The 271,983-nt window shown below is 47.8% G+C and overlaps 9 protein-coding genes, 1 non-coding gene and 1 pseudogene across 23 annotated transcripts; 7 read left to right on the top strand and 4 right to left on the bottom strand.

The window, feature by feature from the left end:
• Window positions 1-25,982: 25,982 nt before the first annotated feature.
• Window positions 25,983-67,088, top strand: BAHD1 (bromo adjacent homology domain containing 1). 2 transcript variants are annotated; one of them, XM_072864907.1, is made up of 8 exons: window positions 26,218-26,345; window positions 37,763-37,885; window positions 51,067-52,719; window positions 56,178-56,539; window positions 58,540-58,699; window positions 59,690-59,766; window positions 62,193-62,284; window positions 63,692-67,088. In XM_072864907.1, exons 3-8 carry the CDS (start codon window positions 51,084-51,086, stop codon window positions 63,879-63,881), a joined length of 2,517 nt encoding a protein of 838 aa, XP_072721008.1. In that variant the 5' UTR covers window positions 26,218-26,345; window positions 37,763-37,885; window positions 51,067-51,083; the 3' UTR covers window positions 63,882-67,088. The 2 variants fall into 2 exon arrangements, with proteins under 2 accessions (XP_072721010.1, XP_072721008.1); XM_072864909.1 differs by lacking the exon at window positions 37,763-37,885 and having other exon boundaries at window positions 25,983-26,345.
• Window positions 67,089-83,250: 16,162 nt separating this feature from the next.
• On the top strand, window positions 83,251-85,560 carry CHST14 (carbohydrate sulfotransferase 14). Its single transcript, XM_072865375.1, has one exon. The coding sequence runs from the start codon at window positions 83,341-83,343 to the stop codon at window positions 84,433-84,435; it is 1,095 nt and encodes a 364-aa protein (XP_072721476.1). The 5' UTR covers window positions 83,251-83,340; the 3' UTR covers window positions 84,436-85,560.
• Window positions 85,561-123,361: 37,801 nt separating this feature from the next.
• LOC140653693 (prolactin-releasing peptide receptor-like) lies at window positions 123,362-124,453 on the bottom strand. The gene has a single exon (XM_072866051.1). The coding sequence runs from the start codon at window positions 124,451-124,453 to the stop codon at window positions 123,362-123,364; it is 1,092 nt and encodes a 363-aa protein (XP_072722152.1).
• An 11,578-nt stretch (window positions 124,454-136,031) lies between these two features.
• CCDC32 (coiled-coil domain containing 32) lies at window positions 136,032-141,610 on the bottom strand. 5 transcript variants are annotated; one of them, XM_072864745.1, is made up of 4 exons: window positions 141,508-141,610; window positions 140,848-141,097; window positions 138,437-138,593; window positions 136,032-136,568 (listed from the first exon to the last, which is right to left on the bottom strand). In XM_072864745.1, exons 2-4 carry the CDS (start codon window positions 141,086-141,088, stop codon window positions 136,430-136,432), a joined length of 537 nt encoding a protein of 178 aa, XP_072720846.1. In that variant the 5' UTR covers window positions 141,089-141,097; window positions 141,508-141,610; the 3' UTR covers window positions 136,032-136,429. The 5 variants fall into 5 exon arrangements, with proteins under 5 accessions (XP_072720846.1, XP_072720850.1, XP_072720847.1 ...); XM_072864749.1 differs by having other exon boundaries at window positions 141,540-141,562; XM_072864746.1 differs by having other exon boundaries at window positions 140,848-141,102; window positions 141,480-141,535.
• Window positions 141,611-141,630: 20 nt separating this feature from the next.
• On the top strand, window positions 141,631-147,582 carry LOC140653080 (protein-L-isoaspartate(D-aspartate) O-methyltransferase-like). Of its 4 annotated transcripts, none has more exons than XM_072864740.1 (9): window positions 141,631-141,769; window positions 142,485-142,624; window positions 143,525-143,629; window positions 143,960-143,991; window positions 144,497-144,601; window positions 145,272-145,392; window positions 146,025-146,110; window positions 146,331-146,500; window positions 146,856-147,581. In XM_072864740.1, the coding sequence occupies exons 2-9, from the start codon at window positions 142,510-142,512 to the stop codon at window positions 146,866-146,868; spliced, it is 747 nt and encodes a 248-aa protein (XP_072720841.1). In that variant the 5' UTR covers window positions 141,631-141,769; window positions 142,485-142,509; the 3' UTR covers window positions 146,869-147,581. The 4 variants fall into 4 exon arrangements, with proteins under 4 accessions (XP_072720841.1, XP_072720842.1, XP_072720844.1 ...); XM_072864741.1 differs by having other exon boundaries at window positions 141,636-141,769; window positions 142,489-142,624; window positions 146,856-147,582; XM_072864743.1 differs by lacking the exon at window positions 141,631-141,769 and adding an exon at window positions 141,776-142,324 and having other exon boundaries at window positions 146,856-147,582.
• A 95-nt stretch (window positions 147,583-147,677) lies between these two features.
• RPUSD2 (RNA pseudouridine synthase domain containing 2) lies at window positions 147,678-152,272 on the top strand. 2 transcript variants are annotated; one of them, XR_012043015.1, is made up of 4 exons: window positions 147,699-148,196; window positions 148,696-148,992; window positions 149,718-151,088; window positions 151,724-152,272. XR_012043015.1 is itself a non-coding variant. In XM_072864735.1 (3 exons), exons 1-3 carry the CDS (start codon window positions 147,807-147,809, stop codon window positions 150,528-150,530), a joined length of 1,500 nt encoding a protein of 499 aa, XP_072720836.1. In that variant the 5' UTR covers window positions 147,678-147,806; the 3' UTR covers window positions 150,531-152,031. The 2 variants fall into 2 exon arrangements, 1 of the variants encoding a protein (XP_072720836.1); XM_072864735.1 differs by having other exon boundaries at window positions 147,678-148,196; window positions 149,718-152,031.
• Window positions 152,273-154,562: 2,290 nt separating this feature from the next.
• Window positions 154,563-154,644, bottom strand: TRNAS-GCU (transfer RNA serine (anticodon GCU)). The gene has a single exon. It is a non-coding gene; the product is annotated as a tRNA-Ser (tRNA).
• Window positions 154,645-154,989: 345 nt separating this feature from the next.
• KNL1 (kinetochore scaffold 1) lies at window positions 154,990-184,394 on the top strand. Its single transcript, XM_072864734.1, has 26 exons — window positions 154,990-155,148; window positions 157,964-158,033; window positions 158,467-158,506; window positions 158,749-158,808; window positions 160,398-160,459; window positions 161,020-161,075; window positions 161,545-161,584; window positions 162,691-162,728; window positions 163,076-163,128; window positions 164,616-169,874; window positions 170,658-170,802; window positions 171,839-171,906; window positions 172,033-172,131; window positions 174,753-174,868; window positions 175,675-175,765; window positions 177,265-177,381; window positions 178,028-178,115; window positions 178,855-178,923; window positions 179,344-179,383; window positions 179,507-179,608; window positions 180,088-180,188; window positions 180,476-180,544; window positions 180,686-180,795; window positions 181,371-181,489; window positions 182,827-182,949; window positions 183,061-184,394. The coding sequence occupies exons 2-26, from the start codon at window positions 157,999-158,001 to the stop codon at window positions 183,164-183,166; spliced, it is 7,206 nt and encodes a 2,401-aa protein (XP_072720835.1). The 5' UTR covers window positions 154,990-155,148; window positions 157,964-157,998; the 3' UTR covers window positions 183,167-184,394.
• Window positions 184,395-189,530: 5,136 nt separating this feature from the next.
• On the top strand, window positions 189,531-201,567 carry RAD51 (RAD51 recombinase). Of its 4 annotated transcripts, none has more exons than XM_072864736.1 (10): window positions 189,531-189,674; window positions 190,816-190,928; window positions 191,408-191,545; window positions 192,708-192,825; window positions 193,372-193,463; window positions 194,356-194,450; window positions 199,042-199,155; window positions 199,986-200,115; window positions 200,365-200,486; window positions 200,793-201,567. In XM_072864736.1, the coding sequence occupies exons 2-10, from the start codon at window positions 190,842-190,844 to the stop codon at window positions 200,914-200,916; spliced, it is 1,020 nt and encodes a 339-aa protein (XP_072720837.1). In that variant the 5' UTR covers window positions 189,531-189,674; window positions 190,816-190,841; the 3' UTR covers window positions 200,917-201,567. The 4 variants fall into 4 exon arrangements, with proteins under 4 accessions (XP_072720837.1, XP_072720838.1, XP_072720839.1 ...); XM_072864737.1 differs by having other exon boundaries at window positions 189,661-189,878; XM_072864738.1 differs by lacking the exon at window positions 189,531-189,674 and adding an exon at window positions 189,766-189,951.
• A 17,513-nt stretch (window positions 201,568-219,080) lies between these two features.
• On the top strand, window positions 219,081-221,024 carry LOC140653016 (cytochrome P450 1B1 pseudogene; annotated as a pseudogene).
• A 7,979-nt stretch (window positions 221,025-229,003) lies between these two features.
• On the bottom strand, window positions 229,004-270,136 carry RMDN3 (regulator of microtubule dynamics 3). 2 transcript variants are annotated; one of them, XM_072864615.1, is made up of 12 exons: window positions 269,918-270,136; window positions 267,457-267,652; window positions 266,647-266,793; window positions 262,176-262,443; window positions 260,509-260,611; window positions 259,852-259,912; window positions 240,123-240,198; window positions 239,244-239,321; window positions 236,880-236,978; window positions 234,923-234,976; window positions 232,431-232,523; window positions 229,004-230,554 (listed from the first exon to the last, which is right to left on the bottom strand). In XM_072864615.1, the coding sequence occupies exons 1-12, from the start codon at window positions 270,078-270,080 to the stop codon at window positions 230,501-230,503; spliced, it is 1,392 nt and encodes a 463-aa protein (XP_072720716.1). In that variant the 5' UTR covers window positions 270,081-270,136; the 3' UTR covers window positions 229,004-230,500. The 2 variants fall into 2 exon arrangements, with proteins under 2 accessions (XP_072720716.1, XP_072720717.1); XM_072864616.1 differs by having other exon boundaries at window positions 232,443-232,523.
• Between the last annotated feature and the right edge of the window lie 1,847 nt (window positions 270,137-271,983).

Below are 271,983 nucleotides of genomic sequence, written 5' to 3'. Positions count from 1 at the left end.
CCCTTGGCACACGGAGGTCTGGGCAGCCCCAGAGGCGTGGGGCCGGCCGGGGATTCATCATTTCAAAGGGATCCAGGAGAAACGGGGTCATGCCGAACCCCTGAAGAGCACGAGCTCTCCCCAAGCCGTCCTGCTCGCTCCAGCCCCGAGCTGCCGCGGTGAGCAGCCTGGGTGCGACCTGTGCCCCCCCCCAAGCCCAGCCCTTGAGACGGTGCTGCTGCAGGACGCCCTGCCCTTCGCCGCGGCCGTCTCCCGGGCAGGAGGATCCCGCTGTCCCCGGTCACACGTGGCGCGTCAGCCCTCTCTGGTAGGGACGGTGACGGTCGGACAGATGTGCCCTGCAGCGCGAGGACCAGAGCGGCACTCGCATCGCTCAGCGTTGTCACCCAGAGGGGCTGAGGTGCCTTGGTGCGAGCCCGGATCTCTCTGGGCTGTAGGACGAGCACCGAGACACCCCGCTCAGCACGTACCCCATTGGAGCATCGCATTTGTCCAAGCGAATCTCCCACAGAGCAGGGCAGAGAGGGAATACGGAGTTTCTGGAGGGTGTTTCGGTGGACCGACGGGCTCTGCACAAGCACAGCCCCCTCCTGCACGGGGATGTCTGGTGTCAGAGCTGGGACAGCCTGGCTGGGAGATTTTCCAGCCCTCCGCAGAGCCGGCTGCAGCTGCCTCCCTTAACAGAGGCAGGAGCGAGGGTGTCTTCCTGCAGCTGTCGAAGGGATGAAAATAGCTCGCGTGTCCCGGGTGTCTGCAGGGCGAAGAGGACTGTACTGGATCGATGCTCTCCCCGTGCGCCAACCATCCCCTGTACAGCCCGTGTCCTCTCCGTGCCTTGCCGCAGCGCCAGGAGCTTCTCCAGAGTGAGAACAAGCCCACCGTTGGTCTGAAGAAGCTTGAGACCCCCAGGAAAGGAAAGCAGCAGCCGGCTGGTGAGTCCAACCTAGAGAAGAAGGGCAAACGTTGTTTTTAAAGCCCAGTGGGGTCCCTGGCGTGATTCAGCACCTGGGTGCTCATCCCGGCGCGAGGAGAGGTGGCTGTGCCAAGGGGCTGGCCCGCCCCTGTCCCTGCCACCAGGACCCACTCGGAAAACCCGTGGGGACGATTTCTTTTGCTGCATCCCTTCCTCAGGCACAGCTGAAGCTCGCAGCATTGGCCAGGGAGGTTTAAAACCAAAAACCCACCTGGGGCAAACCTAAGAGGGCAGTTGCCCCCCCTCTATGCTGTGCAGGGCTCCGAGCTTAGGCTACCGAGCCTCAGGAGGCTGTTTTTAGCATGGGCTGTCTGTCCAGCCGAGCCGGTGGTATTTCTGTCCTTAACGGCTGCACGGGTGATGAGGCAGCTCTCGCCAGCACTGAGGAACAGCCTTTGTGCAGCTCCCCCGGGCCCCGCTTCGCCAAGGTGCCGGCATCGTGCTGCCAGCTGAACGCGCTCGCCTGGGGCTGGTTTTCCCAAGAGCCGGCGTTTCCAACGCGGCTTCGCAGAGAGCTGCCCGGGCTGCCCGGTGGGACCAGTCAGGGCTTGCGAAACTGCAGCTGAGCTTGCAAACCTGCAAGAAATACGGCCCGTGGGGTCGGATCCTGCCCTGCTGGCTCTGTGCAGCCGGGGCGCAGGGCAGCTTGCTGGGCTCCAGCAACCTCTGGCTTGCAAAACAGCTTTGGGGTGGCTGCTCGCGGCTTTGGGGTGGCTGTTTACAACAGGCAGAAAGTGGAGCAGCCCCGAGGCTGCTCTGCTTTATGCAACCACCATCTGCCTGTGCAAGACTTGGGGACGTGCAGAGGTTGCCACTTCGGCTTTGGACAGTCCTAACTGTACCCAGGGAGGTCTGTCGGGATGGGGAGGTGATGGGAGATATGTGCAAGGGGATGATAGGGTTCTGCAGCTTTGCAAATGGGGGGGTGTCAAACCCAACCCCCACATGGCTCCGACCAGCTGCCAACCTGTCAAACAGCCCCCAAGAGCCTCAGAGGGGGGAAAGCCAGAGCTCACCCGCATGCAGCCGTCCCCGGGCAACGCTGCCTGGATGGGAGAGGAGAGAAATGGCCTTTTGCTTCATCAAACAGCCCTGACTCTCGCAAGCGCAACCTGCTAAAACACCCAGGACTGGCGCTGAGAGGGGGGTTAAGGAGAGGGCACAGCCCCACGGCCGCGGTTATCAAGCCCCAGCCCTCCAGGCAGAGCCGAAATCCCCTGGGCTGGGGCAGCGCGGCAGCACCTGAGCGTTGCAGAGGAGCCGAAAGTAGGATTAAGTAAGCACGGCAGCGATGCTTTTCCTGTTTGATCTTGCAGGTCCTGCCCCTCCTGCTGCGGTTCCTTTCCAGACCCATGAGATCAAGAGAGAAAAACCCAGCTCGTGAAGCAGCACGATGCTGAGCCAGGTCCTGCTGCTGGGGATCCAGCCCACCTGGGGACCGTCACCAGCATCACCACCCCTCCGTATGCCCAAAGAGGTGGGTCAGGCTTGGGCTGCCTCCGCCCCGAGCCCCGTTTCGATCCTCCCGGCATCAGTGTAATATCAGGGCAATCCCGGCAATATTCACGCGGGTGTAATTCGGACCAAGCCCGCAGATCCAAGCGGGGCCGCTCGCAGAGCGAGGCTGAGCTCAGTCCCTGAGCCAACAGCGCTGTCTGGCTCTGCACGTGTAAAACAGAAATGAGTGTATCTACTTATTTATGTTATGTATTAACGCTGAGCAGAGACAGGTCTCATCCAGATGCTTTCCAAGCCTGTGCACAGGGAAATCCCACTGTGAGACCACTGAGAGATCACCTGTGTTTCGGGGAGTCCCGGAGCCCATTAATAGCAGGATTTTGCAAAGCATCACCCCAGGAAGTGTCCCTAATCCCTGTCCTCGCACACATCCACTGCTGGGAACAGGACGCCAGGACAGACAGACCTTTGCCCTGGCCTTCTGCAGCCGTTCCTATTGCCTCAGCCTCCCCCACATCAGGACGTTTGGGGTCTGCCTTTAAGCTTTTCTAAGGGGAGAGGTTTGAGAGGCAAACCCTGCCCTGAGCGTGAATCTGGAGCCTGTTTCTTGAGATAAAAGGGTGTTAAGGGCACTTTCTTCCCTGGATCTTTACGGGGACCGTCTCCCGCTCCCTGTGCTGGCGCAGTCACAGCCTGCTCACGCTCGGGGCAGCCCCCAGCTCTCCTGTCCCTGCTGAGATGCGATGCTGATCCCTCCGCAGGGATTGCCGTGCCCGTGGGAGCAGACAGATCCACCCGGGACTTGGTACCGTTTTCTCACCCGAGGAGGTGGCTGCTGTTGCAGCACGCAGAGGCACCCACCCTCCTTTACACTGACTCAGCACAATTTGGAAAACCAGCTATCACCGGCAGCAGAGAAGTCTCCCTGCAGCTTTCCACCCGGCTGCTTTTGTTATTAGAAACCCCCTTTCATCTCCATACGTCTATTTGCTTCACTGCAGCATCGCCCGGGAGCCGTAGGCAGGATCAAGCCCTTTTTGCGTCCTTTGCACGCACGTCAAAATCCCAGCACCCATGATCGCCCCGAACCTGCTGCCGGCAGCACATCGGGTCCCCTCCTCCTCTGCCCTGGTCCCAGCCGCAGGTTCAGGCTGGAGGTGAATGTCATCGGAGGCCGGCACGGGCGTTTGAGCGATCCCCAGGTGTAGGAATCCTTCGTCTCCTGCTTTGCTTTATTTGAGTTTGCTCCCCGAGACAGGGGTGCAAGGGAGGGAGGGTTTGCTACGCTGCAGATCTCATTGCCGGCAAGCTGTAAGGAGGCAGAGACAAGGCGATGATTAAAAGCCGAGGCACTACAGCAGAGCTTGTTTCAGAGTTGCAAAAAAAGCTGTTTTCTGTGAAGTGCAAAAAATGCCACGAATCCCACCTCCAGGCCGTTATTCGCAAGGGCAGGGGTGGCATCGAGCCCCCAGAATGGGGGCTGCTTGGAGGGGCAAGGGGCAGGACAAGCCCTGGCACCCAGGCCCGCAGCATCCGTCAGGGAGAGAGGACTCATGGACCAGCAAGCTCTTGGGATCTGAGGGAATAATTAACTCCACAGCAGCCGCGGGTTTGCCAAGCTAATCTATTTAACCCTGCAGGGAAATGCCTTACCTGTCGGAAGGGACTGAGCCGTGCTAAAAGGTTAAGTGACTTGCCCAGGGTTATCACGGTTGTCTGTAGCAGAGCAAAAAAACCTGTGGGCTCCTGAGTCACGGTCATTTTTTACCCGTTCTCGTGGTTAAAAAAAGCAGCTTGGTGCTGCTGGGTCTGGATTTGGTGTCCAGCCCTCGATTCTTCTTATGCCTTTCTCTGTGAAATTAAAAAGCTCTTTAATGCTTAATATATTCTCCTCTGCAGGTACTTACATATTGCAATCAAATCCCCTCCCAGCTCTCCAGTGGATAACCCAAACAGGTTGATCTCCATAAGCGTCTCACGACAGAGCTTTTTCTCCAGCATCAAATAATTTCTGTGCTTTCTCGCTGCAGCTCCCCCTTTCCCTGACATCCCTCCCAAGCCTCAGGCTCCCAAAGCGCACGCTGCAAGGTCGGTCCTGGACCGCTACAGGCAGACCAAGACCGAACTCAGCCTCGTTTTTCTTCTCCCCACCTGATGACCGAGGTGGGATAAAGAGGCAGAAAACCTGCAGAGCTGCCAAAAAAAAGGCTGAGTGGGGACTGCATGCAGGCAAGTCACTGCTGTCATTAGACCAGTATCTTTAATTGCTGCATCTCTCATTCTGCCTGTGCCCAAAGAGCTAATCCCAGGTGATTACAATGGACAATGTCATTTAAATCAATTACCTCTCCATTCAGAGCCACCCAGCCTCTCCTTCCTCCACTGTACATCCACGAGCCCCATAATTTATTCATCCTAGGCTGCACTTAAACATCTGCTCCGGTGCCATTTGAGTTTGGCAGAGCATTAGCTTTAAAATTTTATGAAACACAGTGCAGGTGGCAAAATCAGAAATTAATGATTATAATCACGCAAAGAAGGGCTGGTGAGCAGGACTCGGCCACGCTCCTCCGGGGCTCCCTTCAGCTCAAGAGGAGAGACGTGAGGAAAGCTCCTGGGGATTTAATGCCTGTCAGGTGTGCAAATCACATATTTTTTCCCCATTTTCCCATTTCTGAACGACGGGGGGGGATCTTTACATCCTCGCCGTGCCTGGGAGCGCTGCACTTGTGCGGGTGGATAAAGAAGCAAGGAGAGCATCTTGTGCTCGCTGGTCCTCGGGGTTTTGTTGCTTTGTCATTGCTGCAGCAGACGTCTTCTGGCAAGGGGATTATTTTCGGCGGGCGAGCTGCCGGTGAAGAAGACACCTTTTTCTTTTTCCCCACCAAAATGGGACTAGTAGGCTTTCAATTAAATACTCCATCCCAGCTGTGCTAACGGGAGGGAGGAAACCACGCTGGAGCCGTGTCACAGTTGCATCTCTAGCCCTGAACGTAGCGATGTGGCTGCTGGAGCGATGCTGGGCCCAAACCTCCCCGTGGGCAGGGAAAGCCCCATCTTCTCCAGCACCATGGCACCCTTTTCCCCTGCTTCCACCCCATCAAAAAACAACGATAAATCTGGAAGACTATATAAGCATCTTCTCATCTGGCCCTCCTCAGCTGATCGGTGCCTCCCTGCCCGCGGGGGGTTAGCTCGAGGCAGCGAAACCCGCTCCCCCTCGTCTCTGACCACATCAGAGCTGTATGGGGGGAGACACCAGCTCGGCGCTTTGAAGCTGCCTTCTCAGGCAGGAAACCTTACGGGGTTTCCAGGAGAAAGCAGTGCTATTGCTGCAGAGAAGAGTCTGCTTGAAGGGAAAGGTCTTGAGCATCCCTCTTGGGCTGCGGTGGATAGAGGCGGCGTTTTCTTCCTATTCCTTCCCCTACCCCAGTTCTCCTCTCCTTAGTTTGAGCAAGCCTAATCTCATCGGCTTGTTTCCAGGCTATTAATGAGAATACGAAACAAGCACCAAACCTGTGTCCAAACCCTGCGGGACCTTTTTCATTTTTCTTCCCAGGTGCCTGCAAACTGTTGGGTTATTTCCTGGGGCAAGGAGGGATGCTCACGGGATGCAGCGGGGTCTGCCCGGGTTTCCCCCCCCAGGCCAGACCTGCAGCCTGGCCAGCTGGGGGGATGCTGCGTGCTGGGACCCATGCACTGCAGGGTGCCGTGGATTTGGGATGGTTTTGCTTGGCCAAAAGGTAAGGAGGTTTGACGTGGTCCACGGCTAACGATTTTCTCTTAAAATAACAGAAAATCAGAGATCTATCTGCGTCCCCCAATTCCTGCTTTCACCACAGGGCTACAACCCTCTTTAAAACACATCTATCACATGCAGCGGTTCCCTGTGTTTATAGCTAATGAACAGAGCTTTGGAAAGAAAATACTTGCTTTAGCAATTCCTCTTTCATCTATTAACCCCACTTTCCACTGCCAGCACATAGCTGGGTGGGAGGGAGAGAGGGGGTCTCGCCAGGGGAAGAGGAGGGTAAAGTGGATTTAGAGGTCTGTACGCCGTGCCTCTGGGTCTGGTGCCGTTGATGCTCAAGGGCTTAAGGATCCAGTGATTTCTGACCCGTCTGTCATCCCGACCCGCAGCGGAGGAGAGGAGAAGGGCAGATCGACGTCTACTCCTCTTCCCAAATGTAAAGAGGAAGACCAAGGGGATTATAAAGCGCTTGGCTTTTTCTTTGATGCCTGGAAAGCTTCTGGAGTATGCGGTTTTTTAAATCTATTTAGGCACCTGGAAGATAACAAGGTGATAAAAGCAGCCAGCGTGGGTTCTTCAAGAAGAGATCACATCAAACCTCTCTAATTTCCCTCTTTGATGGGGAAACTGGCCGAGCGGATGAGGAAGAAGCCACAAACAAGACACACTGTGACTTTAGGAGGGCTTTAGACCTGGTCTCATGTGATATGTTGGGAAGGAAATAAGGCCGTTTGGGCTGGACACAGTCCCCACCGCGCAGCACAGCTCACTGAAAATTTCTCTCTCTCCGGGGCTGGGGGTTCCCCTGCAGACGCGGGGGATATTTTGCAGGTGCTCCCGGGGATGTGTCCTGGGAAAAGGCGACGGCTGTTTTGTCGCGATGCCCAGTGGGACGCAGCAAACCCTCCAGCCTTTGGAACAAATCCGAACCGGGCCAAAGCAGCCGTCGCCGCAGACCGGCGAGCGCTGACCGGGGAGCGATCAGCAGCCGTACGCACGTGTAACGCCGCTGCTCTACAGCTCGGAAGCGGCTCATTACGCGGTGCATAACGTGGCTGTGTGATGGGAAGGGCTGATCTGGGATGGCCGCTGTCTCCCTTCGTCTCTTTCTTCCCTGGAGTGCGAGGATGCAGCGCTGGTGCCAGGCGGGTGTCCGTGCGTCCTACAGAGATCAACGCAGAGCTCCAGCCCTCGGCAGGTCTGTGCAGGATCTTCCCTCCGCGATAGTGTCCCGTTTTGGTCCTCTGCCTTCAATCTCCTGGTATAGAGGACGTTGTTTTAAAGAGAGGGACCAGTCGGTTTCCCAAATCCAGTCCCTGTGTAGCAGAAAAGCCTTCCCCAGGCACCAGCAAACCTCATTGCTGGGCTGATGAGGCACCAATTCAGGCGGTCCAAGGCTGTGCAGACTTTTATTTGCTGGAGAATGGCACGATGAGGTTTGATACAGAAATGATCTGCATGTTCGGACGCAAATTTAGGGTGAGGGATAGGACTAAACACACACCGATGTGATTTTCAGGTTATGGCTTGAAGCATCAAGGAGAGGAGGGAGGAAGGAGCTGCCTTTGCTTCCCCCTCTACGTGCATTCGAGCACTCGACTAATATTCAACGCCGTTAGCAAAACGTGCCGGCTGGGCAGGCTGACCTTGCAGCAGCCAGGCTAGACAGTTTTTTAAAGGTTTTTTGTCTTTTTCTTTCTGGTGCTCATTGAAAAGTTGTCGTCTTGTATTTCTGCCCCCGCCCGCTTGCCGCAGTGGGCTGGCTGGGGCCGAGAGCATCCCTGCGCCCAAGTCCTGACATTTCCAAGGGTTTGGGGCCTCAGTTTTACTGGGGTTTTCTAGAAGGCAAACAGGAGGGGGGAAAGGGAAAGGGGCTGATCTCTGCTGCATTTCAGGGTGCTCCCACAGAGCCCCAGAGCTCTGCAGCAAAACAGAAACCCAGAGATTTTCAGGGACAGCTCACGATGCCCTGGCGGGCTGCTACACCGGCTGTGCCCCGCAGAAACCCTGCGAGCACCAACTATTTGGCAAAAATGAGCATTTCTTTAAGTGTCTGCCATCGTACGTCATTCAGCTGCCGTTACTCTCCTGGCCTGAAAAGGTCTCCTGGTCTCCTGGTTCAGCCGCCCTGGGAGCAGCAGGAAATCCAGGGGAGCGAGGAGGCAGCGGGGTCACGGTGAGCCCTTCCAGCCTGCGCTGAACCACCCCGCGATAACCTACACGTACCAGAAAGACCTGGAGAGATGGGCCGACTTCTCTCACTGCCCAAGCTAGATAACCTAGGGTATAACATATTTCCAAACTCAGCAGAAAGTTTATAGCACAGACATGGAAGTGATTTTCTTTGCTTGTAGCTTCATTACTTTTAATCAGTTTTACCTCCCCAGGTTTGAAGAAGTCCGATGTCAGGACCAGCTTCGTTGCCCATTTTAGCTTTGAAAATTCATCTGGCTCCGAATTCCCCCATGAAAAACTGGATTTTGCACCGTAAGTGACACCTTTTAGCAGCTTTTCCTCCAATGAACTCAGATGCTTTGATGGGATGGGGGCTGGCCGAGACCCGCACCAGCATCCTGAGCAGGTACTGCCCCAGTTCCCCCGGTTTTCGGGGATAAGGCAGGTCTGGCAGCAATTGCTGACCACAGTAATGAAATGGAGGAGGATTTATCAGTGTTGCTGCTCTCAGGTGGAGTTTGTGCATCCTGCCTGGGGAGAGGGTACCCCACCAGCCCCTCGCACTCAGATGCACCCTCAGCATCCCCAGGGGTTATTTTCAAGGGGATTTTTGTACTTCAAAGGTCTCCGCTAGATCCTGTTTAAGCACAGGCGCGGGCTCAGGTCTGCGAGGAGACCCAGGGGTTGAGTCCCTGGGCAAGAAGCCGGTATTGGGGCGTCAGCTGTGGGTGAGGAGCCAGGGACCGTGGGATGGCACCTGCAATGGGAGGAGTGGGGCGGGCTGCAAACGGGGCAAACCCAGCAGAATTGCAGGTGTCCGAGGACCCCAACGTACAAATCTCGGCGCCTTCAGATACCTCCAGCTGAGCCCAGGCTTGCTCGGGTCTTCATTTACAATTCAGAAAACAGGTCCCCTGCGAGTCTGGCGCTGTCACTTTGATTGAGTGATTTGTAACTTCCCCGGCTAATTGTCAAAGCGCGGTGTTCAATCCAGGGCAGCCTCCCCTGTGGAAGCGTCTTCTCCTACCTGCGCCGGCAGGAGAGCGGCACTGCTGAACGGGGGACATTGCACCATTCCCATAGCAACAGCCTGGGAGGCTGCAAAAGGAGAATTATGACTTTGTTTCCCGTTCTGGCACGAGGAGAAGCCGGGCTTTACGGGATTAGGTAGATCCCAGCTCAAACATCCAGGGTAACACTGGAGGGAATAATGAATAGTAATAGCAGAATAAATGGCTTTTGATATAAGGCTCTGTCCAAACAGTGCTAACAACCCACCTTGTTTAAACTTGGTTGATACTGACATGGTTTCCGCGCTAAGTATGAACCCTTTGGGGTTTTTTGAGTTTGTCAGACTCTGTGTCCAGACAAACCAGCATTTGGCACAGCCTTCTGAAAGCAATTCTTGACTGCTCCGGTCAAGACAATTGCACTAACCTGCATGATCCAACCCAAAACCTTCTGCTCATCACGAGCGCTCTGATGCAAGGACTGTTTTCCCCCAAACAGAAGATTCGTGATTAGGTTGCAAGGTGGGTCTTCTCCAACGCAATCACCCCACCGACGTGCAGTGCAGAGTCTCCACCAGCGCCTCGGGCTGCCCGTGCCAGCCCTTCCTGATGGCCCGACCCCACCAGCCCACGTGCCGTGACCGGGTGGTCCCTGCTGACCAGGCCGCGAAAACCACAGCGCCGAACTGGTGATGGAGGAGACGGCAAAAAGCAACTCAGGACTGAGAAACACAAGCGACCCTCCCATTCCTCTGGTTTGAGTGCTGGGCTGGGACAGAAGCAGGGCTATGCCACCAAGCACGCTTCATAGGTACTTCAGAGGAATAAATAGGTCATTAAATTTGAGGCCAAGAGCGACCATTATCATCCAGTATCTCCCTAATGAGAGACTTCTTCCCACAGACTCTGGCACCAAGTCCATGTCTGATGGCTGCACTCACACCTTATCTTGGTATCAAGGCTTCTCACCCTGGGGAATGAACCCCCTCTTTAGATTAATTTTGCTGGCAAGTAATCACCCTGACTGCTGAGAGCTTGCGTTCACTGTCCGAGACACAGTCAGCTCCACTTGCCAGCCTAGAGCTCAACAAAAATTTGCCTTAATGAATTAAAGTTCCCTTTACTCTGGGTACATTCGTATCTCAGAAAAGCAGAAATCTTCACACCGTGGGAATACTTTCGACTGGTGGAGTACAAGTCCTCACATGAGTATCTAACGAGGATATCGGGGTTAATAACTACTTTTGCAAGGGCTATAGCAGCCAGGACGCTGGTTTAAGCCTCCTGCCGAGCCCAGGGCCGTGCCCATCCGCAGCCGTGGGGCATGCCTGCAGAAGGACCCCCATCCTCCTCTGCACCAGCACCCCAGCATCCCGCACCCCATCCCGCAGGGAGATGCTGCTGTCGGACATCTGGAAAGGACCTCAATATCGACGGCTGTAGCAGCTCTGCCCGTTTCCCGGCTTTTTGAGAAACTGCCCTTCCTCCCCTGCCGCGGTGTCTCCACGCTGGGATGTCTCCGTGCTCACACCGCCACGCAAGCGTTAGCTCGCCGATCCCTTCCCTGCCAGCCCTGCCAGCCCGTGTCCCTCGCGTTGCTGGCAGGTAAGACCTCCGCGACACCAGTGCCGATGCTTCCCTGGAAAACGTCATGCACTTGTAACGAGCTGAGAAAATCAGCTCAGCTCATCCCTCTCTGCCTCTTCCCTGGCTGAATCGCAAAGCAAACCAGCCCTGTTTTCCCCCGACTTCCCATTCTACCCCCAGAAAAGCCCTTTTTGCGCAGCTGTGCCATGTTAGCATCTCCTGCAGCCTTCACGACGGCTCCTCCAGCCTTTATTGCAGCCGCATTTCCTCGGGTTATTTGCAGGGAGCTGAGTGCTGCCTGTGGTTTCTTCAAAGCCCAACACATTTCCCGAGGAAAAGGAGGCCGGTGAATGAGCAGGCTCCCCGGCTCTGCTGTTTACAACTCGCTGACCCTGCCAAGTTATTTAGTGACGTTTGCTGCCTGGCGCCATCACGGGGGACAAACCCGGGCTGAAAAAAGCAAAGAAAAGGCAAAAGTGACCAGAGAGCAGAGCCACGGCATGAAACTCCTCATGGTCGTCAGCCTGGGGCTGGTGGGGAGACGGGACCGGGTTTTCGGGCTCTCCTAAGGAGAGAAACCTTGGCCCTGCCTCCCATTACAGACGCCTCATTCCCAGGCAGTAAAGCTGCAATGGTTTTTCTTTTCCCGCAGGAGCTGATGGATCAAAACTGATCCTGATGCTGACGAGAGTTTCACAGCCTTGGAGGAAACGGTGGATTGTCCCTTCCTCTTTTTTTTTTTCTGCTTTCTCTCTCTCCTTGTGATAAAGCAGCAATAAGGAAAGATGTGGGAAGGGAAGTTAGAGAAGGCCGGTGCCTTTCCAAAGGGCACCTGCTGCACGCTGGGTGCTCATCCCTGCTGGAATGCATCGGCACGGGGTGTGTGGCCGCATGCTGAAAATTACAGTCCCTGGCTTTAAACCAAGAGAAAGGATCCAAAATAATCCTTTTGCATCTGAAATAAACGCTGGAATATCGCCCTTCTGGGATCTTTGGTGAGCCTTGCGTTTCCTTTTTCCCTTTCTGCAGACACAGGCTTGCTCCAATCATCCCTCAAGGACAGCACGCGACCAGGACTGGTGGGACACCCCGACGCCTTCGCAAGCCCCCAGAGGTTTGGGATTTCGCGGACGTCTCTGTCCCTGCAGTTTGTCCCAGCCGGGTGTGCGTGTATCCGCCCATCTCCTCCGGTCTGGGGGTGAGGAGACAGCCCCATCCCAGGGTAGCTGCCGCAGACACGCGGGCAGGGAGCTGGGTACCGGTGCCTCCAACCGAACCCCCATCCCCAGCCACTGTGGGCTCAGGAGAGTTTTATTCTTGCCTAGTGCTATGCCAAGATCGGGTCTTCTTGTGAGTTAAGAGCACGGGGCAGGACATCTCCATGGCTGCCCATAAAAACACCCAGCCCCGCTGCTTTCCCCGTTCCCCATTTTCCCCTCCTCTTCCGTGTTCGCCTCTCCCCGCTCCCTTTCCCTCTCCCACCTCTTCCCCCGCTCAAATCCTCCTCTCTTGCCACTTTTCTCCCCTGCCCCTCAAATAAAGCTCCTTCCCCTCACTTTACCTTTTCCCCTCTTTTCTCTTGCTATTTCAGGCCATGCTCATCCCCTGCCCTCCCGTCTCTCCTCCCCTCAGGGCGGCTGCCGCTGCCCTCCCGGAGCACATCATTTGCCCCAGCTAATCGCACATCCTCCGGATCCGCCACCAACACCAACCGCAACGACTCTCTGCAGCACCACGGCAGCCCCAAATCCCCGAGCGCTGCCAGATTTTCTTCCCGCAGGAGCCACCATCCCCGGACAAACCTTCCTCTGCTCCTGACTCTCCCTTTCCGAGTATTTGTTGATTTAAGCCAGTCCCTCAGGGATTCAATTTCTGTGCAGAATGCAAGGATTTAGCCACACGGCCGATGTTAATGCTAATAGGATTTGTACAGCTAAACTCCAAGCCTCCCCGTAAAACTTGCTGCCCCGTTGTTATCTGAACTCTTCTGCTGCTCGCAAGGTACCTGACCTACGGCCACCGAAGCGGCGTGTAGGATGGGGGTGCAGATATTCCCCAGCATCTGTGTGAGCTTCAAAATGCGGGTGCTGAACCCCAATTCATCCCTGCAACCCATGGGATTAACCCGAGGTTAACAGATGATGTGCATACGTGTATTGTCCCCTGCCACGGAGAAGCTGTTATTGTTTTAATGAGGCTTTCGGAGCTTTTTCCAACATCTCCATCCAAAGCCCATGGAGATGTTGCTCCTTCCTTGTGCTGCTCCGACCTCATGCTGCTGAAAATAAGGAAAGTAAAAAGCAACCCTCAGTGCTGAAAACATCCCCAAGCAGGACGCTGGGTGGGCCTCATGGTGCCGGGCATCTTTGGGAGCTCGGGGACAAGATGAGAATAAAGCATCCAGGAATTACATTTTTTTCACATTAAAGAAAAATTAAGACGTTTGGATGAGGTGCTTAGGGCCATGGTGTAGTGGTGGGCTTGGTAGTGTTAGGTTTACAGTTGGACTCGATGATCTTAAAGGTCTTTTCCAGCCTCTACGATTCTGTGATTCTGTGAAAAATAGCTAAATGAACAACTAGTTACAACGCTGAACGAAACCTTCCGGATTTGGAGACTCGATGGGTGCTGTGGGGTTTTCAACAAGTCTGCGGTGGGTGTCCACCTTCACTCCAAACCCGAGCAGATGGGGTGGATGCTTTCAGATGCTTCCTGGCTACGATCCGGCATTGCCCTGACGAGCTGTGTCGGGAAAACCGGCGGGACTGGGGGACGGCACCCGGGAAACCCACCCAAGATCCCTGCCGGAGATGAGCACCCAAAGCTGCTGGGTGCTGCTGGGCACAGAAACAGAAAGCCCTACCGATGCGGCTGTCCGCCCTCCAAGCCAAGCCTGTGGTTGTCTACTGGAGGGCTCCGCTTTTAAGTCTTGCCTAATTTTCCCTAAACCCGGCCCGAAGATGTACCCGGGAGTTTTCCACTCTCAAAAAAAAACCCCCAAAAAAACCCCAAAAAAGGGGGGGGGGGATTTTTTAGAATAGAAACTTTTTTCGTCCGGTCTGCTGGGGTGAGAGAAGCCCCGCGATCCCCCTTCCCGGGAGGGAGCGCAGCCGCCGCCGCCCCGCAGCCGCTCCCCCCGGCCCCGCGCCCGGCCCCGCTCCCGGCCCGCGGCTCGCCCCCGGCTGGGGGTCCGCCCCTTCCCCTCTTTGTCCCCGCTCTCCCCGCCCCGGGCCCCGACACCTCCCCTGGGCCCTCCCCGGCAGCTGCAGCGGGGCCGGCCCCGCTCCCCGGGCCTCCCCGCCCCGCTCCCCGGGCCTCCCGGGCCTCCCCGCCCCGCTCCCCGGGCCTCCCCGCTCCGCTCCCCCGGGCCTCCCCGCCCCGCTCCCCGGGCCTCCCGGGCCTCCCCGCCCCGCTCCCCCGGCCCCGCAGAGCGGCCGGAGGGGCCCGGCCCGCCCCGGCCCGGGGCCGCCGCGAAGCCGCCGTGCAGCGGGGAGGGGCGGGGGGGGGTGAGCCCCTGCGGTGGAGGGGAGCGGGAGGGAGCCGGGGGAGCCTTTGCTGAGCGAATGTATTTCCCCGGCTAGGTGAGAATTCGGTTTCTTTACAATCGATCTGTGTCTACACGCAACCGGAACGATGGCTGCGTAGCGTTAGCGAAACGATACAAACCCACGCGTCTCGCGTGCCACGCTTGCCACGCAGCTCAGAGACCCAAGGCGAAGCTGGACCCGTCCATGGACACTGAGAACTCTCCTGCATTTCAGATTTCGTTCTAGTAGGATGAAGGTAGACCAGGATCCAGCGCTGTCCTGGAGCTGCGTCGGCTTCGTGGTGAGCAGCTTACGCGTAGGGGCAGACAGCAGTAATACGGTTTAGCAGGGCAACAGTACCCACGACTCCGAATACTTCTAGTGAATACATCTACCACGTTTTCAAAGGCAAGTATCACTTCAGAGTTGCATCTCACTCCATATTTAAACTGCACATACTTCATTCACGTCTTACTTTCATTTTATAGTGTCGTTTTTTCTTAAGAAGCCTTAGAGGTGGCCTGCAAAAGCTCTATTTAGCATTTCCCGAACTTGTTACACATAAAAACATTTCAGAAGTATTCTAACCTCATTGTTTCACGTTTTCTCTCTGTATAAAAGAAAAGGGAGGAAAGCAACTTTCCTAGCTCGTCCTGGACCTTCCTAAGGACGTCTTGTGAGTATATTCCTCCAAGACGATGTGCAAGAAAGACTCCTTCTTGCAGAACTGCGTGAGGAAGGAGGTTGTACATATGGTAATTTAAACACCTGAAAGAGTTTCAAAACAAACGCGTACAGAAATCACTCGCACTTCCCGTTTTGGTGAGTTACGGTGTGTGCAAAGGAAGATGTAGTTTCTTATGGAAATACAAACATCTGGCAACCCCCCTTTCAAATTAGAATAAAAATAAAATTTCTGATAGACTATAGGCTGATATTCTTTATAGACCAGGGAGCGGCAGGCAGAGCCCCAAGAGCCCGAGTGCTCACTGCAGGCTTTGCCTGGCCACAGCTAGATTTGCCCAATCTTGGCCTTTGTCAGTAGCATTTTATATATTAGATTATCGCATATCCCATTCCTCCGTAGCGTGAAAGCAGATAAGCGGGGCCTAGGAAAATTGAGGGCAGAAGTTCCTCAATAAAGCAGAAACGTGCCCAGAAATGTGCTAGATCTATTCAGGCACGCCGAGATGCAGGTGGGTGCGTTCCGGGATTTCTCCCACCAAAACCAGGGAGCTGGGTACCTCGGTCACAGGAAACCGGCACAAATTCTCAAAGAAGAGCTTCACAAGCCTGACCAGTGAGCGATGCCATACCTTGGGAGTTGGTACAGTTTTCCAACCAGAAAAAAAATAATATTGATCCTGCCTTCTGACGCCCTGCGGTGCCCATTCCTGCGAGAGGTTTCCCGTCCCGCTGCGTAGCACCACTCACCCAGATAACGAGGTTTGCGGGGTTTGCCCCTACTGCCCGTGGGGACGGGCAGTAGCGGATGCTTTGCTCATGCACGCAGCCCCGAAGGCAATTAAAAACTGTGGTACACCAGGATCTGGCTTGGGGTGATGGTTTTCCAGCGGTGACGACACGGTTTCAGCCCCTTCCAGTACTTCAGATGTAGTCTCGCTCTCGGCAGCACCTGCTATTGCTTCAGAGGCTGCCAAAGGGCTGCTGTTTCACACCCTATTTTATTGCTGAGCAAAGAGCTGCTGTCATCTTTTGCGCCGGGATCCTGGCGTGGGAGTGGTAGGGACCAAGGTCCAGAGGGAACGGGGTCTGCGGGGCCTCTCCGGCGCACGCCGCTCCCTTAGCCTGCCCCGACACCTCGCAGGGCATGGCCCGGTACCAAAGGGTCAGGGAAAAGGTTGGCCAAGTAACGGGAGCCTGGTGTTTTGGGGGTATTTGGGGTTCAGATACTCATGGTAGTAACCTCCGAGCTCTGACGCTAACTCTGGACCCCTAAAATGGGGTTTGTTTTCACTGGTTTTGTTCCATCAAGGACCATGAAGGTCCTCGCGCCCTGCATCAGGTGCGACCTCCAAGGGTCACTAGAGGTGATGGAGGGGGGTATTCTTCTCATGCCAACGTACCCCCAGGTGCTTTTCAATGTGCCTTTAACGCTAAAGCTTCAGCGCTGAGGTACCTTAAGAGCGTCATTAGAGATGAAGTGCTTAAGGCAGCTCCGTGGTGGAGGCAGGGGGGTTGTGCTCCTAAAACCCTGCTATGGTGGAGTCCTGTGTTAACGAGGTCTCAGTGACCACAGGCCAAATTTGCTTGGTTTCCAAGCAAATTGCGATACACCCGCTCAAATGAAACCAGTGCATCAATGTGAGCGAAGATCTGGGTTAGCTGTATTTTAAATCTTTGCACTTGTCTAAAGCATGGTGCGGAGCACAGGGCGGCAGAGGAGAATCTGTCCGGTAAGAAAGCAGTGGGTTCACTATAAAACATTTTCAGGGCTGAGCTGCTTCGTAAAGGCTGAGCCACCTTTAGTCGGAAAGCCTGAAGAATTAATCCATGAGTAAGAGCGATCTAGAGATAACTGCGTTCCCTGCGTGCTCAACGGTCTAAAATGCGGCAGAATAAGGAAGCTGGGGAAATAGCATCCCCAGCTTCAGTCAACGCACCCATATTTCTAATGTCACAACATGCAAAACCCCTGCATGGGTTTTCTTTGAGCTTGAATAAACACCCCCAGTTTCAGGTTTTTAACGTAGCTGCCTTTTTTATTACGTGAGCGCGCACTAAAGGAGCCGTACCGCATCAGCTTGGACTTTGGGGGGAAATCAACTTCTGTGCCGGCACCAGCCAAGGAATATCCCGTGCCAGAGAGTTTTTATGTCAGATGCCCATCAAGCAATGAATGCAAACGGATGCAAAGTGATGGAAAACTAGAAGCCACTTCTACCTACCAGGGAATCTCCTACCTCCCCTCCCTACTGCACTTAAAATGTGCAAAAGCTGGCAGGGTCTCCTCACCTTTCTGCAGAGATTTAATAGAGTGAAGTCTCATGTGAATTGGATTTCATTATTTTCACAACACACGCTACAGACGCCACTACAAAGTATTATCATAAATAATTCAAACGAAGCTACAAATGATAAAGTAAATGAGCAAAGTCCATTCTGAGAAACATTATCTTCCTTTTCGCCTGTGTTTTGCTCACTTAGGCACTAATTCACAACTCCAGTCATTTGCAGCCGGATTCACCACAAACCAATGAGGTTCTGCACAACAACATCTTTCAATGAACCTGAAAATTAGGATAGTGGAAGCGCTTTTTCTGCAGAGGCCACAAAATTTCCAGCCAGCTCATAATATTTGAGATGACTTTTGTGGGTATGAGCCTTGCTGGTGATGACACTCGTGTCAGGTTGGAGAACGTAGCCCAGATTGATACTGGTGCATGTCAGAGCAGAAAGACCGAGGAGGGATGATTTGCCTTAGCAGCTCAAACCACTCGGTTATTAAATCAAGTATCCCGGCTGGGGCCTGAAGGCAAAGTGCTCCTCGGTGCCCCGGTGCTCGTGCAGAAGTGTCCGTGGGGAGAACAGGAATGCTCCTAACCACCGCGCAATCACGCTGTTTTCCCTTGACTCCGGAACCCACGATTTCGCCTTTGCTGGGGACACCAGAGCGCTGGGATGTTGGTGCTGGGGCTGGTGCAGAGGAGCGGCAGGGGGGTTCATTCCCTGTTCAGCCTCTTGTCCTGCTCTTCGCTTGCGCCGAGGCTCTCTCACCTACTCTAAGGTCGTGCCTGGCCAAGGCAGCGGCATTAGCACAGTGCGTGGGTATTTAGCTGCTTGTGCAACACCTCGAGTAAGCAGAACAATATGATCTTCTCCGTTTTAAACCTAGGGAGCCAGAGCCATGGCAGCCAGGGTGCAGAGGAGCCAGCTGCAGTGAGTTAAAAAGCTGCCACCTCTTATCCTCCCTGCGTTTCCCCCAAGACATCACCTCCTCGGCAGCCCAGCCAGCAAAACAGGTTGGCTTCATGCAACCGCCCGGGAGCGTTGAGGAGCAGACACTCATCCCCTCTGCCGCGGGCAGCGACGCTGAGGAATGTCACTGTCACGTCCATGTGCTGGCACAAGCTCCCGTCCACCCGAGGGACACAAAGAGAAGAGGGCTGAAGTTTTTACTGGTGATGCAGCTGTTTCCTATGGAAATACAGGTTGGCCGAGCTGGTGCCTTCGGGATTTCTTAGTAGGTTTCCTGTATTAGCTCTGTGCAAGGCAAAAAGTCACTGTTTTGAGTTGTAAACACAGCGATGGTTTGGTTCCCGCTGACTTATCCAAGCTGAGCACAGCTAACGCGCTGCCCTGAGCCCAGCAACCAGCCGTGGGGCGAAGGAACGGCTCTGGTCGCTGCAGCCCTGCCGAGCGCAGCCGTCGCACACAGCTGCGCTAGCGCTCGCAGCCCACTAAAACCCCATCCTTTAGCATTGCCGTTCGCAGATGGTCATATAATTACTGTTTGCTTTCCCATCATGTCTTTTTGGGACATGTGTTTTGCGTTCGGATTTCTTCAGCCTCCCTGTTTTTGTGAATCACACTTCATAAAATAATGGCTACCTAGGGAACGTAAGGCATAACATTTCATTCTTCCCGTGCATATGAATTTTTCACTAGCACTGCCACGATCCAGCTCATAAAGCAGAGTCCTCGGTTTTAATCCTTATTTTGCAATATACTTAAGCACACACCAACATTCACCTCCATCCATGATAACACTTAGGTATGTTTTTAACTCTTACTCCTGTGATTTTCTGCTCTAGTTTAATCCAGGTCTCATTTCCTGGTCCCCACCAAGCTCAGCTCAAGCAGAATTCATTGTCCCTCCGTTTTTTCTCTCCATCAATATGTTTGGCTAACGGTGCTTATATATTCCTGACTAAAGCACTTTAAAGTCTTAAGACGAGAGGTGAAATAAGAAGTACAACATAGCAATCCCCTTTCTTTTGCAGTGCCCGTGGGCTGAACTTCCCTGGCACTGTTGCTTGGTAGACAATAGCATCTGATACAAGCAGCATCAACTTCTCTATAACTAAAATAAAATATAAATTAAACCTTCATAGCAGCGAAAAAGCTAAAAACCTGCAGATGATTCCCCGAGACACAAATACAGTACTTCTTATTTGCCATTTTTCCAGGTAGGTAATGAGATCATGTATGATACCTCTGTGCTGGCAGACCCCTCTCATCTAGCCCAAATCCCGCCTGACTTCTTTCGATGGAAAAGGGGAAATATTTCACCCAACTACGAATGAGTAAAAGCTGATGTTTAAACAGAAATCTCAAAGGAAGCTGCCTATGTAACCACAGCTGGTATGCTGCGTACCTAAATACTGACAGCCAGTTTGCTTTTTTGGTCTAATATAATTCCAAGTCAGCCAACAGAGCTCCACCAGGAATTAATGTGGCCTTTTGTATTTACTGGGTTAGCCCCAGAGGGGGGAAGAAAAGGAGGGGGACCACTAAAAACCATCTCTTTTGCCACTGGAGCCAGTGCAGCACAGGCACTTTTTATGTTGAGACATCGGGCGGGATGGGATCACTCAGCTGATTGGGATTTGGGGATGCTTTCTTGGTGCCGGCCCATTTGAGGAGATGCCTGGGAAAGGAGGGAACCACAGGGGATGCAGCTGACGTGCTGAACTAAAGAAAACTTTTTGTCCCAGCCCTGTCACTGCAGTCAGATAGGAGCCACATAAAGACACAACCGCAGGGATCCTGAGCCGACGGGCTGGGTTTAAGCCCCATCTGCGGCCACGGAGGCTGTTTGGAAAGGTGGGGGCTGGCGATCCTCCCCCTCGCAGATGCACCGTGCTCTTCCCTGCAGCCGAGTCCTTCCCCGAGGCCTGACTGGGGAACCAGCCGGTGCAGGATCCTCCAGACTGCTGCAAATTGTTGCTTTTAGTGTATGAGCTTACTCGGCTTAAGCCTGTTGCTTAAGCTCCCATGCCTGTTTGCAAGCCGCCGGGGTAATGGGAGCTTTCCATCAGCAGCGGGGCAGTTTGCAGGTGCTGTTGTGGGTGTGCACGAAGCTCTCAGTGCTGCACTTCCAGGGGTGCGCTGGCTCCCCGCTTGTACTAGAAAGGGGTGCCAACAGCCTCCTGCGAGCATGGAGACTGGAGCTTGAGGCTTCCTTTCTCTGTCCTTGCAGCATTGCTGGGGATTGTTTCCTCTTCTTAGATTTTTCTGTGACTTTTTAGAACTTGCCACAGTTGTTCCTAAAGGTTGAAAGAGCTCTTGAGTGTTGCTCTGGGGGTGCACAGTGCAAGCACCCCTTCTCCCAGCCTGGGTTGCTGATCTGCAGTGTGCAGGGTGATGCTGGGGCTCTTCCCCAGTCTCTCCGCTGTTATGCTCCCGTGGGACAAGTCAGGCTTTTACTGCTGAAACTAAGAGTCAAGAAATGCAAAGATCCTTTTCCCCCAGTGTCCCTGTGTTTAGTGGTGAAATCCTTTTTTCCCTTCACAGAATCACAGAATCACAGAATCGTAGAGGTTGGAAAAGACCTTTAAGATCATGGAGTCCAACCGTAAACCTAACACTGCCAAGCCCACCACTACACCATGGCCCTAAGCACCTCATCCAAACCTCTTTTAAATACCTCCAGGGATGGCAACTCCACCACCTCCCTGAGCAGCCTGGTCCAATGCTGGACAACCCTTCCAGTGAAGTAAAATTTCCTAATATCCAGTCTAAACCTCCCCTGGTGCAACTTGAGGCCATTTCCTCTTGTCCTATCACTTGTTACCTGGGAGAAGAGACCGACCCCACCTCTCTACACCCTCCTTTCAGGGCGTTGCAGAGAGCGATGAGGTCTCCCCTCAGCCTCCTTTTCTCCAGGCTGAACAACCCCAGGTCCCTCAGCCGCTCCCCATCAGCCTTGTGCTCCAGACCCTTCCCCAGCTCCGTTGCCCTTCTCTGGACACGCTCCAGCCCCTCAGTGTCTCTCTTGGAGTGAGGGGCCCAACACTGAACACAGCATTTGAGCTGCGGCCTCACCAGTGCCCAGTACAGGGGCACGATCACTGCCCTACTCCTGCTGGCCACGCTATTTTTGATACTCACCAGCTTCCTTTACCTTTTAGCGCTGGCTCAGTTGTGCATGTCTCTCCCACCCCAATACCTGTTGAGACGAGGGGTGCAATGAGAGAAAACCTGGCCCTTAATCTCTGCTGCTACCTGGCCCGTGCTGGAGCTGCCCCAGCTTCCCCGACAGCTGTGGGGCTTTACAACCTCTTTTGCCAACAGGGACAACCTCCGCAAGTCGCTGCCGTAGCCCAAATAATGAGATGGGGAGTGCGGCGACAGCGGATCCCTGTTCTGCTGCTATTCAGGCAGTAGGTAGCAGAACAGCCCTGGATGTTGTCCCTTTCCCAAAGAACAGGCCAGAAGCTGGGGTAGGAAGATCTCGTGTTGGGGCTTTGGTGGTTTATTCCTCCTAGTTAATGAGGGAAGAAAAAAACCAAACCCCATGTCTCGTCTGTGCCTCTATGCTGACAGGTTGAAGAACAGCAGACACGCAGCCATACTGTTCCGTAACCAGCAATTAGCTTTATATTTTTTTCCCCCTCATCCCTTTGAGGAAGGGACAAGGAAAAGCCCCACTTCAGAATAAATTAGTTTCTCAAAAGGGAGGGAGCTCTGCAGATGGCTTTGTCATGCTTTCCACTCTTGTACAGCCCTAGAGCACACAGTTCTCCATCCTCAACCCATCCATGCTCCAGATGTTCTCCTATTCCGAGCACCTGGAAGAAGGGAGGGGTCTCACCACCACCTTCACCAAAAAGCAGCTGTTAAATGCCTGCTATTTATCGTTACACTTCAGCATTAATTTTCTCCAAGTATTTGCCTCCTGAATGCTGTGAAGCTGCAGGTTTACTGCTGGTTGGCTGGAGCTGCAGTATGGCTTCAGCTAAGTCTAACATGGACCAGGCGTGGCGGTAGGAACGGGTTGGGAGCTATTAAAGAACTACTAATTAAAATGTGGGGTTCATTCATGTGCCCCATTTCTTCATGAAGTGCAAGAGTTCGATGTGTGTGCGAGGGAGGTATTTTATACCTGTACTGTTATCCCACAAAACGAATTGCTGAGCAGGGAGGGTTTTAGAAACTGCTTCAGCAGCCAGCAAGCTGTTGGCCAGGATCAAGGTCTCCATGGTCAAGGTCTCCTCTTTTGGGGAGAGAAAACCTGCTGCAGCCATTTGATCCCTGGTATGGGCAGGCCTTTTCTGGGAGTGGTTGTCTGAACCCTCAGGCGAATGCTTTATCACCAAACAGCCCGTTTCAATCGGGCTTCATTTTTTTCTTGCAGCATCATCGTGGGTAGCTCCATGCAGGAGAAGATTTTTGGCAGCCTGCTTGCAGCAGTGCTCTGCAGGGCTCTGGTCCTCTTCCCGTGCAAAACCAGCCCTGAGCATCCCTGCTCAATTATTGTATCTACACAGTGAACATCACAGCAGCAACATAAAGTTCCTGAAACTTTATAATTTCCAGTCTCTTCATTTTCCTGCTCTAAATAGTGGTCCTGTTTAGCTAAGCGAGTCCAAGGCGGTAGATTTCTGAAGTCACTCAAACACATCTAATGACCGGCATGAGTGCGCTCTGTATTACACTAAAATTTAACGCGCTCTGGTGCTCAGCAGTGCTTTAGTTGCCCTCCTGTTGGCTGGGGCTCACAGCAGAGGGGAGGACTCTACTAAAAATGTCATTTTTAGGGAGCAATTTGGCAGCAATGTGAGCTGCCTTTGCTCTTCAGGTGGGGAGCAGTGGGGTGCAGCTCTGGTCTGAGGGGAGAGCCAAGCCTTTGCTCTTCTGGAGCGGCTCTTGGTGCTGCTTGGCTGCGTTAAATGGAGTCTGTGAAAGTCTCATCCGAAGGGGGCATTTCTACATTGCAGCCCCTAAGGGAAGCAGTGAAATGGGGTAATATCAGAGGGTTTTTAAGGAGAATTGCTAACCCCTAAGGCAAGTGATAGAGAGCAAGTGAGTGCGCAGCACTGAGCAGGCTGTCCTGTGCTTTTTGCCACAAACCCACTTATATTTTTTTTAAAAAAAAGGGATAGTCCTGCATGGGGCTGCATTTTTTACCCCACCAAGTGCAGGCTTCGGTGAGTGACTAACAGAGGGTGTGACTGCATTGTAAAACGTGGTCACAGCCCCCCGGGACAGTCTCTTTAGTGAAATCCGGGAGGCATCCCTATTTTTCCACCTCTTATGTTCTGCTGGGTACATAACGTGATTGCTAACTTCTCATTTGATAATGATCTGGTGGTGGTCTCATAAACACGTCCTTGCATGAGTGGTTTCCCATTTGAATGCTGCCTAAACAGCCGGGAAAGCTTATTGTTCAGTCCTATATGAGCGCACAGGATTATATTCCGAGTATGCTAAAACAGGGGATCCGCTACGACGGGAAGGTGCAGATGCTACTGCATGTTGTCCTTGTGGGCTTCCAGGGTTGTAGCTGTTAAGGTTATTTATTTTAGCTCTGTTCTTTTCTGCTGCATCACCAATGATTGGTATTTGGTTCAGGCAGGCTTCTGGTTTATTTGTATGTCACGCTCAGATGCAGAGCTTGCTGCTGGGGACTCCCGTGCCGAGCTCTGACCCCTAGATGGGCCTCCTCTTCACCTAGGGCACTCCAGAAACACGATGGTGAGCACAATTTATCCCCCCGGCTCACATTCACTGATCTACCATCAGGTACGGATCGACTGGGCAAGAAAAAAGTGCTGATGCCTTTTCTTGCGTGTGCTACCCTGCTTGAAGTCGGTGCTGCCAAGCCTGTGCTGTCCACAGTGTTACTTGGTGTGGGAGCTGCTGCTGCTCGGAGCTCGCAAATCCCGATTGCAGAGAACGGTTGGATTTATCGCTCATCTTGTACACAGAGGAAGGAAGAGAAACTTCGGCTTCAAACGTCGGATACAAAGGAAACCACGCATTTTCGGAGTCAGTGTCTCCAAATAGCTGAATTTTCCCTTGATCTTCCTCTGCGTAGCATCTGGATCCTGCAAAGATCGTACCAGTGGCTGATCTTGCTCTTGCTTGCGAGGTCCTTGTGGACCAAGGACCACAGGAACAAGGCAGAGAAAGTATTTTAGCCTCCCGGGTTTCCTGCAGTTTAGTTGTATTTCAAGCAGATCCTCAGGGCTTGGAGGGGTTTAACTCATCGTGTGTGTATTTTTCTCTCCTGGTGCACCTTGGGTTGCTTGTCCCATGTGCTAGTTGCTTGCTTCTCAGAAGTTTCCTAGGTTTAAAAGAAATAGTACCAACAAAAAACCCTATTCTGCAACTGATGGAGAGACTTCAGTGGAGGGAGACTGTGGTCCTGCCAAAGATACCACCACATCACTGATTAAAGAACTGCCAAGGCTTGTTGTATCCCCTTTGTAACCCCATTTTTCAGGAGCATATGGAGAGTTACAGACGCTCTCCTGGTCGGGAAGAAGAAATCGCTGCCGCGTCTCAGGCCTATTGGTGGAGTCCGTGTAGACCATGTCCCGGTGAGGACACAGCGTGTCCCGGTTGGGACCGACTACGCGAGGAAGCTCTGGGGCACCTGGTATTTCCCCGTTGGCCTTTTCCCCCCTCAAAGGAGTGGGGCATTTCACCGATGCCGGCTTACGGGGCTGCTCAGGGGGAAAGCAACCAGCCAGGGAGGGTCCTTGACCTTCCACGGACACCGGTGCCCATCCCCGGCTCTCCTGGGAGGAGGCGGGTGGGAGCGACGGGCACCCAAACCCCCGCGCCCTCGCCCCGCCTCGCTCCTCTCCTTCGTGGCAGCTTCCCGGGAGGCTGCCCCCGCCCGTGCCCCCCTGCTCACGCACGGGCTGCCGAACCCCGCCGCGACTTCAAACTTTTCCAGAGTTTGGATGCCAGGACGCGGTTTAAGGAGGGGGGGAACCGACGGGGAGCCTGGGGGGATCCCCCGCGGGGACGGGGCGCTGGGGCCCGGCTGCGCTCGCCCTGCGGGCCGCGCAGGCCGCCGGTGGCCGGGCGGGGAGGCGCTGGTAACGGCTCCGGGGTGTGAAGGCGTCTCGGGCAGCGCGGGCTCCGCTGGGGGAAACCGCCGGGGGCCGCCGCTCCCCGCGGCCGGGGCGGCGCGGCGCTGACAGGAGCGCGCGGGGCCGCGCCTCACGCTCCCCGTCCCGTGAGGAAACCGCCGGGGCCCGGGGCTTCCCCGGCGCCCCCAGCTCGGCTGTGCCCCCCGGGGGCGGCGGGGGCGGCACCCCCGGCAACCGCGGCGCTCGCCCCGGTGCCGCCGGGCCGCGGGGAGGGGCGGGGGCCCGGGCGCGGCCGGGGCTGTGAGGGGCTCCCGGGGGCCGGGCCGGGGGCCGGGGGCGGGGGGAGCGGGGCGGTGGGAGGGGGCGAGGGGCGGGGGCGGGCGCGGCGATTGGCCGGTGGCGGCGGGCAGGAGCGCGCGCGATTGGCCGGCGCGGCGGAGCGAGCGGCGGAGCGGCGGTCGGCGATTGGCTGCGGACGAGGAAGCAGGAAGGAGGACGGAGGGGCTCGCGGCTTGCGGGGAGTTCGCGGCGGCGAGCGGCGGCGGCAGCGCCTCCTCCTCCTCCCCGCGGCCCCGGCACCCGCCCCCGCCCGCCCGCTCCCGGCCTCTGCGCGCCGCCCGCCCGGGCCGCGCCGGATCGCGACGCCCTGCGGCGAGGGCGGGCGGCGGCGGCGGCGGCAGCGGGGGCGCCTCATCCCCATCCCGCAGCCGGGCGGCTGCCGAAGAGGCGGCGGAGGAGGCGGCGCTGACGCAGCAGCGTGGAGCCCGGGACTCGGGCGCCCCGGGAGGGCTCCCGTCGCTGGATCTCTCCCCAGCCGGGGCCTGCGGCAGCCCCGCGGCGCGGGAGCGCGCCCCGGTGAGTCCCCACGCGGCCGTGCCGACCGCCCGGAGGAGCCCGCGGCGCCGCCTCGTCCCCTCCGCCCCCGGTAACTCCGGCGGGCCGGGAGCAGGTGCCGCCGCCGCCCCGGGGCGGGGGGGGAGGGGGGAGGAGGAGGAGGAGGAGGGGCGCCGGGCCACCGGGAACTTTCCTCGCCGACGGGGGTGGGCGGCGCCGGCGGCGGGAGCCCTGAGAGGACATCGCGGGCGGCCGCGGCTCGGCGCCCCGCGGGGAAGCGGCCTCGGCGGCAGGTGGGCCGGGCCGGGCCGCCCTCAGGTGCGGGCGGCGGTTGGGCGCGCGCGGCGGCCGTTAACTCGCCAAGTCCCGAGACTAACCACCCCCCCCCTCCCCCCCGCCTCGCCACCCCCTCGGCCCGGCGGGTCCTCCCTCGGGGCGAGCCCGTCCGGCCCCGGCGGCTCGGCAGGACAAAGGCGGCGGGGCCGGCCGCCGTCTGACAGGCGGGGCGGGGGGGGGGGGGCCAGGCCTCCGGGCCGGGGAAGTTGCGGGGGCCGGACCCGGTGCGGGCTCGGTGGGGGGCTTATCGCCCCCTTCGGGGGGGGTTGCGGAGCGGGAAGGTGAGGGTTCGTCTCGACGTCGCCGGTTTTGAGGCGATTCCCGGGGAAAGCCGCCGAGAGCGTGGGTCGGCAGAGCCGCTCTCCGCCGGCTCCCTCCGTGCCGGCCCCTCCTGGGGCAGGGGCGGGTGTTTCGGGGCGGCAGCCGAGAGCAAAACCGGCTCTGCCCATCGAGAAGTTTGCAGAGGGCGGACGTGGCGGTGGGTTGGTGTTCTGGGGGGGCCCCGCGCCTGAGCGTGGAAATAAACCCCTCGCCTGGCCGGCCGCTAATTGACCGAGCAAGTTGGGCGACTTTCTCGTCCTTGGCCCTGAGGTACCGGCGCTGAGCGGCGTGTCGGCGGGAGCGCAGGTGCCGTCCAGCCTCTGTGGGGGACGGCGGAGGAGTTTTAATTTTCATCGTGTTTTAACCCCCCCCGGCCTCCCCTCGGCCGCACTTGCCGCGCGTTTCCCGTGGCCCTGGCCATCTCTCTTTTCCTGTCGGTAGCTCCGGTGGCTGAGAGCTTGTTTCCTCTTCTCCTTTTGTGTAGCGGTAGCTCCTAATGGAGGCAGCTTCGCTGGCTCCCTCTTTTCCAGCTGCTTCTACAAGGCGCAGGAGCCAGCACATGTGACTGGGCAGATCTCGGCAGACTAGCAAGTGCTCTCCGGGCACTGCTCGACAGCCAGCCACCGATGGGGGGATGCCTGCACCCCGCCGTCTCTCTCCTTGCCCCGGCACGGGGAGTCACAGGGACCCCCTCTCTGTTAAAACAGCAGCCGCAAAAACTTGGAAAAATTCGAGCATTTGGGATCTATTCTGTTTGCCTTCTCTCTCTCCCCCCCCCCCCCTCACTTTTCCACGAGTGCTTATCTGAAAGAGGTTCTGGTTTTGTTTTGTTTTAAAGAATACAGCTGCCCCTCGTGCTCGCTCTCCATCTGAAGTCATCATTGTCAGGAGCAGGCGAACCTCAAAGCGAAAGGCTTTTCTGGGCTTTTGCTAGCCTGGTTAATTGATCTGTCCATCAGTTTGCCACAATTAGAAAGCGCTCGCTCCAGACTGGCGGGCTCTGTGTGATCTTTGGTGCTGCGGTTGCGGGACTGTGTTCTGGGCTCTCGGGTTTTTATTTTACGGTTTCCAGTCCCTATGGTTGTGAGAGGTAGGGTGACATGAACTGTATGATAGACTGATGCTTTTGAAATCTTAATGTGATTTAAATACCAGCACGCTGCTGATCGCTTTAACAGAAATATCCTGCTAACATATTCATCCCCAACCATCCTTCACGTTTGTCATGTCCTGGCTACCTGAATCGTTCTGGAGCTTCAGCTGGAACTGTCTAAATATTTGCTTGCGATAGGAAACTGTGTGTTAGTCTGACTTAACAGGACATTTTGGATTTAAACATTGATTTCTGTTTGTTTTCCTAATGAATTCAGTGCAGCATTTTAAATGGAGCAGCAGCATAGGCTTTCCAACTGCTGTTCTTGGGCAGAACAGAATTGCTACCACGGTGAAGCGTAGCATCTCTTATAGGTGTAAAATCGGCTGGAAAACGCCAAACCTGTGGGTGAAAATAATTCCCTCAACTTTCTGAGAGTGGATCCTTTCTGGATGCTCTGTTTGCTGTGGGTTGATGATGACGATTGCACAGAACAATATCATGCCACTTAGAAACGTAGCATTTGGGGGAAAACCAACCTTGGTCCCATAGCAGAAGTGGCGTTATTTCAGAAGCTGCTGAGGCTTCCACATCCAGCTATATCAATTAGTCTAATGTTGGTGCTCTGTCCTTCTCGCCAGTTATCTGCATCACCTTTCTGTCTCCAGCCTGACAGCCTTATTATTTAGTTTTTTAACCTCTCTGGGCAGAATACCTCAGCTAATTTTGTTTGCTGTGATGGTGTTAATTGCTACTGTGTGATTTGGGGGCCGTACAGACCGTGGGACGCGTGTGCTGGTACAGTCTGTGGATAACCGATTTAGATAGCGCTTGGCGATTATTTTGGGGCAACACACCCTTCAGCAGATGCTTTTCTAATACTACTGCAGTGCTGAAAATAAGCCCTTAGCAGCAAATCTATCCAAAGTAAACATTTGAAAAATAATTAGAAATCGTAGGCAAAGGCATGCTTGCTGTTTGACATTAGGTTCAGATCTCGAAAATGAATGAATGATTATATCTGGTGCTGCAAACGTAGGAAGGTGTGCTCAGATGGGCAAATATTGCATCCAGAAGAAGCTGTGCAGGGTTTCTTTTGCCCCGTCTAATACTCAGTTAACCATGGCGATACAACCCATGGAAGTCACGATGGGAGCAACCCCCGCTTCGTGCCCAACCAGCCGAACTAATTAACTCACAACTATCATAGTGTTAATAATACATGAAATGGCAGTTCAGGTAACTGGGAAATACAAAAACTGAAAAATAAACACCCCAAAGAAGTCGTAAAACTAAAAATAGCTTCAAACACAAGCTGTGCGCTTTGTGCCATAGGCTGTCACGGGGCAGGGTCGCCGAGTGTGTGACAATGAGGGAAGTTTGGCAGTCCCAGGGGCTTCCCTCCGAATCTGGAGGGCTTTCTGACTGTCTATTTTGGCCTGCTTCACCTTGCAATGTCTTTGCGTGCCTGTTTACAGGCAGGTTATAATGAGCTGCAAGTAAACTGGTTATATTTGCGGCTGCAGATTTGTGTCTATCTCCAGATATTTCCTCTAAATGTGAAGGCTGGGGATTGTTCGTAGCTTCTGGACGCAAACTGCGTTTAAGGGAAAAAAGGGGGATGCTTTGTGGACGGTGCTCAGGAGGGTTTGTGCCCCTTTGCTCCAGCATGAAGACTGTAAGGCTTTGGGGCGCAGGAGGCTTCTTCAGAAATGCTCATAGCTGTCCAGCGCAGCAGTCTCCCTTTTCAGTTGGACCAAAGGCATGTTTTTAATGACAAAAAAATATTAAAATTCATGACCAGATTGCTACTCTGAGTGAATGAGTTATCTGTAACAAGACCGTTACGATTTAACCCTCTAAGCTTTCGCACTTGCAACCCCCGTACTGGCAACCAATATTCTTTAAATGGGGGAAATGCACTTAAATGGAATACTAATGGTTTTATGGCTTAAGAGGGAAAGAAATGTGATTGTATGGGACAATGCAATAGTCCCTTATCCAGTTACTGTCCAGACATGATATTCTAGCATGAAGCTTTATTATAAAAAAGTAGAATAGAGTCGCAGTGATATTTCATGTGAGAGTAAAAAAAAAAAAAATCTTCCATTAGAAGAACAGGACCATGGAAATCTTTTATCTTGCTGTAAACCGAAATGAGGGGCTGATGTTATCATTAAAAAGTTAAACCAAAGGATGTTATTAAGAAGAATAAACATAAATTTGATTTAAAATGAGTTAATTTTGCACCTGTTCTCTGTCCCCTGTCTCTGTTCCTGTGTGCCACTGGAATTTAATTCTGATGTTACATGTTATTTCTTCTCTTGCAGTGTGGGTGCAAACCCATACAAAACAGGAGAGTATGGAGAGTTGGTGAGATGTAGTAAGTGTGGTCAACTGAGTGAAGTAAGCAACCTGAACCTCTTCTTAAAATCTCTGAACTATAAATATTACAGTAATACAATTTCCAAAGAATATTTCGAGTTAAATCGTAGTGGGAGCCTCAACTAGGGACAGCAGTGCTGCTCTCTGGTTCTGGCAAAATGTAGCTGAAAATGAGGATAACGTGTCTGGAGAAGCAGTTATTTTTCCCCTATTCAGCTATTCATTGCTATACGTTGAATTTCATGAAATCTTTCACAGAGGGTGTGTGGTTATTAACTCTATGCAAGTCAAAAATAAGGCGAGGGACGCTTCTGATTTTTGCCTGGGTTCTCTTGGGTGCGAGCCTGCTCGCTGCTTAGGCAGGCGTTAAACAGCCTCTCGGCGATGGGGAACTGAATGTATCTTTCCTCGGCCAGTAAAGAAATGTGGGAGAACGCAGCGTAACACGCCGTAAGTCCGGTGGCACTGAGCAATCGCACTTGGTGTCGGAGCTGTGCCGTTAGCAGTGGAGTATAGCAAATAAACACCTATTAAGATGGGGAAGGAATGTGTGTCAGCTCACTGAGAGCGCAGTGTGGTTAGGGCCTTACGTCTACGCTTTTCACGCATGGCACGGCCAGGAATGCTGCTTTTATCACCTTTTTTTAAATTTCTGACTTAGATTATAGGTGTGTCTTCATTAAAGATGCTCAGCTGAATTCTTGCTGAGGGCTGCTTTCAATCATTTGTTTTGTAATTCTCCTTCCTTTGCTGTTTAAATTTCCCAGCGCGTTTAGAGGCTCACAATACGGGCTTTCGAGAGGTGTTTACTGTAACACGTGCGGCCAGGCACCGTGACGAAAAAGTCTCGTGGCATCGGCAGGGTGTCAGCTCATCTCATCGGTGCGTTGGGTGCCACGTTGGGGTGACACAGCCGGCGCTGGAAAGCGGCTGGGAGTAGGGAGGCTTTGGGATGCGTGTTGTGGCTGTCTCCTTCCCCTGCCGAAAGGAGCATAATGCAACCCCGGGTGGGCTTTTTTTCCTGCTGTAATATGCTACCGATCTGGGTGCTGCCCTGTGTGTTGTGGATGTAAGCGCTTCTGGAAATGGCACGCGAAGCAGGTGGGCTCCTGCGTGGCTGAACTGGAGTGGTTTTGGCATTGAAGAGCATGGGATTTCTGTGAAATGTGTCGTGTTCAGGAATAAGATGATGTTTTGGTTCAGAGCTGCCAGGTGCTATATTCCTCGTGTCCCAGTTCTCTGTAACAAAGGTGTGACTAAACAAGAAAATTATGATTCCCCCCCCCCCCTTTGTAAGCCACATCACAGGAGTGCTTGCTGGCACCCATTGTTCTTCAAGCAGTTTTTTGAAGGGCTTTCTCATGCTCAGCTTTCAAACTATACAGCTTGCCCAGCTCAGCAGGCTTGATTATTATTTTTTTTTTAATAAAAGATCTTGGCTTTTAGTGACTGCATGTATATCAATATTTCAAATTATTTACAATGCTCTTAGAAATAAAAAGGAGGCATTTTCCTAGCATTGATTTGAATAAAACTGCTTTGATGGCAGCTTGTTTTTCAATGTCTGAATTATCATCCTTTAAATAAAATCTCGTTGTTAGAGAAGCATCAAGATCCATGGGCATCGCTGAACTGTGCTGCTTCATACGTACACCATGCATGGCCTTCTATTGTTCCTGGCTGTGGCCTGTGTAAAGCACTGAAAATAGCAAGCTTTAGCCTGCCTTCACACAGTACAGCATTATCCTCTGCCACTTGTCTTCATTCTGTCTTCGAGTGCCTGCAGAATACCTGGAATGGGCTTAAATTGGCAGTGAAGAAAAGAAATTGGGAGTTACAGGCATGCGAGGAAAAGATGGTTGAGTTGACTTTTGCAGGCTGGAAGGGAGAAGGCGCCGCTGCGGGGAGCGCGGCCGAGCAGCTGCAGCAGCACGTTGCTCGCAGAGCAGGCGGATGCTGCCCGAGCCGGGAAGCACCCTCACGCCGAATCCTCGCCGGGGAAGTTCTTCAAACTAAAGAGTGTTTTAACTAGACCCTAAAATGGAGGGGGCTCGACACTTTGCGAGAGCGATGGTGTTATATGATTGTTTGCTGTAAGTATTAGGGCAGTTGGCAGGTTGAGCGTGGTCTTGCTGGTTGAGGTTTGGGAATACCATGAAAAGGATTTGGGGGGGGTGTGGAGAGGGGCATTGAGGCATCTCCCTCTGTGGAGGGAGGATGGAGAGGCACACAGCGGGAACGCAGGCAGTGAGGAATAAGCAGCAATAATAAATTGATAAACATGGAAGATTTGGAAGGAGGAGGAAAGCACAGGCTTGTGAGGGAAGCTAGTGGGCAGCAGGAGTTTTGTGGCATGTTTTTTTTAATTTAAACCCAAAAAACAGATGCAGGAGGCGTGTTTGGTTTTGTTTCTTTGTTTGTCTAGCTCAGTCAAAATCAGTTCAAGAAAGCAAGGTTGGAGATGGTTCAGATTAAGGAGACACAGCAGATCTCCCCAAGGTGAGCAAGATAGCAAAGGAAAAGGATTTGGCAGCTATAAGTACGTGTAGACAAGAGAAGAAGAGATTTTCTTAAAATCCTGGCTAAATGCCTGGTGGCAGGACAGGTATGAAAATCCTGACGACTTGGACAGGTAAATCCCAAACTGGGAATTCCTTAGATTTCAGCAAATTGCACAAGCAGCGGAAGTGAAGCAGGCGTTTTGGGGATTTGTGCCCTAAACCATCACTTAGTAACCCCAACTCTCTTGCACATCCCGAGTTATCTAGAGGTGTACATACAATAACCAAGCATGTGCTGGGGAGAGTGCCTGGCGAGGCAGAATATGTAATGACTTCTGTCTGCCCCTCTTTTCCCTCACGAGAGCCCTGTCATCTTGTCTCTCCTGTTCTTAGATGCTGGATTTCACGAAAGATCTCTAGGAATGTAGTTATTTGGGATTTCTACTGTCCTTCTTGCGTTCTGGTTGCAAAGAGGTGAATCCTTTGAAATCCTGTTAGAGAGGACAAACAGTGTGATTGGGAAAGCACTGTTTAGCCAGCCTTCAAAAAAAAAAAAAAGCCATTTTCATTTCTTGCCATTTCCATTTCTTCCCATATAGTGGAAGAAGAGCCTGGGAATAATCCCCACTTCAGAATAAATTACCAGCTTCACTGATGATTTATTATCAGCCCCTGACACCTCGGGGGCTATAAAGGTGTGATAAAAAACCTGCCTGCCTTGGTGCTGGGGAAGAAGGGGCCGCAGCTCTCTGGGGGGGCTGTGGGTCAGTATCAGTCATTAGCAATAACTTTACAATAAGTTATTAAGCAATAAGCAGCCTAGCACCGAAGTTTTTGTTGGAAGTAGCATAATTACAGTGCGGATAGAGCATCGCTACCTGCGAAAGGCTCTTCTCTGTGCTTAGCATATGTGTGATCTGCATCAGTTGTCCTGCCTGAAACCACTAATGAGCTTAAGAACTCTTCTGTTTTCTCGGCGCTTAACAAAAATTAAATCCTTCCTTCCAAACAAAAATGTTGTCGCGTGCTTAGCCGGATGCTTTCATACAAGCACAATGGGTAATCGCTGACCTTGCCTGAGATGCCACCTCAAAGTTCATTACTGAATAATTAGGTGATCCTTAACCTTTCCACAAAGTTTGGGGGTTTTGGGAGCTTGGGGGGATGTTTTTTGTGGTGATAACATGACTTATCCCAAGACTCGGCCTTGAATTTCAGGCACTAGGCTGTTCCAAACTCCATCTGTCCACTGAAGTGAATGTCAATCCAACTTCAGCTTGCATATGTTTCCAAGGAAACCATCAGAGGCAATGGTGAGGAATGGACCATGGAGGGGCAGGGAGGCGAGCGCAACAGCAGCATTTTTACTTTTCAGTACTTAAACATGATTAAAACCTGGTTAGCTGTAATAACCCTATATAGAGCAGTGTTCAGAGTACTTGAATGTCAGATGGTTCCTGTTGGAGGAGTCTGTGCTGTGTGTAAATGAAACATAGCCAATGTAAAAATAAAAAAAAGGGGAAGGTGGCTTCAGGTGCTGCCCCCAAGGTCTCATTCCAGCTCTTAGAGCTCTACACTTTCCCATATAGATTATGGTTTTGTATAGTGCGGTCCTAATTTTCTTTCCTTTCTAGCAGGCTGGAAAACTCCTGCAGCTGTATAAAAAACCTGTCCAGCTCCTCAGGTGAGCAAAGCAAGCTGTAAATGCTTTCCCTCTGTTCTACCCAAAGGAGTCTTTATATGTATATCTAGACTCCCTAAAAAATATAAATTGAAAGTGTTCAGGTAAATTAAAGATGAGTGTCCTGGTCACGTTAAAAGAGCAACAAAGCATCTTAGTGCAGCACGTGGTGTATTTCTGCGCTGTCTTGGAGGGCAGTAGTAGTGATGTGCGTTGTGCCTGAGGAGCAGGAAAGCGGATGAATATTTGGATATTTGCTTCTGATCACTCAGACCAACTAAAGGTGCTGCGGTGCCCTGAGGGCTCGTCTCTTACCCAAGGCGTGAGAATTTCCAGACACTTACCAGCTCAAGCACACTTAGCCTTTCCGAGATATGAAAGAAAACCCATAAGGTTAGACTGAGCATGAGGCCATGTAGGTTTGTTGGTGTTCGTTACCTTTTGCAGACCCTGCCAGCGGGCCGAGTTGACCACAGCAGAGAACGGACAGGACTCGTGGCATGCTCTGTGTCCGCAGGGCTCTAAGGAGCATCGCTCAGCTCTGCTGATGCTCCCACGCTGCGTGGCAAAGTTCTAAGCCTGGTGGGAAGCTGCAGAGCAGTCTGGAGACTCAAAGGCAGAATTTGCGCTTGGTTTCCATTTAGAAGAAATGAGGTTTTTTCCCCATTTGGAGGAATTCATCTTTAATTGAGAGTTTAAATTCTGCAGAAGCCAGAATTGTAAGTCTGCCTTGCTTTCTAAAGAGAAGTGTATTTCTGCGTGTTAATACAGCCATTAAATAAAATGTTTATCTTGGTTATTGAAATGAGTAGCGAGGTTCTCACTTTGGAGCTCTAAAACGGGATATTATCTGTCATTTTAGTTTAAAGAATGCTGCTAGCACGCTTGGGCTTAAAATGTTTTACTGTGACAAATAGCTGAAGCAGAAGCTGAAATTCTGGTATCTGGGGATATCCTGCGTGGGTATATTGTATCCTTGTGCATTGTAACTGCAATATGAGGCAGAAACTCCTCAGCTCAAAGCTCTTTGCAGCTGTTGTCCAGCATCAGATCCTCTTTGGATCAAATCTCCGGAGATTTGGACTGCCAGCAGCAAAACTGGCTCTGGGGAGGTGGGCATCCGGGCACGGGTGCTGGGAGTCAGCCTTGGGGCTGAGACTACATGATAGCACGGTTCTCCGGGCTGCGGAGGGGGGGCTTTGCAGCACATACCCCCTTATCAGCTGTTTACCCTTCCACGTCTGGGCGCAGCATGGGAAAGCTGAGCTTGCTGCAGCTTTCTTGTATCTCCCAGCAGCTCCTGGAAACTTTCTACCAGTTCTTCTGCTGCTTGACCGGTAGCTGCGAGCATCTCCCGCTGCCACTTTGGCTCTGCTTCAGCTGGCAGCTCTTGCAGCTGCAGGCATCCCTCTCTGATTGCCTCTCCGGTCAGATTTATGACGGTTTAGCTTCAGATCTTGTCTACTTGTACCCCAGCCTGCTGGAGTCTGTAGCTCTGGACTGTTTGCATCTCTTACTCTAGTGTTCTTGTGCCAGTGACTTGGATGTATGAGGGCGTTTTTCTCTTCCCCATCCATCTGCCCCATGTGTTGAACATCTTAGTGTTCAATCAATGTTCTCAAATCCTGTAGCTGACAATCAAGGGGTAATACTGATTATTTTTGTTTCTCCACTTGTCAGTGCTAGGAGTTCCTCAAAAGTTTTGCTCTTTTCTTCCCCGTTATGAATATATTCTCCTTGAAGCTGGAGCTAGAAGCAGCACAGGGGGTTTCTTCGAAGTATCGGAGCACTCATTTGTGAAGAACAGCCTGCGTAGCATTTGTAGGACTCTTGTCCTCAGTACTCAACACGCTTAGACATTTTGAAGCCACAGCCTGACTTCAGGGCACCTTCCTGAAAATCCAGTGGGAGGCACCCATGACTTTTCCATAAAACTAGGCTGAACTGTTTAAAAGCTTTGTGGTTCCCAAGAGGAAGTCGTAATTATGCTCCTTTGCCAGAGATCTGCTGTTGGTTTATCCTCTGGAGTTCACACTGGCTTCATGGTGACCTGCACTGATGTGAAAATGGAAGTCTTCAAAGACTGGATGTTGGTGGGTTCCCCTTGAGATGAGGTGGTGCCTCTGCTTAGGGAGCAGATGTCTAAATGTGCCCCTCTTGTAGCCGCAGGCTTGCATGTGAAATGTCCCGGGTATGAAGTCAGAGTAACTGTAGGTGAGATTTGCGTTCAAGCTGGAAGCTGTATAATGAAACCATCGTAGTCTAAAGCAAATTGTGGCTTTTGGTGCTCGGGAGTTTATCTGCATCAGAAAATGCCTGTGCTGCATGTGAGCTGAACCGCTTCTGGTGGTTCTCTTGTAATGTGTGGCATGTAGTACGGCAGTGTGGTATAGAGTTACTGCAGCACTTGTTTGGGTTAACTAGCCTCTTTTTTGGTGCAGTCTTATGAGAAGTGCTGTCAGGCTGAAATTGCAGTGCTAGATGGATGTGGACGTTGGGGAGAGATGCAATACTGAACATGCATGCTCTTAAAAAGAAATGGTGAAAATTGCAAACAAGCTTTACTGTGCCTTTGCTAGCTGTATGGTCCCCACTTATGTATCCCTGTGGCGGGTATAGAGAAGGAACTTGGAGCTGTCATAGTCAGCCCTGCTGTGGGGCAGGGGATGAATTGTACCAAAATGTTGCCAACGTGTTCTAACCGTTTTTTTTAACCTCACCTTCTTCAGGCAATCTCATGCTTTTTTCTAGCCCAGCAGGAAGGAAAGATGTAGGAAGAGTCTTCTAAATCTCCCTAAGTGCAGTTAAAGTCCTTCCTTTCTCCTCTCATTCCCTAGGGAATGCCATATCACCATCTTCTTACATGTTATGAACTTTTTTCTCTGCCCTTTGTTTTTTTAATCGCATGACGTAAGCCCCTACGCCCTCTCCTTGCTGGTCACCTCCAAGTCCTTCGCTGCTCCCTTGCTCGTCCAGTATTACGCACAGCATGGAAAGACGTGGGCCAGCTGGAGCCTGCTCCCTTCTGGACTCCTTCCATGCTGCGCATGGCATGTCTGACATGCAGTGCTCCTGGGCATCTACCCCAGGATGATGTGGGTTTTTTTTTTTTTCACGACAGTGGGATGTCGTTGACTCATCCAGCTTGTGCTCCTCAATAAACCTCAGCTGCTTTCTGCGGAGTGCCACCCTGCTGGCTGCTGCCCGTTCTGCATTTGTGCGATTGATGATTCCTGCCTGTCCGGTGTGCAAGTTGTGTATTTGTCCCTGTTGGTGGGCTCTTTAAAATTTATTTTTTTAATGCTTCTCTGGTCCATCAAGATCATATGTGAACCCATAGCTTGTCTTCTGACTTGCTTGCTGTCTCTCCAAGTATTACTTGCAGGTGAGTCTGTGGCTTACTAATAAAATACTATGTGACTTGCTAATAAAATATTGAGTAGTCTCAGGCCTGCCCCTGGGGAACCTGCTATGTTTGTTGTTTTGTCACCGAATCGTTAGGTTTGGGGAAAGGCCATGTTTGAGTCTGCCTTACGGTGGTTTTCTTTAGGCCATATATCCCTCGCTGGCTCCTGGGAATGTCTGGGGGAGCAGCCTGAGAATAACTGAGGAGCAAAACCCAGCGCTTTGCTCCTATAGCAGAGCACCGGACATAGTAAGTGGCAGTAACCAGCCAGGTTCAAGAGATGGTTCCCAAATATTTCTCCTTGTAGACAACTGCCACTAGCAGGGTCTGCCTACGTGTCGCTGTAGGGGCATGCTTGCTGTGTAAGGTCGTGTAGCAGAGGCGGGTGTCTGTGCTGCAACCGAGGGAGCATAACCTCATAGGGTCCCCATGGGACACGGGGCACCTTCTTCAACCAAAACCCCACATAACTCACTCCAGAGCTCTTGGGATTGAGTGTGTAACTTACTCATTGTTCTTAATTGTTCCTGATTTCTGTTAAGTCTGTTTTTCCTTCCAGCTGTGCAAGATGCAATAAAATCTAAGTAGTACTTTGGTGTGATGTAGTTTAAATGGCTCACCTTATTGAAAATGCCTTATCATACCCATTGCTTTGAAAGCTAAGTGTGTTTAATCGCTCCCTTTCTGAATGGCCAAATAGTGTCACGCATGTGTAGGTAGATAAATGCAAGTTACTGAGTGGATATTAAACAAATCACTCCCCACACCGGTCTGCAAATGCTGTCCAGTCTATTTAAAGGTGTTATTTGTTGCCATGACTGATCAAACCTGGGGCACAAGCAAATGTGTGTATTTAAATATACCTCTAACGATATGGGTAAACGATGAAAGAGCTGGGCCAGCTTCTAATGGGAGTTAAATGGGCTGTCATGGAAGCGGTGTTCCAGTGATTGGGCTTCTAGTTGTCCAAAGTGCCTGAATTGCCTGTGTTTGGCTTGTGGTTTCTGTTACTTTAATACCACTTAACAGTTCTTGTATGGAGATGTACAGCAACATCCAACTGTCTTGCTTGAGAGTTTTTTCTCTCATCAGACTTCTGATGACAACATTGTGCCAGTTGCTGGTCACTAGAAATGCTCTTCTAGCTCTGCTTGGGACCTTTGGCAACATGGGCGTGGAGTCCTTCTGCTTTCCTGGGCTTAAATTATCAAAATTAAGTTTGTGCAGGGGACCGATTCCTCTGCCTCGGCCAGGAGTGGCGTGGCAGCCATGGTGTTTGATGTGGTGAAGGGTCCACGTGTGGTGCTTGGGTTTCCACAGCCCAACCCGGACCCCGAATAATTCTGGAAAGAGCCAGTGCTGGGCACTTAAAACCTTGAAGTGCTAATTGTGTAGTAATGAAAAGGTAATTGCCAAGCAATTAACTTCAAGCACTTAGTGGCTGATGGAGGTTCAGGCTGGTCTGATGAAGACATTAATAACTTCAGGTTCCAGACTAGAATCTCATCCGTTTCCTGTACGAGTGTGACTGCGCCTTGGGACTTCCCGCACACTCCACATTGACTCCCCGAGTCTATAACTCTCTTCCACCTTTCTACCTACTGCCTTACCAGAACATGTATTCCTGTGTGCTAATTCCCTTAATGGAGAATCGATTAATAAATTGCCCTTTAAAAACCAAAAGAACAACAACAAAAAACCCCTCTTGTCTGAATTCAGTCATACAGGTGAGTGTGTTAACACCACCTTAGGAATTAAGAAACTTGTTCTCTTTTGAGAAATCAGAAGGTGTTGCAGCACCATTCAGTTGTGCTAAATTTTTTTTTGATTGATCTAATACATTAAACCAGTTGAGTTGTGAAATGAAGGGGAACTTTTTCACTTACCTTGTACTCATTTGTAAATACGGTGCTCTTGCATTAAAAAGAGGGAGGAAAGGTTTTAAAGTAAGTTTAGTTAGGCTTGGCAGTTTTACCTTGGTCATAACTGTGCCGCTAGAAGATGCATGAATATACACCTATATGTGTGGTGTTGATTGATACTGTATTTTGTGAAGGAAAAAAAAACCTGTGTATTTTAAAATATTTTGTAGAAGTGTTTTCAGGTGGGCTATCTTCTTGAGGAAACCTATGTGGACACCTGATAATTTTTAGGTACTGGGATGGTAATGGGTGTCCTATAACTTTACTCTTCCCTGCTTGGAACTCCAAGTTTCTAGACCTGCAGAAGTTCTGCCAAATTTGTTGAGAATATCTTAAGCTTCAGCCACATCTGAACTTTTATTCCATAAGTTGAAATGCAGCAAAGTCAGCTTCAGATTTAAGCTCTGCTTAGCGTTCAGTGCGGCGCTGTGGTTTATAAGACATACAGGGAAGGAGAGTGTTTGGTTACAGGATGCAAGTGGGAATGCAAGAGTTTTGTAAAGTTTTTCTTTGACTTGATTTCTGGGTTAGGATTGAAGCCCTCAAATGGCAAACTGCTCAGTATGTTGTCTTCTGTCACCGGTGTCCTCAGCTGGGGAAGTGTGTGGAGGATGCTGGTATTTCAAGTGGTGGTAGGAAAGTGAGAATAAGGAAATAGAAAGTTAATTTTCTTTTGAAATGTCTGTTGTACTTTGAATATAAAAGAGGAATCAAAACCTATGGTGGAGGAAAGTTGAAATCCCAGAAAGGTGTTCTGCTTTATGGACAACTTGCTTTGTATAGACCAAGCTGAGGTTGAAGTAATGTGATACTACTTTTAAAACTGCATAGAAACAATAGGTATTTCCAAATGAAAGACAATACTGTCTTAAGTACTTATTCTAGAACTGAAAATACATTCAGATTACAGTTTTAGTCTGAAGAGGTAGTTCTGGTCAATGTATTTCAGCTGGGGATGAGTCAGAACACAGGAATCCTCAAACTATTACATGAACTTGTTATTTAACATAGCCTTTTTTTGCCTGCCTCGGTTTAAGGCTTCTGTAAATTTAAGTCGAGGTTATAAACATGCATGTCTGTTAAATTTAACAATCCAGTCTCTCTTCTGCACTCCTCTCAGAGATGGTAACTGATAGGGTCAGTACCTGGAGCTGCAGTGCCAAGGATTCGGACACTGAGGTGGGGCACTGTGGTGTCAGACAGTTTTGAGGGATGCTCTGAGGTGAGGCAAAGAAGATGAAGATTACTGAAAGGAAGAAAAATGGTTCTTGAAGTTGCATTTTGGGTCAGATTTTAGGATGGTTAATTAAATGTTACATTGACAGAATGCCTTGCCCTTCCCTGAATTTCCTGCATTGGTTTTTTTTTTTCTCCCCTAAAGCAACTTTTGAGCTTGTTGAGTAGTAACATGTTGTCTTTGGATCTCAGGGGTGCTGTGCTGACAGTTTCTAGTCGGAAGAGTTGAGAGTGAATGGAAACCTTTGTGGAGGGAGACGTACCGGAGAGAGGAGAAGGGAAGTCCAGATCTAGAGATAGGATGGCAGCGACAGCTTCGCGAAATGGAGAGGAGCTGGCAGGGATGCACCTGCCCTTGAAATTCCCAAAGGCAGCACAGTTTTGCAGATGCATGTGTAATACATGAAATCACGGCGCATCTTGAATTATTTAAGCTGAGCAGCTTGGAGGAAGTTCCTAAAGCGGTTGTGGAAGAGTGTGATTATAATATATAGAAGAGCTTTAATATTTACTATAGAAAAATCTTGCACCTTGTTCTTCAAAATAAAATCTTGGAAATAATTTGTTATTCCATTTTGTCCGTATAACCAGGAATGGTGCCAGAGCTATCTGAGCAAAGTGACATATGATTGATATTTTACCAGACTCAGCCTTCTGCCAAGAAGGAATTTAGTTTGCGTTTTGCATATATGGAAAATCAGATGAGCAGGGCTTGGGTTTTTTGGTTTCTTTTTTTTAAAACCTTGATTAACTCGATTGGCAAAGCTTGCGCTCCTTCTAAAAACATGACTGTCAAAGCTGTCCTGAAATATTTTTGACTTGGTTTTTCAAGCTACTTGTAGGCATCTTGCAGGGCGTTGTTAGAGTAGCTGTCAGGCAGGCAGCTTTATGCAGAACCTATTTAAAGTTCTAATAGGCAATTCTTTCTAAACGTGTGATATTTAATATATCTAGTATTTTATGTGTAGTACTAGTTGCTGCTGATGTTCTCTGGGATATTTCAGAAGAATTGCAAAGTCCATGTAAACTTCAGCCTCCCTGTTTCTCAGGTGGTCCAGTCTGTGCACCTCCTGTCCTTTCCAGTGCTTGCTTTGCCTAATCTTTGTAGCCTGCTTGTCTTCATTAAAAGGAAACCTTAATGACTGATTCACTGGGGAGTGATATAGCAAAGGCCAAGTGTCAAAGTGTCTCTTAAGTGTGAGTGCTTTCGTTCAAAATTGTCAGCCTTGAGACAAGTTGAGCCTGATTTTCACCCCCACCTCCACTTACTCATCTCCTGCGCTTGCAAATGTCAGGGATTTCCTTTGCCTTACCTGGGCTTTCGTTGCAGCAGAACGGTTGGCTCTGGTTATCCACGGTTCTCATTTTTTATTTATTTATTTTTCCAGATTGGTTTTGAGAGGTGAGAAGCTGATGGTGGGCTTTGCGCTGTGGGAATAATTACGGTATTTGCACTGGCAAAGAAGTGGTTTCTGTTCGGGGAGGGGGTTGGCTTTCCGTGTGTATGTTTGTTTGCTTGTGTCTTTAATGACATGGTGGCATATTATTTTTCCCCAGAGCCCCTGAACCGCTTGGTACGCAAACAGATAGAGTTTAGAGAATAACATCCAGAGCCGGTGGCTACTGGCCCCAAATTTTGAAGTGGCCATGGGCTCCTGCTGCTGCAGCTGAGAGGCTCTCTTGTAGGAAGTGCAAGTGACGACTGCAAGATTAAAACTCTCTTCAGGAATTGCCGTATGCTCTGTCACCCTTAAGACATCTATTAGCTCAATGTTTCATTCCCATCCTGGTGCATCCCTCTAACCTGTTGAAAGGCAACAGAAATGCGTCCCCTCTGAGCGAGGGAAGATGGTCATTCGTCCCTCTCTGAGCAAACTAAGGGGGCAGAACAAAATCCTGATCTCCGTTTGCTTCCAGTTTTTCCTGGGCTTGTGGTAGGTGTGGAGTCTGGGGGAGGCAAGACTGGCTTTGTTAGTGGATAAGCACAGCTTTTGCATCTCTCCTCCAGAGAGCGAGTATGAAACCATGGCTGTGCCGTTGCCTCTGGAGCTCTAAACTCACCTGAACTGATTTCGCAGGGCTGTTTGGCAAGGCTGTGAACGACAGCAAGAGCATCAAAACTTTCTGCAGATGCACGGGAGAACACTGCTTTATGTTTGGGTCACAAGCAGAAGGCTTGTGGCAACTATTGGGGGCGGAAATCTTTAGTTCTTATAGGCCATAGGAAGTGGTTTTTGCAAGTGTTGGTCACGGCTCTACGAATAGGCGTGCAGTGAAGGCTTTGCATTCAGAAACTTTGGTTTTACTTCAATGCAAATATGTAAACAGACTGTGGCTACAAAGCTTGATCTGGTTTTGGTGACTGATGTTTGAGTTGCTGAGGTCACATTACTTCCCACATTTATTTTTTACTATAGCATTTACTGAATATTCAACCTAAGTGGCAGCCTTTCACTGAAAATGTAACACAGTAATATACCTTCTTAGCATCGGTAATGGGGAAAGGAAAGCTGGTGCCTTTCTGAAAAGGAATGTGCTTTTTCCGGGTGTTGCATTAGTCCCCCAAAGAACACACCTTGTCATCGATTTTGAGGAAACATCTTCCCACTCTCCCCCAAACCTGTACATCATTCTTCCATACTGGCATTGAAAGATGTGGCTTTTCTCACCTAGATGTGAGTTGAATTAAGCAGTTTACTCCTAAGTGAAAAAACGTATTCAGCAAGTGAAGTTAGTTGAACAGTTCTTAATACAATCTGTTCTCTGAAAGTGTGTGCCTGCCTTTGCTGAAAGATGTCAAAGTCTGACCTTAAACCTTCCTGTAGCGGTGGGATGTCTGTGCAGCGCAGTGCAGCTATTGCAGCGTGATCTGGCACGTTGCTGCCGGCTGGGAGCTGTGCTGTAGCGTTAGCGATGGCAGGGGAGATTCAGCAGATGCGAAACGCCTTCCCTGCCCGTGCAGTGTCCCTCTTCGGGCTTTCCAAGTGGCTTTGGCCAGGGAATTCTGAATTCCACTTTCTGCATTTGAGGCTTTAAAAGGGCCACTTTCCCCGGGGCTGGCAAACTGTATGGTGGTGCTGGTCATAAATGCTGCCCGCAGAGAGGGAGATCAGAGCCCAGGATTCAGGGAGCGCCTTCTGCCCAGGGCTCCGTGCCTGCTCCAGATGCTGAGAAGGCTCCTGTCTATCGGGCTCTCATGCGCTGAGGTCGGGCTTCGGTGGTGCAGCAGGGACTTCTTTCTTTTTTTTCTTTTTTTCTTTTTTTCCTTTTTTATTCCTTGTGAACACTGCTTGCTGGGGCTGTGGAGAGTGTGAGAACAGCCGGAGAAATTTAATTTTGGCTTCCCTGCAAAGCACTTCAGAGCACTGCCACTAGGCAAGATCTGAAACCAGATAATCAAGGCTGGGACAGGCCCTCCCAAGAAATCAGCTGGGGAACTTCTCTGCTGGGGTGTTAACAAGTCTAGCTTGTGTTTATGCAAGTGGTCAGCCGTGCAAGTAGGGACTGCACCCCAGCGTGTTTTTGTTCTCAGCTTGCCATTGCTTTCAGACAGGTATAGCACTTTTGTTTCTAAAGCATCGGATTATAATTGCAGTTGTTTGAGCACTGTAATTTATCACAGCCACACATGTTCTGCAACACTCCCAGCTATGTGGCTGGAGCACAGGGTTTCGCAACGAAGTTATAATTACTGGTGTTGGACCAGGGAGTGGAGCAGAGCGTAGTCCCATACAACTTCCAGAGATCTTCTCTTGACTGTGCAAGAGTTGCCCCAGAGCCCTTTTTGCAAGCCTTTTTGAAGCTACGGAGGCATGGACTGCATCCTCTGGTACAGTATTCGCATGGTTTTCAGGAGGTGGTGGCAAATGGTTAGGGTTGTGTTGAAGAGAGAGAGAAACAAGCCTTTTCTGCAGTCTAATGAGCTCTGTATAAACAGTTTTCTCTGGAGCATGTGGATGATGGAGCTTTCGATGGGCCTCTGGAGGAAAATCGGGGCTGGACCCTGGGAAGACAAATTGCAGCCTGCAACAATTACAGTTTTTCTAAATGTTTGAGATTGAAACGATGCTTCCGCTCGTGGGACTCATGCAGCATTTAGGTAATTCAGCCTGGGATACCTGACGCTTCTGTGATTTATCCGGATTTCCGAGAGCTCCTGGGAGGCTTCCTTCATGCAACGTGTTCCTTATAGCACCAAGAATTATTTGACTCTAAAAGCAGCAGGGAGAAAGGAGCCAATCCTCCAGATACTTACAGTTACAGGGCTGTTGTCATAGCATAAGCTGCGCCAATTTAAATGGATATAACTTCTTCAAGTAGACAGGGGCTGAAAGTCGACAAAATGATGCTGCGCATGGAGAGGAAGATTCGTGTTGTCATAACTCTTTGTATTACTGAAGTGCCAAACGGATTAGGAGTTTTAAAAGCTCTAAATTTCTGTGCTTTTGGCATCGTCTCCTTGGAATGAGTGCATCTCCGTAGTGAAGCTTTGGAAAGGAAATGGTGCTTGAACGGGTAGTCCCAGACTAGTTTCTTCTAATTTCACTTGCAATCAAGTGATAGAGAGGGAGAGACAGATGCTGCAGCTGCGTGATTACAGAAAATGCAGCTGTTAACACACTTGCTTATTTTCCTACTAATGAGGCATCAACTCTCTTCTGATTTTGCTGTTTGGGTAGTGGTTTTATCCTAGCAGAAAATTGGACCAGTGTTGGTTGTTTGTTCGTGGGTTGTTTTTTTTGTTTGTTTGGTTTTTCTTAATTTTTCTTTATCCTGTTCTGGTTTGGGTTCAACAGCTGTCAAGATAACTTTTCAGAACTAGTCCAGTTTGAGGAAGGAGGCAGCAACTCCAACTAGCTTTAAAATGCTTTAAGCTGCTTTGAACTTGTTTCATTTCCTATAGTTATACCTAAATGTCTCCTCACTTAATCCAGTTCCTCAGCTGCAAGCAGTAAATGGGTGGTTCTGGCTTAAGTAGCTTTGCTTTCAGTTCTTCGGATTATCTTGTGATTTCTTGGAGACTTCTGGGCACGGTTGGTTTTTCTTCTTTGCTTTGCGAAGCAATACAAAGGTGGAAAGAGGATGAATAGCCCTGACACTCTCCCTTCCCAGCTGAAATAAGTACAATACTTGCTATAAGTAAACTTGGCATGACTCTGGTTTTGAGGCATGATACACTTGACTGTCAGGTGGTTTAGTTTTGAGCAGCGTTCAAAAGCTCAGCTTCTGTGTTATGCTGGGGGAAGAAAACGGATTGCTAGATCACAGGTAAGTCAGTAGTCTGAGCTGCTCTGTGCTTTTTGCTGAGAAGTGAATGAGCAGGAGCATCCCCCCCTGCAATCCATGCGATACAAGCGATTTTGTAAGCATGGAAAGACTTCTTGGAAGTCCAGCGTGCTAAAGATGGCTTTTGTTCAATAGAGTGATCTTGTAAGACTGTTTGGTGCCTGTTGCTGGATGCATGCTTGCCATGTGGATGAATTGTTGGTTTAGTAGGTTTTTTCTTCATGCCTATCACAATACCGCTCCAAAACTGGCAGTGGCATCACTATAGCAGTCTTGTAGCAAGCCCTCCTTAGCACAAGGCTTGGGGTGGCTCTTTCTGCACCTGTGTATGGCGAATCATGGAGAACAGAAAAATGCACAAAATTCTCCAGGCTGAGAGTGACTTGTGGAGAGGTGAGAGAGTTTCTCCAAATAGATGTCAAGGAACAAATCTAAAACGTTGCACTTGGCTTCTGTGGGATATGGAGCCAACCATGGTATCTTTCCCCCCCTTGTTGGTCACCTCGTTGTTCCCACCTCCATTAGAGTATTATGTCAGAAAAAGGACTTGGGAGGGTAAACTGCTCCAGCTTCTACAAACCACTGTGCAGGTCGTGGCAGTTGTTTTGTCACGGTGATATCATGGGGAAGTTCCCTATGTAGAAACTGAACCTTTTTAACCACACTTTGTAACTGATCCACTCAAAATTGGTTTATTTCTGCTGATAATACACTGATAATATTGAGCCAGTGCAGAGCAAATGGGATTCAGTCATGTGGTTGAAGACAGACAGAATTCACCTGACTTTGGACTTCAGGTGTTTAACGGGGTGTGACCTGGAAGAATGACTTTCTCTTGGTCTCCAAACAGAGTAGGTCAGGGAGAAACTTGGCTGATTTTTGTTGTTGTTGTTGGTTTGGGTTTTTTATGTAGCCAAGGAATCCATCGTGGAAATTTTTGAAAGTAATGCCGACTTCTGCATTTGCTTAAGTTACTTTGATTGTATTTCTGTGTGTTGTGCTGTGTTTGCTGTAAAGCTGGATTTCAGAGGGTTTACAATCATGTGGAACTGTTGCTGGATGGTACTGGTGTTTTCGTTGCTGGCACTTAAAGGATTTGCTTGGCTATTATGCCAGAACGTGTGGAGTTGGCTTATTTTGTCTTTCCACAAATTTCCAGATATTTAGTTACTCATCTGTAGATAAGTGCTTTGTAGTATTAGAGCAGCTGACCTCTGAGTGTGGGGGAGAGAACTTAGAGACCGGATACCAAGAAGGAGATCTATGCAGACATAACCTCCTTTATTAAAAAAAAAACAAACCCAAAAAACCCCAAAACCAAACCAGCTGCCTGTGATTGCTTGATTAGTGTTGTGCCTAAGAACTTGTGTCAAAGGACTTACACATCTGAGACTCTTAAAATGGATTGCATTGAATCTTGGTGCTCTTCCCGCTTTAATGGGTTTTTGACTAGATAGCTCGATTGTCATCTTTGCATGTTCAACTCGAGTGTTTCTCTTGACATTCCCGGTCACAGCCTGTCAGTGATGAAAGCTGGGTTAGAGTATTAGCTGTAAATGTGTTACAACACGGCAAGACATTGCTACCTGTTCCACGCTGGAAGATGAGTCTAGCATTTGGACTTTGGAGTGGGAGGTGGATTTCTCTCAGTTCTAGGAAACGTATGTAGAAAAAAGGAAAAAGAAAAAAAATCAGTTTTCATTTCAGGTATTGCTACTTAAAGCATTCCTACCCTCAGGTTCCAGAAAAGATATTTTAATCAAGCTATTGTTTGTCTTGGCATTCCTTACAGGGTCAAAGAGGGAAGACGGTCACTGTGCTGTTAATGACCCTCTACTTCACTGTTGGAAAAATCCCCTTCCTTCAATCTCTACCAGACTTTTTCTAACTTTAGAGCAGATGTGGCATGAACAAAGTCATGTCTATAGTACTCGGTTTTTGGTAGATACTCTAACTCATTTGAAAGCGAACGGGCTATAAAGCCCCAGCAAGTGAAGGATGTGTGGCGAGTGGCCAGAAGGTCAGACTGCTGCTTGGGAAAGCTTGAGGAGAAAGAGGTGGCGGATGCTGGTTTTTAAGGGAAGCCACGGTTCTTTATTTTGGGGTTTTTACCTCTCTGAGCACTTCTGTCAGAGGCTCAGTCTCTCAGTGAGGACAACAGAAAATAGGATGAGAGTTGCAAGGAAACCACTGGTCCGTATAGCCTGGGAAAAGTTATCCTCCCCAGGGCATGGTTATATAGGATGCCTGGTCTACCACTGCCAAACCCCACTCTGCCTGATTTATTTTTTAAATTACAGTCTTTTGGCAAACCCCAGAGGTTGTGTGTAGTCAGTTTGGCCTCTTGTGCAAGAAGAATTCCAATTTTGGGGGAAATTGTCTATCTGACTTGGTAAGCATCCTCCTAATTTCCAGAACCTGTTTTTCTTATCAGAAGAACATGGATATACATAAATGCTTGCTCCCCACAGAGCACTCTTGGGCACTAGCCAAGGGAGGTATCCTGTGTGTAACGGGGTGTAAGGGGTCAGTTACCCCAAAACATGTCGGGAAGAGTCTGACTTCTAGAAAAGCAATGTGCGAACCACAGTGGTTTTCAATTCCTAAGTTTCTTTCAGTTACTGCATATATAAGCAAGTCAATTAAAACACATTGGGCTTATTTCAAATAGATAATCTAATTATCAGCTTGATTAAACCATATCAAACAAACAGTTCTTGTAATTTGGTAGCTTTGTTCTAATCACTGCAAAAGCAGTAGTAGCTTTAATTAAGAGCCTCAAAAGTGGCAGACCAGTGTCGATTGTGTCAATTGAGGGGCGTGCCAGCAAATACCTGATTGCAGGGAGGATTGAACTGCTCCTAGGTTGAGGCTAATGTGAAGACAGACTCTTTGGTGCCAATAAAGGGAATCTGACTATTTAATAAACACCATTAAAGGCAAGCGATTGTCCTTTTCTGCTGTTTCCAATGCTCAGATACAGGCTTAATTAAATCTATTCCAATATCACTCAATTAGGCTGACTTTTAAAAATGTTTCTAGGTTAGTATCACCTACCTGTATCCTTTCTTAGCGTTAGACCTACATCTTCTTATGTGAATGTGTGCTCCTTCACTGCAAAATTGCTTAATTCCTCAAATGCCTGACACAAGCCTGCTGCAGGTCACTTGCTGAAGTTGAAATGCAAGAGTACAAAGACATGGTAACCCTTCTGCTAAAAATGGAACAGGAAAACTAAAAATCAGGTTTCTTTTGCTGGATAACTCGGGAAGCCAACACATGGCTGAAGGGGGTCTCCGGACGGTGCTGTTCCTCTTGTATCGCTTGTTTACTAAATACTTAGATGCCAGTTAGTAGTAAGCTCCTACTCCTGGTGTGGCCAGAAAGCCTGGGATATGCTCGTTGCATGACTGTAGGTGAGCAGCCAGCCTCTGCTACTGATGCTTTGGGTGAAGGCAATCAGCAGTTGTCTCCATTTCTTCTGGGTTTGATGCTTCCTTCCCACCTTTCCGTGGAGACCTCTTGCGATGTATTGCTGGGAGGGAGCCATCCTCCTCCAGAGGCTGGCATGCCTTGTGCATTTGCAGGAAAAGTTCCCTCTTACGGTAAGTCAGAGCGGGACTGTTTCTGTAATGTTCTCCCTGGCTGGGGAAGTCCAGATGTGCTGAAGTTGTCCGGTCTGCCAGCGGCTTCATTAGGGTGCTGGGTGTTGGCTTGCTCAGCCGTGCCTTCAGCAAGGCAGTTCCTGTCCTGGGTGTAGATTCTTATCTCTTTCTTTTTATACTTTAGTAATTTGTGTTGGTTTTGAACAGTGACTGGACATAGCATCTAGATGAAAAGTCAGGAATGACATACAGATGAGTAATTCTTTTTCCTCGCACAAACATATTTTTAGGGCCTCTCTGCCGAACGTGATGATTTGGTTATTTAATGTCTACAACGTTTATAAAATGCAACTGTGGGGAACAACAACGGCAATGAGTAGCCAGGTTCTAACCTGCATAGGGATTTGCATGTATTTAATTTATTAATGTTGGCAGATCTCTGCTTAATAGACCGAGTTTACTTTTCACATGAGTAGGTGGACTTTTTGTTTTTCTTTTGTCTAATTGTTTCAGAAAACGACAATGAAACAGCCTGCCTGTATCAACATGCAAACAGTCAAATACCTGGGATTTATTTCTGCTGTATGCCCTGGACCAGCATTCAGATCGGCTTTAGTAGATTTGATGAGAATTTGTAACGTGTTAGAAACAGCATTGGTGTAACGGGGAATGTACTTGGACTGGGAGCTGGGTGAAACAGCTTTCTGGCCGTACCGTGGCTTTCCCAGCTCCTGTGGCATTTGCCACCGCCGCCTTGCTTTTAATTACTGTCATGTTCTATGGCTTAATATTAAACCACATCTCATTGCATCCTGTCTCTTAATTGGCTTAACTGGCCGTCACCCAAAAAGACTCTACTGTGTGTAGAAACAACCTTCCCCAAATATTTCCTAATTGGCAGTTGGTGCTTTGTGAGGAGATGGGTCCCTCTCAGCGATATTAATAGATGTTTTCTTCTGTTCGTTCTCAGGATTGGACATTGATCCTATGACGCATGCCCGGAAGAAACAACTTTTCCTTCTGAAACATCCAGCTGGTTCTGCTGGCCAAGCTTCATCACCAAAAGGCAGCAGGAGGATGGACAGGACCGAGGCAGAGTGTGGTGAGCAGAGAGACGGAGATGCCACCGAGGCTCTGAACTGTCAGAGTGGGTTTGTGGGGACGAACAAAAGCAAGAACTTGCATGAAGTGCGAAAGACGTACCCGCTGCGGAGACGTCTGCTCCCCTCGGTGAACAAAAAGACCTGCAAAGTGCTCCTCACCAGGCTGGAGGATGTGGCTGGATCTCTGTCGAAACAGACCCAGAGCTGTAAAAAAAAGGACCTTCCCAGTTGGATGGAGGATTTGGGACCTGCTTTGTTCTCTGAACAAGTTCAGCCTGTGGGAGCAGGGAAGAGTGATTCATCTGGGGAAAAGTGCACAATAACTTATCCAGGGACAGAGCAAGACCTTGATACTGCTCCTTCAGAGCCCAGGAAACGCAGGCTGGCCTCGCTGAATGCAGAGGCAGTGAACAATCTGCTTTTTGAACGGGACGATGGCTTATTATCAGGCAGGCGTTTTCGGAGAGACTCCGTTAAAGCTGGTGGAGACTGTACCGTTAAGAGCTTGCATTGCAAAGCTGGCGACAACTGGCCTGCGTTGGAAAAAACAGCTGTGAAAACAGGTAAAGGAAAAAACCGACATGAGCCCAGTCAGAAATGCAATAGCTGTGACCATTCACTGGATGAGGTCTTTGATGATGGGACAAAGAGGGAGGATGGTGCCATCTCCTATCATCCCACCCCAAAGAGACTGGCCAGCCTGAATGCCGTGGCCTTTCTGAAGCTGACCCATGAGAAAGACCAACCCCTGAAGCAGAGGAGTAAATCGGATGGAGAGGGCAAGTCTGAGAACCACTGTTCAAAATCTACGCTCAAATGGGCCAAAGCTGGTAGGAAGAATTGTGTCAAGTCCAAGAAGGAAATGGCTAGCTTAAAAATGGAAGGCCAGCATGGCTGGCGAGGGCTCACTCTAGGCGCTTTTGGGAAAAGAGAGCAGCGGGACTCCTCTAGGCTCTACGGGATGACAGAACCCATCCCTTATGAGTCGCTGTCTAGCTCCTATGCTAGCACAGAGCGTTTCTACCACAGACTGCCTTTGCTTATGGGTGGACAAGCTTCCATGAAGCCGGAGTACGGAAGACCCGGAGAGAAATCCCCGACCCCCAAACAGGAATTTCATCAGCCTTCCTTTCCCGTGCAGCAGTTCCCTCCCTTGCCTGTGCCCGGAAATCACACGGATTGTGGATGTCTCTATGAATCCTCAGATCTGACTCCGTTGAATGGGTTTTACGTTTATTATGGCCAAAGTGGATACAGTGGCTACTCTCACTGCTCTGTTTACCCCAAGGACGAGCTTTCGCAATCGGCTACCTGCGAGGGGCTCTTGGTATCGCCCGGTTCCTTGCCATCAGGTGCTCATTTCCAGCCGCTCCACTGGTGTAACTCTCCGTACTGTTGTGGAGAAGGCACGGCGATTAACAGTTACAGCGTCTGTGGAGTCGTGCATGTGCCAGAGGGCAGGATTAGCAGTGTGCATGCAGGACGGAACAGCTACCCCTACAAAATGCCTTTTGCAGCAGGTAAGGCGCAAAGTGCGAGCAAATCTCGTTCAGCATTCCTAGGAGAAGAGGGCTGGTTCGGCGTGGTGGCTAATGAAAGTATCTCGTTGCCAGGAGGCAAGCTCCCTCCGCACGTGGTGCGTCTCAGCTTGGCAGCCGAACTGTGGCTCGGAAGGAATCCGCGTTTCACCTCCCCTTCCCCCATTTTTAGCCCTGAGGGTTTTTCCCACTGAAAGGTCTTATTGGTGTGGAAAGCATAGAATCGGTGAAAGGATTTGGGCACTGAGAAGGTGACTCATGACTTGTCATGCTGGAGCTAACCGCTTAGCTTTGATCGTGTAGAAGGAGTGGTTTTTAGTTCCTACATGCTCTGCAAGGCTTCTCGCCATCCTGCTGTGCTGCTCTGAGCGGAGGGTCTAAAGCACATTGGGCTGAGTTACTCCTCTGTTCCCAAAAGCTCCCTCTCGGGACTGAAGCATCCTTGCAGAGCGGTGCAAAGAAGCAGGCATTGCCTCGGTCATTAGACTCTTACTGGTGCAAGCTGTATGGGGGATGCAGTCTCTTAAGATTTTATAGATCAGATCTGGCAGGGCTGTCTAGCAATTCAGCTTGAGTCTACTGTTTGGACAGATGCTTGAATTTCACTGTGGTGATAGAAGTGCTGGGTATGCTGTTAGTTTGGTGAGTAGCGGTCCCATCTTTGCTCTTAAACAATGTCTGAAAATGAGAACAAGTGACGGTGCAAGAGGTGATGTGGTTATTTGCCTGGCTGTCTTCTGTCCCCTGTCTGTCTTTCAGAGTTTGTCCTCCAGTGTGCTTTATCTTGCAGCTTTGCCTTTGCTATTGAAAAATATCTTTTGAAATATTTAAAACTGGATTGTTGTGTGGGGGTTATCAGACACCAGTACTTTGTATAAAAGCCATCCTGCTAGGCAGCGCTGTCGTTTGCAAACGGGCACGGTCTATAGACGAGGCTGCTGCTTCAGCTGCTGGGAGCGTACACATCAGTCTTGCAGTTAACCACGTGTTCGAGTCAAAAGGAGGCATGGCTTATCCACTTAAAACAGATTTTCAGGTAGGTGGATGAAGTTTTGGTTCAGCGCTCTGTTTGAGCGAGGCTTTTTCATCTTCCATGGTAGGAAGCTGCTGAAACTCAGGAGCATTTGGTTGAAGTATAATTTCCATTTTCCCTAAATATCCCCGCTGTCACAGTGCTGCTTCCTACGGTAGCAGCTAGACAGTGTTCACTAGTGGCTTCAATGCTCTTTAAAATTGAACGCTTGCAAGACAACTAGCTCAGCAATGTGTTCTTGTCTGACAGTTTTCTGTGTGGTGCCCTGAGGTCATGTCAGTCTACTTTGTTCCTGAAATTTTGTATGCCGGTGCCTCTAACTTCGTGCAACCAGAAGGATGCAGGCGGTGCAAACAGTGTTTTTTGGAAGTTCAGCCCTCCCTGCTGGGAGGTACTTTCTCATGGTGCTGGCAGGGGCAGTAGTGGTTCCAGGGGCATGTATTTACTAGCGGTGTGTCACCCCGCTGCTAACATCTTTCTTGGTGTAGGTTTGTAAGTGGCAAGATAATTTCATTTTCTAGCACGTTTTTTTGGATGAGGTGCATTCTGGGTTAAAGCTGACTAAGTGTAAATGCTTCACTGATCCTGATTTCCTTCCTGTGAGCAACGTTGATTTGAAAGCCTACAACATCAGAATAATTTAGACTTTGTTTTGCAGATTGAAGTGTATAAGGAGGTCTCCTAGAATATTAACAGGGACTTACACTTAGGCGTTGATTGTTATATATGTGTGCGCCTCTGAAATCTCATCCATCCCTAGAGTGGGTTATTTTAGTGAATTAAAGGAGTACTTTGGCTGGAAGCAGCAGGCTCCCATCTGAGAGCACTGGTATGAGGGGATCCAGCTTGACGTGTCGCATGCCTTGTGTTATATCTGTCTTATTTGGTGTGTTTGAGATGTTCATATGGAAATATCGGTGTCTGTTTGGTACAAATCAAGGGATCGGGCTGTAATCTTGAGCAGTTGTGGTCTGCCATCCGTGGGGGAGAGGCATTGCTTTCCCCGTCCCACGGATGGTTTGCAGCGTGCAATTTGAAGGCAGGGTGGTGGGGATGAGATCGGGCAGGCTGTGAGAGATGCATTAGCCCCAGCACCGGTGGAGGGGCTGGAAGTGTGTGCAACCAAGGAAGGAGTCCTGGGGGTGCCAGCAAGGCCAGGTCTGCACTACTTTCGTGAAGTTTAGTAGATACTCTTGTGAAGCTTCAGCCTTCTGTAGTTCAAGCTTGAAAACTGTTTTTGTAAGCAAAATACTCAAGACGTGATTCACTGCTCTATGGGTCCTGTGCCTGCCAAGGCCAGGCAGGATACCTGAACTCACATCCTGATGTCTTGGCTCGCTGAGGGAGTTGCTGCGGCATTTGCTGCTCAGGGTCAGCAAAGTCTGTGACGGAGTGTAGCAGCCCTCACGCTTGCAGTTCAGCAGCGGCTTTGTTGCAGCCCTCTTGGGGAAGGTCAAGTGGGAGACAGGAGGCGATAACTTCCTGTTATGGCGAGGGGATCTCAGCAGTTACTTAGCTGGAGCTTGGTGACTTCAGATGTTTTTTCACTTTTAGATTTTTTTGCAGCTCTGCAGCAGTGCAATCCCACAGATCTGCTAGGCCATGCTCCGGTCTGGAGGCATCTCCTGGGGATTGCCTGAAGCTGCCCTTTGTCACCCCAAAAAGCACTGATTTAGGGAATGGGGGTGTGTTGTATATTGGTCTGGGAGCTTTCTTCCTGCTGACGATAGGTAATTCACATCTGACTTGCTCTTCTGCCAGACACGTTGGCCTGGGTTGAGGGCTTGTTTTGTGACTCCTGGAGTGGTGTGAGGTGTTCTGGGATGCTTTTGAGAGGCAGCGTCAGCTGACTTACTAACCTGTTGTGGCTAATGCGTCTGCTTTAGGGACACGGTTTTGCTGAAGGCAGCAGTGTGCATCATCTTACATAGCGTTGTTCCATGTTGCTTCATATTTCTGAAGTTAATTCAGAGAATCTTCTCAATTTTCCCTGATTAGTAGATTTTGGCTCTTTGAAAGAAGCTGGCTGCTTCTGCTAGTGTGGTTTAATCCTTCCCATCGTTTTGATAACCTTTTATTTCTTTTATACGTATTGACAGGCTGGAGCTGCTTTGGACACTGGCCAGCCTTATGTGTATTACTGGCTGGCATTACTTCGGGGGATTTCAGATGGGTTTGTTGTAGTGCAGTGTCATCGGCAGCAACATATTGGAGCATCGCAGGCTTAGAAATATCTTTGCTTTTAGAATCCAGTGACAGTGCAAAATGAAATTACAAGGTGAAGAGTCTTTACTGCTATGATGCAATAAGGGGAATTTCAGGGGAAAGCGGTGGTAGTTTGGGCTGGTCTTGGTTGTGTAGTCATATTTCCAATGAGATACATGCCTCTCTTCTTCCCTTCTGTTAGAAGGCTGCAAGTCTCTGGACCAGCTGAACCTCACAATCCCTGTGGCAGGACACCCCGCGTCACCTGCCCACCCGCTCTCAGGATGTCCTGTACCCAGCGTGCCACCAGCTGCAGAACCCGTTCCTCATCTGCAGACTCCCAACTCTGACCCTCAGACCATGGCCCGAGAATGTCCGCAGAGCTCAAAGCCTCCCAGCGGCTCCAAATCCGGTCTCCGAAATACTACGGGCTGTCTCCATGCCTCTGATAGCAAAGCAGCGGGAGGTCATTCCCATCCAAAGCAGCAACGCATTAGCAGGCGGAGAGCTACCAATGGCTGGATACCCGTTGGCACAGCCTGCGAGAAGGCTGTCTACGTCGTGGTAGGTGTCTGTGGATCGCTGGTTTTTGTGTCTGTACGGCTATACCCATTTGTGCAGCTTCAGGGGACTAAGATCATGAAGGCTTGAGAGCATTTTGGGTCTTGCTTCAAGGTGGAGATGGTCACTAGATGCCATCTAGAACCTCCTAGACAAGCAAATAGTGCCTCTTGGCTGGGTTTCGAGGACAAGCTGCTCTTGGCTTTGTTTTTCTCATGTGCCCTGGTATTACCTTGCACAGCATGACAGGCGGTTTGGAAAGGAAGGAAAACCTGCTACTCCTGTGCTAGCATCAGCTGAAATGCCATGATGATGAATACTTCTGGCTTTGGCATTTGCAAGGGTGGCACCTGTTGCACCTGTGAGTCCATCCTACAGCGATAGCGTCCTCCAGCTTCTTCCTCCTGGGTTAGGGCAAACCTGTTTGAGAAAATGAGGGAGGTTTTAGCCTTGTTATAAGGAGTGGTTGTCCAAAGGTAGCTCTCGTAAGGTGGTTGTTCTCACTGATGGTGTCTAGCCCAGCAGGGATCTCCCAGAGAGCACAGAGAACTGAGACGGTATCTTGGCTCCCAGATGGAATTTTTCTAGCACCCAGTATCCCCCTTCTTGTAACTTATCTGGTGGCGTGGCCAGTCGCTCCTTCGAGGATTTCTTGTCTGCACTTTCCCATTTGTCGTGTTCAGGGGCAGAGACTGGCTCCTGCAATATGGGAGATTTCCTGCCAGAAAATTTAATTAACTACAGTAAAGTTCACTTCAATTGAGAGAGAAGGCAATATCCTTCATGTTATTAAAACATAAGAGCTGTGGACTTGAAATCTGGACTCACATGCTGTCTGGGAAGGTGGGACAAGGCGTTGAACTGCTTACAGTAAATGTCAGCAGCAAGGGGAGCTGTGGTCCAAGCGGACTCGTCTGTGCTGCCGCTTGGTGTGGTGGTATAACTTCAGGCTGCTGAGAGCATTGCCTAGGACAGGTTTTGTAGCTTCAGCTCTTCGGGCTGTGTACAGGTACCAAGGGCTGTGCCAGGATGAAGCCCGTGAAAGCCAGAGACGGGCCTCTTGCCTCTGTCGCTCAGACTTTGACACCTTCAAAGGAGCAGTGCACCGTTAATCTCCTTAAGTCCTGGCATGTAATGCTCCTGATTTTGCCTGGGCGATCTGGCAGGAGGTTAAACCCATCCTGCTCAGGCATTCTGAAATGAGTTTTCAGAGCAAAAATAAAACTCCCTAGTTTATAGGCCAAAAAGTGAACATTTTGTCATGTTAGAGGGTACAAAGGAAATGTTAGCAATCTCGTTAAGGAAAGCTTTATGCCATGGCCTCCCTGCCATTCCCTGCCCTGTTTGTGAAATATTTCATGTTTTGTTTGTTTTCTTACAATGTTTGTATTGGAGAAATGCGTAGCATTCAAAATATGCCTAGTTTTCTGTGCCTTTGAATGGGAAGGAAATGCACACCTCCAGGTAGGCAGATAAAATGGTGATTTTTCTGAAGGTTGGTTCTTTTGCATGCAGAATCGAAGGAGCAGTTGTGTTTTAATTTGAAATAAGGGTGTTAATTTCAGAAATAGGTGCTTTTGTGAGACTTGCTGTCCTGCTGGTGAGCTGCTCCTTACTGCCAGTGCTATGTAGGAGAAGTAGTTGTGTTTTGCTTTATTTGAAAACGATGGCCACGTATGACCTGCGAGCACTCGGATGCTATTCCTCAGTGAACTTTCTTTACCTATGAATGCCCTTCCCGTAGAAAAAGTAATCCATTTGACCTGATCTCTGTTGTTATAAACCAGCCTGGTGGGAATAGAGATGCCACAAGTGGTCTTATGCTGTATGACTTCTCTTGGAGATCTGTTGGAGTGGAAGCACTTAGCTCTGAGTAGGCTTAGGCAAATTTTTAATTCGCAGCAGGACCAAAGGAGTCTTGGATTGGGGTAGCAAACAATAAACTAACTCTTTGCCTGTACGCTCAGGTTGCTTTATTTTTTGTGTGTGTTCTAATGATATAGAATGAACCAGAGCCAGCTGTTCGCAAGAGCTATCAGGCTGTGGAGAGAGATGGGGAGATTATCCGGGTACGAGATACTGTCCTCTTGAAATCAGGACCCCGGAAGAAATCTATGCCATACGTTGCGAAGATATCGGCACTGTGGGAAGACCCCAAAACAGGTACGGTGCCAAAAGAGTATGTCTTGCCTCTGTGCTTGACAGATGAGGGTGAGCTGGAACTGAGGAAGTGATGGATCTCAGGAGAGCTGTAAGCTTGTTAGGGTACTCCACTGCTGCCAGACCGGGTGATGAAGAGGAAGAGATTAGCTCCATGGCTTTCGTTCAGATTGTTCCAGGAACTGAAATGCTCTTTAATCACTAGCCTGGGACCGGTAATCAAAATCTTCCTGGTCGTGAAAGCACATAATATCTGCCAAGTGCCCATCTTAGCAACGATCTCCTGTATTATTTCATGGCAGCAGACATCTCAGGAGCTGCTGTTTACTCAAATGCTCTATCCAACATCTGGGCTGGGAGTTGGTGTGGAGCACGGGCTTATCTGCAGAAGCTCTTGATGGGACCTGAGTAGAGGTGGTGATTGGAGTAGTATGGTTTTGATGTTAAGGTCCTGTGTCTGACTAGCGATACCTGAGCCAAGGAAGCTGTGCCAAATGTTGTAAAGTGCAGGTCTTGCTTAAAAGTAAAAAAAAAAAAAAAAAAAAGGAAGTGATCAGCATGTGGTGAGGCCCATCTTGGTCATGTCATCCTGTGACAGCAATTCTGGCGTTAACCTGGGAGTTAATGCTGCAAGTACCGAGCTTTGGATGAACCTCTTTTCCAGCCTGTGGTCTGACAGGATACTTTTTTCAGCTGGAAGCATTTGATTTTTGTATCTTTCTTTTTTTTGTGCCTGACTGACCTCTTTCTGACGATGTAACACAAGTAGAAGGGGGTGAAGGTGTAATGGAATAGCAACGTGACCGACTTCATACAGCTTCTCGCTGTAACAAAAGGACACCTAGTTCAGCATGAAATATTTATCATGGCACAGCTGCCTACGTGAGCGCTATGGGAATGAAAGGGATGAAGCAGGAGGAGGAAGCTGGATATTAGTGGGAAAACACTACGAGAAAACCGAGGCTTGACATATTTTAATAAATCTTCTTGCAGGGGAGCTGATGATGAGCCTCCTGTGGTATTACAGACCGGAGCACACTCAGGGAGGCCGCAATCCCAGTATGCACCAGGTGAGCCATCCGAATGCGAAACCCGGGGCGAGGGTATCCTGGTATGGCTGTATTTCTGCAGGAAGAGGGGATTAGCCTGAGTATCTCCCTGCATTCCTGGGTGGCCTCAAACTCAGGGGGCTGAGCTTCTGTTTTGAGTAAAATGAAGCTGTCTCTTGGCTGTGATGCAGCTGTTGCCAGATGTGTAGAGTGGTGGTGTCCTATATATGGGCTTTCCCCAATTTATTATCATGCGTAGAAACTCTGGGCTGTAAGAGAAACTGCTACGTTCTTTATGCAGCCACCTCTGTTAAGTTTTAACGTTTCTCCCTTTAATCTGAGAAAATCCTGGGCATTAAGTGAAAAGTTGTTTTGACTGCTACCTTAGGAGTAAGGAAGAGTGAATTTGTACTGAATCAGGATCAGATGCCTTTCCAAAAAGGGCATTCTAATTCACCCAGAAATGCAGAGCTCAGTGCCAAAGCTCCTGCTGCAATTCTGCAGGACATTGGAGTACCTGTATCATGTGCTGCCTTTTCATCATAAATTCCTTAATCTGCTGCTTAAACTCCTTAAACTTGCTTGTTTTGTGCAGAAACATGGATGCATCATCCTTCCCCTGTATAGATTTATGATGAGAATTAAAGACTGACTCGAGGATGTTGTGCCAGTATAACAGAGTTCGCTTTTTAAAGGAAAAAATGTGTGAATCATTATGACTTCACACCTTGCTCTGCTTTGCATGGGCTTGTGTTGGGTGACAGAACAAGCTGTTTTTAAACTGGGAATGGAGAATGTACTGCTCTTTTCAACTCACCAAAATACTTGGTGCCTTTTTGCTTTTTTTACTTTTTTAAATAAAAGGGGAGGGAGGGGGTGAGAGCAGGACGGGGGACCAGCCGGGGAATTGTACCTGCTGGACTTGCAGGGCACAGATGAGTTTCTAAACCAAAATGTGGTACCTTATAGTTTTCTGGTCCGTAAATGAAGCGTGACTGTATCCAGTTGCATTTTAGTGTAGAGTGCCAGTAGTCTGGCCAGGAGGAATTAAGCCAGTTTTGTGCACACCTGCTTAATTACACAAGACCTCAAATGAGAGAGTGCTGTTTGGGCTGAGTAGCTGGGAAGGGCTTGCCAAAGATGACTCGGATAGTTTTGATTTAAGGAGTAGACCAAAACCCCAATGTGCAGAAGCAAGGTGTGGCATTTTCAGTTTCTCTGATGGAGCATGTCCCCAGACGGTGACCCTTTTGTGAGTCTTTCCTTCCAGCCTCCTTCCTCGGGGCTGTGAGCAGAAACAAAGCCTGCAGGTAATGCTTCCAGACTTGTGCAGAGCGTCCTTATTCCCAGAGATCATCTTTGCTGATCTAACCACACCTGAAATTCTTTCAAATGGCTCTGTCTGGGTTGCCCCATATCTAACCAATCCTGCCCGCTGCAGAGCCAAGTTTCCTAAATTACCCTGGGAAAAAAGGCTATTGCTACTTCCCTCACTAAACCAGCCTTTTTAATTGAATTGGGATGAGGAAAGGGTTGGAAAAGAACAGTTTCCTTTTAGCTTTGATAGAGAGGTGGATTAGAAAGACTGGTCATGTGTCAAAGGGTAGTAGTAAAGACAGCAAAGTGCTCTTCAACCTCCATTTCAATTCTTAGCTGTACAAATGAATTAGAAGGGTTTCCAGCAGAGGAAGGGGAAAATGAATGAAGAACATCCCTAGGAGCTCAGAGGAATGTGTGGGTGGGGAGCGCTGTGACCTCCTGCCTGCAGGAGCGTTGCTCACTGGCTTCTCTGGTTGCGGTCTGAAGGCTCCTTCCACATGGAGTCTGTGCACAAAGGCAGATTTTGGATAAGTTGGAGCAAAGGCACCTCTTGCAGAGGTTTTTCACTTTCTGAGCCTCTGCAGTACCTCCCCTGATGGACTCAGCCTTCCTCCCTCTTACCTTTCTCGTTGTCATTCCCAGGCATCACAATAGTGCTTTCAAAATGCTGCTTTTATTTTTTCTTTTTCCAGTGCAGCATTGCAAAAGCTTATCTCCTGGGACACTTCTCAGTGGTGGCCACAAGCTGTCTGTCGTCCCCAGGAGGAAAGAGGAGGCTGAGTGGTGTAGCTGGTAGTGGCCTTGCTGCTGAAGCGCTTTTGTAACAGCAGTATGTGTGGGATTTGGACGCTTGGCCTCACAAAGTGTGTTGGGCGGTGTTAAATGATGGGAGAACTCTTAATGCTTTGCTCACGTGTTGCTGGATAAAATTCTGGTGCACACTATAAACAGGTCCCAAAACACCTGGAAGGTGTCTGGATTATGTGAAATACTGGCTCTAAAGAGTATCTGGTAGGAGTAGGCTTTGATAGACTCCCCTTTAAGGTGATGGGTGAAGGTGTGGAGCTGGCCCTACCTCCCTGGGGCTCCTGGCCAGCTGGGTGACCTCTTCCTTCCTTCTCTTGCAGAATGAGATCTTTGCATCCCGGCATCAGGACGAAAACAGTGTTGCCTGCATAGAGGAGAAATGCTACGTGCTGACCTTTGCAGAGTACTGCAGGTAGGTGGTGCTCTTAACTTGCTGCTGTTCCCCAGACCTTCATCTGTCTCCAGCTCTTGTCACTCTTCCCATTTCCAACCATCACCCAGCAGAACTGTCCCAGCCCTACAGACTTTGGTCTAGCTGGAGCTGGATGAGTTATGCTCGCTCTACGTACAAGTTCGGTACTGCAGTCTGTGAGTGCTTCTTCCACTCTAGATTCATTACGTGTCTGTTTTGTGTAATATATATATATATGCTTTAAGGGGCTCAGAAATGTTTGTACTTGTATGACCTTGGTACCACAGCATGTGGACATCAGTGGAGGACAGTGCAGGAAAACCCATAACTTGGAGCTTAAATATAAGCAAGGCAGGAGATCATTCTATATATCTATCCCCTATGGTACACAGGTGCCATAGCTAGCCAAAAAGCCTGCTGATATACTTTTGTCAGTGTTGCTGCTAGACACTAATGTACGTGCTCGCAGATCTGGGTGTTTCGGCAGCAGCATCGCTCAGCGTAGTGACTAAGGCTTTTACTGTTACGCTCTTGCTGACGGAATTGAAACTTTATCGGTAAGAACTTCCGAGCATCCATATTCAAGACTGCCATCCTTTGATGGATGGATGGATGCGCAGAGCAGAATGAAAAGAGGGGTTGAATGGACACAAATCCATAATGCAAAACAGTGCTTTAAATCTCTTTGGTTTTGCTGGGTGCATCTTGTTGACTCTGCAGTCTTACCACGGGGGGATTGTTGAAGCCCTAATGCACTCTTAGTCCTCCTGCTCCTAGCCTAGGGCTCTGCTGTTTGAATTTCTAAAAACAAACTGTTTTACAAACTCTTCATAAGCTGAATTTTGCTCTTTCTTTTGAAAACTCTAAAAAAACTAACAAACAAAATAAACAAAACCCCCAAAAAAACCCCTAAGCTTTGGATCAAGCAGCTCATTTCCTTCCTAACAGCCCAGTCCTCTGGAATAGCTATTGGCAGGAATTTTTTCATGCTGTTGTGGGCAAGGTCACCTTTGAGAGATGTTCCCTGAAGGCATCCAGAATTCTTCGTTTGCCTAAACAACAGCCTGATGCATAAGCCTTTTCTGGGGCTAATTAACAAAAACGAAGCCAAAGTAGTAAAAGCAAGGTGGATTAATTGCAGTCATCTTTTGTACTGTACGGCATCCACCAGTATAGAAATTTAAACTGTTGTGCTGCTTCCTACAGTTCAGGGTGGGATCAAAAGCAATAGCTACTTCACGTCCCTCCTCTTGAGCAAAGCTTAAGTCTCGTCCGCACGCCTCCCCTTCCCCTTCCATCCCTTGTCCTTGGGCAGCCACGGTTGTGGCTTCTGGTGAGACAGACTGCCACAAACAGTGGAAGATGAAACAAGTTCGTGCTAACTCTTTTAATGTAATTGCGTTGCAGATTTTGTGCCTTGGCAAAGCGTCGAGTCGAAGGGATCCCAGGCAGGAAAACGATTATGGTTCCTCCCTCGGAAGAGTACTCCACACCTCTGCACCGCAAGGTGCCTGAGGACACTGACCCCGAGCTGGTTTTCCTCTGTCGTCATGTCTACGACTTCAGACACGGGCGCATCTTGAAGAACCCGCAGTAGCACCATTCTTCAGTCGGGCTGCGGTGAGGATGAGTGGCACCGGAGAGCTGACGGCAGGCTCACGGTCTGGGACATCTGTGCACTCTCGACGACTTACCTTGTGCTGCTTGCAGACGAGAGCGCCCAGCACTCTTCCCTCAGACTGAAAAGCGTGCGCAGGAGCAGATCCCTGTGGAGGAAGGCAGCAGTTGAAAGCACAGCACTTCATTAAAAGCATAAATGAAAATATATACATATAAAATAAATATATGTATATAGATATAGGTACTTGCATATGTAAATCTATATCTATATATGTATCTAGAGATGCATATATTGGGAGGGGTTTGCAGGGGATAAAAGCCAGTAAACTGAATCCAGAGCCATCGCTAGTGGGAATGGTGGAAAGGTGCAGGAGGGATGCTTTGGTGCATTGTATGAGTCAAGCTGTGACAGTTCTGTGGTTTTCATGCCCTGATGTGAAGTGTGAGGACTGAGACCAGTTCCTTGGCAGAGCACAGGAGAGTCTCCTTTGTCCCGCAGGACAGACTGTGAGGATTCCCAGTGGGTGAGAGCTGCTTCAAAATACAACCGTTGCTTTGGAAGCTACCTGGATGCAGAGTGGCCTTGTGTCGTGCTTGAATAGGTTTTGCTCCGTCAGGGGAAGAGGTGACCCCTATTTTCCCTCATCTTTCTCTTCCCCTCACCTCGCTGTTCTGTGATTTCACCGCCTGGACTGGGGCTTGGCAGCCAGGCTTGGAAACCCGCTCCATCGCAGAGCAGAGGGGGAGCCGGCAGGATGGTAGGCTTTACATCCCAGTGCCATGTTACGGAGAGCTGCGCGTCTGGCGCAGATGCCCTGACCTTGCCCCGAAGGATCTCGTGCCCCGTGAAGCACAGTGCCAGCAGGCGTGCGTCGCTCTGAAGCTGGGAGCACACAAAGTGGGCTCCGCTGGTGAGAACTATGTTTTCTCTTCCGAGTATTGCTCTTTCTCTGATGGCTTAGGGGGCCGTAGTGATAGAAGTGGGTTTACTATTTCTTCCCAGTTTGTTTTCCTGTAATGTTGTTTACAGTCCCTGTTTAACCCCTGCGTCTCCAGTGGGAAGAAGCTAGAGGCTGGAGGGTGAAATGGCAAACCCTTTTCTTGAGTGTCTTTGGCTTTTTTAAATTTTAACCCCTCTCCCCTTATGTGACTGTCCTGACCCTGGGTGTACTGTCAAAGCCATCAGCAGTGCTGTCTCAGCGCTGCCTTGCAGCCTCCCCCCCTCCAAACTCATCCTGGCATCCGAGCAAGCTCACCAAAGTGGCTTTGTGGCTCCTGAAAGGAACTGAGCATTGGGAAAGGTTTGCATCAACAAATGCAACCCGAGCCCCACAGATGTTGCCTCTTGCCTTACATGTATAGATCCTAGATAGACGTTAGTTTATCTTAACGCAAACTGTTCAAGTTAATTCTAAAGCAAACCAAAGGACAGTGTAACAGTCCCTTGAGTCACTCGCACCAAGCTGGGAGTCCATTTCTAGATTGCACTAACGTAAAGAAGGAGAATCAACATCGTCTCAGCCCACGTTCCTGCTGGCTGGAGTCACTCCTTGAAACTAGGGATCTGCATTTTTCTGGTCTTTTGGGGCTTCTGAACTCGTGTTAAATGGTGGAAGTGTTCATACTGCTTTAATGTTGTCCTGTCAGTGGAAGTAGCACTACCTGTACTCTCTGCGGACGCTGGCATGGTGGGAACAGAGGGCTTGTTGGCTTGCTCTGACGGCTGCACGCCTGCCTGGCCTGGAGAGAAAACCCCACAGCATCAAATCCGTTATGTGGAAATAGTTTGTTAATGCAGGAGTTCTCCAGGGATTTGCTCTACATACCAAAGAGGGGAACGTGTCTAGAAGACGATGAGTTGAGAGGAGGTGACAAGATCTGGCACCCGCCACAGCGGGCGAGCAGGGCACACGTGTCCCTGCTGTCGGTGGACAATTCCTGCTCAGTGTTGCAGAGGATGCTGGAAAAGCCCTACTTATTTTTGCCTGCGTAGCCCAGGGGAAAACAGCCAGCTCCAGGAGGTTTGATCCTAGGGGAGCAAGCAAGAATTTGCGGGTGAAGCATCTTATCTCATTTATACCTCAAGATACTGTTAGTGTCAAAGTAATTGCGCAGATTTCTCCTTAACAATTAACTTGGGCACTGGTGGTCTCTTGGAATGATGCGGTTGGGCTGCTGATAGGGTGCTGCTGCCTCAGGACGGGAGTCGGGAGCGCTTCTGGGGCTCTCGGCTGAAAGTGCCATGGGGGTGCAAGGAGGTGTTGGAGAAAGCGGTCTCTGCTACTGGGAGAGGACACGAAGTGGCTCCCCTCCTTAGCAGGGAGGGAGGATGCTGGAGAAGCGGAGCTGCTCCTGCCCATCGCAAAGAGGGGATGGTGGCCGCCCAGTGCGGGAGGGGAACGGAGCAGCTACACCCCGGGGCCGTGGCGCACGATGGCGGCGTGGAGGGTGACGGGAAGCCCTAAATGCACACGCTTGACCCGGTAGGGACTCCTTTGACACCCAGCCTGAAGCAGGCAAGCTGCCTGCGGCCGCCTTCCTCTAGCAAAAGTGCTGTCAAATGCAGGATGCTTCAAGACCCACCGGCCAGGCGCACCCTGAGCAGTGCTGCACAGTCAGGGAAGGGTTTGAAACCCAGCCTTGGAAACCACAGTAACTCGCTGAAACTCCTTCTGAGCCCTCTCCCCCTGGCTCCCACCTTTGTCCTGGCTCCTCTCCAGGTAGAAGAGAAGTTGTACTTGCCCTGGGTCTGGAATGGGCTTTGGCCCGTGACTGGAGAGGACAAATCCTGACTCTTCTCATGTTAGAATCTGCTTCAGGCCAAGAACATTGTTCGAGATTCACGTGGTTGCTTATGCTGTTGTGCAAACAGCATGTAAATGAAATGTCTTATCCATAATGAAAATATTTCATGCTTTTTTAATCTATTAGATATGGAAATATTTTTTGAAACTGAAAATGCAGTCGGTAGAATTTAAATTGAAACGTAATACATGTAAAATATATTTTAGTTGATAATTTTGTAAAATGCACTTTTTTGTGTCTCTACCCTGGTTTCCCAGATCTGTATTTCAGTGTTTACAGATGGAATGAGAACATTCCCTATACCCTCCTTCTGTGAGAAAGATATATTAGAAGTAATTCTTAAAAAATAAATTTGAAAAATCGTATTGATTTAGAAAACAAACCAGTGCTGCGCTGTCCTTCTCTTCCTCGCCTGAACTTTCCACTCGGACCCGGTGGGCTGCAGGAGTCAGAAGTGCTCGGAAGGTGCCCGTGTGGCAGCAGGCTTGGGTGCTCAGCGTCTTGGGGTGAGCGATCTGGACGCAGCCCAGAGATGAGCTACTGCTGGGTTTTCCGGTGAAAATGGAGCAAGTGGAAGGAGGATCGGCTGGGGGTTGACTTACTTTTTGCCAGTCTGCTCTTGACAGCTGCTGTCACAAGGTATATTTAAGTCTCTGCCTTTCAGGCAGGGAAGGTGTTGGTGGCAGAGCTTGTCTCTGCAAGGCTTGGTGTATCGGCCCGTGCTTTAGGAACCCTGGAGGAAAGCATTTTGAAATGTTGCTTTTGGAAGAGCATCTCACTTGGAGTGCTGTGTCTGGAAGCCGGCTGTCAGCTCCTTTGGTGGCATCGCCATCAGCTTCTGCTATCAGCGTGTCCCAGCCCCGTGGCACCGAGCGCTACCCACACACCGAGGACGGGTCCGACAGCCGCGCGGTCTACACAGACATCCCAAAAAGGCAAGGAGCAGCCCAGGCGGGACCAAGAGTGGAGAGGAATAAAATAACCTTGAAATCGTGCAGCGGGGTCAGCACCTCTGTGGGGAATGGGATGCCCGATGGAAACGTCTGCATTTAAATGCAGGTGAGAGCTGTCTGCCGGCGCTGAGCTCGGGGCGCTCACGGTGAGCGGCAGGCCTTGGGGTGCAAGGCCGAAGTTGCTGGCACGTGCGAGAGGTGTGCAAAAGGATTACAAGTGCTCTTGCACACTCATCCTCGGTGAGAACAGCTTACGTGGTCCCTGAGGGGTGGCATGGCCGTTTCCCATGTGGTCCCTCGCAGCTGCTCCTCTGGAGCTGTCTCGCAGGCTCTGCGCTACTGCTCCATGAGCAAAACGGCTTTTTCAAGGTTTCCTTTGCGGCACTGAGTGCGGGGAGTTCACCACCCGCAAGGGAATCTCTCCTTCTCTTAACGATACAACAGCTTCTGTAAAGCTCCCTGCATATCTGGGAACAGTCTGGTCCAGCCTTGGTCCCTTGGCTGTGGTTAACTTCGTGTTCTGACGGCCTTATCTGTTTTCTGCAGCGCTAACTGAACACTTAACGATTTCTAGCTGCCTCCCAGTTTCCAGGAAAGGCTCCTCTTAGGTGTTCATGATTTTCACTCCCTCCCGAGATGGCGTTTTGCCGCCTCCTGGGGCTGTGGCCCTTCTTCTGGTGTTGCCTGTGCTTGTGCTGGGGATGGTCGGCATGGGCAGGGAAGGGGCCCGTTGGGACCCCTGATGCTGGGGCATCAGGGAATTCACCCTGAAACTGCGGTGACCTCGGTAAGGGCTCGGTGCCCTTCTTATCGCCAGGCTGTGCTGAGCATCCGCGTGTGGGTGGGCGCCAAGGGGTGGGGAGGCAACGTGGTTTAGTTCTTGGCTGGGCAGCTGGCCCTTGGAATTGGCTATTTCTAGAAATAACGCTGTGTATTAATTAGAGCTGGACCCTTGCACGCCTGGGGAGGGAGAGACTGAGTTCTGGGAACAAAATGAGCAGGAAAAAAGAGTGATGTCTGTTACCGACGCTGAATTAGCTCCTAATTATGGAGAGGGGAGCGAGTGGCAAGCGTGGTTTGTGGGATGCATGCAGATGGGCTGGGCACGGTAACCGCATCCTTAATATGCGCCTCGGATCCCAGGCTGTTGTCTCGTCGACCCGAGGAGCGGTGCAGCAGCAGAACTGGGGTTTGCAGCATCTTCTCACTCCCAGGTCGCCTTGAACAGGAGACTTTGAGATTGTCCTGTCAGGGGAGCAGGGCACGGGTCCAGGGAGCTGGGACCGCTGCTCCAAGCTGCTTTAATCACCGTCGCCTTACAGCCCTGCCAGCATCCTAGCCTGTTTTTAAGTTCTTGGCTGGATTTCTTCATGGGATTAGGGTTTTTTCTAGAGGATCCCTGCCTTTTGCTTTCTGCGCCCATCACATTTAATGAGGAGCCGTGTTACAGCACAGCTCCTCGCAGGGAACCACGGGCAGGTTAGGCACAAACCTGGAGAAGTGGATAAAAACGAGAGAATTCAGGCTGAAAAAGGAAACCGTCTTGATAATGAAGTGTATTAAGCTGTGAATTATCTTTCCAAAGGGAGTAAGAAGCTTGTCCTGTGACACTTAAATTTGCAAGTTAGTGTGGGGTCAGCGGGCATGATATTTCTGACGCCGTGGCCTTGGATTTTTGCTGAAGAATCAATTTGAAATTTTCCGGTTTTATTTAATGCGGCTCGGCTGCCCGGAGGCATCCGAGTAATGTGGGTGCCGGAAATGGAGCGGAAACCTGCGCCCTGTGCGTGCCCCACGCCTCTGGCCAGCTCTGGCACTTTGCCGGGCGGGGACGGTCTCTTATAGGGGTCAATTAAAAAGAAAACCGAGAAAAAGCTTTTCTGTCCCAGCTCTTCCCGCATGGCAAGCTGTCGTCAAAAGGATAATCTGTGGCAAACTGAAAAGTTGGGATTAATGTCAAACAAAATTGGATTTACTGTGGAAATCTTCTACCCGAGGGAGCTGCGCCGAGTTGTATCCAGCTCTCCTGTATCTGACGTCCAACAAACTCCTGCTCTTGCAGTGTCTGATGCTGCCAGGGACTTTCTGCTGCCACAGCGGCAGAGTCCCGCTGGCCACAGGCTTGTCCTCGGAGGTGAGCCCGTGCGGCGGCAGAGGGGGGCTCACCCAGCTGTCAAGCAGAGAGGTGTATTGCTGCCTGAATCCCCCCCTGCTTTGGCCAGCTGAGGCTCTCGTGGTGGCCCCGCGTCTGGTTTTGATGAGCCAGTGGTGAGTACGGTAACTGGTAGAGCCAGCCTGCTGCGTCGCATCTCCCCTCATTTCCATGTGCAATGCCTGGAGGTGACAGCATCGCCAGCCTTGCGGGAACTGGGGGGGGGAAGGTGGCACTTGGGGTGCTGGGAAGGAGCAGTTGGGGCTGCAGGCACCTGCGGAGGCTTCAGATAAGGTTTGGGCACGGGGACAGCACGCTGGATGGGCGGGAGATGTTCAAAAGCGCATCCTGAGCTTTGGGAATTCAGTCCTTCGAGAGTCACGGGATGCTTCGTCCACGTTATTGCTGCGGTTTCCCGCAGCCGTGGGGATGCTGGTGTGGCTCTTCGCTCCGTGGCTTGACGCTTCGTTTTGGAGTAGCTCCTTTTGCCGGGGAAGATGCCAGCTGGGCTCCTGGCACACGCTGCTGCAGGGGCTTTCCCGGGGGCTTTGCTACCATGCACCTCGCTGCCCACGTCTCCCACCCAAGCAAACCCAAAGTGGCGTTCGGGACTTGCTCCGGTTGCCGAAGTGTCTTCCCACCCAGAGCAAAAGCCACGAGCTCCTGGTTATGTTTAACTGCTGCTTTAATGCCACTAATTATAATTGACTGTAACTGTGCCAAAATTCATCCCAGCCAAGAGACGGGAGCAATTTGGACTGTCATATTAACGTGACGGAGCACTCAGTCACTCTCCCAGCTTGGTCCCTTTAAAGCGGCTGCTGATAAATGAGCTGTGCCAGGGCAGCAGCGTGTGTGTCTGTGTGAGGTTTGCCACATCGCCGCCGGCGGGATCGGCCTCTGGCAGAGTTGGTGCCACCCAGGGAGAAGGGACGTGTATCCCTGTATGAGCCCGGTGTCCCCAGGGACCTGAAGCATGGGTGATTTTGCATTTGTACTGTGCCCTTCTCACCCTGTCGATACAGGAAAAAGGCTTGGCCCACCGACTTGGGGGTCTGGGGGGAAGATAGCAGAGCAAACGCTCTCAAATCCCTGCGTGCTGATGTTGGCTCTGCCACCGCGAGGTAAGTGCTGCTCTGAGTACTGCAGCTGGGTACCAGCAGCAAAAGCGAGACGTCAGCTCTGCTCGGTGCAGGCCCATCTGATGGGAAAGCATCCACAGCCTCTCAAAGCCACTTTTCGTATTGCTCCCGCACTGGCTGTTTTATTTAGAGCTGAATAAAAATGAAGTTAAGCTTTTAACGTTCATCTCTGGCTGCTGCTTCTGCCGGTTCCTGCATCCCTCTGCCTGCGCCGCTGGGACCGGAGGCTGAAACGTTTCCTTGCTGCAGCCTCGGGCTCCGGGAGCCACAGAAAGCCGCAGGTCACCCTGCACGGCACCGTTTTTCCTGAAATAGCAAGATGTACGTTCCCGTAGGCCGTCTCCTGCGATAAAAGCCATCAGCAGAAAGGTAATTCCCATCTGGCCCCGGGGAAGGAGCTGTGCTGGGAGCCCCCGTGGCGGGGCCCGGCTGGGCCTGTGCCGCTCCAGTCTCCTGCAAACCCCAGGAGTTCAGCTAAAACAGCCCTTTAACCGTGAGTTCTCCCTGTGGCGCCACGAGGGTGTTCAAGCACAGGGCTGAAGGTACGTTCTTCCAAACGCCAGCCTGAAACGTGGGTCGAGAGCCCCTTGCTTTAAACCCCCCTCTGCAAAGCTCTGGGGACGGCCACTGGGCAACGGCAAGTTCAAGGGCCACCACGTCGCTCGCCAACGCGCGCGGCTGCTGGGCAGCATGAAAAAATTGCGGACAGTTGTGGAGAAAAAGGGAAAGCGATGAGCCCAAAACCAGGGGAACGGAGGAGCGATAAGGCTAGCATTGCCTGCCTCGCCGGGAAACGCATACATCCACTATCCATACGTTCAATAGGGGACGGGACCTGCGAGCCCTTGCAAAGGAAACGCTGGCGCAACGTGAAGTCACAGGGCTGCCCTCGGTACCGGCCGCGGGGAGGTCATTAATAGCGGGAAATGCTGCGATGGTGATAGTTGAAACGGGACGATGTGCCGGCTCATACGAAGCCGAGCGTCTCCTGTGGAAGCGAGGGGTGCGTTTGTGTGACTTGTTGCTATAGAGATGAAATGGCTTTTCCGTCAGAGCCTCCAGTGAGAGCAGTTAATCCATTTTTAAGAGGAAAGGATATTTAATAAAGGAAACAATTTAAACTGGATTTACAAGATACGCTGAATGGAAGCACCATTTATTCTGTGGCTTCGTATTTAATTTTAATATCTCTATAAACCTCTCCAGAGTGTTCTGCAAAAACAAGCTGGAGCTGGAGTGGGCTCGACCACCCAATAATTCTTAAAAGCAAATCAATTTAACAATGCTGGGAAAAAAAGCCTGCCTCTCGATGAATATTTTTCTGCCCTCCATAGCAGCAGGAGCACTGGAATATGTGTATTAGAAAGCAGACAAACAAACTGTTCTAGTGGAGAGGTGTTTTCGAAAGGATATTGAGTAAAAGCTCGGCAAAACAGGGTTGGGAGTGCCCGGTTTCAGCAGCAGCCGGTGCCTACGTCCCCGCAAACTTCATCCTCTGTTAGTTGTGCACGGTTTCGGAGGAGGCTGATGGCAAAGCAAGAAAGCGAACGCTCCTCACCAGGCTCCCGGGGCCCCGCTTTCACGAGACGGTGCTTTGCACGCAGCGGCCGGGACAGCCACCCTCCCGGGCCGGGCCTCCCCCGGGGCGTCCGAAATCCCCGGGCGACTGCGTCCCCCAGCAAAGGGCTGCCAGCCTCTCCCCGCAGCTGCCTGGTTTGGGGCATAACGCTTTGACCAACAAAAAGCCTTCCGAGCACTAAGCAGGGAGGGATTTTTTCATGCTCTTCGTTTGTTGATTTGTGTTTACCCAATGGGGGAAGCATGTGCATCCAGCATTTAACAAGTAAGCCAGGAATGCCAGGGGGAAGTAGCTGTCATCTGGGTCCCAGCCGACTCTCGTGTAAAATTAATCTGGTCTTTTGGATGTCGGAGACATGTGTCACGAACCCCAGCGCAGGTGATGCTGTGCTTTTCTGCGTAGCCTTCACAGCAAGCTGGCAGAGCAAAGAAATTGGCTCCTGTGCAGACATCTATTACACACCGGCCAGTTTGTTAGAAGGAGTTTTCTTCGTTGCTCTGAGTTTTCTCGGCACCCATAAATAACATGGTTTATAATACAATAATTTCATCAATAATCCAGCTTTTTTTTCCATAGCCGTGCTCGCTGTTATTCCCATGCTGCTGTCAGAGCGAGGATCCAGTGATCGCGCTGGTTCTCTGCTGGGATGAGGGCAGGCACCTGCATGGAGAAGCCCGGAGGAAAGCCGGGGAGGGGAAGGCAGCTCTGGGGACGGCAGCACCCGGCAGTGTTGGGCACCTGATAAATGAAGAGAGCTTACAGAAACGCAGCAGGATTTCCTGCTAGGAAGCGGTTTGTGACTTCCCAGAGCGTTACTGCTTCCCGCGCCGGGAACGGCGTGGTTTTGAGAGCAACAAGTGCTCTGGGAAGAGCTGGTAAGAAAACTTTCCTCCTGTCCCCTCCGGAAGGTGAATTCTCCCCATTCTGGGGCTGGGGCACAAGAGCAAATTCTCTGGGGTTCCCCCTGTCCCTTGAACATACTGATTTTTATTTCTTTTTTTTAATACGTAGAGATTGAACAGCACAAATCTGGCTGCGGAGGTTCTTCTGTTAGAAGCACTAGACATCTTTTTGGCAGTCCTTGAACCCTGATTTAAAAAGCAGAGCGCGGTGTCCTTTGCAATCTCATACTGGTCAGCGAGAGCAGTGGTGAGAGCGTGAAGTCTGTGCTTTCAGATGTCCCCTTGTCTTTACTTAAGGCCTTTTTTTCCTCTCTTTCCTCATACGTACATGTATGACCCCCCCCAGGCAGGGGAACCAGCCATCCTCTGCTATCGATGGGGCAGAGGATATTAATTTCTCAAGGTGGGGGACTCTAAATTGCTCAAGAGTGAGGGTGATGTGGCAATGAAATGTCCTTCCTCTGTCCCAGGCTGGGGGATGTCTCCGTTACCAAGCACAGCCCCCTTCCGTATCGCAGCCGAAGTGCAGTGAGCAAGTAGGGTTGAATTCATACCAAATTGTATAATTACAGTCTAGAAAAAGGGAATTATATGGCATATTAGTGCCATTTATTTTACCGTATTAGCCGTTTTCATGCACACAAACGAGCATGGTTGGGTTTTGTTCTCGCCTCCCTGCGAGATGAAAGCTGGGATACCCCGTGGGAATTGATTTCCCAAAGGGATCTCCCTGTCTCGGGAACACCAGGAGTTGCTTTAACACCCAGGGACAGCAACCCCGCAGACATGCGTGGGGCTGGAAAGCGGGATCCAGGAAAGCAGCAGGGCTTGCCTGCACGCCCTCCCCATTTCTAGGGACTTCAACTACAAGAAGAGACCGTTTGCTCCCAACTGATTTTGTTTTTTCTAATACTTGAGAAAGTTTTACTTGTAATTTTACTTTCCTCCTTGCAAGGGGTTTCATTAGAAATTGTGATCTACGGGGGATGATTGTGGGCCTGGCTGGAGAATAAACCATTTTTCTGCTACCTTAAGGTCCTGGTGAAGGTGATGTTGAGCAACGTGGGGGCAATACGGGCCCGCGGCGCTGGGAGCTGGCTCTGCCCCCACTGTCCTGTGCAAGACCTCCCCGCCGGCGGGCCCTGGGAGGACCATTGCTGCTGGGAAGGTATGGGAGTCATCACGTAAGAACCTGGGGGCGAGAGGATTTCTTCATTAAAGGGTCAAAACCACAGTCCTTAATCCATCTGGTGTGAGAAATGCAACACTGGGGTCAGATTCCTCATCAGTTTTCTTCTAAAATCTGGAAAGAATGCAACATTATTTATAGATGGGGGGGGGGGAAATCCTTTCCAGTGCTTTTCTGCAGAAAGACTCGTTCTTCCATGGAACAGAGGAGGCAGATTTATTTACTTATTTTATTCCTCTTGATGTTTATTTTAAATTAATCCTGTTGGGACAGATGTCAGACTGGAATTCCTGCTCGAGTCACTTCTGTTAGTTGATGTAATTAACAACGGTGCATGTTTTATAATAATTCATTTTTCATGAGGGATGGAATTTGCTTACTCTTTTCTCTTTCCCTTTACCTAGATCCTGAGTTTCCTCCCTACTTTTCTTCTCTTCCCTGCTCATTTTCAAAACCAGCTTTATGCTGATACATTTAAGCCTTGAAAACATTGGAAACATCTTTCCAAATATGCTGTATTTTTAGAAACATTAAGATTAATCATACGTGTTCATTCATTTAAAAACAAACCCCACAAAAATCAACCTTTGCTTGCAGCATCTCATTTTGGACCTAGATTTGCCTGCTGTCTCCTCCCAGGGCAGCCGTTTGCGTTTGACCCTGTGGTGAGAGCACGGGGCTCTTCCCAGCACCCCAAGGCTGTAACTGGGATGCCGCAGCCCCTGGACAGCCCGGCGCTTCCTCCGTCCTCCAGCTCCGCTGTACAGATCGCTGCGGTGGAGACGGGGATCTGCGTTGCGAATATTCAGCTGTGGCTGCCATCTGGTGCTGGTTTTCTTCCTCACTTCAGCTGCAACCTTCCCTGTCACCCCAAATAATACCTGTAATGCACCTATCATCTGTGAAAGCTCAGGGTTTATGCTATGCCCTAGCAAGGGCACTTCTGGCCTCGCCGATGCCGATCATCATCCAAGCGCTTGGTAAAAGCGCTGATTAATCAGCAGCGTGAGGCTGCAAGGAGATAACCCGTGTCTGCAAAGCACGCAGAGACCTGCACGGTGCAGGAGGAGCGCAGCGTGCTCTTAGCCAGCCTTCACCGCACGAGTGAGGACCCCCCGACTGTCCCAGGCAATCTCCTGCGTGCTCATGGGGTGCAACAGGGGAAAGGATGCATTTATTTCCTCACCCAAACCCAACCCTTTACCCCACGTCCAAAGCCTGGGTCCAAAAAGAAACAGGCCTGAGAGGTGAACAAGGTGCTGTTTCCCATCGCCGGTGCAGCCTGAGGCCTTCGGATGAAAGGGTGCCTGGGCAGGGGATTAATTTGGGCAGATACCCAAGGAGCCAGAAGCAAACATGCCTGTGACCTTGTGAGTTAACAGCATTAAGGAATACTGCATTTAATGGAAATGACTCCTGCTGAAATAGCTAGGCTGGGGGCTCGTTTTGGTTTTTGCCTTTGTTTTTCAGGCATCTGCATGGGCTCCTGCGCGGGCAGCGTGCCACCGGCTGTGCTCGGGGATGGTTCCCACAGCCGCCCGGGGCTGCGCTCCTCCCGCTCCGGTCACGGCTCCTCTTCGAAGGCTCGGTTGGGGTGACGAAAGGTTGCGGGGGGACGGTTGAATAACACTTGTGATGCGATGCCCTGCCAAGACGACACTATTATTTTGGAGTCTGCCAGCCCGGACTCCACGCAGATGGCACCACTTCTCCAGGCAACCCCCTCGGATGCTTGACTGTCCTCTCAAGGACAGTTCCTTCTTATTTCCATCCAGAGCCTCTCTTTTTCTGTCAGCTTAGACCCGTTATCTTTCATAGTCCAGCATCCATCCACGCCAGTCTCCAACCTTCCTCTCAAGCAAATTTCCTGGGGCAAAGCATGTAGTTTGCAGGCTACTTATTGCTCCTGATGCATGGAAGGATATTGCAAATCTAAACAGGGCTGAGTCAAACGGGTAATTATCAGTCCCTTTCCGCACACCCTTTTTTTTTTTGCCTTGTCACAATGATTTCTCGTGTCAGAGACAAGGTGCTGCAGGTTTTGGAGGCCTTGGAGCAGATTCAGTCCTCGTTCTGCTGCCTGTGAAATTCAGTGGGTCACAAAAACATCAGTCGGACAAATTCAAGCAACAAACACGAAAAACTTGTTGGTGCTGCGGAGAGGTCATACTGGCAGGCCACCCAGGGCATGGTACAGTGACCTGGGCTTTGACTCCGTCCATTTTGCTGGAAAGAAGTTGCTGTTTCTTATCCTGATGTTTGATTTTGTTTTATTAAGGAATGTAAATAATTTATTTCTGCTCAGAGGCATCAGACCCAGAAAAGCATTATTAGGGGCCATGTAGCATTGCCCTTCCTTAACAGAGATTTATGCCTCTTAGTTGAGGCTTGGGAGGAACACTTGTAGTGAAGGAGTATTTCTAACCATCTATCGCACTTGCATCGGTGAGAACAGCATGTTTTCATGAGACGGTCAACTCTTCTGAAATTATTTTCCTACTGGAAACAACGTCTTGCCTAGCACACTCGCCCTGGATCGCTAATCCAGTCCTGTCAGCTCTTTAGGACGTGGCAAAGCAGGAACCCTGCAGCAATTCCCAGTTCTGTGGATCGGTCCTGGCACTGCGGCATCCCTGCTGGGCATGGGAAGTCGGTTACTGCTGCCGCTCACGCAGATCCCTGCGGCTGCCCTGAACTTTCTGCGTTATTCAAGCGTGCGAGGGGATAACGAGGCTGGTGGTGATCCCTGGAAAGGACCTGTGGGACTCGCAACTTCATTACAGCCCCGCAAGAGCCGTTTGGGAGCCTCGGGCAACTGCTTGTTGTAAAGAGTAGCAGATATGCCTAGAGTGAGTTAAGAGACTTTGAGACTCTCTTGCAACACAGGTTTCATAGCTGCGTTGGATTTAACATGTGCTCGTATCAAGAACTGATGGTAAAGCCGTGGCTGGCTGCCGACACCAGTGATGCGATGTGTGCCAGTGCAGTAGCCCGAGGTAGCCCAGGGCTGAAAGGGATTAGAGATTGGTCAGTGGGTTTGTGGAGGATAAAGGGTAGAAAAAGGGAGCCGTGGTTGTTACCGACTTTTGAAATTGAATATGCTCGGCCTGGGAATGGTTTCTGCACATTGACCTGGTCTTTTTGGGAAGACCTGGGAGCAGCTGCCCGTGGCAGCACCAGGAAGGCTCTGACTCACGGAGACGCAGTTACCGAAACGCTGGCCCCGTTGCGCTGGCGCCTGTGGTATTTCTGAACTTTCTCTGACCTGCCCAGCTGGAGCATATTTGAGTTTGCAGTGCTGGCTCCTATATGGTGTGTGTAGCCCTCGGGGGGGAATGTATAGCTGTGCAGCTTCTGCCAGCTGCCCCGGCTGCCTTCCCCGCAGGCTCCTGGCAGCCCCCGCGCCTTGTCCCGCAGACGCGCTGTCCTTGCGATCCTCAGGGACCTGGGCGCGCTCCCTTTCTCCCTCCGTGCATCGGCATCCCACCCCTGTGCCAGGAAGCCGGGCGAAGCCAAGGTGGGATGAGCTGCTACAGCTTCTGCTGACCATGTAGGTGCGTGGCAGTTTTCCTTGCACGGAGGAACTAAAACTCTTGCAATGGCTCAGTCCAAAAGCAATTTCATAGCTATGCACAATGCAGCAGGGGAAAATGGAACTAGGCTCAGCGTAAGGTCTTTGCAAGTTCAGCCAGCTGCGTATCAATTAATTTGCAGTTGCAAGATAAGCAGATCCTTCAGCACTACATTTTTCTTGAAAATAGTGATTTTTGTTATGAGGGAGATGGACCGAGCCTATCATACCAGTCTCCTCTGAATTATTTAGCATATTCATCCAGCATGTTTGACTTTGTTTAAAGAGACTTGTTTTTTCCTAGCAATAAGAAACTCTGCCTTACATAGGGAACTGATTGTGAAATGGCTTCTATGCTTACCCACTTGGTTAAGAGGCTTTATTATACTAAATTACGGGATAAACTCTGGACACGCAGCCACAACATCAGATCTCTGCTTCCTTTGCTTGTTTTACTTTTTGATCTGGAGCTGCTCCGATCTGCCCAAGGGGTCTCATTTGCCTACATTAGGAGCCACTGTCCCTCATTTGGGAAGCTGGCATCAGCTCAAGCTGTTGTTCTTTAAAGAAACCTCCTTTCTCTTGCTAAGCTTTTCAAGGGGCCTCATGCATTCGGCCTTTTTGCAGTTTCTCAGACCAAAATAAATACCTGATCTTACCGAAACGGCTAGCAGAGCCTTGGTAGGGCACGTGGCAGTGCCTGTGATGACAATCAGTGTCCAACCCCGCTCCGAGCTGGGAGGACAGGGGTGTCCCTCGGTCCTTCTCTCCACCCCCTCTAGGACTTGGCACTTTCCTTACTAGCCCACCATTTCTGCTAGCCAAGGCGGAGTTCTGCAGCCTGCTTTAAACCTGAGCGTGCCCCGCATAAAAGATGCTGGGAGACTGGCTCAGTGTAATGCATGTAATATAATGCATTTTAATGTCGCTTTTTCTGCTCGTGTGAGTTAGCAGTGAGGAAAAGGCCTAGGGGATTATTCGACACCAGCTGGCAGTTACCTGGGGGTGGAGGTCTGCTGCTGCTATGGTGCTCTTAAGGCAAAGGCAAAGGCAAATGTTGGGGTTTGAAAGCATCTTGAAAAGTGCTGTGAGCTATAAACCCTCCTTATATACCTGTAAGAAGTAATTGTGGGGAAGAGGCTGCTGCTACACCCCCAGGTAGATGGGGATCGCTCTGAGATCTGGCAAAGCATCTCCACGGGCAGGGCTGTGCAGGTTTCCCTTGTCCCATGGGGCTGCGTGTGCCCATGGGACGCAAACAATTTGCTGTGACTTGGGGGTGGTGAATGGGTCTCTCTCTTCTGCGCCATTTATAGGCACTTTAGGATTCCTGTGGATGAAAGGTGCACTTTAAGTGCAGGCCACGATTTACCCATATATAGTAATGACAGCTGGGTTTGGTTAATCTATTGGGCATGCTGCAAAGCCTGCCTGTTTTCCCAGGCACTCGCAGTGGGGGTGGACCGAGAGCGTTGCTCTGCGCAGAGTTACAAGCGCTGCTGGTGTGGGGGACAAACAGCAACGTGCACTGCATGCACTGTCCAAGTTACAGGAGGCATGGGTTTTCACAGCTGCTGTGGATGTCTTTTTGAATGTGGAAAAGCAAAAGGACAGACTCTGAAATTTTACATTGAGTACGTTGGTACACTTTATCTCAGACCATGCCGAAGGCAGTTTCTTAACACAATGCTCTACATGCTCTGGCAAGCTCCCGTGATAACATCAGTTTGCTGTGCTAGTCATTACGCGCTAGTCTGGGCTAGGCAGCCGGATGATGACTGCTGCAGAAATACTTACCTGCAGTAGAGAAACAAGCATCAAAGTTTGTCCAGAGTGCACCAGCACCACGAGTCAGCAGATCAGTTAGATGAAACAGCACCTCTGGAAGCCTCTTTCTTCCCAGGCTCGCAGTTTCTCGTTAGGATCAGCGAGACGCTCGCAGATGCTGTCATCACCCGGCCTGCTGTTTCCACGTGCATCTCCGCAGTTCCTGTAATTGGGGCAGAGCCAGCATACGTATTTATGCAGGCAAAACAAGGGGGGGGTTGCCTTTAGCTATTTGGAATAAAGTGACAAAGTGTGGGGTTTGAAAGCACCTTGAAAAGGGCTGTGAATTATAAAAATCCTCCTCGTGTATCTGTAAGAAAGAACGAAACAGTTCCATCACTTGTGGTTTGTAGTATAAACTTGTAGGCAAACCACAGTAGCTTAAAGTTGGGTTTCCTCAGTGACATTTTATTTTCTAAATGTACCTTTCCTGAAGAAATGGATCTGTGTGTGAAATACATCCCCGTAGTTTTGCACACTCTGAGCATGAGGCTTCTTTTAACTGCTTTGAAAATCAAATGAATTAACATCCAGAGTGAGCAATAGGCACGTTCAGTATGACCACAGTTAATTTTCTCCAGTGACGTGGGGTTTGGCCTTGCAAACGAACAAAAGAGCCCCCTGAACCGTGTATTTGCTTGGCTGTGTTGTTTCTTTTGAGGCTTTGCATCCTACCAGATACCTGCGCTATTCAGACCAGTCCTTAAATCAAAGCTCCCGTGCATACCCAGGAGAAAAATAAACCCACTGCCATCGTGGGCAGTCTTCTATTTCTAGCAGTCTGGAATGTATTTTCAGAACCACTCTGTTATCATATATAACTCCTCTAGACCTATAGATACTAGGGGTGACTAGATACCAAAGACAACAAGTGGTGTCAGACTAACATGCCTTCTAAGAAATAAAACTTTCCCTTGGCTGCTTTGGCACTAGTATTAGTGCCTGTACTGGAGTTTACTGTAATCAGAGTCTTTTTCTCTAAGATGAGGGCTTTCCAAGGAGGCCTGATTCTCATCTCGGTGCCATAGGATTATATACATTGATGCAGCTTCAGTTTACGCTGGTGCTGAGATCAAGATCAGATCCTTGGACCTGCCCTCTGAAATCACAGCAGAAATCTGGTAACGCTACGGAGTGTGCAGATTTACAGCTGTGCTGCTGGTGGCAGAGTAGAATATACCATCTCTTCCTAGAGCTAGTGCTATATTTACATCAAAATAAAACTGTAAAATGTAAAAAAATCTAGCTTCAGGCTCTCGCACTTCACTACAAATGCTTTTTTGCCTTGGCTGACAAAATGCTCTTGGCTTTTGATCAAAGAAAACTAAGTGGAAGCTGTTTTTTCTCTTGATGTTAAGAAAGCTTTTGACAGAGTCCCTGCAAGACTAGTTAAGATGCACGAGCCCCGCGGTACGCTCTGAAAACGCACTGAAGAAAAATATGCAGAACACTGCCAGTACGAGATGATTTCTGCTGCGGAAAGGGCTGTACATAGAAATGGCATCTCTACGGCTGCCTTAATGCTACGGGCTGTTCAGGCTGCCTACCTGGCTCTAATGACGAGCCGCGGGTTACAGCTAGTTGCCGCTTTGACTGCTCAAAGCCTCAGCATCAAGTGGTTTGCCTTAAGCAGAGATGGTGTTCGGAGAAGGTCAGCTGGAGTAATTCGAAGAAGGCGGCTTGGGGGAAATACCTACGAGGTTTTAGAAATCTTGTCCTTTGGCTTTCAGATGGTGGCACGGCCGTTCTCGGCCCAGACTCGGCATAGCTCTGTGCAGGGCTCACCAGGTACCTTGCATCTCCTTCTCTTCTTGGCTGCTAAAACTGCAGAGTAAGAAAGCATGGCATAACTACTAATTAAAGCTAGTTTGGCCTAGTATTGCAAAATACACTACAGCCGTTTAATTAAAGCCTGTATCACTGCACATAGCCACAGAGAAGGGCTGAATACGAGCTGGGAAGCACCAGGCTTTAAACTGTGCTGCGAGCAGCACCCTGTAACTCAGAACAAACCCTGGAGGCTTTTATTTTAATCACAGAATCACAGAATCGTATAGGTTGGAAAAGACCTTTAAGATCATGGAGTCCAACCATAAACCTAACACTGCCAAGCCCACCACTACACCATGGCCCTAAGCACCTCATCCAAACCTCTTTTAAACACCTCCAGGGATGGCGACTCCACCACCTCCCTGGGCAGCCTGGTCCAATGCTTGATAACCCTTCCAGTGAAGTAAAATTTCCTAATATCCAGTCTAAACCTCCCCTGGTGCAACTTGAGGCCATTTCCTCTCGTCCTATCACTTGTTACCTGGGAGAAGAGACCGACCCCACCTCTCCACACCGTCCTTTCAGGGCGTTGCAGAGAGCGATGAGGTCTCCCCTCAGCCTCCTTTTCTCCAGGCTGAACAACCCCAGGTCCCTCAGCCGCTCCCCATCAGCCTTGTGCTCCAGACCCTTCCCCAGCTCCGTTGCCCTTCTCTGGACACGCTCCAGCCCCTCAATGTCTCTCTTGGAGTGAGGGGCCCAACACTGGACACAGCATTTGAGCTGCGGCCTCACCGGTGCCGAGTACAGGGGCACGATCACTGCCCTACTCCTGCTGGCCACGCTATTCCTGACACAAGCCAGGATGCCATTGGCCTTCTTGGCCACCTGGGCACACCGCTGGCTCATACTCAGCCGGCTGTCGACCCACACCCCCAGGTCCTTTTCCACCAGGCAGCTTTCCAGCCGCTCTTCCCCAAGCCTGGAGCGTTGCATGGGGTTGCTGTGGCCCAGGTGCAGGACCTTGCACTGAGCCTTGTTGAACCTCCTACAGTTGGCCCCAGCATTTAAACTGTATTTTGGGGAGCCTGGGCTGTCACTCGGCCATACTGGGACACCTGTTAAAGGCCTGACTGGAAGGGCACTGCCGGGCGGTTAACGGCCCCGGAGCGCTGACTGCAAACGCGGCGGCCGCGGGCGGCTTCGGCCTCGCTTCCCTCACGAAGCCGCCCGGGCCCGCGGGCGAGGCGCGGGAAGCCCCCGCGCCCCCCCCTTCGCGGCCCCGGCCCCGGCCCCTTCCCCTTCCTCGCCCCTTCCCCGCCCGCCGCCGGCCCTTCCCCGCAGGGCAGCGAGCCCGGGCGGGGCCGCCGCCTGCCCCGGCCCGCCCTCCGGGGCCGTCACCGCGGGCCGCTGCCCCGCCTCGCTCCCGGCTCCGCGCCCCCCTCACGGCGGCGGCGGCCGGGCGGGGAGCCGGCAGCCAGCCCCCGCCCTCCGCTCCCGGCATGCGGCGCGGCGGCTGAGGCGGCGGCGGCCCGACCCCTCCGAGGCCATGTTCCCCCGTCCCCCCTTCCCCGGGGAGGTGCGGCGGGCGGCCGCCTCGGGCCGCAGCCGGTCCCGCCCGCGGGGCGCCGGCGGCGGCACCGTGCTGCTGCCTTCCATGCTGATGTTCGGCGTGATCCTGGCCTCCAGCGGGCTGCTCCTGATGATCGAGAAGGGCATCCTGGCCGAGGTGAAGCCGCCGCCGCTGCACCCGGCGGCGGGGGAGCTCTCCCGGCGGGGCCGAGGCGGGGGCGGTGGGGAGGCCGCCGGCGACCTGGACTACGAGGTGCTGCGGGACATCCGCAACCGCACCATCCGCGCCGTCTGCGGGCAGCGGGCCATGCCCCGCAGCGTGTGGGAGCTGCCGGCCGGGCAGCGACGGACGGTCCTCCGGCACCTCCTGGTCAGCGACAAGTACCGCTTCTTGTACTGCTACGTGCCCAAGGTGGCCTGCTCCAACTGGAAGCGCATCCTGAAGGTGCTGGACGGGGCGCTGGAGAGCGTCGACGTCAAGCTGAAGATGGACCACAAGAGCGACCTGGTGTTCCTGGGCGACATGAAGCCGGACGAGATCAGCTACCGCCTGAAGAACTACTACAAGTTCATCTTCGTGCGAAACCCCATGGAGAGGCTGCTGTCGGCCTACAGGAATAAATTCGGGGAGATCAAGGAGTACCAGCAGAGGTACGGGGTGGAGATCGTCAGGCGGTATCGGAAGAACGGGGGGAATTCGGCGGGCGACGACGTGACCTTCTCCGAGTTTCTCCGGTACCTGCTGGACGAGGAGGTGGAGAGGATGAACGAGCACTGGATGCCCATCTACAACCTGTGCCAGCCCTGCGCTGTCAGGTACGACTTCATCGGCTCCTACGAGCGGCTGAACGCGGATGCCGACTACGTCCTGGAGCGAGTCCAGTCGCCCTCCTTCATCCGCTTCCCCGAACGGCAGTCGTGGTACAAGCCTGTGACAGCAGAAACACTCCATTACTACCTGTGCAACACCCAACGCCGGCTGATAAAAGAGCTGTTAACAAAATATATCCTGGATTTTTCCCTCTTTGCCTACCCCCTTCCCAACATAACCAGCGAATTCTGCAGGCAATGAGTTGTTCGTTTTGGGATCTGGTGTAAATTCTGCCTACGCTGCAAGGATTTGCTAATGCAGCCACTGCTGCGAATAACACGTTGCTGCAGGGCCTGTGAAACACGCTCTTCTATGCATTCTTTCCTAACTTTATACCTTTCAAACACTGTTTATATAAAATTTTATATATTGCCTTTGCTACTAGAATACTTTTTGTATGGTTCTGACTTTAATGTGTACATATGCCGCTGACTTGAGCACAGTAGCTTTTGTATATCTGTTTTGCTCTAAATTCTTTTTTGTGGCACGACACAAGAGAACATCTGTAAGGAAACTGAGAAATGGATATATTTTAAGTATTTTTTCCTCCTTTTTTGTATTTTGTACTAAATAGTATGCGGCTGAGTTGCAATCATAATATCGTGGTTGATGCGCTAATAATAATATAGTAGTTGATGCACTAAAAATTAGCGCTGTTAAAACTGGTCCTGGATTAGACAGGAGGTAGTTTTTTGGGTATGAGTAGAAGAAAAGGCTTTTAGAAACTAGGTCCTATTTGTCCTTTATTTTCTCATCTGTAGATGGTGGTTAAAAGAGGCTGGTCTTTTTTTCTGTGACAGTAGTATCTTGGTCTTTTTTTATTATTATTTATTATTATTATTATTATTATTTACTATGGAAATAAAACTAGTGATAAGATAATATTCATTTTTGTGCCATTTTAAGATTTGGAAGTACCAACTGTTTACCCAGCGTAATGTTATCAGATGCAATATCAAGCCATAGCGATTTGCTCTCTTCTCTCCCTTGAATTAAAGCAATACAGACTTCTGGGAGGATCAGAAACTGGCCTGGCTCTCAGGACAGACAGCGACAAAAAACCCCACCCGCAGCGTGCCAGCTCGCAGCCTCGGTGGGCGTCTGCATGCCCACGTGCGTGCCAACCACCGTGGAAAAACACTTTCTCTGGCCGTGTTTGAAACAACGGCCATTTGAGGATTAGTCCTCCCTTCTTTTCTAGATGTGCGCACCGTTTTTGTAGCTACTTGCCTTTAATTATGGCCGTGCGATTGTAAAAGTGTGGGAGATCATGTAGAATGTTGTTCCTGGGAGGCTGTGTCCTCGTTTCTAATAAAGTTTTCCTATGAATTAGTCTGTTGCTTAGTGCTTTTCCTTCGACGTTAGTGTTTATTTGCATTCTTGGAGAGGCCTTCTGCCCCTCGTGCTAAGCCACGGTGTGCAAGTACGATGAATAGGCAGTTCCTGCCTTGATTAATCTGTGTTTTAAGTGCCGGAGCGGCGGTAACAAGTGGAGAAAGAAACGCATCCGAGCCGAACGACGAGACGATTACGTGACCCGGGCAATTGGATGAAAAACAGTAGTCAGCAGCAAAATAGGCGCCTAACTGCTGTGGAGTTGATACGAAGCAGCAGGGATGGGTTACAGATACTGCGGGGAGCTGGTGGTTTCCTGGGATTAATGTCTTAAAAAGGAGGAAGGAAAATTAAGGTCCTTTCTTTAGGATTGGTGAAATTGTCTGAAAGAAGGGCGTGGAGCCACATCCGAGCAAACTCATAAGCGGTGGGATGAAAAAAATCCTGCCTAGGGTGTTGTAGTAGTCCCTTTCTAGCTCCAACGGAATCGATGCGGGGCATTAGCAGCAAGGCTTGCCGAAGCCTTGGGCCGCAAGCTGTGAACTTTCACCCAGATTCGCTGACCGTGCACTGAACTTTTCCTTGGCGACGTGAAGGATGTGAAGGAAGGCCCCCAAATGGGCGCGAGGCAGGGAGGCCGCCGCCGTCAGCAGAAGCTGCATCCGTTGAAATAAGAGAAGGAGCGGCCCGCCTGGGACGGAGACAGGATCCAAGGGGGAGGGAGAAGACCCCAGACCCAAATATGGCTCTCGGGCCGAGCCGCCGCGTGTGGGGAGGGGAGCTTAGATGGTAAGGGCGTAACTGCCCAGGGGTTGCTTTGTTGGGGTCCCGGAGGCAGCCAGCTCGAGCCGTTCTTTACCGCTGAACCCCTCAATAACTTCGTCTGGCATGCGTCGCATCGGAGGCTCTGCTTCGGGAAACCTCGGGACGAGCCTGAGGGGAGAGAGAGCGCCCGAGGGTGAGCGTGTGTGTGAGCCGGGAGTCGAACCGGGCACCCGCCGGCTCAAGGGAGCTGCCGGTGCGAGGACTCCGTCCCTCGCAGTTCCCGTCTCGGGTGGTGAGTGCGCGACTCCCTGAACGCTGTGTGAACGCTCGGGCAGCGGCTTCGCCTTTAACAAGGGCACGACTTAAGTAACTTAATAGATTGCCCTTATCTAGAAACTCTCCCGGCGAAATCACCGTCTCCCGCTGCTGAAGTCAGTAGCCAAGCACAGCTTGAGCTGAGTGATTTTTACCTTTGCTAGTGGGATCGTGGCGGGGCACGAGAGCAATGACTGGTGCGTTTGTGGACTTCAGCTCCTGGCTGCGTCCTCGCCTCTGCAGCCACCTCTCCTGTACAAAAATGGGTTAGAAATTGGCTTTGCTCTCCTTGTGCCCAGTCTGAAACCTGCAAAATTTCTCTCTGTCCCCAGCGATTTTGGTGACAACGCAGGAATGTTTGGTGCCCGGTGCTGGAAGAGCTGGAGATCTGTCTTGTTCTCCAGCCAAAGGCACCAGATACCAGCAGGGAATCTGATTTTGTGTTGTAAAACAGATGCCAATGGCGGGGCGGTCTGAGTTTTAATTAAGCCTGACCTCCAGGTCTCTCTAACTAGGAATAAGCTGGTTAGACTTTCTGTCCTTGTCTGCTTTTGTGAAGCTGAGGGAATGTTTCCTACTTGTTTAACGATTGGGTTTTTAATTAAATGTTTATTTCTCAGTAGTTTTAAAGGTTTGTGCTGCTTGTTTATGTGCTGCAGCTTCTGTTCTTTATATTAAATTTTTTGTCACCTGTCTCCTTCATCTAATTTATTGCACACAGAAGGATTTTGCTTTTCTTTGACTGTCTCTTACTCCTTTACTGGATATCATCGATCACCCTTTTCCCTTTAAATAAAAGCAAGTGGCCTCCCACCTCCTGGTACCCTCCCGAAAGGAGGGTTTTAATGCAGGCAAACCCTGCAAAACCTCGTAGCTTGGGCAGAAGTTTGTCCCATACCTGGCAAAAATGTAGGGAGTGTGGAAAAGTCTCCCAAAAGCTGACGCGGGGGCATTTTGTCATGTACCTCTAAACCTTATTTCTCTTACTTGATCAAGGTTACGGACTATCTTTGATTTTCTTATCTCTTTGCTGCAAGTCAGCAAATATGAAAAATCAATTAGGTTTCCATTAGCGGTACTTCATTTTGTCCACGGCCAATAATACAATTTCCTGAGAAAGCTTTTGGCCAAAGAGGAAGGGGAAAAAAAAAAGTAATCTCCTTCAGCAGCTGGATCATTTCTTTCTTTTGTCAGGTGATTCTCTGGTGTGGAATAAATCAGGAGCAAATTCCACAGCTGACAGCGGCCGCTGGAGGTGAGGGACGCCGAGCAGGATCCATCCAGCCCTCCTCTGCAGGGACCTGGAGAGCGGGGCGAGGGGTAACGGCTACGAAAGCCGGGAGGAGGGGATTTCACAGCAGCTCAAGTACAAACGAGGAGGAAACCATAAAGTTATAAACTGTTTTGGTTCAATCAAACTGTTTAACGTTTCTGCTTTCTGATCCGTTCCAGTTTGGCAACTCCTTTTTCCACCTTTCCGTCTCCACGCTCACAGTCACCCAGCAGAAGAAAAAGGTGATCTTTTCTCTTTTGAATTACTGCATTTTATTAAGCCTCAGCACTGTACTGAATGCCCCAAACAACCCGAGGTTTTGGCATTGGGGTTTTGTCACTGCGTTTCCCTCGCTTGCTTTTTCTAGTTCTGTGTCGATAAATCCTGGCCCTGACCCTGCCGTTCTCGTATTTTCCGTGTGGAAGCACGCCTCGATGTGTGGAGACACTCCAGCAGTTTAATTCCACCTCGTTATATGGAGAACTTCCAATTCCCTCTAAATTACCACAATGTTATTTTATTTTAATTTGTGATTAGTCCCTTCTTAGCCTGCTTACCTAAAACCAACCAAACAAAAAAAGAAGCGTTTCATGTGCTCATGATTTTTGCCATTTATCTGCATGTGTTTATTCCTCCTTCCCTGGTAACTCTTGGACCTGCTAATCCATTTCCACCAAAGTTGGGAGGAGAATTTATTTCACTGCATCCTTTCATTGCTCACAGCTCTTGTGATTTTAACGCGGTGTTGCGGACAGGAATCGAGTGCTTTACTCTCGTTGCGTGAGTGCTGGTGATGAATGGGACCGAATGATTTCTCTTTCCCTTGAATCAGCACCTGCACAATGTCCGGAGCCGCGTGCCCTTGCCCGCTGCGATGTGGAGCGACGCTTTTTGCACAGAGGTCCCTTTAGTCCCACAGATGCTGAAACTGCCCTCTGCTAATATTTTTCTACCGGAGAAGAAATCAGCCCTTTCCACCTCATGGCCATTTGCATCACCCTGAGGTGACGGAGGCACCTGAACCGTTGATTTTATCCGAGTGCTTGGCTGCGAATTGCAGGGAAACTTCCAAGGTGTTTTACAGGTGCTTTCATCACTTGTTTAGGAAACGCAGTGATCAGAGAAGGCAGCGGATGAAGAGTCTGGCAGGGAAAAATCTCCCTCGTAAAGTCAAGTTCCCCAAGTTCATGTTGCCAAATACCTGGCTCGTGACGTGGTTGATTTGCAGGCAGAGTCGCGCTCGGTGCACGTTCAGTCCTGGGCTGCTTGCTGGCCACAGTTGTGCCTAGCTCCAGGCAGGAGTACGTTTCTATATTGTATTATGTTATTATATATATTATGAGGAATACATAGATTTAACAATGTGAGGTTTTGTGCTGGAGAGAGGACAGGGGCATGAAATCCTTTTTCTCGGGGATTTAACGATCCAGCATCGGAAGAGAACTGTCTGTCGCCGCTCGGTGTATTGCCTTCCACCCTGTCCTGCGTACCCGCCCTGCCCAGTTCCCTGGCATCTCGCTTTGCTGAAAGGAAAAAAGACCCAACAGCAAGCAAGCAACGTTTTCCAAAGCCAATTACCAGCTTCCTAAATTGTTGTAACTCACTGTTACAGGATGCAATGGCAAAGAGTTCCCTATTTATACAGGCATGCATTTATGCCGTGCTAATTTCTATGTTATCCCTCTGCTTTAGAAGTTCATTACAGTCACATGGTTTATTTACATACAAACATAAAACAGCGTATTCTTGCCCCGCACAAAGAACTAAAAATAGGCAATTACAACCTGTCGTGATTTTTTTTTTTATTCATTTCCTGGGTTATTTCTCATAGTTCATCTGTTATACCTGAGATTGGTTTACTTGCTCATGAAAAAGTCTGGTTAAGGTGATCCTCCTGTGAAAGGAGACTCGTGCATTCACTTGCTTCATGACCAATGGGCAAGACCTCAATTTCTGCAGCGCTGGGAGTACTGCGGCTCTGAGCACTTCGGTCAGGAGCGACCACTGGCATCCGGGAGAACCTCTGCATGTGGGAGGGAAGGCCCCTGCTTCCCCGTGAGTAACCGCGTGTAGGGCCTTTTCCGAGAGGCATGGGAAATCGGTCCCTGTTCTGTCTTTGTGTTCTTTAAATACTTGCAGCGAACATGTTTAATACCTTCAGCATTGTGCTTGGGCTACAATGGTGGAGAAGAAGAGAGCCATTTAATTTTTGGCATTTGGAGCTGCTGCGTTGGTATTCCCCTTTGGACGAGGGAGTGGGACAGGTCAGGACCCTTTGCTGCTTCAAAAATCTCATTTCATGTGTCATCTTCTTTACCGATTCCAGCGTTGTCATGCCTGCAAAGCCTCCTTTCAGCCTACCCAAAACCCCAGCGGATGGCTTTTTGCAGTGCAACGCTGGGAACGGGTATTGAAGCTCAGTGGTTTCACAGCACACAGAAGAAATGACTTTAACCTGGATGATTTGGGAGGGTGCATCAGCCGCCGGCAGCAGAGCCAGCTCTGGTGACGAGGAGCACTCGCTGAGCTAAAATTTGGCATCTGCAACCTGGTGTCTCTGAATTTCTAAACCGGGCTCATTGCAATCAGCCACTCACAGAAAGAAAAGGGTTTTAGACACATTCTGTGTGGTCTCTACACTGAGCTCCAGTGCATATGTCAGGTTTTTCCTCTTTCCCGTGGGCTTTTTCCTATTGCTTTTGCAGAAATAACGAACTTCCTTGCCAGGCACTGGTGCTGAAGTAGATGCATTAACGCTGCCAGTCGCCTTGCTGGCTGGTAGCCATGACCCCATACCTAACGGGAATAAAGCTTTCCGAAACACGGCAGGAGTAAGCAGTGCCATGGACGGCTGCTTTAATGCCGGCACAAGGCATAAAACCAGCTTTGCTTCTGCTCCTCTTGGTTTTCAGCTTGCTTTATGATAGAGGAGAATCACCGCAGACCGTGTCTCTTGCTTTTAGCTGGATTTCTTTTTCATGCAGAAGCATGAGCATCCTCGCAACGTTTCTTTCATCGCAGGCAAGATTTTGAAAGAGCCAAAAGAAAAATGTCTCTAATGGATCTGTTGTGTATAACGAGGCTGAGATATTTTGGTGGAGTCGGTACTCCATACGTTCCTGCTCCAGGCTTATCAATAGCGTCTTATTATTGAGGCTCTGAGCTGTACTGAAAGAGCTCCTTACAATCAGAGACGCCCACGTACTGGTTTTGAGGACTCGCACCTGTACTTTCTTGGGGAAAGGGGTTGCCTGTGGTTTTAGAGGTGCTTTTTCAGTTGCACACACAGTTTGGGAGCAGAGACGGGAGCTCAGGTCAAACTGAGCATGGTGATTTCCCCAAGATTTTGGCTCCAGATGGAGGAAACTTCATGAGATGGGTCCTTCAATGAGAATTTTTTTTTGCTTTTGGGGTGCTTCTAAGCAGACCACAGAAACAGTTCTTGGATCGAAACCTAGCCAAAACCCCATGGCCAAGGACTGAGAGGTAAACAGAGAGAGTTTGTAAAGTCTTTTGAAAGTCTTGAACTACAAAATGCACTATAAAATGCACTATAAAAATACAACGAGCTATTAAAACAAAACCATCGCTTCCCCCTTATCTGGTTTGCACAGGTAAAATGCTCAGCCCTCTGCATAACAGGGTGTGCATGAGCAGTGTGCTTTTTTTTTTCCTGCTGTGGCAATAAAGTTTATCTTGGTTCTTTGGGCAGAGTTTATTTGTGGATAAAGCCAAATCAACGCCAGCTTGCTTTCCTAAGAACTTTTTATTAAAAGACCGAAAGAAACAGGGGCGTGAACCTCTCAGCTGTAACAGTGCTAGAGCTCAGCAGTGCAGCAAGGAGTAGTCTCCTGGGATGGATGGGGTGAAGGTCCCTTGTCCTCAAGGTAGGACATGTCCCTCTGCAGACACCTTTGGGTCTGGATTCCCCTACTGCAGCTCCCAGGTAGAGGCTGAGTGGTCCTGGATCCCTCTGCCTAGGGCAGGAGTCGGGGGCTCCCAGGGCTGGATTGCACCCACGGATGCCCCACCAGACCAGATGAGGACGTGGGTTGGGCCGGTATCTGCGTTCCCTCTCCTTGCTCACAGCCTGGCTCGTTTCTTCAACATCTTTTGCAGATCAACCTCGCCGTACAACCCAAGACTGAAGTCCTGACCTCCCTGGTGTCAAACAAGGCTTTCCCCAATGAATCTGGTGGGGCAGGACTTTGGTGTGAATCCCGTCAGTGCATTTGGTTTACCCAGGGTGTACCTACCCTTTCTACTGTTTTCTTTCTGCAGGTGGATGTAAACATTTTATTGCAGGTCTGCTTTTATGTGCAAGGCTTAGATAGTGTCAGCATGCAACAGCAAGGTGAAAATCTGGGGAAAATCACGGTGGTTTTTATTTGTGTGCTTCAGGCATGGCTTTGCTCTTTAACAGAGCTGCTTCCTGGGCTCTCGGTTGGTGAAACTGCACCCAAAAAGGCTGGTCCTGTGTCCAGGGGACGTCCACCCTTGAAATGAGGTAAACGCCCCTGCCTGGATTTTTGGTTAACTCATGCAGAGCATGCCCTGCCTTGCCCTCTTGCAATGCAGGACCAAAGGGTAGCAAAGCAGCTAAAGATAAAAATGTTGAGTTTAGAAGGCGCTGGGATGGCACTCTGTTGTCGGACTGCCGTTGTCCCAAAGACCAGGCATCTTTCCTGTTTTGCTTTTGCTGAGATTGGGGTGCTGAGGGGAAAAAGAAAACAAGCTGGAGATGGATTCGAAAAATCAGCTGGAGCTGACACAAGCGCGCGGCGGGGCAGCCTGCGAAAGCCTGCGGGCTGGAGCTGGGCTTTCCTCGCAGCTCAGCGTACACACACGCGCCCCAGCGACCGTGTGAGTCATGGAAGGGTTTATTCAGCGAAGGGAAAAAAAAATACATTCATCGAGTAAAAACATCACAGAGGCTTTTAGAGCGCTTTTGTGGGTAATGATATCAGCAAAGGTTTGCCAAGACGGCGGGGCTCCGACATCGCCGTCAGACCCACAAAGGTCCCGGAAAAGGACAGCGGAGCCATTGTTGAAGGCATTATAAAAGGTTGCAGGGAAGGGTGGGATATTCAAAGCTCTCCTTTTGGAAGTCTGCGTTTCCCGGGTCTTTTTATTCTTTCCAGGATTACAATTTAAAAGATGCTCCATCTAATTGCCCAGGCAGGCAGCGAGGCGGGTAGCACGGACCTGAGCCCACCGTGCCGGAGCCTGCTACTGCTGGAGCTGGGGAAGCCACGCGCTGCTCGGAGCAGAGCTGGTTTCCATGATCACCCTCAGGTTCTTAACGAGATTTTATGAAAGAGATTGAAGTTTCTCTGGCCACCAGGAGACGATTTCCTTTTGGGGATGCCCTGCAAAGGCTGCGTTTCCAGCTGCCAGCCCCGCTTCCTTGCCCCCTCATTGCCATCGAGATCGTCCCCAGTCCCAGTTCTGTACTGATTTGTGTTGGGAAATGACAGGAAAAGGGCTTCGATGAGAAGAGGTCAGCACAAAGGGCTGCTGCTGGCTCTAGGCTGCTGCAAAAGTGAGCGGTAACAAAAAAAGTGAATGCACAAGCATGAAATGCCTCGTACTTAGTTTGCTTCTTTTTCTAATGAACCATTAGAAGCCAAATCATTTGGCAGGAGGTTGACTTTGATGAAGGTAGTTGTCTTCTGGGAGACGAAATACCCACCTTACCCTAGGAAGCAGGGCAAAGCTGGTTTGGGTGAGACCTCTGGGGCAAAAATTAGGGATGAGGCCAATGGATCCTCTAGGCTGAGATTCTGGAGGGGCTTATAAGACTTCCATGACTCCGATTTGCAAATCGTACCGATTTGCCAGGTAGGAGCTGGTGTTCCTATATCCCAGCAAGGAGCTAGGGAAGGCAGGATGGCAAACTTGCCCAGAATATTTATCATTTCGCAGCAATAACAGCGCCGTGCCCTGGTACATGGGCAGAAGCCATGAGCCCTGTCCCCTCGCGCTGGGGTTTTGCTGCACCAAGTGCTCAGCAGCAGCACTGGCATCTTGGGCATCTTGTCCCGGTGTGATGATAATAATGTGATGATCCACAAGCCCCTTCGTAGCACGTTTTGGACATTAATTTTAGGCTTGTTGAGAGCTGAGATACAACGTGATGGAAGCTGATGCTTCTTGCAAGAAGGGGACGGAGGGCAGAGGACCTCTTTGGCCTAGGAAGGGGCTGGGGGCTAGGAGGCATCAAGCACATTCCCAAGAGACCCCTGACTGGTTTTGACAACCACTGAAGCAAAGAAATACTTTTTCATGAAGGAGAGGGAAATCTCATTCAGGCCCATGCCAGCTGGGCTTGGCATTGTCTGAGTGCCCCAACGCATGGCGTGGCTTCCAGTGTCAAAAGTGTCACTGGATGAGGCTCTTTCACACGGCGTAAACCAAGCAAAGGAGGAACGGTTGGATGAAAACGGATGAAAAGCAACGTGCCCAGGCGATGCCCGCACCCCCACCCCCTGCACCCCTCAGCTATTATTGCAGCTATTTTGCATCTGAATGAGAACTTTCTCCTTTTGCAGCCCACTTCCTTCTGGGGCTTGAATTGGCAAATGGAGTTGTTAAAAATCTCCAGTCTTGAGACCTGACAAAAGATGGTTGCTATGGAAATAATGGAAGTTGCATCGTGAGCAAAATATCTTCAGGGCCAGAGCCAGGGAGAAGGAGGAGGGGGCACCTTGTCGGTCACGCAACTTCTGCGGGAGCCCATGTGCCTCCACGCAATTTTCCTCAGATACCCTTATTCTTGACAATTTGTCCTTTGGCTCAAAAGAGCCACAAATGGAGAAATCGGAAATATCAGCTGGATGGAAAGGGCTTGTACGAACCTCACCTGCTCTTTCTCCAGCGTGAGTGCCACCAAATTAAGCAGAGTTGCCCTGCTTGCAGATTTATTCCTCTGTATAGTGTTTGAATCAGATGAGTTATTCAGAAGCAGCCCTCTTCAGGTTAATGAAAAATCTGCCCAGCAATACTCCCATTTTTCAAGAAATTATGTGAAGAAATTGGAAAATGAGGACAGATTCATGGCTAAAACTCTTGCCTGCTGTTGTTCGGTGTCCACCCATTGAGTTTGGCAGTAGACCAAACCATGAGGTGTCGACCTTGCTTTCTCATTGCATCAGTGCAATGCTTAAAAATAGGCAGTGAGCTCAGTAGAGGAAACCAAATATATATCTTGTCTCTGGGAGTGACTATCCAAGAAAATCACACATGCTAAAATCAGTTCAAGTGCTAGGATTTCCAAGAGCAACCCCTGGCTGGTCGGAAAACTGGATGATAGACTGTGGATCCACGGGTGGCAGACGTGGGCTTCCCATTCACGGTAGCATTTACCTGTATATTTGTAGGGATTTGGAGTCAAGGTGAAAGAATTCTGGATTTTGGGATCGAGTATCTTAGAGGGAGCTCGGTCTTCCCCAGGCTGGCATTGGACAAGAAATGACAATCCTGGTTTCAAGTGAGGTGTAAATTTTGGATTAGATGGTGACGTGCAGCTCCTAGACCAGATCTCAGAGAACTGCATTTTAATCTGAAGAATTTCGTCATTCAGAACATGCACATTTGCATCAAGGTTTAATTAACTGCAAGCATCAGGTTATGGCAACTTGGGAAACTGGCAATGTGCCATTGCCAACATGCAAAGAGAGGGGTCGGGTGGCTCGGGGATTAGTAGTGTGCTTATGGATCGTTTTAGTGCATCAGCTCCCAAACGCGTGACCTTAGGGGGAAAAAAAGATAGTATCTGGTGCCCCTGACCCCTCGTAACCCCCCGCACAAGGAATTAGAGGGTTTGGCTTTGCCGCAGGTAATCGCAAGGCAGCCCAAAAATGTATCTGTGGGGATGTGGCTTTGAGGGACATGACTCTACCTGTGATGTTTAGTTGGAGGGGTCACATCTTTCCATGGCCTTGTGGGGGTCAAGGATGGAAAAAGGCTCTTTTATCCCCTAGGACGTGTTTCATGAAGGTGGAGGGAGAACAGAAATCAGGGCTCCAGCTATGATGGAAAATGCAGGGGGGCACAAAGCCACGTCTCGCCTTGATGCCAGAAGGAAGAGGTCAACAAAGTACCTGTGAAGATGCTAAAGAAGAGGAGAGGTGCTGGGGTCTGGGAGAGAGAAACCTCCCCTGGTAAGGTCATACGGAGGGGAGGGAATTTGCATTGCGTGCACACTTCCTACGTACCCCAAGGTAGCCACATTAAACTCTGCTTTTTTGGCCATCTGCTAGAGGAACAGCCAACTCGCAGCAAGAAAGGGAGGGTGGTTTTGTTTTAAAAACCAAATTTTAAAAAATCCCACTAGTTAAAATCATGCCTGCTGTTCCTTGCAGCTCGTTTTGAATGGCTTGCTGACCAGCAGCAATTAGCACTTGGCTATCAATGGCCAAATGAGGCAATTAGGAAAGAGCAGGAGTGTTTCAGCTTTGGCTTTCTCCCAGCGAAGTGGCAGAAGCAGAGCTGGAGCCTTTAGCGGGGGTGGGCGGATGGTCCATGCGCGTGTCCTGCAGGGAGAGCCGGCTACCGGCCACGATCGGCCACGAGCAACACCAGCCAGCTGATGGAGACGTGTCTTGCTTCCCAGTAAGTGGTGGCTGAAGAGGTTGCTCTTAATTATCTCCTCGCTCCCAGCAGGAGAGATCAGTGCAGCCCCACGCGAGATGCTTGTTGCCCCAACTCCTGCGAGTCCCTTGGTGAAGGGCTTTTATCAACGCTGGGAAGGGACGCTGGAGAACTGGCGTGGGGCAGGTCAGGCTTAGTGCATCCCAGGGGTCCGGCTCTGATCCAGCTCTTCAAATCAAATGGGGATTTTTCAAATTCTTCGAATAAATCGGTAAGCCATAGAAGTGGCTTTTAAGGAACCAAACTTCCACTTGGACTCTTGAAATGAAGCTGGACTAAAGGAGCTTCTGCAGGACAGACACCCTCTTGGCGTCCACTGTCTGGTTGCTTCACCAGCACCATGTGCAGGTTGTCCTCGCTGGGGACCTGCTCCCTCGAACAGCTTGTCCGCATGGCTTCAGGGCGGATTTTGGCCAAGAGCTCTGCTGATGGCTAAGCAGAGAGGGCCACGGCTCGCTCACAATCAGGCCAATTGGTCGGATTCACCCGTAGAAAAGACCAACTTTTTCTCATTTCAGCAGGTACGACCCCAGCGCACACATGGAAGAGATTTGAGAGCAAAGACATCGTTTTTACGACCTGAATGGAGTCCCAGTTTTGCAGGACGAAACGATCGTCGTGTCGGTGTCTCCGGGCATGGCTCCAACCCCAAGCACGGTCTGCTCTCCCTCGATGGGAATTACCCATCGCCCTACACTTCCCAGCAGGAGTTACCATCAGCTATGGCGAAGTAGCACATGTTGCTACAGCTTCCTCACAAAGGCAGACCGATAAAGCGGTTAAAGAAAAGAAAATATCCCTATATAACTGGAGGGAGGAGAGGGAGAGCAGCAGCATGTTGAAAATCTGCTTTCCTGTGCTTTTCCATCAGCATCCCATGGCTGGCTGGCCGCTCCCAGCTCTTCTCCAAGTTGTGTGCGAAAAAAGCAAATGGGTCCCTCGGGGGATTCTGGCATCGCGCCCTCGGCACCCAGGGGTGCCCGGCATTTCCTGCCCGGGGTATTTAATAGTGCCCTGGGAAGCGTTTTGTGGGGGCAATCCCACATGAAGGGTGAGAGAGGCTCTGCCGACCTCCTTAACTCCTGGATTTTCCCATCTCCTTGGTGCACGTTATAAGAATAGGCAGGAGGGTGATTTTTTCCATCCCTCCAAACTTCCTCGGCGCTGCCAGTGTATGCTTTATATTAGAGCCCCATTCAGCAAATGACTTCAGTATGCACCGATGGCGTCACAGGCTATTAAAAAGAATAATAGAAAAGCAACCGTGGGAAAAGAGCTGTAATACTTTCGAGGCTCCCCGTGAGATTGCAGCCCGGACAAGCGCCCGCAGCCGAGGTGTTTTGCTGCACCAAACAGCTCTTTCTTTTTTCCCCTTTCTCTGTGCAATGTGGGCAGGACTGCAGAGCTCCCGAGGCGCTCGGCTGCAGCTCCGCTCAGTGAAGATGCTTTGCGTGCTTCGATGCTGCGGCCCAGGGTTGCAGCACAGAGACATCCATCTCTGGTGAGAACAGCCGCGCGGTTCAGCACAGGGTAACTCCTGCTGAGAGCTTGGCTAAACCGGCCCGAGAGCTCCCTGCGGGCTCCCAGACCCTGCCTTTCTCCCGAAAATAAAGCCCATAAATCACTGCAGATCGATCCCAGCATCCAGCACGTCCACCCGTTGCTGTTGGATTTTTATGCTTCATCATCGGCCGCTGGCAAGTACTGCCTGCGCCATCGCTTTGGTGATGCACGAGCCAAAAAAGTCTCTATTTGCCCTTAAACTGCAAGTCGGGTCTGCAGAGCTTATAGATGGGCTGTCTCTGATGGGAGCTGAAAGGGCAGCTCCGCAAAGCTGGAGCAGCACCCAAAGTTTTCACAAATAGTTGGGCCAGAGCTTTAGCAGAAATTTAAGGTGGCCTGGGTTATTTCAGCTCTAAATCAGGTCTGTTCCAGCGAGGCTGCGGGAAGCCACAGCTTTATGACACCCAGCATTTATGTGTGTGTTTTGACTGCAGTCTAATCAGGAAAACAAAGAAGTTAATGTAGATACCAGAAAAAATATTTGGCAAATAAAGCCAAACAATGCTCGGAGCTATTTGCATGGGATTAAATACGTGCTTCAAACACGCGAGCAAAGCCCGCGCTTGTACAGCGTGACAGCTTTGACGGGAGACGCGCGGGGCTGCCTCGGATCACACAGCAGCGAGGTGCCCTCTCGGATGCCACGCGCGCCCCGCCGGTGCTCCCCGAGGCTCCCCCTTGCAAAAGGCTGGTTGCAACCTTCGTGCAGCAATACCGGCGTGGGCAGAGGATGCCCTTTGGTCCCGGAGGTGCCGTATAGGAGGTAAAAGCCTCCCTGCTGCAGCAGCAGTATGCGGACTGATGAACGTTAGCTTGCCGGGGATGAAGAGCTTGTTTCAGACCCCAAGGGCAAAACGATGGTTTCTGTCCTGCCTTCGCAATGCCCGTCAGGAAAATCAAGGGCTTTGCACAGAAAAGGGTGATGCCTGCCCAGGCATTGGAGGCGGCTGTAGGTAACGGCGCTGTGAGAAACTGCAGGGTGTAGAAAATGGAAATAAGACCAGGCTGCCTTTATGTTGTGCCATCCTATCGCATCTGTGCAAAAAGCTCTGGTTAAAAGCATCGTAAGATTCTTCCAAATGGCATTTTGTTACTCCAGGCAGGGGCAGATGGCTGTAGCATTTCAAGAGACGTCCCAGGGGCTGGCAGGACAAGGGGCTGGCAGGACAAGGCTCACTGGGGGCTGTGTCGATGCCGACCCTGTTTGCACACGTACTCTTTTGTACAAAGTTGTGTATTTTGTGTAATTTGCATATTTTGCACAAATTTGTGTATTTGTGCACTTTTGCAGCCGAAAGCGCGGCTCACACCAAATATCGATGGGGCATAAGCCCCGGAGCAATTGTTGCGTTGCTCCTGCAGCATTTGAACCTCTTGTGCACACCAGTCCTGCGCGCCCCGTACCAGTCAGAGGGACCGCGAGGTACTGGGCGTGCGGCGTCTCAAAGGGTGCTGTTAGCGGGGTTGGGAACCGAAACTGAGATCCCGTCTCACGTAATAGGCGGGAGTCTCCTGCCTCAGTTATATCTGACCTCCTCTCGCTGTCAGGGAATTTTCCAGGTCTGTTTTGCACTTACCTATAACGACATATGAGGTGGCTTCCTTTTCTTCTGGAAAAAAGACACCTTTGGCTTTTAAAACGTACCAAAAGCCTTCTCCTTTGCAGATCCAAAACACAGATTTATAAATCGCATCTTCTGTTTGCTTTTAGCACAGCTTGATGCGATCTCGAGCCAAGAAGCTCAATGAATTCGCTTTATACCTCTCCGAAGCACCAACGGGAGCCGCGGAAACCTTGCTGTACTACGAGAGAGACGAGAAGTAAAGCATCGGTGGGATTTATCCGCAAGCTGCGGAGCTCTTTGGTGAGGACCAGCGACCAGCGTGGGGAACTGTACCTTTCAGCGGCTCTCAGGAGCCACGCAGCATCGGCTGCGCTGGACTGCTTTGGTAACTGGTATGTGCTGGTGGGCACTGGGCAAGGACAGAAATGGGAAACAACAGGACACTTTGGGGCTTAAACGCATCCTTCTGCTCTCCTAAAAGCACTGGGGGTGTGTTTCCCCCCGCTCCATCCAACACGTAGGGGTCGGCGACTTGGAAATACGCTCACAGCAACCAGCAGAATCCCGTTTATTGCTGTAGCTCTGTTGGGGAGCATCAGGCGAGGAGGAAAATATGGAAAATAGGGATGCTAAAACCAGCAGCAATACAGGCGCCTGATGCCAACCCTGCTGAAGCTGCAGTTGTTTAATAGACTTTTAAGATGCCTGAATAATAGTGAGGAGTAAAGGATAAGTAGCTAAATAGCATGGCTGGGTACGGGCTCTGCTTTTCTGACAGCAAGGGAGCAGATTTGAGGCAATTCGGGCTCATTTGCAAAACAGCAGCTAAGCCGGGGAAAGGGCCAGGCAGGAGGAAAACAGCGAAAGCTGGAAATTTAAAACTTGAAAACATAATAAATGCACTTAAATATCCGGATCCCCACGCTCCTCGCTCACCCCCCTGCCTCCATCCCGCTCCCCGGCGCTCATCAGCAAGTCCAAGTGGGTCTTAAGCTGATCAGAGCCCCGCCAGCAGCGAGCCTGACCTTTGGGGAGAATAAAGTTGTTCCGTATGATCGCAGGGGCCGGGAGGCATTTTGGGTCCGGGAGGCTTTTAACAAAGCTCGCGCCATACCGAGCGGCAACCGTTGATGGCGAGGAGGTGGGGCTGTTCGGGGTGGCAGCGAAAACATCTGGTTTATTGAAAAGCCCTCTTCTCGCCGGGCAGGAAGGCGTATTTCTGTTGCTCTTCCCCGCTGGGTGTTCACAAAGAGCAGCGGCACTGCCAGGCGGCTGCCGTTCCCGCTCAGTGGAGCCAGGCGGGAGCTGGGACCGGGTTTGGCAGCAAATTCCGGCACTGCCGGGACGATGCTGCAAAGGCACAAAGTCTCTGTAGAGCACCGCGTCCGCCCTGGCGCTCAGCACCGCGCCGGGGGCTGCCCCAGCAGCTCTGCAGGAGGCCACCGTGATCTCGGAAACTTCAGACAACTCCTCAAAAGAATTTAAAAAAAAAAAAAGAAAGTCTTGCAATAGCTAGAACGAGCTTGCATCTTATTTTAGTGGATGTTGGAATAGTTGAAGCAGCTTTTGGAGTGGATTTGGGCACCCGCTGTCGCCTCTGGCAGCCGCCTCGGCGGAGGTGCAGCGTGGTCCCTGCGGCCCCATCCTGCTTTCGCGTCTCTGCTGTCCCCGCGCGGGGCTGGGACGCTCCTGGGACGGGGCGCGACCTTCCCCGACGGAGTCACGCCGCGGGAAGCAATCCCCGGCCTGGGCGTTGGGCCCCGAGCGGCTTTCTGACGCGCCTTGTGCCGGCGCGACTCGTGCAGCCGAGCTGGTGCAGCAGCGCTTGGAGAGCGGGGCAGCCTCCTGAACTTCGAAATGACGGTCCAACTTGCTTCCTGGTTTTCCTTTCCTTTTTTCCTTTCTTTTTTCTTCTTTTTTTCTTCTTCCCTTTTTTCTTTCTCTTTTTTCTTTTTTCTTTCTCTTTTTTCTTTCTTTTTTCTTTCTCTTTTTTCTTTTTTCTTTCTCTTCTTTCTTTTTTTCTTTCTCTTTTTTCTTTCTCTTTTTCTCTCTTTTTTCTTTTTCTCTTTTTCTTTTTTCTCTCTCTTTTTTCTTTTTTCTTTTTTCCTTTTTTCTTTCTCTTTTTTCCCCCTTTCTTTTTCTTTCCTTTCTTTCTTTTTTTTTTTTAACCAGCAAAAATCATATCACTCACTGCTGGAGGCCAAATCTCTCCTCCTGCTTCACAATACAATGTTCTTCACCCTGCAGCCATTTTGCAACCCGCTTTATGGGAATTAGGCAGCTGCCCAGCTCAGGGGTTGCTTTTTGCCCCGTTTAAGCTTACACCCCCATTTCTCAGCGCTGTTACACCCTCCGCAGGTCCCTGTCTCTCTGCAGCACTTGAGCTGCCTCTCTCCCATCCCGTCTCCATCCCATCCCATCCATCCCATCCCATCCCATCCCATCCCCTCCCCTCTGCCAGGGAGGATGGTTACCAGCGTCCCGATGCGGCTGAAGGCGGAGGGGGCCGGTGGGAGGCTGGGGCGCGGGGATGGCGAGCGGGAGCCTCGCCCGATGCTGCAGAAACCGCCGTCGGGAAGAGCAGCAGCAGGGCCAGCCCTCGAATACAGTTTGCACGGGAAGTGAGAGAGGAAACTGGGGATATTTTAAGGCCGCTGTCTGCTCGGAAACACCCCGCCGCCATTCCCCTCGGTGATGCCGTGGGTGCCTAGTGCCTCCTCAAGCCTGCTCTTTTCTGATTTTTCTCTCGGGTGTTTTTGAGGCGATGGTGAAGGTCGCATAAACAACTTGTGTGCGATGGGTCCTGCTCCCGAAAGCGCCCTGCATCCAGCCCTGGCTGCTGCAAGCTTTCCGTGGTCATTGCACGTCCTACCAGGGTCACCGCCTGTCTTACCAGGTCGTTGCGAGCGCCGCTGCATGGTTTGCCAGATCATCACATGTTTTACCAGCTCACCACACGCTTCAGCAGGGTCACAGCGTGGTTTTCTGGGGCTGCTGTATGTTCTGTCAGGGCTATTGCATGTTTTGCCAGAGATGCTGCATGTTTTATCAAAGGCATTGCGCGTTTGCCAGGGCTGCTGCGTGTTTTACCAGGGTTATTGCATGTCTTGCCAGAGTTGCCCATGCTTTTCCGGGTCGGTGCATGTTTTCCGAGGGCTGCTGCATGTTTTACTGGGGTTGCTTTGTGTTTTACCAGGTCGCCGTGTGTTTTACCAGGCTGCTGCATGTCTTGCTGGGATCCCTGCATATTTTGCTGGGGCTGCTGCATGTTTTCTCAGAGTTATTGCATGTTTTGCAAAAGCCACAGCATGTTTTACCAAGCTGCTGCATATTTTACTGGAATCGGTGCATATTTTGCTGGGGCTGCTGCATATTTCACCCAGGATTGCATGTCTTGCCAGAGCCGCTGTGCGTTTACTGCATGTTGCTGGGCTTGCTTCATGTTTTACCAGCCCACTGCGTGCTTTGCCAGGTCCGCTGCATGTTCTAACAGGACCACTGCAGATTTTTCTAGGGTCTCCGCACATTTTACCAGATCACTGCTTTTTTTTTTTTCTTTTTTTACCTTCCCACTGTAAGTTTTGCCAAGTTGCCGCATGTTTTCCCAGGTCGGTGCATTTTTCCCGGGCTGTTTCCCACGGATGCTGCGCACGCCATCCCTGCAACCTCTCTGATCTCCCAGGGCTCGGATCCGCCTGGTTGCAAATGTGTTTAAAGCAAACACGATCCCCTCCAAATTGCCGAACGTGAGGCTGTGTTATCCCATTATTTTTTCCGAGGGAGAGCGGAACACGGCGGGCTCGGCGGGGGGGCTCTGCCAGCTGCTCCCTCCGATACACACGCAGCCCCGGAGGGCTCGGCAAAATTTCCCAGCCCACAGGGATTGCTGGCAGGAAGCAATCTGGCAGACAACATGTTTAGAGGAGACTAATGTCTCAGAGCCACTGAACCATTTAATTGCCAATAAATACAGCCCACGTGTAAATAATTATGGAGACCCAGAAACTGTCTCGTCTTCGGTGAAAGGAAGGAGCTGGCAGCCTGAAACCCCCCTGTGGCAAGTGTATAAATGAAGATTTCTTGTTAATACGGAGGAAGGAGCATCAATAAACCTGCCCGGATATCTCCCGGCGTCGCCTCGGGCTCGGGGTGGCCCAGGAGGGTGATGATCCCTGCTGGGGTAAGAGGGGCCAGGCTGTGCCCTGGGCTGAGTTTGAGGGTAAATCTTAAAAATTCATCCTTTTGCCAGATCAAGCTCTGTCCCAGGCTCTTGTTGCAACCCAGCATGACTATTGCACTACCCTTTTTTTCTGTGGTTTTTTGGGATAAAGAGCTGCAAGGATCTTAATCCAAAACTTTGGACCTTTATCAGCATCACGTACACGCTGGCAGCAAATGCAGACTTTCCCTTCGGAGCCCTGATAAAACCTGCAGCAACCCTTCATCCCCCTACCAAAATACTGATGTCCTCGTCAGCTGGTTCTCTCATGCTGCTATCAGGTCTCTCTTTCAAATCCTCCTTTTTCAGGACATTTAAGAATACGTTACCAGCGGTGGGCTTGCTGCTGAGCTGACCCCACGTCCGTGCAGCTCTCGCATCAATCTTACTCATCTTTTAGTTTCCATTTGGCCTGCCTGGGGCTAGATGCAAGCAAACAAGGTGAATTTTGGCAAGTTTTGGGGCTAGGTGCTTTTTTTCCCTTGTCTGTGTGTATCGGGACAGGACCACACGTGTTGCCCCTGGTCTGTGCCAGGATCACTGCATGTGTTACCAGCCTTGTGCTCCCCGGGGGTATCTCCATCCGCTGATGTCAGCCTGGAGGGTGGTTTCATCAGACCTTCACACCCCAAAAACACACCGGGACTGTGGGCTGTGTCCAGCACCTTGCCCAGTTTGTGGCATCTCACGCACTCGAGTCCCCATGCCCAGATTTCCATCATTTTTATTAAGTGCATCCCTCCATCCCATTGCTTTGCTACACCAGAGGTTAGGAGGGATATTTGCAGATGGATTACATTTTTTTTTTTGGTCAGCAGTGGGAATTGGCAGAGCTGCCAAATTCTCATCCACATTTTAGTCTCAGGTCTGAGGTCCGCGTGGCAGCGGGGCTCCGCACCCCAAGTTTTGACCCGATCTTGTCTCTCCCCAATCTATTACAATTAACCAAACACCCCGATGCCGGAGGTTGGAGGTTTTTCCAACCTGTGCGCTGCGGTAAGGCGGGACGTTGCATCCATCGCTGAGCAAAACATTCACAAACATTAGCCATCTCGGGGGCTTCTCAGGGCTCCTGGTCCGTGGGGATGTTTGCAGGATCAGGCTCAGTACCAGCGAGCGATGTGGGGTGGGGATGGTGCCCCGTTTGCAGCAGCAAAGCTCTCACCCCTCTGAAAACATCCCACGAGTGGGACCGGAGCTTTGTACGCACAAAGTCTTTGTATTTTCTGCAACATCAGGTTTTCTTTAAAGGTTTTCCTTTAAAGCAGCTTTATGCTTCCTGAATTTAATTTCAGTTGAATATGTGATGATGCAGAGCTTTTTCTCCGTTAGCCACTTCATCCTTATCTCTTCCATTAGGCTATGACCACATTTATCACGTGGCTCCAGTTTCCTTTTGTTCTGGCGCTGGAGCTCACAGGAAAACACGGGCACGTTGCTGGCTGAAAAGCAGCTACTGAGGAGTCACCGCCCGCCCCCTAAAATTCACCCTTGGACCTATTTGTGTTCAGTGGATAAGCGTTGTATTTTACATCTGCTAAAAACAAATACCCAGAAACCACATTGGCTTATTCATGCCGCAACTCGGCGTGCAAGGAGTGGGGCTTAAAAGCAGCTTGCCGCAGGGTGGTGGGCTAGCTGGGGGGGCTGGGGCAGATGCTGGGGGGCAACACGGCTCCCTGCATCTGCCCGAGCGGAGGGGTGGAAAGCAGAGACCCGGGGCAGAGAAACCGTGGATTTTGGAGAGCTGAGCTTCACGCTGGCTCTGCCCCTTGTGCGTCTCCACCGTGGGGACGTCTCTTTGTGTTAGATGCCTGCTCCACCCTTGGTCGTCCTCGCTGCTTGGCTGGAGGTTTGCAGGGGGACGGGGACTATCCCTCCCAGAACGGGAATGGATTTTGCCACATTTTAGGTGGTTACAAGAGACAGGTACAGCTGAACGGGCTCTCCACGGTCTTCTTATGGCGAACAGAAGTAGGCACCGCCAGAGCAGAATGTCTGGACAGGTTTAGACACCCAGAGCTGGGGCTATTTCCAACCAGGTACATGAAAGCTCAGAGCCGAGCACCCATGCCAGAGGCGCCGAATTTTGCAGAGGGGTACCTCGGGCTGCGTAAGTACAAGGTCTGTAGTGTAGTTCTTGCCGTGGAACCGCACCAAGGCTCAGAACAGCGCTGGAAGACCTCCACGCCACTGCGATTTGCCTCCTGAAGCTGCCCTGGCTCTGTTCTTGGCCAAGGAGGGGTGCCAGAAAGGGCTGCCAGAAAGAGCCCCCGCTGCCACCTCCGAAGGAGCCGCGTCAGTCCAGCAGTTCGGCTTTTCCCCCGGGGTCGATGGGTTCCTATAGCAACAGAGAGCCGCTCGCCGCAGCTTTTACCTTTATGACAATAAAAGCGCGCTCACGCTCATTTTCCGAAATCAGTGCCAGTCACCCTGCACGCCGCAGCGCCGCTCGCATGGCGTCAACATGATTATACTAATCAGCAGCCAGTGCCTTGGCCGAAGCAAAGCAGAGGCTGAAGCAATTACCCCCTGCCTGGGACCCCGCAGCTGTAGGACCCCCTGGAGGGGAACGCGCCCCACTGCTGCAGGATCACCCCGAGTTCAGGGCTGCCCCAGACAGCAAAGCAGGGGCTGCAGGGCATCCCTGTCCCTGCTGCAGTAAATTCCTGGGTCTTATTTATCACCCCCGAAAGGGGGGATATTAAAATGCAGTGGAAGTGATGCTTTGGTTGTGGGATTTTGGGGGGGGATTCTCCCAGCCCTGCTCCATCCTTGGCTCGTAGAGAGCCCCAGGCGGCGGTACCGAGCTGGGAGTACTTTGGGTGATGCGGCTGTAGGTTTTTGGGGACTGGCACAAGGCACCCCATCTCTCATGGCCAGCTTGGGGAAAAATGTAGAATTAAGTATGGCAAATGCCAGATTTTTCTCTGAGAGAGGACGTGGTGGCCGTAGAGCATAATTAAGGAGCTTCTTGCCATCTGCTACGGGAGCTGAATGAAGGGTAAAGTAACTGAAGGAAAAGTAAACTGGGGTTTAAGAAATCTTCATTAATTTGCTGCAGCAAGAGCTTGCTATGCTTAAAGAAATTAAAACGTGAGCTCTCAAAATCATCTTGCAGCGAGCTAAAGAGGAGGAGATACCGGGGGAATATGTAATGAGATGGAAATGGGTACATTCATAAATCAGCTCTGGCTCTTTCAATAATTCACCGCTGCTGAAGGATCCAGCAGTTCATGGGGAGCTGCCATCCACGCGGAGATCTTCAGTTTGCCTGATCCAGCGCGATCCTGGGCATTTCCCCACGGCCCTTTCTGTGTGCGGAGGGAAAGTGGGATTCAGCCGGTCTGAGCTGAGCAATAAGAGAGGTGGTCAGGTCTGACACCGGCTGCGGACCGCGTGCCCGCTGGAAATTGCCACCTACCGAGTTACCAGCAGTGTTTTCGGTTTCGGCCCTCAGAGGGTTTATCATCAGAGGCTCATAGCTTTGAGTTAAACGAAATGATTTATTTGAGTTAAGCAAAATAATTATCCTAGCTCTTTGGAAATCAGGCTTTTAAGCGTTGGCAGAGGCAGCAGGGGTGGGGAGGAGCATGGGCTGGAGGAAGTCCATTTTGCAAGGCAGCAGCAGAAGTTCAAGGAATAAAAAATAGGCTATTCTATATATTAGTTTGTAGGTTATAAAACCAAGGGGAGTATTTGGATGCCGAGATGCTGGATAGGTGTTTTGGCAAAAGGTAGGTAGAGTTTCAAAGATGATTATCCTCAAGCCCCGCGTGAGCCCTGCCGAGGGCTGAGCCTCCGGGGCTGTGACGGTGCCCAGGGTGGTTCCCAAGCCCTAAATTCACCAGGGGAAATCACGAGGACAGGGAAGGTGGTGCGTAAATCGGCTCGTTGTCAGAAGGCTGCTCTGTGTTACCTTTTGCATGCCACGGTTTTCGTTCTCCTTAAGGCGTAAGAGACGTTGAGCGCGTTTTACACAAGCTGCATTTTTAATGTTGGTATGGCAAGTCTCTCCATGTAGCATCAGCTCTCTCCTTCTGCCATCCAACTTGCTGCTGTCAGAAAAAGCAATAGTTCCTCTTAGTCAGCTCTTTAACCCCATTTCTTTAAAAAGAAAAGACTACCTATGGTGTGGGGTCGGCCAGCGCTGGCTCTGCCGTGTCCTTCGCGAGAGGTGGGGGAAGAGGATGGGGGCTGAAGGGATGTGGAGGGGAGCAGAGGGTCTTGCGGTAGGAGCAAGAAAAACAATTGCAGTTTTAATGAGGATGGGGAAAAGGCTTTGCTTTGAGCAAACTCTTCTTCTGGGGAGAAATTTTCTTTTTATCGCTCCTGAAGTTACAGTTTGTTCGAACGCGGCTTTTAATGTTTCATGAAGCAGCAACGAGGAGGACTTCTGTATGAGATGGTGGGAAGCTGACCTCAGGCGCTGCATAAACAACGTTAATGGTCGGTAGAAAGAAATCCATTTAACTGAAATGGCTGAGCTCTCTCTGGAGAACAAGCTCCTCTTCCTCGGATAGCGGCTCCCTGGGAGAAACCCCATGCGTTCAGGAGGTGGATGCCCGAGGTCTTCGGAGGACGCCAAGAGCGCTTTGCACTGTGCGAGTGCTACAGAGCACGTCTTTGCTGTAACTGCCTTTTTGTGGAAATGCCAGGATTGTCGTTATAAGCTGTCATGGAACTCTTTGGTAATATCGTACCGGCAGGTCAGCCTTACGGGGTGCAGTTAAGGCAGTCTTCATGCATTTAGTGCAGCAGCTTCAGTGGATTGAGCTAAATGTTAAGGATTCGCCTACTCAGGAAAGCCAAACTGCTTTTGGTGGATTCCGTGTGCTGTGTGCGTGTATACTGCTTATAAAAACAACTTTTTTTTTTTTTTTTTTGCTGGGAAATGCTTCTTGCAATAGAGCTTCACTAAGCTAAGCATTGCCGGAGCTTGCAGGACCTCTTTTTTTAAGAGGAGGTATTTCTGTACCACTAGACATCTTTCGCACCTAAAAAATGCCTTTGTAGCAATTAAACCGCCTAATCTAATCTGAATAATACTAGAGGAACAGCTTCCAAAGGGGTCTGCTACTTGATAAAGATGCATGAAAGGATGGGTTTGAAAGAACGAGTGGGTAGTGAGAGAGGCTCAGACTAGGACCCTCCCAAAAAAAACCCAGCAAGAGTGAAGGTGGATCGGGGCTTGGGATCGGCCACCCGAGGAGCTGGAAGCATTCCTGCTCGCGCGGTGATGAAGACCCTTGTGATGCTGCAACCCCTTGCGATGGCACCACGGCCCGCGCAACCACAGCACGCGCCCGTCTGGGGACGCCCAAGCACAAACCACAGCAACCTCCTGCCACCAGCCCCGGCCAACAGCTCCGCCGAGGCCGCTGCAAAGCCCCCAGCGAGAGCGACTCAGCGGCCTTAGTTAATAAATAAGGAAATAAGGAGCCCATAATAACTGTTTTGCTCGGTCCTTGGAGTACAGTAGAAAACTCTTACCAATAAATGAAAATAGCGGTGCTTCATGAGTGGAGCATTGCGTTCCTGCTTCTCGGCCACTGAACCGCACGCTGTTGCTGCAGCCTGTGCTTTCAGGGTTGTTACCTTTTGCCAAAAATAGGCTTGCCAATGGTTTCCATTAGGTCCCCTGGACAAAAGAAGGCAAGAGGTGGTGTCGTTAAAGTGAAAATGTTTCCCCGCTGCTCTGCCCCCTTATCTGTTCAACTTCCATACGGTCTGGGGGGAAAAAATCCTGTCAATTCCTACCTTGAGGTTGCCTGGATAAGAAATGGGAAATTTCTTGCCTGTGTCAGATTGGCTTCAGATCCATGAATCAGGGCAAACCGGAAGGGAAAAAATATCTCTTTTTCTCCTTTCTCTGGTGGACGCTTTGAGCAAACTCCTCTTCCTCCAGTGGCTTCATGCCGCAGAGCCCTGTGCACCGCCTCTCCCAGCTCCAGCCAAGCGGCTGTGTCTCTGCAGGAAGATAAATGAGGTAATAACTGCTTGTCCAAAGTACAAATATTTAAAGTTCGTCTTTCTGATTCCTCACTAAGGCAATTGCCCTCTAACCGCTTCCCGCAGCAGCCTCTCGGCCAAAGCTCATGCTTCCAGTGCTCCCCAGTGCCACCATCTCTCCCACTGGGCTTCACCCAAGCACCGTGAGCCACCACCGCCCCCATCCACCAGCCCCTCCGGCCATCACCAAGAGCACCTGGAGCACGCAGGAAGCCACGCAGCTCTTGTCGCCCAGAAATAGGCACCTCCTAAAGCTGTTGGAATATTTTAAGCTCTTACTTTCGCACCCCAAGGCCATGTGGGATGGTCTTTCCACTACAGGGAGATGCACTGTTGCCTTCTGGCTGTCCTGGAGCCAGCCTTTTTGCAGACCTTCTTTATTTTGGAGCTGAGCGGTGATTTAGTCAAATCTCCCCTCTCTTAGGTGTATCTATGATTACCTTATTCTGGAGGCAGTTTGACTTTCTGTTCCTCAACTCTCGGAAATCTAAAATCCCTTCGGCCGAGCCCCAGCAGGTCTCTTCTCCTCAGCTGAGCCATTAGCACATTATTAACCCAGTGAGGGATAAAACACTTACTCCGTGTAGTTTCAGCACGAAGCCTTTTTTGTCTGTTGAACAGTACAGCCCACATGGAAACACAGGCGGCGGTAACCGTATTTCTTCCTACAAATGTCAACATGAGGTGAATAAATCCGCTTCCCTGCTAGTTCTTGGCAGCGGTGGGATTAATGGGTTATGAACTGCCATAGGGGACGCTGGGTTTGGTGCACCTGACTTCTGAGCATCTCTTGGAGGTCCCTCTGGGATAGAAAAGCAGAAATAGGTGGGCATTGGGATTTGGGTGTGACGGCAGTTGGTCATCCCTGGATGACCATATGGAAGGTGTTGCCTACCCTGGGTTTTCCTGAGTCCCCTTCCCTCCCCAGCCTTTAGCTCTGTCTGAAATCCCAATTGCTTCCGAAGCTTTGCTGGATTACGGGGTACCAGTGGGAGATGCTATTACGGTTTAGTTTATCAGGATTTCAGAAGCAGCGCTGGCCCTTTCACAGCTCACCCTGTCAATGCAAGACAATGCCTTGCTGCCGAAAAGATGACACTGATAATATTGATGGGGGAAAATTAGGCTCGAGATAGGGAACGAAGATGCATTAGCATCGATTTGCTGAGTGTGTTGCTCGGTTTGCAACTTGTTTCTTGTCATCCTGTGGTGACCTAGGGAGTAAGGAGCTGGATTGTGCTGTGACAGCTCTGATATTTAACAGACATTTCAAGAATACCTACATCAGTGGGTCCCAAAGGAAAAGCTGTGACTCCAAGGAGCACCAGGGCAGCTACAGATGATGGGGGCAATCGCTGATCTAGTGCCCGTTGAGCATGTTCGTCCCTCTGCATCCCTATTCTGCAGCCATACGCTGCATAACAGCGTCTCCTCAAAGGCTTTTTAATTCAATTAACCGAGAGCTCGTGCCTGGAGGGGACAAACCAGGGGACCAGGCCAGGTGGGTGGGGGACGCCAACCCAACTCTGTGTGTTTTGGGGCTGGCAGCGAGCTCAGCAGCTTGCCCAGCAGCTTTCTCCAGGCAGGAGGTGTGCGATGCTGAGCAATTGGAAGGCAGCGGGAGCTGGCAGCGGTGGGTAAGGCAATCTGCGGGCAGCCTGGCCCAGCCAGCATCCTCCACCAACAAGAATGACTCATTTTTCCCCAGGGTAAACTACTTCTTATTTCTGTAGAAGTGGGAGCGCTCCGGTCTGCCAAGCCCCACAGGGTCTGGCAGGGAGCAAACTGCTGGAAGAGGAGCTTGACAGCGTGAGATGGTTCAAAGCCAGTTTGGCTGATGATGCCAGCTCAGCAGAAATGGGGCCAACTGGCTTCTTCAGGGGTGATCTCCTGGAAACTCCAGCCCTTTTACTGCCTGAGCCTCTTGCTTAGGACCCTCACAACCCTTAGAAACTGGGGACTGTAAAGAGAAGCAAAGAGTTATTGATTATATATGACTCTTCCCTCTTTACCTGTACTAGATGAGGAGAAATGACTCCAAGAAGCAAGCGCCAGTGGCCAAGGAGCGAGCGTCCTGGATGGCTTTGCTGGTGGAGAGAAGGCAGGACCTGAGGCTGTGACCTCCCTAGGTCAGGGTTAAGACGTGCAAGGCCACAGAGATTCATTTCTGGCAGAGCAAAATGACACATTCAAGCCTAAATGACGAGGGAACAGCCCTTCTCGTCCGGTGGACCCCAGTGAGAAGTCATCATCACCGTGATGGACCCTTTCCTGGCCCTCTCCCAGCCGTGGGCTCCTCAAGGCTCTCCATGGCCCTGCTGCTACCCCAAGGGGGATACTATCCCAAAATCATTGTGCAGGGGACTGATGAGGTCCTGCCAAAGCAGTCTGTGCCTCCCGAAAAAGCAGGAGGACGGACCATCGCTGAACTTGCTGACTGTATTGGGGAACACCAGCAAGTTGCTAGGACCAGACCGCTACTAATTAAGGTCAACCACATGCATCCTCAACTATCCAGCGTGCACAGAAGGTGATTCATCTTTAGAAAGAAGCCGTTGCTCCTTATTTCTGCAGAAATTGCTCATCTCGGCTATTCACAGGGGCTCCAAGAGTGAGCAAACCTCTGGGAGCCTGACAGCACCGTGCTCATCTGAGGGATGATTTGCGCCAGGACAAAACAGGGTCAGCTCGTGTCTGTGCTGGGGTTCTTGTGGAAGATCTTCACTTCTATTGTGTGACCGTCTTGCAGCAATTCCCGTCTCTGTAATAACTTAATGGAGCAGAGATGGGTTTATTTTTATTTCTCTGCAATCGGTGTAATAGAAGGGATGGGGCACCTCGTTAGCCCTCCCATCTCTTCCCCATCGCTAACTGCTTCCCATTCAAGCTGCACTTCATCTCCAAGGGGTTTTGGCCATCAGACTTTTCCATTTACTTCTGCTGAGCCCCAGGCACTTTAGCATTACTGGGAAATGTGCAGCATTCGCTTCTGGGGTTGGCTGGGGCTTTGAGCTTCAGCCCAAGCTGAAGAGATGGGGGAGAAGGGGGAGCTGTGTTTGTCTGCACATGGGTGGCTCTTCCCCAGCACCAGCCACCGAGGGACCCTGCTAGGGCAACTCCATCGCTAAAAAGCGTGCACCCCCTGCTTCAGCTGACCCATCACTTTGCCTTTTCAGCACCCAGGGGAGCATCGCAGCCCTACCCTGTGTCTTTTGACACAGCCAGCCCTGTGTCCCGCTGCTGTAATGGACAACGGGCCAAGGCAAATAGCATTTCCACCAGGAAGAGCATCACCAAAGAGTGTGACATTAAAGAAGTGTTTAAATCTGCTGCCTGGCGTATAGCTGGGGAAGCCTGGCCGCGTGCCCTGGCCGTCCTCGGGGGCTCGGCCAGGCGAGGAGCCTTTGCCTCTCCCCTTACAGCGCGGAGGAGAGGACAGGAGCTATTTATTCTGCAGCACGCGGCGCTCGTGGTTAATCGGAAAGTCAAACTGGAGCTCATAGCTAGGAAGAGTCTTTAATATAAGACCACAGCTAAGCAAACAGACATCGGCGGAGAAAGCTTAGGCAGGAGGGAGAGGGATCAGCGTGTCTATCTGCTAACGTGCTTGGGCAACTGCTGGTTTTGAACCAAACTTCTTGGGAAGGAGAGGACGGATATTTCAAGCCAGGCTTCAAAACATCCAAATAGCCCCCAGCTGCCCCTCTGCCCTCCAGACTTGCTCCCGTGTTTCTTAATTCCCATGTTATTTATTACCTCTGTCCAGGAGCCCTCTCATTCCCTCCGTAGAGGGATATCTGTATTTCCCTCCTGCTGCTGCTTGTCTTAGCTATCCTTTTTTATTTCAAAATAGTTAAGTTTGTGAATAGAGAAGAGACCCCTTGGAAAGGTGACTGGGGAGAAGAGCTGCCGTTCTGCCAGGAAAAAAAATGACTGGAGGCCTGAGCTGAACATACTGTGTTTTTAGCCAAAAGAAGTGAAAATAAGCCTATGCATTGGCTCATATACATGTTGCATATCTACCTCTTTAGCCTGAACCAAGACCTGAGAAGAAAGAGGTGGGCACAGTTTGCATGGCCCATGAAACCTCTGCTTACAGAGAAATGCGAAAGCTATTGTGCAAGACCTGTCCAGGAAATCAGAAATGAAGGGATCCCTGGCTAGAGTCATAATATTATTCTTAATAAACCAGGAAACAATAATAAAATGAAATAAATCAACATTTCCTAAGCATTTTCCAGCCAAGTTCCTCCACGAACAAAATTTGTCTAATGATCCCGGTTGAGCAGAGGACGTTCTCTTTTATTGGCTGTTTTGTCAACTGCAATCGCATTCATCACTGATGACATCAAGACAGAACAAACATAGCAAGGGGGGCTAAAACCAGTGGAAAATTACCAGGCTAATTTTGTTTGCTGTACCTGATTGGAAGACAAAGGAGGAAATTTCCAAGAGGCGGTTCAGTACACATGAAAAAAATCAGTGATCCTTCATGGACATTTATAGCTAATGCTACATCTCAATTTATTCTGAAAGGCAGGACAAAGGATTTCATCATTTGCAGCTGTGGGAGAAAACTGAATGGTAATCAAATAATGGTAATAATACCTTGCATGTATGTAAGCTCTTTCAAATGACAGTCTCTCGAGTGCTTTCTAAAGAACGGCACCATAATAAATAATATTATCTTCCTCTTAGAGCTATAGACATCTAAACAGGCTAAGGCTAAATAGCCTGGGCCCTTGCTGTTGTCAAATCCCGCTGTAGGTTTGTCTCTAATATTTTCCCTTTTGGAGGTCTCTGATAAGCAGAACCCTGTTGGCAGTAGCCTTCCACTTCAGAAAGTTTTCCAACTTTCTGACCAGCCCAAGGCAGAGAGGGATGAGAAATGAGTGGCTTCGGGGAGGCTGCGGAGGACGTGTGGTTGCCCTTCCATGCCAGACGCTAAGACATCCCTGCCCGAAGCTGATGCTGGGGGCTGCGCTGGAGAAAAAGGGTTGTGCTTCGGCGGGTGGTCCTTGGAGGTGCCCTCAACAACTCGGTCTGGGAAGCATCAGCATCCTGGGTACCTGAGGGTAAGGAAGAAGCCACCAAGTCACCAGAGGTGGGGGAAGGTTGGGGGGTGGGCATGGAAGACAAAAACAGACTAGCTTGAGACAGGCAGGCTAAAGTCACATACCTGAACTACTAAAATCACTAATTATAACCAATTTAAGGAGGATCATGTGAGCAAAAAGATAGCAATCCACCTAAATGCAGTATTACCAGTTTCCAAGTCAACGAAAACTCAAACCAGATGATCTCGAATGCTCCTGGGCCAGGTCCTAGCAGATGGGAGAGCTACAGGCCACCAATCTCATTAGAGAAGAGGATCGGGAGGTCTTTAAATACCTATCTGTGATAGAAATTAACTGTAGCTGAGACACGTGCAATCGAGAATTGATTGGGCATTTGCAACGTGCAAAGACCCCCACACGGAGGTCTTTATCAGTTTTACCAAATCAACTGATAAAACATTTAAGCAGGATGCGAATTGCGGAGAGAGCTGCTTATGAAGGTCATACCCTGCATTCAAGACTCTCATACTAATTAAAAAACCCCTTTCGCTGACTAACTTCTGCCTAATTTAGTGCCTCTTCAGCTCCTGGCAACAGGCTGTCAGAAGGCTATTTGTGGGTTGTTGTGGAGACCAAGAGCAGTACCAAGCTGGCAAGAGCCCCGGGTTATCAACCATATTTCAACCGGCAAGAGAGTTCGCAAGGAGGGAACGTGCTTAGGCAGAATATTCGGCAAAAGTCTTAACGACGGAGGGTGGTTCAACAAAATTATCCCTTTTATACCCACCGGTTTCTGGTAGCAAAAGCTAACAGTATCTTCTTGAGGAAAGCTCTGCAGAATCAGCCTTCAAACATGTTTTCATCACCCATTTATCTAATTTATTTTCATTAAGTAAACAAATGATGTTCTTCTTTATATATCCAGTTTCTTTGAATCAGAGGCTGTGGCTAGTGGATTGCTGGAGTGGTTCTGAATTTGTTCTCAGAAGACACTCGGGTTTTAGCTCACCCTCGCAAAACAGTGTTTTCCCGTTTCCTGCACTTAATTTGGGGAGATGAGCAAAACATCTCAGCAGGGGGACCTGGGGGTGGGCATTTGTTCTCCTGGTGCTCAATAATTGCAAATTCTAGTCTAGACTGGAAACACGGAAGAGGAAACCTCGTACCCTTTGTAGATCCGTTCTCCAGGATCGATATATGTATTTTTTAAATGGTCCTGCAGACACGTAAATGGTTTCAGATTATGGGAATGAATTAGTGGTGGGTCTCCTCCTTCAGAGCCACCCACCTCATCACATTAACGCCTCTGAGCCACCGTCGGGGAAAACAAGGCCAAGAAGAGCTATTTAGGGCAATTTAAGGGGTTTTAATTAAGAGTGAAGTAACAGAGCTTGTGATGGGAGGAAATGAAGAGAGAAAGAATCGACACTGGATAACAGCTCGTGATTTCCTCCGGTGCCGTTGGTTCGAAGGAGGACTAATAGCCCAAGGCAAGCAGTAAAACCGCCATCCTTTTAGCTCAATTAACACTAAGTGGGAGGAAATATAGTTGGCGTGGACAAAGCCTGCGCGAGGGCAGGGCCAGGATCCTGCCCCTGTTCCTTCCGTTTTCTAGACACGGAGATACAAACCTGTATCTGCTGTCTGTTCATAGCTATAAAATTTTTATAAAACACAGAATCTGTGAACTCTGCCCATTCAGTAAATATCTCTCGTACAACTTTGAATTTAGAAGAAGCTTGATTTGACTTTGAAACTACAGGGGGGTTTATCAGTCGGTGAAATTAATAAGAAAAGAAAAGGAACCTGCCGAAGAGGGACCTCTTCTTTTCATTTTATTTGTCTGATCTTGAACAAACAGTGGAATGTTATTTTCCCATAAGAAACTTGCAGGGAATTGGCTTGCATTTCTCAGCAGCTGTTGGGAAGAAATGGGTTTGCTTCTCTGGCCACGTCCTCGTTCCCTGAAGATGAAGGTGAACAGCACGTAGAATGGCAAACTTCCTATGATTTCCAAAAAACTCAAAAAAGTGACCCTTCGTTACTCTCAATACTCGCTGGCGTGGCCATGGCTATCACACAAGCCCATGTCTGGGTGAAAGAATATGATCGAGCAGGTTTTGTGCTCCGATTCTTTTCCTTTCTCGCAGTGGTTGGATCCTTCACGCTCATGGGGGACCCGACCATGCGAGGATGGGCTGTCACCCCGCTGGGGGACACCATGGATGTGGGGATGAGCTTCGCATCATTTTGTAGGTCTTTCCCCACCGCAACCAGAACCTACATCTTCTGTCGTTGCTGCTGGCCCTTCCTGTGTTTCTTTTGTTTTGCGTTCAAGGAAAAAATAATTGAAACCGTTGGGGACAGCAGCAGCCCCAGCCCGTCCCAGCTGCATCTCTGTTTTCTTTCCAGCTGGGTAATCATTAAAGAGTAATAGTTAAATAAGGGCTGACACTGGAGTGAATTCCTTATTTAAGACATCGCAAATGCTCAGACTCTTTGGTTTGTCTTCTCTGCATCTTTAGCCAAAGGTCAAAAAGATTTTGGTTTGGCTCTTATTTGCCGTGAGACTAAGCCAGAGGAGAGCCTGGCTCGTAAAGCCCTGAGCAGTGTTAAATACTGCGCACCGCTGATGTTCTCCAGATCACCTCATCCCACGGGGGGAAACAATCCATATAAAGTCCGGAAAAGCTTCTTCCTGCCTGGAAACAACAGCAAGAGCAGGGAAGAATCCATCTGGCAATGGATGCTCCAGCCTCATGCACCCCGAGGTGACTTTGACTTGGAGGATCTGTTACGGCTTTGGGATGCAGGTCCCACAGCCCCAGCAGGACCCGAAACTTGTCCCCAGCTTCTGCATTTGCTCATCTTGAAAGCAGAAAAATGAAAATCCCCTATCAGCAGGCTTTGCTAGCAAGATCTTGGGAGAAGGGGGCAGCAGGCAGAGCGTGCTGCAAGCCCGGGCTGGGCAAGGGGGAGAAGATCCTCCCCCAGCATTCCCACGGCACTTAATGCGGCGGAAGGGTCGCCAAAAGGTTTAGCTCGACTCGTAGCATAAGTTGAACGGGGATTTGGGGGTTTCTGTGCGGCGTTCCAGATGAGGAAAGCCTCCTCCCGGCAGCTCTGCAACCCAAAGCAGCCCAGCCAGGTGGAGTGAGTTTTGGTGGGGAAAGGAGACCCGGTGCCACCCTTCCCTCTCTCCTGGGGACATTCACCTGGCACAGAAAATTGTTCCTACTGAGGACAAGTCTCTGTTTGTTTTTCTTTTTAAGCTGAGCCTCAGCTGAAGAAAACCTGCCGGGGATGTGTGTGGTACGTGGATGCCTGGATTTCCCTCTGGGGCAGGTCGAGGTGGGGATGGGCTTGTCTAGGAGGGAGGGGAGGTCCCAGACCTGTAGGCACCAGGAGGGGATCTGGAGGGCTCCGACCCTGCGATTTGAAAGGAAAGCGGCAGGAAAAGCTGAACTGGGGAAAGGGAAGGGAAAAGACACCCTGGTCCTCCACCCAAGGGCACCCAAGCCCCCACGCAGCCCCCTGAGCACCCACTCCCAGCGGGAACCCCCCTCTGGTCACCCCACCAGTGCCCCACACCGTCTCGATATGGAACCATGTGGATCTTTCGAATCCAAACCATGGCAAGCCACATAACACACTACTATGAATATCTATGGCAAGGCTGGATCGATACAGCCCTGCCTGCTTTAGCTCCCTTTTGCAGCAGCACAGTCTTTTTGGTTTATAGTTATTTACTTTTCCACATTTTTAAGGATTTGTGTGATTTTTCCTTGTAGGCTTTGAGCCTGTTTTTTCTTTGTGTAGCAGAAAGCTTTGGCAAAAATAAAATCAGCCACATGATGGAATATAGATGCAAGGAGCTCCACGTTTCTTTTTAAAACAGGAGTCAGAAAATAGAAGATGAAAAGACACGTTTGCATTCCTGTTTGTGCTGTTTGATGTTGGCTACAGAATACAACTGGAACAAGCAACGTTTTAAATAATCTAGAAAAAAATTCTCATATATTTGGGCTTTATTTTTGCTATTGATTCATAGGCAGCAGTTGCACTTGGCAGAGAAACTGCGATTGCCGCGTCCCTAAAAGCTGAGCTTTGCAAAGCAGTGGAAACCGCCCGGAGAAGATGAGCCCGGCAGATAATCCGTCTGTCCGTCCTCTTCCCAGCGCTGGCTCTGTCCTGCCTCTCTCCCAGGGAAATGCTACCCACAGGTCTGAAATCAGAGCAGCCTCCTCTCGGCTGCGTGACTTGAGAGAGTCAAAATCCCAGAGAAGAAACCTGTTTAGTCTGAAAGACGTTAATTTACAAAAGCGATCATGAGCACTTTGCTGGTTCCTACCCGATTCACCCTCGGTGTTTAACAGCACGGTTGCAGCTTGGTTGGGAAACACGAGCCCCGCGTGATTGGAAGGGACGGGGCGACTTAATCACTTTTGCTTAGCTTTTTTCCGAGCTAATTAAAGGTAGAAATCATCATATCAAGCAAGAGCTGTTTGGTGCCAGCCGTCGGCAGCTCGCGTTGGCCTCGGCCAGCGCTCGCTTGAGAAATTCCCACTGGGTTTTGGCAGGCAGGGGGCCTTTGCCAGCACTTAGTCCCAGATTAGGGGGGACTTACCAGCCAGGTCCATTTCCCGCTGAAGCTGCAAGAGGCAGAAATGCTTTTAGCACCTCCAGGCAATTTTGCGCCTTCCCAGTGCCTCTATCAAAATGCTAAATGGAGAGAAAGCTGGGTTTTGCCCAGGCTCGTGGGCAGGACGGTTCCCATCCTTAGACACTCGGAGCTCCTCTTGATGCCACAGAGCACCGGAGACTTTAAAGCAATGCTGGCTGCGGAGAAATCGTCTGGAATTTTTCCTGTTGAATATGAAACCCCCATAGTTCAACACTGAAAAAATCCACCTTACATATACCAGCATTCAAAAATGGCTTTTAAACTTCATTACCATTTTCTTTGCTAGGTTTTTGTGTTGCCTGCTGACATTCTGGTATCGGTTTGGTTTTTATGTCACTAATGGGCAACTTTACTGCATGAGAATACGCCCTGAGATTTGGGGTTGTGCCTTTTCCTGTAACGCTGGCACTTCTCACTTCGCCTCGCCGCTTGTGCACTTTGCTCCGGCTCGCTGCCGCCGCCAGCAATATCCCGACCTCGTGTCTGAACATTGCTTTTCTGCTGGGGACGGCGGACGCTGGTATCGTCCGTCCCGTTTTTGCAAGCCAAGGCTGCCAGGTGAAAGAGCTGCTGCTGGCAGCTTTTGGAAACAGAGCCCTTGGCAGGCATTGCAGCAGCAGGGCAGGAAGGCAGCGAGGCTAAGCGGGGTGATGATCTGGGGGGTTTACTGGCTCAGCTGAGGGTGCAACGACCTTGCAAAAGTGAGAAGCAGATCTGCTAGCAAATATTACGAGGCCCGAGAGGCGCGTGGCTGGAGCGGAGCTGTGGGGCTGTGGAGCCACACTTGCCCGAGCACGCACGGCGCTGCCGGCAGAAGAGGCCACTAAGGCTACGTGACAGCCGCTGCGATATCCTGGTCGTGTGCTCTCAGATCAAAGCCTTCAGCCAGGGCAGGGCTGAACGGGCAGCGAGAAGGCAGCGGCTCAGAGGCTGCCCTCACCTTGGAGACCAATTATTTGCTATTGCAGATTTCAGATAGACAGATACGGGGTATTTGTAGCGCTGTAGTGAGAAATCAAAGTGAAGGAAAGCACGTCTTGAGTCATTACCTCGTTTAAAAAAAACCCAAACATGTCCAACCTTTCCTCTCCAGCCAGAGCTGCTTCTTTGCAGAGCTTTCCCAAAACCTCAGCCAGCCTCATTTCTCCAGCCCTGATCTCAGGCTGACCCCCAAGGATCTGCCGCCGCCAGTGACAGCGACAGAGATAAACATGTCCAAGTCGGTCGTCTTCCTGGGATGTGATTAAGCTGCAGTCAAGGATAGCTTATTTTTGTTGGATTCGAATCAATACAAACACACAGCCTGAGCTTTTTAAGCTTTTATTAGAGGGAAGGACAAGCAGTGCACCTTCTGCTTTGCTTTGCTCCTCCAGGACGAGCGATCCAGCCTCTGCCCCAAGCACAGCCCTGCGCGGCCACGAGAAAGCTGCGAGAAGCAAACAGAGTCAGCTGCTTTGCAGGTACACGACGGAGGTCACAAGCGTCCACGCCACTTTGCATTTGATGGGTCCCCGTCTCCACTGGTTGCACCACAGAAGATAACATGGTCCTTCTAGGACCACCGTAAAGGTCTCAGCAGGAAGGCAAGCGGGCAGCAGCTCGTGCCTGGGCATAAGGAAAGCGGATCAGGGATCCTGTTAGGGTCTGACCAGCTGTGTTTGCACCGGAGCATGCCAAGCTGACCTCTGAAAGCATGAGCGATGGCCAACGCCATGGAGAGCTTTCATGTGGTGGTGAGGACAGGCCACCCAGGGGCTTTAAAGTCTTGTCCCCGGGCATGAAGAGCGGTGGGAGATACGTGGCTTGGCCCCACGGAGCCCAGCAGCAGATGGCGAGCCAAAGGCACGGCCTTGGGTGGCCAGCAGCTGTTGGGACCCTGAGACTTGGTGCTTATGGTGACGCTGGTGCCTGTGGGCTGTCCCCAAAGGCTCCTCCTGGGACATCAAGAGGTTAAAACCAAGTTGGGCATCGGGTGCAAAGAGATAGTGTCTTCTTGGTGTGCCGCTTGCATGGAGCCGGCCGATGGGCCGTCAGGCATCTAGAGACACCAAGCAGCATCCGACAAGCAAACCCACCCTTTGTCCGGCAGTTTCTGCGTTAGAGCAGCCTGTCGGCAGGATTCCTACCTCCACCCAAGGAGCTTGAACGTGGACGTATACGATCATAAACTACCCTGAGAGCGGAGATTGAGATGTCTTCCCCAGCAAACACATCACTTGAGAGATTTCTGGGTGCCCCATCCCCTTGACTCCTACTCGGCTACAAAGAACAGCAAGAATTTCACTGGTGTGCCCAGCTACATCTGCCTTGTTTGGCTGCACGCTAGCAGCTGGAGAAATTGGGACCCTCCTGTCTGCTCACAGAGGTGGTTTCTTCAAAAAGTCAAGCGGGTTATGAAACCCCGTTCAAAACAAGCCATCTGCTTTCGGTGGCCGCGTGCTCCCACACAGTCTCCGATTGAAGAATGCGCATTTCTGAACGTATATTGGCCTTTCACCAATGAACTGCAATTTAAAAGAAAAAATGCACAGCAATTTAACTGCTACCTGCACGAGCCAGTGTTCTTCCAGAGGCAGAAAATGCTATCTGTTGCTTAGGAACAATCTTTATCCTACAAAATGAAGACGTGCACTCTCCAAAGAGTTTTTTAAATGCACCCGATGTGTGTTTGTCTTGCTTAGAAGCTGGCCCACCTCCTAAATAAACTGTGGGGAGAAGTCTTTGTGCTCCTAATACAGCACCAGCCGCCTACTATAACCACCCATGAGTCGAGATATATGGGGTATATGCCCCATGCCCAGCCATGAGTCGATATATGGGGTATATGCCCCATGCCCAGCTATGGTGTGAGATATAGGGTGTATGCTCTACACCCAACCGTGATTCAAGATATAGGGCATATACCCCATAACCAGCCACGATTTGAGATACAGGGTACCTATCCTATACCCAGCCACGGTTCGAGATATAGGGTACATACTCCACACCCAGCCGTGATGTGAGATAAGGTCTGTAAAAGCCCGATGGGAAACTTGCTCGGCCCAGGCAGCCCCCGCTTTCCTACCCCACCGCCCCGGCACGCGGCACTTGCTGCACGACCCGGCGCTTGCAGGGATGTGGCTCAGGCATTGCCCCCCGGCACAGAGCAAGCACAGAAACGGAGGTAGAAACTGTGACCATGCCGATGCAGAGGCATTTCTGAAAACTGAGGCTTATGGAGAACCACATCAGGCTCGTTGCATGTCCGGTCATTAAGCTGGATACTCATCTGTTGTTCTGTTTCAACGAGCCAAGCAACTGTTGTTTCATTGGCACTCATGTCTTTCCCGCTGTCTCTCGAACTGGGTCAGGTGGAAACGCCTACCGCTGCTCCAGCGTGTCCGTACGTGGGCTACCGGGTCCGTCCTGCTCTGGATTACTCTGCCTTTGCCTGGCTGCGGTGTTTGTTCTGCACCGGTTTGTTTTCCCCAAAGAACAAAACATCCTCGAGCTGCTCAGAAGAGCTGCTCCTCGAGGACAGAAAGCCCATCGGTTTGTTCCCTGACGCTCGCTCTCCTTGCCAAGCACAAGAGGCCTCTTCTGGGAACAGCAACATACCACCACGACCAGCAACCAGCTCCTATGTCCAGTCTAAAGCCAAGTGCACACCAGGTCCAAAAGCGAAACTGATCTCTTGGGGTCCTTCGGTTAAGAGGCTCTAGTTTGCAAAGCTATCTTATCCGAGATCCCGGTAGGAGCATCTGCCAGGGTGGAGCAGGTATTGAATCGTGAAGCCTTGCAGGACATAATGCTGGAGCTCTTCTTCTTGCGGTAGAAGTAGCTGCTGAGGTGGAACCAGAACTTGTCGTGGAGGGAGGCATAGATGAAGGGGTTGTAGCAGGCAGAGCTCATGGCAATCAGGTGACACGAGACCTGGATAACGTTGACGTACCTCTTGTCCAGGATGGTGAACTCCTCGTCGATGTCCCTGATGAAGTTCACCACCTGGAGGGGCAGCCAGCAGATAGCGAAGCACACCACCGAGACGGTGAGCACCCGGAAGGTCTTCTGCTTCGTTTTGGTCCATTTGTCTTGGCAGGGATAGGCAGCACCCGGGACGTTCCTCCTCCGCAAGTGGTAGGTGATGGCACAGAAGGAGACTGATACCGCCAAAAGTGGGAGCATGTAGGACAAGAGGAGCATCAGGCATGAGTACAGCAGCCGCTCTCTCTCTTCGTGCTTCCAAAACTCTTCGCAGATGATCATGTCGTGGCCGATGGCGTTGAGATCCAAGTAGTGGGTGTGCAGCGACGTGGGAACAGAGGCCACGATGGAGAGTAACCAAATGCAGGCCACGAGGCAGATGCAGGACCTGCGGCTTATCCTCCTGCGAATAGGGTACGCCACCACAACATACCGGTCGATGGCGATGGCGGTGAGGGACAGCACCGAGACGAAGACGGTGGCGGCCTGCATCAAGGTGACAAAGTAGCACATGAACATCCCGAAGAGCCAGCCCCGCACCTCGAAGGCGTAGGAGACGGTGAGGGGGACGCAGGCGAGGCACATGATGAAGTCAGCCGCCGCCAGGTTCCCGATCAGGAAATTGGTGGTGCAGTGCAGCTTCTTGGTGAGAGCGATGAGGAGGATGAGGAAGAGGTTCCCCGTGCACGCCACTGCCACCAGCGTGGCGTAGAGCGGGATGAAGAGGGGCTTCAGCTCCAGGAGGAGGTCCAGGCCGGTGAAGAGAGCGGCTGAGCCGTTCTGCCAGGAGTTGTTGGGCAGCTGACCGTGAGCCATGCCGTCTCTCCTCTGGCCGATGCTGCTTCTCCACGCCTTGAAGTCAGAGATGAGACCGTTAGTCCTGAAGGGGAAAGAAACGTGCCTTGGTTGTACTTCTGGGCAGAAGAACCTGTCCCCAGGGTCTAGGTCCCCTTGCGCAGCCCCGTAGAGATGCGCCGGCTGACTTAAAAGATGCTGTGACTTTTAAAGAGCGAACGTGCCCCATGGCAGACACAGTGGAGAAAACGGGGAACCTGGCTACGAAACGGTTAACCAGCCGGACGCAGATCTGCGGGGAGCTGCCAGTTTGGAGCAGCAGGAGAGGGAAAGCAGCTCGGGACGCCTCATGGAAAGTAACCTGGGAGCTGTGCTGACATAAAGCAGAAATAAAAGGCGCTCCTCCATTTTTTGCTGCCAACTGCATCCCGACCTGCCAGCCCTGCCGCTGCCCTCCGGCCACCCGGCTCGGCAGAAGGGTCCTCTCCATCTCCCTGCCCCCCCGCCTCTCTCCGTCCCGGCCCACCCCACCATTCCCCCCGTCCCGTGGGGTTATTTTACCCCGTGGGTTATTTCTCCGCCATCCACGGGTGGTTTTCTCCTGCCTTCCCTTGTGGCGACGGCGACGGGAGGGAGCGCGTGGCTCCCTGGGCACGACCACAAAACTACTTACGGCAGCACAAGGGGGATGATGTCAAATATATTCTAGCAGAAAGTGTAAGGAAAAGAAGAATTACCCTCCGGGACCCTCCTCTCGGACCCCCCGCTGCCAAATTGACCACTTCATCCCCCTCACCAGGACCTGGACAGTCTTCTTCCCCCCAGGGGAGAGTCAAAACAGCATTAATTAAGTAGCCCCCGTAATTAACTGAGAGAGATCATGGTTTTCTACCTCGCGGCTGCACACGCAGCGTGCACGCTGGGAGAATCCTCGCTCCAGGGCCCCGTGCCCTGCCCGGGGTGGGAATACAAAACCCGGACGGCCGAGCGGCCCATGCGATCCCTCCCGCAGAGAACGAACGGCCGCTTCCCGGCGGTGCCGGGAGCCCAGCCAGCCCCCCGCGGGGCCCGGCCGCGGGACGGGGCGCCCGGCGGGGCCCAGCCGGAGCCCGGGGCTTGCCGGGGCAGGGCCGGGGCTGCGGCCCGGAGCGCTTACCGGCGCGGTGCGGGGGGCACGGAGGTGCCGCGGAGCCTCTCGGTCACAGCGTCTTCGGGGTGCCTCGTTCTCTGGCAGCCGCTCTCCTGACTTGCAGTTGCTTTCGCTCAGGGTTCTCTGCGTTTGGGGGGGTTTTTTTTGCACCGATGCCTGAGCTTTTAAGCCGTGGAGGAGCAGGACGTGCCCGCCCGCGGTGCTCGGTAGTCCAGGTAGGCGCGGGGACGCGCACGTCCCACCCCACCGTTTCGCAGCTGGAGCCGCATCTGCCCCCCCGCCAGCCCGGCCGGGAGCCCCGGTGGCTCCCGGGGACGGCAGCGCTGGGCAAGGCGGGGCGGCTCCGGGGCTGCTCGGGGGAGCCCCCGCCGCCCTCGGGGCCGCTCCAGGGGAGCCCCCTCGGCAGGGAGCGGAGGGGAAGGCGCGGGGGGACGGGGAGGAGACGGGGCGGGCGGGCGCAGGGACCGCGCGGAGCTCCGGGGCGCCGGCAGCGGCCGCCCCGTCGGGGGTCCCGGCCCGGGGAGCGGGGGCGAGCGGCGAGGGGTGAGGGGCGAGGGGCGAGGGCAGCGGGGGGTGAAGGCAGCGGGGGGCGAGGGGCGAGGGCAGCGGAGGGTGAAGGCAGCGGGGGCGAGGGGCGAGGGCAGCGGGGGTGAAGGCAGCGGGGGCGAGGGGCGAGGGCAGCGGGGGTGAAGGCAGCGGGGGGCGAGGGGCGAGGGCAGCGGGGGTGAAGGCAGCGGGGGCGAGGGGCGAGGGCAGCGGGGGGTGAAGGCAGCGTGGGGCGAGGGCAGCCCAGCCATGGGGTGGGGGCGGCCATGGGGTAAGGGCAGCGGTGGGGGTGCAGGCAGCATGGGGTGCAGGCAGCCGTGGAGTGCAGGCAGCCATGGGGTGCAGGCAGCCGTGGGGTAAGGGTGGCCCAGCTGTCGGGCGATGGGCACCCAACCACGGGGTGCTCGTGGCCCAGCAGTGGGGCAAGGGCAGGGTGGGGTGAGGGTGGTCCAGCCACGGGTTGATGGGCACCCAGCCATGGGGTGAGCATGGCCCAGCTGCCGGGGGCCACCAGCCAGCCGGGGCGTGGGGCGCAGGCGTGGGGTACAGCGTGTGCCCCACGGAGCTGAACCCCCAGCGCCCACCAGCCCCAGCCTGCCCCCAAAACCAAGCGGCTCCAGCCAACGAGCCAGCAAGGGCAAGGCAGCGATAGCAAGGGGCGGTGGGGAATTGCATCCAGCCCACAACCATGGGGTGGGGGAATGAAAATGCCATTTTGCGTTTTATTTCCTGGTGGAGAAGAAAAAACCAAGCCAGGCCAGGGTCCCAGCCTGCTGGGAGCAGCGCTGGTACTGCCGGCCCGAAAGGCACTGGGTGCTGCCCGTGTCCAGCCGATTCCACCGCCGGGAAATTAAGCAGCATTGCCCCAAATGCAAACAGGAGGCAGGACCAGCCGTCATGCGACTGTTTCTCTCCACCAAACCACCAGCTTTTCTCATTTTTCCAGGCATACCTCAGGTCACCTTTTATCATAGATGCACTCAAGAACCTCGGCGCTTGCAGGATCAGCACAGAGGCACACAGAAATATGTGACCTTTTTGATCAACAGGCATTAACTTTAAGGTAACATCAATATTGACATTTTTAAGAGCTTGGAAAAAAAAGCTTCGGCACCAAAATGCTCTTTGCACAGAGCATTTTGAGTTCTTGAAAAAGCTTCTGCAATGCATGTTGAGTGTTCAGGGACACGCAAGAATCAGGATTAGGTTTTTATTTCTTGACTGTTCCCTCCTGTGTGTGTTTACAAATAATGTAAATGTCTTTAAAACCAAATAAAACCCATCTCTCCATATGCTGCTTGCTCTTAGAATGAAGCTGTTAGGATTTAAAATGGCAGGTGTGCGTTTCTCTTCTTGATTTCCACCCACGTTCCCTCCCTTTGGGCTGCAAGTCTCAGTTCTGAAGAGAGCTGGATGTACGGGCTCAGGGCATCACCCAGCCACGATCACGGGGGGGTTTCACAAAAAAAAAAGTATTTTTGGATTTAGGGCAAGCACGATCCATATGGCTGAAGTCACTAAAAGTATTCCTCTCTTAAATTCAGCGTATGCCTAAGTGATGTGCTATACCCAGTTCAGCCCAGGTTAGCCGTACGGGCAGAGCCTCAGAGGGTGGCTGGAGTTATTTTAATGAGCTTTCTCCTTTTTATCCAAGATTTTACATGCATTCAGGCCATAGGAGCAGGTTTTTAAACCAGGTTTGAGATCAGGCAGCTCCAATAACGCCCATGCAGAGCCTGGGCTATTGCTCTGCTAAAATACTGCGATGAAACCCAGCAGAGCTGCCGGGGCAGCATGGCTGAGGCTTCAGCTGTGCCTCGAGCAGCCAAAGGTGCTGCAAGAGGTGAAACCAATTCCCCAATTGGATATAAAAGGTCATGGCAGGCTTTTTCTGGGGAGGATTGTTCATGTTCAATGCTTTTTGGGGTTTTTTTTTTGCTGTCCTCTGCAGAGCCCAGCCGGCTGGTGGAGCTGAAGCAATTTGCTAAACTTAGAAATAGCAATTTAAGTGCTTCACAGAACTTGAAAAAATAAAAAAATATGGGGGGGGGGGAACCCAAACCAGGTTTGTTCTGCTAGATGGGAGAGGGAAGAGCTGCCTTTGGTGGTGAGGGGTTTCCATCTCCTTGGTGTTATGGTACAAAAGTGCTTTTGTTCCCACGGAAGAGCTTGATTATGCCAATCCTACACCGCGTACAGGGCAGAGGAGAAGGGATTACCCAAAAATGTAAGTACCAAACACTGGAGCTGCCTGCCCTTCTCCTGGGAGCACCCACCTGATGGTGAGCTGGGGGCGTGGAGGGAAAAAACCATGAATCTTTTCCCCAGCAGCTTCTTTAGGGGCTTTGCAGCCACTCAAGTGTGCTTGTGGCATCGCCCACGCTCGGGCTTTTGCTCAGGCTTTTTCCCCGTGGGTACGTTCCCAGGCTGTGGTGTGACGGCAGAGCTGGCGTGTCCCCTTCCTCGCCCCGCTGAGTGGGGGCAGGAGGACCCGGCAAAAGCAGCCTGTGCGATGGGGTGGCTGCAGGAGAGCAGGCGGGAGGGGGTCTGTAAGGGTGAAAGCTGGAAATAAGAGGGGGAATTAAAACAAAAAAAGCACGGCTGGAGTCAGCCTCATGCAATACAGTGACAAGCACAAAGCTCTTGGCAACCATGAGCTGTTAAGGCTTTGCGGGAGAGGTATCGGGTCACTGGCCGGGTACCCAGCCGATCCCCAACAACTTCAGGTAATTGAATGAGCAGAGAAATGGTCACGGCTGAGTCAAACGAGCGGGATGGGGCTGGATGGAGAGAAGGCAGGGTAACCGAGCGCCAGGCGTCAGCACCTACCAGCCCTTCTCCCCGCTTTCTTCCTCGCCTTACAAAGACCGAGGGCGACGGATTGCAAACCTGTTTATTTTCTGCCAAAATCGCGTGTTTATAGAGCAGGTACTGTTGCATAAGGGAATTTCAGGGAATTCCTTTTTTTTTGCTTGAAGTTGCTCAGGGCCCTTCCCTGTCGCCCTTAACTGTGTGTCTCTGAGCCGGGGCTTTGCTTCCCCGTGGTGTGGCTGGTTAAAGGTGGCCGCGGGCTCTTCCGCAGGAGCGGTGATGAGGGATGCAGCCCATCAGCCACACGGAGATCGAGGGGGCGAGCGGCGTCGCGCCTGCCGGCGTGAGCGGCGGCAGCGGCGGGGGCTTCGGCAGAGCGTAAGTGCAGAGCCTGTGGGTTGAAACGCAGCAGCAGCGTTCGGGAAACGCGGTGCAGAGTCACAAAACGTTATTCCTGTGCTGGAGGCTGAAATGTCAGGGTGACTTCTGCAAGCGCTGCCGTTTGCAGGTCGCGCCTTTCCTTCTGTAGCATCCGCTCGGAGCATGCACGAGCTGCCGTTTCTTTTCCGTCCTCTCTCCCACCCCTCCGGCCACCTTTTCTTGCAACCTCTGCCACATCAGAGGTGATTTTTCCACTCCGAGTTTCCTTTCGGAAGTGATTTCCAGCTTATTTCAAGTTAGTGAATTATCGACTGATATGTGGATAACGACTTCAGAAACAGGGGCTTGGGAGAAGTTAGCTGTAATTGGGCATTTATTACTGTAACACAGTTGCATCCTGTGATTAAAAAGAGGACCCCAGCGTTGCTTCGATATTGATTTCAGTGGCAAGATGAAGTTAATAATGTACGACTCCTAACGAGATTTGAGTGGCAAACTAATATCAGTGTCCAGTGACTATAGTAATTACTTCGTTTCCATTACATTATGCAAGAGTGTTATGACAAGCTTGGCGGTAATGAGAGCTGAAATTAAACCCGGGGATAATTACCCTGTTGACCTGAGCGACGGGCTGATGTTAAGATAGGGCAGATCGCCGCCAATTAAAGGCTTTGTGCCCTTTGGTTTGTTTTTTCAGTGTGGAGGGAGCCCACAGCAATCCAGCTACGGAAAACCTTCTCTTTCCTGGGCCAAAAATGCTCCAAAATCAGCCGAGAGGCCATTCATTAGGCAGGCGCAGACCTTCTCACTCCCAGCTCTTTCTGGGTAGCGATTCTGGCTGTGCCCGGGTCCGCACGGGGCAGTTTGCATCCGCAGGCTCAGCCCTGGCAGCAAAGCTGGCATGCCGGTTTTGGGGTTGTAATGTAATTTTCACAACTCCCCACGTTCAAGCGGCTTTGATTTGCCTCGGGAATGGCAGGAATTGTTGGCTGGGGATTTGTATTTGTGGTTTCTGGGTAGGACTTGGATCCTAGTCCCAGCTGGACAGGGAAGGGGTTGATCTTGGAGATATCCCAAAGCAGATAAAGAGTGAAAACAAAGCTGAAAACGTTTGGAAGTACAAGGGGGGGAAGCCTCCCTGGCCAGCCCAGGCAGCTGAATTCCCCATGGCATCTCTAATGGGTTTGGGCCCTTTACTGTGGGGCACGGGATTATGAAGGCACTGGGAGGGCAACAAGCATCCAGAAATCCACCCTGGGTTTGCAAAGTTTGTCCTGAGAAAACCAAGCAGCTGCTTTCCCCCAGCCACAAACACCACCTTTCAGCTACAATGCTGTTATGAAGGTTTTATTAGACGTGTCAGGACAAACTTTGCAATTTTAAAGCTCTCAGCTATTCAGAAATAGGCTGTCATGAAACTGCTTTGGAGCAGTGACTGCCCCTTGTGAAGAGATTGGGGGTTGTCATTTTTATCTTTTCTTTTTTTCTTTCTCCTTTGGAAGGAAAACCAAATCTTTGCTTCTCCATAGTGGTCACTTTGAAGTCAGATGCATTAATTGCTGTATGCCCCATAATAAGGGAGTGTATAGTAACAGGGTTGCTTGTTATTTAACGTGGCCGGGGTACCAGGCTGCCAGATCCAAAGCAGGTCATTGCTGTCAGCTCCGCTTTCCTTAGAAGCCTCTGATTCCACATGCAGGACTTTTTCATCTTTTCCTTCATAGCTTACTTAAATAAGGGAAAATGTAAAAAGAATCATCATCATCAACTGGAATTATTTTGGTAACAGGAATAGAAATTGTCAGACCAGTCCTAGGAGAAGTTCTGCAAAATTCTGACTTTTGGTGAGAGAAGTTAATTTGTCTCAGGCTGATGGATGTGGGTCGGTGTTATTAAAGCTGGCTGAGAGCTGACTTCAGGGGCGAGGACTCATCTCCGCCAAATAATCAGCAGGAAGAAAATCACCTTTGTCTCCATATCACAGTCTGGCCGAGAGCTGCCGTTAATTTTAAACAGCAGAACAATCTGATACGGAAAGCAGAAGGCTCTTAAAAGATCGTTTGAGATGACAGATGGAGTTTGAACATGACAGCAGAATAATGAGTCGCTGGGGAGCTGGGACAGAGCACGTCCACCCTGAGTCAGCTGGAGGCTTCATCCAGGCCCGGATGCACCACGGCCAGGGCATGCCGGCAGCGTGCTGGGAGCTTTTCCCTCTGCACGTGCTTACCCTGGAAAAGCCTTTTCTGACCTGATCTTTACTGCTTCCAGGGACCCTGTGGGATACGTCACTCTTATTCCAAAGTTTGTATTGCCCCGCACCCGGAGTTTCTGTCTCTGAATGGACACAAGTGATGGATTTGAAAGCTGCAGCCCGCCCTGCTGATCCCTGATCTGTGAGCTGGCGACGCTTCTTGAAGCATCAGTGCTTGAGGCATCTGCTAGGACATCCCGGTGTCCATCCTACCCCGTACAGATGGTGACTGGGCATCGGATTTTGCTGGGATTTTATCCTTTTCTTGGTGCATTGCTCACCAGGTTGGCTTTTAGAAATAACCGCAGGTTCCAGCACCTGCAAGACATCTCCAGAGAGCAGCCAGAGTGGGACCACCTGAAGCCACTTCTGAAAATGTCGGTCTTCATCACCTTTTCTGCAAAATGGCAATCGCAGCGCAGACCTTCCTCCTGCCACAGGCTGCAGTTTTCCCTAACCTAGAGAGATCCTAGAGAGCCTGTCAATTAAAAAACAGGATGGAATATTCTCAGCATCATTATACGGTGCTGCCATCTCATGCTTCAATCAGATTGATTTCGTCAGTTCAAGTACACGGTGAACCACTTTTTTTGCCCTGCACGGGTGGGTGGGAGGTCTTGGGAAAGCGTGGGGAGGATCATACTGCCGCGAGCGCATTTATCAGCGTACGTCAAGCACAGACAAACGGAGCCGACCTTGATGTGCGCGGTCATGCTGCTGGAGGCAGCTGCCCATGCTTGTTTTCCCATGGATATGTGTGAATCCTAGCGGTGGACTAAATTTGTGCATTGGCTTGTGCTTGATAGGTATGTTTAACGAATGTTTATGGCCGATTATATTCCACAGAGACACTAATGGGCCTCAGCCATTGCCTTATTTTTTTTTTCTTAGTCACTCACTGGTTTAGGTGCTGCTTTCAACAAAAAGGTGCTTTGAGGCACCTGTTTTCCAGCCCCCTCTTCCTCCTCCCATGCCTTTCCTCGCTGCCTGATGTGCTCCGTTAGCCTGGCCGTCGTTTTGGCCAGTAATACCTGCAGAAATGGCCCTCTCATTGCTCTGATGAGGCAGCAGTCAGATTGTTTTGGATTTCACTTTATGCTGCCCCATCTTGAAAACAAATTACTGGCAGTCTGATGACGGTGATGTGTTACAATACCGGTGTGATGCATCTCTCCAGGAAGTTTAAGGGGGTAGAGAAACGCTGTTTCATGCAGAGAAAAGGCTAAAGTATTGTCTTTAAAAGGTACAAACCGGAGGGTGGCTAACGCTTCTTTTGTGATTACTAGTTTCTCACACCTGAAAAATCATCTCCCGTATTCGATAGCGGGTCTTTGCTTGTGCATAACAGCCTGGACACAATGCTTTCAGACACTGCTGCTGTGGACCCGTCTGCACCTCCTGATAGTTTGCTTGTTCTCTGTTGCTATGCTGTTATCGACAGCTCATCTCTTTGTTTAGGTTGGTGCATCTCCCGGCATGCAAATTATTTCCACGTATAGGAAGGCTGGTGTTGCTGTATAAGCAAAAAAAATATCCCTAGTGAAAACGCTGCTTGTACTAGCAAGAGTTTGCGTGATTGATAGGAACTAAAGAGCTTTCTTTTCCCAGAATAAACCATAATACTTTGAAGTCAAGTCCTTGCTAGGTAAACCACATGTAGCATCACCACCAAGTGCAACAACGCTGCCTGGACGCATCGTGCTTCCGCACGTATTCGCAGTTTAAGCGATCTTGTAAAGTTTTCAAGGGGTTTAACGGAGGAGTTCTTGCTACTGTTATGGTGATTTAAGTACAGACCCATCCCAGGTCTGATTTCTTCTGGGTCGGTGTCCAAAGGGCGGATCATGTGCAAGCTCCCAGCTTGTTCTTCCGAACACTCTACTGCAGTGCCTTCGCTGGACGTTGCCCCTTTCCTTGAGCAACATAGGGTTACACTACTCAAGTGTAAATGTTTCTATACAGTAAAAGTGTGGTTAGGTTAAAACTAGATAAAAAATAGCTTACGTGCTTATTAAATAGCACCTTTTTTGTAATCTTTGGTTTGTTCTTAAGCGGATAGATCAGGTCTTTCCATCCTACTGTTTACATCCCAGTTGAGTTAGACTGAGTCAGCCGGCCTTTGGAGGAAGCCTGCAAATTGATAGGGCTGGATCTATTGCTTGATCTGAAGACAGTCTCCAATTAAATGCCAATCTGTAAGCGCTTTGGCAGGTTTAATTCTCTGCTGAAAAGATGATGCTGCAGTGCTTCAGGACCTAATTTACTGTCTTGTGCTGACATTACCAATCAACAGCCACAAGCAGAGGAAACGGGAATTTCTTCCTGACTCATGTCCAGCATGACAACCGAACAAAACCGTGCTATGCTGTCCTGTGCATTCAGCTTCCTTGGCCGTACCGGAGCTGGTAGAGCTGATATTACACCGCTGGAAGCCAACCGACCCTTTCAGAACACAGACACGACCCTTTCAGAACACAGACACGGTGCTGCTCGGAGCGGGGGCTGGTGCACATCTCGGGGATGGAGGCTCCCTGTTGGACCTGGATGCGGCTGTTCACGAAGGCCTCTTCAGTTATCCGTTGGAATGACCAGCACTAGATCTTTTCTCCTCCTCCATCACAAAGCATTTGTTTGACCTTCTGGCCTCCATCCTGCCTGGTACTGATTTATTCTGGTCTTTTTTTTTTTTTTTTTTTACTGGAAGTCCCTGGAGCTCATGGAAACGATCAGTGCCTGTTCTCCACGCGCAGCAATAGGGCTTGCTCCCTGCCATCGGGCAGCGTGTGCTTTACAAATGCGAAGGGTTGAAATAGCTGGTCTTCCCTGCTGTGTTTAAACGGATCCCCCTGCACAAGAAGCTACTCTGAGTAGCTGGGATTTTGGACAAATCAAGGCAGATGACCTTCTCGTTCTTCAGTCATCTGTACAGACAGATATACATAACTAACCAGCAAAGGACCTGTGCATGTCTTGCCAGAGTATCAATGCAGATTTGAAGACCTCTGCTAATTCTGTATTTGGACAAGTCTTCCCCAGACCCTTCCCTTGGGCTTCTGAGCTATGTTTAAAAATGAAATGGGTGAGAGCTGCTCTTTCTAGGTCCCTTCTCTAGAGGAAATGCTAGGTTATGTGGGTCTGGAACTGTAGGTGTTTAATGGGAATAGACAAAATCATACAAAGCATCTTCACAGTCATTGCTAATCACAAGAGGGAAATGTACTGATTCCAAAATAGCCTGGGTACAGACAGAGAAACTGCATCTTTCTCTCTTTGTACATACCATTTCTGGTAAATACTCAGAAGCCTCTTTGTCATAGCTTGACATCACAGGTGAGAGATTTACAGCACTGTATCTGGAAAGCAGATTTATTTTTAGAGATAAATTAAAAGGGACATTTAAAAGATGACAAAAACCACCCACCACCAAGATACGAGACTTGCAAGTCTTGTATCACTGACATACAGGTGATTCACTGTATTTCTCAAGTCTTAAAAAAAAAGTGTTTGTTCTAATGGAGAGTTATGAGTGTGACTTCTGTGAATGGTGAGCCTGGGGTGGGCGGTTATACTGATAAAGCTGATGGTGGAAACAAACACCGAGTCATGACACTGAAGGAGACGCACCAGCAGAATAACAGCTGTCAGTGAATGAGATCATAGCACCATTTATAATTGCACAGAGACAGGAAACAAGGAAGGCGTACAAAGAAGCTACTTTTAAAAATGTATTTTCATACAGGTACATAATGAATACTACTAGAACTACCCCTACAATTTCTGTCTTAACTAGCTTTATCCGACAGAAGATGTACGCTGCTTCCCTCTATCGACCTTTAGTGTCAATGCCAAGACAGAAAGCACAGGTTAAAACATCATCAGTCTTATACAAGTACATGATTACAGATTCTTCGATTAGTAATGGGAAATAACCTGCTGCAGAGCTAAACAGGATGAAAAACAATTAAATACTAGAACATATTTAAAGTCAGATAATTCTATGCAAGTCTGTGATGAAAAGAAGTTATTTGTAGCCTCCCTGGTTATCGCTCGTGGTTTCCCAATACAGATCTCATCTGACCCTCTTTTGGAGAGGCTGAAGGAGATAAAGAACAGGTCCAAAATGATCAACAAGAGGAAAAAAATACTCCCCCTCCAGTCTATAATAGAGAGTTTGGCCAATAAAGTGGGATATTGTAGGAGGGTACCTTACACAGAGAGGAATGTTAAATAGTTACAGTGTCCATGATACCATCAGTTTAATGATTGCAATGATAGCTTCCTTTAGGGTTCCAAATTCGTGTAGGTGAAAAATCTGTCTTCCTCCAGGCACAGCTCAGGGCCACCTCAGACTGAAACAGTGAGGATCTATAGAAAACACCACAGTGGACTGTGCAGGAAAGAAAAAAAAAAAAAAATGCCCAATTGAGGAGTAAAAAATGTACAAGACAGGAAGAAAACCTGATTCAGTGGTTTTATCTGTTCTATTCTAGACCATTATGTTTTCTGATGCTTCTGAACAACTGCTTTTTTTGCTTAATATGTCTCCTGATGAATTACAAACAAGTCACATTCAGGCTGGAATGATCAGGTTGCTACAGGCTGGGAGAAGATCAAAGTAAGATTTCAGTTCAGCATGCGCTGTGTCACAGGCGTTCCACTCTTGTCCATAACAAATGCCAGTCACTAGCTCTGGAGGTCCAGAGCTGGGGTTTTTGTGTGTTGGGGGTTTTTTTTGTTTTTTAAATGACTGGTAATTGGCACTTTTGCCCTCCCACCCCCCGTTATTACTGTCGCTGGATACTACTTCATCAGGGTTCGGACGAGAGGCAGCTCTGTGGCATGGCTGGCGCGTATCTCACTGCTCTGCAGCTGGGGGTTCTTCCTCGGTCTCCTGCTTCTCTGGCTGAGATTCTGGAGGGATGAGGTACTGTACCTCCTCGGTATTGATTGCCACTTTATCAGGTTGCAGCCATCGCTTTAGATGTTCTAGCGTGCTGAGGGAAAGAAAAGACAAAGTGAAACAAGAGAACAACAAAGCCCCACAGGAATGTATGAAAAAACTGTCAGGAAAATCCTCCATATATATTTCTTTCACCTCTGTAGGTAGTCCTATTGCCACAGGTAAGGTCTATCATGAGATTGATCCGCGTGCCAGAGGAGCGAGCAGAATCTTTCATTCTACAAAGACATTCTGCTGTAGTTGGGCTTCTTCAACTATGGTTAGAGAAGTTTTACGCTCAGATTTTTCTCGATGAAAAGACTCTTTAGCAGGTACATCCACCTTTACATTCTTGAACTACTAGTCTGTCTCTGTAGCCAAAGACTACAATTCCATTCCCAGCTTTCTGGGCTGGAAGTAAGAAAACTAGTGTTAAAACAAAACAAACAAACCCCACAACTGCCTAATTGTGATGACGATGAGGAAATATAGGGGGGAAGGGAGGGGAACAAAACCAGAATGGGAAGCACATATAAAAATGTGTGGCCATTAATAACACCAAAAGATTAAAGAAGAAGGCAGTATGTCTACATTCTAGAATGCTAACCATATTATGGATTCTATAGATGTTTATAACTATATACCAGCATCATTACTGTCTTGCAGCCTATCTCACAGTAACTGGTCTGACCAGAACAGATCTACCCCTGTCTTTGTTTAAATGTTGGCTATAACCCTAAAAGTTTAATATTGTAATTCTTAAATGTATGCGTGTGTGTATGCTCATCTTCTAGAAGTGTGATTCAAGTCATTCAGTACTGCCACAACAAAATTAACGTGCTCTTGGCTCTTTCACAAGAGCAGAATTTCACTTGGTAATGTCCTTGAAATTATCTGTGTGCTTAAAAGTTAAGGCTTGTTTAATTACATTGGTGGGTGAGAATCAAATACTTTGGCACCATTCGGGAGTGACCTCTAACTTCATAGTCAAATTCTAGGAAGGAAAATTCTTTCATGGATAACATCCCCGGCCTTTAAAAACAGGGTAGAAAGAGCACATACATCTACAAAAGCTTGTTTTTAAATATAAATCACATTGAAGTTAACTGGTCAAAGAAAGAATCTAAAAACTCCTTATAAACATGGATTATTTTTCATACTTAAACTCCCAAACTAGCTTAAGTAGATTTTCTTCAAGGGAGAAAAATAATCTTCTTTTCAGCTAGAAGCAATCATGAAAAATGTCAGCTCAGAAAGGAGAAATATGGAGAGCATTATAAGTGATTGGAAATGTGAAATTGCTAAAGAAAAGGACTCTCATCTTAATTCATCCATCATTTGTAAAAGGGTAATGGGTGAGAGAGCAGCAGCATTCTAAGAGAGGCATGGAAAGGAGAGCCACTCGGGAAATCTAATCTCAGGACTGGTACCAACCCTGTAAAGAACTTCAAATCCCACTTGTGTCCAAAGCAGTGCTTAACTGGGCCCTTACAAAGATGTGAGGAATGGCCTGGGGTTCACTTTTAACGTTAAGCCTTAAGAAAAGCCATCTGAGACACATTAGACATCCCCTCCTCTAGTCCATTCCTTCCCTACCCCAAATGTGACAAGGGAAAGTATCGAGTAGGTTCCAGTTGTTTCCATGCTGGATCACCGCACTCTGAGGGATGCAAAAAATCAGTGAACAGCATTAGAAGCTCAAACCCTACGTGCTCTGTGTGTTCCTCTCCAGTACGATGCAAATGGTCACTATCAAACTGTTTCAGAAAGCCTGTGACAGCCTCACCAAGTTGCAATGCGATGTTATTTTTGTCACAATGCCCTATCACAAGTCCTGACAAAACCTTATTTTAGTTTTTAAGAAATAAAGTCTGTTTGCCAGCGTGGTAAGTGGTAATCCCTTCTCATCGACTCGCTGATTACCTCTCATCAGAGTCATGTCCCTCTACATAAAATTCAGACTCAAACTTCTCCTGCAGGAACCTGTCCCAGCATTCCTTCTTAGCCTGGGAGAGAGTGCGCAGCATATCCTTGGAGGTCACCTCTTGAGACAAGCCTTTAATTCTCATCAGTCTTCTCTCTGTGAAGAGGCAAAGGAGGGGTCTTTATTATCTTTATTATGTTTTTCTGGAAGGGAAGAAAAGAAGTATCTGGACTTCTATATCAAAGAAGTTAAATTAACTTTTCAAGACTAAGTCATACTTTAAAAGTCATCTTCCCCTCTGTATTTCAAGCCTGCATGACTGTGTTTCTTGTATGGATACAAGATGATCTTTCTTAGGCGATGCTTCTGAAGGAAATAAGGTTTATGCAGTCAGTCAACTCTGCCCATTTTTGAGTTTTAATAACTTTCACACTTACTGTTCAGTTTCCATGAAATCACACAGGAGGGTTCAGATCTCACAGGCATTAAGTTCCCACAATTTCTGTGCAAATTGGCATGGAACATAAATCACAGTAATTGTAGCGTGAATCCAAATAATGCCCAAACTGAGGACAAAAAAATGTGAGTGCAGCAGTATTACTAGTTGGATATCTCCTAACAGAATGTGATATTGTGAGTTTCTCAGCCACAGGGGACGATGAAAAGCGCCTCTTTACCAAACCCAGGGTAATCCAACTACAATACACAAAGCTACAAGAAAGCAAATTTCATTAATTCCTCTGGTCAGAAAATCCCATTATAACGGTTTCCTCCTTAAATTGGGTCAGGTACTGACTTGTGATCACACTTTTTACTGAAAAGCGTATCATCGTTAGTTGAATTGGACTAGTTCACAACACTGTGGCCCAGCTGTTGAGCTTTTTGGAGATTGTCTTGTGTTAGAGAATTGAGCTGTCACCAAAAGTCGCTGGCCCTAGCAATTCAGAAGATGTGAATTATCCTATCTGTCCAAACATACTGCCAGGCTGATGCTATGATTTCACAATCACTAGTCGTGGCCAGGTACAAACCTAGAACAGGCTTATCTTTCTGTTGACCTAGCCAGAATATACAAGAGAAACTTTGTGCTAGTGTTATGCTTTCATCCTGGCTGTGAGAAAACAGACACAGATCTAGTCTGAAGCCTGCTTGTAAAAATTAAGCCACTGGCATTTTCTGAACAAGTTGGAACTGCAGCAGTAATTAATACCAGAAGAGCAATTTATGTCTTGGTGCTGTGGCACCTGTGATCTGATACTAAGAGCTCTACTTAGTGTACTGTGAAATAATAGTCTAAAACAGCAACTAGGGCAAGATGGAAGCTCTAGGTGAAATAAAAGCTTAAAAAGCCACTTCTGCCACCCATTCCTCCTGGCCTGCTTCTGCATGCAGCCTCCTATGAAAGCCAAGACAACTATGTGTGTGGCTGCACTGCAAACCAGGTTACAAACGGACCCAAGATAAAAATAACTCCACAGGAGGGAAAGAAGGGGAAAAGAAGAGCCACAAAGATGGAATATTTTGCTACGAGTGGTGGGAGTAGCAGTCCAACTGCTGGAGAGCAGGGGAACCCCAAAGCTTCCTCCTAACAGGCAACAGGAGCATCCCTCCTGGGGTTGAGTGCTGTTGTACAATGAGGCCTCTGAAGGGAGTAGGAAATAGTTAAAACAGAGTGACAAATTCCACGGCTTTAGAGCTAAAGACTGCAGTGCTTAGCTGTGCTGGGATGTTAGCTCCAGTACTGGTAACCTTATCATCCCTCATATCAAGTGTTTCTATCAGCTGTTACGCTGTTCACAATCAATTTATGGCTTTATAGATTACGCAGGAATTAAGAGAAGCAATTGCGCAAAGACAATCTGCATGATCTGTCATCTTAAAATACAGATTCTAGCAGGCATGATTTGGGAAAGCATCAGAGCTTTCCTTCCCATACCTGTCCGCCTCCTCTCCAACCAGAAAACAGGTCAGAGAAAGAAATTCCACTTTTCTCTTTCCCCTCAGAAGCATCTCCCAAGACTTCATAAAAAGAATGAGACAGATACTGGTAACGCAAAAACACGTAGGCTCTGTAATGAGTTCAGAATGCGTTTCCCCTCCCCACGTCAACTACAGTGCAACTACATGCTCCTCAGAGAAAAACAGCAGTGTCCCTTCCCCACTTATTTGGGGGGAAAAAACCCAAATTCTTTGATTTGTACTTGATTAAAAGTTCCTTCTGTGGTGTAGCTGACGAAGCTATAACCGTGCTTCTCATTTCCACTAATGCACTTGCAGGACATGAGGCAGATGCTCTATTAAATAGTTGCAAGACATCCCTCCAACCAGAGCTGTGAGCACTGTCACCTCAGGCGCATAAACAGAGCCATAGCTGTCATCAGGAGAAATCGAAGCCTTACCAGACACTCACCTAGGGATGCTAAATACACCTCTGAATCATTCAGGGGCGCCCAGGGCTTCAGATTTGTTTGGGGAGAGCCATCTGATCCACTGCCCTGGCTTCCTCCGTCAGTGTAGGAATCCATGAAGGAGTCTGTAAAAGCATCGCTAGCATCCTTCTGGTCGGGATGTGGCAGACACGAACAGATTTCAGCCCAGAGGTCTTCACTGGACCTGGTGACCACGGAGTCAACGCTCTCGATCATTCTCATCGTGAAGTCCTGAGGTGGGGGGAATTAAACGATGAATACCGAGCAGAAAACCCTCTCTCCCAGGCCTCCCCCTATCTACCCCCCTCTACCCAAGTCACGTCACCAGATGTTTTAGGGTCCTCTCAGCCCACCGGGGAAGCGCGGCCTCCCTCTAGAGCGCGATGATACGCTCTAGTGTGTCGCATTCACACTCAGGGACGCAGCGAGCCCCCCAGGGCCTGAGGGACGGCGCAGGGAGGCAGGCCGCGCTGCCCCTGCCGCCACGGCGCCCTCTCCGCCCCTTCCCCCGGAGGCCCCTGTCACCACCGCTCCCCGGGGCCGCCCGAGCCTCTTCCCCAGGGACACGGAGGGGCCGCTCCGGCTGCCGCCCCGGTCCCCGCACCCGCCTCAGCCACCGCCACCGCTGCCACCGCCCGCACCGTAAACACGGGAAGCCGCAACGGCTTCTCACCGCGCGTCGACTGGCGTCCGGGTCTGGCCAATCGCCGCGCTCCCCCGGCGGTGAGAGGGCGCCTACTAGCCCGCCGCCCAGCGCAGGGCGGGGAATCGGCAGGATGCGTGAGGGAAACTGAATCCGCTACGGCGCCATCTTGGCAAAGGGCGGAAGTTTTCCTGCGCGGAGGAGGCGAGCGAGCCGTTACACCTGGCAACGGGCCGCGGGGGGCTTAGTGCGGCTGCGCGGTGAGTGCCGGGGGCCGCTGCCGGTACCGGCCCGGAGGGGCTGGTGTGGGGAGGGGGCGGCCCGCGGCCCGCCCTGCGCCGGCGGCCGTGCCCTCTCGGCCCCGCTTTCCCCAGCCAGACAGCGGCCGCCCGGTGCCGGCCGAGCCGGGGAGGAGGAGGCCGCTCCCCCGAGGGATTGCGGGGGGTGTCTTGTGGCTCCGGTGCCCGGGGTGCGCTCCCGCCGGCGGCGGCTTTGCCAGCTCCAGCTCTGCCGCGGCCTTCTCCCCGCCGCGGGCACCCCCGTCCCCGCGCCCTCCGCCGGGGCGCAGGCCTCGGCCCCTCCCGGCGGCTCGGCCGTTAGCCGGTGTCACCCTGGCCCGCACGGCGGCTGAACCCGGCGGTCTGCCACCGGCCATAAAGGGCTTCTTCCCGGCCCTGCGCCCACCGCCCGGCCCCGCAACCGGGTTTTCGAGGGCTCAGCGTGAAGCAGCCGCTTTGGGTGTGATTTGTCTCCCTAAATGCGGAGAGCTGCGGCCGGGCGGTGATTCTGTCTGACAGCTCTCGCCTGTAATCGAGGTAGTGGTGTTGATTTTCTGGGGCTGACGGTCTGTCCTATGTCATGTGCAAACTCGGGCGTATTTTGAATCGTATAATAAGCGCAAGATCACGTTACAATGAGGAAAATTAAGTTTTGGGGTGCCTGCCAAACAGCTGGTTTTGAACTGCCTCTCTCCAGGCAGGCCGCTGCCCGTCTCCGTGGGATGAGCTGTCTGCTGCCCTGCGCCGCGCTTACACTCATGGGACTGCTCTTCGCCAGAACGATGGCCTGGACTTCGAGCGGAAAGACGCACCCTGAGCTAGTCAACAACCTCTACAGTGAGTACCGGCGCGGGCTCCTGGTCAGAGCGCGTCCTAAAGCTGCCGATAGAATCTGTTGGCGCTTCAGGGTAAAGATATTTGGTGTTATATGATGGTACATTATGATGCTGTTCGTGCTGAAATGTTGGAGTTAACAGTGCCTGGTTTTCAGTATTTGTCCCCATCTGAACTTGTTCTATTAATAATTGGAAACAAGATGTTATGCCAGAAGCGGCAGGAAAGACCATCCGCGGCCTTCCTTCCACTCCTCTGGAGTGGTAAATGCATGACACCTTTTAAAATGCTGCACAAGGTGACGTCACACGGAGGCTGTAGGTGCTGAGGCTCTTGGCAGCCTGTGCTTCCCCTCCAGTGGGATGCCCTGGGACCGGAGCAGTGCTTGGTGCCACCGCTCCGCTCTGGACAGCGGGCTGGAACGCACTTAAAAATAGCTTTGATTTTCCCTGCTGCTAAAGCTGATTTCTCCCCTCTAAGTGTTCCCTCGGAGATGAGGTGTGAAGGGATATTGAATGTTTCTGCAGTCATCCCTCTTGACTTTAGTTTACTCACCGTGCCAGTGCTCCTGAAACCTGAACCGGAGTCTCCGCTTTCAGGAGTGGAAGCGTGACTCCATCTTTCATTGCGTTTGGCAGCCCCAGAAACGTTGTGGGTGTAAGTCAGCATCCTCTGAGAGAGACTGGGCTGATGGTTGGGACCGTAACGTGATTTCTTTTGGTGTAGCAGAAACAGAAAAGGACGTACTTGCATCTGCGGTTTTGCTTTCTGTCCCTTCTCAGCTCACTTATTAAGGTTGAATTCTCCCAGTTCCACTAACTGCCTGAGCTGTACTCCCCTTCCACATCTCTTCGTGCTACAGTACTGAAGTCCTTTCTGTCTCTGTTTTCCTTCTTCTCCCAGAAAAAGGGATAATTAAATCCCAGCGAGTCTTTGATGTGCTATTGGCTACTGACAGAGGCCACTACATCAAATATTTCCCATACATGGATTCTCCTCAATCTATCGGTGAGTAACTTAAGGCAAAGTGTCACCCTTTTTGCGGTGACTGCTTGTCAGGCTGACAGAGGGGCAGGAGCTGGGCCGGCAGGTCCGAGCTCTCCGTGCTAGGTCTTCTGATGAGTGAGCTGGGGGCTGGAACGCTTGGGAAGTGCAGCACTGTGCAGCCATCTTGCGCTCGTTAGTCAGCAGGAGTTAATGAAGCGGTTCAGCACGGCAAAAGAGAAGAGCGTTTTCATATTTTTAGGGGAAAGTGGGGGAGAGTAAAAATCTGTTCGCATTGGCAATTTTAATTGTAATTTATTTAGCACACAACTTTTGTCACTCATTTCCTTTTAGGATACAAGGCTACAATCAGTGCGCCGCATATGGTAAGGTGAAACTTTTCGCTTTTAACAGAAATGGAGGAAATCGTTTGTTTGCCATTTATTTTATTTTTTCTTTCCCTTAAATACTAAAGTAGAGAGGTGAAACAGATCCCATGGACATGATTATCATGCTTGTTTCTTTAGGCGCTGTATATGTGAGGCTTTTTTCTTTTTAAGAAGAATTTGCCCTATACTTTTTAAGTTGCTTTAAAAGTATGCTTAGACAGGAGTTCTGTGCAACTGAAGCTAACCATTAATGTTGTCCATTTTTTGCATGAGACCTTTTTTCCTGCTGCTTCACATCTTATTACTGAACCTCTTCCTAAATGCTGTTCTGCAAAAAGATCTTCCAGGTCAAACACTTGAATTTCCCTCTGAATGTGTCAGACAAAATGCCAGGTGTGCCGTGTTTAAATTGGAGCAGATAATGCTTAGAACAAGAAAAAGTTTTAGGAGAGGAACCTAAAATGGGATGTTTCACGCCTTCTTGTGCTTGTTGTCCACGCAGCATGCCCACGCACTGGAATTGCTGAAGGATCAGCTTGTGGAAGGTGCCAAAGCGTTGGATGTTGGATCTGGAAGTGGGTATCTTACAGCTTGCTTTGCCAGGATGGTAAGCTCACAGGACTCCATTTCTAGCTAGTAAGGTGCATCGGGACAGGTAGCTTGCCATGTGCTGCTTGGGGGGGAGAGAAGGGAGTGGGGGAAAGGGCTAAACTCTTCCCAGACCAGCTGGTAGTAAAAAGAAATACAGTAATTTTTGGAATCTAAACGGATGCTGTATCTGCCGTGAGATGTTTTGTATGTTAACCCAGTTCAGATCAAGAGGAGTGTTCATCTACTGTGCAAGTCCGTTGTAGGTTCTTTTTAGTTTGCTTCTTAAGTAGTCACAGTCTGTTTCTTCATTTTCTAAACTCCTGAAATTACTTTCTGTGAAGTGCTAGAAAGCTGGTCAAGTTGCTCTTCTCAGGAGGTTAGTTAGTCAAGAACCGGCCCTGCCACGGAAGCTGCTAATTCCACCAAATATAATTATTTCTTTGGAAATGAAGGATTACTAGGAATCCCCGTGGGCAGTGTCTGTGTATCCCTCGAGTAGCTAATATAACTGGGACTGCTGAGCCCTAAAACCAAGGGGGCAGAGTATTTGCACCTCCCATTCAGAAACTCTGCTCTTAAGTTTCTTCCTGGAAATTCTCCACTCCCCACAGTGACTTGCCCTATAAAATACATCTCGGTACCATATAGGAGGTATATAGGTGTTTTCCTGCTGTTTTTCTTTTTAGATGGGCCCAACAGGGAAAGCTGTGGGCGTAGAGCACATTAAAGAGCTGGTACATGAATCCATCAGAAACGTCCAAGAAGATGATCCAACTTTGCTCAGCTCTGGCCGTGTAAAGCTTGTGGGTGAGCTCCCTGGGATCCTGGGGCTTGCTCTCTCACGTGAATGCATTAGCTATAGGCTGCCCGCAGAGCTCTGCTTCTCGGAGCAGTTGTTCCAGTTTGTGTTGCTTGCCATGGTGTTGCCAGAAACCACTGGCTAAGTAAACACTGTGCCACACTGACCTGAACACTACGGTGTAAACAAGTAGTATTTAATGTTACAGGCAGTCTTATACGCCTTACTTCCAAGCGTGTAGTGACTATCTCAATTCAGTAAGAGATGCTCTTCAGAGGAGAGTGGTCGTGCCACATCTGGGTTTTAGTTTATTTGAATGGGTCTGCACACACTGTTGTGGTTTTTGGGGAGAATAACTTGAGTCAGCTCTTCCTGTATCTGGAATCTTGAGTCTGCACAAAGTCACTGTGTTATTGAGAGGTTCTCCTGGCTTTGACCGTTCCTTCTTCTAGCGTGGCTCAGTTCCAGAAATCTCTCCTCCTTTTTAAAAAGTAAACCAAGAAAATTGAAATTCCCATCACAATCTTGTTACAAAGTTTTCATCATCTAGATTTCAACTGAAAGGATATAGGGAGAATTATTTGTGCGTGGAGTTGTTATCAGAACAAAAGTCTCTTCTGCATGCTTTTTCCTCCTGTAGTTGGAGATGGCAGGCAGGGATACCCCGAAGAGGCTCCTTATGATGCCATCCATGTTGGAGCAGCAGCAGCAACTGTACCAAAGGAGGTAAGAGTGATCCTGCTGGATGTCTGTTGCTGCAGGCTGCCTGCATCGGTAGCTGTGAAAAAACTAATAATTAGGGAACCACTGGAAGCTTCTTTTTCTCTCTGTTTTATATGGAGCTGGCAAGCTTGTGCTTTTCAGTGTGTCATGACCTTCACAGCGTGGCTTATTTCTGTTGTCTCTATTGTTTGGCTCTGCTGATTCCAATTTCTCTGCTTGCCAGTTGCTGAATGAATTGAAGCCAGGAGGTCGGTTAATATTGCCTGTTGGTCCCGAAGGCGCAAACCAAGTTCTGATGCAATACGACAAAACCAGTGACGGGCAGATCATCGAAACGCAACTGATGGGCGTGATCTACGTTCCCCTGACAGATAAGGAAAAGCAGTGGCCTCGGTAAAAATTTGCTCTCCCTTGAGGAATGTTTCTTCCTCATGGCTGTCCCTGTGAGCTTGCTCTCCTTGACTGCTGGCTTTGCTGACAGAGTCCTGGATTCCAAACAGATGCTGTTTTTTTTTTTTTAAAAAAAAAAAAAAAAAGAGAGAAGAAAGAGGCTTGGCTGTGGTAAGGCACAGCAGGAGAGCAGGGTGTGTTTTCTATTAGATAGGGCTTGCGGACTGAGGACTTGAGCTTTTCTTTTTTGGGTTTTTTTTTTTGGAGCCTGTGCACTTTCATAAACACCGTAGCTGTGTTGATTCTGTCGCTGAACTGGAGGCCGCGAATAGTAACTGTTGGTTTTTCTTTGCCTCAGGGATGAATTCTGACAGATGGATGGATATCTCTAAAGTGACCTCAGAAAGCTCATGAATGGGATTTATGACTGTAGATGGTCTGTATGGTTTTGCTTTTTGAACGGAAGCTTTATCAGCCGGCATGCTTGCGAAGGCAAGGTCTGCTTTAGCAGAGCTTGTTATGGAGGGATGGAGAAAAGGGGGTTTCTCCAGCAGCAGGAGCAGGGGGAGGCTCTCGGAGGCCATGTCTGGATCCAGGTAACGCCGGCTATCCTCTCTGATAAGCTATAGGTAACATCTATTCACAGAGAATTCCAAAAGCAGGCAGGAATACTTAAACCTTCACTAAAAATACTCTTTAATATTGACTACTATGCCTAATGCTTGAAGAAAATAAGACGCAATTACTGTTTCGGAGCAGCGACCTACCCTGATTTGTCAAAGTTTAATTACGAGAGCGTGTTCTCTTTCTGTCCTGCATAGACTAATTTAATCTCTGGTGGCAACACAGAATTTTGGGGTTAAGAAAAATCCCGGTCTCTCGGCTTTTCCCTGATGGGTCCTTCCTTCTCCCGCTGGTGCCTGGCCACAAGGGCGGCTGAACCGGGAGGCTTAAGAGCGGCGGGTGGGCCGCAGGGAGACGTAAGGGGCTCTTCTGGAAGAGTTATAAGGGCGGAACTGCCTCGTTGTGCCGGTAAATAAAGGCGTTCCCGCTCCGCTCTGCCGCCGCCTCCTTCCCGCGCCGAGCGCTCACCTCAGGGGATGGGGGGACGGGGACGGCCGCGCGACCGCGGCGGGGCGGGGCTTCGCGCCGATTGGCCGCGCCGCCCGGCGTCTGCCGTGCGTCACGGCGTGCGTCCCGCCATGCGCCGCGCGGCAGGCGGCGCGCCGGCGCGGTGTGGGCAGCGCGGCGGTGCCTGGGGGCGCGGAGCGGGGCCCGGCCGCTGCGCCCGCTCCTTCCACGCCGCGGCATGGCGGAGCCGGGCCCCGGCCCGGGCGGCGGCGAGGGGGAGGCGGGCCCCGGGGACAAGGAGGAAGCGGCGCCGGCCCCTAAGAAGCGGCGGCTGGCGGCCGGGGAGCGCTACGTGCCGCCGCCGCGGAAGCTGAGCGCGGGGGTGAGCTTCGGCGCCGCGCACTTCGCCGAGACCTCTTACTACTTCGAGGGGGGGCTGCGCAAGGTGCGGCCCTACTACTTCGACTTCCGCACCTACTGCAAGGGCCGCTGGGTGGGCCGCAGCCTCCTGCACGTCTTCAGCACCGAGTTCCGCGCCCAGCCCCTCGCCTACTACCGCGCCGCCGCCCGCGCCGGCCGCCTCCGCCTCAACGAGGAGCCCGTGCGGGACCTGGACATCGTGCTCAAGGTGGGCACCCCCCGGGGCCGGGTACCGCCGGGGCGGGGCGCCCCTGGAGCCGTGCCGGTAATGAGCGTGGCGTGGCAGGCCGGTGACCCAGCGTGGGAGAGCCCGGCTCGGCTCTAGCGCTGAGCATCACCCCGAGCAGTGCGGTGAAGTAAGCCCGTGGTGGTGCTGAAGTCTGCGGTCTGTAGGGGGAAGCGGGTCTCCCGGGGAATCCTTACCCCAGTGGGGTCAGGAGCAGGGGGGTCCTGCAGCCCCCGCAGAGCCGGCGTGCCCCACGGCTTCCTGCCCAGCCCCGAGAACGGGCGAGGCACGGAGATACGCTTGAGGCAGGTTATCAAATTAAGATAGCGACACGCAGAGTTGTGGTGCTAAATCCTGGCTTCCAGGACAAAGGGGCTTTCATTTTTTTTCCCCGCCTCGCAATATCAAGCCCCCATCGTGTGTGGCCAGATGGGGTGGTTGTGCAGGCTGGATTCATGCAAATTGTGTGTCTTTCTTGCAGAATAATGATTTCCTCAGGAATACGGTGCATCGCCATGAGCCGCCGGTCACTGCCCAGCCTATCCAGATCTTGGTGGAGGACGATGAGGTGGTGGTTGTGGACAAACCCTCCTCTTTGCCAGTCCATCCCTGCGGCAGGTTTCGTCACAACACAGTCATCTTCATCCTAGGCAAAGAGCATGATCTGAAGGAGCTGCATACCATTCACCGACTCGATCGCATGACCTCGGGAGTGCTTATGTTTGCCAAGACCGTAGAGGTATCCAAGAGGATTGATGAGCAGGTTCGGGAGAGACAGGTGAGAGCTAAGGGCTGCAGTAGTTTTTGGAGTCTCTTGCACGGTATTGTCTTGAAACAGGTCCAAAGTCAGCCAAATTTTTGGTCTAAACAAGTCCAAGTTCCCAAAACAGCTTGTGGTCACCTTACTGTTCTTATTATATTAAGCATGAGAGGCATCAAGAGAAAAAGACTAACTAAAAACTTAATTGATTTTGGTAATATTAGATTGAAAGGGATCCCCTTTCCTAAGGGACTGTGCAAACTGACTGGGATTGTGCAGACTAGTTAGAGAGCAATTTTGTTTGTAAGTGGAAATGTGTCAGTCATCTAATACTTTTTCCATTTTAAAAGTTTCAGAAGTTTTTCTCATTTTTCCAGTGGCTCTTGACCCAAACAGAACTGTAGCTGTAGGGTATTAACTTCCACGATTTGCTTCAAGGCTGTAAACCGAAGGTCACCGAGACATGGCTCTCGAATTTAACGTGAGGAAAATAGGCCAGGCCCTTGTGTTCTTGATTTCCCGACTAGTTGGGGAAAGCGTGAGAGAAATTTGGCTTTAAATAGCTGATTTTATTTTTTTCCCCTTTCCTGTTCAGTTGTAATAAAATTTTGGCAGTATGTTGCCTACAAATGTATTTCACTGAAGAGAAAGAGAGGAGTAGCTAGGATGGGACTTGGGTGTAATCAGGATGGAGAGAGTTTTCTGTTCTGTTTTCTGAGAGTTACTCTTGTGTCTCCCTGTAGCTGGAAAAGGAGTATGTCTGTCGTGTGGTGGGGGAGTTTCCAGAACACGAAGTGGTCTGTGAAGAGCCCATACTGGTCGTTTCTTACAAAGTGGGAGTGTGCCGCGTGGATCCCAAAGGGAAATTCTGCAAAACCATCTTCCAGAGACTCAGTTACAACGGCAAGACCAGCGTAGTCAAGTGTCTTCCACGTACTGGCCGCACGCACCAGATCCGGGTCCATTTGCAGTATTTGGGGCATCCTATTGTCAACGACCCCATCTATAACATGGAAGCCTGGGGCCCCGACAGGGGGAAAGGTGGCAAGATCGATAAAACAGATGAAGAACTCCTTAAGGCGCTAGTAGAGGAGCATCGTTCCAAACAGAGCCTGGATATCTTGGGTATTTCGGAGGAGGACTTGAACTCCAACGCTGAAAATAAAGACTGTGATAATTCAAGTGAGTGTACAAAGTCTGCGCAGGCTGATCCTATAAATGAGAACTCTTGCCTTGCCAAGGACGAGAAGGATCCCGAGAGGGACGCTAAGGATTCTGAGAGAAATGATGTAGCAGCTTGTCCACTGAACTCTGATAGCAACCTGGAAACACTTGAAAAAAATAAAGAACTCGGTTCATGTGAGAATCGGGACGGGCAAACGGGAGAAAAGAGTTCAGAAGAGAAGGACCCTTTATGCCTGGAGTGTAAAATTACAAGGCGGGACCCATCTCCCAAGGAGCTGGTGATGTACCTACATGCCTTGCGCTATAAGGGAGCGGAGTTTGAGTATTGCTCCAAGATGCCCGAGTGGGCAATGGAAGACTGGGAGGAATGACCAAGGACATCTGACACCTACGGACACTGCTGGCCAGGAAAGCATCTTGTAAAGACCCAAGATTAACTTTTTCACTGTGGTTGAGGTGAACAAACTGCCCGTGACTTGAGATGGGGTGGAAAGGATTGTTGGGGCTGGAGAACTGTCCTGGCTGCCCACAGGCACTGTGAAAGATGAGCAGGAAGACGGGGCTACAACACTAGATTTATGTTGTCCTTTAGTGAACTAGCGCTTCAGGGCAGCAAACATCACTCGGCATGGGCAGCTTTGCCTTCCACTTCAACGTATTCTGGGTCTGCTGTCGATTATCCGCACAGATAATTAAGTGCATGCACAGCAACTGTTTTTTCTTCCGGCCTGCTATGTTCTTGTATCTTACAGTAAGAGCCCTGGAATGTCATTCAATATGCTGGATGTTATGTCATACACAAAACTATTTTTACTGTATTTTATTGTCAGACTGATTTTAAAACCCAAACATTATCACCGAGAATGCCGTAAGGTAAAATCAGAGCACTCTGAAGCCGATCCATTTTGTGCTTACTGTTTGTCAGCAAGGTAGGGTTTGCTTTGAAATTGCTCTTCCAGAACTGGTTCAAATAATGACTTAATTTAAAGTTAGTAACTCTAGGGATGGATCTCTTTGTATTGGGCCTATTGTTGGAGGTACTAGTCCCCAGATTTTGTCTTTATGAGATTTATAAGGAGGCTGACGTAGTAGATTTTGCCCTTCTGTTCTGCTACCTCTCCTGTGACTTACCTCCTGCCTTCTCAAAAACATCCAGCTTCTCTTTGAGAACCTTTCAATCTCTGTCCCTTATGCCTCATTGAAAACCTCTTCATACTTGAGCAAAAATCCAAAGTAGAGGTCAGTCTGCCAACTTCTATTTTTTTATTTTTTATTTTTTTTAAACCATACTATAAGCAGGTTGTTTCTGATGGGTGTGGAATTGTTTTTAATATCACTTCAGTGTGACAATCAGCTTTAAAGAAAAATGCTGTTTTATGAACCAGATGACCTTTTTTTTATACTTTTTGTATTAATATGTTTCCAGGATGATAAATATCACTATAGTTCTTATATTCATCAGTGTTCATCGCTTCTTGGCCTCTGGGAGGGTTATTATAATAATTCTGCTGTCTCAGGTTCTTTTTTATCTTTTTTTTTTCCCCTTTTCCGTATGTGTCACCAGTGGTAATGACCAGCTCCGGTGACTGCTGCAGACAATCAGAACCTTTACCTGGGAGAGCCGTGTTGTTTCAGGACTGTTTGCAGACAGTGGTCTCTAGCCCCGTTGCTCCATATCCATGCTTCTCCACGCCCATTCCTACACAGGCCGCACGCATAGCGTTCTACACTTCTAAAATATTAAAGAAGCCTTTTTTAAAGGTGAAGAAAGGAATCCAGAGGATCTGATAACTATTCAGCAAGAGTGGCAACAGCCTTGCTGGAGTGTGGTCTGGTCTCAGATGATCTCTCCTTGTTGTGCCGTGCTCTAGGGAGCTCTAGCTGTTTCTCAGCCCCCCAGGACGTGGTTTTCATGCAGATCTTTTATTACCAGTTTGCCCATTTCACACAGGTTACTGGAGAACTCCCTGCTTCACAGGTGTCTGTGAGTAGGATGCTGGGGACCTGAGGTTGGCCAATGCCCGCAGGAATGACTCCCTCCCTCCTTGGCAAGGCTCCTAGAATCACTTGATGATGTTACCAGCATCAGGACTTGCGTACCAAAACAGAATAAACCAGTGCTTACTTCTTCCCATAGCTCAAAGTAGCCAAGTGATTTCTTTCTCTCCTGGATCATGCCTCTGATCTGTTGAATGTGTCCATAAAAGTTCACTCAGGCTTGAGCTTTGCTCCTCCACATCCTGCCAAGGGTGTCTCGCGATTCTAATTTAACCACAGATTGGATTTTATTTGTTTTCCTGCCATCACGTAGTAAGGCCAGGTCTAGTACTTAGCTACAGGCAGCTCGTTAAACAAAGGGGAGAAAAGGTCCCCTGTGTTTGAGAGATGACACTAAAAACTAGTGTTATCCAGATTGTTCATACACTGAAATACGTATTTTCTGTAACTTGGGCCCCTTCAGTGTATGAATAAGGGTGTCTGCAGCTGTTACCAGCTTTAGATGCAAGGGAAAGGTAGTAGATTTAGGGGCAACAGTTTTAAATCAGACTTTGAGGTGTCCCAAGTTATATTGTCTGGGGTTTTCATTTGGGATGGGGGGTTGTTTGGTTTTCTTCCTCTCTGTAAGAAGTAAGTGTCTGAAAGGGATTGTACTGACTTGTGCCAGTAGATGGAGACTGGATGGCTGAAGGGCCTGATGTGGAACTGGAGCTCAGTGCTGTGGTTTTTACTTTTTCTGGCTATGCATAATGACTGCAGTTAGCATCTTTTAATGATCACACCTTGCTGGTCAAGAAACCCCAGGGCTTCTGTTTTCAAGACACTTTAAACAATGAAAATTTAAGGTTGATTTCACAAGGAGCCTCCTGCCAATTACATCATATTTCATTTTATTTCAGTTCAGAGCTGGTGTCCAGCCCATACGTGCTGTAAACATGGACAAGAAGTCAGCATTTGCTGTTCTGCTAATAGGGAAAGTGTTACTATTAGAGATGTCTTCTGATAAATTCCCATCTAAGGTTAGGTCTGAGGTAAATACTGTGTCCTGGTTGTGGGGTGAGTGTGGGCATAAAGTTGCCTGCACAAAGTGTAGGTCCTGGAAGAAGTCCTTTCTCTAGTACAGTTTTATTTTGATACATCTTTCTGTGCTGCAGCAAAGGACTGGGAGAACGTGCATCTCGCCAGCAGCTAAAGCACTTATCTAGACAAACAAACCCTGCTGGGAACTTCGCTGTGCCTTACCCACTCGTTGTGTAGGATTGACTCAGAATTAACCCCGAAAACATCACCGAGGTGCCCATCTTCCACACGATCCCATTTTTCTAGCTGTTTTAACTAACTGGTCTGTTATGGGTGCCAGTTGTGAGGCTACAGAGTCATGATCTGGCCATTCTCTGCACAGGATTTAGCATAACCTAATTTCCACAAGGATGTAAGTGTAGCTCAATCTGCCGCCGCGTGCGCCTGGAGGGCTCGCGGAGCTGTTCCAGCAAATGATGTGCGAGAGGCCCCTTCCCGCGCTGCGATGATGTGTTCAACCCGTGGAGCAGGGCAGTCCCGTGGGAGCTCTGTGTTTCATTAACTTCTATTTCCAGACTTTTAAAAAGTTAACTCTTGATGGATTAGGCAGAGAGGAAAAGCTTTCCCGTATCTCTTCAATACAATCATTTATGCTTTTTAAATCGTCATAGCTTCATGGAAAGCAAGGCCAAGTGCAATCATAATTTTTCTAAAGCAAACCTTGACGTATTTTCAGTGAAGCACCGGGATCGGTTTGGCTGGAGCTCCCTCAACCCCTGATCTTGCAAATATTTACCCAAAGCTCCCGCTGAGGACGACGCCAGCCCGACTACGACACTGTTGGGATTGCGAGAAGAGATTCAGAAGTGGTTTGTTCCCAGCGGCATCACAGCTTGTGGCTCCGGAGCACGGCCGCTTTCTGAGGAGAAGAGAGGGAAGGCGGCCGACCCCAGGGGCAGGCAGAGATCCGGCAGCTCGGCCAGCCCCGCCAGGACCCAGACACCCGGGGCTGTGGCACCTAAACCCGCGGGACGCTGTCCTGGCACCGCCACGGTCACGGTGCCTGCCCCGGGCGGCAGCTTCGCTTCCCCTTCTTTCTGTGTCAGCCCGGGGAGGCGGGAGCCCGAGGGATCTCCCCACGGGCCGCAGGCGCCGCGTGGGGCCTACCCCCGCGGAGCGGCCCGCCCGCAGTGCCCGCCTCCCCTCACGCCCTCCCCCGCGCCACGAAGAGCGGCCGCCGGGCTGCCGTGGGAGGGCGGGAGCTCGCCGGGGCTGACGGGCCGCGCCCTGACCAGGCCGTAAGCCAGCGGCAGCGAGCGGCTCGGTCCGCCGAGAGGTGGGGGGCAAAAAAAAAAAAAAAAAATGGGGGAAAAATTTCCGCCTCTCGACGAGGATGGGATTCGAACCCACGCGTGCAGAGCACAATGGATTAGCAGTCCATCGCCTTAACCACTCGGCCACCTCGTCACGACAGTTCCTTTTCTCGCCCAGCCTATAAGAAAGTACGCCGACCGCTCCTGGCATCTTCTCCCACCCGCCGCTCTCTCTGCGAGGTGGCGCCGGCTGCTCGGCCCTTCCTTGGCACAACGCAGAGCGAGGCCGCCCCGCGGGGACCGAGCAACCCCGCGCCGACCGGCCGCCGCCGCACCGGCCTCCTCGCTGCGGCCGCGGGGCGTGCTGGCGAGGGGAATACCGACATGGCAGGCTCCGGGCCGATTCCGCCGAGGCCGCCATGTCGTACGGAGCCCTGGGGGGCGCCATGCTGTACGGCGGCCGCCGTAGAGCGCCACTCTGCTGTCGTCACGACGGCGATTTGGCGCGAGGCGCAGGCGCGCCAGGCGGCGGTTAGATTTGAATAGCGAAGCGGCGGCGGCCCAGCCCTATGGGAGCTGGGGGCCGGCGGGCGGCGGCGGAGAGGAGCGGGGAGCGCCCCGCCGGCGGCAGGCGTGAGGGCCGTGTCTGGAGCAGTGGGTGAGAGCGGCCGCGGAGCGGTCCCGGCGGGGGGGGGGGGGGAAGGCGAGAAGAGGCCGGGCCGCGGGAGCGCGGGAACGCCTGAGGCGACGGCCGTTGCCTGTCGCTGAGGCGGATCCTGCGGGGTAGCGACCGGTGAGGGGAGGGCGGACAAACGGCGGGAGGAGAGGCCTTCCCCGCGGACCTGGCGCCTCTAGGAGCGAGGTGGAAAGAGCGTTGAGCGGCATCGGGCCCGGGCCTGAGGAGATTTCACCTGGGGTAGCTGGGGTCGGGGACGGCCTCGAAGCGTGAGAGGAATCGCCTGATAAACTGACCGATGAATGCAATCTTGATCAATACGAAGTGATTCACGTTTGGGAAAACACTGATATAAGTGATAATGAGGTGTAATTCAGCATTTGGAGGTTGTTCTGGACAGTGCTCCCAGCCTGTCAGCCCTGTCAGGGCGGAAAAACAAACAACACAGGGAATCGTGAGGGAAACAGCTTGAGAACAAAAAGGAATGGTAAAGAGAGACTAAATAGATTCTTACTCTTAAAGAGGGAGAAGGCCGAGGAGGGCTTGGATGGGCATCTATAAGATCATGAATGAACTGAAAAAAATTATGGAGTGATTCTTCAGGTTCACAGTGTGGAACTGAGAGGTACTTAATTATCAAATATAAGAATGAAAAGAGGTGCTTTTTCATAAACAGCGGAACAAAGCATTTCAACTCGCTGCCATATGCTTGTAGGTCAAAGATATGTAAATAAGTTCAAAGAAAGATCAGAGAATGACTACTGAGCATGTTGATTGGGACGTGAATTCCAGATTAATAGACCTCCTAATAGCAGACTCCTAGCAGACTAATCGAGGCTTTCTATAGCCATGCTCTGTTCCTTCGCTCCTCCCCAGACACCTGTATGCAGGGCCATCTTTTATGTCACTTCTTTGTTGCGTTTAGTCTGAGCCAGTGCAGCAGCTCTTATGTGCCAAGCATGCGGGCCGCTGGCCGGGGGGCCACCGCGGGATGCCTGCCTGAAAGCAGTGTCTTGGTTTTGTTGCCTCAGAGCTGCAGGCCCTGAAAGCCAAGGCCTCTCCGGCTACCTTTTTGACTGGTACTGACATAAACCTGCTACATCTTTGGTGAGAGGAATTACTCTGCAAAAATAAAACAAGAAATTAATAAAGTTTGTTTCAGCAGATCAGCTTCTGTGTACAAGTACAATGTCATTCTGGGAAACTTCTCTGGCTCTTATTTGTTATACCTTCACACTTAATGGTGTCTTCAAAATTGTGCTTTTTTTTCTGTTTAAGCAAACAGAAATTTACTGGGGGAAAAAAAACCTATTGGTTAAGTTTTTTCATCATGCTTTCTGGCCCTGCCTGAACATTGTCTTTTTCCTTTTCCCTCCCCCCGTAATTCAAACTCTGCTCTGCCTTGTGAGCAATAGCCCAATAACATGCAATAGCATTTTATGTGGTTTAGCATTTTGCTAAATCTAGATATTTCTTTTTCCTACAAAAGGCTTAGTTTTAGCTTGGGAAATAAGAGTCAGTTTGTGATTTAAATCACCTATAATGAGGTAACTGGCTTGGTGGACAAGGGGAGAGCAGTGGATGTTGCTTATCGGAGGGAAATTATCAATGTGTACGAATACCTGATGGGAGGGTTTAAAGAAGATGGAGCCAGACTCTTCTCAGTTGTATCTAGTGAAGGAACAAGAGTCAGTGGGCACAAACTGAAATACAAGGAATTCCATTTAAACATAAGGGGGGAAAAATGCAGTGAAAGTGGAACAGGTTGTCCAGAGACAACCTGAACAGGTTTCCTCTTTGGAGATGCTCAGACCTGGAATGGACAATGTCCTGAGCGACCTCCTGTAGCCTTGAGCAGGGGGGTGGACTATATGATCTCCAGAGGTCCCTGCAGACCTGACAGCCTGTGATGCTGTGAAACACAAAAGCTGAGCAGTTCTGTGCAGATCTCTCTATTTCTATTTGTAAAACTTAATTGTAAGTTTTACAAATCACTTAATCCTTACTTAGGCAAGGGTTTCTCTTACAACATTGCTTGCTGAGGTTTAGCAAGGGGAGAATAAAGTAATGTGATAAATGCTGTCAGATTGCTTATAGCTCTCCTGTAAGGATACTTTACGTAGTTATTGATGGAGGGATGCACGTAGATAAAGATCATCACTGAAATCTAGGAAATAGCAAAGAAAATTGCATGTATTGATCTTATAGAGTCGATTCTCTGGTATGGTTTTTTGGTGGTCTTTGTCAGGTCCATGGGAGCTGAAGTTATGAGGAATATTAACCTGGTATTCAAAGCCCTGGATTTTGTTGTGGTTTACAAGAAATGTTAGGCAATATTAAGTCTATGTTAGCACTGGCATCCTGTCAGTGTGGGTTAATTCATTTTATTCCCTTATGCAACTTTTGATAAGTGTTGTAGTTTTCTGTGCTAGTGGGAGTTATTGGCATTGACATATGATATTCTTGGGCTGAGGGAAGTACTGACTGAAAAATTGTCTTGTGTGTCAGAGCAAAGTAGCAAACTTCGTATTGTATAAGGTTGGATCACATTGATCTCCAACAGTTACCAGAATCTTAACTTTAAATAAAAGGACGCCTAAACAGTAAGACTTAAACTGTTAGCACAGTTGTTTTATAATATGATAGATAAGAGGAAAACGTGGACTTGAGAGGCTTATTACACCTCAGTGCATTTCTGTGACTAGAGAAAGATAGAGAGAAAAATTACAGCATCTAAGGCTACTAGCGGGTTTATGCAATTTTCTTACTGAGGTTCATTAATGTTTTTGGATTTCAGTACTGTATTTTATAGGAAAAGCACATCCTTCAGAAATGGACACGATTTGTGTAGACCCTAACATGGAAAAGTAAGTTGAAACCTTCTAAGAATTTTCTTGTTATATAAATATTGTTGTTTAGAGGTAAAACTTTTCTTAATCCCTGTGTGCACTTCAGCATCTCTTGAATGAAGTGGGGTTTTCATTGTGAAGAAGAACAACAGGGAGCTTCTTTGATCATGTGTAGGAAATCTCTGAGGAACTTTCATAGCAGTGGATTGTCTGGAGACTAACTGGCCATGGGGGTTGCAGGGCAATCTGCTGAATTTTCCAAGGCTTATTTTTGGGAACTAGTGCTAGAATGAATGATCTGTTCCAGGCAAGCTTGTTTATTTAATTTCACACTTGTAAAAATAATGGAGAAATCCATTTCTTAACCTTAAAAATGCGACAGTACCTTTCAAGAAATACATCTTGGTTCAAGTTTATGCCCTAATACCAGTTTCCCTTTTTTCCCCTCCAGTGATAATACAGAGCACATCAGAGGGAAGCGACTGTCCTCTGTGAGTAACTTAAGACATTTCTCAAGAGACAACCGTGTGAGTGAGTGAAAGAAAGAAAGGGAAGCTGTAAAGAGGAACTTGTTTTCTCATCACAGTTGAAGAAAAGCATTCCAAAAGCAAAGAAAGAGCCTATTAGAATGATATGATTGACTGGAGCACTGGTGGCTCTTAGAAACTCTCCAGCCAAGTAGTCAGTTCTTGTAGTTGGAGCTGATCTTCTCAACTATTATATTTTCTTTTAGATCTTAAAGGCTCCGCGAAATCCTCTTGATGATCTGGGAAATGGGAATGAATTGTCGCAGGTAGGTCTATTAAGTTCTTTCTTGCCGATGCTCTTAACATCTTCAGTTTGCTCGTCAACTTGTTGCTTATTAAACTGTGTCACTAGAGTAATGCAGGTGTAAAAACTCTTGTAATAACTGCTTAGGAGGATAATGTTTGGAGTACTCAATATTATAAGAAATCCATCGAGTTTTTCTTATACTTCTATTTTACATCAGAATATTTATTCTATCAAGAAAAGAGGAATAAACAGAGATTAATAGGCATAACTTGCTCCTGCTGTAGTCCGTTGGACTTGAAGTTTGGTCCACCCGTGTACAAACTGGTACAGTCAGTAAGATGGTTTTACATCTGAAACAAACTGAGCCTGCCAATTTATTTAAAGTAAAAGCTAAAAAATAAACATTCTCTTCCAGAAATACATACAGAATATATTTCATGTTTATAGTGTCCGTTCTTTCTTAGAAATTTTAACTATAGGCCTGTTAAGTTTGGATTTCTTTTAAATGCCATTTCTACCTAGGGTGTGTTCTATGGACTAATGTTCTCGTTGCATCATATATTTATATGATTTAGCTGTTTCTGATTACAGAACTTGAAAACTCATTTTTAGCATATAAGGCTTTCAGTGAAAAAGCCTCTAATAATTTCTTTAGAATATGAAATATGAGCCTGAAATACTTATGCACAACACATCTATTTTAAAACTGGGTTGAGTATGAAGAGGGGCTCACAGTCTTCATGTAAACTGTAATACCTGTTAAGAATGATGAACAGTACTGCTAATGAGCAATATAAGACTATCATACACAATAGTGTGACATCATTCATAACTGCTTGTGTTGCAGACATGACTTAAAAAAAAAAAAAAAATGAAGTCTTTTACAGGCTTTGTTAGTCATGTGCATATAATGGGTAGTGCCAAGTCTGTTAATACTTCATGTTTTCTTAAACAATGAGCATTCCAGTCCAGAGACCGAGCTATTTAGTTAGGGAAGCTTATTGCAGAGAACTGCACGGCAGTGGTATGATGACTTAGCTTTCCAGTATATGTAATACTGCATCATTACATACCTTGTAACATCACATTTGTATGATCATGTAGTCAGTGACACCATTTAAACATTTCTATAGGAAAATGGTGACTTTGATTCTTTCATGAATCCTTCCCTTTTTCCCATGAAGACAAACCTTTTTTTTTTCAGTTCTTGTAATGGAAAACTAAAGAAAAAAAATCCTGCAACTCTCTTGCTAAGCACCTACATATATTTTCCCTAGTATGCCAGACAATATATGCCAGACAGAAATCCTTATAACTGCTGTTCTGCTTCTTGTGTTTGAAACCAGGCAGTTCTCACAAAGTGATCTTTAGATCCTGCTTCTTATGAGATGGGTGTCTTTATGTCAGGAGAAGTTGGAGAGCTATAAAGTAGTTTAAGGATGTTGGTAAATAGCTGTTGTCTATGAGCTTGTTGGGCTCATAGATTATTATTTTGAGGGTGGTGTGGTTTTTGTTTGGTTTTGAGTTTCATGAAAAGCTATGCTTATTGTGGCTTATGGGATAGGAACAGTTCTCTGTATATCAAAGTGTTGTGTTCTTTATTGTCAGGATATCAACATAGAAAAACGTAGGAAAAACTCACGCCGTGTCAGCTTTGCGAACACCATAAAGTAAGTTTGATCTGAAGGATGCCAATCTACATCCTTTATTTAAGCATAAAATGCAGGCTATAGGTAATAACTTGGTACCCCCTAAAATGCACGCTATAGGTAATGATCTGGTACCCCCTAAAATGCACGCTATAGGTAATGATCTGGTACCCCCTAAAATTGCTGTTTGCCTACATTTGTGAGCAGTCAGTGAAGGCAAACCGGTGACTGTTGTTGCATTGAGTTGATTTTGAGCCCCAAGAGAGCCATTATTCATTTTATCTTCCTAGATAGAAAAAAACGGTTCAGTGAATTTAATATAACTAGGAATTTTTGCTTCCCATTAATTTTTTTAGTGATTTCCACCTTAAGTATGATAATGGCATCTTCCTGCTGGAAAATATGGTTGGGTTCAGTAAGCTTCTGGCTTTTGATGTCTCATTTCAGAGCATACCATGTGGAAAGATTGAAATTAGGGCTGAATTTTTCTTTTTTTTTTTTTTTCTTTGCTTCAAAACAGATGGTCTTGTGTTTTTCAAAAACTGGGTTGTTTTGTTTTGGTTCTTTTTGCTTTTTCTTAGCTGCAGAGTCTTCCAGCGAGATCTTAAGAATAGCACGGCAGAGGGAGAAAGTACAGGTAAAACTCCTTTCTCTTCTCCTGATAAGATTTGCAGACTATTAGTAACAAGATTTTAGCCTGAATTTAAGAAGTCAGGCCTGTGCATCACAGGTCAGGAACAATATGGTCAGCTGTTTATAATGGGCTGGCTGAAAACCCATTAGTTACTGGTATTGTGGACCTTGTAGCTCAGAAAAGGAGTTATTTTCTTAGACAAAACGCACCTAGAACAAAATCTGCCTTGGCGATTTAGATCAAAAGAAGGCTGAGCAGAATGCCATATTCACTCTGTCAAAGATCACCTAGGAAGAATTTGAAAAGCTAATGCATTTTCAAGTACTTTGCTTCTCTGGGTTTTTGCCACAATAAGAAGGCATATCAAGAGTGAGAACTTCAGAACATCCTTTTCTATGCAGTTTACTCTTGTCTGTGAATGTTTTGATCATGCTTCTCAGATTGTAATGTCTAATTTTCTTACTATTTTTAGAGTGTGCAGCAGATACGAGGAACGATGTCCTGCTTAATCAGTAAGTTTGAAAAAAACTCCCATGACTATAGAGTTCTGTCCTGCAAATACATTTCTTCACATGACATGCAACCACCAAAATACTACCCCTCAAAGAAATGCAGCGTACATATTTATTTAGATATAAAATTGCTCAGTGCTTTTGATTGGTGAAAGAAGGGATACAGCAAAAAAAGGATATAGCTGTGTTGGTCACTCACAAAAAGATAGCAGTTTCTGAAAAATTGAACAATTATGGCTTGAAACTGCTTCCTTCCAAAGCTGATTGCTTGGGAATGTTTTCCAGGAAAGACCTACCAGATTCCATATCTGATAGACATAGTCTTCAATATTTATTACTATAACTTTTTTCCCTCAGAGGTAGATAAAATGTTAGTCTGGCCTCAAAGTGCTTGTCTAGATAAAACACAATGATGGGATTTTAAAAATGAAAATGACCTGGTAAGTAAAATAACAGATTTGGACAGTTTCTGTGTATGAAGGGAAATTTCTTACATTTAAAATGTATAGCAAGGAAACAGCTTATGTACAACTGTAGTTAACTCATGCTTTTAAAGGTATCAACCCAATATAGTAACATATCTATATGTGTGTGTGCATATATAAATAAAAATCAGTACTCTAGCTAAGGTTTCTTGGTCTTGAAAGAGCAATCAATAAAACAGTGGAGAGCGGAAGGCATAAAAGTTAGATGGAAAACCACACAAGCTGGTTGTTGTATCTGGCTTTTTGTTTTAGAGACACAATTTCAGGCTTTAGGAACACAGCTTCAGTTTCCCAAAGAGAAAAGAATAACTACAAGTGGGAGGTCTGAGTTAAAAATAAAGAATTAATCTTTTCTCTGTTTTTTACTTGTCACTGAGGAATTAAAATGCCATCTGTATGTTGAACAATGGCTTGTGGCATGCTAAGATGAGAGAATCTCTTGGGGAAAATAAGATCGTAACTCAAATTAGAATATATTGAAGACATATAAGTAATGTCTGGTATCTGCTGCCCAGTCCCGTATGAGCTATGCATCAGAAATCTCTGCCTTTTCAGTATATTGCTGAAGCCTTCTGTTTTGAAATCTCTTAACAAACTGTTTACCTAACCCACCTTTTGTAGAAATGAAGAACCTGAAGCTGTTCCATGTGAGATCACTGGTGAGTTTGGAAATAGATTTAATAACAAAATGACTATCTTTATTCAAAACTAGTGATTCTGTTTGAATAATTTTAACATGCCTAGAACAATCTCCCTGACCGAGATGACTATTGCATGAACGGGCTTTGTCCCATAAATCTGTTTACAAGCATCGTACTGTAGAAGTATGGCTGGCTCTTCCACATGCTGAAGGGAATACTGAAAATATTTTTCAGGCTATATTTGGTTTTAATTGTACTTACTGACTCAGTGGTATTTGTAAAACAAGTGCGTAGATCTTCATCTCAGTGGATAAAATAGTAAGAAAATAGCACAACAAATGGAGTATTTCCTTTTCTTTCAACAGGGATGAACACTTTGCTTCATGCCCCTATCCAGGCATTGGTGCAGCAGACTGAGGTATATGAAAGCTATTATTTTTTTGGTGCTGAAAATATCAGTGTCCAAAATATATTCCAATAATTCGGGTAGTAAAGATGAAAAATGTAACTCAACTGACTAAAAAAGAAATCCTTGCATTCACATAAAATTCTTCTGAAAGCTAATCTTCTATATTCTGAAGTATTTTTCTAATCTGATAGGCATTATACTGCAGTATTGATAACTGGATTCTAAAATTGCTTGCTAATTTTTCAGTACCTGAGCTGGTTCCTCCATTCTTTTCAATTCATATCTAAGAACAGGCAAAGGAGCTTATGTTTCACATAGGTCTGGTTATGTATTTTTTCTCATCTATTACTCTCTGCTTGTGTATTTTTCTTCTGTGGGTAGAATGGATATGCATAAATGTACTCTCTGTTCCTGCTGGTAAAAAGCTTTAGACAAATTGCAATGATTAGCATGAAAAGGTAACTGAGTTTCTTCCGTTGAATCAAGTAATAACACAAACTTTTTAGCCAAGACCCTGACAGGCACAATTGCATGGAAATCCTGGACTGTGTCACACTTCAGTGATGATGTTATGGCACTGTGGTGTTAAACAAAGCAATTGTCGAAACAGTCTCCCTTACTGCAATGGCTTCTGACTTTTATATTGAGTTTAAAGATGTGGCTTAAAAACATATGGTAGCCCTTGTTAATGAATGTTAAAAACCAAACCAAACAAAAAAACCCAGTTAAAATCTAGTGTGGATGAGAAGATGTATACCGTGAGGCTATAAAGGTCAGACTGAACTCCGTCTCCTTGTTTTGGGTAATGTATATGGCTGTGCTTCTTCTTCTAGTATATTTTATTTCTTGCATTTATATGATAGCATATGTAATGTGAAGTAAACATGAAGCTGTTCTTAATCAATATATTCATTATAGTTGATAAAATATAGCATTATATCTTGTTACTGGCCATTTTTTTCCTACAGCTTTTAAACTGTAAATCCTCTTTCTTAAAGAGACTAAAATCTCCCTAGCTGGTGGTGGAAAAGTCTTTTAAAACTTACAACTTGGTGCTGCTGCTTTGGGCCACATGCATGATAAGCTGGGAAAGGTTTTTACCTGCAGTTATGGGGGGGGAAAGGCGGAAACCACACTGTAGAGAGATAGAAAGTACTGTTCCATAAGACTCAGTAATTGTTCCATGCTTACCAAGATATGTCTAGATGTGAAGTCTTTGCCCAACAGTAAAACTGAGACACGTTCTTTCAAAAAAAGCCATTTAAATGTGATATGATCTAATAATTAAGTCATCATCCTTTCCTTGAATGTGTTATTGCTTATTGACGAGGACTAAAATAAGTTGGTTTTTTTTTTCCAAAGAGAAGATTTAAAGATAGGGCTATAACCTTAGGACTGCATTAGTTGACTTTTGATTTAAATAGAATAAACCATTGTATCATGTTTTAAGTGTCAGTAACTGTAATTTCTTCCTTTTTTTTTTTTTTTTTTTTCAGTGGCATGATGTGGACAACACCATTCAAAGAACAACTAGGCATAACACCACCCTCATCTTTTCAGATGAAAATGAAATGGATATGACAGCTAGTCACACTGCAGTGATCACACGTAACCTGAAAAACGATCAAGCTGATAAAACTGAGAAAATAGATATCACATCATTTCTGGCTGGGTTAAACTCTAACAATGGAAAGGCAGAAATGAGCAAAGAATTTCATTTTTTCTCTGACCCTACAAGCCATTCATGCCCATCTTTTGAACAGAAGGAAGATACTACTGCTGTAAAAAAAATAAATTTCAATGAATTTTTGATGAGCTTGAAGTCAAATGAAAAGTCACTCAATCCTATTGAGGGACCTGAAAAAGAGAATGTTTTTTTTGTCCCTTCACAAGTCTCAGAAGACATGGCACGATCGTCGGTGGCATTTGCATATTCCCATGAACCACTGGACACCTGCAATGTAACAAAAGTCTTTAGAGGGCAAGATGATGGAATGGAAATGACAAAATGCCAGGCATCTGACGTTAAAGCTATGTTTTCTGGTATCTGTGAAGCTCCACCAGAGCAATTATTGTGTGCGGATGTTACTGAGGCATTTGCAGACGATGGAATGGATATGACAACTAGTCACACTGTAAAAATGTCTTTTCCCTTCTCCAGTGTCGGGAATCAAAGTCTAAACTTCAAAAAGGATTTCCCATCCACAGAGTTTGACCATTCTATATTAAAGAGAGCATCTGATCAGCACTTCATTGTTCAGCAGGACCCTCAACTTTGTACAGACAAAAAAATAGTAAATGTTGAAGAGAGACGAGATCCTACAGTGCTGCGAACTGTTAAACAAGAGGCCAGAACAATGTCTGCCATCCCAGGATCCATTTCGTCTGAGACTGTCTTCCGAGGTGATAAAACTGTTGTTTTTTCTAAATGTGATGACATGGAAATTACTGGGAATTATACAGATGTAATCTATAATGACAGTACTAAAGAAATGAACAGTTCACATCATAAAACTTTTGAAAAGCCAGTTAATACAAACTCTTCACTAGCAGAAAACAGACGTCCAGCACACGGTGATAGGGACATTACAAAGAGTCTAACATCTTTAGATAATCGAGCTTCTGTGTCATATAAAGATAGTGCACTTGAGCTATCTTTGGGCTCAGATGAACGAATCGAAAAAGTGAGCCAAGATCATGGGACTGCTTCAGTGAATGTTGGTTTTGATTCATGTGCAAATTCAGTGTCTACTGGTGTTTCTACAAGCAGACTTCAGCACAGACTAGCAAACTCTCAACGTGTTTCTCTGCCAGGTGAGAAGACAGTAATATTCTCAGGAGAAGACATGGACTTGACTAAAACCTGTGTTGTCAAGGATGATGGAAAGAATGTTGAAAATGAATGTCCTGCTGGATTGTCCACCTCTGTCACCTGCAAACCTCATTTTCTTGATAACAGATCTACATCTCTCAATTTAAATGAACAGGAAGAAATGGAAATAACTAAATGCCATGCTGTTGTCATTGATGATCAGTGCAATGGGATAACTGCAGAAGCAAAACAAATGCATTGTAAAATAATACCAAGAAAGAACCAGAACAAACATGTCAGTGAAGGTGCAAATGCTTTAGATATAGACAAGGAAAATCTTGAGGTGATCAGTATCGATGGGAATATTAAAAGAAGCCAGGCTATAGAAATGAATAGTAAAGATCTTGAGATGATAATGGTTGATAAGAAGCTTGGAAAAACAAACTTTCAGGCAAGTGGTCCAAGTTCCTGTGCAACGAGCATGTGTTCATTACAAGAGCAAAAGAGAGATGCCCCTGAGAATATTGTCACCGACACCTGTGCATTCGTGTCTTTGCAAAGTCAGAAAGTTGTTATCTCTCAACCTTCGGAAAAAAACCTTCTAAACGCTTCAGTTTTCTGCACAAATGACAAAACGAGTAGGTTTTCAGATGATGAAAACATGGACATAACCAAAACTCATCCTGCTGCCTTTGATGTTGCTCCTATTAATACAGTACAAGAATACGAGAATAATCATAATCAAAATAACGTAATACCCAAGCAGCTGCAAAACCAGACCTTCCAGTTTTCTGCTAGTTCTGGTGTAGATATTGCAAGTCAGACTGCAGCAATAGAATGTGGGGATTTGAAAATGAACACAAATAAGCAAACTGTTACTCCTTTGGCTGCAAATGGTTCACTTGTTTCCAGTAATGAGCCTGTTCCCTCTGGAATGAAAGGAAACGAACAACTTGGAACAATATTAGGAGTAAAAGCAGATTGCCAAAACTCAGACAGGCAAGAGAAAACCTATACTATGAAGGTAGTAAACAAAGTATTGCCAACTCGTGTAGATTCTGAAGAAACTGTTTTATCAATTGAAAAATCTCTCTCAGAAGAGGGAGATCCGCACTCAGTTGATGGCCTGCACTTGAGGGGTGCTGAAGAGCCGTTACTAGCCAATACGTCTGAACCACATAAGGGAAGTTCCCAATTGCCTTCACTTTTAGAAAAGTCAGTTGTGTTTCCCTCTGGTGAAAACATGGACTTGACTGGAAACTGTGCGGTAATGGTTCCTGATCACAACATCAATCGTGTTTTATCAGAAAGAAAAGCGGTACCTGGGCACATTGTTCAAGACAAAAATAAAATAATGCCCTTAAAAAAAGGGGTCATGATGACAGTAAATAGTCAGGAGCAGCCTGCATGCAATGTGTACTCCTTGGTATCTGGCAAGAAAATGTTACCCATGACTGGTTTAAAACATTTGCCTTTTGCAGGTGAGAAAACAACCATATTTTCAGAAGATGCTGATATGGACATCACCAGAAGTCATACAGTTTCAGCAGACAAAATAATTTTGCAGTGTAAAAGTTCAAATGATGACATATCTTTAATTTCTGGAGATAAAACTTGTGTTTTTACCTACAATGACGACATGGAAATAAGTAGACTCGATACTATTGCAGTTGACAAATCTATGGAAAAGGCTGCATCTCAAGGGATGCTTAGCATGGCTAAAAGGACTGGAAGGAAAAGCTTGAAGGGAACAACAGGGGAAAAGACTGTTTTATTCTCACTGAACAATGAGAATGATGACATGGAGATCACAGAGAGCCATACGGCTGCAATAGGCCATGAAATTGCCTTGCAAAATGAGGTAGGGCTTCCTTCTGTCTCTTCAGCTCATCCTGTTAAAACTGTTATGTTCACAAGTAGCCAGGCTGACATGGACATTACCAGGTCCTGCTCTGCTGATAAAATTCCCATAAAAGTTGTATGTGATGATAAACTGCACTTGGATAAGGAGGTTGGACAGCAAGCACTTTCAAATAGTGAAGCTACTATGATTGCTATGGATGATATGGAAATCACTAAAACCCATAATGTAGCTTTGGAAGAAAATTGTCTGCAAGGTAGGCAACCCAATCAGTCTGTTCCTTTAACTTCCACAATTATGTTTACGAGTTACCAGGCTGACATGGAAATGACCGAGTCTCACTCTGTTGATGAAAGTATTGAAAGAGTCTTACGTGAGGATAGGTTAAACCTGGCCAAGCAGGTTGGACAGGAGGCTGTTTCAGACAGCAAAACCATCATTTTTACTTTGGCTGAGGATATGGAGATCACTAAAACTCAGATCGCTGTATTAAATGGTGAAATTGATGTACAGGACAGAGAGTCCGTTCCAGCCATTTCTGCAGTTCCTGCTGATAAAACCATTGTGTTTACCCACAACCAAGATGATATGGAAATAACTGCATCTCATACTATTGCTGTTAATAACAATATTAATGGATTTGAGAACCAAGAAGTGTCACATAAAAGCACTCAGCAACCACACTTGCATGGTGCATTGTTGTCATCTTGCAGAGATGAAACAGATTCCCCGCATACAAAAGATGTGAATGGTGAATATCATACAAAATCTAAGGATAAGCCCAGCACTCCCTCTTCTGCTTCATCAGCCTCAGCATTTCCTAGTGAGGAAGGAGCTATCAAAGTCCACAGTGGCACAACACCAGATTCCATTTATTCTGTCTTGCTTCCAGAAGAGGCTACAGATGTGCGGGCACCACAGGATCTTGACCTTCCCACAGATAATTCTGCCCCTGTAAACAGTCAGCAGGATCTCTTACAGCCAGAAAAACTGAAATCAAAGAGAGTCTCTTTCAAGCTTCCAGGTAATGGGCCCATGGATTGCAGTGAAGAAAGTGGCGATTTGGTATCCCATGTTTCACTTCCCATCCAGCAACCAGATTCTTTGGCGGGTTCTCCAGATGCACGTAGTACTCAGAGAAACCAAGTATTGCAAGATGATTCATCTAGACATGAAGATTTAGCCACAGATTTAGGCTCCGCTGGAGCAAGCCTTGTTCCGGTTTCTAAAAAGGAATTAAAGGAAAATGAGGGGCTGTCAGCTGAAGGGGAGACACCTCCAAAAGACTTTCAAATAAACTCTGAACAAACTAAGCAACTTTTGGTCAGTGACAGTCCAGGAGATCAAATAGATCCTACTCTTGCACCTGAATTATCAGGTATTTTAAATGTTTGTTCCAAACTGAAAAATATTAGAAGGAAATCTGCAGTTTTCTCCGTTTCTGAAACTGCTTTTTCTGACCAGTTGCCCAAATCATCAACTCAGCCAGAGGATACCTTGAGGTTAGGAAAAAATAGTGTAAATGAACCAAATAATTTATTTTATACGAAAGAGCAGGACAACACATGTCTTGAATCTGGAGCTGCTCCCGTAGATGCAAATTTAGGCACAGCACTTAAGGATAAATATCAGGGAATAAATGCCCCTCTAGTTATCTTCCAGCCTAAATTACCAAACAGAAGAAATCCTTCTGTTTCTAGTGTAAAAGACATAAATGCAAAATCTTCAGACAAAGGAGAAGCACCCATTTCAGAAGTAAGCGTAAACGCTCATGAGACCCCAGGTAACAAGAAGTCTAGTAGGCAGAACTTCAGCCCTTCTCAGTTTATAGCAGAAGAATTTCTTCCCGTCTGCCTAGAAGAAATGGATTCAAATGAATCTGTAAGCTCTGAACTCGTGGAAAATGCTTGCAATGAGATAAGCAAAAAACAAATCTCCCACAGTGAAAAGAATCAATTTGAAGAGACAACAACTTGCAACAACACAAAAAGAGCTTTGGAACAACATGAGGAGGATCTTCAAAGTCCAAAGAAGCTCAAGAGGGATGAAAACTTGGATGGTGAGGCCTCCCAAGACTTGCAGGTGAGCCTAATCACTCATTGTAAGGATACAGTGAACACTAACAGGACTTCTGTTTAAGCTTTGGGGTGTAAGCAGATCTATTGGTAGGTTTTCTTGTTTCTCTTAAGCACCAGTTTGCTGTCATTTTGCTGTGTCGTCCCCTGTATTTTTCGTTGTTTTGCCAAAATAGAAGAATCAGGTTGATGTGTGCAACTTTCCTGAACCATGCAAAACAGACAGAATAAGGGATATGTCAATTTTAAATAATTCTCTCCATAGTATCCTTTTAAACCTTTCTCGACTAAATACTCTTAGTCCTCTGAACTAAACTATTTACTAGTTATTGCTTAGGTACACGATAGAGTAAGGCCTAAAGCAATTATTTAAAATCCAAACATGGATGTTTGGTTTAAATTAGCTTTTTTATAGACAGCAGAAATTGCAGCTGAATCAAGAAAATCTGTGCAAATATGGAACATTAATCTGACCTTACAAATAAGTTTGTACAACATCAGTAGAAGCTTTCTAGTTCCAAAAGCTGGAAGGGTGTGCTGTGGTGGCTGCTGCTTTGATTGAGAAATGAATGAAGGATTTTGCAGCTTTACTTCCTATATGTCATCATAGGAAATGGCTTAACTAGCCATACGCTGGTTTGTCATGCTGATTAGATATAAAATGTCCCAATACTAAAAATGAAACAATTCTGAATGTTAATAAACAGCTGCAATAAACTACTGATCGACTTATTATTGTATTGTTTCATATAATTCTTTTAATATTTTTTTTTGCACTTGCTAATATTAGGTGACTTTTGGTGCTGTATCTCAAAGCCAAGTAGAAGTTCATGAAGGTGAAGATCCTCCAAACCTATCGGCTAAAAGCTCTGATTGTACTCATGCCAGCACCAGCAGCTCTCTGGATTCTGTTAAGGCTGACACAGAATTAACAAGTAAGACTTCCTTTGTGGTAATGGTTTCAAACCTTGTGTTCTTTATGCTTAATCAAGGAAGAGCCCCACCCGTAGTATATATTTCATTTGGGAAAGGCCTTGAATGCCTGTGTCACAGCCTCCCACCCAGCCAGTCAACATGCTTTTACGTTCTGGCTAAGAGTCCAAGCCATTCAAGGAAAACTGAGATGAGAAAAAAACGGAGCAGAATTTAAGTACAGCTTTGTTTTCAAGGGCAAGTTGGGCTGGTGAGGCAGTTTAGTTACCTTAGCACAGAGCAAAGCCCCAACTCAAACTCTGCTGGCCCAAAGATGATTTTAAGCTGGTTCCATGCAGAATGAGTCTGCATGTCTCAGCACTGCGCTCTTGGTAAAAGACTCCTCAGAGTGCATTGCAGGGACATGCTCTAAGTGGATTCAGTCCCCAGGTTTAATTAGCTCTTGCTAATTAGCTGATACCTAACAATGAGGCAGAAACCTGCCAATCATCTGATAACTGATATCTTGCCTCTATTTACAAAACCAATTCCAATTTTGGCCTCCTGCAACTGTGAAAGCATATGCCTTATCCAGTAGAAGTTGGGCTCTTTCCTTTGCCTGAGAAACCAGCCCTTGGTGGCTCAGATCTTCAATGCCGTGTTTTTACCCTGAAAGCTGCTGGCAGCTCAGATGCTCTTTGGTCTCTGTCTACATAGGATGCCCTCCTTGAACTGGTTGGAGTCTCTTTCTCAGTTTTATTACTTTTTAGTATGTTACATGTGGCTTTCCTCCCATAGAAAAGTGAACTCTCATTTCATTACCGCTCTGACACAGATTTTATTTGACATTAGATTCTTCATCAAGTCCTCCTTATTTGTCCCAAGTAGTTGTTTCCTCAGTTACTTCATTCAGCACTGGAAACGCACATAAAGGTCAAACTCTACATTAAAATTGCTTTTTTTTCTAGAGCTAATGAGCTTAGGTACCTATTTCCGTCAGAATATTATTAATCCCAGCAATATTCCCCCCCCCCCCCCTTTTTTTTTTTTTTTGGCTAGTTCAGCGAAGCAGTCAGATGGAGTCTCAGCTTCTCACAGATAGCATTTGTGAAGATACCTTACGGGAGGTACGTAAATAGCTGAAAGATGCTAACTTCTTGTCCTAACAGGAAAAATACTTGTGTGCGTACATGCAAGTAAGCATTCTTGCTTGAAAAATGTACTTATCTGTACATTTCTCCTAATCTTTACAGAAATTTCAGAATGGTGTTATCACAGTTGGGGAGTTTTTTACACTTCTTCAAGTCCACGTTCCAATTCAGAAGCCCCGGCATAGCCATCTTCCAGCCAATGTGAGTATCTGTCCTTTCTTATGCATAATGTAATTGACCTTAAATTATGTTCCTTTGTCTTTTTTTAATTATTATTTATTTTTATCAACTAACCGGTCTGTATTAAAGGCCTTTAAATGAGTTAAGTCAGAAGTCAGTTCTACCTTGGCAAGAGTGTTAGACACTGCATGCTTCCTCTTGTCTCTTTGCTTGTTCACCTCTGGGAAGTCTGATGCTTCTTTTCCTCAGTACTGAAAAACAGAATAGATTTCAGTCTCTTCACGAAATACCACATATTCAGGATTACCTGTTCTTGGATAAATATGCTAATTCTTGCTTTTTTAACTTGTTTTAAGGATGATAAGTTTGCAAGTAAGAATTAGAAGCTCAGTCTAACCTTTTCACTTTATCTTCTTACTATGTCCATCAGCCACTGAAATCAGAATCCTGAAATGCTACTCTGCACTCCTACTACCTGTTCTACTCTCATCGTCATAAGTGCTTCACCATGACATTAATACTCTTTATTTCTTCCCCTTAAGTCTGTTCTGCCTGAACCCAGTTTCAGTATCCTCATCCTGAAAGGTTTCTGCTGAATTCTTGCAGACATGGGAACAACTTTTTTTTTTTTTTTTTTTGGCATGCAGACCAGTACCACTCATTGGTAGTAACCTGATGCTGAACAAGGCAGTAATCTTACTTTGCAATCATCCTGAAAACAGGGCCTTGTAATTTGTTTTCCGTAAAGGCACCTTATTTTCATATAAGCTTTCTTATGACTAATGTTTCAGACTTGGTTATTTGTACACATTTGTGTAGCCAACTGAATTTCTAACTGGATGCTGGGGCTGGTCTCTTGTTTATCTGTCTGGATTTCGCAAATAATCTACATAAGGAATGGTATTTATGTAATGAAGTAGTGTGAACGAGCTGCTTAGTTTTCTGTACCTAGGTATTATACTGACATGGAAAAGTTTCAAGTTTCATGAACGGAGAAAGTTTGTTTGTAAGATTGCAATGCTTAGCATTTATTTAATAAAGTATATGGGGATTTAGTTCAAATACTTCAATTTCCTGCTGCTTACTACAGTTTCTACTGACACAGTGAACAATGCACTGGGGCAATGGAAAAGCCATCCTGGAAAGTGGAAAACCTAGCAGTGTCAAGATTGACACTGGTTTGGGAGTTTCTTCTATGCGAGTACTTATTCTAGAGTGCTGGAGAACTTTTCAGCAGTATGTTCAATGTTAAATAAGTTCTAATGAGATTTGATCTTCCTTCTTTCAAATGGGTAGCGGGACACCTGTTTCGGTAGGAATTTTTAATATGTCTTTATGATAATAAGTGTAAGAGTGAAGTAGTTACTATATATGAAAAGGTGTGGTCAAGATCATCTTCTTTCACATGGAAAGTGGTATATTTGTGAAAATTCTTTACTTGTGAAATTCATTCCAGTACTTCAGATTAGCTTAAAACTGGCTCTTGTGTAACCAAGTCTTACTGCTGTAAGACGTCATATTGTCAGGGCAAATATGTCAGTAGAATATTCACATTAGAAATGTAAATATCTCCTTGGAAATAAGGACTGCAACTGTGGACCTTGTGTTGTTAGTTTGCAGAAAGCCAGTGCACACAGATGGTTTGCTATGTTTGTGGGGGCACACGTGGTGTTGTGGCGTTCTGCCTTTCTTCATTGCCTCTTTGCTGACTGAATAAAATTTCTGTGTGTCAACTTAGCAAGAGTGAGTAAAAAGTCTGCCCATTTTAAAGTTCTTGAAAACTGTTATGATAAAAGGATGAAAACTGATTAAAAAGCATCACAGTTAAATTAATATAATTTGTACTGATTAAAATGCTTCCTTTATGACTTTTAAATCACTTCTGTTTTTATTTAAATTCTGTACTATCTTAGTTACAGTTTAGTTTACACTTTCAGTTTGCAAATTTATTCATACTGAGCTGTCTCTAAATATTCATCAGGCTTACAAAACTCTGATACCATTCATTAGTGACTGATCTCCAATAAAAAACAAACACCACCCCCACCCCCAAAAGCCCTGGAAAGCTTTCTCTGAACGATGGAATTAATGTCAATTATTTATGTGCTTCAGTATATAGGTAGCTTGCCGAAATACCCCCATGGTATTTGTTTGATGTGCCTAAGACTTATTGAAAATTGGGAACTCTGATTCTAAATCAAGCATAGCTATCTTGTTTTATTCTAGAGCACTCTTGTTACCTGGATAATGTATGCATGTTTTTCAAGTCTTCATCTAAAAGGAAGTTAACCTCTTTCAATTTTTTTTTTTTTTGAGCTCTAGTGATGAGGCATATATCCCAAAAGGAAGTCCATGCTCAAACATGAGAAAGCATGGGGCATAAAAGCGGAATGAGCTATCTAAGGTTATCTGACTAACTTGTCTGAGAATGAAACAGGACAAGTCTAGAATGAAAACAATTGTTTAAGTATGTCAGGCTGCCTCCATTAGGGTTTGGGTTTTTTTTTTTTCTGTTCTGCAAAAATAAAGATTCCGGGCCTTTTGCTGGTTTCTGTCCATGAACTGATTGGAAGTTACTGTTTCTGAAAAATATGCATTTTATTTTCTTTTTCTTCACAATTTTTCCCTCTATTTTTCCTCAGTGTGCAGTCAGTGCACCACCTACTCCAGAAGACCTAATTTACAGTCAATATGTTTATCGCCCCAAGCTGCGTATTTATGAAGAAGATTGCCAGGCCCTTTCTCAGATGATAGATGAGTAAGTGGTTTTTTCAGTCACAGAGTATATTAGTAATTTTATTTTTTCAGCTCTGGCTGTGTGCAAAGTGGCCTGAAGAAAGTTAATACATTACATATGGGAAAAATAAAAAATGATAGTTAAACTACTTTATCCTGGTAGCCAGTTTATTACAGATTTAGACGGTGCACGGCTAACTCTTGGGGAGACGTTGTGGTTATGGAGATAATTAAAGTTTGATTTTCCTCAAGTAATTTATCTTTTACTAATAGAACATTTCAGTTGCACATCAGAAGAGTTAGAGTAAAACTTTTTAAATTGTATCAAAACCAATCAAACATAGAAAGCAGAATCGTAACAGGTTAAGATCTGTTGTTTGTTCCAATCTTGCAGTGTTTATTAGATTGAAATACAGTTATCATGATTTACTTATCTGAAGGACACTTCTGGTCTGATTATTATGCCTTTTACAATTTATCAAGTTTTATGATAAAATTCAAAATCAGTAGTAAGATTTTTCACAGCCTCATTAGCACCACTTCCTGTTTCTCTGGCCCTCTAGCTCTTCACCTCCTGTTCAGACCTGCCCTCAACAAAAAGACTATAGGAAATGAACTTGGTATTATGTGCTAGAGTTTAACAAACATGGCCCCCATTTAATCAAGGCTTTAGAGGGTCTCTCTAAGATGTAAGACCCAACTAAATTAAAATTTTTGCATTTCCATGTTTTAATTAGAAAATGAATTGTATAAATACCAATGTGCTGCTTTATGTGCTCCATGCAGCTGCAACAAGACTTTCTTGCAACTTTTTTTTCCACATTTCAGGTTAAAACTGTATGCAAATGTCCAGGATCAACTCCTGGTGAATGTGAATAAGAGTTTGTGGGAAGTAATGAGAACCTGCTCTGATGAAGAGGTAATACTGCATTAAGAGATAACGTTCTTTCTTATGTAATGAAGAAGTAAGGTTAATTTATGTATTCAAATAAAATAAGAACCAGAATGGTCACAGAATAACAGTAGGCAGGTAGGTGATAGAAGGCAAAATATTTTCTGAATGGAAAACTGCTATGAGAACTTCCAATATGTCAGAAGAATGCAAGGATATGTGCCTTTTAAATTATATTAAAGGGAATATGTTGCTATAAAACAGAAAAACTTGATAATTCAAGTTGATAATTCAGGTTAGTTGAGAGCAGAAAAGAGAAGAGAAACTTTAGATGGGCCTAAGCAAACAGTGCAATTTTGGAAGGAAAAAATGGTCTGCTCTTACTGTAGAGACTCTGTTGCTTCACTGGTGGAGCAGAATTGCCCATTAACTTAAATGCTTATTTAGTTCAGAAAGACACGTGAAGTTGCAAGACATATAATGAACATAAAATACCTGTCGTTACACAAAAATAAAACTGCATACAGGATTTGGAGTGCAACAATGGTGTCACATGCCAAAACAAAAAATGAGGCGAGAGGGTATTTAAAGGAGAATGCTAATGATAACGGGCACAAAAAAGCACGCCAGACATGTGCATTTAAAACCCAGAAGCATTATAAAAGTATCCCAGCCAGAACTGAGAAGGTAGATCAAGAGATTCTGTTTTCTGTGGTTCTAATGCCAAGAATAAAGATCTATTCAATGAAAATAAAGAATCAAAATTAATAAAAGACAGTATTTTTCATAGTTCATAATTAGATTGATACAGAATATCACTGAGGCTAGGTTATTAACTAGATTCAGGAAGAATTGTACTTCTGAACAATGAAAGCACCTAGAACCCTTAGCTAAGAATAACAAATTTGAAAGCTTATTAAGCAAATCTCTACACACTGCAACTGGAATGATACCACCTAGTGGAAATAGGCAAACATTGTAGAAAAAAAGCTTTTTGTACATTTCTCTGCAGCTTCTGGATTGACAGCTGTCAGAGAAACCATTGAACTGCATGATCTGTAGCTATGGTCTGTTAAAACAGGTTTTTAGTTTACTTCTTGTGGTTTGGATTCTGCTTGGACTTCCATGAGTGTCTCAGTGAGCCTCCTTAACTGTAATGAGGCAAGTGTTCTAAATACGTCTCAATCAATGGGGATGAGAGACATCTGATGTACTTAATGAAGGTGCTCTGGTTTTTGGTAAAAGCATCTCTTTAGTTATTTGTGTGGTTCCCTATTTGAGTAAAAGATCTTGTTAGATCTTTGCAAAGAAAATCAGTTACTTTAGTAGACAGCTGTGCTTGAATTAACAGAGATTGTCCAGTCTTAAATTTGATTTAATTTGCAAGTGTCATGTAACACTGCTACTAGAGAAATGGGATACTGGGAGGAGCAGAGAAGGGAGAAAGAGTCTAAAGGGTCAACTGAACAATCTTTTGTTGCACATTCCCATTAATTTTCTCTTCTGTATTTTTCCGTTCGTTGCAGCTGAAGAGCTTTGGAGCAGAACTGAACAAAATGAAATCCTATTTCACCAAGGAGAGTAAAATCTTGGCTCACAATGAGAAAGTGACATTGTACAGCAAATTGCTGCAGAGCGCGCAGGTAATGTGCCACAAGGCTGCAGAGGTTTAGCTTTAAAAAAAAGGAATTTCTACCATATGTCGTCTGTCTTTGGCTGTCAAGTATAGGAGCCTAATTATTGTATGTAAGTGTGCATTCTCTTGAAAGTTTCCTTATTAAACATACTTCCCTTTTACATGCAAATGTAAAACATTGGGACAGTGACTTTCTTGCACTTACACTATAGGAACCTTCTGCCTAAAGGTTTTGGCAATTAAAGTAACAGGGTGAAAATGGGGAGTATTAAAGGCAATGCCATCAGAAATTAGCTCTTTATACTGTAATGATGTCAGTATTAGTAACTAACAAGGAAATGCAGAAGTAATGCATCGTGATAGGTATCAGAAATTTGTATGTGTTAAAAGCTCTAGGAATTTATTTATTTCCATGTCTTATTTCATCCCTTCATAAGAAAAGTCAGTAGGAAGATATATTGTTAAGTATCTAGTACTTTCTTATGCATGGCTACTGCCTTAATGTTTGTCAGTCTGCCTCTTCGTTCTAATGACAGATTATATCAGCTTTTTTAATTAGTTTCTTAGCAAGCAAAGATCCATGGGGGGGTACCAGAAGACAATTCAGCTTTTTAAAAAATGTAATTCACTTGAGTACAATTTTCCCATCTTAGGAACAACAGGGAAAGCTACAGTCAAGAATAGAAAAGGTGGATGAATTGCTCGAGGAGGCAGAGAGCTGTCTTGTTGCTCTAGGAGGAGGTATGTGGTTTCCAAACCAGTGACCGATATGCTGATTTCTCTGTTTTTCTGCAGAGCTGCTGTTCAAATGGTCAGTTCAAGATTCTGTGTTTGGTGGTTGCTTGGAATTTTACAATTCCTTTGTTACAAGTACTTGTTAGGCCTAAATGCCTTCATTTGTCTTGTGGGAATCACACATCATATGAAGACTAGGAGTATATCTGCGCTGAAATACAGAATTATAATTGTAGCCTATGAACATGTAACCAAGCTGGCTAAATCCACTAGCAATAACAGTACAGCTGCTGGCAGCGTGCAGTTCAAAATGGCTGCAAAACCGGCCAGTGATTCTGCAGGTAGGCAAGACGAGGCTTTGCACTCCAGGACTGTACCGTTTTCAGCGCCATAGCCAGATGGTTTAAAACTGGTTCGGCTGTGTTCACACAAGCTGCAGGCAGTGCTTGGGATTGCTACATTAACAATGCTCTGTGTATTTTCACTTCTTCCAACTGAATTTTCTTCCAATGCCTTAAGTAGAAATCAAATTGCACAGTACCAGCTCTGAAACAATGCAATAAAAGGAGTTCTCCTTGTTATCTGTTACTTTTTGAGGTTTTTGGTAGATACCCTTCTGGCTTTTTGTACATTTTTCTTAGTTAGCTTTGAAATCCTAAGATTTATAGAACCCACAGGCAAATAAAATGGAATCTAAGTATTGAATGTAGGGGTTCTGCAGAGACCTGATACTTCTTTCCCATAGATTCTGACTGGGAAGAATGGGAAGCAGACTGCAGTCATGAAATGGCAGAAGGGAAAACCCTAAAGGAAGGTAATGGCACCAGCTGAATGGCACTTCTTGTTTTGTTTTTTTAAATTCTGGAGAGGGTGATATTCAACCCCCGCCCTGATATATTAATTCTGATATGGATGCAAACACTACTGCTTTCTTTTCCACATTGGATAAAGCTAATGACACAGATGTTAAAGTCTGAAAAGGACTGTTTATCCCCTGGAAAAATGGAGTTTAGAACTTGGTACAGTGTGACTTGAAGAGTGTGTGCTGGCTATCATATTCAGCATTTTAATTGTTCAATAATTACTAACCTTTGTTGACCGCATATCTGTATCCCGGTAGGAGTAACAGCCTTCAAGTTGAGATCTTTCATATTGTTAAGAACAGTGACTGCAGAGCGAGTTAGGGCTTTCTTTGCTGCTCTTTTCTCTCACAGCTTTTTTCTCTTTCTCTTAGAATTGGAAAGCCTCAAAGCCCAAGAAGAGGAATTTCAAAGGTAAGATGTCAAAGAGGATCTAAAGACATTAAATAACATGTGCACATTCAGGTTTTAGAGGGTTGGTGTTTTGTTTTTTTTTTTAAGTGTGCTACATCTCATGTGGTTGGTTTATCTTTGCAGAGAACTGTCAGATCTGGAGACTCAGAATGAGCAAATGCTTGCTGAGATGAACCAGCTAAAGGAAAAAGAAAAAAGCTGCCAGGAACTCCTGGAGAGATACGAGTAAGGAAAAGACCTTCAGGTTTTATTTTTATCAGCCAGTTCTGGGGCCTCACATTTGTATATAAATGTTTTTGGTTTTGGTTTTCCTTGTTATTGGATTTGGGAGATCTTTGGATGCCCATCTCCTCGCAGCCTAGGATAAGCAATAAAGCCTCAGTGAACTTCCGTGTGTGATGCACTGGTTTTCTATTAACAACTTCACAGTGATACTCTACGTTCATTCTTTCTATACCCAACACTCCTCCAATTCCAAAATGCACATTTATGTAAAATGAATAGTATTATGCTTGCATTCCCAACAGATTCTTACATTCTGTTGGAAAGTGAAAATGTTGTTGTGGTAATTTTGTGGTAATTACCAATTATGTGGTAATAGCTGCAAGTGCACTTACTACTCTGATCTTTGTCCTCCAGATAATTGTTTTGGTTGGTTGGTTGAAACTTAGGGTGATGGTGTTTTTTTTCCCTCCCCTTTTTAGCTTCACTGAGTGGGAGATTACTGAATGGAGTGAACAGCAGGCAGTCTTTAATTTTCTTTATGACTCCATTGAACTCACAGTTGTGTTTGGACCTCCAATAGGTAAGTCACTGGTAGGTTTCAGTTTCGTGAATTTGAAAGGTTAAGTAGTTACATAATAGAAACCTGAAGTTTCTATATTTGTGAAGATCTGCTAAAGGAAATAGAAAACATACTACAGCAGGAGCGTGTAAGCTGAGAGAGGTGGCTTTGAATATGTTTATCAGTGCTTTCTATGAAAACTCAGAAAAGTATGTAATGAATGGCTGTTTCTGAAGAGGAAGAGCTGTAACTCCAGAACTGAGTATGGAAATAACTACTGTTTGGGTTTGTTTCCCTTTTCTTCTCAGATGGTGATGATTTTGGTGAAGATCCTTCCAGAAAGATAGTTAGCCTGAACTTTGAATCTCTCTTGGATGGTAAGATTTTTTGAGTAGCTTGAAAGTAGCTGCCCTGATAATCTGTTCTTGGGAAGACATAAATTTGTGGTGTATCTGCTAATGCATTACTATATGGCTCTTAAAAGATTTCTGGCAACGTATTTTTCTTTTGTGTTACAGAGGAAAAAGCTCCACCCTCCTCATGTTTAGTCCAAAGACTCATCTTCCAGTTTATTGAAAGTCAGGGATGCTGGCAGGAAAAGTGTCCCACACTGTACTACTTGCCCCAGGTAATGTTCCAGGAAAGCCTATAAGACTCTGGAAAAATATTAAATCTTTTCCGTCACAGAGAATAGGGCTGATACTGAGAACAAAAGCATCTTTATGAATCCTTCATCAGTGCAAACCAAAATCTGCTTCATGAATATTCTGAGGTGGGAAGTACCTGTCCCTGAAGGCAAGAGTCCTAAAAGCTGTGGTTTCTTCCTTGTTTGCTGCATTAATGTCTGCCTGTCTTAGTGATTTCTTAAAATCCTTTTTTTTCTGCTAGTAGAAATTAAAGAATTGAGCTGAATGCCATTCTGCTTCCTAGAGAATTAATGTTTTAAATTGCCAAGCCAGACCTGGTGTTCCTGCATGTCTGTGTACCCCTGTTGACAAAGGTGAAAGGAGAAGCCTAGGGAAAAGAATGTGTATTTGTTGTTATGCTTGTACAATTGCATTTTCACATCCAAACTGAGATAGCAGTTAAACTACTTTTTTTTTTTTTTTTTTGTATACTTTCTAGGATAAACTGCATTTTCAAGTGTCACAGAGCTTACCAGCCTGAGTGCCAATGTGATTGCTTTTCTGATTGCCCATTTAGGTTCTTCATGACGTCTCTTTGGTGGTGAGTCGTTGCAAGATCTTAGGAGAGGAGATTGAATTTCTGGAGAGATGGGGTGGAAAATTTAATCTTCTGAAGACAGATATCAATGACACAAAGTGAGTAACTTCAGATGGAGTTTACACCAGTCCTTCAGAGAGTGTCTCTAGATAAGCAGGAACAAAACACTGAAATACTTGCAATTTGGTTTTCTTGAAACTGAGATTTTATGCCACTATTTTTAACAACAATCAAATTTATTTGAATACAATTGCATGATAATATTCAAATGCATGGAAATTAAGCTGTTCTTGGATTCAGCCGCTTCCTTACTATCATATAACCTCTCCTTCCTTGCCACTTTCCTGTTTGACTTGACTCTCTCACTTAAAACTTTAGGCCAGAGTGTAGCAATGCAAAGGAAAGAGCCAAGAGTTTACCTGTAGCTTAGTGCTTTGTTTCTTTTAATCTTCTATTTGCTTCAGCCAAGCAGAATCAGTCGCTGAAGGATGAATGCTCTTAAACTAAAGTTTATTTTCTTTAGTTTTGATTTTTCTCTTACTACGTCCCAATTTTGTGGCATGTCCAAATGGAAGAAGATAAATACTACTTCACCTTATCCTTCTATTATTGATGTATATCCTTAAATAAGAAGTGCCCAGTTAACCTTGCTCTGCATGCCTTGATGCTGTTCCCATAGGTTATTCTAATTTTGTCTAATTATGTGTAATTTTGTCTACTACATGCCAAAAATCCCATAAAAGCTATATTTAGTTAGGTCAACAAAGCAGATGCAAGGGCAGCCTGTGCTCAGGAAGGTGCAAATAGTGGGAGATTTACCTGGAGAAGACCTGGTTTATGCTTGTTCTAGTTTACGCTATCCCAAAGCATCTGCTTCCTGGGCGTTGTGTCCTTGGTGATGGCCTTACCCATACTGACAATAAAATTCAACTCTGGCCTTCCTGCACATTGTCATCGACAAGAGTACTGTGCTGGATAGAAATCTGGCCTGATTTAAATAGGGTTGGATTCATGAAACGATCTTAGAATTATAAAATTTGAAGTAAATCAGTCCTACTTAAAACTTCAGAAACCTTTGGCTACCTAGGAATATTTTATGTTAACTAGAAAACATATTTTTGATTACTACTTTATATTCTCCCATAATTTGTGAAAGTTTCTGTGAATTATGTGGGTATTAACGTTTTCTGTGAGGAAAGGTGGGGTTTTGTATTCTCGCCGAGTGTCAGAATGCTGATAGTGTTAGAGTGGAAAGGTTCTTTTAACCTTATTTATGAAGTTACTGTTAGTCTATACTGGAACTCTTTACAAATTATTGAGCTTGTTACATCAATTACATCACTTGTCTTCACTTCTGGAACCGAACTCAAAGGCGGTAGCAGTACATCTGAATATTTTGTATTGATCTTTTTGTTTGTGTTTATTTCACATACAGAGTGAAGCTTTTGTTCTCCGCGTCCGCAACTTTTGCAAAGTTTGAGCTGACCCTGTCTCTATCTGCCAACTACCCAGCTGCTTCCCTGCCTTTTACTGTCCAAAAACAAATTGGGAATATTGGGTGAGTTGAACAGAAAGAACCACTCCGTGTGACTTAAGTTTCAAAGCTAGGGATGGGGGATTAAATGTTCCATATTCTCTCAAACACGTGTGATAATTTTATCTTTCCCAGGGAGGAGGAAATTTCTGCTGTTCTGGCCAATGTACCAGTCGGTTACCACTATCTGCGGAGAATAGTCAGCTTGGTTCATCAAAATCTGCTCCAGGATCCCAGATGATTCACTAGATCTGCAGGCAAGACTGAAGAAGTCAGACTGGATAGTCTTTGATTTTAGTCTTGTAAGAATTTAAGCTGTCTCTCACCAGAATGGGAGTGCTGTTAGCTACTCAGCTCTTTAGTAATCTTGTCTAATAACTGGTTGATATCCGGGACGCTTGGTGGAGGCCACAAGTTTGTATAAAAGCAGAGGTCTCTAAAGAGGAGAAGGAGACATTTATAAAAGATTGTTATGTTTTTATAAATCCAATCTGCCTTTTATCTTCTTTCAGTCACCAGTGGTCTTGGCTTCCTTGTACATATAGTTTTTCCTAGTATGGATGTTCTTCTGATATAGCACATTAATTTTGTTCTGGGTTGGTTTACAGAGCTCTTATATAAAAAAATGATGAGTATTTTCTAAATTAACATGACTGGAATTTACTTACACTATCATTACTTCACTATTTTGTAGCATTTTAACATACCGCATCACATCATATCAGTTTCCTGGAACCCCTCCCAAAACACAGAAACTATAGTCCTGCTTCTGATTAACCAAATGAACCGTAATAATGAACGAGGTGGCCAAAGTCAGAAATACTTTTGTCACGAAGACTAAAGATCCCTGTGCTTGACCTTAGACTTTGTGGTGCAACAGGCTCAAAGCCATCGGGTTCCATCTGTGTGATCCTCTCCAACTAGAAGTTTGTTCGATGTTCAGCATCTTTGTCCAGTACAAACTGTCCTTGGTTCTGGTACATTGTCTGAGTTTGTAATGCGTTAGAATTTTAGTGAGGAGACTGAGCTATTTAAATTTAGGGGGTAGTTGTAATATCGTTGGTGCAGTCTAGATTGCCTTTGTATATATTTTGTATATTATGTAGGTTGAGCTGTTGGAACTGATCTAACCCTGATTGAGGTTATCATGTAGAAGTGCCTACCACTTCTCAGCTGTCCGTTCTGTAGGCAGATGCAAATTTTTGTATCTCTGTAAAATATGCTGAGTTTAAAAATGTTTTCATGTGTTTAAGTGTTTATATATTTTTGTCTTTTTACAAATTTTCCTTCTATTTGGAAGGTGAAAGTTCATTAAACATTTGAATTATTGCTCTTCCTTCTTCAGGTTGTGATTATTGGCTGCTCTGTTTAAACCTGTGACTGAAAATTTGCCTACTACTATTGAAATAACTTAGCTATTGGGGAGGACTTTTTGTAATATGACCTTGTTTTGGTTTTTTTTCTTGCATTTCCTAGTGTTAGCTTCCTATGGCCTGGGTTTCGCAGAAGAATTTTATTTTTTTTTTTTTTAATTAGGAAAATAGTGCCTAAGTTGCAAATGACTTGGGTATTATACCTGGAATTACTTTTAAATTTCCTAAGGTTGTTATATCAGCGTTCTTAACCAGTAGAGGGTGCGCTGCAGCAGCACTTCATGAGCATTATCCAGCCTGGGCCTTTTTGTCTGGTTTAGTTTTCTTTCAGTGTATTTTCAAGCTAAAGAATCCAATAACTATGAAGACTGAAGTGAGGTTTTGGTTGAGTTTATTACATTGCTCTGGATATTAAATCAAAGTAGCAGATGAAACAAAGCAAAACAAAGCCATGCATTTGCAGTAGAAAAAGGGGGTTAGGCAGAAATTAAGCACTTCCAGTTTTGTATTGAATTTACATTTGTACTTGACACTCTTATTTAAACGCCTCCCAGGGCATTAGGACTTAAAGATCGTAACATCTGTCATCTATAGGACTTGATGTATTACTGTTAAAATCTTCATAGAGAGAATATATTTACAAAAACTATATTATTTTGCAAGCCAAATTTTGTTGAGAATGCCATTAGTAAAGCTTTTCACACCCAGTGCTTATTGTAACCATTGCTCAAGGATAAAGCTGGATATATAATATTGGAGAACTCTTGTTTCCTTCAACAATCCACTGCGATTCATGGAGTAAAGCTCAGATTAGATGTCAAGTTATGGCTGTACCACTTTTAAGGATGGAGGAAAAGGTAAGAGAGAAGAAATTAATTACGTTTCAAGAATTAATTTACTTTTCTAGGGAAAAAAGTCTACAGATGATGATTCTTATTTCATATTTGGTAATATAATACTAGCTGTGAAAGAATGAGCACTGTCATGTTTTCACAGTAATGCAGTTGGAATGTTGTTTTGACTATGGCTTTCTTTAATGATTAATTTATGGATATCAGTAATAGTGCACATTGTTTTATTGCATTTAATTTAAAGCACTTGTTCTTGTAAATTTGGAGATCATCCATGAGCACTTACGCCCTGGCATAAGTGTGAATCCCAAAAGAATGTCAACCACACCCAAGTTCTAGTATGTTATGGGAAAAGAATCTTTTATGGTCCTTCAATATTGCTGACTTACGACTGACATCTTTCTGTATATATAAATGCAAAAGCCTCTTGTGATCTGTTTTGTCTTCTTAAATGCATATTAAATTCTTTAGCTCATTGGCAAAAGGTTAAATAATGAGGATGCAAATTATTGTGCATTATTAGTAATATTCTGCTTTCATGTTCCCAACCTTAGTTTTCACAGGAAACATTCCAAAATCTGGACAGAGGCTAGAAACACTAGTGGAGAACGTATCCATTTAAACATATGGCAATGCTTTGAGGAACGTCCAAAAGTAAAACGAGTGATTGATCAGTTGTGCAATGCAGAGTAAGGTGAAAGGACGGTCTAGCACTAAAGCAAGTGTTTGGTTAACTCAGGAACTGAAGTAAAATTCTGGTATTGAATCAACTTATTTGCTGTACCTCTCTGTCTCCAAGTCCAGGGCATCTCCCATTTGCAAACCAGGTTCTTTAAAGGGCATCGTTGCTTCACGTTATTGAAATAGCTTAATGTTTCTAAACCTGAACTCTGCAAAATACCTGGTAATTTCTCCCTTGCAGCTCTAGTGCTACTTCAGTTGCAGCAAGGGAAGCTGCTAACACTGTTTGATATCCCAGTGTTTCCAAAAACTACAGGGGAAGAAGACTTCTGAGTGGAAAATAATTTCTAAATAGGATATTTATACAAGATATGCCGCTTCAAAGACATAGCAGGTAAATTCAAATTAACCATTAGCTATGGAAGATTTAGTTACATTTAACAGCTTAGACGTACACAAGCTCATCTGCTTTAATTCTAGTACCTTTTATTTGTGAAGTTTTAAAATATATGATGATTGGATTTAAGTCAGTAGAGGGACCATAAAAAGTATTTCCTTGGGTATGAGATTCTGAAGTGCTCCATGTATTTCAGTTTATACTGTGCGCTTGGATACCTAAATATACTTGGAGTTCTACAGAGACCAATAAAATTTCCTTTCGATATTCTTTTACTGCAGGTTGACTCTGCTGTCCTGTTAAGTTCACTTGAAGTTCTCTTGATACCGGATCTTAGAATTAAAAAAGCCATCTTCTGCCATCAGTTGTAAACTGCTCTTAACATTCCTTGATCTTATCATGCAAACGGTTACAGGATTTCGATTACGAATGCCAATAGTGTGCTGTTCTGTCAGCTGCCGCTGCTGGGCTAGCAACGTTCAGTAATGAGCATCACATACACTATCCCAATCTTGAGCTGGGCTTGCTTGCTTTATAAGAAGAAAATTAGGATTATTTTCTGAATGCTTCCTCTTTCTAAGTATTTTTCCTCATTCCCTGTGGATGGCCCGTGACTGCAACTAACGTTCCATTTTTCTCTGAGCTTGAAACCTAGTTTTGTGAAAAGAGATTTCTGTGAAGGGGCTCATGCCTTCCACGTCGCTTGTTCTGAACCCCCCCTAGTATGGCTTTGTGCTGGTAAAACATACTGTGCAAATAGTGCTTACATTCACAACTCTATCATCGAAATATCTATGTATTTTGAGTGTTTACTGACACGTGTTGTCATGTTACAGACGCACATGGCCTATCACTTAAGGCCAGGCAACCTATTTTTCTTTGTGTGGTATCTGTTCTGGGTGAGATGGTTTCTGCCTGCGTGCAAGTACCGAAGTTGGAGCACATCTAACAGCTGCAGTCCTCTACTGCTGCGCTCATTTATTGCCACAAGCTTTCCTCAGCTGTCTCCAGTCTCATTACCCCTCTGCCCTCCAGGATGGCTTATGGAGCTTGTTAGTGGATTCTTGTAGAATTACTTTTCACCTTGGTACAACCTGTAAATAACAAGTCTCTTGCTTCCAGCCCACACAATCTTGTAAACATGGATCCACGGAAGACTGGGAGATGGAACTGCAGAATTTCCTGCTCAGAGGCTGCGATGATCTCATTTGATTTGGAAACACTCGGCTATTGCAGGCTGATACTGCCTACCTTAACCGGAAAAGCTCTGGATTTATCAGCCACTCTGTGACAATACTAAGGGAGTGAGTAAAACCAACCTTCACCGGTAGAAACCAAACACCTCTTGCTTACCTACCCACTTACCACTCCAACTGCCACGCAGCTTCCTATCTTTTTACAGGCGGGCAGGATCTTAGTCCCATGTACCGTAATCAATAATCTTCAATGATATAATAAAAGTCCTGAGCCAGGGTAGGCTTTTCTCATCATTTTCTTTAATAATGGGGCAGCACTGCACCGGAGCCTGCTGCGTGTCCTTGACGAGTTATCCACCATAACAGAGAAGCTACTGATAAGTCAGTCGACCTCCTCTCAAAAATCCTGTGCTCATTTAATCCTTGAGCTCTAAGGATCAACAGGAAAGTCCAACAACGTACGCCCTTGGGCTGCGTGGGATAGTGAGCTCGCAGGCAACGAGGCATTTTGTGCAATTACGGGGCCAGGCACTCCAGGATGGGCAGCAAACAGGCTCCTGTCACCTGTGCACAATGCATGTCCGGATCTCCATCTCTTTTCACTTGGTCTTGCCCATGGGATAGAGGATAATTAATATCATAATTACATGCACTATGATGTGCATTGCCACACGCCCTCAGGGGTACAAATGGACAAAAGGTCTTCACCTTAATTTTCTTTCCGAACTACTCGGGATACAGTGCACATGAGGTGTGGCGGTATGTACAAAGCAAACCTCAGCTCTGTAGCCTTTCATCCTAGTTCCGTGCTGTTAGATTCCCGAACATTTGAGTTACTAACAGGCCTTTTTAAAACTAGCTGTGTAAATATTCTCATATATTTAATGCTAGGCTGATACCTCTTTAAAATCTCATGTCCTTTATCTTTGCGTGACACTCCTGATAGCTCGCCAGCAGTAAAATGGGTTTAATAAATATTTTAATGAAAAGCATAAAAACTCTGCAGATATTTCTAACGCGCCTGGCCCGCAGCTATTTTGATGACGATGCTTTGTCTAGTGTCGGAACAGTTCCTTGTCAGTGTCTGTGGTAACATGGTTCCTGCTACGTTTCGTCCTCCTGCTTGGTACTAATGAACGAAGCTGGGGGCAGGAGGGGTTCCTTCTAAATCGTGGTCAGCTGAAGAAATGAAAAGCGCTGGTTAAATGCAGCTTTTCCTATTCCGCATTGCCCTTGCTTGCCACACACAAGTCCATCTCGCCCACTATTTTGCTTCCAAGGGTGACCAGGGCAGAAAGGTCGAAGAAAATTTTTCCTATGTGCAGGGGTGTCCCGGGGATCTGCCCGCTCCTCTGCTAACTCATCAGTGAAATTGCTACGTATAACATGCTTTGGGTATTTTAACAGCTGCTTTTATATATGGGAAGAGCTTTCACTGCTCAAGCGGGATTTTTCTGTAGCCGGTTTATTTTTATGGAAATGCAGGGGCAATAACGCAGACACTGCTTCTTACCGATGAAAACGGCGCGAGAGGGCAAAACATCCTTCATCCAGCGATCTCTGCGCCTTGCTGCTCTTCCTTTAGCTCACGCAGGGCTCTTTCCCAATTTCATCATCCTTCTCCATCTTTAAAAGCTAATGGAAAATTTTAGTTGTGTGTGCTGAGGCTCAGAGGCCCCTACCCTTGCCCAACAAGGCTTCGAGGCAAGTGGCTCTCCTCAAATTCATTAGATTGAGACTTAATTTGGACAAATACCCCCAAGGAAGGGGCTTCCACCCTGGGAGTCCAACCTCTGCTCCAGACGCGTCTTCATCTCTTCATCTCCAGCCTTTCCTTCCCGGGTATAGCTGGCACAAGCTACAGCAGAGCGGGAGAGCGGCTTCCACCAGCCCTCGCCTGGAGCGGGGCTGAACCCTCCGAGCAGCCACGGCGTTACGCCGAGCGGCGAGACAAGGAAAACGACAGGCGGCCCTGCCCAACGGGGGGCTCTGTGCGTGATCCGGGGAGCAGAGCCGCATCCCTGCCCCGATGCCGCCCACCGCGGGCTCATTTCACGCAGGCGGCGCGGCCCTTGCCGCCTGTCCGCGCTCCCGTGCGGCCACAGGGGAGCGGCCCCTTTAAGGCGCCGCCTTGCGCGCCCGCCGTCACGTGACGCGGTGGCGGGCTCCTCCGAACCGGCGGCGGCTGCGAGCGTTACGGCGGGAGCTGCGGCGGGGAGCTGCGCCGGGCCCGGGCCCGGCCCGCCGCGGGGTGAGCCCCCCTCGGCCTCCCCTCTCCTCCGCTCCTCTCCCGTGGGGGCAGCGGGCGGGTCAACGCCGGCCTGCGCGCCGGTGACCGGCTCGGCCTGGCGAGCTCCGAGGGAGGCCTCCAGCGGCCTGAGGGACGGGGAGGGGCGTCGCCTGAGGCAGACTTGTGAGGGAAGATTAATCAAACAAACAAAAAAAATTAGACAAGGTGAGAGTAGCCAGCGTAGGAAAAACAAGGGAACTGTAAAACGTGGTGCGTCAAGGAGTCGATAAGGGCCAGGGTGAGCTTGGGCGACGGCTGCGAGCCTGTGTGCTTGCTGTGGGTTTCTGCTGCCCGCTCCGGGGCTGCGGTGGGAGATACTGGGCTAGCAGGCCTGCTCTGGTAGCCTCGCTGTCCCTACCGTGCTGCTCGGGGCATCCTGTACTCCAGGCGGGCCACGGGTGCCTGGGAGGTGCTGCTGGTGACCCGTGCCTGGCCCTGCCAGGCCCCTCGCTGCAGGCACCCGAGGAGCGCTGTGCCCAAAGAGAGCGCGAGTTTCCTGCCTTCCTTCGGTTTCCCTTGGCTCTTCATGCCTCCCGTCCCGCTCCTCTGCTTCGCATTCGGGAAGGCGGTGCAGATGCGTCGCAGTGTTGGCAGGGTCCAGAGCGAGAATCGAAAGCCCCGTTCAGACTCTCACAAGGTGCTAGCATTTGTAGTTGTTGTGAGGGCAGTCTCTTGGGAGCAACCAAGCTAGAGCATCAAGTGCCAGTTTCAAGTAATATGTCTTCTAACGTGACTGCGTAACTTCTTGCTAAAATGAGATGCTGCCAATAGCAAATTAATTTTGTTATATTATACTCCTAAATACTCCTAATTTTGTTATATTATACTCCTAAAGAGGCTCTCTACTAAGCCTCTTATCATTCCTTACCAGGTAACATGAGACTTGTTTGAGTTTTTTTGGTTTTAATGTTTAATACTACATAGGAAAGCACACAAAAGATATTTCTTGCAGCACTCGCATACCATGAGCTAAGAGATAGGTGAGGGGAGAAAACCATCACATACTACTTTGGATGATCTGTTCATTTATTTTGAAACACTCTGCACCTATATCTTGTTTGAATGGCGTATGTTGCATCACAGTTATTTGGTTTTCTTCTAGTGGGGCTGTACTGAATACTCGGTGCGATGGCTATGCAGGTGCAGTTTGAAGGAAACGCAGATACGTCAGCAGAGGAAGAGAGCTTTGGACCACAGCTCATATCTCGGTTAGAGGTAGGTAAGGAGTTAGCGCTAAAGTTTTCAAGAAATCTGCTGGTCTTTTTCCTTAAATACAAGTTGTATCTAAAAATTGCATTGCTAAATTCTTACTTGTGTTCTGTCAAAAAAACCCAATACAAAATAAAAACCCCAGCACGTTAACAGTTACGTTATATTATGCTGCCTTGCTGTGTACCCTTTCCTAACATGTATTGGTCACCTCCAGCACCTATTAAACCAAACAGAGAATGCTATCTTCTGCCTGTTCTATGCTAGCTATATAGTTAATAGCTTATGCAAGCATTACACTGGTAAAAGGATATTATTTTTTATGGTTCTTTGTGTATAAGTGAATAGGGAAGTAACATGCAATATGCTGACTTGTAATAACAGAGTTTGATCCAAATCTGATGAAGCCAATTGAAGGTATTCAGTGGAAGTTAGATTAAGGTGTTTGTGTCTTAGTGTGTCCTTTTTTCTCCCCTCCCTTTCAGCAATGTGGTATAAATGCAAATGATGTGAAGAAATTAGAAGAAGCTGGATTTCACACAGTTGAGGCTGTTGCTTATGCACCAAAGAAGGAGCTACTAAATATTAAAGGCATCAGTGAAGCCAAAGCTGACAAAATCTTGGTAAGGGTGTTGTGGAAAAGCTTTAACCCAAGATACTCGACAAGTTTTATTTCTACTGGCTTAAAGTGTTCTGGTGATTTTGAAGGGTCTCCATTGACAATATACGGAGAAGGGCAGGAAAAATGATTAGAGGTATGACATGACTTTTGATGAGAAGAGACAAAAAACACTAGGACCAGCTTCAAGAAGTGAAGAGGGAGGAGGGACTGTTAGAAAGGTCTATAAAAATCGTGGAAGGTATGGAGAATATGCCTGAGATGACTATTATGTCTAGCTCAGTATTTCTTGTGATCAGAAGGCTAGGTATATCTCATGATAAGTCTAAAGCAAAGAAAGTACTTTTTCATACAGGTTGTAGTTAAGTTACAGAACTCTCTGTCCCAGGACACAGTGGCCATCTGTGGCATAAATTGGTTTAAAAAGGGGCTAAGTGCAGTGTTTGTGGGGTAACATTTGGATCGAGAAGCTCGCTAACTGAACCCAGAGGAACTGCTAGATAGAGGGTCAGTCCCTTGTTCCCTGGTTTGTTACACTCTTTCCCAAAGCGTCCGCTGTTGGCAGTTGTCAAGGCAGAGGATCCTGCTTTATAAGGACTGGACTGACCCAGTACAGCTGTTCTTCTGTTACGCTTTTCTTAAGCACGTTAATTGTGTACCTCGGATAGGTATTCCCTGTGAGACCTGGGATTTACTTCTGGGGACTGAGAGTGAAGCCTGAGTTGTAATCTCACAGCATCTTCTAGTTCAGAATGTGGAGTTTCTGCCAAACTGGTTCTCATTTATCGAAATCTGACCTAGCACAATGTTTAACTCCAGTACTTTTCTTACTTTGCATATTTATTCACTGTTAGGATGGCAGCATTCCTCATAGGCTGTATGCCCATCCTAAGTGTTTCAAGTTTCACAGGGACAGAACTGAACTGAAAGGGGGGAAGATTTTGATAAAATACACAAAATGGATGTTGAGGTTTTTTCTTTGATCAGAATTTCAGTGTTCTTTTCAGAGATACCAACTAATATATGGGCTATAAAATAAAATGTATGCATCAAATTATATAGGTGCTTCTCCGTTTCACAAAATAGAAAATGACAGTATTAATTACTAGAGGGGGTAAGTGAATGGGATGAACGCTCCTTGCACTGCTTAGTTTGGTTTTCTTTAGGCTGAAGCAGCTAAACTCGTTCCGATGGGTTTCACCACAGCAACGGAATTCCACCAACGGAGGTCAGAGATCATCCAGATCACCACTGGGTCCAAAGAACTTGATAAACTTCTTCAAGGTAATAATTTTATTTCTCTTCATTGATTAGCCTTCATTATCTGCTTTTTTTTCTATGAGCATGTTCCTTGGACAAAACCACATAAGACACAAGTTCTGGTTGAATGAAAAAAGTTCTGCTCTCTTCTATCACAATTTGTTTTCTTTTAAAAGCCGTAGAAATAGTTTTAAAACCTTTTAGTTATGATGCAATACCCAGAGCTGTTCATTTTGGATGTTTCCAGTTTACTCTAGTCTATGACCTATTTGAAGAAAACAGAACCAGGTATCATCTTCTCCCCATTCCTACTTATAATCAAAAAATCAAACCAAGTAGTTTCAGCATCTTCAAAAATACGCTTCCCTAAACTTCTTATCTGCAACATGAACAAACCTCAGTATGAAAACCAGGTTTTCCAATTAGAGTTTTGAAACTTTTAACCGAAGTAAGTGTTTAACTGAGTCTCTGTAAATGTAATACTTTATATGTGGTCTTTGTTTGAAGTATGTGACCTTTTTAAAATGTATTATTATTGTTATTGTTATTTTATTATTATTTTCCCTTCAGGAGGAATAGAAACAGGGTCCATAACAGAGTTATTTGGGGAGTTTCGTACTGGAAAAACACAGTTGTGTCACACCCTGGCAGTAACCTGTCAAGTGAGTAGTCCACTTAATTAAAATCAAGTATTCGACAACACAGCTTTTGGACATTTGCTAATTTGTGCACTTTTCTCAACCAATACAAATGTGATGCGTATAAACAGCTGCAAAGAATGCGAGTATTTGCAGCACCCTTGGTTGTACTTGCAGCTTTCTAGGATCTTGTGTTTCGTGCTTGATCTGCCTACTAGGATTACTTCAGCAGCAGTGAAGTTGGTGATGTTTTGCACCCGTGTTTGACATGTTCTGTAGCTTTTTTTTTTTTTCCTCCTCAGTATTCTGACAACAAAATTTAACACGTTAGCCTTGTAACATAATTCTAGGTCTTAAATGCAGAGAAGTGTTTGATCTCTCTTCAGGCGCTCTAGACTGCAGAGAATCTTTCTTACCACCGAAAGCATTGAAAAGAGAGAAGAAGCTGTGTTGGGTTCAATGAGTTTCTTTGACTAGCTGTTTTTTTCCCCTAACTTACTCCAAGCTTGCTTCACTTTACTTTTGTAAAAGCCTTCAGCTGGCTCTTGCTGTCAAACAGTAGATCAGTTTGGAGTAACCTTTTTTCTAATCTTAGTTTAAACAAATAATAGTGTTTATTACTTTCTAGAGGTTGCTATTTCATAAAATATTAGAGGCTTTGGGCTTAATTTGATCATTTAGTTAACACCCTTATGCACCTAAACTTACCAGCTCAAAGTTAAGCACCTGTCCTCTTATGTAGGTATCAGAGATTGAAAACAGGAATCTGTCGTCTCACTTTTCCCAGATAAATATGGCTTTAATCACAATAGCTTGGTATGTTCTTTATTGTATGATAGCAGTTGAGGGCGTAAGGCAATAACTGGATTATTTATTGATACTTTATTTCATGTTCATTCATTTTCTTTTCCTTTAGCTTCCCATTGACCGAGGTGGTGGTGAAGGAAAAGCTATGTATATTGACACAGAAGGGACCTTCCGTCCAGAACGTCTTCTTGCTGTGGCTGAAAGGTCTGTACTTAGGGCTAGAAGTAAACTGGCATTAGTGGAAGAGAGGAATACATTTACTCATGGGACAACTTAGTTAGTTGATGAGGATCACTGTGTAAATCAGCCTGTCTCCTTAAATTCATGGGGCTGTTGCAGTAAGAACTGTCCCTAAAAAAACCAGCCAAACAAAAACCTTTCTGTATTCTAGTTGTCTGTCTACCTACATGCAGTTAGAACACTTCATTAGCTGTCTTTTATAAACAAAGTTTCTAGCTTTAGATATGACAGCAGCTAACATCATTGTCCCCTGGAATACGATGTCTTCACTTCTTACTAGTGTCTCTTTCAAATTCAGTTTTGCTGTTAGTGAAATACATTCAAAGATTTTTCTTAAATTCTGCCAATAGCATTACCTCGAAACAAAGATCCTTTTGTAAAAAGGTTATCGCAACAGCAGCTGAAAGGTTTTTGTTAGGAAGTATGAGAGCATCCACTGACCAGTTGAAAAGCTGTTTTTTCATCTCCTGCCTCTATCTCGGAATATTCTGACATGTTTTTTATACCAATTGGAAAGTAAAACTTAATTACCCAAATAAAAATTCTGCTGTCTACACAGAGATTCTGGTTAGACTTAACACCCTGAAGTAGTGGGTCTGTACATTAGAAAAAGGAGCTACTTCTGGTCTTGTGATTCTTTACACTTTCTCAAAATTAAAACTGCTTCTATGGGGCTTAATTCTCTGTGATCATTGTTTCAATTAAATATCAAGGTACATGTGCAACTTCAGTGAACTTGGGTTGAAGTATTTATTTATCTTGCAGTGCTTATCAATTGCTGAAATTGTGTCAGCTTGAATGGAAAAGTAGCCCAACACTTTGGGAAGGGATGTGAAGCATGTCGTACCTGAGTGAAGTAGGAGAGGACTTGTAAGGATGCAGAATGCAATTACTCAGATTGGAACTTGCGCCTAAGCTTCAGATTAACAATTTCAGTTATATGGTAGTTTTAAAAAATATTTCCACCTAGATATTGATTAGAATTTTCATGTCAGTAAGCTGTGCGCTTTCTTCTGGAAGTAAAAGATGACAAACATTGATTGTTTCTAAGCTGCAAGCCAAAATCATGCAGCAAGGCTGGGCTGATTTGAATACAGAGGCTCAGATGTTCTGCAACGATAAAATCAATTGGCCTGTTTTCTACTACACTTTTGCTAGTCTGATTTAGGTTCGTAGTTTTTCAGGCTGTGTATGTGGGGTTTTTTAAAAAGTGTTTTAAAAACTTTTGTGCAAATTTCCTAGCTTAAAAAACAACTGTCCTTTTTTACCATGCATTTACAGTAGCAAGACTTAATTGCCAAGTGACTGTGTTTCCTTCAAGCAGCCTTCAAGTATACTTCAAGGCCTGGCCTGTCATTATAGATGTTTTCTCTAAAGTTGCTTTGTTTTTACCCTTCATCATTCCTCAGCATATTTTTTTTTCCTGAACTTATTTTTTTGCCAAGACCCCATGTGACCTGTTAGGCAAAGCTGCCTTCCTCATGCTGCAGGCTGATTTCACAGTATGTCTGCTTTGTAACATCATGCTGCACAGTTAACAGTCTGTATGGGGCAGAAACTTAAGTTTTAATTCGGTTTAATGAGGCTCGATTCCATGCCACTGCAGGCGGTCCTGCCATCCCTTTTGCCCCATGGTGTTGGCGTTAGTGACTGTTAGGCTGTAGGCTGAAGCAGAGCAGTTGCTAACGTCGTTCGCTGCAGGGCAGCATAAACTGCTGGTGCTGGAGCAAGGAGGGGACAAGAATGAGCAGCCGGAAGCAGAGAGAATGAAAGGGAAGGACTGCTGCTTTTTAGTAGCACCACAGATTTATGAGTTAAGGCCAGTATTTATGGGCCTTTCCATGACTGTAGGTAGAAAAATCAAATAAGATTTAATACCAAACTACTATGACGTGCTAGCCCACAAGAGATGCTCCCTTCTCTTTATAGAGGGAGGTGATCTAATTGACGTACCATCCTAAATGAATGAAGTAAGGTCAGGTTACTGAAAAATAGTAAGCTGAAGATTTGTGTCAATACTGGATTTGGATGGTTTGTTACTGAAAGGCAAAAAAAAAAATCTTTGGAAGACATTTTACACAGGTCCTAGAGGTTAATGCAGCAGATGTTCACTTTGGAAACATCTGGTATTACTATTGCTCTCCTCTCTCTCTGCTGCTTCTCTCTCCCCACAGCTATTGTGTAATTGTCCCTCTGCAGGAAGTAATTTCCCTCATTTTTTTGCTACTGGAAGGGAATGTGTGCTTCCTAATCACGTGGGGACAGCACCAGCTAAATCCTGTTAACTCTCGTTGAAGACAATTTGATCTAACCCTTTTGATCTAGGCTTTTCCTGCAGCAAGTAGAGGAGTACTCCCATGTTCCCTGTCACCAGTGGATATTTGGCAACAAACACTTCTTGGGCACTGATGAGAAAGTGAAATGATGTTTGCAGCAGTCATCGGTACATCCATAAGAGGGTATCTGTGCGTGGCTGTGTGCAGAGAGTACTTCTTCCAGTCCGTTCCATCCCTCAGTCGTCTTCTTCAGCTCAGCTAGGATGGAGGCTAACCTTCTTTCAACTCCCTTCTTTCTGTAGTCTACTGATTTGCCAAGCCTTTGACTAGCACCCTTGACTTTAATCTCAAATATGTAATATTTCAGTGTGGTCTTGCTTCAAAATGCTAGTCAGGATTGGCTGTTACTCACCTTCAAACATAAGGTGGCAGTAGCCTAGTAAGGTTGGATTATTTGATTTGTTAATAGTTATCGTGCAGATAACAAAATTAATTGGTAACTGTGATTCTAAAAGGGTAGTGTTCAACACTATGCTTAGCTTGGAAGTCTAATTTCTACAGGAATTAGGGAGGGAGACTTTAGGTGTCCAGCTGTGAAAAGCAGAATATTGAGATCATAAAGATACTTGCTTTAACTCATGTTCTTAATTTGATGTATTTTGGTATGACTTGGATCTTTCATACTATTCACTGATGAAAGTCAAATTGAGCTGTGCCATTGTCATTAGAGTGTAAAACTGTATTGTTAGAAGTTGTGGTCGTTCACTGGAGAGCCCACTTTGACCTGGCTCTTCAGGCAGAATCTAAAAAATCAATTCTGTGACAACAGAAAAGTTTTGCACTCTTCTCCCAGGACATTTTATCAACTGAACGTGCACTTAATCCGTTGATGTGTGCTTCTGCATTCAGTGTACCATTGATACATGCACTGCGTTTAATTTGCTTTACATAGACATTTTAAGTATGCCTCTCCAACGTGCCTGCACACTCATGCATGCAGAATGGGGAACAAATGGGAAGAGTTAGACATCTGTGTGCAGTTTCAGGGCTAAAAGCTCGTTGTGATCACAGAGAAGCAGTGACCGTCAGATGGTGGAGTTCAGGATCCTGAGATAGGCGCAAGGCATTAAGCAGGATCGCAATACTAGACTTCAGGAGAGTGGACTTTGGCCTCTTCAGGGATCTGCTTGAAAGAATCCCATGGGACACAGCCTTTGAGTGAAGAGGGATGTAGGAGAGCTGGCTGATGGTCAGGGATCATCTCCAAGTTCAAGAACGTTCCATCCTGTTGAACAGGAAATCAAGCAAAGACAGTCAGAGGCCTATATGGATGAACAAGGAGCTCCTGTTAAACATAAAAAGGAGGCATACAAGAGGTGGAAGCAGGGACAGGTGACCTGGGAGCAACATAGAGGCACTGTCAAGCATGCAGAAATGGGGTTAGGAAGGCCAGAGTCTGTCTGGAGTTGAATGCGGTGAGGTATGTAAAAGGTAGCAAGAAAAGATTTCAGTGTTCAGTGTAGCCAAAGATTAGAACAAGTTTCCCAGAGGTTGTGGAGACTCCATCCTTGAAGGTGTTCAAAACCCGACTGGACACGGTCCTGGGCAACCTGCTGCAGCTGATCCTGCTTTGAGCAGGGAGGGGATTGGACTAGTTGATCCACAGAGATCCCTTCCAACTTCAAAGAGTCTGTAATTCTGTGAAATATGCTGTAGTGTGAAGGGAAAATGAGAACAAATTATGTACGTCCTCTCTCACTGGAAAAAATATTACTACATTTCAGATCCAAGGAGGATAATCAAGTGGTTCTGCAAATACTAAGAGATTTCTCAAAGTGCCATATAAATAATTTAAATGCGAGGTGTTGAATGTAACTATCTTTTTTTACTATTATTATTATTTTGGTAGTAAAACACTGACAGAGGTATTGCAGGTGGAAGGCTGTCTATCACTGGTTTTTATTAGCAAGATACTGCTTTCAGAATATTCTGTTCCAGAATCGTAGCTTTCCTTGCCTTTGGTTTTATTTGGAGAAAAATGTCCAGTGTTTTACGTTACTATTGTTCCTAGGCAGGAAAATATTCTTTAAAAATGGTTTCCAATCATTCTGTTCTCTTTTTGTCACCAAGTTGTGTTGCATTCTTTGCTGTCTGTTTTTATCTCTAAGACTCTCCCAGGAATGTGAATTTTTATTCTAGTCTTTAGGTAAACCTGCTAGATAACTCCTATTGATGAAGTTGTCACTTAAAGATGTTGTTTTCCCCACTGATTTCTCCAGGTATGGCTTGTCTGGCAGTGATGTCCTAGATAACGTGGCGTATGCTCGAGGTTTTAACACAGATCATCAGACCCAGCTCCTGTATCAGGCATCTGCTATGATGGCTGAATCACGGTAATAAGACTGATTTCGATGGAGTGATTTTTGTGCCGATACATATTCACGTTATAAAGCTACCTGTAGATGATGAACAAGTGCAAGAGAAGTATAGATTACAAAACTGGGAAATGTCAAAGTAAATGTTGACTTCAGAAGTTAACTTTTTTGAAATATACTTGCTTTCTTCCGTGCTTAGCTCCATTAGATCAGGTTTTGTTATTCTCAAACTGGGTTATGCTTTGGCATATCCAGATAATAAGCTTGGTGTCTCAGCAGTCAGTTGTGAGTTAATATCTCTTGCTGCTGAAACGCTGGATGACAGCAACTGACTTGAACCGCGACAACTGATGTTACTTTACAAAGAACAAGGGCCAGCCTGAGCAACAATTTAAAAGATCAGTTTGTAATTGCTTTCAGAAACAAAGAGTGTTGATTTAGAGCATGCCGAGCACCGAAGAAACCTGTGCAGACAGCTTTAGTTTGAAACTAAGATTTATGGGCCCCTTTAGCGGGAAGGAGGTGGTGGTATGAGGTGTACAGGAACCTGCCCACAGCCTATCTGTGGTGTCAAAACGTTCCGTTCTGGGCTGGTTCATAAGAGTACAATAAATCTAAGTTTTTAATCATGCAGCAACTTTCTTTGGGCTTTATTGTATAGTTAGTAATCTGAACGTTACAGATCAAGTCAGGGTTGTTAAAAGTAGTAATTCTGCTAACTGGCAGGTTGAGAGGAGCTTACATCCACATCTGTATGCAGCCTTACAGTTTGCCGGGCACTGTCACACTCCAGTGGAGGCATTATTCATGCCTGGAAATGTTTGAGAACCTTGCACTTATCTTTCCAGATATGCGCTGCTGATAGTGGACAGTGCCACAGCCCTTTATCGGACAGATTACTCAGGAAGAGGTGAGCTGTCAGCGAGACAGATGCATCTGGCCAGATTTCTGCGTATGCTGCTTCGACTTGCAGATGAGGTAAACTAGGAACTTTGCTTTATTGTCTAAAGGACTGGTGATCGGTTTTCTTTCTCTCGTAAAGCTTAGCAATTTTGTACAAATGGCTTTCTGCCCGCTCCATGCCTGCTTCCGTTTTGTTTTGAGAGGCATGGTGGAGTGGTTAAGGACAGCAGAAGTGCATGTGGTTTGGTTGGTTGGTTCCCCCCCTCAGTTTGTTCAGATTGTGGAAGATAAATGCATTTTGATTTGTTGCTTTTCTCCTTACAGTTTGGTGTGGCGGTTGTGATCACTAACCAGGTGGTAGCACAAGTAGATGGAGCAGCCATGTTTGCTGCAGATCCCAAAAAACCTATTGGAGGAAATATCATAGCACATGCTTCCACCACGAGGTGAGAGAATAGATCATCATTCCATTACCCTTGTCTTGGAAGATTCTGTGAAACTAGCTAAGTACCTTTAAATTCTGGGTTTCTACGTAGTCTGTCAATGGCAAGTCCAGCCTGCTTCTCAACAAATGAATGCTGCTCTGTGCGCTCATTAATCTGCAGTAAAATCAGCACAGCATTTTCAGAAGTTCTTACAGCTCCGCAGTGTGCTGTATTCTTGTGCCAACATAATGTTTTAATGGTTATGATAATGATTTACTGAAAGGAGGCTGTACGCCCTTACCTCTTTTGTTTCCTTCTCCCTATTAGACTGTATCTGCGAAAAGGCCGAGGTGAAACCAGAATATGTAAAATCTATGACTCTCCTTGCCTTCCTGAGGCTGAAGCAATGTTCGCTATTAATGCTGACGGAGTGGGAGACGCTAAAGACTGAAGACTCCGTTTCATTTCCCGCGTAACCCAAGACTAGGTGTCCGCAAAAGGCTCCTTTCTTTGTGGCGCCTTACAGATGCTTTCCCAGTGCAGCTGCTGTTCAAACGCTGGCAGAGGAATCTGTTGTATATCAGCACAGAAGTCCATCAGGTGAATACACTTTGAGACGCATCTAGAGGTGTTGCTTGGAAGAGATCTGCCCTCTTGGGCTTTAGCCACCTGTTAGATTAACGTGGTTTCTTGAGAACATTTTCAGAGGACCATAACCCTTGTATTTTCCTCACGGCTGTTGCTCCAGCTGGATTCTACTGGTGGACAAGCGCAGTAAAATCTTAGAGTATGTGGCCATAGTTCATAACTTGGTGAATTTGAAGTAGCATTGATGGGTTTGTCAAATAAGAAAAGTGGCGACCTAAATACTTAATGGATTGCTTTAATGATAAAATAAAGCAGAATGGTATTCCACAATAAGAATTTGAGGATATTGCTGGGATTGATGAGGATCACAATCCACATTCTTTATGTTAATTTTGTTTCGGATGCTACAACATGCTGGGTTTGGGGAACTGTTAATTTACATTTCAATTACATTTTTTGTATTTCATTAATTCTCTGTGGAAATCTGCTTTTAATAAAAAGGACCATGAAAATATTGATGACATTACAGGTTTCTGGGATTTAGCCAGGTGTTAATTCAGACCGAGGCGGTTTTTATCTGCGAGTAGGAAGAAGATGCATAAATCTTCAACGAATCTCAGACTGGATTTTTTTTTTTTCTCCTAATGCTAACAAAATGCATCATCTCCTTCTTGATTTGGGATATGCAGTGCAGCTGTGCTCAGAGTGCTCTGTAGGTGTCTTTCAAGAGTTTTTGAGGTTAAAAAGGTTCTTTTATATTATGCAATGTTTTTATATAAGCTATGCTATTGTGAACTACTCTAAACTTGATTAAAGAGAATAATATCATAGTGGTGGTTGGCAGCAAAAAATACTTTCCTTGTTCTTTTTCCCTGGCACAATTTTTCGGGGACAAATAATGAAGAATACATACAGTGGGATCCAACTGTCCCTTGCAGGCTAGCAGGCATAAGCTACATTTATTAAGGCACATAAATACTTGCGCTGTATCGACTACTAAACCTCGTGAGATGGTAAGTTGTCTGCTGTCTCATTTATAGCTGAATGCCTTTGTTCTTAAATTCCGCATAGCTGCGGAGTGTCTGCTGTTTCTATTCAGAAGATGTGCACAAAAGGCCATTGCCCTCATCATTGCTTGCAGCTGACTTTCAAGAATCAAAACTCACATTAAAATGTTAACTAGGGGATTAAATTGGGGTTGGACTCATGAGTAAGGAACCGAGATGTTCTGTCTTTTTCGTTCTCTTTAGGTTCAGCACCTACTTGTTACTCACGCTTGCCCTCTGTGTAGGTGAAGATGGTACAACGTACTGTCTATCGCTGTTGTCTGACGTGACCAGTTATAAGATCCTGCTGTTGCCTAAAATATGCTAGGTGTTAATCGTGTTGGCTGAAACCTGACACGGATGGGGTCTGCAACAGGCTGATACTTCTGGGAGGGTGGGGAAATCTGGCAAAGACTTTCAGCTGTCCTCAGGAGTGAGGCTAGAATAAAAGGAAATTTCATGCCCTGTCAAAAAAGGCCAGGTGCCTGAGAATTTCTAGCCTTTCTGGTTTTGAGAGTCCAGACCTAAGGTTTGGCAGAAGGGGCTCTCTGAAATGAGATGGCTCATGGTGTCCCTGCAGGAAGCTGCTTACAGGTGACCAAGTCATGAACCTTACAGTCTGTTCTCACCTGCCCTGCGGCTTGTCAGACCTTTGCGGTTTTTCCTTTTCATGGGTTGGATGTGCTCTACTGAAGACGTGGCTGGAGAATCAGACTGTCCCGGCAGTCCTGGCTCTGTGCAGGTGAACAGAGGGGCTGTGGCGTTCCCAGCTGGGTACTTCGTTCAGGTGCGTGTAAGGGGAAAAGCACTGGGCCTGCAGGGAACAGAGGGAGATTTCTTCCGGAATTCTCGATCAAGAGAAAACTAGGACAGGCTGGGAAAACTGGCTGCCTAGGAGGAGCAAGGGAAGAGAGGGAAAAACAAATAGGAGGGGGATGTGGGACTCGCTGGGCAAAGGGACGGTAAAGGGAGCACAAGATAAGGTGACACTGAGAGCTGGGGTAAGGGAACGGGTTGAGAAACAGCCCAGACAGAGCTACGGAAAGGCAGCTGAGACTGCACAGCTCGTACCTAGGGAGATCCCGACCCTGCTGCCTGCCCTTCGCCGTGTTTTCTTTAGTGTAACTGCGTGTAATACGTCTTCAGTTGCCCCTAATGTAAAATAGAACGTTACAATCTTATTTCAAATTGCAGATGGGGTTTAAACAATCTGAAGACGAACTTTGAATGTGCTTAAAAATTCCACGAGGACCCGAAGGTTAAGAGAAGCGCTCCCTCCGTGCTACCCTTTAGCTCAACAGCTTACTGGGTTAGTACACGGCGAGTGCTGAACGCTGCCAGGCGGTACAGCTAGCCCCCAGCAGGAGAGCAGCAGCGTTGCTTATTGAATTGCGCTTCTGACTGTTTCTCCAAGGTTTTACAAATATGATCAGAGGTTTTAGGAAGGCTCGCAAGTATGATCAAGGTTTTACACATGTGAGCCTTCAAGAGGAAGGCTCGCGAGTACGCGGCTTGCAGCTTTGGTGGGATTTCCAACAATCCACCGTGCTGGGGGGGTGTTTTGGTTTTTAAGCCCCGCTTTGTAAACGTGTACGTATCATGTGGTATCATTTAGGTATAAAGGACACTTTAGGGGACGATGGAACACTGTTTTATTGCTTTTGGCTACACTGAAATTCAAAATGTCATGTTCATTTTCTGCACTGTTGCTTCTCTTCAGTGTCCTTTATGGAGAGGGAGTTTTGCCATGCCTGTATCCTAGTTCTCTGCTGCTTGTATCTCTTTGAATTATACAGCATTAACTTACAATCTAATAGAACCGGGGTTTTTTTTCTCCTTTCCAAAGTCTGCTGAGGACTTTGAACAACTAAAATTACATCTGCAGTCCGCTCTGTTCGTGTAATGCTCAGCATGGAAACCGGGTTTTCTCACCGCCTGCGGTACTTCCCTTCGCTAGCTGAAAGGCTTGTCGCTCGCACTGGGAGAGCAAAGGTGAAGAAACTGGGAAATATTTGTTCCTCTTCTCCAAGCTCTTATACGGCTTAGGCTCTGAACTCGGGGGGATTTGGGGGTTTTGTTTTGTTTCTTTTAAACACAAGAAGCTTTTCTGAAAGATCTTTTCAAGTCATCTTAGGACGTCCCTGTAGCAGCTGCCCAGGCAAGTGTTTCCATAGAGGGTTTAAGTTGCTTATGACACAATGCTATGAAACGCTAATTAACTAAGCTTACTGTCAACATTGCTTTAACCTCAAGGAGGCATAATTAATATTCCTTTAGTAAACATTTTTCCTGCTGTCCCCTTGAAATACTTCTCTCTGTTTCCCCAAAAGTTCCTCTCAAGGCAGTGGAATATGATTAGAAATCATATTCACTTTTAAATTCTCAAGTGGTTTTGTGTGTGTGTGTGTTTGCGCAATTGCCTGGCTCGCGTTCAGCCAAGTTGTGCTACGTTTGAACCCATGTCTAGAGGTGAAGAGGAAATTATAACGGAATTGAAATGTGTACAGAAATATGTGCATTACTCTGAACCACTAATGCCCTTATTAGAGCACGATGGAGAGCGGTTTGATTAATTAAAACGACAGAGATGGTCTGCAGTGTTTTGTTTCCATGTTTCCCTGGGGAGTTGCGTTACTCTCCCAACAGCTGTCTGCTCTGCTGCCGGATCGGCCGCCGCTCCTGCAGCACCGGTGAGTTACCAGTCACGCAGGCTCTGCCCGGCCGCGGCTGCATCTGGTTTGAATTTCCAGAAGAGCCGGCGATGCTTAGCTACACAACTTGCGTTTTGTACACAAACTAAAAACCCCTCGTAATACAAACGTGAAGCGCAGAGACCGCAAGGAGCAAAGCGAGGCTCGCAGTTGGAAGGACACGACCGTAGCGGCATGTTGAGAAACATTCCCGTGTTTTCTTCAGAAGAGCACGGCCCCATCTCCTAACTCCCTGCGTCTCGCTTTGCGAGCAGGGAGCTGGCTGACTGTATAGCGTTGTGTGTGGCCAGTGAAGTTTTCCCAACTACCCAGCTTCAGAAGCAAACACTAAATTTTTCCAGATGCAGCCATGGTGGTGCAAGTGTAAAGTGCTGCTCGGTGGCTCCAGTTCTCCCTTTTTGTCAGCTTTGCAAATACACAAACCCACTGTGGGACAACCGCGCTTCCCCGGGATGTGTTTTTAATTATGGGGAGGAATCTTTGTGAAAGGTCACACCCCGCACCGAAAGCAATCGCATCTCTGCCAACGGTTTATGTTAGCTCCGTTCAATACGCCCCGTGCCTCAGTTTCCCCACCGAGACCTGAGGTTGCAGCACCGGCCGTGCAAGGTGACCTCATACAACCCCTGCGCTCCAGCCAGGGAGGAGAAAAATAACCAAAGGCCGAAGCGCCCAAAGCCTAAGGTAACACTTGGTTATTTTCACTGCGTAACTTGAGTTAACTAAACTGCACAAACTAGTACTTGAGTTTGTCATTCTGCCGCTGACCTTGGCCGATAGCGTGTGTCCGTCTTGGCGGTGGCGGTTTTCCTCGTAAGATCAGTGTGTGTTTATGCTATTGAAATGCAGCTTTAATACTCCATCCTTCCTGGCACAGACCTCGCTGTTGATGGTGGAAAGGACTGAGAGGACAAATTGTCGACTCCTGCTGTGACTGTGACGACCAGTGCGATCTACTGTTTCCCTTTCGGATGGTTTCAGCCTTTATTTTCAGGAGAAACTTTAAAACATAGATTGGTTTCCCCGTGCCATAGAATTACACCGTTCTTCACTCTGTCTCGCTCAAGTGGGCTGGGTCCTCTTCCAGGGAAGGCAGAAAATACCTGCCTAGCCCAGCTACGATGGGGGGCTCTCAGCAAACTGCGGGGCACTCAATAGTTGCTTGCCCAAGCATTAAATACAAGACACAAAGGAGGTTTTAATAACAGCAACCTTGAGGCTCCAAAGGAATGAAGAAGGAAAGTGAAATGGAGGGAACGCTGCAGCTTAAAGTTACGTCCCGAGTATTTCGAGCGTCTTACCAGAAACTAACAGCAAAGCCAAAGATTTCATCACCAGTCTGAAAACAAAGGGAATGTTTTTATTCTTCCTGTGCAGCAACTGCCAGCGAGGTGGTGGCTGGGTGCCCGGGAAGGTGTTTGAGTGGGGTTTGGGGAGGGGCGAAGGGGAGAAATGGGAGGTGGTGTCACCTTTTCAGAAAGTAAACGGCCAGACTTCAAATGTCACTTAAAATCATTCATTTTTATTAAACTAGTTGTATTCTACTGCTTCTTAAATTTACCCTGAGGATTTTTATTTTTCTTTAGCAGAAGCTTGTTTGTAAGATAACTCGACTGTACTTGTTTCTTTATCCATATTTTGTATAAAATAGGGTCTTTTAATCACTGATGGTCCATCACACCTTTTAAAAACATCTAAATCTGCTGGAAAAAAAGAAAAGTACAATTGTGTGCAAACCTACACCTTCTCCCTGTCCCGGGAAAGGCTTTGCTAGAGTAAAAACTCTGAAATGAAAATGGTCAGGGTCAATGAGCTCCAGCCCTTCGCTAGCTTTGGGATCCACCCCGTAGCCGTGGGGTCACGTTCTGCACTACGCCTCGGCCAGAAAAGTGAAATTAATATTCTTAATACTCCCTTGTTAAATCAATCTTGGGACAGAAAGCACAATAAAAGTCGACTTTATGTATGCTTTGCTTAAGTAACAGCTTTAGATGCTCAAGCGTATGCAAGAGAGGGAAAGGCACGGCAATCCAGAGCCCCCGGGTGGCACGTGAGAGGGCTGGGGAGGCGGCGGCGGCGAGCGGAGGACCTGCCTCGAGGAACGGGGATCCCCGAGCTCCTGCGCGAGCCCTCGCTCCTGCGAGGACGGGCAGCCTTGGGGCTGTCTAGGGTGAAGCCCGGGAGGGCAGGGACTTCCACGTGGATGCACCGGGCACGGCGAGGAGGAGAGCAGTTTGTATTTACAGCTGCAATAAGAAACCTGAGGACTCAACCACTGCCAGAAATGCACGCGTGTGAATTTATCAGAGACCGGCCAAAAGGATTATGGATGCTGTAGGTGTCGAAGGACTCTGTAGGTCCAGGGCGGTTGTGCGTCCGGCAAGGCTAAGGAGCAAAGGAAGCTGCCGCCAGGACAAAGCAGATTTGGGGCATTTTTATTCTACCTCTGACCCTGGTCCCCGGTTCCCTCTCCTGCCCCACGTCTCCTCCGGCCTCCCGTGCTCTCCCCATCCGTCGGCGGGCAGGAACGGGTTAAAGGCGCCTTTCCCAAGGTGGGAGCTGGCTGGAAGAGAGGAGGAGAGCAGTCACGCAAGGAAAACCACGCTGGCTCGAGAGGGGCTGGCTTCTCACGCACTGCCATGTAACCCTGTCATCTGTCTTGTCACGGGCCAGCCCTCCCGTCAGCATTAATCCGCGGCAATGGGGGATTAATCTCTTCTCCCTCCCAGGGGCGAGACAGCGGCGGGGGGAGCTGGTCCCTCGCCAAGCCGCCTGCGCTGCCCTGCCTTGGGCTCCGGCTGAGGGAGAGCGGTGATTATTTCCCCATTACACATGCCACAGGGGACTTTCGCATTTCGGCCCCTTTCTTCTCCCTCTCTCTGCCAGCACGCAAACACCCCTTCAATAGCTTTTAATTACAGGCAAAGAAAGGCTGTCGGCCCGTGCGTGGCATCCCTGGGTGTGCTGGCATCATCTTCTTTGAGCAGGACTTTTAGGACGGGTTTATTAAGTGATAGAGAAGCGTAATAATTCCCTTGGAAGCCTACGGCTGCTGGAGGAGAGGGCGGTTGCGCCCAGCCTTGCAGGAGATGTGCGGACCCTTTCAGGACTATTTCAACTCCGTTTCCAGAGTCTGAACCCAGCTGGTTTGTAAAAGTCTGGATCCAAGGATGAGCTATCGCCAGTCTTCACACAGTTGCTCTGTTATCACAGCCCTCTTGGGGCCAGGATTAAGCCCTGTTTTTCCTCCCAGACAGAGCCCTGGTTTCACCACCACCCAAAAAAACTTGAATTCCTGCTAGAGACGAGGACGAGAGTCAAGGGATATGGAGGCTTAACCTTCCTGCCTATAAATCCAGCCGTTGCCGTTCACGTATCTCCTGTTACCTCCGCCAGCCTGTAAGCTCTGAAAGGTTTCTGCCTTCTCCCGTTGGGCACGAGCACCCGCAGAGCCACGTGCAGCCCAATCCTGCCTCGCCCTTGCATCCCACTGAAGTTCAGCTGCATAAACCAGGGGGTTTCAGCTCCCCCTGCGTCGAGCGCAGGCAGGTTTGCAGATTTGCAAATCATCTGCCAGAATTCAGCATTCGTGCTACTAAGGCAGAGAAAACATCCTGGAAATGAAGGAGATGGAGGGTAATGGGGGGATCCCTGACCTGCAGCCGCGGGGCCATGAGCTGTCTGCAGCGTGGGTTGTTTTTGAGGCTGAACGCGTGGCAGCAGGAACCCACAGTAACAATTCCCGGACTCAGAAACACGTCTCCCTTTGCTCCGATTCTCGGGCAGGGCAGATTCCCAAGTGACCTTCCCCCCAAGAGCTTTTCCAGCGCCTCTGAATCCAGGTGTCCCCATCTTCCAGCCAGCTGCGCTGCTGGTGAGTTGCTCTTTGAAAATGCAATGTTCTCCACCCCAGTTTTTTGTGAAACCATGTATAATGGGCTAACCCCGCAAATTTAAAGCCCTAGGCAGCTCTCATGCAGCACAGGCAATGTTGTAGCATCTAGCTGGGCTACAAGCTCACGTACAGCTCTTTAGATTGAGTTTGGATAGAGTAATGAGCTCCACGGTGTAATTATCTGCTGCGTGAAAAGCTGCTTCCCTTGGCTTAGCCCATACCTGCTGCCTGATGCCCTCACGAGCTCATCTCCTGCGTGTGACCATCACAAGCTCTTCCCTCCCTTGCTCTCAACAACTCGAAGCCCGCTGCTCTCAGCTGACGAAGCCTCCCGAGGACTGACTTCATCGTGCCTTCGACAAGACCTCAAAGGTCCCCAGAAGACACCTCCAGGAAGGTTTAAGCAAACCTGGAGGTCCCCAGCACAACCCGCTGCCAGGTTTGAGACACTGCTTAGGCTTTACCCAACAGCAGCCAGCACCGTGCAAGAGCTGTAGAAATAAACCTCCAGAAGGAACCAAGAGAAGGAAGAACTGGACCAAAAATACCCTTAGTACCCAAAGCGCGTGCAGGGGCGATAGGCCCAGAGCAAAGATGTCGCAGGGGAGTCTCGCTGAGGAAGGCTGGGGCTTAAAAGAAGGTGCGGATGCTGCCCTGGGTTCCTATGTGCTGCTCATCTGCCGTGCCCACAACTTAACTTTATATATGTGCGTTTTATGCATTTTTTTATATATGCATTTTATATATATCCACTTTGGATGAAATTTTGGCTGCTTCAGGAACAGCAAAAGGGCCTCCCCTCGCCTTTGGAGGGGAAGAAACATCCCACGTTGCTTTTTTAATGGATGTGTCAAGCCAAAGTGGCTTGAGTCCAGCGAGAGGGTAACAGACGGCTTTCATTCCTTGCCGCTCCAACTTTGCATGAACCCAAGCTGCCTGGAAATAGCGTGTTGGCTTCTTCACATCCAAGTGCTCCTTCTGGTAAACCTCAGCCAGCAGCAGCCTCCCGGGGGGCTGCGGCACCTTGGCATCAGCTTCCCTCCCTCCGCTGCCTTTCCCACGGGAGCAGGGACACCGAGTTTGTCCCTAGCACAGACGGGCTGCCTTTAATAGGACATTCGTTTAGGCCAGCTATCAGGACCGCATCTTGAAGCAGGATTATTAATCTATGGCTTTGCAGGTTGCAAAAGCCCAATTTCAAAGGGGGCTAAAGCTCAGCCTGGTCCAAACATCAGGGTACAAGAACCGCGGAGGAGCAGGTCCTCGCTGTGACTGTCCCTCCCCTGCGAATGCCCTCCGTGCCTTGCACAAGCTCAAGAAATTGCTTCGGACCGTACCTGAGCCGTGAGTGCTCTGGGCTCCTTAAATGTCGGCTGCATTTTGTGCTGCTGCTGGAGCAGAAAATCCAGTACAAGATGGGGCTGGAGGACTTGGGGGAAATCATCCCCCCAAATACACAGTTCAGCTGGGATCCTGGCTGGGTGACAGAGCTGGATGCAGGGGGAGAGGAGGGGGAAAAAAAACCAAAAAACAAAACCACCAAAAATTAACAGCAGAGCCTCCAGGCACTGCAGAACCAGGGCTTGGTCACCCCTTTTGCTGTTGGCAAAGCCCGTGGAGGCCAACCACCTCCCCTCGGCTGGGGCAGGAGTCTCGCAGGAGCTTTTTGAGGTCAACGCAACCCTGTGGCTTTCAGGAGCTTTCCCCGGGATGTGCTGGCGAGGAAGCGCTGCAAAGCCACTGCAGGCAGGGCTGCAACCCACCTCTTCAGGGCAGCCCGACACCGCCTTCACTGCAAAATCATCAGCCGTCTTTCTGATTTACAGCTCTGAAACTGCCAAAGAAGAGGCAGAAATGTGGGGTGAGCCATCCCGCGACAGCTCTCAGCCACCTGCAGTGCCTCGTGCCCTCCGTCAGGTGGGATTCGGGGAAGAAAAGTACCCAGCCTTTGGCTTCATGGCAATCACGATGCAACCCAGGAGGTGGTTTACTTCCAAAACGCCCAAGAAACCCCCAAAGAAATCCCATACCGCCGGGGAAACCAGCCAGGCTGGAGCTTTGGATCCTTCCTATAGCCCTCTGATGCTTCAGCTAATCAAGTGTTGGCAGTAACGAGCTCTTACTGTCTCAGCCAGCCGCAGGAGGACGGGCAGACACATTTTGCTGGTGTGTTTTACAGCCAGCCCCCCTCCTCAGCAGCGTGTAGCTCTCTCCCCTCCTTGGGGGCATTAAATAGAAACCCCTGCGGGCGCAGCAGCCGGTGTGAGCGCAGGGGACGTGGCCGTGAGCTCCCCTCGAACCCCCTATTAAACACCTCAGAGTGACGCTGACCGTGTTTTCCTCTTTACAACCTTCTTTACAGCCACAGAGCCACCAGCCTGCGTCCCCTTTAGGCAAATCTCACCTGGTTTTCAGGAAATTACCCGGAGAGAGGCGATGGTGAGAGCTGCAGCTCTGCCGGCTTCCCAGGAGAGCCCCCATCGGGGCTCTTCCCCCTCCAAGTCACCCTCAAAAGCACGCGAGGGACGCACCGCTCATTCAAACCCAAATATTAACAGATTTGGTTACTCAAACAATTTCCCAGCACCTCCGGGGTGGGTTTGAGCCTCCCTTTGGTCGAGGCTTTGCGCCCGGCTTCACCGGCTGCTTTCCCAGCTCCCTTGTGTGTAGGTTTAATTATTTCTTAAGTGATACTGCCATTAAGATTTACAATAAGGAGAACAACATTTCTACCCTCGTTGGGTTAGTAAATCTAAGTCCAATTCACTGCAGAGATTTACACCGGGGAAGCAGAATGGTGAATTTGAGCCTAAGGCTTGCATTTTTGGGGAGTAAATGATGGGGAAAAGAAAAAAAAGCCTCTCTGCACTGTTTTACAGCCAGGCTGAGAAACCCCTTTAGCAAGATGACTACCATCAAGCAATGCGCCATTTATTTGGAAATAAATTTGAAAACCATTAAAGCAAGGAGGGAGGTGGCGGGGAGGCGTGTATTGCCCAGCTGCTTCAGCACGTAGCGGGGAGGACCGCAGGCAGAGAAAGCTCTAGCATCGCTACAACCCAGGGACGGCAAAACCGAGACCAGCAAGAGTTCGGTGAGGAGCCCCTCAAAAAAAGTGATTAAAGCCAATTCTTCTGGGTTTGGTTCCCCTCGCCCCCAAAAAAGTAATCCCAGTTAAAGGGTAGCGGAGGCAGCGGCTGGCTGAGGCCAGCGCCCGGCAAGGGGCTGAGCCCCAGGACCCTCCGAAAGCCGCCCAGGGACGCTCTGCGATCCCGGAGCCCGCGATGATGCCGAGGAGAGGCTCTGCCTGCCACACCGGGGGAATTTTCCCATTATTGGACGTTGTGCTCGGACACCGGTGGGCTCTTTATAACCACGCAGGATGAAAAAGCCCCCCCGGAGCAGTTTAAAGGCAGACCAGATAACGTGTAAGCCAATCAAGGAGAGGAAATGAGATGTTACAACAGATTATTTTTCCAAATGTGTTTTTAATTTAAAGAAGAAACCCTCTCCTCCCATCTGACGCTGTATTTTTTTAGGCATTTAATTCATGTGTGTTTGCTTTTCTGGTCAGGGTTCGTAGGTGGCCATCAGCCCAAGGGGCTCGGTTCCGTTTGGTGTTTGGGTTTGGGGTTGTTTTTTTTCTTTGATTGATTTCCTAACCGTCTCCTCTATTCATTTTTCTATTTATCTTGTCCTTGATCCAAAGCTCACTGCTGGCAGCGGGAATCTGCAACGTCTGACCTCAGCCAGCGTCGACTCTGGCTTCAGGCAGCGCCTGTTTTCTGTGTTTATGAAAAATATGTTTATGAAAATGATGTTTATGAAAATACCGATGCAGTCATCTGCAGGCAGGGCAACCGGGAAGGAGAAAGCGGGACTGGCTTTTGCTGCTGCAAAAGCAACAGCACCAGGTCCCCTTCCGCAGCCCCTTAGCTTGGGGACGACACCAAAAAGTCCACGGTTGAGTTGTTAAATTAACGGGAAAGCCGTACAGGTGTGTCTAACGCTGGGGCCAGCGGTGGGATTCGTTCACCAGCATCAGGCACGTAAGGGGGGGGATCTGGTCCGGGTTAAGCAGCTAAATTGCAGCTGTAGACAGCGGATGTAAAAGTGGGATTAATATCTCATCGGCGGTGCTGGAAGGGAGAACATCTCCCTTCTTTCTCCTTAAGGAGAACCCTCAGTTAGCAAAAGCCAGGGTGGGGGGAAGCAACATAGTCTATAAGCGGCCAACACGGCTGAAGAGCACCTGGAGGAGGAGGTGCCTCCTAGCCGAGGTGGAAATTGCCCGGGAGGGAGCGCAGCATCCCCAAAACCGCGGTGATACAGCCCGCGGCGATGGGAGCCAAACCTTCCCGCCCTGGATGAGACAAGCGGTCCAGAGCGTTGGCTTCACGACCGGAAGGCGGCACGGCGGTCCGGCCCGCGTCCTGGGGGAGACACGATGTGCTGGAAATGGCAACGCGTCCCCGTGCAACTACGCAGCGACACCTGAATTGCAACAGCACCCACCCTTAAGCCCCCAAACGAGACCCCGCTGGTGGCAGGGGCTGGCGGTTTGTGCTCCAACGCGGAGCGCCGGAGAGGACGCGGGGGCTGCGTGCGGCCGGGCTGCAGCCACGGGTGAGTTCTGCTCCTGATTTCTCTGGACACCTTCAGGCGGGGAAGGATGCGAAATATTTGGGAGCTGGGTGATGCCTGGGCGCGAGGAGCAGCGTGACTTCTGACCAAACCCTTTCCCAGCAACTTTTCCAAGGAAATTTAGAGGGAGGGGAAAAAAAAAACACAACAAACCTTTACTTTGGAGAAAAACCCCCAGGACGTCCTAAGAAACTGGGGCAACGTCCCGGTGATTTCAGGTTTAAGCCTGCGCGCCCGGCCAGGTCTGCGCTCTGGGGGTGTACGCAGCCGCGTCCCAGCGCAGGCGTCAGCTGCCATTAACAGCAATAACCCATTTGTTTTACGAGCCAGACCAGATGCAACCACCCCAAACACCAGAAGAGGATTCAAACCCCAGCCCCGGCCCTCTCCATCCCCAGGAGCCGTCTCAGACACTCCTGGACCACGCGGGAGAGCAGGCAGGGCACGACGGAGCGCACCCAGGGCGGGCAAGGAGGGCAAGAGCCACCTTTCGTACCTTCCGCCCGCGGAGCAAAGGGCTGCCCAGCCCAACAGCTTAACTTTTTTGGCCGGGGCTGAATCCGGCACAGCCCCCCGCCCCACCCGTCCCCTCGCCCCAGGGTGGGGGGCTCAAAGCCACCATATTTAACACCCCCCGGGCTTCAGCCCACCAGCGTGTGCCTAATCCTGCGCTTTTTTCCCTGCAAACAAGATTTTCAAGCAGCAGGAGCCCAGATTTCGTCTCCTTAAGCCCTCACCTGAAGCACTGTGTATGGGCTCCCAGGACCGCCTGTTGTCCCGGAGCTTTTAGCAATAACGGTGACGAGTCCTCCCAAAAAAAGGCCAAGGATTTCATGCTTTTGCTTACATTTTTGGCTTTCTTAAAGGGAATTCCCTGACTAGCCTGGAATAAAAATTTCAAATATATTTAGCATGATATGGGACTCGTGGTTACTGGGGCTGAGTTTGTCACTTGGATCCCTTTGGAAAAAAATTCATCATCTCTCCTGTCCATGGACGATTGTAACCTAAAAAAAAAAAGTACATAAAATAAAGTAAAAATATTTTTTAAATCAAGATTATTGGAAGTCACAATTATTATTGTGTGTATTCTCATATTCATAATTAATGACGTTATTATCCTTATTGTCTTGCTTGCCACCCCACGGGCAGTTCCAAGTGAAAAACATTCTGATTCCACGTCCCTCCTTTTTTTCGCTCCCTGTTTTCCATCTCAGGTTCAGCTTTGCTGGAGCCGAGAGGTTCCTCCCGTTCTCCCTGCAGATCCCCTACACCCGCTCAGGGTCGGGATTTGCTGAGGCTGAAACCCCCCCCCCGCATCCGAGGGGTTTTTTATTTCATTTCAGAGCAAGAAGTTGTAAGGACTAATTGCAGGGGTTTGCCGCCACCTCGCCCTCCCCACCCACCTCCCACCGCCGCGCCGCCCGCAATTCTGCCGGACCCAAACCCGGCGTTCGCTGCCGTAACCGCGGCTCCGGCTCACCCGGACGGTGTCGGAAAGAGAAACGCTCCCCAGCAAACGGCACAACAGGCTGGCTGCCCCGGCACAGCGGCACTCGGCTGCATTCCTGCTCCCCCACCTCGCAATTCCCCCAGCACGCGCCGATTTCTTAAAAATTAGTATTTATATGTTTCTATGTTATATGTTTCTATGTTGTATGTTTCTATGTTGTATGTTTCTATGTTGTATGTTTCTATATTGTATGTTTCTATATTGTATGTTTCTATATTTATGTATATATTTCTGAATTTATAAATTTCTGTCGTTATATACTTACACATTGATATAAAAATAACGGTGCAGGTGAGCAGAGACGCTGTGTTTACAGAGGCCGAAGGCTCCCCTCGCTGCCCAGCAGGGAAATGGAGCCGCAGTTTTCAAACCAACCTGCAGTGCTGGGCAGAGACAAAAAAAAATATATATACTTGTATAGAGTTATACCATAACCATTTCCAGACTAACTGTTGCTCGTCTACACAATGATTTCTCTACAGAAATACATTAAAAATACATGTATGTAAATACATAAATATGTAACGAACCAGAAGCCTTTCAAATGAAGTGGGAGACACCGAGCCGGCCGAGCCCCACCAGAGCCCCCAGATCCCTCCTTCCTCCTTTCCCCCAGGACAGCATTTTAATTTGACCCGAGCAGCCCATCACCCGCCCGCCCCAGGGAGGGAGGGCAGGGGCGCGCACGGGAGCTGCGCTCCATCCCGCAACCCCCCCAGGGAAAAGAAACCACCTCTGCGGGAGACTGCGTTTTTTCCTTTTCAAATAGCTCGCTTAATTATTACTAGCTTCATTAATGATCAATAGCTTAATTAATGATCAACAGCTTAATTTCAATAGCTTACTTATATATTTCCGATGTTGTAAAGACGAGGCACCTACCAAAACCCAAAGTTTCGAGCCTTGATTGATTTATCTGACATTTTGAACTGTTTTAATGCATTAAATTTTAATGCATTAATGCCTGGGAATCCTGCTGGGCAAAGCTTTCCTGCCGCTGCCTCTGAGCCGCCCGGAGCTGGACATTCCCACCTCCTCCTTCGCCTTCCTCTGCCCACCCAAAACAAGAGGAGTAGCCCAAAAAAGGGGCCGAAGGAGCCCAAACCACTGCGGTTGCGTTAAGGAGCAATTCCCCGTTTTCCCATGGTGCAGGATTCTTTTCCCCTCTTAATTTTCTTCTGCATGCCCAGTGATGGAGCTGCGGGTACATCCCCCGGCATGCAGGTCAGGACCCCCAAGGCCTGACCCCATTCCAGCCCCGGCCGCCGAGGCTGAGCCCCCTCACGTCGGCTTGAACCCCCCGACACACGGCCACCCCGACGCCGTCGCTGCCAGCGTCCCGCCGCCTGCCCGTCACCGTCGCCTGGGGGGTACCCAGCCGAGCCGCTCCCCTCCAGACCCCAACCCGTGCCCCACGGCAGCAAAACCTCCTCCGCCGCTCGCACCTGCTCTGGCCGAGCACCAGCACTGGGACCAGGGGACCGATTTTTTTTCCTCTCGGGAGCTCTTAGGAAAATAAAGCAAAAAAAAAAGCAAAACTTAAAAAAATAACCTGCTGAATTGCCCTGAAAAAAGGCTCTTTGGAAAAAAGGCATGGGCTAAAATGATCATTTTAGCGGTAGCGGAGTTAGTCTGAAAATGGTTATGGTATCGCTCTATAGAAATATTTTTTATTATTATCGTTGCTGTTTATTATTATTGTTGCTGTTGTTGTTGTTGTTATTTTCTGTCTCTGCCCAGCACCGCAGGTTGGTTTGAAAGCCGCAGCTCCATTTCCCTGCCGGGCAGCGAGCGGAGCCTCCGGGGCTGCCTCGGCCCCTCCGAGCCCGGCATCGCTGCTCGCCCGCACAAGCTGCTTTAGGAACCTGTTGGCTGGAGACGCTGCCGAAGAGCCAGGTGGGAGCAACGAATGACCCCAAGACACTAATTTTTGGGGTGGCCAGCGTGGGAACCGGCCAAGAAAATTTCCCATTTCACCCTATTCATGCAGAACTAATTTTCCCTCCGCCAAGCAAACAGGGTTTGCTACTTTGCTGTGGCCAATATACCTTCAAAGCGAAGCCTTTGCAGCGCCAGGACCCCTCGACCTTCCCCAGAGCATCCAGCCAGAGCTGCTAACAAACATCCCAAAGCCACCAGGCAGATCGCAAAACCTACTAACTGCAGTGTTTCAAATTAAAGGAAATGCCAACGGGAATTACAGGCTAACCTCATGCCACGTCGTATGCCGGAAAACAAAGTTTCGTGTTAGAGGAGCCCAAAAATTGCAGCTTAATCTAATCAAGCATTATTGTTTTGCACGCCTAGAACTATGAGGAAATAAATGATGTTTTTTTCCTTGGGAAGGTTTTTTCCTTGCAGCCGGTGCTGGGCTCCCCCCATCCAGCAGAAACCTTATGCGATGTGCAGTTTAATTCCTGAAAAATGAGACTTGACAACAGGCGCGACGATGGCTGCAACGTTACAACGTGTAAAACCGCACGTGAGCTCCACGGCTGAGCCGTAAATCTCGAGGCTGCAGAGAGGGAAGGAGGGGACACGCTCCTCTCCTGGCTCCGTCCCCGGCACCGGCACTTGGGATGCTCTGCACCGCGCCGTCTCGCTGCCGGTACGGCCGCTTGGGATGCTCTGCCGTCCACCTCGCCCCCACGCCGATGCACTTCAGCTTGCACGCGCCTGAGATCTGATTTCGCGTTGCCGCTCCCTTGGGCTCCGCCAGGAAAATGCCTGTTCCCCAGCACTGAGCTCTCACGCAACCTACAGCAATCCCAATTTTCACAGGAAAAGGCAGCAATTACAAAAATCCCTCTTGGAACGACAAACGCACTGCCGCATAATCCTGATGCCACAATAAATATCTCAAGGCTCCCATCATGAGAAGACCCAGGCATCCCCCGCTGGCTCCGCTCGGCACGGGCAAGCACGCTTTTTTATTCTCTGTCCATCTCCGAGCACCACAGGGTTGGGGGTTTTGGCTTCGCAGCTCCTCTGGGAAGACGAGCACGTAATGAGTTTTACCTCGGTGGCCACGCTCCAGCTAAACCACGTGCGAGATGCGGTGTTCGCCCACCGCAGGACTTGCTGGATGGGGACAGCGAGGGCACCCGCCGGCGATCCCTGTTGGCATCCAAGCTAGGAAAGCTCCTCTTCAGCCCCTCTTTAATTAAGCTGGGGAGCGGGCAGCGTAACCCCCCACCAGGCGAGCACGCAAATGCTACAGCCATCCTGCCGGACCACGTACGCTCCGCGCTCTCGTTTTTTATTCCCGCCAATAGCAACATCCCTGTTTTTTAGAAGAAGTCTGGTTTTTCTTTCGGGGGCATCGCCAGCACCCAGCTTCGCCCCATCCTACGTGGCCCGAGGGGACGCGATGAGAGGCTGTGCCAGGGCCTGCTGCTCCCCAGCCGGGGCCCGAGCAGGTTCTGGAGGGGGGAGGCAGACGCTGGCCAGGAAGGCGACGCGTCCCGGTGCAACAGCGAGCACAGAACTCCCCGCAGCGCCGCGTTTACGCCCGTTTGGCTCAGCAGGACCTCCTTCGCTTCTTCAGCGTCCCGGGGGACATCGCTGAGCAGTGAAGGGGGATGCGCGAGAAAAAGGCCACCTCTGCTGACAAAAAGAACCCTTTTCATCGCTTCCCGGGCACCCCCGCCGAGGTGCGGGCCCGCAGCAGGCAGGTGGGACCGCTTCGCAGGGGGGGCCACGACACGAGGGGACCGAGAGGTTTTGGCCTGGCCGGGAACGCAGCAACCCCTAAACGCGGCCGCGCAGCCCCGCGCCCCGTCCCGGCCGGCACCCCCGGCCTCCCCGCTGGCACCCAGGCCCCGGCGACGCCCGGGGGGAGGCGACGTTCGGGACCCAGGGCCGGTGGGGATCGGCCGGCGCCCGGCGCCGGCTTCGCAAAACCCCCAATTCCACCGAAAAGCCGCAGCGCGGGGCCGGGCTCTCGCAGGCGGCGAGCGCGGAGGGGGCCCCGGCAGCCCCGCGCGGGGGACGGAGAGAGGGGCGGGAGCTTGGCGGGGAGACGGGACACCGAGCACCCCCCTCCGGCGCGTCTGGGGGGGCGGCAGCTCTATTCTGGGGGGGAAGAGGCCACTGTACAAATCGCCCCCCCCCGATAACTGTCGGCTGCCGAGCACCTCTCCGCATTTGCACAGCGGAGCCCGCAGCCGGGCACGAAGCCCAGCACCCCCCCGCCCCGCATCCCCCGCGGCTCGGCTCGGCCCGGCCGCCTGCGCCCCGCCGGGGCCGCTCCCCCCCCGCCCCCCCCCGCAGCCCCGGGCGGGCTCTGCCCGTCCCCCTGCGGAGCGGGGGGCGGCCGGGGCCGCTCCGAGGGAGGGGAGCGGCTCGTCCCCCTCGGCGGCGGCCATAAAGCGGCTCCGAGCGGCGGCCGCGGGCGGGGCGGAGCGGCGCGGCCATGGGCGCTGCCGGCAGCCTCGACGGGGCGGCCCCGGGACCGGCGCTGCCGCCGCTGCTGCCGCCGCTGCTGCTGCTGCTCGGCGCCGTCCTGCTGCTGGCCCGGGCCCGCCGCCGCGCCGGCCCCGAGCGGGGCCGCTCGGGCAGCCGGAGCCCCCCGGGCCCCTTCGCTTGGCCGCTGGTGGGCAACGCGCTGCAGCTGGGCCGCCTGCCCCACCTGGCCCTCGGGCGGCTGGCCCGCCGCTACGGGCCCGTCTTCCAGCTGCGGCTGGGCCGCCGGCCGGTGCTGGTGCTCAACGGCGAGGCCGTCATCCGGCGGGCCCTGGTGGGCTCGGGCGCCCGCTTCGCCGGCCGCCCCGATTTCCCGTCCTTCCAGCTGGTGTCCGGGGGGCACAGCGTGGCTTTCGGGGCCTGCTCGCCCCGATGGAGGGCTCGCCGGCGCCTGGCCCACGCCGCCCTGCGCGCCCGCTCGACGGCGGCCGAGGTGGAGCGGCACGTGGTGGCCGAGGCGGGGGACCTCGTCCGGCTCTTCCTGCGGCGCAGCCGGGACGGCACCTACTTCGAGCCCTCCCCGCTCTTGGTGGTGGCCAACGCCAACGTCCTCTGCGCCCTCTGCTTCGGCCGCCGCTACAGCCACGGCGACGGCGAGTTCACGGCGCTGCTGGGCCGTAACGACCGCTTCGGGCAGACGGTGGGAGCAGGCAGCGTGGTGGACGTGCTGCCCTGGCTCCTGCGCTTCCCCAACCCCGTGCGCCGCGTCTTCCGTGACTTCCAAGCCCTTAACCGGGAGCTGCACGGCTTCGTGCGCGCCAAGGTGGCGCAGCACCGCCAGACCTTCGACCCGTGCGCCCTCCGCGACGTCAGCGACGTCATGATCGCTGCCGTGGAGCGCGGCGACAGGCCCCCCGAGGGGCTGGGACCTGAGGACGTGGAGGGCGCCATGACCGACATCTTTGGCGCGGGGCAGGACACCACGTCCACAGCGCTCTCGTGGGTCCTCCTGCTGCTGCTGAAGCACCCGCAGCTCCAGCGCGACCTCCAGGCCGAGCTGGACCGGGTGGTGGGACGCTCCCGGTTGCCCGCGGCCGAGGACCGGCCCCAGCTGCCCCTCCTGGAGGCCTTCATCTACGAGACGCTGCGCTACAGCAGCTTCGTGCCCATCACCATCCCACACGCTACCACGGACGACGTGGAGCTCGAGGGCTTCCACATCCCCAAGGGCACCGTGGTCTTCATCAACCAGTGGTCGGTCAACCACGACTGCAGCAAGTGGCCCGACCCGCAACGCTTCGACCCCACGCGCTTCCTGGACGCGCAGCAGCGCCTGGACCGCGACCGGGCTGGCAGCGTCATGATCTTCTCGGCCGGCCAGCGGCGCTGCATCGGCGACCAGCTCTCCAAGCTCCAGCTCTTCCTCTTCACCGCCATCCTCCTCCACCAGTGCTCCTTCCACGCCAACCCAGCGCAGCACCTCACCATGGACTGCATCCACGGGCTGGCGCTGAAGCCGCGGCCCTTCACCGTCACCGTGCGTCAGAGGCACCCCGCGCTCATCCAGCCCTGAGCGTCTACCGGGGGTGGGCGGTGGGTCCCATCTGTGCCGCACCCCCTTGCTTTGGAGCTGGCAGTGCCGGGGTGTGGGGACGCATCCTGCTTTGCCCGCAGGTGGATCTCGCCGCGGCACAGCCCTGCCCCTGCTTGAGGGTGAAGGGCAGCAAGTCCCCGCAGCAATAAACGCCTTTGACACGGGACTTGGCTCTGCTCGTTTTCTCGGGGGGGGGGGGGGGGGACGATGGGGGGTGGGGGTGGCTGGAAGCATCATTCGTGCCCAAGCCCTTGTCCTGCATCCCCCCGCGCTCTCCCATCCCAAACCAGGTCAAAACCCACCTCCCCACAGGGATGTCCCTGCAAGGACCAGACCCCCCCCTTTGCCCCAGGGTGCAGCAAGGAGTAATTTGCTTCATCTATCATAGCCCAAGGCTGGACGAGGATATTTGGGGGGTGCGGGGGGGGAGGATGCACTTCCCAACATCAGGGAAAGCCAAGGGAGGCTGGGGGGTCTTGTTGATGGAGCTGAAGAAGCATTTAAGGACCAGGTGCTGGGGTGTGGGAGGATGGCCCTGTCAGTATGAAGCCACGAGCAAGTCTCCCTGCTCTGGTTTGGGTGTGGGAGGAGGTTCGGGAAGGTTTTGGGGGGGCTTTCTCACCCCCCAGACCCCACTGGTGGGTTGTGGTGTGGGGTGGTGGGAGACCTCCCTGGGGATAGAGCAAGCCGGGGGAAGGTATTTCTCCTCTACGAGCCTCTGCTTGAAGCAGAAAGAGGTTTTGGGCACCCAAAAGTAGGCTCTGACAGCGGGCATTGAGCCACGCTGCTGAAGCGGGACACGGCCCGTCTCCAGAATCAACGTTCCCCCCCCAGATTCAGCTCCTGAATGACATCTGGCAGCGTGACCCGCAGCTGCAAGGAAATCCCCTTTTCTTGGGCACAAGTCCCTCATGCACGAAGTAAATCGCTCCCTGCCGGGTACCTGCTGCTGCCTTGCACCCACCGACGCGGCCACACGGCCGTACCACACCACGGGGTCGCTAAAGCAGATAAACCTTAGCAATTTTTTTAAGGTCTGACCGACGCTAATAGAGTTGGCTTTGTATCAGGGTGGCTTCAGCTTCAGCCATATACGGTCCCCAAAAGGGAGGACAGAAACAGCCACACAAGCTAAAACTGTGCTTATCTCAGTGCCACCGGCCCGTGGCCGCCCCGAGGAGCTTCAGAGGATGGTACAAATCTGCTCCCAATGACAATCGTTTACCAATAGCCCGTTTATCTCCTTCAGAGGCTTTACCCATTGGTAAGGCTGGATTTATGTATTTTTGGGGGGTGGGGGAAGGTGGCAGAAACAATTTTCCACCTGCCTGTGCTGGTGTTCGCTCTCCTCAGGAAAATGCTGGTCCTAAAAATCACGTTGGGATTCCCATAACGCCTAAGAGGCAGTCGTTTGGTCGCAGCCGCCTTTCACCTCTTGACTTTGTTTTCATTTGACCCATTGCAATACAGCCCCAGTGATGTTCTGCGCTACGGCGTATTGTATTCGTGTATTACTAATGGTGCAAACGCACGACGTAAATCCTCACGCACCACGTGAATAGCACGAGTAGGATTTGAAACTCCCTCCAAGTACAGCACGGAAATTAAGTTCTGGTCGTACCCTGCTGAGCATCAGGGCTGGTGGCTTCCCAATGCCACCGCGGTGTCCCCGGGGCATGCCCTGCCCACAGCTGCCTCTGTGGGCTATTAAAATCCCTGAGCATGAACAAGACAGCGGTTGGCAACAGCTCCATGGTACCAAGGTTTGAAAGCAAGTGCCAGTTTTCTCCTCCTCTTTAGACACACATCGGTGAAAACATCCCTTGAGATGCTGGAAGACAGAAAGCAGTGGTTGTCTCGGCATCATTTACTGCCCGCTCGGAGTTTTGCCACTGATGGCCATCTCCAGCTTTTGCGGTCCAGCCGGAGACCCCCTGCCCGACAGCAGCACCCTCTGGAGATGCCGACACCGCTGGCTCCCGCGCTCCTTGACTGGTGGCCAGCCTTCCCGGCTGGTTATTTATTCAACCTTATTTTATGGGTACACTAAAAGAGAGGAATCGATATGGGAATAGCCCTGGGACCTCAGCCCTCCTCTTTAAGCCATCTCAGAGCACGAGGACACTTTCAAGTCCATCTCGCACCGCCGTGCTGCCGGTGGCACCGGTATGACCATGACACCCGTGGTCAACAGAAGCAACATGCCCGCCCTAACCCCAGGGGAACCGGCACGAAGCAAAGGCGGCAGCAGCCATTCGAGTTGAAACCTCAAGATGAGATTCCCAGCCCGAGGGCTCTGCGCAAACCCATCTGCACGCTGAGCGTGTTTTGCTCCCCCTTCTTGGCCCCCACCCACCGAAAAACCAGGTGAGGTCGCTGCTGCTCATCAGGAACACTGCTGGATGCTGATAAGTATCTCCTGCTTTTTCCTTGTCCTTCTATTATTTTCTACCCGCCTGCAGCTGACTCGGAGCCTGTGCAGGTCATCCTCCGTCGTTAAAAGCAGACACCCCTGGACTCTTTACAGAGCAAAGGCCAAGGAGGAGGAAAAGGCGCTGGGCTGAACGAAGAGCACCACGACTCGCTTCCACGCTATGCCCCACGCTACGGCAGAGCCCGTGGTGCTGCCTGCCTGCTGTGCGGCACAGTTCCAACGGCCCCGGAGCATCCCACCCCGCTTCCCCAGCCGTGCTGCCCCGGCCGGCTTGCCTCTGCAGCTCCAGTTCCTACCCTACCCTACCCTACCCATGAGGCATTTAAAGTTGGGGCTCGTCAAGCCCAAATTGTGAAGATTTAGGTGTACGCGTTTGCTACGGCACCAAAATGCTGCCGCGCAGGAGGTTGCGGCAGTGGCGTGCAAAGCCTACGACCGCAGCTCTTCTTTCGGTGGTGGGGGGAGGAATCTGCTTCCAGCACTTACTTGAACGATTTTGCAATACTTTGACCACCTCATTTCTCATGTTTAAGGAGAAACGCTGCCAGGAAATATTATTATTTTTTTTTAATATGGAAGCGGGATGCTGGGAAATGCGCTGTGTATTTACAGTCCCGTGTCCAAACCCATTCCCGCTCCTCGTCCGCGATGACAGCCGTCTTTGCACGCAGGCAGGTACTGCGCTGCTCCCACCGCAGCTTCTGAGCCACCGAAACGCTGGAACATGCTCTCTATTATTAAGCAAGAGACACACAAGAGACCTGGCTGCAGAACTAAGCCTTTTAACTAAGAAGAAAAGCCATCAGTCCATCATTAATCTTGCCTTCAAAACAATTCACTGCAGGTATGTAAGCAACCCAGCACAGGGAGCCTCCACGAATCTCAGAGCCTCTTCTGCTTTTCATAAACAACTTAATTATTAAAGCCTGATCCAAAAGGCCTTTAACTTCTACATCGCAGTCAAGCTGACATCAGGCCAGTAAATAAGAAGCTGATTTTTGTTATGGGATACATCTATGACGGGACTCTCCAGAGAGAGCGCACAATCCTGTATTGTCTTGTCTGCCTTCAGGGTCTTGAGCCCTTCTCAGATTTTTACTTTCAAGAGAGCAAAAATTAAATACGTCTTCGGAAGAGAACTAAATCTCTGGCTACTGAAGTTGCCGAGACCACGTTTTCATGCCCGATACTGCCGTGGCTGCCTGTATGTGCAAAACCAGAAGCATGGCAGGTCTAGAGCAAGCTGTAATTGCGTTCAACCTTATTCCCCCCTCTCTTTCCTCCTCCAACGTTAACCTCAATTTCCCTTCACAGTGAAAACATTTCCCTAAGGTCAGCTTCTTCTCTGGTTTGACTCTGTGCTTTGCCTACAACACTCAAATATTAGCCAAGTCAACTTATGTAAAGTAAAACAAGACAGCAAGCCTCTTGCTTGCAATCCTCCCACTTCAGGTTGTGTCTCAAACCAAGCAGGGTCTGTACAGGTCAGATTTTGCCAGGGAATTTCCAAGGAACTACAAGTGTCATTGAACCAAAGAAATCTGGGTTTAGCAGAAATAAGCCGGGGTGGGAGTCAGAATGACTGTCCGGTTCCTAGGAGGAAGCAATGTTGACATTTCTATGCCAATACTGAGTCAGAAGTTTCCCAGCACATGGGAGAGGTGGTCACAGCTCTGGTATGCTCTTTTTATTGGAAACTAACTACATAACTGAATTTGTCTGCTTTCTGCTTTCTGAACAGGCTACCCAAGCCATAGGGTCAATGCTGACCTCCTCGCTGAGGTGGCCAAGTTGCTTAAAACCATTTTCCCAACCGTGCTCTAAGCCACCACTCCCTCGATCGCGAAGTTAGCACTCAAGTATGGCAAAAGGTCACTTTTAAAAGTCACCCAGAAACTTCTGATGGTCCAAGAGTCAGAGATTTACGCTAAATCACAGGGTACCCACGCGCCCATCCCTGACTCGCTGTCCTCAGCGTCACGCCTTCGGCTAAGCCAAAGACCTGCCTGTGCCAGGGGTCTCGTCCTGCACAACCCCGTTTTCTGCTTCTGGGGTCCTCTTCTTGGACCGTCCGGCCCTCGGCAGGATGCCCCTTCTACCAGCTCCGGCTCCTTTTCTTCGGCAAATCAAAGTCTCTGTAAGGTGGCCCCGTGCACTAGAGGATGCTACAATTTCCCCTTGTGGAGGAAAGAAAAGGAAAGAGATTACAGAGGAGTCGCACACTGAAGACAGCCCTAATCCTGCACCAGGGAAAGGCAAAGCTGCCTAAGAGATGCTTGGCGGGGCTCGGGCCGCCTTCCGAGAGAGGACTTCTTCCATGCTCGCCATTGCTGGCGACTCCCACGTCCTTCTCCCAAGGACGGGGATATTAGGTCTGCAATGCGCTAACGTGCAAGTAATTTAGCACAACCAAAATTACTCCTACCCATTCCCTTAGGTGGCCTAAACCTTGCTTCCCACTTTACTTATTCCTTTGTACGACTGCTACATTTGAACTCCCGAACTAAGCGGATTTTGAGGAACGCTGAAGCACAGTCGGTGTTATCATTCACTCTCTCTGCAAAGTAATTTGAAATAAAATGAGCTAAAAGTCAGGCAGTCTAAACCACCCAGACCCAGCACTAAACACAGCCTGCGAGCCCCCCGTTTAGGGGTTTTCTCCTGGGGAAGCTGAAGACGGCCTTTAGGATCGTGAAGGTCGAGCGCCGAATACTCACACCGGGTCACAGCCGATTATCTACCTTTATTGAAAAACAACTTCACTTGGAGCACATCGCCTGCCACAAAGCGTGGCTGTATTACTTTGGTGCATTTTAAAAACAGAAGCAGTAGTGGTTGTATTGACATACAAAATCTGCTACAGGTGTAACCCAAATTATCGTATGTACAAACAGTGATATATAAACAATTATGTTGCACCTTGCTTTCCCCATAATTTCCTATTGCATTTGGCACAGCCACCATGCGCACGAGTACAACGATGTTATGTAGAAGACCTCCACGTGGCTGTCGGGCTTCTTCACCTACATACGTATTGGCATAAAAAGCAAGACAACGCCGCAGGTAACTAAGCAGGATCCCCTTCTCCTTAGTTACAAATATATTATTTCAAACAGAACAGCACAGTGCGGATAAATTAAATAGCTTCAGCTATTCTTTAGTATCATAATTTAACCACAGGCAGGTAAGTTTTAAAATTAAGACAAGGGTAGCTCCAGGAAATTATTCGCTCTCACCCTGGGCTAAGTCCAGAAGAACATATCTGGATGGGAAGAGGACAGAGAGTCTCTTACCAAAGTTGTACCAGGCAAGTTAACTTCTCGTGGTCCTGGAATGTATACAGTGCAGGCGTCTTCAGGAAATTCACATTGTACTCTGGGATTAGTCTGCAAAGTTATGTGCAAATTTTAAAAAGGCTCCGTTCCCATGTTGTCTGAAAGCCCCCGGAGTGCATCCTGCCCTGGCAAACAGGAGGAGCGGCTTCCCCTTCCCAGCCTGCGGCAGAGCAAGAGCCTACCAGGAGACTGCATGTTTTATTGCTAAAGAAAAAAATAAACCCACGCGTTGTTGATTGGGAAGTGTTTCAGTTGCACAGCCTTGCCTCATCTCCACATCAACCTGCAAGCTATGCTATTAGAATTAGATTATGTTAATTAGTCACATTCTTCTTATGCACAACAAGCCAGGAAAAGGGAAAACCAAAACGAAAAAGGTTCTTTTGATCGTTATGTCGTAACTGCCTGGAAATCAGACGGAAAAGGGCAAAATACAGCTTTCATCTGCACTTGAAAGGATCTGCAGAGTTCTGTCATCGCCTTTCATCGTCGTCTGAGAGACGCATTAATTAGGTTCCGGCAGATAGAGCAAACGAGAAGCAGCGACATGCTAGACACACACCTCCACCCTAGCTCTCCAGGCAGGAGCTGTGCCGCCGGAGGAAATCCTTCCTGTACGAAAACCAGAGTATCAGACCTCTCGACGTCAGATCCCCCAGGAAAGGGGCAAGACCACACACACAAAGGACACATGGGAGCGAAATGCCAGACCCTGCTCTTTGAAGCCAAAACTGAAGTCTAGTTTTTAAAAAAAGCACAAAAGTGAAGCAGGCAATCAAACGCACAGAAAGCTTAAAGCATTCGCCAAAGGTCCGAAAGAGAATAAAGGAGAGTTGAAAGGTTGCACCCATGTGAAGCCATCTGAGGACGAACACCAAATGAGAATTACGGTAACTTCATCACCGCCTTTTCCTCCGGGGAAGCAGGTCATTTTTACTCAAAGGCAGAAGAGGTTCTGGTCACAGCCCAGGGTGCCCCACACAACTGCACCAAATGCCTTCTCCCCCCCCCAAAGAAAATGACTTCAGCTTCTATCGCTGAGAAAACCAACATTTTTGGTATCGGTTTCCGAGCGTGCCGTTTAGCCTGTAACCCAAAGCTGTGTTTTTACAGCACTCTTTCGTGAGGACTTTTAACAGAGGCTGCTTGTCTGGAGAGGCGCTGCCCACCGATACGGCACCTTGGCGATCAGCGCACCAACAAAACGCTGTCCTCCTGCTCCCCCTCTTAAAGACTTCACGAGCAGACACGGGATGAAACGCCCCAACCCAACCCAGCGCACAATCCCAAGCAGCAGATGAAAGGAACAGCAAATGGGCTTTTTTTTTTTCTTCCCCCCTCAAGCCTACAACCCCTTGTTGTTTTGAAATGGACACCCCCCAAAAAAATCAAAGGAGAATTTAAATCTGTGGCAACACAGAGTGAAAGTTATCTCCAGAAAACAGATAATCCAAAGACTCCTCTAAACAGTTTATCTTTTGACAGGTTAAACGTCAGGTGAAGGCTTGAAGGAGTCTGCAAGTTAAGTAAAGCTGTGGACTCCTGGTAGTGTAAATATTTCCTTTTTGCACTCTTCCTATTACAGACACTGGAACCATTTACTTTTGGAAGGCAGCAACGCTTAAGCAACACACAGAACGGCAAACATTACTGATTAATACCACTCTGGGACTTGCTGGCAGGGAAAGGCAATGCAAGTACAGTTAACCAGACGACTGTTTTGAGAGCTATTACCATTTCTCTCCAGAAAAACCCCCTGCAAATCCTCCACGAAAGAATCAAGTTGCTGATCATCATCTTTTGGATATCACTGTTGAGGATTTCGCAGCTTGGCTTAAGCAACCAAAAAGAAAACAGCTGAAAAACTTGTGCAATTATTTAAAGATTGGATGTTTAGAAGAAGAAAACAGTCACCCACTGGGAAATATTCAAATCAAGACAGATTCCCACTAAGTAAAAAAGGCAGCTTCATCATTCCGCTGAAGAACTGGAAGAGCAGCACACATTAAGTGTAAAAACGTCCCGCAATTCCAGACCAAGTGCCCGCTCACCGCGAGGGGAAACTCACGCAAAAATACAGGGATCAACTGTAGCCTGTCAGGGTTCGGTTCTCCATTTATAAGTATCAATTTTTATTTATTTATTTATTTATTTAAGCAAATAAAGCTAATTGCACACTTGCTTAGATCTCGTGAGATGAGTTCAGCACCAAAATTTTAGAGAGTTTCATTTGGGGGAGGGAGGGGAGCTAAAAAGTGCCAAATCTATAAAATGGGAAGTGCTTAAGCTCAAGTTTGCTACACATTTCCCCTTCAGTGTTATTTTCATGGAGTAAAAACCCCATCAGTTTAATACACGTGCAAGGGACTAAAAAGGTGATTAAGAAATGTTTTACTCTCGCACTTTTTTTACTTTACGCTTCACAAACACTCTACCACACGGCAAGACATAACAAACATTAAAAACTAAGCGTCCGGTTAGCTGCCAGCTGAAATTTGAAGGAGTATCAAGAGAGCCTTGCTAAATGTTTGGGGAAATTTTTGAACGTAGTTTCTGCTTCAGCAGTCGTGTCAGTGTACAGCACAGTTTCCTTCTTCTGTTTGGTACCCAGAAGCTGTCAGAGGAAATGTCAGTTGTCAGCTTCACCTTCTCGGTGTCACCTAATGAGTCAAGAACTGGTAGAAGAACATTACAGGGAAGCCTCAGCTTTGCCACAGAATATTCCTGTTCCTGTAACCAGTGTTCCATTGATAAATAACTGCTTCTCAGACTGAGTTATTACATCTAAACCATAGCGGCAGAGTTTAGAAGGACATAAGAAGTTTTCAATCTCATGTGAGCGAAGGGAGTAACATCAGTGGGAGGAAGTCCTGAAGTTTAAATCTTATTACTCGCTTCTCTGACAAGAGCAATGCACCTCTTAAAAATAAAGTTTGCCCTGTGAAGGAAGTCTCCTTGGTCCCCTGGTAATAACTCACTACAGTGAGCAGGGCTGGTTTCCCCCCAGTGGAAAACCAGTTAGGTAGTTTAGGCATAGCTGGGAAGGACCAACAAGAGCGTGTTTTGGACACCAGCATCAATTTTTTCACAGCAAGGAAGGAAGGGCTGACAACTCGCTTATTTTAAGTCATTGTTGTCGTCTTTTTTTGTAATTGTCTTTTCTCAAGTCACAGTTTCAGGGCCCATTTGAATCAACAGGCTGAGGGCAGTGAGAACATCCCGCTGCCTCCAGTGCATCACGCTGGTAAAAACACCAAGCACAGTGGCTCCAAATTTTCTCTCACCTAACCATCTATGAAAGGCATGTAGTCAGTCATTTCAACTGATTCAATTACCACATATTATTAAGGAAAAGAGAAAACAGTTAATCTGAAAAACATTTTGGCTGAAGACTTCCTCAGGAATCAGCTGAGAGAGCTCACCAGCAAGCAGGCCTGAAGTTCAGGCTGTTAGGTAGGTAGAGTTTGTGATATAAAATATATATCTGTATATATAAATATGTATATATTTGTGAATATATTTTATATCACAAAGTATATAAATATGTGTACATATAATCACAAATATTTTTGTATCACAAATTCTACCTATACACACACCCCCACACACACCCGTTTTTAGGAATTTGACATTTTTTAGGAATTTTAAAATCAAACATACGAAGTGCTGTAAGAAGGCAAATAATACAAAGTTTTATCCGATTAAATCCCACCAAGATCTTTTCCTGGATGTGCTGATGAGACTGCTGCATGTTTTTTCCTGTAAACTCTTGTGGCTTGTCCATGAAGTGCAATCAAAGTTGTCAGGATCATGAAACCCCTTTAACTGGAATTTTACAGTGCAGTATCAAGTGGAATGAGCCCTTATATATTTATTCTTCCCAGACTAATCGCATCTCTGCAAGTTCTCTCTCGCTTTCTGCATCCTGGAAATGCAATAAGAGAAGGGATAAATATACAGCCTAATTGAAGCAATTAAAAAAGAGAATTTCCCTTTTCTTCTCCAAGCCCATACCAGGTTTTAAGTATACCCCCAGCCGTACATTTGTCCTCCTAATGCTTTTTTTCCTTCCCTCCCCTGTACTTCCCTCTCGACGCTACTGTCTTTGAAGACTATTTAAGTTTTCCAAGTATCAAAGCGAGTTTCTCTCATGTTTCCTTTTGAGAGACGAGAACTGACGACCCGAACAGAAGTCAAACCTCTGCTCCCTCACCGACTGTCATAGTCTGGATGAATGCCTTTGTTTTTCCTTCCCAACATGATGGAAGTTACTTGATTGATGATGAGAAGTAACATTTGCAAAGACTTAACAAAGCCACTCAAGCACTGGCTTCCTCACTCAACTCCCACTTTTCATTTCAGAGCATGAAAGAGAATTAACTCTTCATTACTCTTCTGCCTGTAGCTCTCTCCTGGTCTTTCCTGAAAATCTCAGTGCTTTTCCGATTAAACTTTTATGCCCCCAACACATATATTTCGTGTTCTTTTGGAAAAAATCCTCTCTATATTTATCAGACATACCATTCTAACTCTGCCTAGAGAGATTTCCAACCAGCGTACGGTGAGGAAGCTTCTCATCAGGCAGAGCTTGGATATTTCCTTCTGCAAGAAGGGAGTAAATTCTGCTCCGTGCCCCGGTTTCCCCAGATTTGGCAGCAGCCAGTGGCCAAGTGGTTTATGCAATACTGGGCAGTGCCCTGCAGGTGGTAGCACAGGCAAGCCAGCTCCTTGCCAGATGGCTTGCCAAGACCTCTCGGCACAATACTTTTGCTACAACAACCTGAAGACTACTTATGGCCTTAAAAACAGAGTGGCATGAGAATGCTGGGTATTTCTATAATTCTGCCTTACAGCCAGAATGTTTATTCCATCAGACTAAGGCTGAAGCTGTAAGAGCTGGAGGACCTCACTTACATTACGTCGTTCGCGTTTTTCATGACAATGCAAAGCACATCAGATGGATATTAAAAGCTGATGTGCTTTTATTCAGTTTCTAACTGGCAGTAATTTGAGGGCACCTTCTATACAGTTTCTGCTTAACAGGAAAAGTGCAAAAGAAAAGGAAAGTGCAAAAGAGCTCCCAGCTGGGGAACGCTGCCAGATGGCAGTTTCTAAAAGGCAGTACAATCTGCTCTCCAAAACCCTGTAAAAGTAATAAAAGAGCTGAAAAATCCTAGATATTAAAAAAAACACAAACCCAAACGCTGGGCAGCACACACAAACTTCTGAATGGCTCAGCACAACCAGCTCCAGCCTGGGGGAGCTTAGGAGCTAACTTGGCACCAAGAGAGTTAAGTGTTGGCTGCTCCTCCAACGCTACACAGGTAGTTAGAAGAGGTAACACAGTGCTCCAGCCCTAGGACAGCCACTCAGCTTAAGTGGCCCCATCTGAATTGAGCTGGCCAGGCAGGATAGTGCCCAAAGGAATAAACCTTCCCCCAAAATGGGGTACTGGGAAGTGTACTGCAGTTGCCCAGCAGATATTCCAGTTTATGAGCTGCGGTGCTGAACACGTGCCGGGCATTCAAATGTGTCTATAACCTAACCCTGGAAGTAGCACAGTATTTGCTTGGTGGTGTGCTGGACTTCTAAGCCTGTATCATATTCTCAACTTCTTAATATTTTTCATTGTTTTGCTGAATTGCTTTAGGCATTCGGAGAACAGGTCCCAAGAGAAGAAAAGAGTCCACGGTAAGGAACAAAATACTTTAAAACCTGGGCTTACAAGCTGGAACATCTCTTAGAAAAGAGTTTTATCCCTGTAACCATTTTATCTCTGCTCATCATCAATGCGTGCTTACTGAGACTGCTACCTCTTTTGTATTGACTGGCAGCTCTGAAGCAAGGTTCATCCAGAGAACAGCTGCAGAGTTGTTCCCCAGGTCCCTGTAACACTGTGAAGAAAAAAATGACAACGTGAGAAGAGTTAAACGGGGAAAAAAAATGTAAAGCAAATGTAACTGAGCAATTATGAACCCTGGAAACTGATAAGAGCAGCTATTTCTACCCCTTAACCATTTGCACTGTGTAGTTTCAAGCTCCTGACACTTCCTGCAGTATCCTTCATTCTCAAAGCATTATAATCCCCATCAGATTATAGAATACTAGATTTCCTTTTTTGTTGGTTTGTTTGTTTGTTTATTTTGGGCAAGGAGATGGGTTTTCTGGTTGGAGATTTTAAGGTGACCCTGTGATTTTCACCATTTTCAGAGCTCTAATTTCCACTTAGCCACTATTCCTCCCACCGCTTTCTTCATACAACCTCTACACTGAGAGCACATCACCTTACAAAGCCTACATTCCCTGGGCTGTTAAAAATGAGGTTCAGCTGCAAGCACTGTAACATCTAATATTTACAGGTCTCTCGGGTCTCACAATAGGTGTGAAATATTCTGCATCGTGAACTCTTCTCCAACAGCAGAGAAACAGTCATCCCTCTACGTAATAGGAAGGCTTTCGGTGCCTAGAGAGTCATGGAGGCATTTGGGGACTATGAAATAAGCGTGGTAAAAGGAAGTGGTTGCTAAAAAACCCCAAACCATCGGCAATGTACTTAATCATTGCTGTAATTGCTATAAAAAGCCAATAATCAGTCAGGATAAGGGCAACAGTTAAACTCCTGCAGGGCTATTCCTTCAGACTCTGAAATGTCACTTCACGATATGTGCATGTGTGTATTTTGGTGGTTTTCCTGCGTCGTGGGATAGTTCTGAAAGAACTATCTGTTCTGCTGTGAGCACTGTCAAATTTCTGCATCTGGTGAATTCAAAATAGATCGAGTCATGGACATCCTCAAAGCCTTTAAAAACCCCGTGTCCCTGCATATCAGTCAAAAAAGTCAGAAGATGAATACAAAACACAGTTCTTTCATTCTTTGAAGTTTGACCCATCAGAGCACTACCTCCTTCAAAATAATTAGATACGAATTGCACTTTTTAAATTTTGTGATTAAGGATGTGATCCAAAGTGACAGAGCCAGGGATTAGGAAAAAAAAACAAACCCAAAATCAAACAGATACAAGCAGTCCTATTAACCTCTACACTAATTTGTGTTTGCAGAGTATTTCTGAAGCTCACTCACATCTGCCAGACATGTGGTGAACTATTAGCCCAATAAAAACATATCAGCCCATGTAGATTACACCCAATGAAACCCAAATTTTTACATCAAGTCTGAAAATCTGTTCAGGTTCAGACTTGCAAGGATTTGCTGGTGCAACTTCACTGGAAATAAGTTCCAAGTCTTCCATTCTTTACTCTATACAAGCCATTTAGGGGTGATTTTGAATTTCCATGAATGCTGGCTGTATTTACAAGCAGGGAGAAGCAATTAAGAGCACATTCATCATGGTACATAAGCAGCCAGAAACAAAAGGCTAGCTGATTTACAAATACATAGCTGATTTTACTTAGACTCATGACTCAATACACACAGTGAGCTGCAATATATCAAAGACAAAATCCAGCTGGTGTGAAGGCTACTACACCTCTTGCTGGGTTTTCCTCCTCTGCTATCGCCTTCATTTTCCTTTAACGAGATGCTTATTGTGAAATAAATTCTGCACCTAGGTTCCAGTAATAATGTACTCCAGACCAAGCAGATCCTACGACTTGCACGCTACCCTGACAAAACTCACATTCTTTGGGACATTGGGAATTTAGGAATTTCAGAGAATGACTACAGCTACTCTTCGCTGCGCCCACTCTGGCTAATATTTCTAAAGCTATTTGGGCTTTAAATATTTCTAGACTCCAACTGGAGGCTGTAGGAATTAAGCAGCAGTTTTAACATTTAAGAGTTCAAAACCAACGATTCCCTCAATGCAAACAAAAAGATCTTTGGAGCTCCAGCTCCAGGCACTGGTGGTGTATTTAACCATCGCTCAAGACTCCCATCTGTATTGGTAAAATAGAGACATAACTTATCCTTTACTTTTCCCCATGATTCTCTTTCTGTACACACCACAGAAATCCATGGCGGTGGTGGGATTAAACCTCCAGCCTGTGGCTTGCAAGTTACCAGTGCCGCTTTATATAGAATTTGATCTCTTAAAAACCAAGAAGGATGCTCCACTGGATGACTCAAAGGCAAAATCCTCCCTGAAGTCTAATGCCTCTGCACAAGATGATTTGGCCTTTTTTAGAAATGTTATCATCTTATAAAATCTTGCTTCTGCATGGAGTAATTTACACATGCTTAGCACTTTACAGCCCAAGATAATTTTTTAATACAAATATTTCTTAGCCTACAAACATATGGCTGAACTAAAGAAAGCAACAAGTGACTGGTTACCTTGGCAATGTATATTCTTCCTGCTTTGGAAAATCCTGGGCTCAGTTCCTCAACCTACAAAGAACAGAGGGGAGGAGAGAGAAAAGCAGACATTAGGCTACACAAAGGACACAGTTAATGCCTGTATCAGGCTTATTGCATCTCTTTAAATAGATGACTAAACCCTACTTTTATAAATACGTAGATCAGTGTAAGAATTTCTCATAGGCCTGCCTGGCTGGGTTAGTAAAGCCCTCAGGTTCTCATAAAGTGCCTGTGACTCAATGAACCACATTCATACTCTCACCTAACGTAAGTGTCGTGGAAGAACGGCGAGGTGGTGAAGCCGAGCACTCAGAAGCTAAGGGAGACCCAGAACCAGCCTCACGACCTCCTGCACATGCGTGTGCACTATTTTTAACCTCCTTGCCCGTTCAGTCTCATCCACTTGGGCTCCTCCCGAATATGCTGGTGCCAAACCTCAGCAATCTTCCCCCAGTTTTTATCTTCTCCTTCCGGGCTACCAGTTCCCAGCTTCCTAGTTACCCACATCCCTCTGCCTTCTTCCACACATCTCAGTTATAGTCATCGCTCTCCAAGCAACTTTGTTCCCGTATGTTCCTATTACGAACCCTTGGCTTGGCCCATGTCCCATCTGCATTCAAACTCCCCCATGTGCTCTACCAAGATGCCTGAGCCCAGACCTCAGAGGAAGCACTGAGAGCCCAACACAGACAACGCTCCTCCTCTTAATTCTGTTGTCTGGCCTTAGACCTAGTCCAGCTTGTGACTAACCCAGGGCTACAATTTGCTGGAAGATTTCCATTCCCCTGAAGCATACCAACTGCGGCTGAAAGCTGCAATGGACTCTGCTGAGCATATGGGAAGTGCACTTGTTCGGGGGATAATTCGCTTCCAGAGGGATGCTTTTGTGACCTTTTAAAATTCTCTCTGTATCTGACCACAGCTAAACCTCAGAAAAATGCAAGTTCCTGTTTCAAACCACAGCACCGCTCTCACTTATCAATAAAAGTGAAAAAGCTATTTTTCTCTCTAATGACAAGAAACTGAAATGACTTAACCGCTTTGGCTGAAAAGTATATTGCCTAGGGCAGATACCCATCACAAACTTCCCTCTCAAACAACTACATTTTGGCAAATTTAGAAGAAACTGAAATAAGCCTGACATTCCCCGACACTTTGCAGAACTGCTGGCCCAATCTATGAGTTATAAAGTGGTAGGGCAATTTGCTTCTGCAACACTTCAGAGGCGCTTAAGAGTAGTTCTCACAGGCACAGCCAAAGACAGTCTGTTTAACTCATTCATCATGTGCAGACCCTTGCAACAAGAGCTATATGCTCAAAAATGCGACTCAGGCCATGTCTTAAATTCATTTTCATCAACAGGAGGACAAAAAAAAAGCCATTCAGAGGGTAGGATTCTTACAAAGTAGGAAGTGCTCCTAAGAATTTCTTTCTAGAAATCCATAAGCAATATGCCCCTGAAACCTTAAAGCAGTTGTCTTCAAAAGTTTGAAATGGAGAAGTTTGACCTAATCAGACAGCCTTTTAATAAAATATTCTGAGAGAAATTAAAATGACAAAATGTGTCTACACAAGCATTCCCAGGGATGAGCTCAAACAGATCGTACAGACCATATGCATTTAGTGTCAAGCAATGAATCCCCCCACTATGCAGCTTTTAAAAGGAAAACCAAAACCCTTAAAAACAATTCTGAACACTTTGGGTCTAGTTCTGACGTCTTCAAAATCACGTTCTTCTGTCTGGCTATTCTATAACAGAGGCTCCAAAATTTTTGCTTTCACCAGCTTTTCTTCCACAGGTTCTAAGTCAGTGGAGATGTATCATGGAGCACTTGGAGAGTGATGAGTTTAAGCAGAATACAAGTACTCCCATTCCACGCTTGTGATTACATTTGTCAGGTTAGCGATTCCCTTGCTTATCAGATTTCATTACCCGTAAGAAGTTTTGCAGTGCGTCCTGTACAGTGGCTGTAGGAGGGGCTTCAAACAAAGCAGAAGCAGTCTTTTTTTCCAGCCATCCCAGGTGGGAAACCTGCAGAGACAGTAAGATGAAACCATCAAACCCACTAGAGACACAGCATATGCAAAAGTATACAGACAAGGAATCATCCAGTTTCTTGTAGCTGGCTCGTGCACCTGGGAGAAAGCCAAAGATCTTGGTAGTGTCGGCAGATTCTGGACGAGTATCCAAGTCTGGCCACAGAATGAAACCCGATTTGCTTTTCCTTGTCCCGAGTCAGCTTTTGCAGGTCCATACATCAGCTGGCACATGCATAATGCTCAAAGTAAGATTTGTCTCTACAGCTGAGTATTACAGGCACGCACAGGGTGGGTGGTCCAAAATCCCAAACCGCCTTATTGCAGCCACCCCAGCTCCTGGCCGTTCCCACCTATGCATCGGAGCAAATGCACATATGGAGCCCTCCCGTCTCCCAGCTTAAATCTTGTACAAGAACATGTTCTCACCATACAAAGATCCCTGGAGAGAGGCAGGCTAAAGCCTTCCCACCAACAGATATTCACATTTTGAGAAAAAGGTAGCTACTATAATTACTTGATGAAATCTTATTCTCCTGCTCCCAGGTCCTCTCTCTAATAAGAAACACCCTGAAATTTTAATGGGGGAAAGGATGCATAGGACTGTAACTTCTGATAATATCTTCTTTGTTTAATACTGTATAATTCTTATAATGCAGAACAGCAGAAGCACTAACGTATTTCTACATACATCTGTGTTTGTTTCATAGCTTCAGCAGCTCTAAGAGCAGCAAGGCTGAGTAAAGTCCACAACAGAATAAAAGGTAGGAGCTTCCACTAGTTCAGCTCACCGCTCCTCTGTAATTACCCGTGTCAATTATCTCAGCTACAATCTCTGCAATGCGACTTCATTTTTGACAGCAGCAAAGCACTTTCAAATTGTATAAACTGAAACTAGATAGTTACTGCAAACTCTTATTTCTTTTTATAGGCACTAAATCTGATTTACGGTATTTGACTCCAAGCTTTTCCCTGTCAAGAAATATAAAGCAGCCGGCACGCTTCTTCTAATACCTCCAATACTTTGTGTAGCAAGGGTAGAGGAAACACATGCAAAAGATTATACAGATATACTGTGTGTAGAAGCTCTTGCCAGCCCTGAAATGTCCTCAATCACATCCATATGTGCTTAAAGGATTGAAGGTAGGTTGTTTTTAGTGAGTAAAGCACGGGGCACAGGACGCTAGTTTGCAGCTAGTGTTTTTCCTAATCCATTCTTTGCCATTTCACCTCCCATGCCACCTGCAGCAACTAAAAAACTAAGTTCGGAGCCCCGAACCCTTCAGAGCTTCAATTCAGAAATAACACTTTCGGCAAACAGCTTCCCTCTGGGAAACAGACAAAAAAAGGGGAAAAATGAAGAGCAGAATAGTGGCAATAAATAAATGAAACAGCAAAAACCCCAGCAGCTTTTACTCTATTGCAGAGAGGTACACCAAGTACTTTTAAAGCCCTTTCTGATTCGGGGACAAAAGTATTACAGTAGCAAGAGCAAATAACATTGCCAATATGAAACTGCACTCTTGATGCTTTTAAAAACGTCAGTGTGTCTTCAACACCACTAACCTTTCTCTACCTTCTTCTGGCCTTTGATCGTCAGCACACAGCAACGCGCCGGAAACGGGCTCAGCCGGCATTCGGCCTGATCACCGACTCAGTGTTTCTGTAGTCCCTCTCTTGCTGTGAGCTTACGTAAACTCTTATTAAAAACCTGTACCATTTAAAATCTAGTGCTTCGAGCGGTAACGCCGGATGAAGGTATACATTTTAGGTTTAATAGGAGGCAGACAAGAGGGAGATGGACTGCCTAAGACTCCTCGATTACAGTTAAGAAAACAACTTAGATGGAAAGCTGAGAGATTCTGACTGACACTGTCTCCTGGCAGACCATAGTTTCAATAGTGCTTTTATAAAGCGTCAAGGTGCTACACGTACAAGAACATGAGCTTTGACATCATGAGAGGTTTCTGAATGCAATGCATTTATAGCATTCACCCGTGGAGTGTTTTTCTTGGCACTGTTTCAGGACTGAAATGAAGAGTTTCTAGATCCTGTGCAAGTGCAACTTTTAAACTACTTCTTCAAGCAGCTAGGACATTTCCGTACCTGTACTTTCTGATACAATATCTGAGTTCAGCAGCTAAAGAGTGTCCTCAGTCCTTATGGCTGGTGGTTTGAATCCACCTATCTTTCATTCAAACAGGGAATTAAATTCCAAGGAGGAAGAAAACAGCAGTAAGTAGTAATAAAACTATTTTACCTGGTAACACCACCTGCCCAAAAGATAGTAAGACTTTGGATCCTCTGGTTTCAGTTCAATCGCTTTATCAATGTGTTCCTATGGAAAATCATCACACAACACACATTACATTTTTGTTATAAGCAAATACAATATCCACAAGAGCAGATGAACAAACGTAGAAAGAGGAAAGGAAGAAGTCCACAATTTAAGTGTACAGCTACAAAGAGCTTCAGATTTTCTTAAAATGGTTTCAGTGAACACTGAAAACCAGCATTTTATCAGTCTCAGAGACAAGAATTTCTACACACAAAAAACATGAAGCTGCCCTTCATTTTATTCTACCACCTTTTCGGAGCTTTGACATAACCAACTTACTGGTCACGCCAATAGCTGACGAGGTAATAATTATACATGCCCTGTTCTGTAGTAACTGTTCCAGGTGCATCCTCTTACCCCGTAACATCCCCGCTGTGGATGAAAGGCCAATAAAGCAATCTGAGGCAGATTAAATCCTCTTTGAAAAATAACTGCTTTGCATTTATGGGAGGGTGCAAGCATGCTCACAGGCAGTTACTGAAGAAGAGCTGGTGCTGTATCTTATTACCGCATGGTAATGTCATGTTTCAAGTTCTCAGTCTCATCGTATACATACGTTTTATCTGCAAGACTTTTCTTCTTTTTTCTGAGATTATAGTGCCAAAAGTGCAGAGCCAGACCAGCCACCCTCATCACACGTCGCTGGAATCACCTTCCTCAGCCCAAACCACCCACTCATAGCATCTCTTTGAGACCTACTGTTTCCCTAATAAGAGGTGGAGCCAATTTTCCTAACTTACTACTGTAGAAATAAGCATTGTTCAATACTTACACAAAAACCAGCACGTCCTTCCTACTCACCTTAAAAACATATCCAGTTTGAATACGCTTCTGAATACTCTCATGTTCTGATAACTGTCCGCAAAGAATAGCGTACCTACACAGAGGAGACATTTGCATGAAATCAGTCAGTTTTAAGTATACGCTGACGTTCTGTTGATATCTTCAGAAGGAAGATATCAAAGTGCATTAAAGCTTCACAACTTACTGGGGAAAACAAGGAATACTGTATGTCTTTTACGGGGAAGAGACATATGCAGTAAAAATTGAGTGCACAAGAAGGTATTAGCTTGAAGGGTGCCGGCAAGTCAACAGGAGTGGTTTGACGTGACATAAAAATTCATTGCACTGATGGCTGGAAAGCCTTCCTTCTACGTAAAACAGGAGCAGCACACTTCTACACCCTAAATTTCTTCACTTGGCAACAAAAATGTGACAAAACACAGAGCAATGAAGAGTGAACGCTACTGCAGCGAGAGCCAGAACTACGAAAAGCTCTAATTAACTACGGTGCTCAGCGATCTTCCATACGCAACACCCAATCTACAGCACAGCAGTCATCTACTTCGAGGGAAAACATCGTGAAAACCTACCTATATCCTGTAGCCCAACACGGCCACCAAACTTGGGAAACAAAATAACACGTTTTCAGTGTTGCAAGTGCAAAGCTATTTAGTTTTGTCTAGTAAGAGATCATGAATTCTGACGCTGAGAAGCACAGTACCTAGCAAAACTAGTTATTTCGTGAGCTGTGAAAGTTAAGGAAGGTTAATTACCCACAGATTGGCACCCTCCCGTCTCACCTCCCCGCACCACAGCGGCTCAAACCCGCTCCCTCCCTGCATTGCTTCCCAAGAAACGGCAAATCGCAGAGGCGTGCGAGGGCACCGCTGCTGAACAGAACACGCAAATGGCAGTTTCAGCCACGCTGATTCGGTCTTCGATGGTCTTCGATCTCTGCCATCCCGCTTAGGTGAGAGCGGTGGGAATGGAAGAGGCTTCGCCCCTCTTCTCTGAGCTTGGCTGAAAAAAAATATTGGGTGGAACGGATGGACAAATGAGTAACACAAGCCTCGTTCTCTGAAAAAATTAAGCTGAAAAGAAGGAAGATGCAAGTAAGCCTCCCTTGAGATTTCTTTTACTACAGCCACATCGCAGTGTTGCTCTGTCTCATCTCGCCACACGATATCCCAAAGCATCCCTGGTGACGGTTAACCCCAACAGATGGTCGAGCAGGAATCTGTCAGGAGACTTTTCAATCTCCAAGCACACTTTCTTCAGTGTCACGAAAAAACCCACAGAACGTTTCACACCTCATCGCTCTCGCCTGAACTAAATTTTCAATGTGTAAGTTACAACACAAACAAGTTGCGTCTCCTGAATATTTCCAATTTTGTCATTGAATCTCATTCCTTTAACGTGTTAATTTTCTTGTGAAAGAACTCTGGTTCAGTTCTAAAATTCTTATTTTTCGTGATAATGGAAAAGACTACCAGATCAATGTCTTAATTGGGTAAAATCCTTTTCCCCCACTTGAAAAAAGTTCACAGCTGCGCTGCCATAATCTGTCGCTTGCAGACGATGAAGTAAGTGTTTTTACGATCTTCTCCAGCTTGTTTCACAACAAATATCAGCCTGTGCTAAATATCCCTAACCACAACATGACTAGGGTTTAGAAATACAAGCCAATAAAAGGCTTATTTTCTGAGATCACAAGATAAAATACTCCTATACAATAAATCATGTAGTCTGTAACCCTGCCTAATGTATAGGAACTTGCCAGAGTATAGCTCCTATAACCATATTGTTTAGGCTCCCAAAAAGGTGGGCAGGCTCAATTACAATTAGGCCAAGTTTAAGGTTTTGCAACAAAACAGGGAAACACCCTGCCTTTTTAAAAAGGAAGCTAAAATGCTGCATAACCTCCCTTTTACTACCCCGTCCTTCCCCAGGGACGGCCCAACAAGCCCCTTCGCAGCAGCAGTCATCCGGCGGTGGGACACTAAGCTACTTCAGTCCGATCCCTCCACCAACAATCGCATAAACGTCAAGTGGTGCGACACGCAGCCGTCAAGAAATATAAATACCAGATATTTTTTAACAGCCTGGTGAAACGTTACATAAAGTAAGCAGTAAATAGTAGTCCTGTATCTGTGTCATGAAATAAAATAAATAAATAGATTTAAAAAAAAAAAAACAAAAAAGGTAAGAGATGCCTGAACTGGTTTTTCACTGCAGTCCCAGGAAAAGACGACTCTACCCGAGCCAGCTCTGCTGGTCTCAGCCCTTTGCACGAACCTTCCTTTTCAGCCTGTGCCTCGAGGGCCAGGGCCACCAGCCTGCTGGTGACTTTCACACGCAAGACTTTGCGGTTCCGAGGTTTTAGGCTCTGGAGGTCTTCAGACCCCAGCTTCCCTTCCCCGCTCGGCAGCGCCAACACGGTTTTCTGCTTTTCTCTCTTCTGCTTGTTTAGCTTGGCTTGTTGGAGCTATTTATTCTGGTTCATGTCGTGAAATGCCGCGGGATGCAAGTCACAAGAGGCACTATCAAGTTGCAGGAGGACTGTAACAGGAGAGTAATAGGATAGATTAAAAATAATGAGTTAGGGAAGGGGATTTTCATCATCTGTAAACAATATGTAACCTCGGAAGCACTGTTCAGATCGATGCCTCAGCAGTTACCGAAACCTTACATTATGATATCGCTCGACTAATTATTAACCAGAACTACTCATTAAGCTGCTGACACTGATCAAACTGCAAGTTCCCATAGGAATCTCAGCTCAGTAAGGATTTCCCCATTTATTAGAAAATAAACTCTGTGGAAGCAGATACTACCAGATGAGAGACCGTCCGTTCTTCCAGCTTAAATCCCCAAGCTCAGCACACGCAGCTTTGAGGAAACTTCATTTTCGACGCTGCACTCTGGCTGACTCCCACCAAAGCAGGACTTCTGGCCTCCGAACACAAAACACACAGCTCTGCGCGGCCCATCACCTCCAGCTCCATGGCCAGGGTGGTTTGCCAACCCAAATACATCTCTTATCTCTCTTAACTGTTTCAAAGCCTCGCTTCAGCTAGAGTGCCGGTGCTCCTTTCTGCATACAACAATCGGTAAATTACAAAGAAACGGTGAGGCAAAGGGGAATAAAACGAGAAGGGGAAAGAAGTGGGGAGAAGCAGCGGGTTTGCAGCCAAGCGATAAGAGTGAAATAGAGCGTGTTTTATATTTATATTGCCGAAGACGAGTCAAACATGAAAGTCTGACCACTGACACCAGCACAAAGACATGAAAGCTCTTTCCTTTTTTTGATGTCTTTCCTGACATCAAAATTTGCTTCATACGTATGTAACTAATTTTTCCTCGCCACACCCACCTAATTAATGGGCTAGAACAGATTCCCATTCAATCAGCATGAGCTGTGAACTGAATGTATCAAGGCTAGCCTGTAAAAATTGTTCAGTGCCATTCAAGCAGCATTGCTGGTACATCGAGAGAGGTTCTCTCACACGCAGACAAGGAGATAAAAATCCTTGTCCGAGCTCAACTTTCAGTTATCGGAGTCAGATAAAAGCTAGAAGAATAAATCCCTTTCTAATCAAGTAAATAATATGGAGAAACAGAGCTCCAAAATATACACCTTGATAAAGAATTTAGACGTTTCCCCAATATTTTATGAGTATTACCAGTTTTTCGCCTTGCTGTGCACTGGGGAGATCGATGTTGGTCTCTTGAGGAAGGGAAAGAGACAGATAATTAGCATGCAGGTATTTAGACTGCAATGAAACACACTGAAAATTAAAATAATTGTTAATTTAGGAATTAGTACCTTGGGAGAGCAGAATTCCCAGGGACTTAACCTGAAGTTAATGACCGGCTGGTCAAAGAGCTTGGAAAAAAAGCTTTGGCTTTTCTAAGGGGAGACAAGATGGAAGGAAAAAATGAGGAAGGCAGAAGTACTCCTCCGGGCTCGTCTGCAGAGAGAGCTCAGCGAGGAGGTCGGGGTGTAAATTCACAAAGCATCAGTTAAGCTGAAATCATTCCCCATGTGGATATACTTAGCAGCACCGTACTCCAGTCGCACAACCAGAAGATGCCCCTTGAACATCCATATGGGAGTTTCTATATTCTCTACGTACCACCTAGTTTCTGCATTAACTTTCCAGCGCACGTGAGCCCCGCGTTTGGCTTTGCCCTACCAGCAGCAGAAGGCTACGGGCCGTGCGCCAGCTGAGTATTCAGAGATGTTGGTTTACTTTGTAGAAAGCCGTGTCACTGCTGTGTTCGCTGCTGGTCGTACGTCTTCCCAGTTAAGGCTAAGAATTCATCAAGAGCCTTGCTGGCTTGACATGGGAGATAAAAGCCCAGTTTGAGGCCTAAAAAAGCCAAGATTTATGCAGAGATAGCAAATCTATATGTACGGACTAGTTGAAAAGGGTACTTGACAATGATGGCATGTATGCTAGAAATTTAAGCACAATAAATCACGTTCTGGGTTAAAGCAACACTAATTTTCTGCTGTCGCCACCTCAATTTTCCATGGGGATTAAAACTTTATACATGTATTCTCACACTAAGGGATCACATCAAAACCTGAAGTGATGAACATTGGCTTAATCCCTGTTCTGACTCACAAAACTACTTACAGCTGCTCTTAAATTGTAAAAAAAAAAATAATCATGTATGTATATAGGAACACTTTTCAGGACACTTTCCACCACCCCTTTAATAACATTTCATTTGATAAATTCTGAAAATTGGCCACTGCCCAAAGAGCTTTGAGACGTCAAATGTTTTAGCCTTTGAATGATCCACATGGGTCACCATATGCATGCTATTCACAACTTTTTGAAGAGTTAATAGGTAAAGATGAAGTCCTCTTTGCGTGCACATGTAATTATATAGCTTTGCTGTCCAGGCTTTGCTGTTTGTGCTAAGCAATGCTTCATCCACCCAGGGTTTGCTGTGGCTCTGTGTTTCAGAAGCCTGACAACATTTCCTTACAGAAGGAAATTCTTTGCACATCGACGTCCCAAACCTTCAAACACTGTCAGTCTCCGTGGGCATGGCAAGCTCCTTTTCCGTGAACACCTAAGCTCGCCACTCTAGAGCAGGCAGCTAGCGATGGCAGCCTTGATTTCCCGTGCATTGCTGGCATTCGCAGCCTCATACTTGATGAGCCACACTAGATCTTCTTGATAAATCAAACGCTACCTGCAACGTTGCTAGAGCCACAGCCGGAAGCACTGTCCTAAGAGCACAGATCTTCTTGGGTAAGTCATTTTAAGACTATATCCTTAAAATTAAAAAGCAAGTCTCACAAAAGAAGAGTGCGTGAAAGACTTTGCAGCAGTTCCTCCTCTGAAGTCTTGCTGAGGACCGTACCCTTTCAGGAAAGGATGGGCTTCCGCTTCCTACAGTGCAGGAGTAGACTTGGTCTTACGTTATAATTGAAGCTTCGACAGATCACAAGCCATCTGAGCTACAGGTATTACATGGAAAAGGTGTCAACAGAAACATTCTAGACGGCAGCTCTCGGTTTTGCCTGGCATCACTCAACCGAGGTCACTGAACATCAGATCCACACAGCGTGTTTGAACTGCCCATCATCGAGATGAGGAGTTATTCTAAAGAAAAGAAACCTGCAATACTTACTAAAATATTATTTTTCCTGGCACACCATTTGACGAAGCCTGAAAATATTTTGTCAGACGAGAGCAGCTGTGCTGGATCAAACCGGAGGTCACCCTGACCCACTATCCTGTTTGTGTGCGTGCTACTGGAAACAGCTTAAAACCGGGAAAGGTACAGAGCCATCGTTTCCTGAAAGCTGGGAGAACAGCCAGCTTTTATCAAGGCTTTGGTGAGGAACCTGAAGTTCAGTTCACTTTCTTCCGAGCTGAAAAGTCCCAGTCTGTTTAACTGCTCCTCCGAGCTTTCTTTTACACTGTTAATAATTCTTACCACCCTCTTGGTACTTTCTCTACCTCTTTATCTATTCCAAAAAGAAACTGCCATGTAGATATACTATAGATGTGTGCAGTGAATTAAGATGCTTTCTTGGTTCTCCTCTTTCAACCCGTATTTTGCCGTTTGACTCCTGGGAGTGAACACTGTCAAATAACTGCTTAATTAAGGCACAATCCCTCTTGTTTTAAAAGACCATCATTGTACATACATAATTAGGAATGCTTTTTACCGGGGGTTATCACTTTGCCTCTATTGACAACATCTGCCATTTTTGCACAGTTATTTGGTGCAGTGACATCCTTCTGCAACTTTCTAAAGTCAGTTTTAGCTCACATTGCTCTATTTATGACTATGCGTAACAGTACACATCCTGGCACAGACTCGGTAGCCTCCCCCAGCTCCGAATGCCGAGCACATCTTCCCTTGTTTCCCATTTTTTAGGCTGTTAAGCCAACGCTGTTTACTCATGATAGCTTAGTTTCATTCACAGACCTGCATGAAGGAATTTGTCCAGGACTTCTGAAGCTCCAAGCACACGTCAGTGGGCTAGCACCCTCCCCCAGACTGTGAGGCACTTCTGTGTAAGAGCTGCATTTTCTCATGGAGGTGGCATATCCTATTAGTCTCCAACTTATATTTAAAATAGCTTTAAGTGACAGGGCAGGCAGGGAAGTTGGATAAGTTGCTAGTTTCCTGGATCCTCTCATTACCCTCTAAAAATCAACATTACATTTGCCACCTTTCACTGCGCTCATAGTGATGCAAATTTAAGCCATTAATTATGTATCACAGCTAACATTTCTCAATTTCTGGTAATAGTTCTGTTTTTAATGCCTCTGAAACATTTTAGTACTGATTTTAGTTTAACTTGCTAGAGTTTCCTGCCTGCTCTACGTTCCTCTGCTGTACAGGACATTGAAAGACGTCTTCTTGTAGTTCTAACAGTCTCCTCTGCTACTTAAAGGAAATTTTAAAAGTACCATGATTAAAGGCTTCTTTTATTTTTATTAACAAGTCACTTACTAGTCACCTTGAACCTCTAAAACACTGCCTTCAAACAAGCTTTGAATTATCTGCCAGCACTTAATTCCTGTGGCTCTTCCTGTACTCCAGCTTCCTCGGAGCCATCTCGTTCTCTTTTGAAGCTACCGTTACTCGCCAAAATCCTTCCCATGCTCCTACAAGGAGTTTAATCTCAGTGCTTTATGGTAATGACTACAAAGCGGGTTTGCTGTTGTAACACCTTGAGCCAGACCCTATTCATTGCTCAACGCCAGATCAAGACTTGTTTCTCTGCTTTTAATGCTCTGGGACATTGTCATCACCTTATCGTATCACTTATGATGCTTATTAAAAAAAAACAAACAGTAAAACCAATTGCTACATTACATTCCAACATGACACTTACTGAGTCTTGAGGGAGAGCAAAAAGAAACGGTCGTCTTGCATTATTGTGGATTCTGCCCTAAAAGATATTCTGAGCTCTGCAATTTTCTTTAGCTTGTGTGTCGCTATCCAAGCCAACTAGTGTTATGCACCTTCTATTTCAACAGGGAATTTAAATTCATGGGGATTCTCTGTTATCTGTTGGTATGTTTAACTTATTTATGGTTTTTCAACATGCAACACTCATCCCCCAGCACGACAATTCTGTAATAGAATTTGCATTCTGGTATTAAAACAAACATAGTAGGTATCTGGGTTTTACCACCTAAATGAGGTTATTTCTTAGTCCTGTTCCTCACTATTCCCTGTATGAGTTTTTCTAGTTCTATCTTTTCAGTTTTAAAAAAGTTATAATTTCAGCTATATCAAATAATCCAAAATCCCACAGATTTTTGCTGCACAATCTGTTCTTGGGCAGGGGGGAACCATTCTTATCCACAACCACTATGAACTTGTTTAAGTCTGATTTTTTTTCTTCTTAAGAATTTTTACCTTGCTTGTAGCGGTAGTGCATACTGCTCCTTCTTACCCACAGCCGCACACGCTATTCCCTCCCTCCCAGCAAATTTTCAACTTTCACAACAGCCAGTTGTGAAAGCTAAGCTAAGCTAAGCTGTCACAACAGCTAAATTGCTCTTAGCTCTGCAGCTCCATATTTTCCTGGATATTTACTATACTACTGTATCCCCATCAAGTAAAAATTTTCCCCCAAGTTTTTAATCGTATGTATCAATCTTCACTTACCGCTCTAAAACTGTAAATAACGGTGCTGTAAATTGCTATCGCTCTCGCATTTCCCGTCAGACCGTCATCTATCGACGGCTAGGTCAGAGACCTATGGATCTTTTGTCTGACTCAAGGGAGCAGGACCTTTCAGATTTAACTAGCATACACGATTATTTGGAAGTGCAATTATTATTTTTAAATTATTATTCCTCTTTTCACCCCTGACATTTCCTAGACAGATTGGTTCGGGAATACCGTAGAGGCAAGATTTCTAGCTTTATATAAGAAAAGTAAACAGAATACAATTTGCACAACTTAGGCTTGAGCCACACGTATTCCCTTAAAAGGAAAAGAAAACAAAACCCAGCAAAAAAGCAAACCACGCAGCAGCACAGGTCTTTGAGGATGAAGACTGGTGGGGTGGGAGGATACAAAACTCGGAATTCAGCAGGGAAGCCCACGGTCTAGAGGTGAAATGATGACACGGTCAAATGATGACAGTGTCAAGACTAATTACACGAAAACTAAAAATCACCATCTAGTATGGAAATACGTAACACTTGCAGGGACTGCCTTACAAATGTGTGTTGGAAACCAACAGACCTTTTAACAAACGGGCTTTCAGCTGTTCCCATTCACCCTGAAGCCAAGCGTCACCAAGGAAAGCAAACCTACAGAGACGTTTTATTACTCAGCACAACCAACTGTAAACCCTAAAGCACTTGAGATTGCGCTTTCAGTTCCTGGGACCGGTTACACAAAGCATTTAAACAGATAGTAATTCATGGGTACATTTGCAGTTGGCTCCAGTTAAGAGAATACTCTTTCTTTCCTTCTCTAGCTGTTGCACTGGCCAGGCAAAACAAGGCTGAGAAGAGGAACAGCACCCAGTCAGCGGGAGGGCACGTGCTCCTCTAAGCACCCGGGGGGCTTGCTGAAGGCAGGGAAACAAATCCGCCAAGCGTGGGGTGAGAAGCAGGATCCAGAAAAAACTTACCCCTCAGGTCCACAACTCCTCCTTCTTGCAAATAAGAGGTTTTAAGAGATGCATCTATTTGTTCTGCCTGCCTCCTGCTGCCAGAGAAAGGCTGCACAGTTATATCGGGAGATGATGGCTGCAGGGAATGGCAGTTCAAATCCTGCAGCCAGGTGCTGGTTTGAAGGAGAGGATTGTACTCAGTCTTGAACTGGGAAGTTACTAATGAATTTCAGATTTCTTGCCCATTTGCAAACATTGCACCCAGAAGCGACGTGGCCGAACCTCACTCCATATATTGGGCTTCCTCCTGAGCCTACGCATTTGATGTCTGCAGATTTCCCCTTCCAGGAAAATAAGGAGGCATAAACTACAAAGACATAAGGAGGCATAAACTACTGACTATAAAGACTCCACCTGCGTGGAACAGTCCATAAAGTTAAAACAAACTATGAAAAAATGTGATTGAAAATGGAAAAAAAACCATTTAAAAAAAAAAACAAAACCAAAAAAACCCCCAAAAAACCAAAGGTAACACTGAAGCAGTTTTTTAACTCTTATATGCTGACAATTATTCCCTTCAGCTAAATGCTGCAAGATTAACTGAGGATAATGGTGGCAAAAGATGACAGATTTTGAAGAAGATACCGACCTGCGGTCATCAGGATGTCACACTTCTGCAAAAGTCAAGGTGTTGACCCTGGCAAACAGGACGAACGCAAGAATGGCCACACAAACTCCATTTATTTTCTCCAGAAGTGAAAAACGGCAGGTGCATAGATAAGAATGCAAGAAAGGGCAAGCACATAATGCCACTTCCTCTGAATATTCTTCCAGCCTCCGTTTGGTCAGGTATTGTCTGAACTTTTTCTTTCCATGCCCACTTGCTTTCTGAAGCCACATAAGCTTTCAGTAGCCACCACGGCCTGGGGCAAAGCATTCTGCAGCTTAACCATGTGCATGATATAAAACATTTCTTTTGGTTTGAGCCTGAAGCTTAGCAACTTTATTTCATGCCGTCTAGTTCTTGCTTCGGAAGAAAGTGTCCCCACTTCACCCTCTCCATGACACTTGATGTACAGATAAGTTATCCTCCTCTCAGTTACTTTTCTTCCAGCCTGACAAGTCTTACATCTATTAACTAATTCCCTTTACAAAAGCTGTTCTGTGCTTTTGATCTTCCTTGTCACACACCTCTGGTAATGCTGCAGTTTTACAATACCTTTTTAGAGAACACAAGGATAGATTTGCGTAGTTTTGAGAGATATGTTCATCCTATTCCCATTTCACACAAGCATAACTCCCCTGTTTTCAAGTGAAAAATTATTCATCACGGTCCACCCTAAGCCGTAGGTACAAAGATTTGTAACACTAAATAGTCCACAGATACTTACCTAAAGAAGGTTTTAATCACTTGAACGTGATGCTGAGACTACTTAAGCACTCACTGTGCTCTGGTGAAATAACTAACCTGACAGCTTTCTGCGTGTTAATTCCCCTTACCAAGTTTTAAAACTGCATAATGCTAAGTTGACTAGTATACAGCTTAAAAAGAGCCATACGCACACACGCTTTCCTAAGCCACGGACTTGTTTGAGCACGTTGTTTGTTTTTTTACTAGTATATTTATTTTACTTGCATGTGTGACCTTTTTTCCTCAATATACCATAATTAAACTGTGTATCTCCTAATCTAGAGACTGATATATTGATTTTAACTGCCTGGCCACATCCAAGTACATCCATGTATAACCTAAGTGTATCTACTATATAACTAAACATTTATTTTAAGTACATAAACTATGTAATGGAACTAAACATTTATTTTAACATAAATGCACTCAGCAGAAAGCAAAACAGGCTATTCTATGGCATACAAATAAGCAGAACGATTTAAGTGATTTACTAAGTCCTACAATAGTATTTTGTTCATCAGGAAAGCGTGTATGTACGTATGTACACACGTACGTATAGCGGGCAAGTGAAAAACCTCTCATTTCTTAAATTCCCATAGACCCGCTCCAAACCTTTTATCTTTAAGTAGCTGTCCTCTATCACATGCTTGCACAACTTGGTGGGAAAAGTACCAGAATCCGTGGTTCTAGCTGAAATGATACGGCCACTGGGAGCAAAACTATGCAAAAAGCTCTCTGCAGGCTTCTCGTGACTGCTCTGGATGATAGTTTGGGAACAACTTCAGCGTTACTTACACAACTGCAGGAGACCTCATACGAGTTTGACTCATTCGTAGAATCCACAAGAGCCGTGGTTATAGCAGTACAAACATTATCCCACTGGCAAGCCATAAAATTCCTGAATGCCCAGATATTTGTATGAAGGTCTTAGCTGTTTCATATGAAAACAACTTTAATTTTTTTAAATTGAGACAATACTGTATTTTTTTTATTTTTGTTACTTATTGCACAGTCCAGGCAGATTATGGCTCATATCTGCCAAGTAATGAACTCCTCAGCTTTGCTCTAGCAGAACCAACAAGAACACACAACTGAAGCAATTCACAGTGACCCTCGTCCCTCTGCAAAAGCAGCCAAAGCCTGCTACAAAGCAAAGCCTCACCCTTTCCAAAGGCCATCAGCTGCACAAAGACTACTTCATTTGACCAAGATACACTAAGATGAAAGCAAGAGCCCAACATACACAAACAAGTAATTCTTATACCACCTTAAGGGCAGAATATCGCTTAAAATAGTATCACTCTCAACTTGGAAGACAGAGAAGTGCAACCCTAGGAATCTCAGGATGAATTCAGACGATCGCTCAAAACCGCTTCCAGGTACAGACAGAAAATCTGCTCAGAAACTTGGGGTTGTCTTTAATTTCTGTGCTTTGCACCAGTTGCTACCAATGAATCGTTCTTGGTTAATGCAGTCGCAATGTCTCAGCAGCAAGCTCTCAACCCCAAAACCAGCAAAACCTCAGCCTTATTACATATGGGGCGCAGAAGTTTCTAGCAACTTGAATTCCCAGTCTTGCCAATAAGAGAGGCCAGAACAAAATGTCAAAGTGATCTAAATCTCCTGCTTTTAGAGAAATGAACGAGGACAAAAGAGACACTCATGTATATGAAGCTTTAGGATCGCTAGCATCCTTTTTGTGACATTCCTGTAAGCAAATAAAGGAAACATGGTATAGCTGTGACTGGTATAAAGCTGATCCGCGGCCCTTCAAGGGCGAACGTGGGAGGTTCATCGTGAGAGGTCTGTCTAATCCGGTTTGAGAAGTACCCATCAGAAAGAGCATGACTGTTTTGGAACAAATAAATTACACGAGTCTTCTTTACCCTGCATTTTCCATGATTAACTGTTCTTTGAAAATTACTGTGAATGAATGGACACTGAATGGAACAGCAAAAAAATCCCCCTGACAACAGTGATGCTATTAAATAACTCCATTAAGTCGGGTAATATAGTAGAGATTAAATTTAAATAGGCTGCAGACTAGCATATGCTAGAAAATTCATCAGTTAATGCGGGGTGGCTGCAGAGAATCAAATTTAAAGGTTACAGTAGATCATAAGCAGCCCAAGGCAATAATATGATGCTGTACTAGCAAGCCTGAGCTAAGTACTATATACAGTTTTTGAGTAATAAATTAAAAAGTAAAAAAACCCAACAAGCTGGATAGAGTCCATAAGACACCAATGAGAACAGGAGGTTTGCAGAACTCCACCACTCTAAAAGGTTGTGACAAGTAGGTCTGCTTTCTTTCAAAACATTGGATGAATACAACAACTATTGTATTTTCTTAGAAATGGCTCCTCATGTTAACCTTTTTTTCCATGTCTAGGGAGGACAGAAGTAAAAACAAAGCTTAGGCTAATATCAGGAAAAATCCATATAGTTATATATATTATACCCACATAATTAAATACACTACTTGATAAAACAGGAGAAAGGGGAGAGAAGGGGACAGGACAAGCCCCATCACTACAAGTTTTTAGGGATCAGGGACAGTTTCGGCATACCTGGCACGCACCATCGCAAGATGATGAGCAAGATGACTTTCTGGAGGTCCCTCCCAACTCTGTGTTCTTGATTCCCTAAACACTAGAAGCCAAACACTTTTCTGGATCAGTGCTCTGTTTCATACTTAATTCACATTCCTATGAACATATTCAGGGAGACCTTTGCCAAGGAGACCTGGCAAATTAGGTTAAGTTACGTGTTAGCTAGTAAGGAGTTTACTCAGGCACATAGCTAAAACCAAACGTAATTTTCATTAGTGATTTAAGTCAAAATTCAAATGACTGCCACAGAAAAGAAAGGCTGAAATATCCCCTTCTCTACCTGCACTGAAATCCATCTTTCCTTGATCCTAAAAAAGTTAAAATCTTCGTTAGCTACCTCAGCTGGGACACAAAATGTGTCTTCAATTTTGTTCAATTTCTATGTTGGTTTTATCTGCTGAAGATCTCTAGTCTGCCTCGGGAGGTGGTAGGAAAGGACCATATGTGCTCTCTTCGTAGAACAAAATGTATTCATCCCCAGTGCAGTCTGAAGATACAATTTGTATTTATTGTGTAGAACATACCATTTTTATGGAGTTACCTCATGCTTATTTAAACCTCTGGTTTTATTCAGAAGACTTGCAGTTTCAGCTGTCCTCCCAGGAGCTACCAGCAAAGAGCCTGGACATACCTGGGCAAGATGTTCAAACTATAACCAAAAAAAAAAACCAGACTGCAGGAACTACTAGTGCTGTCACAGAAGGTGTCACCTGCATCAACACTGATGAGAGGAGCTGCAAAATGAAGCTTTTTGTAGTGCATGAGTTATTTTCCACATTTGTAGCATTATCAACTCTGCTATGAGAGCTTTCTACTGACACACTCATGCTTTTCAGATCTCAGTTCTCAGAACTTCTCTTTTCTTCATGCCTAACAAATAAAAAGCAACCCACAGACTGTAAATGTCAAGTTACTTCACTATTTCCAAGAGGAGGAGGGAATATTGATCCCTGCTGAGATTTCTTTTGTCCCTGCTCATACTTTTCAGTAATTTCTCCTCCTTGGCTCCCCTCCGGTGTTCCCACTCTCAGAGCCTCCGTGGCTCGGGACACGGAGATGTTTCAGGGTACCGACACCCCTGATGAAGGCAGGGACCTTCCCGAGTCAGGGGGATGCTATCAGGCAGCTCTAGCTGCATGCTATTTTTCCTCCTCTAAGTGCTGAAATATCTTCTAACGCTTATTCCTACTTGCTATAGTTGCTTCTGCCCCTAATCTATATTGTCAGTAAGTTCCCTGGGGAAGTTAATCCACCTGGGGAACAGGAAACGCTCAGCTCATACATCCAGACATAGCTCAAAATTGGCCAGATCTGGGCAGTAAGCCATGAAGAGTTAAATCCTGAAATACCGCCCGTTGTTAAAATTAAAGCTGTCTTCAAGTCATATCCGGAATGCTGTCACTTTTCAAAAAACTGATATCTACCCACGGACAGCCAGATGTACCAACAGAATCTAAAAGGGCTGGTGCACAATTCAGTGGCTCTCAGGCGTGCAAGATGCTCCACCAAAGTGACAGACTCTTTAGAAGAGAGGGCACATTTCGGAGGCTCATCCAACCAAGAATGCATCCTCCTCCCGCTTCTCTAACATATATATCATCTCCAAGAGGGCCACAGCTTATTACTTCTTCTGCAATGACAGCTTTCAGCAGTTAGCAAATAGCATTTAATTTCCAATGTGAAATTTTCAACTCAAACAAAAGCTGGTAATACAGCACCTGCAAAATTTTTCCCAGATGGACCTCCAAAATCCCTCGCTGCTCTGGTTGTACTTCCAATATTTCTTTTAACAACAGGAGCAGAAGCCAAGGCAAACACACAGCTCACTATCCTTTCCTGATCCCTAAAGCTGCTGTTACGTGCTTGCAGTTGCGCTGCGAACAGCCACGCCAAAACAGAGAGAGGATTCTAACAAGGCCACAATTGTTTCTCTCACTTCATTTGTGAGGATGTCGCATATTCATGTCTAAGCAGCAAACCACACAGGTTTGTGCAATGATCGATGCCTCTTCCATCCATCCCTAAAAGGAAGCAAGAACAGACTTACGAACCTGCTCTGTCCTCCTGTTCGTGAGCTGAAATCAGCTAAGGGAGTAATCAGTTTAATTGGACATAATCTCTGTGGTCAGAGATCTTTTACAGTTAAAGCAGAGAATGACTTTGATGTCTGTAGCAAAAGTAAGAGTCAGGTAATTATAAGACAGGAGTATATAGGCATTAAGAACACTTGGTAAAGTATCAATCAGCCTACCATACACAAATCTATTCTAAAGGTACTAAATACATCAAACACCCAACGCAACTCTCACGCGTTTCTATGCTCCTGAGCAGTGCCTACAAGGAAAGCACAGCCAGAGATCAGTCCCACTGCACAAAGGCTGACTCCTCTGTGCAGCACCGATGAAATCTCGGCTCTGCTTTGACCAGCTCTGCAGAGATGGCTCTCTTGGGACCAGCTGACTTCTGAGAGCAAGCAACGACAATAACAGCTTTGTACCAAATCTAATGTCAAGAAGACCCAAGAGATCCATGAAAGGACTCTCCTTCATATTTGGGCAGATCCCAAGGCTGGTCCAGACAGAGTCCCAGACACTTACTGCTTTCTCTATCATTCTTGAGAAACCACTGACTATCATGCTGCCAAAGCCTTCAAACCATCTGGCCACAAAACGCTCCGAAGCTGCAGGCAGTCACGCTCCACTCAGCATTGCCTTCGCCAGCACTCAGAAATCCCTTCTCAGTCACAAAGTTATTTTCTTTGTCTGTTGCTTTAAAATGGCAGTCATTACTGCAATAACTATGAGGCACTGAGAGAGGGGAAAAAAGTTTTACTTGCGACAATGACTGTATGCAAAGCATCTTCTGTCTGGCTTGACAAGCATCACACCTTAAAGCCAATAAAACAGGGAATGATTTGTGCAACAGAAGCAAATAATACAGCACAGAGAACAAGGAATAAGCACCGAAAACCAGCACAACGGCATCTTAAGTAATCCATAAGCATTCAGTGGCAATTGATAAAATAGAAAGTGACAGTCAAGGTGAAATAATGCACTCAGGAAAAATGCAGCCCTAATGATACCTACACAGTCCCAGGCTTCACACAGCCTGTATCACCCAGAAGAGACATTAAAATCACTGGGAATATTTCTATTAAAATGCCCATTTAGTATGTTGTGGAAAAGAGAAAGACAATGTTGGCTACTGTATATGGAAGTAAGAATGGAAAGGATCGTCACATTAGTATTACACAAATCCATGCTGCTCCTGTGTTCTGCAGTGAATTCCCATACTTTCTCTGAAAACAGATACGGTAGAAAGAGAATAATACAAGAAAGACAACATGGGTGACAACAGATAATAAAATGATTCCCTATGAAAAGAGATATAAAAGATTAGGATTCTTCAGCAAGGGAAACAGATACTAAAGAGAGAAATACGACATAATAAAACCGTACTTTACAAAGGAATTATGTATGAATAATCATTCTCTGTTCACTTCTCCATAAACCAAGAGCTAGGGCATCAAATCAAAACCAAAAAAGCTTTAAAACCTCTACTGGCAATTTCAAACAGAGTAAGCAGGTTTTTTTCTTACACAGAGCATGTTAAATGATGGGATCTGTACCAGAGGATGGTATGGAAATGGAAGGAACCAAGTGGTTAAAACAAGATCACACAACTCACGGAGGATCGCTCCGCCATGGGCTATGAGCTCACCTCTGCACTTCTCCCTGCTGGAGGTAAGGATGGCACACTGAAGTAAAGCGATCATTGTATTCCTTTAATTTTTTTTTATATTTTCCTAAACATTGCCACTACAGACAGCATGGTGAACTAAATGTAATGCTGAGCAATGTGCCCATTACTCAAGTACAGGGAATACAACCTATAATGTCTTTTGGAACTATGTTTTATCCTACATTTTTCATATGTATGTATCTTTTCATGTATTAAGCATTTCGTTAGCAATACTTTTTTTCTCAGGGTGATATTAATTAGCATAAAAAGAGACTGCAATTAAAACAGCTTGCGACCATCCCGTGACCCACACAGAGCTGGAAAGGGAGTAATTTCCTGTTCTATTTGTGGCAGAAAATAATTATTTCTGCGGCTGATAAAGGTAGTTACATATTCATTTCCAATAAATCCCATGCCTCCCACATGCTGCTCTGCTATTTCCTTTCTCCAGCTGCCCTTTCTGCAGCTGCTCTCTAGAATTAAAAGCAAGATGTGGATGGGCAGAAGCCTTACCCCTGTTTGGCAAAGGGACAGGTCCAACAGGACAAGAACTGTGCACTCTTTCACCAAAACCGTTGTGGGAAGAGGTGGGCACAGGCTGTCAGAGAGGCACTGAGAACATCTCAGCTCAAAAGGCTTGACATTTTCTACTGGAGACACACGGCTAAACATCACATTACAGCCATTACTTCCGCACACTGCAAACTCCGAATTACAAAGCTAAGCTATCAATATTGTACCCTGAAGGAGAATAGAACCTTGCTTTGTAAAGTGTCAAGTGATCAAGTATCAAAGTGGCTTACAAACTTTAAGACTCTACCTGGTGACTAAAAACCCATTCCTTCAAGATGTTAAAGCAGCAGACAAAGCCAAACACCGTAATCTGCTACAGATTAGTCACGTTGTCTGTCCTGGTATTCTTCCTTCATATCAAAGCTTAATTGAGAACAGCAATTCATTACTAAGAGCTAAAATACAGTCTTTTCAAAACGATAAAGGCATTTATTTAGATGCCAGTATTCCAAACCGATCCTCCGAATAAATTTACTCATCTCGGAATAGTGCAGATCTTGTTTGGTAAAGATATTCAGCATCCTGTTTTCCCAATAATTTCCATTAGAAAAAGAATTTCTCTTTTATTCTTGTTTTATGTGTTGTCAGTCCTTCACAATAACTGCCGATAAACACTGTTCATCAAGGAATTCACCAGAATGCCAAAAAAGCATATTCCCTTACCTCTACAAACTCTCTTTCGGTGTATTTTTAAAAAAGGAGAGCAATCCTTTCAATCCCATACATGAGTTCCAACCAAAGCCTGTTCATTCAGGCTGCTGAAGACAGCAAGGTACCTTCCCTCTTGCCTACCTCCTTCCTGAAATCCCTAACCAGCTGCAGCATTTATACAAACACAGGACACCTTGCTGGGCTGAACTGCAGATCATTTCATCTTTTATCATGAAAAAAAAAAAAATCTTTGTAGAAAAAAAAAAAAGAGCCATATGCTGCTGTCTCAATTCGTTTCAAAGCCAGAGTGCTTTGCAGAGTGACAAGCAGCATCCATGAGCAGAATACAGCAGTGCCTGGCCAGGAGGCACTCTCCAAAAGACAATAAAAGGCTGCCTGGTAAGAATGATGCTTCTCTTCACTCCAGAATTAAGATGAATATAAGAACATTGGCACAGCACTAAGCCCACGCTCACAGGCCTAGCTGACTGAGGCAAATATATCTTGACATAAAGCAAGCATCTGTGCGCAGCAGAGCATTATCGAAATGTCAGTAACAGAGTAAAAACCAACAATTAACCCGAGAATGTTGAGGGAACACAAAGGAAAAACCTCATTCATATTTCATATGCAACTCTTAAGACTTTGCCCCCACAGCTGTGCAGCTGGCTGTGAGCTTGGCTTTGAAAGACATATACATTACTCTATAGGGGGCTGAAAAGGGGCCAAAGGAAACAGAGGACGCGTGAAAGAAAATAAAGAGAGCCTCACCATATTGAGCTCTCAAACTCAGGAACTAGCCTTCCGCAAGTTATCTGTGTGAAACACGTTCTTTGGCAGCCCATCTACCCAGCACAGAACAGGGCGCTCCGATACGCATTTTCCCAGGGTCTGCACAACCAGAAGCGATGCCGACGGAGTCCAGCTCCCTTCTGTGCCAAGACGCTTGCAGCATCCCGCCAGGCACACACACGGGCCCAGAAGGCAGCTGCTGAGCGAATTATTGTCTTCCGCTTCCTGGAAGGGAAATTGCACAATTCCCAGGAAAGCTTCTAAACAAACTTTCCTTCACTTCACCTTTTCAAAATAGAGGCACTTAAGCTACAAGCAGCCCAAAGAACATGCAGTCTGCTAGATTTAGCCTGGCGAACACCAAATGGAGCTCACTGTACTTACTCATCTCAAACTCATTTTGTCAATACCTTGTTTCTCCAAGCCTCATCTGGAAGTTCACCCTTCGCTACCACCACCAAAGTGCATGGACTTGTTAGGTGCAGACTCACAAAAGCCTTGATACAATCTGTTCTTATATCCAAAGAAGTTCATTGTTCTACCTGGAAGCTTTTGCTCAAGAACTCTTCCGGCCATCTCGTCTCAAAGAGAAATTCATCATTAAGTTGGCACAAGCAAAGCAAAGTTTATTACTATAATCACGACCAAACCTACCATCTGTCAAGCCATTACTTACGCCAATTAACCAAAGCTGTTAAAAATAGCTGTTTAAGGAAAATAGCATCAGTGTCGTATACTCCAAGTGCAAATAAGCTTTTTTTTTTTAGTTTTTAAATGCAGCTCAGCTCACAGCAATCTCCAAGTCCTTTTCCTATGCTTCTTAAAAGCCAGAAGTAAAAAGCTACATACCATTGATGGCACTCAGCACTTTGATCCCATTTCTGCAAGGCAATCTCTAGGTCTTCTTTCCCTGCAAATAAGTGGTCAGAGATAAGAAATTCAGCCGCTTACCTCCTTCTGTAAGGCTGTTAAGAGACCATAACGTGCGGTCTAGATGAGTACGAGAGAATGGCATAAAAAGTTATATATTTGTTAGTTTTACATTTGGCTTGAAAATGTTGTAACAAATATATTTGTTAGTTTATGTTGTGTTGTAACAAATATATTTGTTAGTTTTACATGTGGTTTGAACATTTGGCTTGAAAATGTTCCGTAAATAATTTCATACTCTTGCAGTGATATGGAACATCCAAGACCACTCAAAGAGATCACGCAAATTTTAAGTACAGTAGCAACACGGTTTCACCTCATTTGGAAGTACAGTCATCTATAACGAAAACATCTTCCCCACCATGCTAAGAAAAGGTAATGAGAGTTTTCAATGGTTTTGTTCTGATTAACTTCACAGCCTCAGATCTAGGCCTTGTCCCACTTCCCTCTCTCTCCTCCAAGAACCTGCAGTCTCAAAAAGCTGAAGGGGGGGGGGAAAGCAGGGTTTGTAACTCTCAAGTGTAACGTCAGCTTTGACCACCCCGCTTCCCTTGCCTTGAACACACAATTCCTTACCATCAGATGCGTACGATCTCTTCTCATCTGTGTCATCTGTGATTTCGCACATATCACTATGTGCTCGGGCCAGGCGCCAAAGAAAGTCTTTCTGGTCTGCATACTGCAGTAGAAACATAAATGTGATACGTCAAGACCCATTCTGCCATTGACAAAGAGCATGAGAAAATAAAATCAAGCAGGGGCATATGGAAGTCGCACAGACATTTTCTGAAACCTCAAAAGGCCCCAACTCTACAAGAACTGAAACAGAACCACAAAAGAGCAAACTGGATGGCCAAATTTATAATTAAGCATACAATGCTACACTACTGCTACGGGTCTAACAAGGAACCCCTCCACTTCAAAGGCTATGCTGGGGTCAGCTCTTCAGCAGTCTCCGCTAACCTCAAAACACTGGGAAAAAAACCCACCCCAAACCTCACCACTTCATTAAAATTCACAAATTGAATTTCACTTTTTTCATGCTTCAGTCTGCATTCAAACAGTCTCACATCCTGCCTTGTTCTTAAACCTGGTACTGCTAAATTTGAAGTGGATATGTTCTGACAAACTCGAACTTACTTTAAAAAGAGAAAAAAAGCAAAAACTTAAAACACAACCTGGTTTCTTTTGCAATAGTCTCGTTTCTTTTGCAATAGTGTTGTAAATAAAAAAGTGGGAGAACCACCAGAAAGAAGCATGCAAGAGAATTACAGAAGCCAACAGGCCTGTCATTTTTTCCTGGTGGGAAGGAAAAAAACAAATCTACTTGAAAATGGAACTCGTCAACTACTTTCCTTCTATTCCTCCTGGAAATACAGGGGCCAAAAAGGTTTTGCTTTTCAAAAGGCTGGTAACCCAGAACATTTTCTTTGCTGGCTATGCAGTACTTTGGTAAACACCAACAGAGGCTGACAGTGCAACTGCAGCAGGCACAGGCATGCCTGCACCGCCTGCCGCAGGTCACAACAGCCGCAGCAAGACACATTGCAACGCTGGGTGCGTCCGCTGCGTGTGGCCAGAGGTATAAGCTAGCTATCTGCAACAGCCGGAGTAAAACTATCGCTGCCCCTTGCTACGTTCCCGCACCTCAATGGCAGCGCCAACGTTCACCAAATCAGGGGATCAATTCACATCGCCTGTATGATATAAAAAGACACGTTCTTTAAGGTGGCAAAACACCTGCACCATCCAGGTTTTTAATCTCATTAACTAATATATACGTAAGCATTGCCTAACCCTTCTGTTTGAATATGCAACTTACTTATTTCATGAACCACCACACAGGCACACTGGGCAGTCCCCGGAAAGACCAAGTTTCCTGAACGTAGATCGAGCCATTGCATATGCAATGAGGTAAACGTTCTCAAAACGTTTGCGGAGTTTACTGCATACACACAGTGCTGTTATTTTACACATGTACAGTGTGCTTACTCAGGGAAAGTGATGACATGATGAGACACAGAGTTCCAAGACAGAAAGCGACTGGGAACTGGCTTGCTGCTGGAGCCCAAACAATTTTGGCTTTCAGCCCGCTCCCAAGCTGCTCCTGAGGAAGGGGGCCACTGGAAGCTGGCCCAGTCGTGTAGGACCTGGACCCTGCTAAGATATGCAATTTCCTCTTTCCCAGCTATTTAGCTGAAAACACAAATCACTGCTGGAAAATATAAAAAGGCAACCTTTACCACCAGTTTATTATTCAGCAGCAGCTGGAAGCCCTCTCTCTTCTCCTGCTCATCTCCGTTGTGCAAGCGGTCAGCCTGCTGCAGTAGCTGACCCAGTCCTTCCTCTAGCGAGGAATCTAAGATTAAATGAGTTTCATCCTCGTTGACAAGATCAAGGGAATCCCGTCGCGCAGTTCTCACTGTTTCACAGCTCACTTCATCTTCCCCTTCTTCACTCTCTCTCTCGGACTCCCGGTCGTAATCAGACTCAGCGTTGGCTGTGGTGTACCTTTGAGAAAAAAAAAACACAACACAAAATGAGTTCGTGGAGATGCTGTGCAGCCTATGACAGTTTTATACATATGGTACAGAAAAAACAACGCTTCCTAACAGAGGAAGAGGAGTATCTTAGTTTATCCTGGAGAACACTGTACAATCCAAGTGTCTCAAATACCACCCCAATCATTATTTCTCATGTAATATACACAACCTCAAAAAGCTGAAGAAAGAATGCCCCCCAAAAGTTAAGCAGAACTCAGTTGCAAGGGTCCCCATCTCACTTGCGCACCGTAACAGCTTCTCTTAGGCCTTCTAACTTCAATGTAAGAGAATTAAACAACTAAGAACAGAGACAGGACAATTCCGTTAAATGTATGGATGATAAAAGAGAATTTCAACAAAAAATCCGACACGCCCATCCATGTGGAAAACATAACCTGAGGTTTTTAGCCTGTTCCAGGAAATTTCAGACACAATAGCTGTTTTGGCAATAGCGAGTACCTCCATCATCTTGTCTGAGCGCTAAATACGAAACAGCTTGTTCACACTGACATGTGAAAAGGTGCAAAACAGTAGGAGAGCGGTCAAAACTATTTCACGTGAGCAAGAAGTCCAGCAAGGAGACAGCAGATGAGCCACAAAAAGACACCACATGGACAAAAACCCAGGCGATGATTAGCTGCTAAATTAGTCAAATGAACCAGAACAAAGCTCAGATCAAAGTTTCTGAAAATGGCTAAAATTAAGCTCCCCCAAATCATATACAGGCACCTAAGCTGGAAATTTAAAACAGCATTACGTATTGACTGATACCATTGCAGCGAGGTGCCTACTTAAAGAACTAACTTCTTTTTAAAGAAGACTCTCTATTCCTACCCCTCACATTTACCTGCAAGCTCTTAACTGAAGGATAAGTGCAAGTCAGCCTGTAATTTAAGAACGTGCACTTTTATACTCAGATTTTGATGGTTTATTGAAACAAAAAGCTCTCTTCCTGAAGCAAGCTACTTCAGATCCCATAAACGCTTAATTCTAGGGGATGTTTGTAATTGTTACCCAATTAAACTGCGCCCAAGCCACATGTTGAACTTTACAAGCGCTGCTAGAATTAAAAGTCATTGCAGTCTGGGGGCATTCGGTAAGTACAGCTGTACTCCCTTTTGTCCTGGCTGAATTTCCCCTCGGAGGGAGGGCCTAGCGCTCTGCGTGTGAAGCTGCCTTTGTCTGGAGACAAAGATATGTGACCAAAGTCCATATCTGAAGAAAGTAGTTACAGTAATTTGGCCACACAAAGATAACAAGACACATTTGGCTATCGACGCTTCAATTTTCTGAGAACCATCCATAGTGCTCAAGCATTCCCTCTCTGGTAGAGTAAACAAATACCCTCACTCACCACAGCCTCCAACTCTCATCCATAAATTTAAAAACCCACCACTTTGTACTGAAACATTTTAAGACAAGAAATAAAGTAACAGTCAGCCTTATCACTGCAAGGCCAGAAAAGCAAGCACTACAAGAAGACATGCTGGAGATTACATAGGCAGCACTAAACTCATGGATAATGTAGCAACACAGTGGTAGGTGACGCTAGCACAGCTCTGTTTCAGATTGAGTTAAAAGCTTCATTTCTTGATATTTTCTTAAGATTACTGATATTATTAGTTCTCTAGACTACCTCATTTTCGGTACTTAAACACAAACTCCTCAAATTCTCTTGTTTCCCGTCCTAACCCACTATGCAGCACAGTTGTGGGCTACACAGCTGTGATACGGTCTCACTACATCTTACTGGCAGCTGCAAAGATTTCAGTACTTCGGTGGAAAAACACTTTCCACGTTGAAGGCTCCTGAAACACAATACGGTCTTTAAAAAGAGGCAGCAACGGATGGCCCCTATACACTCTTTTTCTCCACCACAAAAATGTGTTTTGTCCAAGACAGCTCATACAAGATGCTGCCAGTTTAAAGACAAGCAATACCGTATATAACTTCATAAACTCAGAGTTTTCAGAAAGATTAAGGGATTTAGATGTTATCAGCCTGATTTCTCAAGTTTACGATGATGGAAAGTTCTTAAATGCTTTAGTATGTTGAGGCCTCTGGCTAGCACACATCCTGAACGAAAATGAAAACATACTATCTGGAACAAAAAAGCACATGGAAAGAGGAGGCAAAGAAGCCCAAAAGACCAACGCAGTGCCAAAGCAAAACAGAGAAATTAAGCAGCCCACGGCCTCTGGGCTCCTGAAAGCTCGTGATTATTTTTGTGAATTGTATATGAAATCGGAGAAGATGCTTATGTCCATGTGGTTTACAAAATAAAGCTGAAATGTGAGTTCTTCTTGCTGAATTTCATTAAAAGAATACAATTGCCAGAAATGAACACACAGCTGATATTTATCTGCTGAGAACAGTCTCACTCTTCCTCCCAGTGGCTGCTAAAAAGCTTAAACAGTCTTTTCCAAAATTTACATTTCCTACCCCGATCTTCTACTAGAAAACTTTAGTATCTGCATCTCTAAAAGACAATATTGCATACGAAAGGGAGCTGGTTCTGAACAGACTAATATTACACCTATTTGTATAGGACAAATACCAGAGTGAGAAATTACATACTATTCGAATTTTTTTTTAATCAGGTGAGAGCTGCTTATCCACTAATTCTCCACACTGGTCATTAAACCTAATTAGAGATTTTAAATAAAATATAAGAACTCCTCCAACCATCACCAGGTTCCCGATAAAGTAATGAGGTTCTGCAGTAAAATATATCCCTGCTCCAGAGTTCACCTGAGGTCCCCTAAGGAGGATGAACCTTCTCTGAACCTTAGAATCGTTCTCGGCCTCTATCATGACTTCATTTTCTAATGACCAGATGACACCGAGGGCTGGCATGGGTTGAAAAAGACCATGCTTTTCAGCATGCTTTAGAGAACACATCGGCACCCTGATGACTCAATGCATCCGTTATTATCTAGATAGCAAGGCCTCGTCTTCAGAACGAACTATATCGTTTTAAAATGTGTTATGCAGCCTTGTTACCTATTACACCACCGTGAATCACTTGCTCCCTAATTTTGCTTTCATATGAACACCCACTTCAGATGAATGAAGCGGTTCTATAACCTGAATGAGATCACATCAGCTCTTTCCTGCTTCACCAATTCCAGCTCCTAAAGATAAAATACTAAAGTGACACGGTTTTACGGCAGTCACAAAGCCTGCTTTCCTGCAGGTCCCTGTCCTTTGTTCTAGGAGGCTGCTGCAGTAATGGCCGCTTTGTCCCCTGATTACAAACCCGTGCTACCAAGTGTCAGTTTGCACCAGCTGACTGGTCGCTTAGCCGCTGCCGAACAGTGCGTCGTGTCCAAACGCTGCCTGCCTTGCTCCCAGTGCTACAATTAACTTCGAATCGTAGAACCATTTAGGTTGGAAAAGACCTTTAAGATCATCGAGTCCAAACTTCTCTCTTTAAATTACATTTCATTTCAACGTCCCTTGGAAAAGGTATATGACCAGCGGTGTGTGTTTTAGAACACTCACATACCTCAAAAGCTATAGAATTCGTCTGATTAAGGCACGGAAGAGAAGTGTTTCATCAGAAAGGCGGCAGTCACATACACGTATGCCATAGACCTCTTGTTTTCTACCTAATACCACAATACTTGCATCTATATTGTCATTCTTACCGTTGTTCTTCAACTACACTGTAGTTTTCACCTGTTTTTAAGAATTTAAGCAACACAACTGATCAGTGTGACACACTGAGAAAAATCTGTAAGAAACACCCTAGCCAAAGACATTTTAGTTAACTGGAATATATTTTTAATTTTCTCAAGTTTTCCAGACTTTCTAAAATATATTATTGTATGGAAATTTTATTTATAAACTGTCTCACTCCAGTCCCAGGCTGGGCTTCTACTTCCCTTCTTCCTGCAAGGTTCCCTAATCAAATTATTGCTTAAAAGAAACAACTTCAAAAACTATACTTTTTTTTCTTTCCCTCCTTTCTCTAAAAGTCAGAATCATTGCACTTCTCTCAATCTGGCCCTGGCAGTAGTAGGCTTACCGTAATAAAATAAAATAAAAACAGGATGACAAACACCTAGTGGGGAAAAAGATCCCTTCCTTTATGTTATAAACTGCGCAGACATAAGTAATCGGGCACCAAAGCCCGTAAAAGCTGCTTGTAACCCGGTGCTCTGCTTACCCTCCTTCGCTTTCTCCATCGTCCGTATTGGCTGCTCCTGAGCTGGCTGTGAAATAAATTGAACTGGAGCCTGTGGAATCACTTCTTTCTCTAGGAAACGGGAACCGCCTCCGGCGAGTTACTTTCTGGGTTTCTTCCAGATGGGACCTTTGAGGAAGGCAAAAAGAGAAACAAATGCACACTGGATGGTGAAATGGCTGCTATCTCACTTCCCTTCTCCTCTCTAGCACATTCTATCCCATTTGCTCTATACCCAAAGAATTCACAAGGTCACTTGCTCTTGCTTATACAAACATCCCGCTACCACACAGCAAACATCGTACTCTACTGTTAAAGCAAATCTGACCATAGACTTGGTCCATATACAATCCATATATGCAATCCCTATACAAGGGGTAATCACATCACACGCATTCCTCTGACTTCCTCAATGAACAAAGACCAAGGAATCCTGAACCATCTTGTGGAACAGAGGACCTTTTATTCTATGTCGAAAGCTACCTACAGCTGGCAGCCATCAGAGAGAAAACAGTAGTAGCAAGAGACAAACATTTACAGAACAAATAACCGTTCCAGTCTAGAACACGAAGCAAGCGCCACTACTTAATACTCCGTAAGAAAAAAAACCAGCCCTGGCTACACATGCGATTGTTTTTTACATTAATCTCACTGGAGGTCAAGACGTAATGCCAGTGGAAACTAGACAGACGCTTTTTCCACTTTTGGATTTTAAATTTCACGTACTCAATCACGGCTATGGAGTAAATATGTGCAACAGGAGAAAAAGACAGAACGGGGCAGGGTCGATACCTGACTTCACCAACGATTTCTGCAGCTAAGTGCCGCAGGCTGTTTCGTAGCTCCTCCACTTCTCTTCTTAGCTCTGAAATGTTTCTCAACACGAAGTCAAGGCGCTCCAGCACATCCACCTGCTCACCGTGTGTTAGGAGAGGTGTGGACATAGCACCATCTCCCGCCTCCACAGGAACCGGCACCCTGGGCATGACTTACAGAAAACAAGAGGACAAAAAGTTCATTAGATGCAAATGGAAAAGGATTTTCCATGGGAAATACAAGCACAATTTTGTTTTCAGAGGATGGAGGACATGAGGCTTGGTCTCAAGTATGGCTGCCTGACCTGGCCTGAGGTTTTGGGTTCTTCAGCTGGTTTACTGCTCCCTTCTCTGACACCAGCACCTAGCCACGCTCAACAGATTTGCAATAGCAATTAGGGGCAAATAAAGCTCTTTTAACTACACTTCTGTAAAAATCCTCCTGTAAAAATTACTTTAAAAAGAGCAAAACCCATACTGAATATCACAAAGACTACTGTAGATAAGGAAACTGCCGCTTTTTTTAAAGTCCTTACTGCAAATTAATTTCATTCCTATTCTACGCACTTCTGTATCAACATCGCAGTGAAAAACGACACTCGGCTTTTCTCCCGAATTCTGATCACCCCAGGGAGACCATCAGCCAGGAAGGCAACCAGCTTACAAGATAACATGTGACAGTGAGCAAGGACAATGGAAGCTAATTTTGGCCCAAAAAAAGATCTATTCTTTAAAAAAAAAACAAACAAAAAAAAAAAAACCCACACACCACAAAACCCCCCTCTATTCTTAGTCAAGGAAAAACAACCCCACAGAAACCCAAAGAGGAGACATCAGACTTTAAACAGCAGTTTTATGAGACATTAAATGAGACATTAATGAGACATTAAAATGTCTCATTGCCTTGTGGTGACTATCTAGAACCTTTACCGGTCTGCCTGGTCCTTAAATCGTTTTGCAGATAGAGCACGATCGACCAGCAGGTAAGAACAATTTACAACTGTAGATTTTAAATATGTTTTCTTGAAAGCTCATAAATATTATAAATAAACATACTACCAGCTAAGTCAATTATTGAAGAAAGAATACTCTTTTTATATTAACAACAAAAAAGAGAATCACTCTCAAAAAAGCAGCCAGATTTGCAGAAGTGAAGGGCTTATCTTCCAGAGGACCCTGCGTTAGCGCATCTAACCGCAGAGACAAAAAAATGTCTCTTAAACGAAGAAGTAATCTTTTCCCTACTCTTCTCCTGCTTCTCAGAAGGACACTGCTTGCTGTGCTGTTTGCTCAGGAAGGGCTGTCCAGCACCTCAGCATGTTGCGTGGAAGCACCTGCCCGACCCCAGCAGCGTTTGTCGCTGCTCCCGTGACCACGGCGGCGCAGGCAGAGTCTCCTTTTTTCCCTGCTTCTGCTCAGGAGCCGCTGGTGCAGGGTGAAGTCCTGCGAAACTGGATCAACCGATGCCTTCTCAGACACACGGTCAGCAACCAGGGGCAGACATTTATGGCAGCAGTAGCCACCGGCCTATCAAAGCCACGCGGGTGTACTCGCTCTCCCGTCACTGCCTGGACAGCATACGCCGCATGCAGCGCGGCGGGAAGATAGTAAGGTACAAGCGTCCGAAACCCGGTTCTGCAACATCACAGATGGAAGCGCTGTTCCCAGACTACTCCTGCCCCAACACAGTAGCAAAGAGAAGCCTTCGGACACCCCGGTAAAGACATTCAAGTCAGAGTTCTTCCCTGCAAGTAATTTCATTTTCTAACGAAAGCATGAACACAATGAAAGTATGACCACAACAAATGAAGTCCAGTCTACTGCACTCTGGACATCACCGAGGGGAAGCGCCCGGCCCCCGTACGTGTGCAGCCCTCCGTGCTGCCGGTCTCGGTTCAGAACCTGAGCCAGCGCGGTTTCGCTTTCTGTTCCCGCAGTTTTGCACAGACTTGGATAAATAAAAGCAAGCTCAGGTTTCTGAATCAGCATTTTTAAAAGCTCAAAATCCCAACCCCACTGGAGCTGGGTAGCGAGCGCGTACGTTTAAAGCTTTAAAACGGCTCTCAAAAGTACACCGCGAGGGCAAGCCTAGAATCGAGGTGCCACCAGGCTTTGCCAGCTGAAGACGGCCTTTTAAAAATCCATTTTAAAAGAAACGTGCAGGAACACGGGCAGCGCTTATCTTCCCGGCCAGGCGGGACGCGCTCGGGGCCCACGCCCGGCCGGGAGGGCCGGTGGGCGCCGCTTCCCTGCCCCGGGGGCTCCCTCCCCTTCGGGCAGCGCTGACAGACGGCCGGGGGACGGGACGGGACGGAACGGGACGGGAAGGAAGGGACGGGACGAAGGGACGGGACGAAGGGACGGGACGAAGGGACGGGACGAAGGGACGGGCCGCAGCGCCCACCGCCCCGCTGGCCGGCCCGGCCGTGCCCTCCTACCCTGGCTCCGGCGCCCCGCGGCCTCCGCCCGCCGCTCGCCGCCCCGCCGCCCGCCGCGCCGCCGCAGCACCCAGAGCAGGCCCAGGCCGGCGCCCGCCGCCGCGCCCAGCGCCAGCCCCAGCCCCAGCCCCAGCGCCAGCCGGCCGGGCCCGGGCCGCGCCATGGCCGCCCCGAGCGGGAGCCCCGGGCCGCCGCCGTCCGCCTGCCGCTGCGGGCGGCGCGCGGGGATGACGCGGCAGAGAGGCGCCCTATGGCGTGCAGCGGCGTCATCGCCGCGCGACGGAGGGCCGGGCGCGACGGAGGGCGGGCCCGGCGCCAGGGCGGGCCCCGGGTGGCGGCGGCGAGGCCGGCAAGGCCGCGCCCGCCCTGCGTGGTACCCCTGCACCTGAGTGAGTGAGTACCCCTGCACCCACGGCCGCACCCCGCCCGAGTACACCTGCACCCGTGCCGGCACCTGCGCCCGCACCTGCATCTGCACCAACGCCTACACCTGCACCGACACCTGCACCTGCATCTGCACCTATACCTATACCTGCACCTCCACCTGCATCTATACGTGCATCTGTACCTGCATCTCCATCTGTACCTGCACCTACACCTACACCGACACCTGCATGGGCACTGACACCTCCACCTCTGCCTGCATGTGCACCTACACCTGTACCTGCACCTACACCTGTACCTGCACCTACACCTATACCTGCACCTACACCTGCACCTTCACCTTCACTTACACCTGCACCTACACCTATACCTGTACCTGCACCTACACCTACACCTGTACCTGCGCCTACACCTGTACCTGCACCTACACCTGGTACCTGCACCTGCCTCTGTACCTGCACCTACACCTATACCTGCACCTACACCTGCACCTGCACCTACACCTTCACCTGGACCCAAACATGCTCCTACGCTTGCACCTACCCCCCCCCGCCCCACTCCCTACAGCCCCACACCCAGCACCCCGACGCAACCGCCAGCGCTGCCCCGCCACCTCCCCAGCCAGCCCGCGTCACCACCGCCACAAAACCGCCACAGCCCCCACCGCACCGGCGCAGCGGCTGCCACGCCCGCACCGCGAGTGACACCGCGGTTGTGGCACCGCGGTTCCGCCTGGTGCCAAGACCGCGGGGCGCTGGACTTTGGCTCCGGCGGTATCGGGAGCAACGCCGCAACTGCCGCTGGCTCTTCACCCGCCGTCACCTTGTGACCTGTCCCCGTCCTCTCCGACGGACGAGTGACGGCCACAGGGACACGGCCGCGGTGACAAACCCTCGGCGTGGGCGCGGAGGGCGCAGGCCGGGTTGCTTTGCGCGGTTGTGACATACAGCCCTGCCGCTGCAGGCAGCGCGAGCTCCCGCTCCCGCGGATATTAAAGATGGTATCTGAGTGGCACCACGGCCCGGCCTTATTGTTCTTCCCCGCCGCGCTCTAGTGCAAGCCATAAAAACAAGCTTTTCGAAAGAAATAATTTCCGGAAAGAATAGGTGCTTTAACCCCTTTACACCAGCAGAAAACAACCGCACGCTGGTGGGGAGCTGGAGCTGAAATCCCCGTTGGATTTGACATTCAGTTGTGATCTTTTTGCCCCCAAAGGTGCCAACCCTGCCAACGAACCCCCACATTGCGCCGGCGTTTTCGTGGTTGTCATCAAACTGTTCTGGAACAGCAGCGGGGATTGCTGCGGGGGTAACGCGGCAACATCGTCCCTTCCCATTTCGTCCTGAATTTTTTTTGCTGGGGTTGTAGGCGGGGGGTAAATCCTAGACCGCCGCTGAAATTGCTGGTTGGGGCAGGAGGGGGCAGGGCCGCGGCTGTCAACAATATCGATTCTGGTCTGAAATCCGTGTACGTGCCAGAGCACCCGCCGTCGGAGCCACCTTGGGCAGCGCTGGAACAGGGTGGGGCTCTGAGTAGAATGAACACCCACAGAGACCGCTTGAAGATAGTTTATTTTCTCTCCATGCTTTGCTTTTCCTAAAATAACCTTGTGATATGGTTTTACAAAGACACCTCGGGCCTGTTCACTACCGCAGGTCTCCCACAGACGTGCCGGATGAGTT

This window comes from Ciconia boyciana, chromosome 6 (genome assembly GCF_034638445.1).
Source record: "Ciconia boyciana chromosome 6, ASM3463844v1, whole genome shotgun sequence".
NCBI classification, from domain to species: domain Eukaryota; kingdom Metazoa; phylum Chordata; class Aves; order Ciconiiformes; family Ciconiidae; genus Ciconia; species Ciconia boyciana.
Note: the sequence above shows the minus strand (reverse complement) of the source record. Positions and strands in the feature narration are given on the sequence as shown.

What these genes read in the sequence shown, in the direction of transcription:
- BAHD1 (XM_072864909.1), top strand. Translation starts at nt 51,084, where the DNA reads ATGACGCATGCCCGGAAGAAACAACTTTTCCTTCTGAAACATCCAGCT. An exon ending in CAAAATGCCTTTTGCAGCAG is followed by an intron (nt 52,720 to 56,177) that starts GTAAGGCGCAAA and finishes CCCTTCTGTTAG; the next exon opens with AAGGCTGCAAGTCTCTGGAC. An exon ending in ACCTTTGCAGAGTACTGCAG is followed by an intron (nt 62,285 to 63,691) that starts GTAGGTGGTGCT and finishes ATTGCGTTGCAG; the next exon opens with ATTTTGTGCCTTGGCAAAGC.
- CHST14 (XM_072865375.1), top strand. Translation starts at nt 83,341, where the DNA reads ATGTTCCCCCGTCCCCCCTTCCCCGGGGAGGTGCGGCGGGCGGCCGCC.
- LOC140653693 (XM_072866051.1), bottom strand. Translation starts at nt 124,453, where the DNA reads ATGGCTCACGGTCAGCTGCCCAACAACTCCTGGCAGAACGGCTCAGCC.
- CCDC32 (XM_072864745.1), bottom strand. Translation starts at nt 141,088, where the DNA reads ATGAGAATGATCGAGAGCGTTGACTCCGTGGTCACCAGGTCCAGTGAA. An exon ending in GGTGTATTTAGCATCCCTAG is followed by an intron (nt 138,594 to 140,847) that starts GTGAGTGTCTGG and finishes GCCTCTTCACAG; the next exon opens with AGAGAAGACTGATGAGAATT. An exon ending in GGACATGACTCTGATGAGAG is followed by an intron (nt 136,569 to 138,436) that starts GTAATCAGCGAG and finishes TCTTTCCCTCAG; the next exon opens with CACGCTAGAACATCTAAAGC.
- LOC140653080 (XM_072864741.1), top strand. Translation starts at nt 142,510, where the DNA reads ATGAGCTGTCTGCTGCCCTGCGCCGCGCTTACACTCATGGGACTGCTC. An exon ending in CAATCAGTGCGCCGCATATG is followed by an intron (nt 143,992 to 144,496) that starts GTAAGGTGAAAC and finishes TTGTCCACGCAG; the next exon opens with CATGCCCACGCACTGGAATT. An exon ending in CAGCAACTGTACCAAAGGAG is followed by an intron (nt 146,111 to 146,330) that starts GTAAGAGTGATC and finishes TCTGCTTGCCAG; the next exon opens with TTGCTGAATGAATTGAAGCC.
- RPUSD2 (XM_072864735.1), top strand. Translation starts at nt 147,807, where the DNA reads ATGGCGGAGCCGGGCCCCGGCCCGGGCGGCGGCGAGGGGGAGGCGGGC. An exon ending in ACCTGGACATCGTGCTCAAG is followed by an intron (nt 148,197 to 148,695) that starts GTGGGCACCCCC and finishes TCTTTCTTGCAG; the next exon opens with AATAATGATTTCCTCAGGAA. An exon ending in AGCAGGTTCGGGAGAGACAG is followed by an intron (nt 148,993 to 149,717) that starts GTGAGAGCTAAG and finishes GTCTCCCTGTAG; the next exon opens with CTGGAAAAGGAGTATGTCTG.
- KNL1 (XM_072864734.1), top strand. Translation starts at nt 157,999, where the DNA reads ATGGACACGATTTGTGTAGACCCTAACATGGAAAA. An exon ending in GAGGGAAGCGACTGTCCTCT is followed by an intron (nt 158,507 to 158,748) that starts GTGAGTAACTTA and finishes ATTTTCTTTTAG; the next exon opens with ATCTTAAAGGCTCCGCGAAA. An exon ending in AGGGAAAACCCTAAAGGAAG is followed by an intron (nt 178,924 to 179,343) that starts GTAATGGCACCA and finishes TCTTTCTCTTAG; the next exon opens with AATTGGAAAGCCTCAAAGCC.
- RAD51 (XM_072864736.1), top strand. Translation starts at nt 190,842, where the DNA reads ATGGCTATGCAGGTGCAGTTTGAAGGAAACGCAGATACGTCAGCAGAG. An exon ending in CCAAAGCTGACAAAATCTTG is followed by an intron (nt 191,546 to 192,707) that starts GTAAGGGTGTTG and finishes GGTTTTCTTTAG; the next exon opens with GCTGAAGCAGCTAAACTCGT. An exon ending in CTTCTTGCTGTGGCTGAAAG is followed by an intron (nt 194,451 to 199,041) that starts GTCTGTACTTAG and finishes TGATTTCTCCAG; the next exon opens with GTATGGCTTGTCTGGCAGTG.
- RMDN3 (XM_072864615.1), bottom strand. Translation starts at nt 270,080, where the DNA reads ATGGCGCGGCCCGGGCCCGGCCGGCTGGCGCTGGGGCTGGGGCTGGGG. An exon ending in GAAATCGTTGGTGAAGTCAG is followed by an intron (nt 266,794 to 267,456) that starts GTATCGACCCTG and finishes CCTTCCTCAAAG; the next exon opens with GTCCCATCTGGAAGAAACCC. An exon ending in GAAGAATATACATTGCCAAG is followed by an intron (nt 232,524 to 234,922) that starts GTAACCAGTCAC and finishes TTTTCTTCACAG; the next exon opens with TGTTACAGGGACCTGGGGAA.